Source organism: Mobula birostris, chromosome 22 (genome assembly GCF_030028105.1).
Source record: "Mobula birostris isolate sMobBir1 chromosome 22, sMobBir1.hap1, whole genome shotgun sequence".
Classification (NCBI taxonomy): domain Eukaryota; kingdom Metazoa; phylum Chordata; class Chondrichthyes; order Myliobatiformes; family Myliobatidae; genus Mobula; species Mobula birostris.
In genome coordinates this window covers 23,757,618-24,016,798 of record NC_092391.1, presented here as the reverse complement: position 1 = coordinate 24,016,798, position 259,181 = coordinate 23,757,618, and the positions used below count along the sequence as shown (strand labels likewise).

The following is a 259,181-nucleotide window of genomic DNA, read 5'->3' as shown; positions in this document are numbered from 1 at the left end:
TAGGTATCACATTTTGTTCTTCACAATTCCTCTCTCAGCTATACCCCATATAAATAATAGAATACTCCCCGTGTATGTTGACATATTACTAATCACTTCTTACAACTATGAACTCCTATAAATACCATACTATTCCAGAAAATGTCAATCTTCTTTTTAAACAGCATAGGACCCCATTTAAATTCCAGCCAGGCCCTTATAAATATCAGCACATGTCGAGTCTGAGAGTTTTTGAGTCCTGAGGTATTTACTCACTTTGGGTGACCCAGATATCTTCTGCTTCCCAAACGCATCCATCTTCAGGGACCTTGCTATTACTGACAAATCCCTGGAGACCCCACGTGCTGATGTTCCTCAAGGCACACCCCTGCAAATACTCCCAGAACTTCTGGGAGAGGTGGGATGTCTGATACTGGCGTATTCCCCGAAAAGTTTACACTTACGCCAAAGGAATTTTATAGCAAAATAACAAAAAAAAATCCCAAAGCACTTCATAGAATACAGAATTGTGAGGAGCAAAATTTGATACTTAGCTGTAAAAAAAAATGTAGCTGATCAAAGGATAAAAACACCTTATATTCCGTCTGGGTAGCCTCCAACCTGATGGCATGAACATCGACTTCTCTAACTTCCGCTAATGCCCCACCTCCCCCTCATACCCCATCTGTTACTTATTTTTATGCACACATTCTTTCTCTCACTCTCCTTTTTCTCCCTCTGTCCCTCTGAATATACCCCTTGCCCATCCTCTGGGTCCCGCCCCCCCTTGTCTTTCTTCCCGGACCTCCTGTCCCATGACCCTCTTGTATCCCCTTTTGCCTATCACCTGTCCAGCTCTTGGCTCTATCCCTCCCCCTCCTGTCTTCTCCTATCATTTTGGATCTCCCCCTCCCCCTCCAACTTTTAAATCCCTTACTCACTCTTCCTTCAGTTAGTCCTGACGAAGGGTCTCGGCCTGAAACGTCGACTGCACCTCTTTCTAGAGATGCTGCCTGGCCTGCTGCGTTCACCAGCAACTTTGATGTGTGTTGCTTGATCAAAAGAGTGTGTTTTACCAAACATCTTATCAATTGTTGAACTGTTAAAATCAGGGATGAAGCAAGAGCCAGGATTCATGCAGAGTTTCAGGGTCGAGAGGAACTTACAGAGATAGGGACAGACTTAAATAATTTTAGTTGAGTAAAAATGAACGAGTGCAGATTAGTAAATGGACAGCAGAATATATGATGGCTTCTTTCTTACGAGGAAACCAACCAGTTATGTGTTAGAATAATCAGAGAAATAGAGTGTCAGAGAAAAAGAAACCTATAGAAGGTGGAGTTCAATGTGGACAGGAACAAGGTCTTTGGAAATTGAGAAAGAGAAATCAGAACATTTTCTCAATGTGAGAGACAATACACTGTTGAGTAGCAAAGGGATTTAAGTTTGATATGTAAAACTTATTTAAAGATGAAACACAGGTACTAGAGACAATTGGGAGTTGAAATACAGAAGTGAGGAACTGCCCTGTTAGTTCTTACGACAACCGGCCAGGATCCAGCTACAGATTGAGGTTCAGTTTTGATATATTAGTCTTGGTAGATTCACCAGATATGATACCATAATTAAAGAAACACATTATATAAACATGGTATTTATTCACTTGTTCAGAAGGTTGAGGGATATCTAATCAAAACATTTTAAACCACCAAAAATTTTTGAAACACTGATTTTTTGAAATACCGATTCAATCTGTTTTTTTTTACTTTGATGGTTTGAAATAGGTTTCATCAGCAAAGATTGGTTACAGAATCCTTCACTGTATTAAACAAATTATTTCAGTGTGTCTTCATTTTCCAGTCACCCAGGTGTCATATGTTAGCTCTGTTGCTGCTTTGATACAGAATCTAAGATGGGTAGGTTGGCAGAACAGAAAGAAAAACATATTTTGAAGCTTTTACAATGTCAAGCTTTCATAGTGGCTAACAGCCAAGAACCTTTAAAGTATTTTTGTCACTGTTGATGTTGGAAATGTAACAGCCAATTTGTGTTGCAGACAGTCCTGTAAAATGCAAAGTAATAATGACCTTATTATCATAGCAATGTTGGATGATGGAGGAATCTCAACCCCAGTAAAGGAATCAAGGGTTACATATCAGGAAGATTTGAGATATAGACCAGCAATAATCAACTTTAATGTTGGAATAGATCTGAGGAGATTAACAGTCTCCTACTCTTTCTATGGTCTTATGAAGGCATGGATAAATTAAGTAGAGAAATAGATTAAACAGTTAATGATCCATCCAAAGTATATTTCAAAAGAAACCATCCATCTTATGAAGAAAGTTATTGTTCAAAGAACCACTGGGATAATGTTGTTGCTCAGTTCATCTGTCCTGCTTGTGACTAAGAATCTACAGCATCCTCCAGGGATCCCGTTAAATTGCCCTGAGCTGCTGCCTTTGATTAACACCAATACAGTATACTGCTGACTTTCTGCACAGCACCGCTGGCAGATTGCTCTTATCTCTCCTAAGTAAAGTTTCCAATTTTATGGATTACCTTAAGCTCTGTAGGAATTAAACAAAAAAAAATGGACAAGAGAGGGCTGTAATCTCAAAGTCAAAAACAGCAGCAGGGATAATATAATGGAGTTTTATTTGTTTTCCTTAGAACTTAGTTGGTCTTGGGGAAAAGGCTGCATAATAAACAGTTAAGTATCATTCAGTCCAGCACAGAGTCTCTGACTGTCTGATTCCGATAGGAAAGCCGGACAGTATTGAGATGGATACGTTGAAGAAGCAATCGCAGGAGTGTGAGATGGTTTATATCGTAAAAGACATGCATCCTGACAGCCAAGATATACTTAACAAACATAAACAAACTTAATAACCTGATAAAACTAAAGTGCTACTTACTGATGTTACATAGTTATTCTTGTTATACTAAAGTCCACGCTTGCAACGCTGAACGAGAAAGAAAATGCGAGTGCTTTCGTGCCATCAGGGTGTGCCGGACCTTTGACACTGAAGGAAATACTTTTGAGGCCCAGTCACTGTTGAAATGAAAGGAACAGCCATTAAGTACACAGCAAGATTCCACGATATGCATTTTGATACGAGTAGGTAAATCTTTTCTAGTGCAGTTAATGAAGGATAAGTATTGATGAGGACACCAGGAACGAGTCTTCTCTTTGTGTCTAAAAATCTACCTTTTTCCTTCTCGTATTCAGCATTTGGTTAACCCCACCCTGTAGAGCACTCCACTATTCACCACTCTCTGAGTGAAGAGATGTCTTCTCATCTCAGTACTAAGTGTCTTATCCTTTGTCATCCGGCCATGACCCTTTGTCCTAAGCCCTCCAGCTGGGGGCGGGTGGGGAGGGAAGCCATCTCCCTATATCCAGTCTTTCGGGCTCTGTCACGATTTTGTACGCATCATTGACAACTCCTCTCATTCCTGTAAACTCTAGTGAATCTGTGCCTATTCAATACAGCCTCTCTTTGTATGACTGCCCCATTATTGCAGGATCAGTCTGTGAATCTTCGTGGCACTTCCTCTACGGCTGGCGTATCCCTTCTCAGGTTTGGAGATCAGTACATCGGATGAGACTTCGCCAAGGTCCTGCCCAGTTGTAGCACTGTACTTAAGGCAACCAACAGAAGTCAGCCTACCATTTGCAACACACACAAAATGCCGGAGGAACTCAGCAGGTTAGGCAGCATCTATGGAAAAGAGTTCACAATCAACATTTTGGACTGAGATCCTTCTTCAGGATTTACCATTTGCCTTCTTGACCTCCTGTTGAACCTGCACATTTGCTTTTCATGGCTGTGTGAAAATGCCATCAAAATTTCCTGGTTTATCACTGTTTAAACAGTTTTCTGCCTTCATGGTGAGCCTAGCTTCACTTTTAACTGTGTGATACTGTTTGCTATGTATTTGCCCACTCTCTCAACTTCCTAAATTACATTGAAGCCACTTCGCATCCCCCTTGCAACTCACAATCCTAGCTAGTTCTGTGTCATCAGCTAACTCTGAAATATTACATTTGGTTCTCTCATCCAAACCATTGAGCTACACTCAGTGGCCATTTTATTAGGTATACCTGTACACCTGCTCACTAATGCAAATATATAATCAAACAATCATGTGGCAGAAACTCAATACATAAAAACATGCAGACAAGATCAAAAGGTTCAGTTGTTGTTCAGATCAAACATCAGAATGGTGAAGAAATGTGATCTAAGTGACTTTTGACTGAAACATCACTTTTTCAATGGTTGTTGGTGCCAGACAGGGTAACTTGAGTATCTCAGAAACTATTGATCTCTGATTTTCATGTACAACTGTCTCTAGGGTTTACAGAGAATAGTTCAAAAAACAAATAAAACATCCAGTAGGAGGCAGTTCTGTGGATGAAAATGCCTTGTTAATGAGAGCGATCAGAGGAGAATGGTCAGACTGGTTCAAGCTGACAGTAATTCAAATAACCACGCATGACAACGGTGGTGTGCAGAAGAGTATCTCTGAATGCACAACGCATCAAACCTTGAAGTGGATGGGCTACAGCAGCAGAAGACCACGAACGTCCACTCAGCAGCCACTTTATTATGTACTTTACACTAATGAAGTGGCAACTGAGTGTAGATTGTGAGTGTCTAAGTCACAGACAGCAGAAATTTCTATCCATCTTATATATGGCCTACAATCCCTCGTGCATTGAGTTTGCACATGTGTGGGACTTCATTCAAATGCCTGTTGAAAACCTAAATATATCACATCTACTGGTTTGCCCTTATCTATTTGACCAGTATAACCATATAACAAACCATATAACAATTACAGCACAGAAACAGGCCATCTGGGCTCTTCAAGTCCATTCTGAACGCTTACTCTCACCTAGTCTCATCTACCTGCACTCAGCCCATAACCCTCCATTCCTTTCCTGCCCATATACCTATCCAATTCTTTTTTAAATGACAAAATCGAACCTGCCCCTACCACTTCTACTGGAAGCTCGTTCCGCACAGCTACCACTCTGAGTAAAGAAGATCCCCCCTCGTGTTACCCTTAAACTTTTGCCCCTTAACTCTCAACTCATGTCCTCTTGTTTGAATCTCCCCTACTCTCAATGGAAGAAGCCTACCCACGTCAACTCTATCTATCCCCTCATAATTTTAAATACCTCTATCAAGTCCCCCCTCAACCTTCTATGCTCCGAAGAATGAAGACCTAAAGACCTCAAAAAAGATCTAGTAAGCTTGTCAAACACAATTTTGCTTTCATAATTCTGTTGAGATTGTCTAATCCCATTGATCTTTCCTTAGGGTCTTATTCTCACTTCCTTGATAATAGATTCTATCTTTTTCACACTCGGCAGAATGTTATTGGAAACAAGGGAAGAGATTTCTGGGACCACTAACAGAGATCATTGCACCTTTGTTACTGACAAATGATATACTAGAAGACTGAAGGATAGCTGATATTGTTTCCTTATTCAAAACAAAAGGCAGTAGGGTTAAGCCATGGTGTTGTTTCAGTGTCAAAATGGTCGTTGTGATGCATCTAGTGTGGTAGTGTAGTGGGCAGTGCTTCTCACTCTTACTTTCAGCTTCCACCACTGGCTAGCAGTCTTGTAAAATGGAGAGTTGAATGTGCAAGTCTCTCCCTGCCTCTCCAACAGCAAGCCTCATGTAGTGCTTCCTTGCTGGCGATACATGGAAACAGAACTCCTTGTGGACTCTGGCTGAACTACAGAGGACAGGGAGGAGGTCTGTCCCCTGCACACGTAGCACGCAGGCCCTCCAATGTGTGGACGCACCCTGGTGCTCGTGAACCAGATCCCCAGCTATGGGTAAATAGCCCCACTGCCTCGTGAGCAGTCTCGGGAGAGACGAAGGCTACGGGAGTAAACCCAGACAGCAAGGCTTAGTGGAGCCTCTAAGGCGGCTGGATGTCATTGAATATCCTTCCGGCAGCTCCTGCAGCCAAGCTGGTGCCAAATGTATAGCTTCACAAGCTTTCCTTTGGACAACACTGGTGAGGCCGAGAGGGAGATCTTGATGACTGGGCATCTCAGGAACTCTATACCTTCCGCCCAGGCTTGCGATAATGATTATCATCACCCATTGTCCTTTGAGACAGACGGATGCCAACCAGTTCCTGTGAGTTCTAGTTACATCAAAAGCAGGAAAATTATCAGAAAACGTTTTAAGAGACAAGACTTAAGGTCACTTGGAAATGGATGGATTGTTTAAAAGGAGTCAACATGGTTCTGTGCAACTCACAAATCTGATTGAGGTAATGGAGACAATTGATGCAGGCAGTGTGGTTAACTTGGGAACTTTCCCAAGGGTTTTGACAAAGTTCTATATGGTAGGCTGGTCCAGAGAGGTAGTGCACATTGGATCCAGGGTGCGTGGGCATAATGGATACAAAATTGGCTTTGTGATAGGAGGCAGAGGATATTGGTCAAAAGGTATTCTTCTGATTGCAAGTCTGTAAGCAATGGCATATCACAGAAAATAGTGCTAAGACCATTGTTGTTGGAAAATTAAATGGAGTGGTGGCAGATGGAATTTAATCCATTTAAGTGTGAGGTGTTGTATTTTGGAACATCAGTTACTAAAAGGACAAATGCAAATGGAAGGCAAAGTGTTGACATACAGAGAGACATTGGAGTTCAAGTTTATGGCTCCCTGAAAATGTCAAGAGAGGTGAATGGAGTAGTGAAGGAGGCTTTCAACAGGTTTGCCTTAATGGGCTGCAAGCAGTAGAACTGGCAGGCCACATTGCCGTCATACTGAACACTAGTCAGGCCGCTCCTGGAGTACTATGTGTTCAGCTCTGATCATATCACAGAGGAAAGATGTGGTACAAAATGGGGAGAATACAGAAGAGATTCACCGGGAAGTTGCCTGGAGTGGAGGGATCTAAAACTGGAGATTGCAGGTTTAAGGTGAGAGGGGAGCAATTTATAGGAGATCTGAGGGGCAAGGTTTTCACACAGAAGGTGATGTTTGTCTAGACAGAACCATCTGCTGGAGGAAGTGATAGAGGTAGGCACAATTACAGTATTTGAAAAAAACATTTGCACACGTTGCTGGATAAGTAAGGAGGGGAAGGATAGGGGTCCAATGCAGGCAGATAGGTCTCACGGTCGGCAGGGAGAGAGTGGGCCGAAGAGCCCCACTTCTATTATTTCAACTTCATGATTCTATAACAACTAATGTCAATGGTGTTTTGATTCCCTAGCATTTCTGGATGCATAACGTCCCACCCGAGCAGACATCAGGCACCTCCTACAGGAACGTCAGCCTTTATTTTTAAACTTCTGGCACCGACTTGCACCTTTAGTCTTTTACCCCCAGATGAAGGGGCTAAACATTGAGCAGTGGCATTGAAGTAGGGGTGTTTTCACAAAGATGAACATTTCATCCTGGTCACGGATTTGGGAAGCCTCAGGTGACAAGAGATAGATTATGGCTATTGTGTGTCCCAACTTGCATAAATCCACCTTTGGTAGCTGTGGCTTCAGCTAGACCCTAAACCCTCTCAGCTCTCTGTGCCTCCCTATATCTGTCCGTCCTTGAAGACAGTTCTAAAATCCAGTTATTTCACCAAGCCGCTCTAATGTGCCCATTTATGGTTGGGTCTCAAAATCTGTTCACTCCTGTGAGGAAACTTGTGTCAGTTCATGGCCTTACCGACACCATTCACGCTGTTATATTCCTTTGTGAGCTCCCTCTCACACCGCCAGGGTGAGACAGAGAGCAGAGCTGGGAGAAATCGTTGGGCGAAGAGGTAGTGCAACTCTTGACAATGCCATCTGTAGGAGATTAGTAAGGAGTTTGTATGTTATCCCCGTGACCACATGGGTTTCCTCTGGATGCTGCAGTTTCCTCCCACAGTCTAACAATGTACAAGTTAGAGTTACAGGTTGGGCACGCTATGTTGGCGCTGTAACCATGACAACACTTGAGGGCTGCCAGTATATTCCTCGCTGATTTAATTTGATGCAGAGCAACACATTTCACTGTAAGTTTTATGTCCATATAACAAATGAAGCGAATCTTTATCCTTATCTTCTCTGAGTAACTGCACAACCACCCGAGATTGCAACTTCCTCCAGTTCTAGCCCCCGGGGCAGGAATAGTTTTACCTGCCTTACCAGTCCATTCAAAATCACTCAGATGCTATTTAACCACATGGTTTTGTCATGCAAATACAAATCATTTTAATTTGACTTGACCTGGTTTTGCATGATTTCACAGCTGAAACTCCACTCGACATAACCTAGTTCCCCGCGGTATCTACAGATTTTCTGTGAGCTTAGGGTAACAGAAAAGCCCAGGAAGTCAACTAAATTCACATCTTTCTCCCCGAACAATGAAGGGAGCTCTGGGATAAAAGTGACTGCAGACTCACCAAACTCATTCAGGAGAAGAGGACTTGTTCAAAACCAAGACCCGGGGGCGACAGGGGTGGGGTGGAGAAAGAGTTTTCTCAATTTACTTTGATTCCTCCTAATTATATTTGAGCCAAAAGAAAGATTCTTAAATTAATTTCAGTTTCCTGGGATAAGGGATATATATAACATACTCCTGGGCTTTGGAGCCACCTCTAATCAGAACATCGCAAAGAACACACACGGCATTAGGAGCTGTCTTCAATCTGACTTGCTATTCTAATCTTTAGAGAAATAAAAACATAATACAATGGTAACAATAAGCTATTCGTCTTTATTCATACAATTGAATGCATGATGCCACCACCTATGTATGAGTAAAGCAGGGAAAGGCTTTGAGGAAAGTTAACAGAGGTGTTCCAAAGTAAAAGAGGTTTGGGGGAGTGGGGGGGGGGGAGGTGAAATGTCAATAAACTGACGTTACAGATTTTCGATGAGTGGTGGGGTGTGTGGGTGTGGTGGGGGTGAGATGTGGAGATTTCATTTTATTCAGCCAGTTATTCTGCTGTGAACTTTCCTGCCTGAGATTCAATTACAACTTTCAAAAGTAATTGTATACATATTCATCTTTATTGATAAGAATAGAATCCTTTTCAACCACTAGGCTCTTGAACCAGGTGGGATAACTTCACTCGCCCCATCACTGAACTGTTCCCACAACTGATAGACTCACTTTGAAGGACACTTTATCTCCTGTTCTCCATAACTTTTGCTTATTTGTTTATTGTTATTATTGCTTTTTAATTTCTTTTTGTATTTTCAGTTTGTTGTCTTTTGCACACTGGTTGACCACCCTGTTGGTGTGGTCTTTCATTGATTTATTAGGGTTAGATTAGATTTAGATTATGAAGACACGCAGTCCTCTTTTATTGTCATTTAGTAATGCATGCATTAAGAAATGATACAATGTTTTTCCAGAATGATATCACAGAAACACATCACAATCCGACTTAATAACTGACAAAAACCCCACATAACCCCTACAGTTACAACAGTGCAAAGCAATACCGTAATTTGATAAGAACAGACCATGGACACGGTAAATGATGTTGTGGGGATGGAACTGGACTCTCTGACGGTGGTGTCTGAAAGGAGGATGCTGTCCAATTTGCATGCCATCTTGGACAATGTCTCCCATCCACTACATAATGTACTGGTTGGGCACAGGAGTACATTCAGCCAGAGACTCATTCCATCGAGATGCAACACAGAGCGTCATAGGAAGTCATTCCTGCCTGTGGCCATCAAACTTTACAACTCCTCCCTTGGAGGGTCAGACACTCTGAGCCAATAGGCTGGTCCTGGACTTATTTCCTGGCATAATCTACATATTACTATTTAACTATTTATGGTTTTATTACTATTTAATTATTTATGGTGCAACTGTAACGAAAACCAATTTCCCCCGGGATCAATAAAGTATGACTATGACTATAAAAGTCTCAAAGTCTCTTGAAAGTCCCATTATCTCACGCAGACGGTGAACCTCCAGCGCCGCAAACTTGCCAATGCAGCATCCTGGAAGCATCCAACCACAGTCCACTCTGAGTCTGTCCGAAAACTCCGAGCCTCCGAGCCTCCGACCAGCTCTCCGACACCGAACACCGAGCACCATTTCTGCCGAGCGCTTCGACCCCAGCCCCGGCAACAGGCAATAGGCAAAGCCAAGGATTTGGGGGCCTTCCCCTCCGGAGATTCTCGATCGCACAGTAGCAGTGGCAGCGAAGGGGGCATTTCAAAAGTTCCTCCAGGTGCTCCTCCGCGCTTCTAACGTCCGTCTCATTCAAATCAGGATTGTGGTCGGCCCCCTAGTTAACACATATTGATATCAATTCAAATCCCGCCTTGTTTGGAATAGCTCTGTTGAATCTCCTCAGAGCAGTTCCCTGCTTTAGTCATGTGTAGGTGGTGGCATCAAGCACCCAATTTTATTAATAAAGGTGAATACATATACAATTACTTTTGAAAGGCTTAAAGCTGCAGAATCGAGAAAATATGCACAGAACTGAAGGTCATTCAGCCCACAGTCACAATGTCGACCCTTTTAAAGTGCTTATCAGTTAATCTCAATTCTTCTCCATCCCTCCATGCCTGCTCTTTTCCCTTCTACCACAGAATTTCCTGGTGCATAGGGAGGCGAGAAGGTGAAATCAAGCAATAGAAGCGGATACGAGGAAATCTGCAGATGCTGGAAATTCAAGCAACACACATAACAAATGCTGGTGAATGCAGCAGGCCAGGCAGCATCTATAGGAAGGGATACAGTTGACCTTTCGGGCTGAGACCCTTCATCAGGACGAAGCGGATATAACACCAGGCAGTCATGCTCCTGGGTTCACGGGACGTATCACAGACACGAGAAGACCTGAAGATGCTGGAAGTACAAAGCAAGACACACACCATGCTGGAGCCCTTTATCTCTTTAACCAATCAACTTCCCAGCTCTTTACTTCACCCCTTCCCCCTCCACCTATCACCTGCCACCTTGTACTTCCCCCTCTCCACCTATCACCTGCCACCTTGTACTTCTCCCTCCCCTCCCTCCACCTTCTTATGCTGACTTCTCCCCTTTCTCCCCAGTCCTGATGAGGGGCTCCGGCCCAAGGCGTTGACTGTTTACTCTTTTCCGTAGGCGCTGAGGTCCTCCAGCTTTTTGAATGTGTTGCTCGGATGTGGAGGGGTGGGGCGGGGGGCCAAAATAAAATCGATTTGTCTTGTTCTCTTTCTTCATAACCATAATTATAAAAGCATCTTAGGGTTGGAATAAGAGCAGAGCTGCTATTAATACCGATAACACGAGTTCAATCTGTTTGGACCAATTGTTTTTAATCTGCAGTCTTACTCTATTTATAGATGAGAACATGGGGGGAAGTGCAGTCTCTGCATTTTGTATCCTGTAATAGCTGTACATTGTAAATGTGAGTTCTTCCTTTAATTTGGACAGAACACGATGGAACTGAAGTGTTATAGCCTTGTTGTTGCGCAGTTTTAAACAAGTTTAAAATGCATCTGAAAATTAAAAGTATACTTTGTAAATGCCACAAGAGAAAAGATAATTGCAGATGTATGGATAAAGAGTGGGCAGATGTGGCTTTAATTGGATAACTCTTTTCATGGCTAGGCAGAGGTATAATGGGTCAAAATGGTTCTGTACCTACAGATAACAGCTGTGGCTAGTGGGTATTACAAGTTCAACTTCCATCCATAAGAAGGCATTCAGGAAGTCTGTTTACCATCCTTTATGAAAGTCAGCAATTTGGCTGCAGGATTTCCTCACGGCCGGTACCAGAAACTTAGCTCTGATCGGTTCTGCAACCTCCATATTCTCCAATGTTTAGATGGGCGCACTGTGAGCTCTTGTGGCCTTGAGTTGTTCCCTTTGCTTTTACTCCAATTCAAAACTAACAGAATCTGAACTTAAGGAGGAAAGATCCTCAGGGCATGAACCCTTGATAGACATGTTAGGAAAACAATTGTGTAATTGCCAGATTTTACATACTGGTCCTCTCCAGTTTCTATTGTTAGGAATGCAGCAAGCTGTGATACATTCTAAGATATCCCAGTATAGTTATATGGTAATCTTGGTTGAAAGAATTGCCTGTTTTGATCCATTACTCTGAATCAGTTAAAACGGCTCTTATCATGGACGAATAGCACTAAACGGCGACTCCTCTGCTTGCATCTTTGGAAACAGCCCTACTTCCATCTTTAATATCTTCACTTTTCCCTTTCAGTGTTCTTTTGAGGACCCTGGCCTGGACTTACATGCTGACCTCGGTTCTTTGTGGGAATGGGACCCGTTCTCAGGGTTTCAGGACTGGCTGTTGTTTGGCATGCCAAGGGTTCGGCCTGAGAGTCCAGCTCGAATTCAGAAGCCTAAGATATCGGGGCTCTGGACACGGGAAGATCGAGGATCGGGGTCATGGCAAGAGATCTGTGTGTCGTCAGGGAAGTCAGGATATCTGCTGTGGGCCCAAAGACCTGGGATCTTTGCGATCTTCGGGCACAGAGCTCAAAAAATGCGACATAACAGACTTTTTAAAATCATAACCCAGCGAGTTGTTTGTTATGTCTCCCCGCTTGCTAGGAAAGTGGAGACACCTTTTTCTCCCTTATTAGGGAGAGCGAGAGAATCTGCAGTATGTCGAATGCCGGGTGTAACAGAAAGTCTTTGGGGTAACGACAAGTCTGTATCCTTGCTATTGCTTTGCTCACGCTTGAGTGCTCGGTGATGGTGGCATTGCTTGCTGTTTTTGATGGTGGGGGGAGAGGGATTGTTGCTTGCTGCCGCTTACGCGCGGGAGGGAGGGGAGTTGGGGGGGTACTTTAGGGTTTTTACGGTTTATCTGTCATTCATTCTCTGGGCACTTCTCCGTTTTCGTGGATGTTTGCGAAGAAAAGCCATTTCAGGATGTACGTTGTATACATTTCTCTGACATTAAATTGGACCTTTGAAACATAGTGAGCAGTCCCCAAATACGGTTCTCTTTCCAATACATTTAAGTATACAAACTGCAAAAGTGACTGATAAGAACGAGAAGGTCTGCAGATGCTGGAAATCCAGGGCAACACACACAGAATGTTGGAGGAACTCAGCAGGTCAGGCAGCATTGACGGAAATGAATTAACAGTCAACGTTTCGGGCTGAGACTCCTCTTCCAAATTGAGAAGGAAGGGGGAAAATGCCAGAATAAAAAGGTGGGTTGAGGGAGGGGAAGGAGGCTAGCTGGAAGGTGGGTGGGAAAGGTCGAGGGCTGGAGAAGAAAGAATTTGACAGGAGAGGTGAGTGAACCATAGAAGAGAGGGAAGAGAAGGGGGCCCCCGGGGGAAGTAATAGGCAGGTGAGAAAAGGTGAAAGGTCAGAGTGGGGAATGGGGGGAGGTAAATTTTGTTCACCAGAAAGAGAAATTGATATTCATACCATCAGGTTGGAGGGTACCCAGATGGAATATAAGGTGATGCTCCTCCACCCTGCCTACAGGAAACCCAATTACTGTACATATTCCTGGACATGGAACCAGTTGGGATGGCCTCGTCCCAGAACTGTGCAGTTTCAAGAACAAAATCAGGGAATTTTCTTGAGCATATTCTTGCACTGCAGAGTTACTTTGATACAGGTCCAGCATAACGCGGGCACTGAGGTTTACCACTGGTGGTCGGGAGTGCAGTGGGTTTGAATGCCAGCTTGCAGTTACATCCATCAGGCCTGTTCTTCGATACTTTATCTCTGTTGCTTTATGTTTAAAAATATAATTGAATCCTAACCCTTCCGTGGCCTAAATTTTCTTCATCTATCTAATCTCCTCCATGCCCATTCCTCTTCCAAACATCTGATTCCTTCAGCTATGACAATGTACATCCCAGTCTCTCTTGACTCCAACATTCAGATTCAGGAGTTATTTTTCTAACTCTTTACCCTGCTCTTTCTTTAATACTACCTATAGCCAAAGGGCAGAGAAACAAGCCTTTCATGTATGTAGCCGACTGTCTGTCAGTTCTCCAGCTCACCTGGAATCACCAGGTTCCGTTAATGTTGCGCTAACCAGAAACACACAGATCTTGCTTCAGGCTTACAAGTGGAACTGAAGTGCAGAAAGGAACTTGGCAGGGCGCCAGGCCGAGAGCAAGCACACATTCTTGATTCGACCGGGGATTGATTCTTCTGCTCTGTGGCAATATGAAGAGCTGGAATAAGATCAGTCACTATTCTCTTACGACGATTCGCATACCATGAATGGGTAAGCACTGCGACTAAGGAAATTAGATGGAAACCAGGTCCTCTCAAAAGAGCTCTTGGCTCATGCTCAGACAAAATTCCATTCCTGCCTTGAATGGAGATGTCGCTTCAGGGAGGCCATCCCTTTGACTCTGCCCATATGAACAGCACACACTTCAGCCCCTTTCACAATCTTATCATGGACGAATGTAATTTACAACCAAAATATACATGTAAGTTGCAATTATTGTGGCAAAATAAGAACTGCAGCAGCCAATTTGTGTGCAGCAAGCTCCACTAATTGTAATTTGATAATGATCAGATTTTTTTTTGTTGTTTAGGAGACTGGGGATAATTAACCTGTTCCCGCTCCCTTCAAAACACCATAGAATCGTTTCTACCCTCCTGTGGGAATGGACACAGCTTGCTGTTTTATCAGAAGGGCAGCACTGCATGGTTAAGTTTGTCTGTATTGTGTGCTCAAGATCTAGGGGTTGGGGGACTGGCAGATAGAATTATTTTTAACTTATTGAGATATAGTGTGGAACAGGCTCTTCCAGCCCTTCGAGCCGCACTGCCCAGCAGTTCCCTGGAATTAATCCCAGCCTAGTCACAGGACAATGAACAATGACCAATTAACCTACCGACTGGTACGTCTTTGGACTGTGGGAGGAAACCCAGGCAGTCACGGGGAGAACGTACAAACTCCTCACAGCCAGTGGCGGGAATTGAACCCAGGTCACTGATACTGTTAAGCGTTGTGCTAACTACTGCTCTAGCATGACTTCTTGAATTCCACTGAGTTTTGTATTCCACAGATAGCCAGATGTTTTATTTTATTAAATGCAATTGTGAACAATAGCCAGATCAGAAATGCTGATCAAGTCAACTAGTTCCCAAAGAGAACTCTGACAGGCCAATCAGATGGTTCACCACTGCTCAGCGATAGAACACAAAAAGAATCATATGTACAATTAAGAAATATTAAAAAATAGTAGAGATACTGGAGTCATCGTGATCATGATGAAGTCTGTTGGAGAGAGACATTTATACACATGCTGTCCTCCATAATTCAAAGAGATTGAAGGATAAGGTTGCAGGGTGACAAAACATAGCAGGAGCATTTGGAACTAAAAACTAATCCCTACCGGGAGAAAACTGCGCCTGTTCTTTCCACACTGTTCTCCAGCAGTTTAAGGACTAAGTCCAGCCGGAGCATAACTCACAAGTGCTCTTGGAAGTCAGGTAGTAACCCTACCTACCAACAACCAAGCATTGCCATCCTAGTCCCCTTCATGTTAGCTTATGGAGAAGCATGTGACTTCCCTCCCAGAGATGATAGGTGTTTGTGCACTCAACTCTTGAAGGCTTGGACCCCATCGTCACAGATGTTTCCAACCACAGCATCTGGACTTAGATTTGTGGGATTAGATTTCCGATTGCCATCAGATGGCATTGTGCCAGAAGAAACGAAATAGAAATCCCTATAAGATCCCTATACCCAACCATAAACAGTAAATTAGTTATCTATCTTATGACGTCAACGTGGCAGATAAGATGACAAATCAATTACAACCCTGCTTTGGGTAAGGTAATGCATATGTTATTGGCTATAACCAGGAAGTGGGGTGGAGATATGTCTCTACCAAAGGAGGTGTAAGGTGCTCCTTCCCTCCGCTCTCCTGCAAGTCACCCTTGGCAAGGTATAGCACCTGCTCAACCCCCCCAGTCAGGGTCACGTGAAGCTACAGGAGCAGGGGGCAGATGGTCGTGTGAGCAGCTGGTGCATATCACAAGTCCTAGCGCCAGGCTGACAATCTCTGAGGAGTATTGATAATGGCTGGGGTCACCTGTCTTGTAAAGACACTGCCCAGAAGAAGGCAATACCAAACCACTCCTGTAGAAAAATTTGCCGAGAACAATCATGTCGGAAGAATGGTGCTAATCCTCTTGCAGGAGGGTTCCTGATCGAGGGCTGAAAGTTTTATAAGGAGTTCTTTGTTGCCCTACTGGCTGCGTTCTCGGAAATCCCAAGCCAAAACACTTTAGATACTGTCAGAGGCGTTTCATTTCCACACATCCAGGTACCAGCAATGCCAAATAGAGACATAGAAACATAGAAAATAGGTGCAGGAGTAGGCCATTTGGCCCTTCGAGCCTGCACCGCCATTCAGTATGATCATGGCTGATCATCCAACTCAGAACCTTGTACCAGCCTTCCCTCCATACCCCCTGATCCCTTTAGCCACAAGGGCCATATCTAACTCTCTCTTAAATATAGCCAATGAACTGGCCTCAACTGCTTCCTGTGGCAGTGAATTCCACAATGAGATGTATTAATTTTATTTCAAGATACTGTGCGGTAACAAGACCTTCCGGCCAATGACTCCCCCGCAGCCCAATTACATCCATGTGACCAATTCACCCACTAACCTCCCCCCCCATACATCTTTGGAATTCGGGAGGAAACCAAAGCATCTGAAGAAAACTTATGTGGTCACGGGTGGAACGTACAAACCCCTTACAGACAGCGGTGGAACTGACGTAAAATAGCATTATGCTAACCACTGCACTATGAATGACACTTAATTGTTTTTACTTTGTAGTGTTGTTGAGGGAGGACCGTTGACCCAGAACTTTGAGAAAATTTGATACACCTGGGAATTATCCCAGAGACCATAAGACATAGGAGCTAAATTAGGCCATTTTGCCCACCGAGTCTGCTCTCCCATTCAATTGTGGCTGACTTATTTTCCCTTTCAACCCCAAAGGGTCTTCTACTTCCAGCTGAACTCGAAACATCTAGTCAAAGCCTGGCATTAATGTCTCATGGCACTGTGACAGATTGTGAAACAACATTACAAACTTGGTCATTTGCGGGTAAAAATAACCACGATTGGTGCTGTATTTCTGTAAAAACTCAAATGATTCAAAGTGATCTTCAGAGATTGTAAGTTTCTATACCTCTGGGGACATATGACAGCAGTCACAGCAAATGATTGATGCTTATCATCCTAGGGGGAGGTGGTACCTTTCTTCATCCCAGAAATAGAAGAGATGCTTTAAAAAAAGGCAAGCCTTGGGATTTTTCTGAGCAGAGTAAAAATCATCTCTTGCAGTGCATTAGCTGCTGTAATGTGGAAAATACAGAGGATTTATGGGTTTTCTCCTGGGCTACTTGCTGCAGTGCTATGACGTTCAAGTTGCCGAACAGTCCAGCAAATGTTGTCAATCTCGCAACTCTAAACGCCTTCTGGAGATCTGTATTATTCTTTGTTTAAATTGTTGCCTATGTCACTTAACTACCCGTGTTAAATATAACTATAAGTAATCGCCTCGCATTTTTCCAAAAATAGTGTTTCCATATCTTCAATAAGGAACGTGCTCAAATTCTATTGTTGTCGTCCCTGTTGTACATTGGAACTACACAACCCATAATGCACTGCCAACACAGCCAATGAAGGAGCAATTATAAACCGAAGTACCAACCCTCGCCGTCATAGGCTTTGAGCCGCCAAAGGTGGATGGAATTGCTGATTGGCTGGGCCTAATGTCAATCAGTTGCAGCATGTGCAGCTGTCAGGCAAGGATGAGCTGCACAGTAAATAGGTTTTGAATTCTTCCCGTCTAATTTTAACCGGTGCAGGAGCCTGACAAGAGCAGTGCTAACAAATCTCAATTCCCCGCATCATAGATTCCCCCTCCCCGCTATTTTGGTTTAAAAGTGGATGAAAACAAGATAGTCTGCAATGCCAGCTCAGCACAACAGATCTAGGGCCAAGGAGAGAAACAATGTTTTAAACAGAGCCGAGTTCATGTCTCTCAATCAGCCCATGAGGAGCGTTCATGAAGGGAGAAGTTCGCCGAGGAAGTACAGCGGACAGCCGGGGCAGCCGCAGCAGGCTCCGGGAGACAGCAAGGAGTCCGCCCAGCTACCGGAGGAGGACTGCATGCAGCTCAACCCTTCCTTCAAAGGAATTGCTATTAACTCCTTGCTGGCTATTGATATCTGCTTGTCCAAAAGGATGGGGGTCTGTGCCAGAAGCTCCTCGACCTGGAGCAGCGCCAGGCCCATTGTCAAGCTGATTGGAATCACAGGTCATGGCATCCCCTGGATTGGCGGCACAGTCTTCTGCCTGACCAAGAGTAACACGGTAGCCGGGCAAGAGGTCCTTCTAAATCTTTTAATGGGTGAGTTGTTCTCTTTAGAAATAGAGTGTATTTCTCAATCACTTGCTTTCCAGATTTAACTACAGCAGATGCCACTGAAGATCAGCTGAGCACTTTTGCCATGAGAAGGACAAAGTGCAATGGGAATTGGGTCAATTGTCACTCTGTGGGATAATAACAGGTTCTGGGTTTGGAGTACTGTATATGTTGAAGGCTTCGCTTATTGTTTTTGGTTCTGCTTCTCCCACGATGGCGAGTGCAAACTCCAGCCTGTAGGCTCTTCCAAGCATCCTCTTGCCCCACCAGTCCTTCCTACCATCTGGAGATGTGGACCCCAACCTTGGACTCACTCAGAAATGTGGACTAATACATTGGGCTACTGATTTGAGCAGAACACAGGGGTGGGGAATCACTGGGAGTTTAGGTAAGGTGTTGGAGAGAGGGAAAGAGCTTTTACCTAGGTTGGGCATTCAGAGGACAAACCCCAGGAATACATCTAACCAAAGATGGCACCTCTGGTATGCTTTCTGTGATTATGATTATTTGATATTACACTTTGAATATAATAGGCTGGGGAGTCTGGAAAAAAAATGCTTCTTAGTGTGGTTGCCTTATTGGTAAATGAATCCCTAAATCAGAGCTTTGAGCCTGTCAGTAATAACAAAGTGAATTATATGCAAATGAGTATTTTATTACACTTTGAATATGTAAATGAACATTTTATTCTATCCCTGATACCTTACAGTGTATTCCTATTGGTTCATGAAGCTGGAACATTTCTAATGCAGTCCACTCTGTATGTTGGTCACGTTGTACTAACGTGGTGTATGCATTTATAAAGCATCATTAACGTACCGATAAGTCTGAGGAAGATTTGACACTGAGCAACAGAATGACATGTGAGAGCAAGTGTACAAAAATTGGTCGAAGAGTCAGATTTTAAAGATTGTCTTAAAGAAGGATGGAGAGATTTTGGGAGGGAACTCCAGACCTCCCAGAGTGAGGAATGAGTACAATTAACCTCAACACCAGGGAGAAATCCACTGCTCTTTTTCAAAACATTGGCTCTGTGAACTTACAGTCACCCAAGAAGACAGTGAAGAAATCGGCTGAAAAGAGCCTTCTGACTAGGCTGTCCTGCTCAGGACAACACAGAGCACTGGCCTGGATTTAGTCGTTAAGTCTGTGATGGGGACTTAAATCCAGTTTGCATCCACAGGTCAAAGCAGCCCTTATGACTTGCTGCATTTTATTCTCTGTGCTGCTGGAGCTGAGGACATGGATGAAAAGGGTTTGCAATGAACAGCATGGTGCTGGGGTAAGTTGAAGGTGCAGTGTCAGAGCAATTGCGCACGCCTGACACAGTGGGGTGTTGTAGACCACGGTTAACGACTACTGTTAACGAACCCTGGCGTAGACGGAAAGAGGATCAAGGTGGAGTTCGTGGCCATGTGACATGAGTGAGTTACAAGGGAACAGCTGGGGAAATAGGATAATGGGATGCTCCTGGAGTTGCATCGACCTGAAGGGCCGAGTGGTCTCTTAAGTTAGAAGAAATATGAAAACGGACATTGATGGGGGACAGTTACTGACACTAACATCAGGAGCACTGACAGTGACACCATTAGTAGTAGCTGACAACAGGGGGTTGCTACTGACAACAGAACAGTAATGGTCCCCGACAATGAGCACAACTGATAGTGGGAGCAGCAAGTGACATGGTGAACAGTAGTTGATACTGGGACTGGGAACGGTTACTATGACCGGGAGTAGTAACTTGTGGATTGAACCCGGCCCTTCTGCCCTCTGAATCCAGGGACGTTAACTGGCTCTGGGAGCAGGAACTGAGAACGGGAGTCTGGAGTCTGAGCTGCTACCTGTGTAGCGGCAGCAGTTGAAAGAATTAATAATTAACACTGGGAGCGGGAGCTGACATTGATACCCAGAACAATGGCTGATGGCGGTAGCAATCAGCAACTGTATGATTAGTACTTGCTCTGGGATCAGAGACTGAGACCCGGAGCGGTAACTGACACCAACAGTGGGAACCAAACATGACACTGGTGGCAACTGAGGCCTTCTGTTGTTGAATCGACTGTGGACGTTGCACCCTAGCTGTCTACGTGGTATGCAAGCCAGGACAACATGCTATGGAGAGCAAGCTCACACCCATGTTGCAGGCTCCCCCTCTCCACGCAGCTGATGAACCCAAAGGAACGGCAGGGACGGCTACAATTTGGCACCAGTGCTGTCACAAAGTTGCCAGTCAGCGTTCAACTCAATGTAGAACTGCCTTAGGGACTCCAGCTTTGGATTTTTCCTCAAGGTTTACTCCTGAAGCCTCCCCCCCCCCCCCCAAATACATGGGTATAGATACAAGGAAGCGGAGGTTTGATATCAGAGTTTTCCTTCCCCTAGATGGGGTGCCAACCACAGCTGACGAGCCTCATCTGCCCAAAGCGACTGGTTTTAATGTGCCAAGAACCCGTTTTTGCCCCTTCTCCTGTCAGTAGAAACAGTTCTGCTGGGGTTATTGGCTCATTCATACATGAAAGCCTGGAGCTGGTCTTGGCTGTCAGAGACTATTTGAGATGCAAGCCATTGGGAGAACTTAGTAGGTAGCGGAAGCTTGTCCCCACTACCTCCCTCAGCTATAACGACCATAAGGAACCTGGTAGCAACTAACTAGAGGAATAATAAATGTAACTGACCCCTCACACTAAACCTGACCCTTGCCTCCGCATCCTGACCGACCCTTGCCTACACATCCCCACACCTGAGCACTCATTCCCAACAATCCAACATCACCCCCTCCCACACCAACCGAAAGTAATAATCCCTCCCCCCACCTTAGCATATTCATAACCATAAACCTGAAAATATGTGCAAGGAGGAGGACGTTCCGAATAAAGGAAAGTGTTGAACCAGGTTAACAAAGGCTGGGCCAGGTCAAAGTGGCAGGGTCACATGACACTGAATCTCCAGGAATGAGATCAAGAAACATAAGAGGAATCATTTTCCCACTGCCCGCATAATTGTGAAAGATAACGAATTTCACGACGTGTGCCGGTGATATTAAATCTGATTCTGATTCTGACAGCATGAATAATAACTGATACTGAGAGTAGTAACTAAGACGAACGCTGGGAGTAATAACTGACACCAGGAGTAGAGACCAACTCTGGGAGTAATAACTGACACCAGGAGCGGAGACCAACGCTAGGAGTAATGACTGACGCCAGGAGCAGAGACCAACGCTAGGAGTAATAACTGACACCAGGAGCAGAGACCAACACTGGGAGTTGAGAAGAGATAACTTCAGGCATCATATTGCTATGGTCTGGGTTTTTGCATCCAAAGTAGATTCATTAATTACTCTCAAAAAACCAGAATGAATAAATACTTGATAGTGATGTATTTAATAACACTTGCGTAAAAGGGGAAGAGCTCTTTCAGAGCACAAACTCTGACCTATTTGAATGATTTATTGTTCCAATGTGGTTGTTCTGTTTTTGTTCATTTCTGCTTTTGTGAGGCATTAGAAACCTAATGACTTGTATTTAATCGGCACTCTTGATGTTGTTCTTTGATTGCACTATTGACAGCCTGTTTCCATCTCCCAGCTATCTAGAACTGGTCAGGATATGGATTATAGGCTGTTCCTTGTATTGGCAGCACCTGGTCCAAAACTTGACTGACCAAGTCTTACAACAGGTCACATTTCCTTTCCATTGAGCTCCCACAACATAACATGATAAACAGGAATAATATTGAGATCCAAAGACTGTCACCAGCTGGGCTGCCTTGTAAACATGTTGAAGCAACTTGATATGAAACAGAATTCAAGTGTCTTTTAATAGACCTGCTGTCACTGCATTAGGTGCAAAAGAGAAATGAAAGGTCTCTATGATTGAGCAGTAGATTCTTGATGTATTATACAGCTTTAAGCTAAAATAAGTAGACTAATATACCATTTTAATGTTATGTTTCTATTGTTGGAAGCAAATGATTGTGTGGCACTAATTTTAAAGAAGAGCCAGGAAGTTATCCCTTAACTGTTGACTAATATTTATCTCAACATGAACCATTTCTAAAACAGATCATTTGGTGTTTATGACCTTCTGTATGAAGGTTTTGCAATGCAGAAATTACATGTTACTTTCATTGCAATCCTACAGGAAAGTTCCATTGGCCATTAAATATTTTGCAGAACCTTGAAAACAGTTCTAGAAACATTTCCTTGCTATTTTGCTGAGACCATTTAATAAGACAACATGAAGTACAACTTAACACAAAAGGGCAAAAAGAGATGTGGAAAAGGAATCAACAGAAAGTTGTTGAGGGTCAGGGGGTCAACTGGAAATTTTGAATTCAGATTGATGTTTTTGTCATCATTGGTATGATGTGGTAAGAATGACAGAACCAAGACAGGGAATAAGCTGGCGATCAGATATGGTCCTTGAACAGTGTAAAACTTCCACAATGAACAGACAACATCTGTTGTTCTTATTAACCAAGGCTTGGGAATAACTTGTAAATGTGGTTCTTAAAAAGGTCTTGAACCTTACTTTGTTGAATGATTTCACTTTTCCTGCTGAGCTCCCTACTTTTGTGCAAGCAGTGTTAATCATTCTAATCTGGGTAGCCTACTTTACAACTATTTAACAATCTCTGCATGCTAAAGCCTAGTTTAGGCCAAAGCCTTACTTAAATAAGTGCTTTTGATGTCATGGGTCCAGAAATAATTTAATCAAAGGGGCACAAAAGAACACATGCTGCAGTGGGTGGGTAAACGCAGAATACTTAGTATTACTTGGAAGCTACAGGCTATTTGCCCCACTGTCCATCATGTGTTATAGCCCACAGAATTTAAAGTCCCTTAGACAAGGCACCCAGAACCGACAATAGCATAGCCAGTGTTACTTTACTGATTGGCCAGTCAGGCTGCTACACCTATGAGATCTGGAGATGAAGACCTATGTAAAAGTTTGTGTTTTTATATTACCAGCTCTGGTTGGCAGGTATACCTGAATGGTTTCTCACACTACCTGTCTTACAGCTCCCATGACTGGTCTCCTAACTTTAAAGGATGTTAGTGAATGAATCTGCCATAACTTCTTGGCCATTTTTACAAATACCAATGATACAAGAATAACTTGTGTCATTCTGGATTATTAGATTGGTCCTCTGGATTACTAGTCTAAAGTCTTAACAATGTCCCATTTAACTCATGAAATTGGAAGCCAACAAAACTGGTGACAGTTGGTGTTATACCAATTAACAGCCCAAACTTTGTTATAATGGAACTTCCTTAAAGGCATTGGGGTTATAAAATCTGGTTGGATGTAATTCTAAAGACTTCATTTCATCACATGAGTCCTTCTTGCCAATGGTTCCCTCCTCCCACCTCAATGCTAACAGCCAGTCGTTACCCATCCCTGTGATGCAGTCTTCCCACACCACTGCACTACCGATTTTTCCTTGGCCAACTCTAACATCTTGAGGTAAATACATGAAATGTTTGAAGGAACCCAGTAATTTTACCATGAAGTTGCTTTGCAAATCAATCTTGAGTTCCGGGACCATCGTAGAGAACTGGCAATCTATGGATTAGTGCAACCAAGTTATAGGTAAAACCTGTGGAAGGATATAGGTAATGCAGATGTTCATGAACCTTAATTTTTTTTTGTGCAATTTGTGTTTAAGGCAGGACCATTGAATGTGTGTTTATTCCCCTGCAGGAGTTGAAAACAACTTTGTAAATAAGTCCAAGAAAAATCGAGAGGAAGTTCAAATTATTACTGAGGCATAGTAATGTAGTGGATTGATTGCCTGTAATGAGAGTAAGAGAGTACACCATTCAGCCCCACACAGTTACTCTGCTTACTAATGTAGAGTGATTGAAGCAAATAATAAAGATATACACTGGATTCCAATTATTGGGCCGTCGGTTAATTGGGACAACTCTTAACCAACAAAAACTAATCAAGAAAATAGTCGGGATTTCCTTCATTTATCTGGGACACTATGCCACTTAATTGGGACAGAAGACTGTTGCCAAACAGTTTCTAACTACCATAAATCTTGTGCACTTGGCTGTTAGTCTCAACACTGTGCTTCAAGCGAAAAGTTTTTAAATAGCGTCAGTTGCTTGTGTTCAAAGGGCAAAGTTTTTTTGTCACTGATATTTGCTGAGAAATGAGCAGTAAGGCAATTCAGAACTGTTTTGTGGTTTCAAGTATTCAGGCTTGGAGATGCCAGAAACGGCTGTGAGTGAAAATGAAACAATTTCACTACTTCAACAAGTTAGGAATTAGGAAGAACCTGAAGGCATCAACAATCATCTTGAACATTACAATGAAAATGAAGACTTGGACAATGCACTTGTCAACTGCAACGTATCAAGGCAGTCCATTATCTGCACTGATTTTGTTCATTTACGGTCAAAAAAATGCAACGTGGATGAATTCTTCCATCAATAACTATTAGGAATTAATACGCAGTTTTATAGTACTGCAGTAGCATTGGTAGTGTTCCAATTTGTTATTCAGTTTGTCTTTTTTTTTATACCTAGTTAACTATTTCCACGAATCTTCAGTTAATTAGGGCAGTGGCTTAATTGGGCCAAAATATATTGGTCCCGAAGGGTCCCGATGAGTATCCAACAGCCTTTCAAGCAGTTCATTCGTGATATAAAACTGAAATCCATTGTATTTAAATACTTGAGGGTGAGAGGAACAGGAAATGATGCTAATGTGGGGCTACATGGACCCTTTGCTTAATGGTTTTGGTCCACGGCATAATACTTTATACTTTATTGTCGCCAAACAATTGATACTAGAACGTACAATCATCACAGCGATATTTGATTCTGCGCTTCCCGCTCCCTGGATTACAATTCGATAGTAAATATCAAAAATGTAAATTATAAATCATAAATAGAAAATAGAAAAATGGAAAGTAAGGTAGTGCAAAAAAACCGAGAGGCAGGTCCGGATATTTGGAGGGTATGGGCCAGATCCGGGTCAGGATCCGTTCGGCAGTCTTATCACAATAAAGGTTGGAATCCCATGTACTAATGGGGTTAAGCAATCCAAAATGTGAGGACAGCTGAATGGAGCAAACACTTGCCAAATTGTTGTAGATTATAATTTACCTGCACGAATTTACCTGGTTTTGACTCGTATTCTTTAATATTTCTATCTAACAAAGTTCACCCAGTTTTGGACCTGGAGATTCCAATTATTGTTTAGCATTTGGATTCATAGCATGTGCAGTGATTCCTGATTTTACTGTTAAAAGGTCTAATGTTCTGATCAGAAGGTGTAGATACCCCATAACCACTCATTCTAATCTATTAAATACTTGATCACATCATATTCCAGTAGCAGTCTGACTTTAATTTCCTTGGGAATATAATGAGTGGCTAACTGACAACCCTACTTTTCTGTGTAGGCTGTCTATTGGTGAAATAAGATAGGAAAAAAAATAGGGGAAACTTGCATTTTTATAATACTTTTCATAAATGGTACAATGATGTAGCAAAGAAGAATGGCATTTGGACCATTTGCCCATGTCAGCTGTCTGAAGAACCTCTAAATAATCCACCCTGCATTTCTCCCATCTCTCTGAGAAGGTCCTTCTTCAACTACTTTTCCTACTGCTCTTTGAAAATTATCGTTGAGTCTGTATCCAACAGCCTTTCAAGCAGTTCATTCTGGATATAAAATCCATGATATGAAAAAATGTCAAGCAACACACACAAAATAGAGGAACTCAGCAGGTCAGGCAGCATCTGTGCAGGTATCCTAGATCACAATAACCCATGATATAAAAAATGGAAGTGCAACACACACACACACACACACAATACTGAGGAGCTCAGCAGGTCAGGCAGCATCCATGGAGGCACATGAACAGTTTTGGGCTGAGACCCTTCATTAGTCCTGGAAAGAAAGGGGACATGAAGTGGGGGGGAGGAGGAGGAGGAGGAGGAGGAGGAGGAGTGGGAGCCCAGGCTGGCGGGTGATGGGTGACTCCAGCTGGGTGGGTAGGTAAGCGGGGATGAAGGAAAAGATGTGAGAAGCTGGGAGGAGATAGGTGGAAGAGGCAAAAGACTGAAGAAGAAGGAATCTGATAGAAGAGGATAGTGGCCAATGAAATAGGAGGTAGGGAACCAGAGGGAGGTGGTGGGCAGGGAGGAGAAGAGAACGGGTGAGAGGATCAAGGAATGGGGGAAGACAGGGGGGTGGAACAAGGAAAACAGAACGGTGTGGTTATCAGAAGTTGGAGAAATTGCTGTTGATGCTGTTAGGTTGGAGAATACGCAGACAGAAAATGAGGTGTTGCTCCACCAACCTGCATTAAACATCATCGTGGTAGTCGAGGAGGCTGTGGGTGGACATGTCTTTTTGGGAATGGGAAGTGGAATTGAAATGGGTGTCCACAGGGAGATATTGCATGTTGCAGTGGATGGAACAAAAGTGCTTCCTTCTATTCGCTCCAAAACTTTGGCCAATTAACAAATCTGTACCTTCTGCCTGTGGAAGCTGCTTTGCCTTAGTTCAAATCCGTCATAATTTTGAATATATCCATTAAATCTTCCTGTAACTTATCCTGATGTAGAGAGAGTGATCCAGCTTTTCCGGTCTGACCTTATTATTCATTCATCCTCTCTAAGGCCTTAACATTCATCCAAATGTGTGGTGCCTACATTAGTCACAAAACTTCAGCTGTGGCCCAGTCAGTGTATCATGGAGGGTTAGTATAGCTTTCTTGTTCCTTTACTTCACTTCTAATGTCAAGGATGATAATTGTCTCTTTAATAAACCTGTGAAATCATGACACTCTCAAAAATTTCTGTCATTTATTTATGATGCTGCATCTCCATTAAATCTGCATCATTTAGTTTCTGTCCAAAATGGCCATTTCTATGCCAGATCTTGTCTGTTATGGATGTGTCCATGTGTCCATTTCAGTATTGTGTCCTTGACAATTCCAAGTTACTATTCCTTTGATGTACAGTGCATTATTATTACAGTATTATATATCAAAAAGAGCAGTCACCCAATGCTGACTCTTAGGGAACAGCACTGCACCCTTTCCTCTGTCAAGTAAATGGCCTATATTCTCTGCTTTCTGGCATTTGGCCAATTTCCTTACTTACACGGGCACAATTCTTTCAATTTTGCTGTCAGGTTTATTACATCGTACTTTGTCAGTGTCTGTATGCACAACACTATCTGCACCACCTTCACAATCCTCCACCAAACGACTCAGTTAAATCTGTTAAACACCATCATGTACAACAAGTCAATGACCTCAATTATTAACTCATATTTCACCAAATAATTTTGTCTCTTCCACTGTTAGGTTCCTTGCCCAATGCTGGTTGTCACAATTCTGATTGAGAAGTTACAGAACCTAGGCCTCTGTTCCTCCCTCTGCAATTGGATCCTCGACTTCCTAACTGGAAGACCACAGTCTGTGTGGATTGGTGATAATATCTCCTCCTCGCTGATGATCAACACTGGTGCACCTCAGGTGTGTGTGCTTAACCCACTGCTCTACTCTCTCTATACCCATGACTGTGTAGATAGGCATAGCTCAAATACCATCTATAAATTTGCAGATGATACAACCATTGTTGGTAGAATCTCAGATGGAGACGAGAGGGTGTACAGGAGTGAGATACGCCAACTAGTGGAGTGGTGCCGCAGCAACAACCTGGCACTCAATGTCAGTAAGACGAAAGAGCTGATTGTGGAGTTCAGGAAGGGTAAGACGAAGGAACACATATTAATCCTCATAGAGGGATCAGAAGTGGAAAGAGTGAGCAGTTTCAAGTTCCTGGGTGTCAAGATCTTTGAGGATCTAACCTGGTCCCAACATGTCGATGTAGTTGCAAAGAAGGCAAGACAGTGGCTATACTTCATTAGGAGTTTGAAGGGATTTGGTATGTCAACAAATACACTCAAAAACTTCTGTAGATATACCATGGAGAGCATTCTCCTTTTCAATATTTTTATTGATGATATATAAATTACATGAATACAAATACAAAATTCATAAGGATACAAGTAAATAATACAAATTACATTACATTTAAATCACTGTAATATGATCACAGTATCCCATATTCCAAATCAATCGTGTAGAGAAAAGGATTGGATTATGAAATGAAATAAAATAAAATAATTGTATTTTTTTTTTAAATTTACCCTCATTACCAAAATGAGCTGGTTGGTAAAAAAAAAGAGAAAAAAGAAAAATACCTTACCATATGATATTATAATAATAATGGCTCAGATCCATACTTTAATAACAGTTCAAAGATTGTGAAAATAACTCAGAAAGGGTCCCCATAACATTAGAAAATCATGTTTAGAATCAGAAATTGAACAACGAATCTTCTCTAGATCAAGGCATAACATAACGACAGATAGCCATTGATCATGAGTGGGCGGGGCGGCCTCCTTCCACTTGAGCAAGATCGCCCTCCTGGCCATAAGAGGCATAAAGGCCAATACCCACAAATTAGATGGCTTCAATTTTGTAGCACTATCCTCAACAATGCCAAACAAGGCAGTCAAAGGATTGGGCTTAAAGCTGACATTGAAAAGTGCAGAAAAAGTTTGAAATACATCTTTCCAGAATTTTTCAAGGCACGGACATGTCCAAAACATATGAATTAGTGTGGCCACTCCATTAGTACATCTACCACAGTAAGGAGAAATATCTGTGTAGAAACAGGAGAGCTTGTCTTTGACATATGAACTCTATGTACCACTTTGAATTGTAATAAAGAATGACGAGCACATAATGATGAAGAATTAATCAATTTTAAAATAATCTTCCAGCTCTCTTCAGATATGAAAATCTGTAAATCCTTTTCCCAATCTCCTTCAATTTTATCTAAAGAGGCCTTTTTCAGTCCCAACAGTAGACCATAAATGTAAGATATTGAACCATTATCAAAGGGTTTCAGATTAAAAATTGTATCTGTTATATTCTTATCTGGACGTAGGAAATATCGATGTAGTTATAAAGAAGGCAAGACGGGGGCTATACTTTATTAGGAGTTTGAAGAGATTTGGCATGTCAACAACTCAAGAACTTCTATAGTTGTACCGTGGAGAGCATTCTGACAGGCTGCATCACTGTCTGGTATGGAGGGCTACTGCACAGGACCGAAAGAAGCTGCAGAGGGTTGTAAATTTAGTCAGCTCCATTTTGGGTACTAGCCTACAAAGTACCCAGGACACCTTCAAGGAGCGGTGTCTCAGAAAGTCAGCATCCATTATTAAGGACCTCCAGCACCCAGGGCATGCCCTTTTCTCACCGTTACCATCAGGTAGGAGGTACAGAAGTCCGAAGGCACACACTCAGCGATTCAGGAACAGCTTCTTCCCCTCTGCCATCCGATTCCTAAATGGACATTGAATGCGTGAACACTACCTCACTTTTAAAATATATGTTATTTCTGTTTTTTGCACAATTTTTAAATCTATTCAATATATGTATAGTGAAATTGATTTACTTATTCAATTATTAATGTTATTTTTTTTCTTCTTCTACATTATGTATTTCATCGAACTGCTGCTGCGAAGTCCAGAACCAGAGGCCACAGTTTAAGAATAAGGGGTAGGCCATTTAGAACGGAGTTGAGGAAAAACTTTTTCACCCAGAGAGTTGTGGATCTGTGGAATGCTCTGCCTCAGAAGGCAGTGGAGGCCAATTCTCTGGATGCTTTCAAGAAAGAGTTAGATAGAGCTCTTAAAGATAGTGGAGTCAAGGGATATGGGGAGAAGGCAGGAACGGTTTACTGATTGTGGGTGATCAGCCACAATCACAGTGAATGGTGGTGCTGGCTAGAAGGGCCGAATGGCCTACTCCTGCACCTATTGTCTATTAACAAATTTCACAACACATGCTGGTGATAATAAACGTGATTCTGATTCCCACTCACTCTCTCAATCTCTCTCCTGGGGGCAAAACGTAGTATCTGTAATTGTTCGGTCCCCCTCACATCTTAGCGACTAATTGATGTATTTATTGTTTTCCCAATGGTTATTTTGCATTGCATGGCACCGCTGCCGCTCAGTTAACAAATCCTACGACACGGGCAGGTGATATTAAACCTGATTCTGCTCTGACATTTCGGAGAAGGATGGGAAGGTGGAGACCCACCCTCTTCCATCTCCACTTCCACCAGCATCTTTAGATTCGTTGCATATGGATTGTATGATTTATTTCACTTGGAGTGTTGGCAGCCTTTCAAAAACCACCTTCTATTTTTATTCTGCCTAATTTATCGACTAACTTCTGCATTATGATGGTGTTAGCAGGATATCCTGCTTTCCATTTGCTGAATTGTTCACGTCTGCTTGTGTGTGTGGTGGTGGTGGGGGGGGGGGGGATAGATCTTTAATGTTCCTTCCAGCAGACAGCACGTTCAGCAGTGCAGCGCTCTTTCATTACCTCACTCTGTTCAGGGATTTAGGATCCACACCCTTCTGATACAGGGGCAAGGCGGCTACGACTGAGCCATGGCTGACAGCCTGGCGTTCACACCTCATTTAAATTGTCAGACTGCACCACTGGAGTGCAGTCGACGTTTATCAGCCTAACATTCCGTGGCATGCATTGCCAAAATAATGGCCCACATTTTGCTGGAGCAGGGCTGTTTGTGGTATGCCTCATTACCTAATCTGGTTTGAGCACAATTAAATTTCAACAAGAAATTGCCCAGATATGCTGTTGAACAAGTGACAGGACATCTGGGACCTTGATGAATCACAAAACCAACAAATTATTCTCTTAATCAGTGAAGTTTGAGAATTGACTATTAAGGAATGGAAGAACTGAGAAGGAGTGAGTAAAGGCAATGCCAAGTCAGAAATAAAAACAGAGTGAGAAAGGAAACTCGGATCAAGAGAGAAGAAAGAAGAAACAGAAAAAAAATTAAATATAAAATGTACTTTCTGAAAAATATCCAGAGCATTCGCTGTCTGAAGACAAAAAAGTCCTCACTTATAATTATTTATTTTTTGGCTCAGTGAGTTTGATTGGAAGTCATCAAGAGTTATCATGTTGAAAGAATAAAGCAGCACAAGTAATCCACAATGTGGCAACTCCCAACCCGTAGAGTACTTCCTCCCCAAAGGTTGCAGGATACTTGGGACAATACTGTGGATTATTCTCATTTTCAACTAGATCAAGCCCTTCATATTTTTAACATTAATAATTGAAATCAGTTAAAAGATTGTCTGGATTGGACTTGCCAGACACTGAACAATTGATACTGAAAGAACAGATGCAAAGTTGCTATATAAATAGCTGCCTGGGCCTCTCAACTGCCTGTAACTCCTTTGCCAGTGCAGTTTCCAAGCCTCAGATGAAAACATTGTACTCAAACGCATACACAGCACAGGAAATGATTTATAACTGAAAGGATACAACTGCATACAAACTATATTATGAATAGGAGTGGAAAATAACAAATTTATCATTTTTTATGGTTTCTGGCACAACAGGCACTTGTTAAACCCCCACAACTCTTCCACTTAACCCACAATCTATAAGATATTTCAGAAATAGCCATGAGAGAGCGGTGACGTAATTAGAATATGTTGCCCTTTTTTCCCCATTTTCAGCTAGATATCATTTTAGTTTTGTGACTCAAATGCATATGTGCCTCTATGGCTGGGGTTTCTTTCTTTTGTTAAGCCATTGACCTAATACCGTTAAGCAAAGGGTGCCTAGACTCCAGCCTGGGAGCCCCTGCTCTGTGGTATTGCAGAGTTAAGGCTTCCTGCTCATGGAGAACTTATCATCTTGGCAGTGTTATAAAGTTACTACAGGTGGATTATGGCGGGAGGAGAAAGGTCGCTATCTGAAAAGTCTTAAAACTGAATGACAATTAGATCGTTATTGATACACAGACTGGCCTTTGGAACAAGAATGAGGAAAAGAGAAGCAGCAATGAGTCATTTTGTTGTGGCAGTTACAGAAAAATGTCCCATTGAACCCCTTCTCCTTGCTTTTTATGTTGCAATCTTCCTTCCTCTCTCACAGTTCCCACCCTCTTTTCCCTTCCCGTTCCTCTTTCTGGGTGTATGCATCCTTCTGGACATCAAACAGTAAAAAACAAAGAACGGTTTAGAGAGGCTGTGGTTTTTGTGTTGCATCAGTCACTCAGAACCCCATGAGTGCCTCGCTATCCCATAGCGCACAGTGTCTGACCATGACTTTGGTGCAGTACTTAGACCACCTTCTTCTTTTGCAGGAGTCTTGTAAAATTTAAAGCACACAGGAATGGAGTCCGGTTTCTCCATCATGACTTTGGAACGCAGAACCCTCTTAAGCCTGTAGCCACCTAAGCCCCAAATTTCTCGATTACTCCACTGCTGGGCAGTAGATTACATACCTGACCAAAAGATTAGATACTCCTTCTCTAATCAACTATTGATTTCTCCAGTCCCAGTCAATCACAAAGCTATCATGTGACCTTTTAAAGATGTTTAAATATTTACACATTTGATCCATGACATTGAGAACACACAGGAAAGAGGCACTACAAACAGAACACAATCATTGGTATTGTAGAAACTTGTTTATACACAGCATACACCAGCACACTGTGTTCAACAAATACAAGTATATCCTCAGAACCCTGACAAAGGATTCTGCCGCTTTGATAAATTTTCAATTTAATTTACACTGTACCATGAAAAAGGATTATATCAATTTGATCAATCTCGTGGAAGCTTGTTCAAAATCTCAGTTCCACCTCATTTTTAATGCCCCCACTTTTGCACAAGGGTCCTATGATCATAACCGACCAATCACCAGACCTTGGGACATTTGTTGGGCTTCATAACCAACCATTGATAACGACAAGGCTTCTAGACGATTTAACATCCATCACTGAACTTCATAACCCAACAGGTACAAACATTAAGAACAATCATTGTGCTAAACATCAGCATCACCTCCAGAAGCCAATGAGAAGATTGTTAAAGAAGCTTATTTCATTTTAAGCCATCTTTTGCCTAGATGCTCCAAAGCACTTTAGAGTGATCAGCCGCGTCATTTAGGGAGACAAGGTTCCTAATTTGTGCAAAGGCCCATCTCACACGCAACAATACGATAGTGGCCAGATCATCTATTCTAGTGATGGTGGAGAAATCTGTGGGGAAAATGCAGAGGACTGTGATGCTAACATCTGTTGCTAGGTGGGGACAGTGCTGACATCACCACTGGCTCTGATTATTAGAAACATGGCTGCACAATTGACTAAAATCAGAAATGAAATAACGGGTGATAGATTTTGAGAAATGAAGGAGCCAACCCTGAAGACAGGGTGCTAGACTAGAGTAGGATGGTCAGATAGTATTCGAGAACACACACAAAATGCTGGAGGAACTCAGCAGGCCAGGCAGCATCTATGGAAAAGAGTACAGTCGATGTTTTGGGCCGGCACCCAGATGGTATTCAAATGCCATTTTGTATATGTTTACAAATAATGTTCCTCTACAGTGAAAGGAAATGAAAGCATATATAGTATTTTGACAACCTCAAGACTTCTCAATGTGTTCTACAACAAGTGCAGTGCTATGCTAATGTTAGAGACTCACACAAAAGCAGCATGATTACAGCCATCAACAGGAATTCTGCAGATGCTGGAAATTCAAGCAACACACATCAAAGTTGCTGGTGAACGCAGCAGGCCAGGCAGCATCTCTAGGAAGAGGTACAGTCGATGTTTCAGGCCGAGACCCTTCGTCAGGACTTCCTTCCATGCCCTTATACTTCCTCCCTTACCACCATTCAGGGCCCCAAACAGTCCTTCCAGGTGAGGTGACACTTCACCTGTGAGTCGGCTGGGGTGATATACTGCGTCCGGTGCTCCCAATGTGGCCTTCTATATATTGGCGAGACCCGACGCAGACTGGGAGACCGCTTTGCTGAACACCTACGCTCTGTCCGCCAGAGAAAGCAGGATCTCCCAGTGGCCACACATTTTAATTCCACATCCCATTCCCATTCTGACATGTCTATCCACGGCCTCCTCTACTGTAAAGATGAAGCCACACTCAGGCTGGAGGAACAACACCTTATATTCCGTCTGGGTAGCCTCCAACCTGATGGCATGAACATCGACTTCTCTAACTTCCGCTAATGCCCCACCTCCCGCTCGTACCCCATCTGTTATTTATTTTTATGCACACATTCTTTCTCTCACTCTCCTTTTTCTCCTTCTGTCCCTCTGAATATACCCCTTGCCCATCCTCTGGGTCCCCCCCACCTTGTCTTTCTTCCCGGACCTCCTGTCCCATGATCCTCTCGTATCCCTTTTGCCAATCACCTGTCCAGCTGTTGGCTCCATCCCTCCCCCTCCTGTCTTCTCCTATCATTTTGGATCTCCCCCTCCCCCTCCAACTTTCAAATCTCTTACTATCTCTTCCTGCAGTTAGTCCTGACGAAGGGTCTCGGCCTGAAACGTTGACTGTACCTCTTCCTAGAGATGCTGCCTGGCCTGCTGCGTTCACCAGCAACTTTGATGTGTGTTGCATGATTACAGTCATTGTTTTAGTGACAATCAGTGCTACATAAACACAGGCCAGAACACCTTACTGCTCTGCAACGTAGACCCACCTGAAAGCAAAGGGAGGGAGGTTAACTTGAGCCTCATTTGGAGCAGTGTCAGTATGAAATTTCGTCAAGTCTCTGAAATAGAACTTGGGCTCACACCCCTCTGACTCAAAGGCAAGACTGCCAATCAAGTCCAGATGACAATAGGAAATGAGTAAGCACTTAGCAAGAGTTGGGTTATGGAGGTCTGAGCAAACACCAGATTTCCTCAATCCGACTCTTTACTGATAAACAAGGCTGGACAATCAAACTACCTTGAGCACAATGATGCAAGTTATTAATTTTTTTTTAAAAAAGCTTATTCTCTGGATAAATGAAACACTGGCATTTGTTGACCTTGCTTGGTTTCCCTTGAGGAGCTAATGGTTGGCCCTAGAGTATTGAAGGTTCTTTGCTGGGAGTTTCAATGTTGGTGACACATGGTGGGAGCTAACGGTATTCCCCAGCGGCTGCTGGCCTTGTTGGTCCAGATAGAGGAGGTGGTAGATTTGGGAGGAGCTGCGTGAATATAAAAGGTAGGCAAAAGACAAATTTGAGCAAAGGCTTTGGGTCTAAGACTGTGAGAACAGTATCTAATATTCATTCTACCAGGCGATGTAAATACGTGTGCGGTCTGAGTGCGCAGATCACCTTTCACTGGGAACAGCCCTGTGCAGTTGTAATAGGATCGCTACTTAGTCTCAGCTGTCCTACCCTTGGCTTGTTTTTCAGTTCCTCAAACATTTTAATTAAATGAGTTTCCACTTGATGATACTCTCTGTATCTTTTCCATCACAGTCACTTGGCTGTGGCAGCACGAAGCCAGTTGCCACAAAGCAAACATCTGATGGTCAAATTTCAAAGTAAATTTATTATCAAAGTACGTGTATGTCACCATAAACTAGGCTGAGATCCATGTTCTTGCGGGCATTCACAGTAGAACAAAGAAATACAGCAGAATTGATGAGAAAACCACACACAAATACTGTCAAGCAACCAACGTGGGGAAGAAGACAAACTGTGCAAATACAAAATAATAATGATAATAATAAATAAATAATACTGGGAAGATGAGTTGCAGAGTCCTTGAAAAGTGAGTCTGTCGGTTGGGTTCAGTGATCAGTTGAATGTTGAAGTGAATCAGAATCAGGTTTAATATCACTGGCATATGCTGTGAAATTTGTTGTTTTGTGGCAGCAGCACAATGCAATACAGAATGATAAAAATTACATTCACACTCATTAAATTAAATAAATAGTGCAAAAAGAGGGAAAAATACAGAGGTAATGTTCATGGGGTCATTGTCCCTTCAGAAATCTGATGGCTGAGGGGATGAAGCTTTTCCTGAAATGTTGAGTGTGTGTCTTCAGGCTCCTGTACCTCCTCCTTGATGGTAGCAATGAGAAGAGGGTGTGACCTGGGTGGTGGGGATCCCTAATGATGGATGCTGCCTTTGTGTGGCATTGCCTTTCGAAGGTGTTCTGGGGAGGCTAGTGCCCATGATGGTGCTGGCTGTGTTTACAACTTTCTGCTGCTTTTTCCAATCCTGTGCAGTGGCCCCTCTACACCAGAAGGTGATGCAACCAGTTTGCATGCTCCTCACAGTACTTCTGTAGAAATTTGTGACCTACATCGTGACACACCAAATCTGCATAAACTCCTAATGAAATATAGCTGCTGCCATACCTTCTTTGCAATTGCATCAATATATTTGGCCCAGGATAGATCCTCAGAAACTTGAAACTGCTCCCCCTTTTCATTTCTGATCCCTTGAAGAGGACTAGTGTGTGTTCCCTCAAGTTCCCCTTCCTGAAGTCCACAATCAGTTCTTTGGTCCACACTGAGTGCAAGGTTGTTGCTGCGATGCCACCCAACCAGCTATCTACCTTGCTCCCGTACGCCCTCTCGTCACCGTCTGAAATTCTGCCAACAATAGGTGTGTCGTCAGCGAATTTATAGATGGCATTTGAGCTGTGCCTAACCTCACAGTCATGGGTGACAGTGAGGAGGAGGTGTTATTTCCAATCTACACAAACTATGAGTGAAGTTGTCCACGCTGGTTCGGGAGCCTGATAGTTGTAGGGTAATAACTGTTCCTGAACCTGGTGGTGTGGGACCTAAGGCTCCTGTACCTCCTTCCCGATGGCTGCAGCGAGAATAAAGCAGGTCTTAGATGGTTTGGTGCTTCACGGATGCTGATTTCCTGTGACAGTTCTCCTTGAAGATGTGCTCAATGGTGGGGAGGGCATTTCTTGTGATCTGTGAAGGTAGGCTGTATTCGCCATTTTTTTGTAGGCATTTCCTTCCAGAGTTTTGGTGTTTCCATACCAGGCTGTAGTGCAGTCAGTCAGGAAACTCTCCACTGTGCATGCACAGAAGCACGTTGAAGTTTTAGATGACATGCTGAATCTGCATAAAATTCTAAGAAAGTAGAGGCACTGCATGCCTTCTTTGAAATGGCACTAACGTGCTGGTCCCAGGACAGATCCTCTGGTATGATAACTCCAAGCAATTTAAAGTTACTGCTGATCCCGAATGAGGACTGGCTCATGGACCCCTGATCTCTTCCTCTTGTATCCAACAATCAGCTCTTTAGTTTTGGTGACAATGTTGTGGCACCATTCAACCAGATTTCCAGTCTCCCTCCTATATGCCAATTTGTCACCACCCTTGATTCGACCAACAACAGTAATGCCATCAGCAAACTTCAATACGGCGTCGGAGTTGTACTTAACCTAACAGTCAGGGGTATAAAGTGAGTAGAGCAGAGGGCTAAGCACACAGCCTTGCGGTGCATCTGTGCTGACAGTGATTTTGGAGGAGATATTGTTGCCAATCCATATTGATTGGGATCTGCAAGTGAGGAAACTAAGGATCCAATTGCACAAGGGGGTATTGAGGTCTAGGTCTTGGAGTTTATAGATTAGTTTTGAGGGGATGATAGTCTTGAACGCAGAGCTGTAGTCAATGAAGAGCATCCTGATACATATGCATCTTCACTGTCCAGATGTTTCAGGGTTGAGTGAAGAGCCAATAAAATGGCATTTGCTTATGACCTGTTGTGATGGTAGGCAAATTAGAGCAGATCCAAGTCACTCCTCAGGCAGGAGTTGTTGTGCTTCACCAACCTCACAAAACACATCATCACTGTGGATGCAAGTGCTACTGGATGATGTGACCACCATACTTTGCTTCTGCCCAGACCTAACTAGCTGCAGACAAATGCTGGATGTGTAGCTTAGACTGGACCAGACCTGTGCACAATACTCCTATATAGTTGCAGCAACACTTCTCTACTCTTGCAGTGAAGGCCAGCGTACTTCTTGCTTTCCTAATTGCTCGTTGGCATTTATTGCTCCAGGTGATAATTCACAGTAATAATTTTGCAGAGAACTGAAGTTAATCAGCTGCCTCAGTAAATCATAAACACAAAAAATTCTGCAGATGCTGGAAATCCAAAGCAACGTGGACAAAATGCTGGAGGAACTCAGCAGGTCAGGCAGCATCAGTGGAAATGAATAAACAGTCGATGTTTTGGGCTGAGACCCTTCTCTAGGACTGGAAAGGAAGGGGGAAGTCAACAGAATAAAAAGGTGGGGAAAGGGGAGAGAGGACTAACTGGAAGGTGATAGGTGAAGACAGGTGGGAAGGAAAGGTAAAGGGCTGAAAAGGAAGGTATCTGATGAGGAGAGGAGAGTGGACCATGGAGAAGGGAGGGGCCCCAGGGAAAGGTGATGGGCAGGTGAGAAGAAGTAAGAGGGCCAGGGTGGCGAGTAGAAGAAGATGGGAGTGGGAGGGAATTTTTTTTTACCAGAGAGAGAAATGGATATTCATGCCATCAGGTTGGAGATTACCCAGACAGAATATAAGGTGTTGCTCCTCCACCCTGAGGGTGGCCTCGTTGTAGCACAAGAGGAGGTCATGGACTGGCATGTCGGAATGGGAATTGAAATGTTTGGCTGCCGGGAAGTTCCAGTTTTGGCGGATGGAGCTGAGGTGCTCAACGATGCAGTCACCCAATTTACGATGGGTTTCAGCAATGTATAGGAGGCTGCATCAGGGGTACTGGACACAATAGGTGGCTCCAGTAGATTCGCAGGTGAAGTGTCGCCTCGCCTGGAAGGACTGTTTGGGGCCTGAATGGAGGTGAGAGGGGAGGCGAATGGGCAGGTGTAGCACTTTGGCTGCTTGCAGGGATAAGTGCCAGGAGGGAGGTTAGTGAGGAGGGACAAATGAACAAGGGGATCATGGAGGGAGTGATCCCTGTGGAAAGCGGAGAAAGTGGGGGAAGTATGTTTTTTTTAATTAAATGCAATCGTGAACAATAGCCAGATCAGAAATGCTGATCAAGTCAACTAGTTCCCAGAGAGAACTCTGATAGGCCAATCAGATGGTTCACTGCTGCTCAGCGACAGAACACAAAAAATCATATGTACAATTAAGAAACATTAAAAAATAGTAGAAATACTGGAATACTGGAGGTTGGTGGTGGTGCCCCTTTGGAGATGGTGGAAGTTGTGAGAATGATGTGTTGGATGCAGGGGCTCATGCAGCAGTAGGTGAGGATGAGAAGATCTCGATCCCTGTTAAGCTGGTGGGAAGAAGGCGTGAGCATGGATGTCGGAGAAATGGAGAAGATGTGGATGAGGGCAGCATCAATAGTGGAGAAAGGAAACTCCTGTTCTTTGAAGAAGAACATCTCTGATGTCCTGGTAAGGACAGCTTCACCCTGGGAACAGATGTGGTGGGAATGAAGGAACTGTGAAAAGGGAATAGCATTCTTACAGGAGACAGGGTGGGAGGAGGCCAAGATGGTCTTGGGAATTGCTAGGTTTATAAAAGATGTCGGCCGACAGATGTCTCCAGATTGCGAAAGGGGATAGAGGAGTCAGAGACAGACCAAGTGAATTTAAGGGCAGGGTGGAATTTCCAGGCAACTTAATGAAATTGACAGGCTCAGCATTGGTGCATGAAGCAGCACCAATGCAGTCGTCAATGTCATGGAGAAAAAGTTGGGGCATATTAGTGGGGAAGGCTTGGAACACGGACCGTTCTACATAGCCAGCCAAAAGACAGGCATAGCTGGAGCCCATACAGGTACCCATGGTTACCCCTCGAGTCTGGAGAAAGTGAGAGGAACCGGAAGAAAAATTGTTGAGGGTGAGGACTGGTTCTGCCAGTCAAGTTAACCGCAGGAACTGGTAGATTTATAAAAGATAGTGGAATAAGTGCTGAGGAGCATTACCTCAGTAAATATGATGCGACCTTATGATGTGTAAATGCTAGCATGTTTATCAGGATATCAGACCACAGCTTTGAACCCTGACTGCTGTTGATGCAATTGAAAGCAAAGAGTGATCTGGAGTGTTCAATTTCTCCACACGACCTTTGACTGAAGTTGTGGGCTCTCTCTGTGGGTGTTTGCACTTTAATCTCATGATCATCTTATGATCGTCTCTCATGTCTTTAGTGTCCCAGCAACTTCAGAGTAGGAGTTGATTTGAAATGCAGGTTTGAAAGTAATATCCAGTCTATCTGAACATCAGATCTCTGTTGAGTGATGTTTGGGCCATTTGTTTTTTCTGGTGAAAAGTTTCCATCTCATGTTGCAGCTGAAACCTCGCTGTTTTGCACGCTATTTGTGGGTGGAACGTTTGTGTGAAAGTATTTTCTTTTTCATATGTTATGTTTGTGACATTTAAAGCCAACTTCTGTTCTTAAATGATTCGTTCATTAGATAACTGACCTACATTGGCTTCAGAGGCAAGGGCAACAAAAAGGTGGTCACAGGAGGCTGAGGGGCGGCTACGGGATTGCTTAGAGTCGGTGCACTGGGGCATGTTCAAGAACTCATCAGAGGATCTGAGTGAATACGCCACAGTTGTGACAGACTTTATAAAGTCGATCACGGATGGGTATGTCCCCACCAAATCATTCAGAGTCACTCACTTAACTTCATAAACCCCGACACTGAACTGATTCCACAACCTATGGACTCACTTCAAGGACTCTACAATTCATTGTCTGTCTATCCCTCTATCTTCTTTTGCACATTGGTTGTTAGTCTGTCTTTGTTGTGTGTGGTTTTCATTAATTCTATTATGTTTCTTTGTACTTACTGTGAATGCTGACAAAATGAATCTCAGAGTAGTATATGGTGACATATATGTACTTTGATAATAAATTTAATTTGAACTTTGAAAACCTGCATTTTAACTTCCTTCTCTCCTACTTAACACCCTTGGAGCTCTCTGACAATCCAGCATTGTGCCTCGTCCCCTTTGACCCACCAGCTTTCACTGTCACGCTTCCTGATCCACAGTTCTCTCTTGGCATGCTGTCACTTCCTTCTCCTTTCGAACCTTCCTCCTGCTTCACCAAAAATCTCCCTTGGCTCTATAAATATTTATGCCTTATTACACATTGAGTCATTTTCCAGCGTAATAGTACTGCACTAGTCAAACTCTTAATGATTTCATCAGTATTCATGGCTGAAGCCTGTGAAACTGATTGCGGTATTTGCAAAGAACTGCCTTCATCTGCACTGCCCATAAACAGTGGATGCAGAATGACATATCGGCTAAATTATTAACTTAGAAGGATCATTTACCTTTTCTCCTCGAGGTGTCGGAAGCTAAATTGTGATCATACTATAGAAGTTAACATGATTGATGGAGTTGAGGGGTATTTAGGGAGAAATTAACCTCAAAGTTAATGTCAGATTATTCAAGGTGATGTTAGAAGCCCTTTTTCAGCACAAAGATAAATGAAAATTTGCAACACCTTTGTCTGAGATCGCTGTTGAGGCTTGGGACAAGTTGAAAATGTCAACTGAAGATTTGAAAGGATGGCAGACGAACCAAAAATAGAAAAAGATCTAATCGAGCTGCTGCCTTGTAACCCCAGCAAACAGGTTCAGTCCTAACCTCCGATGCTGTCTGATTGGAGTTCACATATTCCCTCTTCAGCACATGGAATACCTCCCACATACCAAAGACATGGGGTTTGGAGGGTTAATTTGGCTATTGTAAATTACCCCTTGAGTATAGATGAGTGAGAATATTGAGGGAGGCAATGGGAATGTGGAGGATAAAATGGGATTGATACAGGTGTGTACTCTAAACGGGGAGCGAATTCTGAATTTGGAGGTGCAAAGGGACTTAGGAGTGGTAGTGCTAGTGTAGGATTCCCTAAGGGTTAACTTGCAGGTTGAGTTGGTGGTAAGGAAGACAAATGTAATGTTAGTGTTCATTTATTAGAATAAGCTGTAAAAGCAAAGGTGTAATGTTGAGGCTTTATAATGCATTATTTAAGTTGCATTTGGAGTATTTTGAGCAGTTTTGTGCCCTGTATGTAACAAAGGATGTGCCAGAATTGGTAAGGGTCCAAAGGAGGTTTATGAGAATGATCCCAGAAGTATAAGGGTTAACATATGAGGAGCACTTGATGGCTCTAGGCCCTGTACTCACTGGGGGATCTCACTGAAACCACCTGAACATTGAAAGGGCTAGGTAGAGTGGACATTACGAGGATGTTTCCAGTAGTGGGAGAGTGTTGGACTAAGGGGAACCGCCTCAGAAGGACATCACTTTAGCCAGAGGGTGGTGAATCTGTGGAACTCATTGCTACAGATGGCTCCAGTAGCCAGGTGACTGGGTATATTTCAAACACAGGTTGTTAGGTTCGTGATTAGTCAGGGCGTCAAAGGTTATGGGGAGAAGGCAGAAGAATGGGATTGAGAGGGGAAACAAATCAGCCACGTTTAAAAGGCAGAGCAGACTTGATGGGCTGAATAGCCTAATTCTGAACCTTTGCCTTATGGTTTTATGGTCCTGTTGTTGCTTGGAGGAAACTTGGTGGGCTGAAGGCTCCATATTGTGTGACTCTATCACCTGAAACATTAACTCTGTTTCTCTTTCTACAGATGCTACCTGACCTGCTGGTGTTTCAGCATTTTCTATTTTACTGAAAATGTCAAAGCTCACATTGTGAGTGCTGAGACTGCACTCTGGTCCAGACAAATGTATCAATGTTATAGGGAGGTGGGGGGGGGGCAGAGACTAAATGGAGTTGAGAGACTGATCGGCTGTCATCCCCGCGAACAATAGAGTAGGCTCGGGCTGTTTCTTTTCCAACTTCACTGTATGAATCCCTGAGCGAGTAGGAATTTGCAATCTTCCGCAATTTGTTGACTAATCTGTCTGTACGAAATTAGCTGTGATATTAAATATTCATTTGGTTTACCATTAATGGGCAGCATTAGGAATGCTGATCCATTACAGGTGGGAGCAGGTTGGCACTCTCCCTTGCCTCCTCCTGGGTCTGTCTGAGACGCAGGGGCTGGTCCTGGAGGCAGCAGTAGTTGATGTGTGGGTCAGCTGCAGATGTGGACTGCGAGGAGCGGGGTTTAACTGACATTTGTGGCTCTTGCTGCCCATCCCTGGCTCTGACCAGAGGCAGGCCGCGTCTGCAAGCTGCTCTCTCCGCTCCGTCGCCACCCCGTCCAGCTCCCAGACCCTGGGGGCTGCTGTTTAGCGACCTGCAAGAGCTTGCTTCAGTTATTTTAGGGTGACGATCGTCCCCCGCCCACAAACTGAATGTGGAAAAAGGGGTTTTCTGCAGCCAACGCAGATCAGCTGCTGGAACCTTACTCCCCTGTTACTGCTTTCCCAAAGCCTGGCGCCCTTGATGCCAAACTTCTAAACACATGCCCTCATTCTCTTCTATTTGCCTACACACTTGAGTCTCTCACTCACTGATACATACAATATCTCGACCTCTCACTAATAGGCTGCACATCTCTCGTGCTCAGGGCCTGCATCAGAGCAGCCCTGTTGTAAATGAATGCTTCCACTGATTCTGTCGTCTTTCTGACGCACACAGCCTACGTGCCTCCCCGACACACCACAGACCCACACTTCCCCCTCATGCTCAAACACCCACTAGAACTAGGGGACATAGCCTCGAGATTCGGGTTAGGATGGAGATGAGGAGGAACTGCTTTTCCCAGAGAGTGGTGAATCTGTGGAATTCTCTTCCCAATGAAGCAGTGGAGGCTACCTCCGTAGATGTATTTAAGACAAGGCTGGATAGATTTCTGCATAGTAGGGGAAATAAGGGTTATGGGGAAAAGGCAGGTTGGTGGAGATCAGCCAGCTTCTTATTGAATGGCGGAGCAGGCTTGACGGGCCAGATGGCCGACTCCTGCTCCTATTTCTTATGTTTCTTATGTTTACCTCTTCACACACAGATCCATATCTCACATATCCTGTCTCTGGAACAATACAGTCTTAAAATTCTGTTCCTGTTTTCTTATCCACTTGTTCCCTCTCACACACCACTCCTTCCTGCCTCATGCATACCATCACAACCTTCCGAGTTTTCACAATTAACAAACCTTTCACACTTTTCCATTTTGTACATCTATTTTTCTTCCCTCACATTTATAACAGTGTGGTTTTTCTCACTCTCCTGTGCTAATTTTTTCCAAAAATATACCCCACACATAAAATTTGCAAATATGTAATACAAGATATTAGTATGTTGCTAATCACAGTGCTTGGCATGTTATTTAATTGGCTTATAAATCTCATAATTAACATTACCAGTTAAATCTGAATCGGCTGACATGGCTGACCTGTGCCTCTACAGCAAAATACAGTTCCTGGAAGCTTCAGCTTGTCAGCTGAGTTGTACTTGGCTCTGTGACTTGCTGCGTATAAAATTCCATGGTTCCAGCTATAGCCTTGTTAGAATCGCATGAAAGGGAACCATCACCCTCATGCATCAACTGTGACAAGGTTCTGTCCAAGCTCAGCCTGCTCCTGGTGCTGGAGCTGCACTGTAGTCAGCAGAAAGATCTTCAACCACCTTGCATTACTCATGGCTCAGTTCTGTGTGGTCAGAGCTTGAGAAGGTGGCTTCCCGTGCCTCTATTGGACACAGACATTTCTCTCTCAAAGTCACTTCTCTCATGTATACACAAACAAATGACACTATTTCTCTCTTTCACTACCTTCTGCTTGCGTCATACTTGCTGCATTGCTTTCTCATTCCCTGTCGTTTAGGCAAATATGCATACTTATGAATCCAGGTAGTGATTTTTAAACAACCCAAGTTCACTGGTGAGATAGACTAGCATAGTGTGGGCTTTTGCCTTTGAATGTATCTCCTTTGGGTAGATACAGGGTTTGATAATGCCAAGCATAGCACTATAGACCTGGGTGTCATTATACACCAGTCATTGAAAGTGGGCATGCAGTGGGTGAAAAAGGCGAATGGTATGCTGGCATTCACAGCAAGAGGATTCAAGTACAGGAGCAGGAAGATACTACTGCAGTTGTACAAGGCCTTGGTGAGACCACACCTGGAGTATTGTGTGCAGTTTTGGTCCCCTAATCTGAGGAAAGACATCCTTGCCATAGAGGGAGTACAAAGAAGGTTCACCAGATTTAAGCGGAACAAGTGCTACACATGCCCTTACGCTTCCTCCCTTACCACCATTCAGGGCCCCAAACGGTCCTTCCAGGTGAGGCAACACTTCACCTGTGAGTCGACTGGGGTGATATACTGCGTCCGGTGCTCCCGATGTGGCCTTTTATATATTGGCGAGACCCGACGCAGACTGGGAGACCGCTTTGCTGAACATCTACACTCTGTCCGCCAGAGAAAGCAGGATCTCCCAGTGGCCACACATTTTAATTCCACATCCTATTCCCATTCTGACATGTCTATCCACGGCCTCCTCTACTGTAAAGATGAAGCCACACTCAGGTTGGAGGAACAACACCTTATAATTCCGTCTGGGTAGCCTCCAACCTGATGGCATGAGCATCGACTTCTCTAACTTCCGCTAAGGCCCCACCTCCCCCTCGTACCCCATCTGTTACTTATTTTTATGCACACGTTCTTTCTCTCACTCTCCTTTTTCTCCCTCTGTCCCTCTGAATATACCTCTTGTCCATCCTCTGGGTCCCCCCCCCCCCCGGTCTTTCTTCCCGGACCTCCTGTCCCATGATATATCCCCTTTTGCCTATGACCTGTCCAGCTCTTGGCTCTATCCCTCCCCCTCCTGTCTTCTCCTATCATTTTGGATCTCCCCCTCCCCCTCCAACTTTCAAATCCCTTACTCACTCTTCCTTCAGTTAGTCCTGACGAAGGGTCTCGGCCTGAAATGTCGACTGCACCTCTTCCTACAGATGCTGCCTGGCCTGCTGCGTTCACCAGCAACTTTGATGTGTGTTGTTCACCAGATTGATTCCTGGGATGGCAGGCCTTTCATATGATGAAAGACTGGATGAACTAGGCTTATACTCGTTGGAATTTAGAAGGTTGAGGGGGGGATATGATTGAAACGTATAAAATCCTAAAGGGATTGGACAGGCTAGATGCAGGAAGATTGTTCCCGATGTTGGGGAAGTCCAGAACGAGGGGTCACAGTTTTAGGATAAAGGGGAAGTTTTTAGGACCGAGATTAGGAAAAACTTCTTCACACAGGGAGTGGTGAATCTGTGGAATTCTCTGCCACAGGAAACAGTTGAGGCCAGTTCATTGGCTATACTTAAGAGGGAGTTAGATATGGCCCTTGTGGCTAAAGGGATCAGGGGGTATGGAGGGAAGGCTGGTACAGGGTTCTGAGTTGGATGATCAGCCATGATCATACTGAATGGCGGTGCAGGCTCGAAGGGCCGAATGGCCTACTCCTGCACCTATTTTCTATGTTTCTATATTACAGTGCAAGCACCTCTGTTTCAATTCTGCCACTGTCGGTAAGGAGTTTGTACTCTCTCCCCATGACCGGGTGCATTTCCCCTAGGTGCCCTGGAGTTCTCCCACATCCCAAAGTTGTACGGGCTGTGAGACTGATTGGTCACATAGGTGTAATTGGGAGACGTGGACCCATTGAGCCAGAAGGACTTGTGACAGTTCTGTATCTCTAAATAAGTAAGTAGATATAGATGGATAGATAAACTATAAGAAGATATTGTTGTGTAAGAAATATGTAGAGTTGACGAGGAGCTAATTTGACTTAGATCAGAGTGTGTGGGTGATGTTTAAATTTGGAGGTGGTGTATTTACGGTCAATTAAGAAAATAGATGAAGTGCATTTAATTAAGCTGAGTTATCGATTTGGCAGAGAATAAAAGTGTGGAACAGGCCCTAAATATACCAGGAGTGTTGATACACTTCCCGATTTCAACAGCAACAGCTTGTATTTATATAATGCTTTTATCAGAGTTAAAAGTTCCAAGGCACTTCACAGAAATGTGTTTAGAAAATATTTGACATTGATCCACAGGGAATCATAGAAATTTTGTGACACTTGGTCTATCATGTGTAGGCCCGTTGAAAAAGGGCTACTTACCATCCCTTAGTCTGTAGTCCCTCTTGTCAGGGCTATGTAAGCACATGTTCACATCCTTTTTAATAACGATTAAATTTCTGCTTCCACCAAGATTTCGGATAATGATCTCCAGACCTTAACATCCCTTGGTTAAAATCCTCATCTTTCCTCATATCTTTCTATGAGTTTGTCCCTTGCTTTATCTTTACCCCTCGGCCAAGGTAGATAATTCCTCCCTATTTATTGGGCCTTTTGTAATTTTGCACACCTCAGTTAAGTCTCCCCTCTGATCCAAAGAAAACAACAGCAGCCTATCCAAACTTACCAACAGTAATTTCCAGTCATGTAATCTCTTGTCAATTTCATCTTTTCTGCATTGTAGTGCTCAGAACAATGTGGGCTAAATATTGTTGTTGTATAATAAACTTCTTGCCTTCATGTTCAGTGTCTTGGTTAGTCAAGGAAAGCACTCTGTAGGTTCTGTATAACCATCCTACTGATTTTTCTGCCACTTTTAATTATCTCTGTACAATCCATGGCCCTTCTTTGCCTCTACACCACACAATACAGACCCATTCATTGCACGAGTTCTTGCATTGCTGCACCTCATTAAAAAGTCTTGCATTACACTGGTGCAAAAGGGAAAAGGTGGAACTTCAGGCATCTCATCTGCTGTGGCTTCAAAGATGGAGAAATTGTTGGGGGTGGAAAAGTGGACCGGCAAGTTGTGAAGGGGGAGAGAGAGATCCCTTCAAAATGGCATTAGGGAAAGGTTGGACAAACCTGGGTTATCCTCCCTAGAGTGTCAGAGGCCGACAGGAGACCTGATAGAGGTATTTAGGCATAGATAAGGTGGACAGGCATGATCTTTTCCCCAGGATAGAAGTGTCAAACACCAGTGGCCATGCTTTTAAGGTTGAGGGGGGATGTTTAAGGGCGATGTGAGGGGCATATTTTTTTTTCACAGAGCCTGATACGCTCTGGAATGAGTTAAAAAATTAATGTAACAGGCTGTAAGGTTTCACTGCTAATGTAATGGCTTCCTTGTAATGTTCCACTACTAAGGTAATGGTTTCTCTGTAGCAGCAATGTATGGGTTATGACTAGAGATAATGGGGTATAGCAACACTCACAACACGCTGGAGGAACTCAGCAGGTCGGGCAGCATCCGTGGAAACGATGAGTCGACGTTTCAGGCCAGAACTCTTCGTCAGGACTGTAGAGGGAAGGGGCAGAGGCCCTATAAAGAAGGTGGGGGGAGGGTGGGAAGGAGAAGGCTGGTAGGTTCCAGGTGAAAAACCAGTAAGGGGAAAGATAAAGGGGTGGGGGAGGGGAAGCAGGGAGGTGATAGGCAGGAAAGGTGAAGAAGGAATAGGGGAAAACACAATGGGTCGTAGAAGGAGGCAGAACCATGAGGGAGGTGATAGGCAGCTGTGGGAGGGGGCAGAGTGAAATAGGGATAGGGGAAGGGAGGGGGAGGGAATTACCAGAAGATGGAGAATTCTATGTTCATACCAAGGGGCTGGAGACTACCTAGACGGTATATGAGGTGTTGCTCCTCCAATCTGAGTTTAGCCTCATCATGGCAGTGGAGGAGGCCATGTATGGACATATCTGAATGGGAATGGGAAGCAGAGTTGAAGTGGGTGGCCACCAGGAGACCCTGTCTGTTGTGGTGGACAGAGCGGAGGTGTTCGACGAAGCAGTCCCCTAATCTGCGTCGGGTTTCACCGATGTAGAAGAGGCCGCACCGGGAGCACCGAATGCAATAGATGACCCCAACAGACTCACAAGTGAAGTGTTGCCTCACCTGGAAGGACTGTTTGGGGCCGTGAATGTTGGCAAGAGAGGAGGTGTAGGGACAGGTGTGGCACTTACGCTTACAGGGATATGTGCCGGGTGGGAGATCAGTGGGGAGGGACGTGTGGATAAGGGAGTCACGGAGGGACCAATCCCTGCGGAAAGCAGAGAGGGGTGGAGAGGGAAAGATGAGCTTAGTGGTGGGGTCCTGTTGAAGGTGGTGGAAGTTGCGGAGGATAATGTGCTGGATTCGGAGGGTGGTGGGGTGGTAGGTGGGGACAAGGGGAACTCTGTCCCTGTTGTGGTGGCGGGAGGATGGGGTGAGGGCCGAAGTGCGGGAAATGGAGGAGATGCGGGTGAGGACATCATTGATCACCGTAGAAGGGAAACCACGATCCTTAAAGAAAGAGGACATTTGAGATGTCCTGGAACGGAAAGCCTCATCCTGGGAGCAGATGCAGCGGAGACGGAGGAACTGGGAATAGGGAATGGCATTTTTACATGTGGCGGGGTGGGAAGAGGTATAGTTGAGGTAGTTATGAGTGTCAGTGGGCTTGTAGAAGATGTCAGTGGACAGTCTGTCTCCAGAGATGGAGACCCAGACATCGAGAAGGGGGAGAGAAGTGTCAGAAATAGACCAAGTGAATTTGAGGGCTGGGTGGAAGTTTGAAGTAAGGTCGATGAAATTGATGAGCTCAGCATGGGTGCAGGAAGCAGCACCAATGTAGTCGTCAGTGTACCGAAGGAAAAGCTGGGGAGCAGTACCAGAATATATCTGGAGCACAGACTGTTCCACATAACCAACGAAGAGGCAGGCATATGAGCGGATGTTGTTCTTACTTCTGTGTCTGGGAGCCAGGATTTCACGGTCTTTTGCCGGGGAGAGATGATGAGAGAAGACGCGAATGGAGAGAGTTGGTAGACTGTCGGACGGAGTGGACTCGGATCGAGGGTCCGAAGGTCAGTGACGCTTGGAGGAGGCCGATGGTGGATGAACGGCCTTATTAGTGAGCTCCAATGTTGCAAATTAGACTGTTTCATGAGAATGGGCCCTTTTTCTTTTTTTGTTTCTTTACTAACCATCTAGTTAAATTAGGAATTATAAAGCTCAAACATTTAATTGCATATTGTGTTCTGTTTGCTATTTTATGGTACTGATTTGTATCAGGGGACACATCGTGTAGCGTTCACCCAAATGAGATTTCTTAAGTTTGGCCGGGCAGAGGGAAAGGAGGGGCAGGATTGAGCGGTGGATCAATTGGGAGCTTCTGATGACGCCATTCCCCAAGCTTACTGTAACCTGACTGCTCTGAAGACAAATTAGCTGGCAGTGCCGAGGTCGGTCTGGGGGTGACGTGACCCAGAATTGAGTTCTGGGGAAGTGGCAGCTGCTCAGCGAGATGATCCGGGCATTAATACCATTTGGGCAGCAGTCAAAAAGGGAGACATGGCTCAGGTGGAGAAGATGAGGTCGGTCTGGGGGTGACGTGACCCGGTATGAGATCTGGTCCTTCAACTCCAACCGAGGTCATTCTCACAGTAATGGAAGCACCTACACGTGTTTCGTCTTCTACCAACCCTCTCCATTCGCATCTTCTCTGCTTATCTCTCCCCGGCAAAAGAACGCAAAATCCTGGCTCCCAGACACACAAGCAAGAACAACACCCACTCATTGGCTAACATGCCCCGTTATCTCTAGTCATAACCCAAACATTGCTGCTACAGAGAAGCCAATACATTAGCAGTGAAACCTTACAGCGTGTTACATTAAAGATTAGTTTTATTTGTTACATGTACATCAAAACAGTTGGTGAAATTGCACGCTTGTGTCAACAGCCAACACTGTCCAAGGATGAACTAGAGAGGAGGCCCACCTCTGGCAACAACATAACAGGCCAACAACTCACTAACCCTAAACCGTGCATCTTTAGAAGGTGGGAAGAAAGCCACACGGCAAACATATAAGCTCCTGACAGACAGTGGCGGGAGTTGAATCCGGGCCACTGGCGCTGTAAACCATTCCCCTAACCGCTCTGCTATCATGCCACTCCGGTGGTTAATAGGGGTAGTTACGAAAGCAGGCAGTCTGAAGCTGAGGAGGCTTTTAGGTAGCCCTCCATTCCCTTCATATTCCTGTGCCTATGGAGACACACAGGGATTGGACATTTACTGTAAATTCGCAGTCAGGATCAGCACATCATGGGCTGACTGGGCTGTCCGATGCTGTACTGTCGTAAGATGCTTAATGGTGAGGGGAGGGAAACATGTCAGGGGGTGGAATCTTGTTGGAACCAACAGGAATTAAATGTGAAATTAGATGTAAGGCGAGGACCCAGAGGAACTCGCTCCAGGAGCACAGGCAGAGAGAGCGTGAGAGTGGGAAATGGAAAAGATGTGGTCAAATGCTCTGCTGGCACCATTCGAGGAAAAGCCCTGGTGAACTTCAGAGGTTCCTCTTTGGAAAGTCTCATCTTTGGAGCAAGTACAACAAAGGCACAGATTCACTTCCACTTCTTCCAATTACATAGACTGCACCTGCTGCTCACAATGACGTCTCCTCAGTTTTGGTGAAATCAGACAGGTTGGGTGACTGCTTTGTAGAGCACTAGCATTCAGTCCATGAGAGCAATCCCGACCTCTCTGTTGCCTCCCGGATTAATTCTCCGTCCCACTCTGACTCCAGAAACACAAGAGGCTGGAATCTGAAGCAGCAAGCAAACTGCCAGAGGATCTCAGCAAGTTGAGCATCATCTGTGGGAGGACAGAACTGTTGATCTTTTTTTCGGGTTGATACCCTGGAATAGGACTGAGCGGGAGAGGCAAGATGGCCTGTAGAAAGCCAAGTAGTGGAGTGGTGAGAAAGGACTCCACGTTAATGGTGGACTGAGGAGGGTGTCAGATGATGAATGTCTTGGTTAGAAGCCGTTTGAAAAGCCAGGCAGCATTAGAGGAGAAGCAACGAGAGATAGTCTCAAAGAAAGTCAGCATACCTTGCGGAAACTTTGCACCAGGGTAGTACAATGAAGACACAAAACACTGTAGGTGTGACAACCTATCTGCTAGAGGAACTCAGTGGGTCAGGCAGTATCTGTGGGAGGAAAGGAATTGTCCTATCTGAGCTATCTGTCTGTGGCATCCTGTACTGCCACAACAAGAACCAATACAAATTCATGGAACAATATCTCATCTTCCAACTGGGCATGTTGCAGCCTCTCAGTCTCAATAACAAGTTCTCCAACTTTGGGTATTTCATTTTCTTTGTGTGTATTAGAACTGACCACTTCTACTGAAGGGTGGCTGAGGTTGTCTCTCTCCATTGGCATAATCTAGCCTCCTGGAATGTGCCTCAGTCTACTAATAGTAAAGCAAAAGAAGCATAAATAACTTCTACCTCTGTTAACCCTTTGACCAAATCATTTATCTCCATGGCAGTCCTGGCCTCACTTTTTCAAGTTCTGTTTGACCTATTCATCCCTCCCATCACCTTCTCTGCGATTTAAAACTACTCTCTTATCTCTCTTTCCAAATTCTGATGCATGTTTAACTCTGTGCCTGTTTCTGTAGATGCTGCCTAGCCTGCTGAATCTTTCCAGCATTTTCTGCTTTTATTTCATTTACTGTCGGATTCACTGCCGACCTCGAAGAAGTTCTCCTCCGCTCTCTGATGGGATTTCCATCTGCCTCTTTTGCCTCGTTCACCTTCAGTGCTCTGTGTCCTCTCTAGTCTTGAATAAGATATTGACCGAAACTGGCTTCTACAACCTCGTCTCTTGCATTAGCAAATGTCTTTGGTTCTAGCTTATCCTCCTTGAATTCCAACTCAAGTACCACCTTCACAGTTCAGACCCACCCAGGGTGACGGGAAAACTCAAACTATTCAGTGTTTCAGTGAGGCACTGTTCTCATCACACCTGAGAACCGCAGTTAATGCCCTGCTCTCGACCTGTCTCAACTCACCAGCTCACCCTATCTTACTGTCGGCATTTCCCTTACATTTGCTGCTTCCTTGAAATGAGGCTCTGCACCAGTGTACTCATACACCTGAGCCAATTTCTCCCCCCATTAAGCAACTCCTCTCTCGTTGTCTAGGGGAAAGGTGTGTCTGTGGGAACTCACATGAGTTCATTCCTGAAGTCTGTTTGTTGGGTGCGTGGAACAGTCTGTTTCAGTCCTTCACTGGCTCTGTCCCTTAACACCTTGACCTCTACATCAGTGGCTGCACTTGGTTGCTTCTGCATTCATATAGAACTCAACAATGTCACTATTTGCTGCCAGTTTCCGTCCTGCTTTCACTTTCACCTTGCCCATCTCCATCTCAGGCAGGGGTCTCCAGCCTGGGCTCCACAAACCCCTCGGTAAGATTGGGAACCGCTGATCTCAGGCAACAGACAGCCACAGACGCCCGCTGTCATCTTAGACCCCCACGCTCCCTTGGCTACATTTTCTCCAACCATACTTGTTGTGAGGACTCAATTCCATTCCCCCAGTTCATCGTTCTCCATTACATTCACCTTGATAGCGAGAATTTCCACACGGGTGCCTCTGATCTGTCTTTGTTTTCCCTTCACCGAACGTAGATTGGGTGATCAGATTGTGAAACACCTGCATTCATTCCACTGGAGTGACCCTGAGGTTTCTGCTACTTTAACTTTCTGTCACATTCCCACTGACCTGACAGCTCATAGCCTCCCAAGCCTGAAAAATGACCCCTCACTTTCAATTGTACACTTGCAGCCTTCTAGACTCCATATCGCATTTCACAATTTTAAGTAGCCTGCCCTTTCTGACACTGTTAGAATGAGCCATTTCTGTTGGCAGTCATCCATCTGAAATATTGGCTCAGATTTTCTCTCTCCATTAACATAACCTGACTATTTAGGCATATCCCATGGCCCCACTATAAACACAATGCACTGTCCAAAGACGTACTGGTTGTTAGGTTAATTGGTCATTGTAAATTGCCCTGTGACTAGGCTAGGGTTCAATTGGGAAATTGCTATGCCGTGTGCCTTGACAGGCCGGAAGGGTCAAATCTGCACTGTATCTCAATAAAATAAATTAAAATAAAAGAATCACCTCATTAACACTTCTGATCAGACAACTCATTCTTTCTTCACTCATCACAAACGTTCCCTTTGTCCTGTCCATCCTTACTGCCACTTACTTCGCAATTTGAAACGTTACAATCTGTTTCTATTCCCCCAGTTCTGCTGAGGGGCCTGTCACCGAAAATGTTGACTGTTTCTCCTTTCCACAGACACTGCCTTGCCTGCAGCATTTCCAGTATTTTTTATTTTTATTTCAGACTTCTTGCATCTGCAGTTTTTTTTGGGGGGGAGGAAGAGAAATTGAAATGGGCAGAAGATGTTTGTTTCAGTACTTCCTTAAACAAAATAGAATTAAAGGATTTCTGAGTAGAAAATGCCTAAACTCGCCATCCCACCAGAGGTTTCAATTTACCTTCTAATCAATATTTATGAGTTATTCTACAACAGGCCCAGGTATGAGGTCAGTAATCTCCTGTGGTGGACAATCTTGGGAAAAGCATTGTTATCTATTCTTCACGAACATAATTTGGTATTGTGGGGGATTTCTTGATCTATGATTAAAATACATGTTAGAATCTAAATGTCTCTAAGTATTAAGCATTTTAGCATGATTTAAAAAAACACGATATAGCTTAATAGCCAGCAAATCTCATCTTTCACTTAGTATTAGTTTGATATTTGGTGATTGGCCAACAATTTCAATCTCACATAACATCACCAAAATAGATGACCTATCTGGTCATGTATGTATCTCATTGCTGTTTGGGAGATATTTTGCTGTGCAAATTGGCTGCCATGTTTCCCTATGATGCAATACTTCAGAAGTACTTAATTGGCTGGAAACGCAGTTTGAGATGCCCCGAGATTGTGAGAGTTCATTTAGACGTACAGCAAGAAGAATTTAAATTTTAAAATTATGCTGAGGAAATGGACGAGTTTAAAAAAAGAACTGACTTTAGTCGGAGGGAGATGCATTGGTGAAGGTTCTTTTGTCAAATAGTTTCAATCCGATCAGTAAAACGATTCCAGCCTGTTTCCATTCAAAATGTCTTGTAAAATACCGGAAATTTGCTGTGCCAAGAAGGATAAGGTGGTTAATGTTTCTGCCAAGATCTGAGCTAAGGAATGTATGTTCTGTGAAAATTACCAGTCATATTTTTGTTATCCAAAGTCAGCCAAACTCAAAATTCGACATGCCTTGTTGACATAATATAAATCATACAAAACCATTAGTTAAGCCCCTGCTGGAGGACTGTGTCCAAATTTGGCTATTACACTTCAGGAAGAGTGTCAAGAGATTTATTCAGAGTTTTATCCAGGATGAGGCAATTAATTTGTCTGGAGAGACCGGTGTTCTCCTTTGAGCAAGGAAGGTTAAGGTGAGATTTAGTAGAGACAAGCAAAGGCAAAAAGATCAGTAGTCAGATGACATAAATTTATAAGATTTGGCAAAAGAACCAGGGGAAAATATCACAAGATGGCAGTGCCCATGGTTGCAGTCGCCTCTCTGACTCCAATCAGTGGTGAAATTTCTCATCCTGTTCATCTTTACTATGATCAAAAAACAGTGCCGATGATAAACACTAAAGTCCACCTCACAGGATAATGAAGGTGTTGCACAGTAACGGTCTAACATCGTGGAGTGGGCCCTCTCTCCATGCTGCTGCCTACTACAGCTACTCGAGGAAGTGGCTGTTGGAAGTGGTGCGTTAGGATGTAGAAGCATGGTAAGGGCGTCAGTATTCGAGTGAGACTTAAAGCGGGTCCCTGCAGACCCATGCTCCTGACAATTCTGCTCATTAATGTCTGATCACCAGAAAATTAGCTGAATTACCGGTGCCTGCATCTGAACCAGCAGGAGATGAGGGGCTGCTACACATTCGCCCTGACAGAAACACGGCTTCAGGTCTCCAATTCAGCTAGAAGGCCTAATCCCCTTTTGGGGAGACATAAAGGCTGAGACCTCCAGCAAGAACCACGGAGTAGGTCTGTGTGTCTATGTCATTAAGAACTGATGTTGGGACGCCTCGATAATAACGACTCACTGCACGCCACAGGTAGAATGGTGAAGTGCAGGACTTTCTGCTTAGTGAGTTCACTGCCATTGTGATCGCTGCTGTTTACACTGCACCCCGCTGCCCCCCATGCTTGTGCTGGGGAAGCGCTGCAGGAGCTGTGTAGTGCCATTCTGCGATGTTGAAGACGTTCACCCCGATGGTGTGTTCATTGTTGCTGATGCTTCAATCGTGCCAACTTAAAAACAGTTCTGCCAGAGTTCTACTGGAAGGTCAACTTTGCAGCTCGGGGAGAGAATATATTATGCCTGGTTTATACCAATGTTCATGGAGCCTACAAGGCTGCCCCCTCCCACCCCTTCGCTCTCTTCTTGGATACTCAGACCACGTATCAATTTTCCTAATCCCTGCATACCACGAGTCAAATGAGTTTAGGGGAAGATCAGGACCTGGTCAGAAGGTGCCACCTCAGTGTTGCAGGATTGTTTCAAAAGCACAGACTGGAGTAAGCTCAGGGAGGAGGCTACCCACGATCATCACGTCAACATTGAGGAGTATAACACCATAAGACACAGGAGCAGAATTGGGCCATTTGGCCCATTGAGTTGCTTCGCCATTTAATCATGGCTGATCCTTTTTTCCCCTCCTCAGTCCCACTCCCCAGCCTTCTCCCCGTAACCTCTGATGCCATGTCCAATCAAGAACCTAGCAGTCTCTGCCTTAAGTACACACATCAACCTGGCCTCTACAGTTGCCTATGGGAACAAATTCCACAAATTCACCACACTGTAGCTAAAGAAATTTCTCCGCAACTTTGTTTAAATGCCCCTCTATCCTGAGGCTGTGTGCCTTCCTGTCCTACACTCCCCCATCATGGGAAACATCCTTTCCACATCTAATCTGTCTAGCCCTTTCAACATTCAAAAGGTTTCAATGAGATCACCTCTCATCCTTCTGAATTCCAGCGAGTACAGACCCAGAGTCACCAAGAATTCCTTGTATGATAACCCTTTCACTCCTGGAATCATCCTCGTTAACCGCCTCTGGAACCTCTCCAATGCCAGCACATCTTTTGTTAGATGAGGAGCCCGAAGCTGTTCACAATACTCAAGGTGAGGCCTCACCAGTACCTTATAAAGCCTCAGCATCACATCCCTGCTCTTGTGTTCTAGACCTCTTGAAATGAATGCTAACATTGCATTTGTCTTCCTCACCTCTGAGGAAGTTAACCTTTAGGGTGTTCTGCACAAGAACTCCCAAGTCCCTTTGCATCTCAGATTTTTGGATTTTCTCCCCATTTAGAAAATAGTCTGCACATTTATTTCTTCTACCAAAGTGCATGACCATGCATTTTCCAACATTTGTATTTCATTTGTCACTTTCTTGCCCATTCTCCTAATCTGTCTGAGTCCTTCCACAGCCTAGCTGTTTCCTCAACACTACCTGCCCCTCCACCAATCTTTGTGTCATCTGCAAACTTGGCAAGAAAGCCATCTACTCCATCATCTAAATCATTGACATACAGTATAAAAAGAAGCAATAGACAATAGGTGCAGGAGTAGGCCATTCAGTCCTTCGAGCCAGCACTGCCATTCACTGTGATCATGGCTGATCATCCACAATCAGTACCCTTTTCCTGCCTTCTCCCCATATCCCTTCACTCCGCTATCTTTAAGAGCTCTATCTAACTCTTTCTTGAAAGAATCCAGAGAATTGGCCTCCACTGCCTTCTGAGGCAGAGCATTCCACAGAACCACAACCCTTTGTGTGAAAAAGTTTTTCCTCAACTCCGTTCTAAATGGCCTACCCCTTATTCTTAAACTGTGGCCTCTGATTCTGGACTCCCCCAACATCGGGAACATGTTTCCTGCCTCTAGCGTGTCCAATCCCTTAATAATCTTATATGTTTCAATCAGATCCCCTCTCATCCTTCTAAATTCCAGTGTATACAATCCCAGTCGCTCCAATCTTTCAACATATGACAGTCCCGCCATCCCAGGAATTAACCTCGTTAAACAGTCCGAACACCGACCCCTATGGAACAGCAGTAGTCACTGGCAGCCAACCAGACAAGGATCCTTTTATTCCCACGGGTTTTGATGGTTGACTACATAGGAAAATGCATTGAGGACATTTCCGTGGTTAAACTCTACAGCACCTGGGCAAATCAGAAACCATAGCTCGCTGCAGAGTTTTGTGCACTGCTTTCGGATCGGGTCACTGCCTTCAGTTTAGGGCAGGGGTTCCCAACCTTTTTTGCACCGCGGACCGGTTTAATTTGACAATATTCTTGCGGTTTGGTCGGCCCGGGGGGGGAGGGGGCGGGGGAAAGTTCAAGTAGGGTTAAGCTCACCTCAACATGTCTTTTACAGTTAGGGTTGCCAACTTTCTCACTCCCAAATAAGGGACAAAAGTAGCAGTCAAATACGGGACACTTGTGTTTACCCCGAGAAAGACTACCATGACCATGAAGCCTTGCGCGGGCACCTCTGTGTGCATGCACATACATGCCGATTTTTCTTCCACAAATCGGTTTTGGCTTAATCTTCCCGACTATACTGTACATACATTATTTCTACTTTATATAGGCTGTGTATTTATCATATCATTCCTGCTTTTACTATATGTTAGTGTTATTTTAGGTTTTATGTGTTATTTGGTATGATTTGGTAGGTTTTTTTTGGGTCTGGGAACGCTCAAAAATTTTTCCCATATAAATTAATGGTAATTGCTTCTTCGCTTTACGCCATTTCGGCACGAAAGGTTTCATAGGAACGCTCTACCTTAGCGGGGGAAATACGAGACAAGGGCGGTCCTGCATGAGACAAACCAATTTAGCCCAATATACTGAATGTCCCGGCAAATATGGGGCAGTTGGCAACCCTATGTTCAAGTTCAACAGTGTGTGACAGGGAATGAGGAAAGGTGCAGCTGACTTTGTATCATTTCCTCGTGGCCCAGTAGCACATGCTTTGGGGCCTGGTATCGGTCCGCGGCCCGGTGGTTGGGGACCGCTGGTTTAGGGTATAGGACAACTCTAAGGTCAGCAAGAGCTATACTCTCCCGTTCCATCAGGAAGGCAGAGTGAAGACGCACATAAAATCCAGAGACACCTTTGTGACACCAGGGACATATGGTGTATGTGGCAAGGTGTACATACCATAACCAATTATACGTCCACCCTGCATGCCAATGACAGCGACACCTCCCTTCCTGGTGGGCTGAATTCCTTCCGTGGACAATTTGGCGCAATGAGTGATGTGACGTTGGGGAAAGCTCCCTCTCCCCTTGGCTGCAGCCGAAGTGAGGGGAATCCCAGCCAGGATAAATCCATACAAAGCTGCGGGGCTGGACAATGCACCTGGTCAGGTGCTGAGGGATTGTGGGGCGCAGGTAACAGAAGTCTTAATGGACATCTTTAATATCGCTCTGAAGCAGTCTACAGCAGCCTGCAAGGCAGACACCATCATTCTGGTACCCAAGAGAGCAATGGTAACTGGCCTAAATGATTACTGCCCAGTGGCACTGACCTCAACAATCATGAAGTGCTTTGAGCAGCTGGTAATGGATTGTATAAAATCCCACCTTCCAGCTACATTGGACCCTTTCCAGTTCACCTACTGTCCAAACTGGCCCACTGTTGATGCCATAGCCTTGGCCCTCCACTCCATCCTGTCCCACCTGGAAAAACAATGCCTCATACGCCAGGATGTTGTTCAACGACATCAGCTCGGTACTTAATACGATCATTCTCAGAGGCTGGTGGGTAAACTGTCTTTGTTGGAACTCAACACCCCTCTCTGTAACTGGATCTTGGACTTCTTGATGGAAAGACCCCAGCGAGTCTGAGTTGGCAGCAACATCTCAAGCTCCATCACGCTGAGCACAGGTGGCCCCCAGGGCTGTGTGCTCAGCCCAATGCTGTTCATGCTGCTGACTCATGATTCCACTGCCAAACCCAGCTCAAACTGTGTCATAATTTTCACTGACGATATAACAGTAGTTGGCCTCATCAGCGACAATAATGAGTCGGCAAACAGAGAGGAGGTAAAGAGGCTTGTCGAATGGTGTGAGAACAACAACCTGAGTCTCAACGTGGGCAAGACAAAAGAGATGATTGTGGACTTCAAGAAGGTACAGGTCAACCACTGTTCATTGCAGATCAATGGCTCTGCCGCGGAGAGAGTGAAGAGCACGAAGTTCCTTGGTGTGCACGTAACAGACGATCTAACCTGGACCCACAATGCCTCATCATTAATTAGGAAGGTACAGCGGAGCCCATGCTTTCTGAGGAGATTGGTTCGTGCAAGGCTCCCCGCCCCCCATTCTGGCAACTTTCTACAGGAGTACTATGGAGAGTGCCTTGTCTGGCTGCATCATTGCGTGTGGAAGCTGCAAAGCGTTCGAACACCAAACCCTACAGAGGACAGCAAAAACCACCGGGAGGGTCACTGGAGTATCCCTACCCTCTGTTAGTGACATTTACTGTGAACATTGTAGACGAAGGTCCCAAAGCTTTGTTGAGGATCCCACCACCTATTCCACATCTCCTTAACCCACGACCGTCAGGAAGGAAGTACAGGAGCATCAGGACTAGGACTGTCAGAATGAGTAACAGTTTCTTCCCTCAGGCTGTGAAACTAATGAATACCCTGCCACCCCTCAGGTCTCATCTCTAGGACAGCGAGCTGTATACTGTACTGTGCTTTACTACATGCATTTTTAAATTATATTTTATTAACTTATTTATGATAATGTATTGTTTTATGTGCTGTGTGTGGTACATGTTCTGTGGGTGCACTGTGGTCTGGAGGAACATTGTTTCATTTGGTTGTATATATGTACAAATCAGATGACAATAAACTTGAACTTAAATTAAAGAGTTACCTGGATTGCATTGTAAGGGTGGGAAGGCAGATGAAGGAATAACTTTAAAATGGGAAATGGATATTACTTGGAAGGGAAAGGTTTGCGGGATTTTGGGGAAAGGTAGGGAAAGTGGGATATTGTTTAAATCTCTCAAAGATCCAGCACAGAACAATGGCATGGTTGTAAGACAGGAAAACAGCATCCGTCATCAAAGACCCCCACCACCCAGCCCATGCTCTTTTCTTGCTGCTGCCATCAGATAGAAGGTACAAGAACCTCAGGGCTCACACCCCCAGGTTCAAGAATAGTTACTACCCCTCACCCATCAGGCTCTTGAAATACCCGTTTATTCAGTCACTTGCGCCATCATTGAAATGTTCCTACAATCAATGATCTCACTCTAAGGACTCTCTGTCTCATTATCTCAGGTTCTCGTTATTTATTGCTATTTATTTATATTTGCATTTGCACAGTTTGTTGTCTTCTGCACGCTGGCTGATTTTTCATTGTTATAGTTACTATTGTATGGATTAGTTGAGTACGTCCATAGGAAAATGAATCTTGGTTGTATATGGTGACATAGATGTACTTTGAACTTCTGAATAATATTTAGCTGTACTGTTAGCTGAAGATAAATGTGTCGGTTCACCAGACAGTTGAAGTTATTAGCTGCTTTACCCATTGATCAAATATCAATATGTTTGAATTGTAAAGTAAGGACTTATGCTACAAGTTTTGTAAATTAGTTATTACTGTAAAAATAAACAAAACAAAATTAATGAAATAATATTCATTTGCACATCTCAAGTTAGTAACTGATTCTTTTGCATTGGCAATTATTCACATCCAATGCAGGTGTTGGCACCAGGCTATTTAATCCTTCACACCAGTTAAACTCTTTAAGTTTTCAAACCAGCTGTGCACTCTTCCTACCATTCAAACAGATTCCATCCGAACACAAGAAATTCAGATGCTGGAAATCCAGAGCAACTTGCACAAAATGCTGGAGGAACCCAGCGTGTCTGGCAGCATCTGTGGTAATGAATAAACAGTTGACATTTTGGGCCGAGACCTTTCTTCGGGACTGGAAAGCAAGGGGAAAGACGCCAGAATAAAAAGCTGGGGGTTGGGGGGGCGGGGTGGAAGGAGGATTGCTAGAAGGTGATAGGTGAAGACAGGTGAATAGGAAAGATAAAGGGCTGGTGAGAAAGGAATCTGATAGGAGAAGAGGGTGGACCATGGGAGAAAGGGAAGGTGAAGATACCCCAGGGGAGGTGATAGGCAGCTGAGAAGGGTTAAGAGGCCAAAGTGGGGAGTAGGGGAGGAGGGAGGGATTTTTTTTACTGGAAGGGAAAATTGATAATTCATGCCATCGGACTGGAGGTTACCCAGTTGGAATATAAGGCATTGCTCCTCCACCCTGAGGGTGGCCTCATCTGGGCACAAGAGGAGGCCATGGACCAACATGTCAGAATGAGAATTCCATCTGAATTTCTAGCTAAGCTCTACATTCCTGCATTTACCTTGTCTTCCTTAATTCTCTTGGTATCTAAGAGGCTAAATGGAAGTAGAAAAACAAAAGACGTGTGAGGGAGGAGAAAGGGGAAAAAACTGCAAAAAGACACTTTGGCAACGTCAATCCTAAAGTAGCAGTAAAAAGGTGCCACATTTCTAAGCTCAGCATTTCTACAACTGCTTACATCCAATGATTATATTTACGAAGTGTCATCACTGTTGAAGAACATACAGGCAGTGATTTGCTCATAGCTAGAACCCACAATGGGGATAATTTAGTTAGATGGTGAATAAGCATTGGCTGGGACACTAGTGAAAACTGCTTTGGTCTTTTTCGAATGAGTCCCCAGGAGGCCTGGTATAGATTTGCATTTTAGTCTTGGGGTGGGAGATAAACAGATGACAAAAAGGCATGTGTAGGGTAGCTATAGAGGAGAGGACTTGGGCTCTTTATAGAAGTTTGGCATTGCTTTATACTTATCTACAATGAACTGGAAGGTTGCAGAACCCGCTTAGTTTCGGATGAAGGTGAGACCATAGACCACCTTGGGGGCTATGTGATGTGTGTACCCCTTAGCCCTCACCGAGAAGACCCTTCGGCACATTGCCAGCATCTAGAGCCACACTGCAGCCAGCTATTGAGTTGAGGTCATGGATGACTTTACTTCCATTTCAGTCCTGTGAGTTCAACAAGGCCAAAGTGAAATCACACAAAGGTGTAGCATGAGATGTTTGATGGGCCGAGTGGTTGGGCAGTATGGAAGGTACTGCCTTAAACTATTTCATTATAGTATATTTGAAGGCTTGAGGAGCAATGTTTCACCTTTCATGTGCGGGAAGGGGCTTCCTGTCACTCCTGCCAAGCACATTTTGTTTGTCCGCCTGGGATTGTTGCCCGTTTGTCCCCACCCCCAACTCCAGCACACAGCATTTTGCTTGTGGTTTTACCTCACTGTCTCCCTTTCCCCTGTTGCCTCGCCATGGTACACGTAATACAAGCTGTTATCCTGGGGAGGTTGCCCTCCTCTCCAATGCTCGTCCAGCGGACAGTCAGCTGCATTGAGCATGGTCCTGTTGGAAACTGCAAGTTATATATAGTATTTTTTCTCTGGGTCTAAGTCACCCTAAAGCTATTTCAAATGCCTTTTTGACTAATTCTGTTTGTCTTTTTGCAGGGTTATCTGATTTGGCACAGCTCTGAGCAACCCAAAAACTGGTAAAATACAATTTCTAGAAAGTTAATGCAGTTCATAAAAACCCCAACCCAAGTCATCCTTCTAAGGATACATAGCAGGATTTATCTGAAAATAGCTTTGTGTGCTATTTACAAGCCACGGGCAGAGCCAGACGTTCTAAAATATTGGGTTCATCAGATTCTGACCTGATGAAGCTGGTAACGTTAGAGTGAGGTCACAGAATATTTTTCAAAACCTCAACTTTCCGTCCAGCAGTTTGGTATTACCAGAATGTTTAAGCTGTAACCTTTAGAAGCTGCAGCAATTTCCACCATCATTCAGTCAAACGGTGGGCCAGTGTCATATGAGGTTACAAAAGGAAGAACTAACCGTCCTGGATCTGTTCCAATTGACAGTGGTAGAGTGTAGGTTGTCCATCTTCCACTTTATCAGATTGAGTTTATATTGGACCAATCGGCTAAATACACCACAAACTTCCTCTGCTCCGTATATCTCATGACACCCTAATGACATTTTGTTTTATTCTTTTCCTCATTGGTTACCTCTTCAATATCTCGAACTTACTTGTTATTTTTACTGGAAACTTGTTTCTCCATGAACGATGCTGAACCAGTTCCAGGAATAGGGCTTTCCAACATTGCAGAATTACCCTGGAGCCTCCCAACAATTAAAGGTTAGTTTCCAGATCACCAACACGAGTACACAAGCTTTTTTAATCACATAAGGAGAACTGCCTTAAGAAAGATAGACATTTTAACTTTATGCAGAAAGATATAAAACTTTACCATATATAAACCAAGCATTCTCACGCAGCTATCCTGCGTTCAGACTATTATTATGCTAATAGATCTACGTGATGATGTATTGAACATCTGGATAAGTTGTTTCCTCTGATGTGTTTTGACAAAAAGTTGTTGACTGTGTGAATGCTTACTTTTCCAGCCTTGATCCTCGACATGCTGGTGGGGGCTGGAGTACAGAAGCTAGTGAAGAGGAAAGGGCCTTCTGAGGTGACTCGGGGGATTTTGGATTACGTCGTCATGGATGTGTTTGCTTTCCCAGCTTCTCAGGCCAGCAGAGCAGCGATGGTGACGCGATTCTTCCTCAACCACCTGGTCCTAGCGGTGCCCTTGCGAATCCTGCTCGTTATCTGGGCTGGCGTCATCGGCCTCTCTCGTGTGATGATTGGGCGACATTACCTGACTGACGTCTTCTGCGGGTTTCTCATTGGCTATTTACAGTTCAACTTAGTGGAGCTGCTATGGTTACCATCTGGCACCTGCCAATTACTGGCATCAGTGCTTCCAATATGACAGACACTGGAGCTGCAAGGATAAAGCAGATAAAAGATGGGTATGGGGCAGTGGATGTGGGGTGGACACCAGCACCCCCATTGGTGAAATAGTGGAACCAGAATTTGCAATGCCTCCTGCAGCCCTTCGATAGTGCATTTTTGGAAAAGTGAAAGACATTTCTGCCTTTTAAATTCTTTAGAAGATAGAACTCTTGAAAATTGCATTTGAAAAATTCAAAACATTTGCTTGTAATGAAGGTAAGCTGGGTTGTGGGGATGGGTGGGTGGGACATTGCATTGGCTGCCAATATCACATTACCTTCAACTTATCAAAAGACAATGAATGAGACTCTTAATAACAGTGAAGGATGCCAGAGTCTGTTTAATAGGAAACACTGGAACGGTCAACTGGTAGAAATATGGGAAGGGTGCTATTGTTACCAACTGACTTCAAAAACTGGCTGTTCTTGCCACCTCTTCATCTATATCTTACTGGCAATGTGGTCTGTTGTTGCAAAGTAACTTGCAAGTGAATAAACCAATACTCATCATGGATTTAAAACCACATGGGCTTGAATGGGTGTTGGCTTCCCATTAACCATCTGCTTCCTAACCACTGGCCACACGAAGACAGCTGGAAGAAGCCTGCTGGCCGTCACAAGCCAGCTGTGATCCAAAAGCCATAAAGTGATGTGAATGAGCCATATTAATGCAGTTCGCTGTTTCTTAATCTTACTGAATGGGGCAATGGGGGGAGCTGCACTTCAATGGTACAAAAATGACTGGGATTTGTGGGAAGACTGCAATTATGTAACCCTTTGGAATAAGCATGACTATTTTCTTGTTTATAGTCTTCATGCATTAAACGTGTTTGTATTCTGTAGTGAGACTGGGTGGATTATTTCCGTGTGAAGCTTTGGTTGCATTCTACTTTATGCAGTCATATACTTGTGTGCCTCAGAAAGTTCTCAAGTATGTGGCAAGGGATTGCCATTAAGAACAGTTATTGCCACTGTCCAAGCAGAGTCCACTTGCAGTAAACTGATTTCCATTTGGTCTGCCTCTGGTGGTGTTGGTGGTGAGGGAAAGGAAACTGGCCCAGGAGACAAGGAGAACTTCCTGCCACTGAAGGAAGAAAGAGCTCGCATTTCGAAAGCACTTTCCACCACCGCGGCATAGCCTTTAGCACTTCACAGAAAAGGTAATTTCTGAAACGGATCCGCCAGCATTGAAAGCAGCAGCCATTCCTCCACAGCTTACCCCCAACAAACTTCAGTACAATAATTGTTTTCTGGGAATAGCTCTCTGCTGCTATTCAAAACAGTGACCTCAGATTGCAGATGTTTGATTGGAGTTGAGTAAACCCAGCCTTTTAATATTCATTTGTAGGGAAGTACTGTCACGTACAGGATTCTCCACCACCACACAACAGCCCAATTCGGAAATATATCACTCTTCCTTCATTGCCATTGGATCAGAGTCCTCGTAGTCACTGGCCAGCAGCAGCACAACACTGTTTTCACTCCACATCCATGGCGGGCCAAGAAAATGGCTTGCTCAGGATAACAAAAGCTAATCTCACAAACTAAAACTTCAGTTTCAAAACTTATTGTACAGAATCCATTTCAGCTCAATATTGAGTCATTAATCCTGGTTTGGACAACCTACACAAGAGTTTCGTGTACAGACTTTGGAGAAGTTTAAGGTTGTAAAATGTTTTTTTTAAAAATAAAAGATCTCAAACTATTTCTGAAACAGTTTATTATGAAATATAATTGCCTCCCTTGCCCTAACAGTAAATTACAGCTTACATTGATTACTATTATAACTGTACAGTGTGATCAAAACAAAACACTGGATATAAAAATTAAAACAGCCAAGTCAGCCAGTGCCCGATGGAAATGCCCTGCAAAGCGTTGCTCAAATTTCAGATAAGTGCAGCTAAAATTATCTTAAAGCACTCCCACCCACCATAAACAGGAGCTACTCTGACATGCTTTTGCCCTTAATCTGACAAAGACTTGCTTACTGCCACGCCTGCAGTTACAGACCTATGTTGCCCCTGGACTGGGAATGCCCCCAGATTCCAATTCACCTGTTCAAATTCCTCCAGCGTTTGGCCTTCCCCATATCTGTCATCTTCCCCAATCCTCTAAGATCTCTCACTCCTCCAGTTCTGGACTCTTGCACATCCCTGTATTTCCTCACTCCACCACTGGCAGCCGTGGAATTCTCTCTCTAAATTTGTCTGCTTTCCAACTCTCCTTTCTCGTCAAAAATCATTTAAAACAAACTTGCTTCTCCAAGTTTTTGGTCCTCTGGTGTGATACCTTTATAAGTGCTTGGTCACAACATTTTAAAGCCGCTATATAAAGGCCATGTCTCAAATTGGGTTATATTGACATCAACAAATGAGGAGCGAGAAGGAGATGGGGACTAGTTGTCCAACTCTTGTGCTGCAAGATTCCCCTTCAGGTTTGGCTTTCTATAATCAAGTGACCATATTTTGCAGGTTGGGGCGCTGTTGCCTCTACAGTCCCTCCCTTTGGGACTGCCCAATGGCACGGCTAATAACGCCTCTGCCTCATGGCACCAGAGACCCTGGTTCAATCCCGACCTTGGGTGCTCTCTGCATAGAGGAACCACACAGATTCCACCCAGGTTCTCCAGTTAACTTGGTCAGAGTAATGAGTAATATATCGAAGAGAAAAAAAAAAAGTTTGCTTGACTCAAGGTTTGTCAGTTAACAGTTCCAGTCACCTTCTGGCTGGTATGAAAGATGCAAATGGACATGTTAGCTGACCGACGGCTGGAACGGGAATTCATATGTCAAAAGCTCTCACAGATCATCCAACTGCAGTTGGCAAGTCATCTGCGTGGTCACTGGTTGATATCATTTGGCTCATCACAGGCTTGGAACAGGGTAAGACATTTCCTCACAGAAAGGACAGGCAGATAGGTGGGCCAGAGGAGCGGTCAGCCTCAGAGTGCAGCATCTTGCACTGGTCAGCTCCGGCACTGATAGAACTGCACAGGTCCCCTTCCTCAGGTAGGTGAGGGAGAGATTCAGACACACCAAATGAGGTGCAGAAACTTAATTGATTTGTCACTGTCACTGATTTGTTGTCTCTTTTTGTGCTGAGGAGTTTCAACGTTATTGTTAGTGGGAGTTTGCTGGGCAAATAATTGGCTACGGTCTTTCCTCCCTTTCAATGGTGACCACATTTAAAAAGTATTTCACTGTAAAGTGTTCTGGGACATTCTGAGGTCACATATAAATGTGAGTCTTTTTTTAAGATGCTCAGATTTATTTTCAAGCACAAGATTTTTTCAAAACAGACATACACTGTCTTCTAAACCTTTAATGGTAGTGGATTAAATTACATTGATAGTTTACAGGCATGACCAGACTTCCTTCCGGCTAGTGGGCAATGTTGAAAAATCATTACTTGTCCAGACAGTGACTGAGTATGACTTGAATTGTATACACAATGAAACGTCAACTTTGGCCAATTTTTTTCTACCTGTCATTGTTCTTCACCAGGCAATGTTATTAATTACATTTCCCAGAAGACTGTGGTTGACTAGTTACTTGCAGTTTACTAGACAGAGCTAGCAGGCTGAAGCATCATGGTCTGCCTTTGGTGTCCCAATTTCATTGGCCCTGATGTTGACAAAGAAGTGAGGAGGGAATAGGAAAGCTGGAGGTCTCTTATCATCGTAACATCAGGATTGTGTTTGAAGAATTCTTGACGGGTCCTCTGCCTGCCCGGCCGAAAGTTGGAAGGAGGAATATGGCAACTGGCAAGAGCATCTGTGGGAAAGGAAGCTTTACCTTAGTCAGCTGGTAGCTCTGACCACATTGCAACTCCTCTGTCATTCATACAGATCTGTGTGGTGGCTGCAGGTATGTCATCATCACCGAGCTGTCCGGGAGGAGATCACCCAAGACTAAACAGAACAATGGAGCAGTCCTGAAGGTAAAGTAATTTCAGTGTGTCAACCAGCCCTTTTCAAACCACATCAAAGATTTCCTTCACTTGAAAGGTACAAAGGCAGCAAGTGCGTGTAAACACCAGTACCTCCATCTGATTTCCCACCTTACACACGGTGCCTAATTAGACAGCCATTGACCACTTGTCAATGGGTCAAAATCTCGGAACTCCCTCTCTAACAGAACTGTATTTGTTTCTTCACCACTGATTGCAATGTTCCTCAACAGGGCACAAGGGGATTCCAATCTCACGTCTCAAATGGATTTGCAACTTTTGTCTTTAACATGTGGATTCATCCAATGTCTTTGAGAAATAGTGGTTTGTGTTTCCTGGAGGAGTTGTTAAGTCTTTTGTTATTCACCTCTATAAGTCATGAAGGGAAGCTTAAAGTGTCTCTGGGCCTCTCGCTATGAGTGTAGTGTCCAATATGATTCATTATGTCCTGTTATAGTTATTCAGAACAAAACATCCCAGCAATGAGGCAGTTGCTATAAAACACCAGACGATGACTCATTTATCATCCCAAAATGAATCCAGTCATCACATTCACTGTGCTGTTTTCCAGCATTTGTCCCTGGCTTATCGCATTTCACGATTTCTGACTACCTTTACTCAGAGAGTTTTGCTTTCAGCAGAAGCTAACACTTCTGGAGTATGTTTTTCCCTGACCCTTAATTTCTGCACTATTGTTATGTTTGTCCATGGTTTAAATCCACAATTGTGTTAGAAAAGTACCCTCCTAATCCAGCATGTACTTTCTTACAAAGGCCCAACATAAAGGATGAGAAGTGACAGCCAAAACCTGTTAGCCTTCCGATGACTCATAAAAACGAGCAATTATTCAAAGGAACACTCCAAATTTTATAATTCTTAATTCATACAATCAAGAACCATACTGTACAGAACGTATGGTTCTTGTAGAGCCATCCAGTTATCCCCATTGCTCTCCTCTTCCCCCGTGGTTCTGCAATAGTATTGATACTTATTGCAACACAGGAGGTGGTCAGTCAGTCCACTGGGTCAATGCCATCTCCTAGCAGAGCAATCCCATCCATTCCACTGCCCTCCTTGTAGTTCATCAGCATATTCCCCACAACTAATGCCCATTGACTTGATTATTTACTTCCCAGTTAGCTGCACCAAGGGATAATTTGCAATGGCTAATTAATCTACTAGCACATCTTTAGTGAGATGGGAAGAAATCTATGAGGTCTCAGAGGGAACATACAAACTCCACCCTGACAGCATAATTGAACCCAGCTCCCTGAAATTCTGAGGGAGTTTGCAACCAATGCAACCTATATTTATCTATTTCCCTGATGGAAATTATAATGAATCTAAAGTATTGCCCTTTCCAGATCCTAATCACTCATTGAGTGATTGTTTAAATAAAAACCTTCCTGGAGCCCTTTTTCACCATAAGATAAATCTATGTCATCGTGACACTAACCCGTCTACTTGTTTCTAAACCCCAACTTGTCTACAAAAGGCTGTTTGCCTGTATTAAGTATTCCTTTAACATTCCATGGTCCCAACATTCCTTACCTCTGGTATCATTCCCATAAATCTCCTTTACAGACTTCCACAGACCTTACAACCCTTCTAACAGCGTGGTATCGAGCTAGGTAGACATCACCAGCCATTATTAGAGCTAAGGGTGGGGAACCCTATGGCACATGTGCCAAAACTGGTGCATACAAAAATTCTGTAGACACTCAGCAGGCGGTGATGCCCCTTGATTCTTTAAACCCTAAGAAGATATAAAATGATCAATGCTAAATGATGCAGCAAATGATGTTATACAACTCAAGAGCAGTGAGATATTTTTACAGGAAATGCTCATGCTGGTTTGGCATCAGCTAGACATTGTGATAGCATGAGACATTGGATGATATGTTTTGCAGACCTGGTGAATACATCAGCATTTGGACAGCAAATGGCCACATAAAATTGTTATTTTTAAGTTGTCTTTTTGAAATATTCATATTAATTATTTTTGAACAGCTTTTCTAAATTGCTTCTTTTATTTCAATCTGTGTCTGTTCTACTATTAATAGTAAAACAATGATACAAATAAATAAGCAACAGGACTCATCTTTTTTTCCCCCTTTCAGTCCATAATTATTGTTACTAATTCATTAATCAATGATAATCTTGTCACAAAATTAATATGGAATACAAGACATTTTAGAAGATTATCACTGAGTTGGGCACACACTCTCAAGAAGATTCTGCACCTCTGATCTCACCAATGATTCATTAACTACATTGCTTAAGTTCACACAGTTCTTCCTGCATTGTGTATACTTTATGATAATTAATAATTGCCATATCCCAGGAACCAGCTCTTGGTGAAGGCAGACGGCACGAGCATAGACATTGTGGTCTGAGGAAAGGACGGTTTGAAGATTATCACCTCACAGTCCAGGAGTCATTTGTAGTGTATTGAATATTGCAGAAATATTTGAGTGATATTGTAAACATATTGTTTGATGAAGCATTCATTGTTGTTTACATTTTCATTCCGGGTTAGATGTTAAAGTATGTGAATGGCATACGGCATCATGCCACCATGACATAAGTCCGTGTCTCACTAAAAGCAAAACTAAGAAGCGTACACGTTATTCTGGGCTGCGTGTTCTTTCAATTAGTTTTATGCTTTGGAGTTACAAAACATAACAGTGGCAACAAGGAAGTTTTAAAATGAACCTGTTGAAGCACAGAACCTTTTTTCTTCACAAGAAGAGAGAGACGGATTGAGATTTTTAAAATAGTGCAGCATGTGTCTCCTCAGAAAAGGAGAGAGACAGGCAAGTAAAAAAAAGGCAGAAAATGGACGAGATTCATGGGTTCAGAAACAGTGAGTACCAGCTGATAATGATAATACATGTTTTTTAAAAAGCAGAAGTGGCTGGTACATCGGAAAGATAGATATGTCTGATTGCAGAGCTGTGTGATTGAACAAACTGAACAGTATTTTAAAACAAATGGAATGGCTGATAAGAAATAAGTGCTAGTTTTGCTGAATATAATATAGTTTGCTTAGAAGTTTAACTGCTACAACCAAACCAGCTGATATGAGCTTTGCTGATATCATGAACGTAATACAGGAACACTTAGAACCAAAACCATTGATGATTGCAGAACAATTTAGGTTTCATAAGTGGAATCAAAAGCAAGGGAAGTCTGTTTCAGCATATGTGGCTGAATTGAAGAAATTGTCCCTGCATTGTTACTTCAGTGAGGTGCTTATTAATGCACTTAAAAATCTTATAGCTTGTAGAATCTTACAAGAAATCATTCATAATGTGTCTCCTAACTGAAGCACAACTCACATTTAAAAGAGCAGTTGAAATTGTGTATCTATGGAGACAGCAGACAGAGGTGCAATTGAGTTACAGTCAGGAACGAAAGTGAACATGAACAAAATTGCAACGTCTACCTACCTGACTGAACAAATTGTGTTACCATTATGGCAGGGGCTCATATACACCAGTCCAATGCAGGTTTAAGGGTTGGACTTGCAGATAATGTAACAAAATAGGACACATACAAAGAGCATGTCGGGCAGACAAAAATAAATGGACTGCATCAGGAAGAGGAAAAGCCAAGTTGCATTTCAAAAAGAGCACTGATCTGTATACTTTTGACAAAAAAAAATCTGATGATAATGAGAGTGATACAGGACTGCGTAGCCTTGAGATTTACAGTGTGAAAATTAACAATAGACAAGCAATATGGCTTACAGCAGAAGTGAACAATAAATTAATAAAAATGGAATCGGACATTAGCTCGGCTGTTTGAGTCATTCCATAAAATGAGTTTGAACAGCACTTCAAAGATACTGGGCTGAAGCCTGCAGATATCCAACTAAGAACATGCTACAGAAAAGAAAACTGTGGGAATGATATTCATAGTAGTGTAATACAATATCCAGCAAGCTACATTGGGCTTCTGTGTTGTAAAAACAGGAGGACTAACATTGTGGGGCTGTGATTGGTGACAGGACTATAACTTGACTGGAGATCCATCCACCATTTGCATGCCACATCCTCTGCAAAAAAGTCAACTGAAAGCAAGTTAGGAAAGGTGCTGGATGATGCAACAGCAGTGTTCAAGGATGGCATTGGAAAACTCAGACATATCAAGGGTAAAATAGCGTTAAATTAAAATCCCATACTGAAGTTTTATAAAGCCCATCTGGTTCCTTATACCATCCGTGGTAAAGTAGCCAGTGAGCTGGGTCCACATGGAGACTGAAGGAAGTTTTTCCAAGGTTGAGTGGAGTCCAGTGGTCACAGTAGATAAGAAGAATAGGTCAGTCAGGATCTGCAGTGATTTTAAGGTCACCATCAACCCACTCCAGAGAGTAGATCAATACCCTCTGCCCAGGGTAGAAGATATCTTTGCAAAGCTTTCTGGAGGATAACACTTCAGCAAAGTGGACTTAGCTGAGGCCTATCTAGAGATGGAGATAGAAGTGTATCTACTGTAAACACTCACAAATGGCTTTATCACTATAATAGGCTTATTTTTGAAGTAGTATCTGCATTTGCACTCTGTCTGAATGCTAAGGAACAGGTGCTGCAAGGCTCCCCAGGCACTCACTATTACTGGTTAGGATAACAAGGAACATCTACAAAATCTCAAGACAGTTTTAAAAAGACTAGAAGATTATGGGCTCAGAGCATGACACAACAAGTGCAAATTCTTTAAACCAAGCATTACTTACTGCACTCACACCATTGATGCACAAGGACTACACAAGTGTGCTGAGAAGTGGTGAATGCCCCAAGGCCAAAGGATGTGTCACAGTTGGGGTCCTTTTTAGGATTTGCCAATCACTGTAGCAGGTTCCTGCCAAACCTGCCTATTGTGCTCCACTCCCTGATCCCTATACTACAGATAAAGAAGAAATGGCAATGGACAAAGCACTGTGAGGTGACTTTCTAAAAGACAGGAAATGGTGACATCAGACACCGTACTCACACATTATGATCCACATCGTCCAGTGAAGCTGTCCTGTGATATCTCACCTTATGGTGTAGGTGCAGTCATGTCACACGTGATGAGTGATGGAAGTGAATACCCTTGTAGCCTTTGCGTCACATCCCCATACTGCCACAGAGAAAAATTACACACAGATTGACAAAGCGGCCTTGAGTTTGGCTTGGGGTGTAAAACATTTGAACCAGTACTTATGTGGGAAACAATTTACCCTCATTACTTATGATCAACCACTAGTGTCCATTTTCAATACACAGAAGGCTGTTCCAAGAACACTAGCAGCACAAATGCAGAGATGGGCTCTGTTTCTTGGAGGACACAATTACAAGATTGAATTCAAAAGGACAACAAATCATGGAAATGCTGATGGATTGTCTCATTTACCCATATAAAAGGAAATAACCAAAAAATGTACAAAAGAGGACACTCTTCTTGACATATTCTACCCACTGCAAATCAAAAGTTTCCCTAATACAGCAGGAATGATCCAAAGGAAACCAGGGAAGACCCCACGCTGTCTCAGGTCTTCATGGCCACCCAAAATGGCGGGAATGTGCGGCAGAAACTCCAGATCCTCCATTTTTACCAACTTGCCCTTGATGGAAGTTGCCTAATATGGAGATTCAGAGCTGTTCTACCATCCAAGCTGAGAGCTAAAGTGATGGAGGAGCTACATGTTGGTCATCTATGCATGGTCAAAATGAAAGTGTTGGCTTGAAGCTCTGCCTGGTGGCCTGGGATAGGTCAGCAGATTGAGCAGCTTGCCATGCACTGTTCAGGGTGCCAATTCATCCAGAAGATTCCAAAAGCAGCACCTCTCCATCCCTGGGAATGCCCCTGCAATGGCCTTGCAGAGGATTCATGTGGATTTTGCCAGACCATTCATGGGCACAAGTTTCTTCGTAGTGGTGGATGCAGCTACAAAGTGGCCATACGTGTTCCCAATAGCCTCCACTACAGCCTCATGCACAGATGATGTATTGAGAAGCCTCTTCTCAAGGGCCAGTTTTCTAGAACACTTAGTCAGTGACAATGGACCACAGTTTGTTGCAGACCAGTTTCGGTCATTCCTGAAAATGAATGGATTGAGACATCTGCACCGTACCACCCTGCTACAAATGGCTTGGCAGAGAGGTTTGTCCAAAGTCTAAAGAACACACTGTGAGTGATGTCAGCTGAATACACTACACCGACACTGAAACAGAAGCTTGCCAATTTCCTCCTCGCATATCACAATGCAGCACAGTCCACAACCAACGACCCACCAGATATGCTGTTCCTGGTCCGTCCCTTGCATTCACACTTGGATCTCCTCAAACCCAATCTCAGAAGAGTTTGCAGGGCAAACAGCTGAGACAAACTGAGGGCTTCTCAAACAAGGAGGTTCTATGTTTCACTCCTGGACAAGCTGTCCCGATGAGGAACTGCAGAGGTGATCAAAAGTGGATACTTGGAAACATTAAGGACCAAACTGGACCACTCTCCTACACGGTGGAGATTGTGTCCGATGTCATCTGGAGATGACACATCGATCAGTTGAGGAGAGCAGCCTCAATTGTTGGAGAAGAAAGGTGCCCAGAGCTGTCAGAACCACTTCCTGCGGTCCCAGAGTCAACTCCTACAATCACCATGGTGGAGGCCCCAGAACCTGAGATTGTTTCACAGCCACAAGTCTCACCTGCCAAGCAGAGTGACCTCCCTTGTCAGGAAAGATGTTATCCCACAAGAGTAAGAAATCCTCTACAGCAATTAAATCTTTAGGCCTTAATGGGACAAGTTAAAATTTACTATGCAGTGGATGTCTGTATAGTAGATATATATAACTAAGCAGTTAGTTACATATAACTAAGTTTATAACTAAGCACGGAGGAGTGTGGTGTATTTAATATTTCAATAATATTTGAGTAGTATTGTAAATATATTGTTTGATTAAGCATTCCTTGTCATTTCAATAATTCATTATGGGTTACATATAAAAGTATGTGAGTGGCATACATCATTACACCACCATGTCATAAGTGCATGCCTCACTAAAAGTAAGACTGAAAAGCCTACATGTTATTCCCGACTGTCTGCTTTTCTTTCAAGGTTACAAAGCATAACATCACGCTCTATCGATCAGCAGTGATCCCTGACTTCCTGCAAGCCTCTTAGGTTATCCACAAAAGGCACCTCAAAGCACTACTGTCATGAAAGTTGATGCTTTGCAGCAGCTGTACACTGCAATAAATGAAAAATGACTACAAGCTACAACAAGAAATATAAAAAATATAAATAGCGCAAAAAGAGAGTAACATAATGAGGCAGTGTCCGTGGACCATTCAGAAATCTGATGGTGGAGTTTCTGCAATGTTGAGTGTGTGGCTTCAGGCTCCTGATGGAAGTAATGGAAAAAGGGCATGTCCTAGGAGATGAGGGTCCTTAATGATGGACGCTGCCTTCTTGAGACATTGCCTTATGAAGGTGTCTTCAATGGTGGGGAGGCTCGTGCCTTTGCTGGAGCTGGCTGAGCTTACAAACACCTGCAGCTTTCCTTGATCCTCTGCATTGGTGCTTCCATACCAGACGATAGTGCAAACATTCAGTAGGCCCTCCAAAAAGTGCAAAAGGCAGCAGGAGAGTGCAAAATCCTAAAAATGTCCACCTGTCCTAGTTCCGTTTGCTCCTTTTATCTTGTCGCTGCTTTTGGGCGACTTTTGAGTCGGGACAGCCTGCGGATGAGCAAAGAGCTGAGCTGAAATAGGCCTTTTGATTTTGTGTTTTATATTCTGTGTTTTTGCTTGTTCTTTGTTTGTTGCTGTTTGCACATGGGGGTGGGGTGGGGGGGTTGATATTTTTCTTTGAACGTGTTGGTTCCATGTCTCTTTGTTACATGGCTGTCCGTGGGGAAGACAAATCTCGGGGCTGTATACTGCATACATACTTTAATGATAAATGTACTTTGAACCTTTTCTCCACAAGTGTTTACTGCTCACCTGCCACAGAATCTGTAGGACCTACCATGACTTTAGAGCCCACGGAATGGAATGGAAGTAAATTGTCCTGTCCGGGGGTCCTTCGGCAGATACCAATAGAAAAGCAAGGAGTTTTGCTTTATGCTGTGGAATAATGGATGTATCTGTCAAATGCCACATCACCCACCCCCTGTGTTAATTAGTGTGGGGAGATAATTAAAAACACAAATCTTCCAATTTTATACTTATGGTGTGAGCTTCATAGACTGGGAAGAGAAAAGTCTTTTGAGGTGTTAGCATACAAAAACTGTGTACATTCGCTTCACTGTAGAGTTTTAGGATTTGCCATAAGAAAGATTTAATGAAAAATGTACGCAGTCATTAAATGCTCCTACAACAACAGATTTTTATTTGCATAACACCTTGCACATGCCATTATATCCTAAAGCACTTAGCAGCCATGAAGTACTTTTGGAGGACAGTTATTAGCGTGGATTTGTGGCACCTAGCTCCAGTGGGAGTAGCTGTGCTCATGTTAATAGCCAGATGATGTGTTCTGTGGGAGGTAGGTGAGGAATAAATATTGACCTCCGGACCATGGGGAGTACTCTCATGCACTTGCTCAGTCTAGTTTTGAGGGATGTTTCACTTGTGTCAAGAGCAGGTTGAAAATGGCACCTTCAACAGTGTGGCACATTCTTTGTACTGCATTTGGGTCTTCAGCTGGGGATGATTCTGCTCAAGTGGGAGCTTGAACCCATGAATTTCCAAATCTGAGGCAGACAGGTCCTTGACTAGTCAGGGCGTCAAAGGTTACGGGCAGAAGGCAGGAGAATGGGGTTGAGATGGATAATAAATCAGCCATGATGGAGTGGCAGAGCAGACTCAATGGGTGGAACGGCCTAATTCTGCTCCTACGCCTTAAGATTGAACGACAAAGTACCTGAGGGACAGAGGCTGGTGATACAAGAAGAATGGCCCTTCCAGACCAGCAATTTGTGGAGAGATTGTCCAGGATTCCACTGTGGTTTACATTTTAAATACTTAGAGGAACGTGTTTGGTTGGAAACAGGAAACCAGCCTTTGAGTGACTGTGCTTTGAAGAGAGCCAGATCTCTGTTTGAAAGCAAGGAATATATAGACAGGTCACACTGTCTTCCGATATCTTGCTGAGAGCTTAGATTTCCACATCAATTGGCCCCACACTGATCAAAATTTAAAAATATAGATGCTTACATAACATTGTTGAGAAGCTATTCATCTGGACAGTGGAGGTACTCCCAAGTAATAAACCATCTTGCACTTTTGATGGCTACAGACGCCGATTTTCCTGTTTGGAGACACAGACACGTCATCCATATCACTTTTGTAAATTAAAACTGAGCCAACTGTGTCATGTGGCTTAACTCTGGAGTCTGTGCTGAGGTGACTGCGAAAGTGCTTTAGAAACTGTTATTGACTTATCCGTTTCCTTGGGCAGCAGTCTCATTCCTGCCCACTCCCACCTACACGTGGCAGTGGGGTGAGGGGGTGGTGGTGCAGAGTTTCGATCTCAGGCTTGGGAACAAATGCAGCGCACCTTAGCAGTGGAACAGTAAACTCCACACCTTTCAGAACCGTCCTAAAGACCTGCTACAATTCATTGTGAACACTAATGTGGCATGGCCTAAAAAGTTTTGCGCACTTTCTGAGGGTCAAATGCAAGAACGCTGGGGTTCGAGGAGTGTTGGTGGAGGAGGCTACTCTAAATACTAATTTCCTAAAGATCAAACGTATCCCAGCCATGGTGAAGCCAAACCTGATCTGATCTTTTACCTTATTGTCACCCCCCTGCACTTGACCCCTACTCCATTATTCATTTGAAAACTCCCAGTTTTGAATACATCGAGTCTGCACAGCCCTCTCAGGCAGAGGTTTCCTGAGGCACCACACCTTTCATCTGCTGAAAGGCTGATGCTTTACCATAAGGATGGACGCACCACTCAGGGGAAACAATATCCTACATCCACCCTTTCAAACCCTTGAAGAATTGTGTACATTTCACCAAAGTCACCTCTCACCTCTTAAACTCTGTAGAATATAGGCTTAGCAACAGACACAAATTGCTGGAGGAACTCAGCAGGCCAGGCAGCATCTTTGGAAAAGAGTGCAGTCGACGTTTCGGGCTGAGTACTCTTTTCCACAGATGCTGCCTAGCCTGCTGAGTTCTTCCAACATTTTGAGTGTGTTGCTGTGGATTTCCAGCACCAGCAGACTTTCTCTTGTTTGTGATTAGAATATAGCCTTAGGCGGTTTAATCTCTCCTCACAGGACAATCCCTCCCACCCCAGCAAACAATAAGATGAACCTTTGTTTTGCTGCCTCTATATGAAGCATCCTCGTCCTTGGGTGAGGAGACCGGACTAGTACCATATCTCAAGCACAGTTTCTCCAGCGCCTGTTCCTCATGCCCTCTTCCCAGGGCATCTACACTTGTACATTACCGTTCTCCTGCAACGTACCATTTGCTTCCTAAATGCTTGTTGCACTGATATGTTAACTTCAGAAGTGATTTGTGTAAAAGGACAGCCACTCCTCCCCCCCTTCTCAGCACTAAGATTTTTAAATATCTCACCACTTAACGCAAGGTCCACTTTTCACCTTTTTCCACCAAAGCATGAACCCACATTATTTTCCACAGCCCCATTAGATCACTCTCCTCCCCTCGAAGCCTCCTTGCATCCTCCCCACACTGCCAGTCCACTCAGTTAGCATCACCGAACCCGTATGTATTCCTTCACTGATATAGGTGATGCACAGATGGGCCCCAGTAGAAATGCCTGCACCAACGCACCAGTCACAGCCTCCCAATCGGAAAATAAACCAAATATATCTTCTTTCTATTTCAAAGTAAGGTTATTATTGAAGTACGTACTGTGCAGTGCCTGTAAAAAGTATCCTCCCCCCCCCACCCGGAAGTGTTCATGTCTTATTGTTTTACATTTAATCTGGCTTTTTTTTTGACTCTGATCAACAGAAAAAGACTTCTGTGTCAAAGTGAAAACAGATCTCTACAAAGTCATCTAAATTAATTACACATATAAAACACAAAATAATTGACTGCATAAGTATTCACCCCCCCCCCTTTAATAAAACACACCAAATCATCATTGGTACAGCCAATTGGTTTTGGAGGTCACATCATTAGTTAAATAGAGATCACCTGTGTGCAGTCAAGGTGTTTCAATTGATTGTAGTAAAAATACACCTGTATCTGGAAGGTCCAACTGCTGGTGAGTCAGTATCCTAGCAAAAACTACACCATGAAGACAAAAGAACACTCCCAGCAACTCTGTGAAAAGGTTATTGAAAAGCACAAGTCTGGAGATGGATACAAGAAAATTTCGAAGTCATTGAGTACAGTTAAGTCAATCATTGAGCGTCCTCAAAAACTGAGTGACCGTGCAAGAAGGGGACTAGTGAGGGAGGCCACCAAGAGACCTATGACAACTCTGGAGGAGTTCCAAGCTTCAGTGGCTGAGATGGGAGAGACTGCACTTACAACAACTGTTGCCCGGGTGCTTCACCAGTCACAGCTCAATGGGAGGGTGGCAAAGAGAAAGCCACTGTTGAAAAAAAAGTCACATGAAATCTCAGGTAGAGTTTGCCAGAAGGCATGTGGGAGACTCTGAAGTCAGCTGGAAGAAGGTTCTATGGTCTGATGAAACCAAAATTTGATCTCTTTGGCTGTCAGACTAAATGCTAATGTTTGGCATAAGCAAACACTGCACATGATCAAAAACACACCATCCCTACTGTAAAGCATGGTGCTGCTTGCATCATGCTGTGGGGACGCTTCACTGCAGTAGGCCCTGGAAGGCTTGTGAAAGTAGTGCGTAAAATGAAGAAGAAGAAAGCCCTTAACTCCGAGTAGAGTCCTTTTAGCAGGCTTTCTTATTTTTATGAGGCCGAGTTGCTAGCTGGACGTTCAATCCAGCACGGATGGAAAGGGTGCAAGGGAGCCGGCTGGATTCGGACTCGGGAGCCTTCGCTCTGAAGTCCGACACTGATGCCACTACGCCACCAGCTGGCTCAGGGTAAAATGAATGTAGCAAAATACAGGGAAATCCTGGAGGAAAACCTGATGCAGTCTGCAAGAGAACTGTGACTAGAGAGCAGATTTGCTTTGCAGTAAGACAATGACCCCAAGAATAAAGTCAGGAATGGCTTAAAAACAGAGTAAGTGTCCTGGAGTGGCCAAGTCCGAGTCCAGACCTCAATACAATAAGAATTTGTGGCTGGACTTGAAAAGGGCTGTTCACTCGCAATCTGACAGAGCTTGAGCAGCTTGGTAAAGAATGGGGAGAAATTGCAGTGTCCAGGTGTGCAAAGCTGATAGAGACCTACCCACACAGACTCAAGGCTGTAATCGCTGCCAAAGGTGCATCTACTAAATACTGACAGGAAGGGAGTGAGTAATTATGCAATCAATTATTTTGTGTTTAATATTAGTAATAAATTTAGACTGATTTGTAGAAATTTGTTTTCACTTTGACATGCAAGAGTCTTTTCTATTGATCAGTGTCAAAAAAGGCAAATTAAATCCACTGTGATTCAATGTTGTAAAACAATAAAACATGAAAACTTCCAAGGGGGGGGTTTGAATAGTTTTTATAGTATGTTACCATATACTAAGTTGAGATACATTTTCTTGCAGGCACTTGCAGGTAAGAAACAGAATGGAATTTTGTGAAAGAACTACATGTAAATGGATGAAGACTGACTAATATCAATGTGCTCTGTATTTTCTGTCCATTATCCAACCCTCAGTCCAGAACCAGAATCTGATTTAATATCACTGATGTATGTCTTGAAATTTGTTGTTTTGCAGCAGCAGTACATAAAAATACTACAAATTACGATAAGAAATATATACCACAAAAATAAATTAATGCGAGCAAAAACCACACCAGTATATTACTAATATACATATTGGAGTGAATATTTGTAAATAATGACGCACTCCTAGTGACTCTGTAAATAATAATTTGCTTCTTGGGACACTCTTCAAATCGTCACACACACACACACACACACACACACACACACACACACACACACACACACACACCCTCCTTCAAAATGTAAACTGTACTAAGATCCCTTGTGATTCCCTGAAGGTGCAGTTACTAACTCTGTAGAATTAAGGTCTTGGGGAACATATTTGAACATCATTTCCACATTCAGTGTTGTGTTAAGGCCCAGCTCCCAGTGCCCAATCTTTGCAACCTCATTCAATCCATTAATTCATAAATCATACTCTCTTTTCTAAAGTGAACGCTGTGAAATGAATGCACTAATAGCAGCTTCAATTTTCATTCTCTGCTGGATTAGCTAATTATACAGCAGCCTGCAAATCAGCCAGGCCTATAAAACAGAGAGCAGGCTGCGATAGAACAACTTCTAACCCTATATAAGATGAAAATTAACTTAACAAACTGTATTGGGTGGGCTTCTCCTTTAGAAAGGAGTATGATAAGTGGACAAAGAGATTGACGATAGCAGACAAGGGAGATCATTTGATCTATCCAGCTTGTTGTTGATGCACGTGGATGTTATTTGGTTTTGAAAGGTCACTCCCTAAAGGGGAACAGAGTCTCAGGGACAAGTGGAAAATAAAGCAAATCCCACAAGTGCTCATCCATCACAGGCGAGAAAGCTCCCATCCACGTTTGTAAACACAAATTCTATTTTTATGCCCTTCACTGGTGAGAATTCAAAGAGGATTTTAACACATGATGAGGTTCTCACTGCAAGATTCACTATGGAAGTTGAGTATTAGAACCAAAGGAAGGGATGTGCTGACGTCTGAGAATACTGTTTCAACACTAAAAAGACAAACTTGTGTTAATACAATGTTCTCACAACCTCAAATAGCCCTGAGGTGCTTCATAGCCAACTACATTGTTCCAATATAAACACGAGTCAAATATAAAGCAGACAGCACGCTCCAGTAAACAGCAGTGTGACAAAAACCAGATCATGTGTTTCCAACATAGTAGGTTTAGACGCACAGGAGAATACTTCTGTTCTTCTCTAAATTGGTACCTTGCTTCTACCTGAGCTCACCGCCTTTTATGCTCACTTTGAAAGGGAGAATAAAACTACAGCTATGAGCAGTGGAGGCTACCTCAGTAAATATATTTAAGAGAAGGTTGGATAGATGTTTTTGCATAGGAGGGGAACTGAGGGCTAGGGGGAAAAGGCAGGTAGGTGGAGATGAGTCCATGGCCAACAGCCATGATGTTATTGAATGGTGGAGCAGGCTCGACGGGCCAGATGGCCGACTCCTGCAGCTACTTCTGTTCTGATGACCCCTGCAGCATCTGGTGACCCAGTGACCTCTGTCTAGGAGGCGGACGGCAGCCTGTCTTTCAAGAGGGTGAACCCTTGCAAGGCCACAGGCCCCAAAGGAGTACCTGGTAGGTCTCTGAAAACCTGTGCCAACCAACTGGTGGGTGTGTTCAAAGACATTTCCAATCTCTCATTGCTTTAGTGCAAAGTTCCCAACAATCATACCAGTGCCCAGGAAGAGCAGGGTGAGCTGCCTCAATGACTAGTGTCCAGCAGCACTCACGTCTATGGTGACTAATGTCCAGTAGCGTTCGCGTCTACGGTGATAAAGTGCTTTGAGATGTTGATCTTGGCTGGATCTAACTCCTGTCTCAGCAAGGACCTGGAGCCACTGAAATTTGCCTATCACTGCAATAGGTCTACGCAGCCTTGGATCACCTGGACAATATTATGTCAGGATGTTGTTTACCGACCACAACTCAATGTTTAACACAATCATTCCTACAGTTCAGATCGAAAAGCTCCAAGACCTTCACGATCTGTGCGGATCAGAAACAACATCTCCACCTCGCTGACAATCAATGCTGTCGCACCTCAGGGCTGTGTGCTTAGCCCACTGCTCTACTCTCTCTACACCCATGACTGTGTGGCTAGGCACAGCTCAAATACCATCTATAACCTGGCACTCAACGTCATTAAGACCAAATATCTGATTGTGAACTTCAGGAAGGGTAAGACGAGGGAACACAAGCCAATCCTCACAGAGGGATCAGGAGTGGAGGGAGTAAGCAATTTCAAGTTCCTGGGTGTCAAGATCTCTGAGGATCTAACCTGGTCCCAACATATTGATGCAGCTATAAAGAAGGCAAGATGGCGACTATGTTTCATTAGGAGTTTGAGGAGATTTGGTTTGTCACCAATGACACTCACTAACTCCTACAGGTGTACCATGGAGAGCATTTTAACGGGCTGCATCGACATCTCGGGGGTGGGACCCGTGGACTACTACACAGGATCGGAATAAGCTGCTGAGAGTTGTAAACTTAGGCAGCTCCATCATGGTACTAGCCTCCAGTATGAATCCAAAGGAGCGGCAGAGACCAATACAGTTTGGCACCAGCGTCGTTGCAGGAATTGCCAGTAAATGTAGGGACTCAGGGACTCGAGCTCCAGACTTTCCCCCTTTCCCCTTGGGGTCTACTCCTGAAGCCTTCCCCCATGAGTACAGCCGCAAGGCAGCGGAGATTTGAGATCAGAGATTTCCTTCTCTCCGATGAGCTGCCAAGCTCCATCTGCCTGAAACAACTGGTTTTAAGGCACCAATAACCCTAAAACTATTTGAAACACACACACCAATGGGAGCATTTAATCGGCAGTGAGCTTATCCCCACTATCTCCCCTCCCCCCTTACCACCACCCGGCTACGACAACCTTATGGAACCTGGACATATTTTTGGGTTTTCCATTTCCATCAATTTATTCCTGTCATTGGTCACCTAACATGTCAATCATCATAGCTTGCCCTTCCAAGCCAATTAGGTTGTCTCTTTGCATCACAAATAGATTATGGTCCAACTACGGAATAGTCTATCTCCCAGGTATCGCTCAGAGTAGTGACCTGGAGAATAATCTTTGGTCCCCAGAGACTCCAGGCCGTCCTGGAGGTTTGGCTGCTGAGGTCTGGGGGGGATGATTCTGCACGGGAGCCAATGACAGAAGTTGAGGGCTTCTTCACTGAGGCTGGTTTCAAAGACCAGTGGGCACAGGCCAAATGCCCAGCCAGTTCAAGATGCTGTGGCGAAGGGGTGGAAGCCTCTGCGCTTGTCAGTACCATCAGCAGGCTCTGTTTACTCTGGCCATTGCCCAGCCAGCATGATACTTGCTTGTAAGTTCGACTTGAGTGACTTTATGAGAGGCAGAGAGGAAATGTTAAACCAGAGGTCAGTGGGAGGATGGGAGGCTGACGTCTGAAATTACAATTCACGTGCCAGCTCCTCTCATCTGCCTGATGTATAATTTAATGGCCACGGGCGGCAGCCTGCACAAGCTTTGAACTCACTCAACCTGCTGTAGTCGTGGGCTCCTGGCAGTCAAACAGGACAGAGGCAGTAAACTGAAAGAGCATTAAAGACGATGGGGAGCATCAACAGTAAGAGCACCGATACTGCAATACCAGGACTGGAGACACTGCCTGCAAGGGTGAACCCTGTTAATTTTATCACTGGAAATATTAATACTGGGTTGGCCTAATTCTGCTCCTATGATGAGAACACTAACAATGCACTGGAGATAACATGGCTGATACTACTCATCCTTCAACATCCATTGAATAAAACTAAACAATGTAATCAATGGGAATATCAACTCTGGGAATATCAACAGGGGAATTTTCCCACTCTGGGTTGCTTTGCTGCCCATGCACCCTACCCATCAGCTCCTAAACCACCTGCAGAGGTCTGATTGTGCTGTCTATCTGCACTCCTGGGATTGTTGGCGATGACAACCTGCTCCAGGAACGATCTGGGCTGCAGCTCCATCTCCTGCTAAAACAGAGGATCACGACCTTTTTATGCCATGGACCAATACCATTAGTCAAGGACCCCAGGTTGGGAAAGGCTTTCTACACTCTTTAAGTATCTCTGACACTCAATAACTTTTATAACCTAAGAGCGTTGAAGTAATTAATTCTTTAAAAAAACTATGAAAATATAAAGTTATCGGAAGTCATGAACACACACGCACCAATAAACGTTAAACAGAATTTAAATACTTTAATAATATTGCCAACCTATCCCATTTCCCCAGCTGAAGAGAATGGGATTTTCAGTCTCAACCCAACTCTGATGGTGAAGAATCAGTGGGACCTGTCCGTCAGTTTGTCTGGGACGCACAGAAATCTGGGACTTGCTTGTGTAGGCAAAGTTAACTATCAAAGAGCAACTAACAGTCCCAGCCAGCAAGATTAGTCTAAAGATTCTATTAAAAGGAACATACAAATCTGGATTCCATAATGGGAGGGAAAAAATATACAAGGAAATATGCAAAACTAAAAGAATAACACCAAAATGGCGGCATCTTTGGAGAGAGAATCAGTCACCATTTCAGATCGAAGGCCCTTCAGACATCTAAAACATTAACTCTGCTTATTTTTGTACAGATGCTGCATGACTTGTTAACTATTTCTAATATTTTTGCATTTTATTCAGATTTCCAGCATTTGTAGTTTTTGTATCTTTGATTTATGGTAAGCCCCAATGAAGCCATTAATAAGGCCCTGTCAGGGTGCTGGAGCAGGGATCCAATCACGGACCCAGTACTGTGCACACAGTGATATTAATTGAGTAACAAATCTCGAGATGCAAACAAAGTCAGCATGAAAGTTCAGGCAGAGATCAAAACATCCAGAGAAATCCAAAAACCAGAATCAGGAAACAGGCAGAGTCAATATTCAGATGGACAGAGTACAGATACAAATGCTGGACAGGCTGAGGAAAATTCACTGGCACAACCTGGCAACAAACAGGTGAAAACACAGGACTGAAACACACTGAGCAATAAACAGAGAGGCAGGTGACAGGTGGAGTACAGGTGGCAGCAATGCAGGTGATAATGAGAGACGGAGTACTCAGTAATACAGGGGCTGGAGTAGGGCAGGAGCGGGGACAGGAGCACATGACTGACAGCCAGGGGGGAAAACACACAAAAAGACAGCATTCAACTGGAGGTACTGACAGGTCCAGGTTGAATATCATGCGCAGCCTGGCTTTGGACGCATTTATGAGAATCTCAAGGTCTAAGATAGATGCAGCTTGGTTCTGGGTCTGGAACTTGTGTTGAGAAGGGGGATGGAACGCAGAATTAACCAACGCTGAGCCTAGGCAGCAGAAACCACGGTGCTGCAGAAATGGAGAGGGGGAGGCACGCATGGGGATGGGCAACTCAGAGGAAAGTTCAAAGTAAATTTATTATCAAAGTACATGTATGTCACCATATACAACCAGCGCCGTTTCACGGCTGCAGTTGCCCTGTGCCTTCACGGTGCTATTCCCTAGACGCAGGTCATCCTAATTTTTTTTTCTAATGGAGATCTGGAGCGATTATAAATAATGGAAAATATTAACTAAAGGAATAGCAACACACATCAAAGTTGCTGGTGAACGCAGCAGGCCAGGCAGCATCTCTAGGAAGAGGTACAGTCGACGTTTCAGGCAGAGACCCTTCGTCAGGACTAACTGAAGGAAGAGATAGTAAGAGATTTGAACTTGCTTGAATTTCCAGCATCTGCAAAATTCCTGTTGTTTAACTAAAGAAATTTTTGGTTTGTCAGAAGTAAAACAAATGTTAATGATGAGAATTACCACAATCCACAGATTAGCCACTAGGTGCCGCCATGGCGCCGTTTGCTGGCTGCAGTTCTCTATATCTCCAGCAGGCGCCGCCCTGACGCCATTTCTTGCTGCAGTTTCCTGTCCCTCCTGCAAGTGCCGCTGGCAGCGTGGTTTCCCAACTGCAGTCCCTCACTTCTCCAGCAGGTGCCGCCCCGCGCCATTCCCCGACTGCAGCTCCCCATGCCTTCAGCAGAAGCAGATTGGTTTAGCTGGGACAAGCTCTCCGCATCGCCTTCAGGTGCTTCCCGGCGCTTTTCCCGGAATGCAGGTCATCCTAATAAAAAAATCTCCTCAGAAATGAACGTAGGAAATAAAACTCCTCAGCAGATTAGTCAGCATCTGTGCAGAGCGAATCAGTTAATGATGGTCCACATTCTACACGTCACAATTCCAGTGTTACTTTCCCTTTCACTGCCCTCATTATCTCTCTACTTGCATTTCTCCAGACAGATCTGCGCTGACTTATAAGCATTTCCCCTAGCACCAGTGTTATTTGTCACCTGGGCGTAATCACGTAATGGCATTCTTATTATTTTTCACCCCTCCTGCTTGCTATAATGTAAAACATGGTTGTTCGTCTGATTTTCCAGTTTCTGATGAAGAGAGGTCATTAACATAAGACATGATCTTTCTTCTTGCATCTCCACAGATGCTGCCTGACCTGCCAAGTATCTCCAATACTTTATGTTTTCGTTGCAGGTCCTCATACTTCTGCCTGTACGCAGTTCAAAGGGGGCTTCTCTGCGCTGTTTCGCGGGGTGCGATAAGCCCAAGGAAAGGGGGTGTTTTGGAATTCACCCTCGGCAACTCGGCCTCCTAAAACAGACAAACGCTCAGCAAACAGCAAAGCTCTCGCCTGATGTGCCAAATGAGGTGCGGGAGGAACCTTAACCTTTACCTCACCTGTATTTTTTAAGCGAACACCCAATTAATGCTAATTGTGGTGTCCTAGTTTTGAGAACGTTATGTCTCACGGTGTCGCTGGGCCGCGCCACTGATGTTTTGTTAGAACGCTTATGAATAAACCTCAGTTGCTGTCTCTACCCTGGAGTCTCTCTTTCCTCCGCGCTAGGGTTCCGACATTGCCAGCGCACATCGTGACAAAAGATGCTCGACAACGCGGTCCCCCACTCTGCGCCGGGTCTCACGACGTAGAGGAGGCCACACTGGGAGTTGTAGATGACACCAATGGATTCACAGTGCGAATCTGCTGCCCCTCCTGAAAGGGCTGTTTGGAGCTCTGACTGGTGCTGAGGAAGGAGAGTAGGGGCAGGTGTGGGATTTCACCTGGGTGCAGGGATCAGTGCCTGGAGTGTGATTGTTAGGGAGGGCTGAACATACAGGCCTTGTGGAGAGAACAGTCCCTGTGGAAAGTGGAGAAGGGTGGGAACACACACCAATCCTCATAGAGGGATCAGAAGTGGAGAGAGTGAGCAGCTTCAAGTTCCTGTGTGTCAAGATCTCTGAAGATCTAACCTGGTCCCAACATATTGATGTAGTTATAAGGAAGGCAAGACAGCGGCTCTACTTTATTTGGAGCTTGAAGAGATTTGGCAAGTCAACAAATACACTCAAAAACTTCTATAGTTGTACCATGGAGAGCATTCTGACAGGCTGCATCACTGTCTGGTACGGAGGGCTACTGCACAAGACTGACAGAAGCTGCAGAGGGTTGTAAATCTAGTCAGCTCCATCTTGGGCACTAGTCTGCAAAGTACCCAGGACATCTTTAGGGAGCGGTGTCTCAGAAAGGCAGCATCCATTATTAAGGACCTCCAGCACCCAGGACATGCCCTTTTCTCACTGTTACCATCAGGTAGGAGGTACAGAAGCCTGAAGGCACACACTCAGCGATTCAGGAACAGCTTCTTCCCCTCTGCCATCCCATTCCTGAATGGACTTTGAAACTTTGGACACTACCTCACTATTTTTAATATACAGTATTTCTGTTTTTGCATGTTTTTTAAATCTATTCAATATGTGTAATTGATTTACTTGTTTATTTATTATTATTATTTATTTAATCTTATTGTTTTTCTCTCTGCTAGATCATGTATTGCATTGAACTGCTGCTGCTAAGTTAACAAGTTTCATGTCACATGCCGGTGAGAATAAACCTGATTCTAATGAGCCTGGTACTGGGATCCCGTTGTAGATGGCAGAAGTTATGGAGAATCGTGTGTTGGCTCGTTGGATGGTTGGTGAGGACAAATAGAATTCTTTCACTGTTTTGTCAGGGATGGGGTGACGGTAACTTGCCTGAAACAGAGTAGATGTGGTTGAGGGCTGCATTGAGAGCAGGGGAGGAAAATCCTCGTTATCTTGGGGCGGTGGGGAGAGAACATCTCTGATGTCCTGAAGTGGAAAGCCTCATCAAGGGAACTGCATTCTTGCACGTGACAGAATGGGAAGAGGTGAAATCAGGATAACTGTGGGAGTCAGTGGGTTTGTAGAAGATGTCAGTAGATAGCCAGGATGCTGTTTATCAACTGCAGCTTTGCATTTAATACGATCATCCCTCAGAAGTCGGTGAGTTAACTGTCCTTGTTGGCTCTCAACACCTCCCTTTGTAACTGGATATGGACTTCTTGACAGAAGGACCACAGTCAGTCCGTGTTGACAGCAACATCTCAAGCTCCATTATGCTGAACACTGGCATGCCCCCACCCCACCCCCAGGGCTGTTTGCTCGGCCCACTGCTGACGCATGACTGTACTGCTAGATCCCGTTCAAACCAAATCAAGATGGTCTCATCAACAATGACAACGAGACGGCTTACAGAGCCGAGATAGAGGGGCCAGCAGAATGTTACAAGCAGGACTTGAGTCTGAACGTGGACAAGACTAAAGAGATGATTGTGGACTTTGGGAAGCTGCAGGTTTACCACCCACTGCTCATAAATGCTTCCTCCATGGTGAGTGTTTGGAGCGCCAAGTTCCTGGGGGGGGGGGCACATAACCAACGATATCAACTAGTCCCTCAAAACCACCTCCTCAGTTGAGAAAGCACAGCAATATCTCCACTTCCTGAGGAGACTGAGGCAAGCAAGGCTCCCTGCCCCCACCGTTCTAACCAATTTCTGCAGGAGCACCTTCAAGAGTGTCCTGACCAGTTGCATCGCCATCTGATAAGGGAATTGCAAGGCATCAGACCACAAGACCCAACAATGGATAGTGAGTTCTACTGAGAGGATCATTGGGGTCTCTCTTCCACCATCCCAGATATTTATCAGGAGTGCTGCATAAACAGGGCCCTTAACATTGACATCCCTCCCATCCATCCACTAACCTCATTGGCCCCTTACCATCGGGCAGGAGGAACCATAGCATTAGGACAAGGGTTGTCAGGGTGGGGAACAGCTTCCTCCCCCTAGACCAGACTGCGGAACTCCCTGCAGCCACCTGGGTCTCACCACTTACGAAGCTCCAGTGGCGTTATGCCATTTACTTTCAGAACCAGAATCCAGTTTAATATCAGTGGCATTTGCCGTGAAATTACTTTCTAATTTGTGTTATAAATGCACCTCATTATTTGTTAATTTATTTGTGGTAATATGATTTTATGTGTTGTGTGTGATGTGCTGTGCGCCTTGGTCTGAAGGAATGTTGCTTCATTTGGTGGTAGACACGTCTACGGTTAAGAGGACAATAAACTTGAACTTCATCGTCTGTCTCCCAAGAGAGGGAGAGAGGTGCTGCAGATAAACCAAGTAGGATGTAATTCTCCATCCCTACGGATGGAAATGGAATGAATTTATAACGGGGGAGTAAGGAGAAAGCAAAGGCATTACACAGATAGATGGATACTTTATTGATCCCAAAGGAAATTACAGTGTCATTGTTACAGATATAAATATACAAATATTAGAAAAGAAATAAGAAAGACAAAAATGTTACCTCAAACAGTCTAACAGGAGGGGGTCATCACTTCCCCGGCTAAAGGTTGACTCATTATAGAGCCTAATGGCCGAGGGTAAGAATGGCCTCATATATCGCTCTTTGGAGTAGCGCAGTTGTCTTAGTCTGTTACTAAAAGTGCTCCTCTGTTCAGCCGAGGTGGCATGCAGAGAGTGAGAGACATTGTCCAGAATTGCCAGGATTTTCCGGAGGGTCCTTTGTTCTACGACAGCCTTCAGTGCATCCAGTTTGACTCCAATAACAGAGTCAGCCTTTCTAATCCATTTATTGAACCTGTTGGTATCACCTGTGTTGATGCAATTGTCTGGGATGTTTCTATTCGCGTCCACGACATCCTGAAGTGGGAAGGAGAACAGCCAGAGGTCTTGGTACATATTGGTATCAACAACATACGTAGGTAGGAAAAGGGAGGAGGTCCTGAATACGGAGTTAGGAAGGAAGTTGAGAAGCAGGACCTCAAAGGTAGTAATCTCGGGATTACTGCCTGTGCCACGCGACAGTGAGTATAGGAATAGGATGAGGTGGAGGATAAATGTGTGACTGAGAGATTGGAGCAGAGGGCAGGGATTCCGATTTCTGGATCATTGGGACCTCTTTTGGGGCAGGTGTGACCTGTACAAAAAAGATGGGTTGCACTTGAATCCCAGGGGGAACAATATCCTGGCAGGGGGGTGGGATTTGCAAAGGCTGTTGGGGTGAGTTTAAACTAGAATTGCTGCGGGGGGGAGGGGGGGAACCGAACTGAAGAGACTGGGGAAGAGGGGGTTCGCTCACAAATAGAGAAAACTTGGAGACCGTGCGAGAGGGAGGACAGGCAGGTGATGGAGAAGGGACGTGCTCAGACCGATGGTTTGAGATGTGTCTATTTTAATGCAGGGAGTATTATGAACAAAGTGGATGAGCTTAGAGCGTGGATCAGTACTTGGAGCTATGATGTTGTGGCCATTACAGAGACTTGGATAGCTCAGGGTCAGGAATGGTTACTTCGAGTGCCAGGCTTTAGATGTTTCAGAAAGGACAGGGAGGGAGGCAAAAGAGGTGGGGGTGTGGCACTGCTGATCAGAGATAGTGTCACGGCTGCAGAAAAGGAGGAAGTCATGGAGGGATTGTCTATGGAGTCTCTGTGGGTGGAAGTTAGGAATAGGAAGTGGTCAATAACTCTACTGGGTGTTTTTTATAGACCACCCAATAGTAACAGGGACATCGAGAAGCAGATAGGGAGACAGATTCTGGAAAGGAGTAATAATAACAGGGTTGTTGTGGTGGGAGATTTTAATTTCCCAAATATTGGTTGGCATCTCCCTGGAGTGAGGGGTTTAGAAGGGGTGGAGTTTGTTAGCTGCGTTCAGGAAGGTTTCTTGACACAGTATGTAAATAAGCCTACAAGAGGAGAGGCTGTACTTGATCTGGTATTGGGAAGTGAACCTGGTCAGGTGTCAGGTCTCTCAGTGGGAGAGCATTTTGGAGATAGTGATCACAATTCTATCTCCTTTACCATAGCATTGGAGAGGGATAGGAACAGACAAGTTAGGAAAGCGTTTAATTGGAGTAAGGGTAAATATGAAGCTATCGGGCAGGAACTTGGAAGCATAAATTGGAAACAGATGTTCTCAGGGAAACGTACGGAGAAATGTGGCAAATGTTCAGGGGATATTTGCATGGAGTTCTGCATTGGTACGTTCTAATGAGGCAGGGAAAAGATGGTAAGGTACTGGAACCATGGTGTATAAAGGCTATTGTAAATCTAGTCAAGAAGGAAAGAAGAGCTTATGAAAGGTTCAGAAAACTAGGTAATGATGGAGATCTAAAAGATTGCAAGGCTAGCAGGAAGGAGCTTAAGAAAGAAATTAGGAGAGCCAGAAGGAGACATGAGAAGGCCTTGGTGGACAGGAGTAAGGAAAACCCGAAGGCATCCTACAAATATGTGAAGAGCAAGAGGATAAGACGTGAGAGAATAGGACCAATCAAGTGTGACAGTGGAAAAGTGTGTATGGAACTGGAGGAGATAGCAGAGGTACTTAATGAATACTTCAGTATTCATTATGGAAAAGGATTTTGGCGATTGTAGGGATGACTTACAGTGGACTGAAAAGCTTGAGCATGTAGATATTAAGAAAGAGGTTGTGCTGGAGTTTTTGGAAAGCACCATGTTGGATAAGTCACCAGGACTGGACGAGATGTACCCCAGGCTACTGCGGGAGGCAAGGGAGGAGATTACTGAGCCTCTGGCGATGATCTTTGCATCATCAATGGGGACAGGAGAGGTTCCGGAGGATTGGAGGGTTGCGGATGTTGTTCCCTTATTCGAGAAAGGGAGTAGAGATAGCCCAGGAAATTATAGACCAGTGAATCTTGCTTCAGTGGTTGGTAAGTTGATGGAGAAGATCCTGAGAGGCAGGATTTATGAACATTTGGAGAGGCATAATATGATTAGGAATAGTCAGCATGGCTTTGTCAAAGGCAGGTCATGCCTTACGAGCCTGACTGAATTTTTTGAGAATGTGACTGAACACATTGATGAAGGTAGAGCCGTAGATGTAGTGTATATGGATTTCAGTAAGGCATTTGATAAGGTACCCCATGCAAGGCTTATTGCGAAAGTAAGGGGGCATGGGATCCAAGGGGGCCTTGCTTTGTGGATCCAGAAATGGCTTGCCCACAGAAGGCAAAGAGTGGTTGTAGATGGTGACCAGTGGTGTACCTCAGGGATCTGTTCTGGGACCCCTACTCTTCATGATTTTTATAAAGGACTTGGATGAGGAAGAGAAAGGATGTGTTAGTAAATTTGCTGATGACACAAAGGTTGTGGGTGTTGTGGATAGTGTGGAGGGCTGTCAGAGGTTACAGCGGGACATTGATAGGATGCAAAACTGGGCTGAGAAGTGGCAGATGGAGTTCAACCCAGATAAATGTGAGGTAGTTCATTTTGGTAGGTCAAATGGAGGCAGATGTGAGAGCACGGAGGAACATCTGGTGAAACTTCTGAAATGCCTGCTTCGCTGCCGCTGCTACTGTGCGATCGAGAATCTCCGGAGGGGAAGGCCCCGATCCTTGGCTTTGCCTGTTGCTTGGCGGCCAGGGACGGGGTCGAATTGCTCGACAGAGATTGTGCTTGGTGCTCGGTGTCAGAGGGCTGGTCGGAGGCTCGAAGTTTTCGGAGGGACTCAGAGTCGGACTGTAGTCGGGTGTTTCCAGGATGCTGCATCGGCAAGTTTGCGGTGCTGGGAGCTCATGGCAGGGAGAGTTTTCTTCCTCTTACCATCTGCGTGAGATGTTGGGGCTATCGGGACTTCGAGATTTTTTTTTAACCATGCCCATGGTCTGCTCTTATCAAATTACGGTATTGCTTTGCACTGTTGTAACTATATGTTATAATTATGAGGTTTTGTCAGTTTTAGTCTTGGTCTGTCCTGTGTTTCTGTGATATCATACCAGAGGAACATTGTATCATTTTTTAATGCATGCATTACTAAATGACAATAAACGAGGACTGAGTGTCCTCATAATCTAATCTAATCTAAAAAATATGATGGCAGAATATAGCATTAATGGTAAGGCTCTTGGCAGTGTGGAGGACCGGAGGGATCTTGGGGTCCGAGTCCATAGGACACTCAAAGCTGCTCCGCAGATTGACTCTGTGGTTAAGAAGGCATACGGTGCATTGGCCTTCATCAATCGTGGGATTGAGTTTAAGAGCCATGAGGTAATGTTGCAGCTATAAAGGACCCTGGTCAGACCTCACTTGGAGTACTGTGCTCAGTTCTGGTCGCCTCACTACAGGAAGGATGTGGAAACCACAGAAAAGGTGCAGAGGAGATTTACAGGGATGTTGCCTGGATTGGGGAGCATGCCTTATGAGAATAGGCTGAGTGAACTTGGCCTTTTGTCCTTGGAGTGATGGAGGATGAGAGGTGACCTGATAGAGACGTACAAGATGAAGACAGGAATTGATTGTGTGGATAGTCAGAGGCTTTTTCCCAGGGCTGAAATGGCTAGCATGAGAGGGCACAGTTTTAAGAAGCTTGAAAGTAGGTACAGAGGAGATGTCAGGGGTAAGTTTTTACACAGAGAGTGGTGAGTGCTGGGAATGGGCTGCTGGTGACGGTGGTGGTGGCAGATACGATAGGGTCTTTTAAGAGACTCCTGGATAGGTACATGCAGCTTAGAAAAGCTCAGATAGAGTAGCTGGGAGCTAGGGGATCTATCAGAGTTCCTTGAGGATGTACCAGGTAGAGTAGATGGGAGCTAGGGGATCTGATGTGTTTGGATTTCCTTTAGCTTATTAATGAAGTCCCATTACTGAACAAAGTGAGACCACGTGACATGTGGTTCACAATGAGGACTGAGTGTTCTCATAATCTAATAATCTAATACCAACACAGGATGAATATTGGTTAATAGGCAGAAAACAAAGAACTGGTAAAAGTGGATCTTCACATGTGACAAGCTGTTAACAACAATCAGTTCTTGGGCTCCAAGTATTCAGAAGTCAATTTGGCTGAAATGTGAATTGTTATGAAGCCTCATGCTCTGATTCCAACACAGGGGCCTATTTTTTCCCACTTCTTACACACTTGAGGAAACTTTCACTTTGATACATAGTTGGACATAGACGTTCCCTTGTTTTAATCCACCCTCACCCACCTTCTCAGCTACTGAAAACTAACTTGTTTTCTCTTGTTCCCAGTTCTGACCGAACGTCTCAGACCTGTCACATTTTAAACACAAGCGATTCTGCAGGTGCTGGAAGTCCAGAGTAACACACATACAAAATGTTGGAGGAACTCAGCAGGCCAGGCGGCGTCTATGGAGAGGAATAAGCATCTGATGTGTTGGGCCATGGCGTTTCATCGGGGCTAGGAAGGAAGGGGGAAGAAGTTAGAATCAGAAGGTGAGAGGAAGGGAAGGAGGACTTTATAGGTGGGAAAGGTTCAGGGCTGTGAAGAAGAAGGCATCTGATAGGAGAGGAGAGTGGAGCATGGGAGGAAGTGGAGTCAGGGGAGCAGCAGAGGGAGGCAGTGGGCAGGAGAGGAGAAAAGGGAAGCCAAAGTGGGGAATGAGAGGAGAGGGAATGGGGAGGGGGATCTCAGAGAAATCAATGTTCGTCCCATCAGTTTCGAGGCAATAGGAGGTGTTTCTCCTCCAATCTGAGTTTGGCCTCATCAGTCGAGGAGCTGATGTGTCAGAATAGGAATGGGGGTTGGACTTTAAATGGCCAGCCACCAGGACATCCTGCTTGTTGTGGGCAGAGCAAAGGAGTTCGATAAAACCGTTCCCTGATCTACATCACTGATGTCGAGGAGCACCAGGAGCAGTGGATACTGTCAATGACCCCGACAGACTCACAGGTACCTCACCCGGACGGGCTGTCCGGGGCCCTGAACGGAGGTGAGGGAGGAGTCGAATGGGCAGGTGTTCCTATTGCAGGGATAGGTGCCGGGAGGAAGATGAGTGGGGAGGGGTGAATGGACAAGTTAGTCACGGAGACAGCAATTCCTGCAGGAAGCTGTGAGTAAGGGGAGTTGTGGAGAACGTTGTGCTGGAAGTGGAGGTTCATGGGGTGGTGGGTAAGACCATAAGGCCATTAGATGTAGGAGCACAATTAGACCATTGGGCCCATCATGCCTGCTCCACCATTTCATACTGGCCAATCCAAATTTTCTCTTGGCCCCAACCTCCTGCCTTCTCCCCGAATCCCTTCATGTCCCAACCAATCAAGAATCTATCAATCTCTACCTTAAATATACATAAAGACATGGTTTCCACAACTGCCTGTGGCAAGGAATTTCACTGATTCACCACTCGCTGGCTAAAGAAATTCCTCCTCATCTCTGTTCTAAGGACTCCCCTCTATTCTGAGGCCGTGTCCTCTGGTCTTAGACCCTCCCACATTGGAAACATCCTCCCCACATCTACTCTATCCAGGCCATTCACCATTTAACATGTTTCAATGAGGTCACCCCTCATTCTTCTGAATTCTAGTGAATACAGGCCCAGAGCCATCAAATGCTCTTCATAAGACAAGTCATCCTATCCTGGAATCATTTTCATGGACCACCTTTGAACCCTCTCCAGTTTCAGCACATCCTTCCTAAGAAAAGGGGCTCAAACCTGCTCACAACACTCCAAGTGAGGTCTCACCAGAGCTTTATAAAGTTCAACATTACATCCTTGCTTTTATATTCTAGTCCTCTTGAAATAAATGCTAACATTGTATTTGTCTTCCTCACCATAGACTCAACTGCAAATTAACCTTTAGGGAATTCTGCACAAGGGCTCCCAAGTCACTTTTGCACCTCACTTTTTTTATTTTTTGTATTCTCTCTCCATTTAGAAAACAAGCAACCCTTTATTTCTTCTACCAAAGTGCACGGCCATGCAATTCCCAACACTGTATTCCATCTGACAGGTCTTTGCCCATTCTCCTAATCTGTCTAAGTCCTTCTGTAGCCTCTCTACTTCCTCAAAACTACCTGCCCCTCAACCTATCTTCATATCGTCTGCAAACTGTGCAACAAAGTAATCAATTCTGTCATCCAAATCATTGACCTATAACATAAAAAGAATCGGTCCCAACACAGACTCCTGTGGAACACCACTAGTCACTAGCTGCCAACCAGAAAAAGCTCCCTTTATTCCCATTCTTTGCCTCCTGCCAATCAGCCACTGCTTTATCCATGCTGGACTCTTTCCTGTAATATCACGGGCCCATAGCTTGTTAAATAGCCTCATGTGTGGCACCTTGTCAAAGGCCTTCTGAAAATCCAAGTAAACAACATCCACTGACTCTCCTTTTTCTAGCAACACACATCAAAGTTGCTGGTGAACGCAGCAGGCCAGGCAGCATCTCTAGGAAGAGGTACAGTCGACGTTTCAGGCCGAGACCCTTCGTCAGGACTAACTGAAGGAAGAGTGAGTAAGGGATTTGAAAGTTGGAGGGGGAGGGGGAGATCCAAAATGATAGGAGAAAACAGGAGGGGGAGGGATGGAGCCAAGAGCTGGACAGGTGATTGGCAAAAGGGGATACGAGAGGATCATGGGACAGGAGGTCCGGAAAGAAAGACAGGGGGGGGGACCCAGAGGATGGGCAAGGGGTATATTCAGAGGGACAGAGGGAGAAAAAGGAGAGTGAGAGAAAGAATGTGTGCATAAAAATGAGTAACAGATGGGGTACGAGGGGGAGGTGGGACCTTAGCGGAAGTTAGAGAAGTTGATGTTCATGCCATTAGGTTGGAGGCTACCCAGACGGAATATAAGGTGTTGTTCCTCCAACCTGAGTGTGGCTTCATCTTTACAGTAGAGGAGGCCGTGGATAGACAGGTCAGAATGGGAATGGGATGTGGAATTAAAATGTGTGGCCACTGGGAGATCCTGCTTTCTCTGGCGGACAGAGCATAGGTGTTCAGCAAAGCTGTCTCCCAGTCTGTGTCGGGTCTCACCAATATATAAAAGGCCACATCGGGAGCACCGGACGCAGTATATCACCCCAGTCGACTCACAGGTGAAGTGTTGCCTCACCTGGAAGGACTGTTTGGGGCCCTGAATGGTGGTAAGGGAGGAAGTGTAAGGACATGTGTAGCACTTGTTCCGCTTACACGGATAAGTGCCAGGAGGGAGATCAGTGGGGAGGGATGGGAGGGACGAATGGACAAGGGAGTCGCGTAGGGAGCGATCCCTGCGGAATGCAGGGGGGGGGAGGGAAAGATGTGCTTAATGGTGGGATCCCGTTGGAGGTGGCGGAAGTTCCGGAGAATAATATGTTGGACCCGGAGGCTGGTGGGGTGGTAGGTGAGGACCAGGGGAACCCTATTCCTAGTGGGGTGGCGGGAGGATGGAGTGAGAGCAGATGTACGTGAAATGGGGGAGATGCGTTTAAGAGCAGAGTTGATAGTGGAGGAAGGGAAGCCCCTTTCTTTAAAAAAGGAAGACATCTCCCTCGTCCTAGAATGAAAAGCCTCATCCTGAGAGCAGATGCGGCAGAGACGGAGGAATTGCGAGAAGGGGATGGCGTTTTTGCAAGAGACAGGGTGAGAAGAGACCCGACGCAAACTGGGAGACCGCTTTGCTGAACATCTACGCTCGGTCTGCTAGAGAAAGCAGGATCTCCCAGTGGCCACACATTTTAATTCCACATCCCATTCCCATTCTGACATGTCTATCCACGGCCTCCTCTACTGTAAAGATGAAGCCACACTCAGGTTGGAGGAACAACACCTTATATTCCGTCTGGGTAGCCTCCAACCTGATGGCATGAACATCGACTTCTCTAACTTCCGCTAAGGCCCCACCTCCCCCTCGTACCCCATCTGTTATTTATTTTTATACACACATTCTTTCTCTCACTCTCCTTTTTCTCCCTCTGTCCCTCTGAATATACCTCTTGCCCATCCTCTGGGTCCTCCCCCCCTTGTCTTTCTTCCCGGACCTCCTGTCCCATGATCCTCTCGTATCCCCTTTTGCCTATCACCTGTCCAGCTCTTGGCTCTATCCCTCCCCCTCCTGTCTTCTCCTATCATTTTGGATCTCCCCCTCCCCCTCCAACTTTCAAATCCCTTACTCACTCTTCCTTCAGTTAGTCCTGACGAAGGGTCTCGGCCTGAAACGTTGACTGCACCTCTTCCTACAGATGCTGCTTGGCCTGCTGCGTTCACCAGCAACTTTGATGTGTGTTGCTTGAATTTCCAGCATCTGCAGAATTCCTGTTATTCTCCTTTTTCTATCCTGTTTGTTATTTCTTCAAAGAATTCCAACAGATTTGTCAGGCAAGATTTTCCCTTGCAGAAACCTTGCTGACTATGGCCTATTTTATCATGTATCTCTGAATACCCTGAGACCTCATCCTTAATAATCGACTCAAACATCTTCCCAACCACTGAGGTCAGACTAACTGGCCTATAGTTTCCTTCCTTCTGTCTCTCTCCCTTCTTGAAGAGTGAAGTGACATTTGCAACTTTCCAGTCTTCTGAACCATTCCAGAATCTAGTGATTCTTGAGAGATGATTACTAATGCCTCCACGATCTTTTCAGCCACCTTCTTCAGAATTCCCAGGTGTGCAACATCTGGTGACTTATCTACCTCTAGAGCTTTCAGTTTCCCAAGAGCCTTCTCTCTAGTTATGGTAACTTCACACGCTTCATGCCCCCTGACTCCTGGAGCTTCTACCATACTGCTAGTGTCTTCCACAGAGCCTGTTGCTACTGTTGCCGAGGTGAGGACAAGTGGAACTCTATCCAGATTAAAGCAGTGGGAAGATGGGTTGAGGATGGATGTCCAGGAATTGGAGAAGATGGGAGTGAGGGCAGCATCAATGGTGGAGGAAGGGAACACCCATTCTTTGAAGAAAGAGACCATCTCTGATGTTCTGGAAAGGAAAGCCTCATTGCGGGGACAGATGCAGCAGAGACAGTGGAGGTAAGGAAATGAAATGGCATTTTCACAGGTGACAAGGTGGGAAGAGGTATAGTCAAGATAGCTGTGAGAGCCAGTAGGTTTATAGGAGATATTGTTAGATAGTTTGTCTCCAGAGATGGAAACACAGATTGGTGGTGGGGGGGGGGGGGTTTGCAGGAAGAGATGTCAGAATGGATGAAGAGAATTCAAGGGCAGGGTGGAAGTCAGAGGTAATGCTGATTAGATCTGGTTCATACCAATATCTCTGGTGCATACAAGGTTGCTTCCAGCACCCACCTTGCATACTCTGACCTCTGATCTGTTACTCCTCTCTAAATGTCGGTGTCCTGGAATATATTTTACTATTTGTTAATTTATTTGTGGCAATATTAATTTATGAGCTGTGTGTGAGCTTTTGCACCCTGGTCCAGAGGTATGTTGTCTTGTTTGGTGATGCACACGTATACGGTTGAATGCCAATAAACTTGAACTTGCAATTGACGAAAATGAGAAGACCTACAGATGCTGGAAATTCAAACAACACACACAAAGTGCCAGAGGAACTCAGCAGGCCAGGCAGCATCTATGGAAAAGAGTGAACAGTCAACGTTTCAAGTCAAGGATTTGAGTCCTGATGAAGGGTCTCAGCCGGAAACATCGACTGTTTGCTCTTTTCCACAGATCCTGCCTGGCCTGCCGAGTTTCTCCAGCACTTTGTTTGTGTGTGTGTGTGTGTGTGTGTGTGTGTGTGTTGTTTGAAATTGACAAGCTCAGTGTGGGTGCATGAAACAGCACCTCAATGTGCTTTCCAGAAGTTATGTCAAGAAAACAGCCTCTCCCACAATGTCGCAAAAACAAAGGCGCTGGTTGTGGATTACAGGAGGGATGGAGACGGGTTAAACCCTATTGACATCAGTGGATTTGGGGTTGAGAGGGTAAACAGCTTCAAGTTCCTCTGCATCTGCATCACCGAGGATCTCACGTGGTCTGTACACACCACCAGTGTGGTGAAAAAGGCACAACAGTGCCTCTTTCACCTCCGACGGTTGAGGAAGTTTGGTAAGGGCCCTCAAATCCTAAGAACTTTCTACAGGGGCACAATTGAGAGCATCCTGACTGGCTGCACCACTGCCTGGTATGGGAACTGTACTTCCCTCAATCGCAGGACTCTGCAGAGAGTGGTGCAGACAGCCCAGCGCATCTGTAGTTGTGAACTTCCCACTATTCAGGACATTTACAAAGACAGATGTGTAAAAAGGGCCCAAAATTGGGGACCTGAGTCATCCCAGCCGCAATCGATTCCAGCTGCTACCATCAGGGAAACGGTACCGCAGCAAAAAACCAGGACCAGTTGGCTCTGGGACAACTTCTTCCACCAAGCCATCAGACTGATTAACTCATACTGATTTGATTGAAGTTCTATGTTAAATTGACTGTTCTATTTATTATAAATTACTATGATTGCACATTTAGACGGAGACGTAACCTAAAGATTTTTACTCCTCAAGTATGTGAAGGATGTAAGAAATAAAGTCAATTCAATACAGACAGTTGGAGAGTGCTACCATTGAAGGCTTGGAACATGGACTGTTCCACATAGCCAACGAAAAGGCTGGCATAGCTGGGGCCTTGGTGGGTGCCCATTAATATAGTTTTGCTTTGGAGAAAGTGGAAAGTTGAGGATGAGAACCAGATGGAGGAGGGGTCTGTAGCCGAGGAAGAAGCGGAGAACTGTAAATCTATAGAGACTGGAATCCAGGGTGAAAATAAGGTGATCAGGGCCAGTGAATTGAAGGTTGTTGACGAGATGGAGAGAAAGTGAAAGCTAGGTGGGAGGAGACTGAACCAACTAACTAATTTTTTTTTACAGATTTTGTCTATTGGCTGCGTGTTTCAAGTTTTTTATTTCAGATTTTCAGTATTTACAGTTTTTTTTTAAGGTTGCTACTCTGTTTTCAGCTGCTAATTAGCCATCTCCGTGTCAATTGCTGCACTGCAAATCCTCGCGTTCAGGCGGGAGACGCCACGGCGCCAGTTCCCCGGCTGCAATTCCCGGGACTGTCGCTAGGTGCCGTGACCGCGACTGCAGTTCCCAGAGCCGCCGCCAGATGTCGCCCGGCACGGAGGCTCAGTCTCTGAGCCCGGTTTCCGAGGCCGGAGTCGATTTCTCTTCAATCCTTTTGCTTAGGCCCTGGATCCTTCTCTATCCGCCTCCATCGGGCTGTCTTTCGGCGCCGATCCCCGTTTCCCGTTGTAGTTAAGGCTGCGGAAGCCCTGGGAACGAGCCGAGGTTGGTGTTTCTGAGGTAAAGCGCTTTTGCTAGGCCGCGATCCGGAGGTTTACTCCCGCTTTGTTCCCGGCGGCATCCCGCCGCCATCTTTTCCTCAAATTCCCACAAAACGGAGCAGGCAGTGCGGGGGGGAGGCGCGGGGACCCTTATCTCCGGGAGTGGAGGCCGGGCCGGCCTGCAGACTCTTCTGCTTGATTTCCTGGGCTGCGCAGAACGGAGGGAGGTTGTCGAGTCCGGGCCGACCCCACCGTCCCGTCCGTGGACCCCCGGGCGGACAGGGCCGGGCCGCTGCTGGCTGGCCTGAGCCTAAAGCGAGTCCCGGGCCCAGGGCATCAGGTGCTGGTTGCGAATTCCGGAGCCGGCTGTACGCTCTTTGTTTGGGGGTGAGGAGATGGAGGGTCCCGGCCTCCCTATCCGCTTGGAACTTGGGTTCACCTCCTTGAGGCCGAGGGGCTCGGTGTCCTCTTGTCCTTCCCCGCCCCCGCAGCCCCGCTGGGTTTGACCGACCGGGGACGGGGGAGACATGAACAGGGCGGGGGTCGGGGTCTGGGATGGTGGGAGGAGGAAAGGAGCGGTGGCAGGTAACAATGACCTGAGTGTGTTTGGCTTACTCTGGATGGCGGGAGGTGACGGTGATGGCGGGGGTGGGGAGGAGAGGGAAGAGGCGAGTGTTTTGTTTACACTGAGAGATCAGGCGCCGTCTGGTTAATCCGTGGAGTGCGGGCGTCTGGTTTAACCTGCATTGGTATGCGGCGGTGTTTGCTACCCTCTCGGTGACCGATGTGGTTGGTTAACCATGTTGTCATCAAGCAAGGCTTGGGGATTTATTCAGTTTACCTTCGATCCAGGAGAAGCCACTTACTGTAAATTTTGGTAGGGATTTGTGTCTCGTTTACCAGCTGAGGATCTCGGGCACTGGATGGTGTTCACTCAGGATGTTAATGCGAGGTGAAGGTGTGCTCGCCTTATACACGACCATGAATCTGGGGGTTTTAAACTCGTCAGGGGCAACCTTATTAATTCTGGAGGCAGGTATCTGTGCTCACTCCCAGAAAGGAATTGTTTGGTGTTCCCTGGATCTAAGATGGGAAACGTCTTGAGTATCTTTTGCTGGAGTGGTATAGTGAGTGTCCTTTCAAAATGATTTATATTGTGTAAATGGTGTACACAACAGGGATAACCTAGTGACTTTTACCCAATGCTGGGGCACTCTGGTGTGTCCACAACTCATCATGTAGTGTACCATTAGTTCAGAATGGGGCAGTGTGGTGTACCCTTGGTGCGTGTGTGACCAGTAATAGAAAATATCTGATTTACTCATCTAATTTGTGTAGCCTTTGATGGTGGTCATCAGGTTTAAGTTCAACATTTTAAAAAAAATCATTACCAAGGTACGTATGCAGTGTGTTACTGTATAGATCATGCAATCAGTTCAAAATTAACGTTATCTGTCCCAGTTCAGGATGTGATGGTTAATATTCTTCTGGAACTTGGTGGTTTGGGACCTGAGATTTCTTTGTCTCCTGCTCAGTGGTGGTAGTGAGAAGAGAGCATTTCCTGCATGGTGGAGGTTTTTGAATGTTTTGCTTTCTTGTGGCACTGTTCCATGTGGATGCACTTGTTGGGGAGGGCTTTGCATAATTTACCACTTCTTATACAAGCCTTTTCCATTCTTGGGCATTGGTGTTTCCATACCACACTGTCATGCACCAGTTAGGATACTTTCCAATATGCTTCTCCAGAAGTTTGTCAAAGTTTTCTTGTGGGCATTCATAATAAATACAAGAAACACAATAGAATCAATGAAAGACCTCAACCAACAGGACAGACAACAACCAATGTGCTTTTTTAAAAAAACAAACTGTAAATACAAAAAGAGAAATAATAAATCGGTAAGCAATAAATGTTGAGAACATGAGGTAAATAGTCCTTGAAAGTGAGTCCGTTGGTTGTGGAAACAGTTCAGAGATGGGACAAGTGGAACTGAATGAAGTTATCCCCTCTGGTTCAAAAGCTTGATGGTTGAGGGGTAACAACTGTTCCTGTATCCGGTGATGTGAGTCCTGAGGCTCCTGTACCTTCTGATGGCAGCAGCAAGAAGAGCGCATGGCCTGGATGCTGGAGGGCCACGATGATGGATGTTGCATTTGCTGTAGATGTGCTGAATGGTAGGGAGGGTTTTACCCATGTTGAACTGGGCCAAATCTTCTACTTTTTGTAGGCTTTTCCGTACTAGAGCATTGGTGTTTTCATACCAGGCCATGACTCAACCAGTCAAGGTACTGTCCACTGCACAAGTTTGTCATGGTTTTAGACTTCAAGCCAAATCTTTGCAAACACCTAAGAAAGAACTGCTGCTGTGCTTTCTTCGTAATGGCACTTGTGTGCTGCACCCAGGACAGATCCTCTGAAATGATAACACCGAGGAATTTAAAGTTGCTGACCACCTCCGCCTCTGATCAACCAAAGAACTCTGGCTCATGGGCCGCCGGTTTTCTCCTCCTGAAGTCAATAATCAGCTCCTTGGTCTTGCTGATAATCAGTGAGAGGCTGTTGTTGTGGCACCATTTTAAATCTCCCTCTGAAATGCTGATCTGTCACCACCTTTGATTCAGCTTCCAACAGTGGTATTGTCAGCAAACTTAAAAATGGCATTGGAGCTGTGCTTAGCCTCACAGTCATAAGTATAAATTGAGTAGAGCAGGGAGCTAAGCCTTGTGATGTACCTGTACTGATGCAGACTGTGGAGGTAACGTTGTTGCCAATCTGAAGTGACTGGAGTCTGCAGGTTGAAATGATCAAGGATCCAGTTGCACTTGGAGGTATTGAGGCCTAGGAATCAAAGGTTCTTGGTTAGCTTTGTGGAGATGATAGCATTGAATGCCGAGCTGTTGTCAATGAAGAGCATCCTGATGTATGCATCCTTGTTGTCCAGATCTTCCATGATTGAGTGAAGAGCCAATGAAATAGCATCAGCTGTTGACCCATTGTGACAGTAGGCAAATTCTCCACCTCCGATCTCCCAGTGATGACTGGCTCATGAACCTACAGTTTCTTTCTCCTGGAGTCAATCAGCTATTTGGTTTTGCTGACATTGAGAGGTTGTTGTGGCAACCCTCAACGTTTTATATTTCCCTCCTATATCAAATCATCACCAACTACAGAAGAATCGTTACCAAATCCTCTCATCTGTGAGGGTGTTTAGTTTACTTTTAGCCTAGGATGGCAAGGATGTAGCAAATGTCCAGGTTTGGGAAGTTATCTGGTCTACCTTCAACCTACAGGCCAAAGGACATCATATTCACCCTTGCCTGAGCATCCATTAGCTCTAGGAGGTTGTGGGGTTCCAAGTATTTCCTTAATCTTGGAGCCTGGTGAATTTCATTGTCCCCAGCCTTGGGCAGATGTGGATACCAAGTTTTCCACTCCCTGACTTTTCCTAATCTGAGATTGATTCCAGTGGTTCAGCCTTGATTGGGAGAACATTGTTTATTCATAACATAAAAGTGTGTTCAGCTAGTTTACCATTGAACCTGGGAAGATGGTCTTCTGATTTATCATTTGCCAGTTTGGCGGAAGTAGGGCATCTGGTTTAGCAGATTCTTAGGAATTGTATTGGAAGGAGTGGTGATGGAAGGTCTGTTTTGCCTCTGTGAGGTAGAAACTGACCTGTTTCTGAGAAAGAAATTGTCTAAAAGCATCTCATTTAAACTCGGGGATTTTTTTTACTCCTGGCTCAGGAGAGGTGTCCCTGGTTTCCACTTTGAACATGTGAGCTTGCCTGATTTACCCTTGTCCTGGGTGTGTCCACTTTTTTCTTGATGGGGTTGTCGGGAGATATGGGTGGTGTTCAATTTTCCTTCATTCCATGGGAATGGGATTGGTTTTACCTTTAAGGTGGGTGCAAGATTTGTGATAAAAGATTTAGTGTGTTTAGCTCTGTCTTCCAGCAAGGCAATTCCATTTTTTGGTAGTTAATATTGGAATTGGAACAATGCTCATTTAGGACAGGAGAGAGCCACAAACCAGTAGTTAGCCTGATGTCTGTTGTGAAATTGCTGGGATACATTTGCAGGCCATTTAGAAAATCTTTACACAACTAAGCGAATTGAGCATCATTTTATAAAAAGCAAGTTGGAGTGGACAAATTTTTTTTAAAGATGTACTATAAAGATACATAAAAGGGATTCTTGGATGTATCCTATTTGGGTTTTCAAAGGTCATTAAATAGAGTGGCACTGAAATGCATAAGGTAAGAATGTGTTCAGATTTATATTATTGACATGGCTATAAGATTGGCTAATTAACAGCGTCCTTGCAATTGGATTTTTTTTTACATTGGTAGGCTGCAGCTTGTGGGGTTCCATGCAATAAGGGCTGAGGCCTCGGCAATCTACAGTCTAGATGAAGGGTCTGACCGTAGTCAAATTTGCTGATACTAAAGCTGCTGGAAAAACAAGTTATGAGGAGTTCGTGAAGAGGGTGCAAAGCAAAAAAAGAACAAACAAGTGTGTAAAAGTTTAGTTGGGTATAATGAGACATCATTAGAATAGAAATGCAGAAATTGTGTGATACAAAGGCTGGCCTTGTGCATGGAAGGGTAGTGTGCAAATTGAGTAAGTAATCGGGAAGTTAGTCATTATTGTAAAGAAGATGGAGTATAAATGTAAGAGGATTTTGTTAAAGCTTTATAGGGTTTGGTGAAGCCATGTTTAGAGCATGCCATATGTTTTTGCTCTCCCTGTTTAAGGAGGTGTGTTCTGCGTTGAGTAGGTGGATTTGGAATACAGGATTATTTTATGAGGAGTGATTGAATACTTTTGTCCTGTTCTCATTGGAATGTAGGAGAATCAGCAACCTTACTTTTGTAGTATAAAACATTCTGAAGAAAATTGATAGGCTGATGCCAAGGTGGTGTCTTCCCCACAGGAGAATCTAAAATAGGAGGCTTGGTTTCAGAATAAGGGGCTGTTCATTTAAGACTTGCGAGGAGGATTTTCTTTTAGCTAAACTCCCACCAATCTGATCAGGAGTATAACAGTTGCCACCGCCTCATATCAACCTAGGCTAAATTCTTGTGAAGATTTGGAATTCTCCATTCCAGAGAGCTGTGTAAGGTGAATCATTGAGAAAGTTGCAAGCCAAGAATTTTTGTCAACAGAACAGAGGAAAGTGAAGCTGAGGCCAAGAATCACATACACCAGGAGCCAAATAGCCTCTTGTTCCAGTTTCTTAGGTTTTTATTGTATTGCTGTTCTGGAGTTATATATTCTTAGTCTTTGCCTTTGTCACTCACTAATAAATCTGGCTTTCACTGCAATTTGCATTATTTTCATCCGAAGACAACAATAATGTTGATGTTCATGATCAGTTCATCTGTTTTGGTGGTAGTAAAAGTAGATGGCTTAAGACAACCTGTTCCATGATTTCTGATAGCATAGGTCTTTTAACTTTTGGGTGATGATGCAGACTCCAGCAAGGCAGCATTTGAGCTCAGACATGAACTTGGGTATTTGGAATAGTGTCACTCTGCTCTTGGTCATAAACTGTTCCGGGAGTAATTGAAGTACCTTGTCAATGTTTAATTTGAATTAGCTTTGACAGTGGAGCAGTCTGTCATTTACTGCACTGATTGAGGAGTTGAGTAGGGTTTCAAGTTTCATTCCCTTGACTGGGAGATGAAACATGCTGATAATGCTCTTAGTGTCTTTGCACTCAAACTGGTGGTGTGTAAGTGAGAAGGACGGAAGTTAAATCTCTGATCCAGAGAGTCGAGCTCAAGCTTGGTTTCTTCTGAAGGGTCTTTAACCTGGAACATTTAAGCCTATTTCTTTTCCTGCAGTTGCAGGCTGACCTGCTGAGTTTTATCAGCATTTTCAGCTTTTATTTTAGATTTCTAGAATCTTCTTTGATTTTCAGTTGCTGTATTTCAGGGATCCCATCAGTCCTTAAACCAAGAGTTTTTCTGCTGTGCTACGTAGATGATATCCCCAGGCACCATTTTATAGTAGAGGAAGCTGTCAACAGTATTCCTCAACTAATGTAACTAAACGCGGTCAGGTTATCTGGTCATTGCTTTCTAAAGGAGCTTGATGTGTACAAATTGGCAGCTGTGCTTACTACGTTGTATAGCGAGTACATTGTTTCATTGACTGCAAAGTACCTGAAGCATTCTAGGATTGTGAAAGGCATTGTAGAAATTCAAGTATTTTATTTTGAGTTATAGGTGCCTGTTGAACTTGTCTTGTGCAGCATTGAGGAGTCTTGTTGGTAGCTGCAGGAAGTAATTTTATGGAACACTCTCAAGAGATGCTAAATAAATCAATATATTTATTTATCACATATGCATGGAAACATGGAGTGAAATGTTTGTGTTAACAACCAGCACAACCTAAAGGTATTCAATTGCAAACAAGATAAAATCTGCAGATGCTGGAAATTAGTCCTGCCAAAGGGTCTTGGTCCGAAACGTCAACTGTACTCTTTTCCATAGATGCTGCCTGGCCTGCTGAGTTCCTCCGGCATTTTGTGTGTGCAAACTAAAAGTGTCTGGGAACAGTCACATGTTCCGGCACTAACATAGCTTGGCCACAGTGTTCAACAAAACAACAGCAAAGCAAGCCCCTTTCCTTCCTCCAATCCACCCATCAACTCTCACACACAGACCTCAACCTCAGAATAAGCAGCCACTGGCTTTCAGCCTCCAATAGTCTGAGACGCATTGGGCTTCTGATTTCTGGACATGCCATCCCAGGACTTTGACCATTGGACCTGGACTTTCAGACTTGCAAACATCAGTCTTCAAACTTTGGTATCGACCTCAGGACTCGTGGATGATGGTTCTCCCGATTTCCAAGCCTCGAACTCTGGACTCATATGGACCTCCACCGGTGGGACTTTCTGACCTGAGAGGAAGTCACCGGCTCTCGTGCCTCCTACTTGCACTGCACGGACCTCCCATCCCAAGACCCACTGACCTCAGTCATTGAGCATGAAGATCTTTGGTCTTTGCCACAACACCTGCTGAACCGACATGCGTCTGCGGAATTGCTAGTGTTCGACTGCAAAGCACTCTAACCTAGACTCCAGCCTGATATCTAATTCCCCCTCATCCCTGTCCATAAACTCTGATTTGACTCCTAACTCCCTGCACTGAGAGGTGGCAATTTCAGCAAAAGGCTTAGCCTTTGCTGGGAGCGAATCCACACAGTCATGGCAACAGATGTACTGTACCCAGTTATGAACATGATGTCTGGTGCATGCATTATTTCACTATGTGCAATTCTTTGTCCCCCACTTGGTGCTTTTAGTATGTTTTATAGGGACAGAACAAATGCATCTGTCATCACACAGATCAGGGATAACCAAGCAGTCATGACTGCTTTTCTGGAATATTGTTACTTCAGTAGATCAACATCTATCTTATTTGAAAGTTTCTAATGATCCCCACCCACTTTTTTTTCTGACGAGGAGACATTCTAGAAGTCTGCTGCTGTGGTCACTCTGAGAGCAAATTAAGGTTGAGGGGAGATTTGATAGAAGTGTACAAAACCATGTCATTTAATTGGGTAAGCCTTTCCATTTACAATATAATTCAAGGACCAGAAGACAAAAATACAAAGTGATGAGCAAAGAATGCAGGAGAAATACGTAATACAAACAATAAAGCCTTCACTGTAGTAAGTGTAGTAGACCTTAATCTTCCAGTCTGTAGGGGTGACGGAATCTGAGGCTATGTCCACACAAGATGGGATAATTTTGAAAACACTGGTTTCGAGTAAAAACAATGGGCGTCCACACTAGGCGTTTTTCAAAATATCTCTGTCCACATTAAAACGGATATTTGGGCAAATCTACTCCCACTGGGCATGCGCAGACACATCTACAGAAAACAAGCGAAGAGGAAACGGTATAATATTTACGTTCCTGTGGCGGCGCTGTGCTGTTTCCATTGGTCAAAAACTAGAGTACCAACAACAACAGCGAAAGAAAGTTTTCAACAATGTCTTCAAGGAATACAAAGAAAACCTCCGCTGGAAAGAGCAGACTGGACTTCTTTGTTTAGACAGACAATGAAGTCGAGCTGTTTCTGTGAGTTACAAGTGACTACAAAGTCAGCAAAGCAGTGGAGAACATGAAGATGTTTACCTCCAAACAAGCTATTAACGTAGACAATAAAGTAAACAACACACACACAAAGCCATCCTCTACCCAAGATCAACAGGAGAGTGGAATCTTCTGCCACCAGACCTGCGCAGTATTTCTGACATGAATATTTTTAAAGTAGATTAAAGTAAATTTAGGGGATCTAGTCAAAAGAGCTCACTTTACAATTTAACTCCCACGCCACTCACACCGACTGCACGTTACAACAGTCGTCCGGCAGTGCTTGCGCAATACCAAGCAGAAAAAGCGTTGTTGTGGTGTCATAACAGCGTTTTTAAATATGTCCGTTTACCCCGTCCACACTACAACGTGCAACAATCGTTTTCAAATTTACACACTCTAGAGAGTGTTTCAGAAAAGCTCTGTTTTCGGGGGATGAAAACGCCGTCTCAACGTGGACGGAGGGTCAAAACGAAGAGAAAAAGCTTCGCTTTCAAAATTATCTGGCGTAGTGTGGACATAGCCTGAATTGATTTCTAGAATTTGGTGGGAAGGTAATGGATGGAAAATGATCTGCATGACTGTAAAGTAAGGGTGTGAGATTGAGACTGAGCAGGTAGCTTCACAGAAAGCAAGTGCAATCTCGGTGGACTAAACAGACACCTTTGGTGCTCCAGTGTGAAAGATACACTTTAGGAAATAGTTCTTGAAGCGCTCTGCTTTAATTGTGTCCAATACTTTCTCTGCCAAAGGTTTCTATGTACCTTGATTATATGTCTTTGTTCTTATGCAAAGTCTTTACTGGCTCGTTATTTGAACCTGTACTATATGGAAAGGAAACACAAATTGGGCTATTTCTCCCATTTTCCTGAGGTAACATTTTTGGGGAAATTGCAGTTCACTCTTTCTCGTTGTTTTCCCCTCAAACTGCATCTTCAGAGGTATGATTGGGGATCTTTGCTGCTTTTGAGGGATTGTTTTCTGTACCATGCTAAATTTCACAGTCACAAAAACAAAGTCAGAAGTTGAGTTTATTGTCATATGCACAGATGCAATGAAAAATGTGCCTGCAGCAGTAAGTAGCAGCATTCAGAAGAAAAATATAAATTCAACAAAATTTTTAGAGGAAAGAACACAATTAGAATAAAACAATACAAAGCTCATGGTCTGTGATGTACTTTATTCAATTGGTGGTTCTACTGTGATGCCCAAACACCCAAAGATCCCCACTGACATTCAGGAGCTGAAGAAAGCTTATCAAAAATAGAGGTACATCAGACTCTGCTGGAAGGAGCTCTTCCTAGGATTTGGTGCTATCCAGACTGGCAATAGGTCGAACATGCCTTCCAGCAGCTGAAAACCTTTAGGCCTCAAGATCACAGAAGAAACCCCTGCCAAAGTACTAAAACTTGGCAGAGAGGTACTTCTAGCATGTATTGGCATCTCATTTCCCTCACCTTGGTAGAGGAGAGCATAACACCAACCTCAGACTTGCTAATAGTGAGTTTCTTCAACAACAGTGACAGTTTTGATTGTGGTAATTACAGATAATAATCGTGCTATCTGGTGTGGGGATATCATTGCAGGGATCCTCCTCACATTCTTCTCCAAATGGCCGAAGAGCTCCTCTCAGTATCACAGCATTGATTCTGCCCAGCCAGGGTCACATTGAGCATAATCTTTACCATGTGACAACCCCAAGAGAAATAGAGGTCAACACTAACCACTGTACATGGCCTTTTCAATATCACAAAATTCTTTTAAGGCCTCTAATCACATGGGTTTATAATGAACCCTTCCATATTGACGTTCTGTGGACATTAATTCTGATTCTACATACGAGCCAAGATCTAAACCACTGGGTCCACCACAGACGCAAATCCGTTACTTCTCCATTGTTTTAGCAATAGTGTATCTTGCCATCAATTTGATTGTAGCTGGAGTTGAGTTAATCTACAGGGCTAGCAAGAAAAGAATATGCCTTCAGCTTCACTCCATGAGCTAAAATTATAATTAACTTGATAACACAGTTCTGGTTAATTGGTGCCCTTGCTTATTTGGGACAACTCTTAAAGAACAAAAACTAATCAAGAAAGTCGCCAGGAGACTTGTCAAACGGTTTCTAACAAGTGTCAGTCGTGTGCACTTGCGTGGCCATTAGACACTACACTGTGCCTAGAGCAGATATTTTTAAAATAGTGTCAGTGTGTGTGTTTGTGTTTTTAAAAAAAAACAATTATTTTTGTCACTCATATTTGGTGAGAAATAGGCAGTAAGACAATTCAGAACTGTTTTGCTCACTGTGGTTTCAAGCATTCAGGCATGTGGATGACAGAAACAGCTGGAAGTGAAAATGAAACAGTTTCATAACTTCAGGTTAGGTACAGAAGAATCTGATGGCACCACCAGTTTGTATCCCAGCAAAACCTATAGCCAAGTGAAGAAAGGGGTGAGCAAAAAATTGACAAACATTGGATATTTGGAGCTAAAAAAAGAAGTTGATAATTTGAAGTTGTGCATTCATCATTCTCTCCATTTTCTACTCTCGTGCTTTCTGCATCTTAGAACACTTATTTAATTCTAATGAAAGGCCCTTAACCAAAATGGTCAACTCTTGAGTTCTTCCAGTACTTCTGTTCAGTTGAGGAAAGGGATATTTGTAGACCATGGCCATGTAGCTCAGCAGCTAGCTGTTGATTGACTAAGCAGCAGTTGTCTCTGTCCTCTTGTATACTGTGAAGTCCTGAGCAACCTACACTAAAGCACTGGATAAATATACCAGTGCGGTCTCTGCAAAATCCCAAAATCAGTTGCTTTCTTGGGTCAACATTCCCACTACCGAGGCTTGGTTGTGCTTGACCAGTCTGGTGGTTTGGCTACATTCTTTACATACTCAACAGCACTCTCGAGACAAACATGCTAGCCCAGTTTCTGCCAGGAAAGAGATTTCCTCGAGGACATTGAGGATTATTCAAAGGAAAATTCTTCTGTCTCCTTGATAATATGGCAAATGCAGAATACATGTTTACTGTTCATGAGGGTCTGACTGCAGAACAGAGGAGCAACTGAAAGGAACGTATTCGACTTTCCACAGCAAGAGCAAGTGGAAGCCACTTACCAAAGGAAAAGATGCTAAAATCTACCTATCACCTATAGGTCAATTTTCACCTGCCTTGCCTGTGAGATAGCTTGGCAATTCAATATATGTCTCTTCAACCGTTTTAGTTCCTACAGATCTGGAATGGAAGCAATTCTTCCCTGAGCCTGAGGGACAAAGAAGAAAAGGAAACGTAGACTGCATTGCTAGTGCTGAAGTCCAAACTGTTAAACTGTGACCTCTTTCTCGTGCCAGATCTGTTAAATTGATATTCCAAAGGAATTGGAGCCTATCCAAACTCTGGATGTCAGACATTGGTTAGATACACTTTTCTGTGCTTAGACGGTGAACTTGTGAACCAGACTGTACAGGAAAGCAGAAACAGCAAAGAAATGGGATGATGTTTCACTGTGGTCTTTAACTGTAAATGTTGAGACAATATTCCAAACACAACAGGGGACTAAACACCAAAAATAATTTGCAAAGCATAAAGTTAAGGCAGACTTTAGTCAAGGCAAACATAGTCAGGAGCAATCTCTGAAGACATGAGACTGCAGATGCTGATATCTAGAGCAAGAAAATATCAGATTGCTGGAGGGATTCGGCAAGTTGAGCAGCATCTCGACGGAGATGACAGTTGACGTTCCTTTCAGCTGAAGCTTCTTCACTTGAAATGTTCACCGTCCATTTCCCTCAGCAGATGTTGCCTGAAGAACAATTTCTGTTGCTTCATTTAGAATGAACTGCTGCCCCTGAACACTGTCCTTTAATGGGGAAAAGTTGCCATTTAGATGAAATTGTGATTAATCAGTTGTGCCCATCTAATTGTGGCAGTGATTTGGGGGATATTTAAGCAGTTTCTGTAATGCAGCAGCTTTTAAGCTCTGAAGGTCAATGGTGTTAGAACTTTATTATAGAGACAGCATTATGAATAGCATCTTCTATGTAGAAAATGGTGTTAGAGGCTGAATGAGCACATCCTTTCATATAGGATGCATTCTAATATTGTACCTCAGATTATTTGGGGGAGTATCCACAATTATGGTGAGTGAGAAAAGCGACTCATAGTTCAATGAGGCATCTTTCTAGCTTCCTGTCCTCCCTACCACCCTTTGAAGCTGTTAAAAATTGAGCTCTAATCACATTATTTATATTACTGCAAGTTTGCAAGAGCTTAATTGTGCATTGTTCTAAGAATTTTTTTGTTATACCTTAGTCATGATAGCAGTTAAATGGCTGCACAAACATAAATAAACAGACCTCTCTTTATTTTGCTACTGATCTCAGGACAGTTGTCTGGGAGTTGAAGGAGAATCGTGACTGGATGACCAGAAATTGCAAATAATTGTCATTTTGCATTTTGGGTAGTTTGTCTTTTGCATATTTTCAATGCTCACCAATGCTGCTAAGTTAACGTATTCCACCTCACAAGCCGGTGATAATAATTCTGATTCTGCTCAAATTAATTGTCTTGATCTTGCTGACTTGGTCTATGTAAAAAAAAAATCATCATGTATTGTCCCACATTTGTACTTACCAGGTGCAGGAGCCGTGCTTGCTGGCTTAATGTATCCAGCGTTAGAGCTCAGCAGAACTTCCAGTGGCTCAATGAGGAGGCTTTGCTCAATGGGCTGGCATGGTATCGTAGTGGTGAACACAATACTTCACAGTACAGGCAACCTGAGTTCAATTTCCGCTGCTGCCCATAAGGAGTTAGTATGTTCTCCCCGTGGTGGTGAATTTCCTCGGGGTTCTCCACTTTCCACCCATGGTCCAAAGATCTACCAGTTGGTAGGTTAATTGGTCATTGTAAATTGCCCCGTAATTAGGTTAGGATTAAATCTGGGGACTATTGGGCGGCGTGGCTGGAAGGGCCCATTCCGTGCTCTATCTCAATAAAATAAAACAATAAAAACAAAAAAAAAAGCTCAGAAAACATATTTAAATGTATAACATGCAATGTTATGACAACTGCATGCAAGGCTGCAAAATCCAGTGATGATCAGCTTCTAGATTCTGTAATTATTATCTCCAGACTACAGTTCATAATTTATGTAGCATTCCAGATTGTTGTGCACAGGAACTAAACGCTTAATGGGAATTTTATAAGGTATGGTCCAATCTTGCTCCTGTGTTATTGCCTGATTTCATCACTATTGATCCAATATTGATGAACATATAACTTACATTTCTAGCTTTATAACTTCTTCTTTATCCTGACAGTATTACCTGAACCAAGAACTGGTCACTGGAGGATTGATGTCACCTTTACATCAGACCTGGTACAATGACAATGTCAAGGATTTAATGAGCCAGTTTAGGTTTCATTATCATTTTCTCACAGTCACCCACATGTTACCGATTGTGTTAAGTTGAAAAACTAAACTTATCTTGGAGGGATCTGAAGTTGAACAGGCGAATCACTCCATTATCACCTATTTTTCAGAAGAGCATTGAAGAGAGTACGGGTACAGCACAGGTCCTGACTGGATACTTCACTATCTGCCACTTTGACTTTCTGAACTGTTAGCAAAGTTTGCATCACTGCAGTCCTTGATTTTTCATTGGTGAAAATACACAAATTAAAATTTGTACTGGGAAAATAGTCAAGGTGAGCAGTTTTGAACTCTTGTCTGTGCTGGGGCACAAAGATCAGAATTCAGCAGAATCAAGCAGCTGAACCTGGTCTGATCCCTTGGGCAGCTATAGTCAGGTTTCAAAGAGTTAATATGAAAATCCGTGTCCATCCTCATTGAGAATAAGGGTAATGAGTGATACAAGTTTTTCATATTGTTCTCGCTGCCCAACCTGGACAGCTTGAATATGGAAGGAGGTGGATCCTTTTGAATTCCAGTTGAATTGTGGAACTAGTATTCATTAGCTTACTAATTCTATTCTCCTTTGTGCTATTCCTCACTGCTGTTTCAGAGGAATAATGCAGTGTTCATTTTAGTTTCATTGGGAGATGGCTTCTTTGGAGAACAGCAATTTATATCAGCAGATGAAAATCATCTTTTGCTCTTGAGTGATGTGGAGAGCCCTGCTTGTATATTGGTCATACATTTGTTGAGATATATTTTAATTGCAACTCTTAGTTGTGTCCAGTACATATCCATAAAAGGTAATAACTTCTCCCTCAGATGTGACTTTGTGCTAATCAATTTATCTTTACTATTTATAAGCCCTTACGTTATCATTGCTTTGTTTCCTTTCTGAAAGAGTAATTTTTTTGTGTGAAATTTAAAAAGTCTTGTTTTGAAACTGTGAGCAAAGAACATACTTGTTTCTGTTTTTCCTCCCCTGGCACCCTCTCAGCGAGCGGCACGTTCTCAGTGGTGCTGAAAACAACCAGGGTACTCGATGACATTCCAGCGCGATGTCAGAGCGTTTGGGGCCAACTACCAAGGGGAAGGATGGAAAAGCGAAATACTCCTCCCTCAGTCTGTTTGATAAGTATAAAGGAAAGTCATTAGAAACCCAGAAACATTCAGGAAGTAAGTAACAAGAAAGAATTTGTTGTTTTTTTTACCAGATATAGAGTTTTCTGGTGTTTATAATTTTATGTATTTTGGGAAAACCCTTGGATTCAGGATAAGAAACACAATTTTTGTTTCCTGGTGGTGATGAGCCGTACTGATATTTACTGCCTATAACACCACTGGCATTTAGAACAGCAATAAAGGTCATCTATCTCCGGCGGCATTCACAGCTTCCTTCATCGTGTGAGGTGCTTCCTCTCGGTTTAGTCAGTCATGCCAAAGAGCTAAAGCATGAAGCCCTGACTCCAGCCAACACAGCTTTCCGGGGGTTATTGAGGCCACAAGCCTCCAAACCTAACGACAAGCTTGTGGTTGGTCCTCTTGGAGGGAGCCAAACTGGGTCCTGGTTTTATTGGTGACTTGTTGTTTTCTAATGTACATATAACAACCATAATTATCTAGAATGGTTCTATTATTATTTGTCCTTTTTCTGCCCAAGTAGTGTTATCACAAAAATGTGTCCAGTTGCTCATGGGAGAGATTAACAAAGAAACAAGTCATTTTTGAGGCAGGGAGATGATGTCAGATGTTTTCTGATCTTTTTTATATCATTAATGGGAGTTGTGCCATTTCTATTTACTCTTAAGTTGAATGCTTTGCTGACCTTCTTCAGAACTAACTACGTTGCTGTCATTGATGTCCCAAAAAGGACTGAGTGGTTAAGGACAGCATATTTTTTTCCTTAGAAGGCACTGTTGAACTGTCTTTGGGTTTTTGCTACAACCTAGTGCTTTCAACATCATCATCATTATTACTGATTACAAGTTTTTTTTCTAGAAAGAAGTCAACAGAATTTTAAGCAACACACATAAAAGTTGCTGGTGAATGCAGCAGGCCAGGCAGCATCTCTAGGAAGAGGTGCAGTCGACGTTTCAGGCCGAGACTCTTCAGTTAGTCCTGATGAAGGGTCTCGGCCTGAAACGTCGACTGCACCTCTTCCTAGAGATGCTGCCTGGCCTGCTGCGTTCACCAGCAACTTTTATGTGTGTTGCTTGAATTTCCAGCATCTGCAGAATTCCTGTTGTTAACAGAATTTTAATGCTACTGTAGTGTCATTGCTCTATTCATTGTACATTTCCTGGTTGCTTTTTTAAATTTCCTCCTTGTATTGAGTACCAGTTTTCCACATAATCCTTTGTTCTCCAGACCACCCTAAAGTTTGTTTTATTTTACAGTTGTTCCTCGACATGGCTTGCAAAGTCTTGGTAAAGTGGCTGCTGCTCGGCGCATGCCACCGCCTGCAAATCTTCCCAGCTTGAAGGCTGAAAACAAAGGAAACGATCCAAACGTGACAATTGTACCAAAAGACGGAACAGGATGGGCAAGCAAACAGGAGCAGCCGGACCAAAAGAAGTAAGATCTCTTCATTACTTATTTAATTTGGAGGGTTTTTTAAAAACAAGTCTCTGGTATTGCCCATTACGTTTTCAGTGTAAAGTGGGGAAACTATGGAGCCTTCCCTCTTTTGCCACTGTTGCATGAATTGACATCCCTACAGAGCAACTTCTCTGCCTTGGTTAGTGGGAACGGAAGGTTAAATAGCTAATTAGTCTGGGAACACCAAGATTGAGGAGTGAGTGGTGTACCCCTAAGGCAGTGTATAGGAAGTGGTAGACCATGAATTGCCCTTTTCTTCTGTCTCATCATCTGCTAGTTGCTCAGAGTTGTTTCGTCATGCATTAAGAAATTCCTCTTATATGTGTCAGTTTCTGTGGAAGATTGGTGGGACCCACAGTGTGATTTCCTTACCAATGAAATTGAATTTATCTTGTATATTGGAAGCACCTGTTAGAGCTACCATCATCGCTCAGGACATATGACACTAAACCCATAGGGCGTTTCATCTCCACTAGTGTCTTTTAAGCGCACAAGGCCTCTTGTCTTCAGTGCTGTCCCTAAACTCAGGTGTCACTCATTGCCTCTGGACTTTGGTTGCTGGTCCAGTAATCTTTACTATTACTGGCCAAAATGTAAATGTTTCCTTTTAATTTCCCAGTTGTCTAATAGAATTTACTTGTCCTCTGTTACATGACGGGAGGGTATTTCAGTTTTATTGTTTAAACTTCTGAAGACTCTTGCAGGTGTCTCATGTGATGATAACATTGTATTTTACAGTACCAGTGTATCAGCAGCACAGCAGCCAGAGTCGCTGTCACAGCCAGTTTCACAGACGTCTGCCTCCAATGTGGCAAAAGCAGCTCCAGTCCAAGAGGTAAGATGAGCATTTGACAAATATTTGTCAAACCAAAGGAGAGAAAACAATCTTATCAAAATTCTGCTTTGATCAGTATCGTTTCTCTGACGTTTGAACTGTTGGTTGATTAAATGTAACCCATTTTGCTCAATTGATAACAGAGCACAAATTCAACACAAGGTGGAGTAAAGTCGTGGGCACAATTAAAAGCAAAGCCAGTAGGACCAGGGCCTGGAGCTGGTGAGTTAATGCTCTTTAAGATATTCACATGTATTCAAGTATTGTGAATCAAGTGGATTCGTTTTGTGACATTGATAAGTTTTTAAAAATTTTTTTGGGATCTGCTTGTCAGTGTCAAAATAAACATTTATTTTAAGTGGCTAATTGTCCTCAAGATGGTTGTGCAAGTTGCATTCTTGAACTGTTGCATTCCATGTGGTGGTAACATCCCACTTTGCTGTTAGGTAGGGAGTTTCAAGACTTTCACCTAGTGTTGAAGGAATAAGGATACAATTCCAAGTTGGAGGGGACTATGTGCAGGTGGTAGTTTTTCTGTGCACCTGCTACTGCTGTTCCTTTCAGATGATCGCAATTAGGCATTTGTGAGATGCTGTTATGGATGCCTTAGCAAGGTTTTCTTACGGATGATTTGCTACGTATTCATGCAGAAAAAGAATCTCAGGGTTGTGTGTGGTGAACTCTGAAAATAGATTTTACTTTGAATTTTGATGCGAGTGGCAGACATGTTAAATATTGGAATGGTCTCCTCAAGTTGTCTCCACCATTTGATAAGATCGTGGCTGATCCAATTACCTCAGCTGTACCTTTTTATAATTTAAGTGTCAATCAAATGTGGTCAATTTGTCATCACAAATGGGCCAGCCTTTTTAAGGATGGCTGTTTTGTTCCTCAACAACAGTGACTTAAATGGGTCCCATTTGGGCAGTTTTTTTCTTGTAGAAGTCATTACTATATTAGTACTGGAACATCTTGAGAAGAGGGACCATTCTGGACCTTAAGCTGTGTTATTGTGAAAGCTCGAAACCTAGCTATATCTGCTGATTTCAGAGGAACTGAATCAGTGGACTAACCACTAGCTTCTGTGATGATGGAGAATTTGACTGGGGTAAATGGGATTATTATAACAGCATACCTCTTGTCTGAATATGGTTGTAGATGCTTTACCCTTGGTTGTAACAATAACATGGTTTATTCTTTAGCTAAGAAGCATAGGGATCTTTATGGAAGCACCTTTTACCATAAGATGTTTACAAATCACAATTGGATGTGCAGAACTATGAATTTCATTGTTGGTTGTGGGAAAACTAACAATGCTCTTTTTATTGTCAGGTTGGTTACCCCTGCTTTTTTCCCCTCTCTCTCGTATTTACTGAAACATATCTGGCCTGATGGTAATAGTAGATTATGAACCAATAGGTTTCAGTAGGTGCATTTAATATCAGAAAAATGTATACAATATACATCCTGAAATTCTTTTTCTTCTCAAACATTCACGAAAACAGAGGAGTGCCCCAAAGAATGAATGACAGTTAAATGTTAGAACCCCAAAGCCTCCCAACTCTCCCCTCCCATGCACAAACAGCAAAGCAACAACCCCCCCCCCCACCAGCTAAAAAGCATCGGCACCCCTCACCGAGCATTCAGGCGTGCAACAAAGCATCAATAAAGGCACAGACTTGTAGTACCCCAAAGACTACTTGTTTACCCAGTAATCCGACATACGACAGGCTCTCTCTCCCACTAATAAGAGAAAAAGAGGTGCCCCCGTTTCACAGCGATAGGGGACACCTAACAAAGCAACTCACTGATTTATTGTGTTAAAAGTCTGTTGCACTGCTTTTTCCAAGCTCTGTGCCCAAAGAGCTCAGGTCTCTGGGCACAAAGCCAGCAGCCAGCTTGCTGCTTTCAGTCTTCCGTTTCCTCCGACGCATCAGGCTGCAGCACTGGCCTTGAATCCGCCCGCCTCCAGAGCCACGAAAATCCGGCACCCTGAAGCCCTGCTAGTCTTCCAGGCCACATCCTTGGCATATCAAAAAGTGGTCGGTCATGAGGCTCCGAGAGTGGATCCCATTTCGACAAAGAACTAAAGTCAGTGTGTAACTCCAGGTCAGGGTCTTCAAAAGAACCTTGAAAAGGGGGGGAGAAAAAGAGATATCAAAGTTAGAAATAGAGCTGTTGCTGAAGGTGCGCAATGCTCTTCAAGACCTTGCCAACACAGTCAGAATTAATGCTTCCTCTTGGTGATGGATATTGAAGCCTTGCATCCAGAGTACATTCTGTGACTTGGCTACTCTGTTCCTTCTAGTGATTCACAGTATAGAATTGTAGTGATTCATTTGCTGATAAAGTACTTTAGATATCCTATAGTAGTAAAGTTGATACTTTTCATTGCTCATGCTTGATGTGAGATCATTATGCTTTGTGGCATCTAGGATCATTGTTAAGGACTTCCAGGGTGTTGTTTCTTTATTGTACACCAATCTGCTGCAACCTCTGGTGACTCATTCCAAACATACCCAGGTGGGAACAGAAAGACCATACTCGATGATGATTTAAGAAGCTGCAATGTTGCTTGATATGTAAGATTCTTAGAATATCATAATCAACTTGTTGCATGATTAGTTTATATGTACACTCGCTTAATTTAGGCTTAGTTCCCAGAGGATAGGAGGCATTGCAGTTGGGTATGGTGGTCTGAGTTGATACTGTGATATGGTGGTCTCTTGATTTTATTATCAGCGTCCTTCATGACGGTCTGATAAAATTGCATGGTAATTTAGTTAACTGCACTGGTATTATGAAGTAAGTCCAATAGTTTCACGATCATCATTGCTTTGGCTAGCCTTTTTTTTTGTTCCAGTCGTAGTTAATAAACCAAGTTCAAATGCCCCAGCAACTATGACGAGATTTGTACTAGTGTGTTGGAATTATCAGTCCAAATCTGGTTTGCTTTTCCAGTAACTTACCTGCTACTTTCCCGGACTTAATCAACATTACTGAACTGTGCTTTTGTAAGCATTGATGTAGTCATCATATTTGGCACAGGAGCCTTGGTCCTTTTGGTGTATAATTAGTTTCCATGCCATTTCCTGACTTGCACTGGAAGAAATGGTAGCAAGCAGGTTTTTGTAATGAGTGCTGAGTATCAAAAGTTACTGCTCCAAAGGCAAATGAAGTCCATTATTTATGCAGACTTTGTTTTCTCTCAATCTTGCCATAACATATGAGCATGCTCTTTTAAGTTTCTAGATTTTAGAATACTGAGCCAGCCTTATGACTAACTCGAACCTTCTGGATCTTTCTGTAGTCATTCTTGTCGCCAATAATGGGGTTGAGAGAAAAAAAATCAGAGAAATTGGTTTCTGGTGTACAGATCTAAAGGAGAGCTGGTACCTCAAGACAAAATGACTGCAGTCTATGTTGAAATATCCAATAATGCTTCATAAACTCTGATTTCAGCTGTACACCTTTTCCTGTCTCTGTTAAACCTTTCACTCATTAAACCCATAATTTGAGCCGTGTAAATATTTTTCTTTCTTTATTCCATTTATCTCAGCAGTTACTTTCACACTTTTCATGTTTATTGCAGGCTTTTGCCACCTTGCTGCATTGCAGAATATTTTTTTCAAATTCTCCCATTGTCCCCCAATTCTATAGCTATTGATAACCAACATTGCTAAAGAGAAACCTGACACATTGAAAAGCTGTTTGAAAAGTGTAATAAACATGCTTGTGATCTGATTGAGAGTTATGTTGTTGCTGTTTGATTTAGGCACAAAGGGATTAAACAAGCAGTTACCATTCTCTCACGAGGAATTTCCAACACTGAAAGCAGCTGGAGACCAGGAAAAGGCTGGAAAAGAAAAGGACACCACAGATCAATCATATGGGCCAGGACCAAGCCTCCGCCCACAAAGTAAGTTTTTCTTTCCGGTTAATCGGGACAGGACTGCGCAAGCGTGTGTAAGTCAGTCCGTGAGGCAGCGGGAGTATTTAAAAAAGAGCAGTTTGACGGAGCAGGTGACAGAGTAGAGGGAGACGGAGTAGGAAGGCTTTGTCTCGAGAGGCTGAGGACGAGCTTCGCTCCAAGTGAGGTAAGGCCGGGTAAGTTCCTTTAAAAGGAGAATGGTGTGCAGCGGTATTTTATTTGAAGCAAGGAAGGCGACGAGGCTGTAGCGTATTGGGTAGGTCATGACAGCTGAGATCGGCCCCGTGGTTTGTTCACCCTGCAGCATGTGGGAAATCAGGGATACTTCCAGTGTCCCTGACGACTGTGTGTGCAGGAAATGTGTCCAGCTGCAGCTTCTGACAGACCGCGTTGAGCAGCTGGAGCTGCGACTGGATTCATACTGGAGCATCCGGGATGCTGAGAAAGTCGTGAATAGCATGTTCAGCGAGTTGGCCACACCGCAGGTAAGGGCTACACAGGCAGAAAGGGAATGGGTGGCCACTAGACAGCGTAGCAGTAAGCAGGTAGTGCAGGAGTCCCTGAGGTCATCTCCCTCCTAAACAGATATACTGTTGGGGGAGATGTCTCATCAGGGGAAGGCAGCAGCACAGGAGGGAAGGAAAAGGAGTGGGAGAGCTATAATGATAGGGGATTCGATTATATGGGGAATAGATAGGCGTTTCTGCGGCCGCAAACGAGACTCCAGGAAGGTATGTTGCCTCCCTGGTGCAAGGGTCAAGGATGTCTCTGAGCGGCTGCAGGACATTCTGGAGTGGGAAGGTGAACAGCCAGTGGTCGTGGTGCACATAAGTACCTACGATATAGGAAAAAAAACGGGATGAGGTCCTACAAGGTGAATTTAGGGAGTTAGGAGATAAACTAAAAAGTAGGACCATAAAGGTAATAATCTCTGGATTACTACCAGTGCCACGTGCTAGTCAGAGTAGAAATAGGAGGATATTTCAGATGAATATGTGGCTTGAAAAATGGTGCAAGGGGGAGGGATTCAAATTTCTGGGGCATTGGAACCAGTTCTGGAGGAGGTGGGACCGGTACAAACAGGACAGTCTGCACCTGGGCTGGACTGGAAGCAATGTCCTAGGGGGAGCGTTTGCTACTGTTGTTCAGGAGGATTTAAACTAATGTGGCAGGGGGATGGGAACAAGTGCAGAGAGACAGAGGGGTGTAAAGTGAAGGTAGAAGCAAAAAGTAGTAAGGTGAAAAGTAAAAGTGGCAGGCAAGTAAATCCAGGGCAAAAATCAAAAAGGGCTACTTTTCAACATAATTGTATAAAGGCTAAGAGTGTTGTAAAAGCAAGCCTGAAGGCTTTGTGTGTCAATGCAAGGAGCATTCGTAACAAGGTGGATGAATTAAAAGTGCAGATTGTTATTAATGAATATGATATAGTTGGGATCACAGAGACATGGCTCCAGGGTGACCAGGGATGGGAGCTCAACATTCAGGGATATTCAATATTCAGGAGGGATAGACATGAAAGAAAAGGAGGTAGGGTAGCATTGCTGGTTAGAGAGGACATTAACGCAATAGAAAGGAAGGACATTAGCTGGGAGGATGTGGAATTGATATGGGTAGAGCTGCATAACACTAAGGGGCAGAAAACGCTGGTGAGAGTTGTGTACAGGCCACCTAACAGTGGTAGTGAGGTTGGGGATGGCATTAAACATGAAATTAGAAATGCGTGCAATAAAGGAACAGCAGTTATAATGGGTGACTTCAATCTACATATAGATTGGGTGAACCAAATTGGTAAGGGTGCTGAGGAAGAGGATTTCTTGGAATGTATGCGGGATGGTTTTCTGAACCAACATGTCGAGGAACCAACTAGAGAGCAGGCTATTCTAGACTGGGTATTGAGCAATGAAGAAGGGTTAATTAGCAATCTTGTCGTGAGAGGCCCCTTGGGTAAGAGTGACCATAATATGGTGGAATTCTTCATTAAGATGGAGAATGATATAGTTAATTCAGAAACAAAGGTTCTGAACTTAAAGAAGGGTAACTTTGAAGGTATGAGACGTGGATTAGCTAAGATAGACTGGCAAATGATACTGGTGGATATGCAATGGCAAGCACTTAAAGATCGCATGGATGAACTACAACAATTGTTCATCCCAGTTTGGCAAAAGAATAAACCAGGGAAGGTAGTGCACCCGTGGCTGACAAGGTAAATTAGGGATAGTATCAATTCCAAAGAAGAAACATACAAATTAGCCAGAAAAAGCGGCACACCTGAGGACTGGGAGAAATTCAGAGTCCAGCAGAGGAGGACAAAGGGCTTAATTAGGAAAGAGGAAAAAGATTATGAGAGAAAACTGGCAGGGAACATAACTGACTGTAAAAGCTTTTATCGATATGTGAAAAGAAAACGATTGGTTAAGACAAATGGTAGGTCCCTTACAATCAGAAACAGGTGAATTGATTATGGGGAACAAGGACATTGCAGACCAGTTAAATAACTACTTTGGTTCTGCCTTCACTAAGGAGGATATAAATAATCTTCCGAAAGTATTAGGGGACCAAGGGTCTAGTGAGATGGAGGAATTGAGGGAAATACATGTTAGTAGGGAAGTGGTGTTAGGTAAATTGAAGGGATTAAAGGCAGATAAATCCCCAGGGCCAGATGGTCTGCATCCCAGAGTGCTTAAGGAAGTAGCCCAAGAAATAGTGGATGCTTAGTGATAATTTTTCAAAACTCTTTAGATTCTGGATTAGTTCCTGAGTATTGGACGGTGGCTAATGTAACCCCGCTTTTTAAAAAAGGAGTGAGAGAGAAACTGGGGAATTATAGACCGCTTAGCCTGACATCGGTGGTGGGAAAATGCTAGAGTCAGTTATCAAAGATGTGATAACAGCACATTTGGAAAGTGGTGATATCATCGGACAATGTCAGCATGGATTTGTGAAAGGAAAATCATGTCTGACGAATCTCATAGAATTTTTTGAGGATGTAACTAGTAGAGTGGATAGGGGAGAACCAGTGGATGTGGTATATTTGGATTTTCAAAAGGCTTTTGACAAGGTCCCACACAGGAGATTAGTGTGCAAACTTAAAGCACATGGTATTGGGGGTAAGGTATTGATGTAGATTAAGAATTGGTTGGCAGACAGGAAGCAAAGAGTGGGAATAAACGGGACCTTTTCAGAATGGCAGGCAGTGACTAGTGGGTTACCGCAAGGCTCAGTGCTGGGACTCCAGTTGTTTACAATATATATTAATGACTTAGATGAGGGAACTAAATGCAGCATCTCCAAGTTTGCGGATGACACGAAGCTGGGCGGCAGTGTTAGCTATGAGGAGGGTGCTAAGAGGTTGCAGGGTGACTTGGATAGGTTAGGTGAGTGGGCAAATTCATGGCAGATGCAATTTAATGTAGATAAATGTGAGGTTATCCATTTTGGTGGCAAAAACGGGAAAACAGATTATTATCTGAATAGTGGCCGATTAGGAGGAAGGGGAGGTGCAACGAGACCTGGATGTCATTATACACCAGTCATTGAAAGTGGGCATGCAGGTATAGCAGGCAGTGAAAAAGGCGAATGGTATGCTAGTATTCATAGCAAGAGGATTCGAGTACAGGAGCATGGAGGTACTACTGCAGTTGTACAAGGCCTTGGTGAGACCACACTTGGAGTATTGTGTGCAGTTTTGGTCCCCTAATCTGAGGAAAGACATTCTTGCCATAGAGGGAGTACAAAGAAAGTTCACCAGATTGATTCCTGGGATGACAGTACTTTCATGTGATGAAAGACTGGATCGACTAGACTTATACTTGCTGGAATTTAGAAGATTGAGGGGGGATCTTATTGAAACGTATAAAATCCTAAAAGGATTAGACAGGCTAGATGCAGGAAGATTGTTCCCGATGTTGGGGAAGTCCAGAAGTGGGGGTCACAGTTTAAGGATAAAGGGGAAGCCGAGATGAGGAAAAACTTCTTCACACAGAGCGTGGTGAATCTGTGGAATTCTCTGCCACAGGAAACAGTTGAGGCCAGTTCATTGGCTATATTTAAGTAGAAGTTAGATATGGCCCTTGAGGTATGGAGAGAAGGCAGGTACAGGGTTCTGAGTTGGATGATCAGCCATGATCATACTGAATGGTGGTGCAGGCTTGAAGGGCCGAATGGCCTACTCCTGCACCTATTTTTTATGTTAAAAGTAATTGAGAAGGTAAAACTGCTTGTGTGTGATGACATGTACTGGAAAAGATTTGGGGTCTGCATATTTGAAAATGTGCTGAGTAGAGTGGGGTTTGGAGTTCATAGGGAAGAAGAATGTTACCTTATAGAGAATATATAGGGAAGAATATAAGAATATATAGGGAAAATGCAGAACTCCATGTGGACGACACCAGAGGAAAAGACTGAACCTGCATCACTGGATCTGTGAGGCAGCAACTCTACTAGGTGCCCAAATGTGCTGACCTACATGATAGCATGGTAGTTTAAACCACTCATGTCAGGATTTAACATTTTTATGTAGTTCCCTATTTAATGCCAGTTTTGATTTGTTTTTTGATCCTGGATTATAAAATAAATAAATATAATTTGAAATCTGAAAATTTGCCTCCACCACTGAAAATTTTCAAATCACATTAATTCATAGTGGTGTCTAAAATAAACAATTTTAAACTGCTGAACAAAATGTAACCCTATTATTCCTTGAACAGTGGCATTTATTTTTCCACAGATCCAATTCTGATCCCTTGATTGGAAATTGGGTCCAGCTGTTAGAAGTAGTTTTGAATAGAGCTGATTGATGCTGGGTACTGAAACTAATGAGCAAATACGAAATTAATTTCAAGTAAGCTCCGTTTTACTTCTGATGTGTAAAATACAGCTTAAATAGATGAGAGATGTTCACCTGTGACACTTGTATTTCATGAATGCTAAACCAGTTTTATAGAATTATAGCTAAGGGAATCTATACAGTTCTGTGCAAAAGTCATAGACATATAGGTAGGGTGCCAAAGACTTTTACAGTAAGTACTGTATTTGTCAACTAAATCCACTGTGATTTGATGTTGTAAAGCAACAAAACATGAAAACTACCAAGGGGGGTTAAGTACCTTTTATAGGTAGTCTATATGTGCCTAAGATTTTTGCACAGTACTATGATTAGATGTTGTCACTATTTTTCATCTTAACAAGTAATTTCAAAACATCTAGGTCACCTTAAGTGTTTCTTTTGCCAAAAGCTAGCCTGCATAGGTAAATGAATCTAATTTGTTTGTAAAGTAATTGGTTTGTCCTGGGACCTCAAAATAACATGGTAGAATGATTTAATTGCCATCTATTTGGAGACTTTTTAATGGAGACATTTTAGGTTTGAAATCCACATTACAGGACTTTTGTGATGTTTTCTCTTTCAGATGTAGCTATTTGGAGGGAGGGTGGTGGTCGAAACCTAAACCCCACAGCAACATCAACTGTATCACCACCAGAGATGGAAGCCAAAAGCTCAGGCCAAGATGAACCGGTAAATGTGCCAGTGTCATCAAATGAGCCAAAGGAACCCTCCCTGCGGCCTGCTACTCCACTGAGGAGAGGATCGGGAATGTTGCAGACTGGGTCTCACCAGTTCCCACCTACCTACCGCGATATGCTGCCTACATTTGTAAGTCATGTACCCTCTTGTGGAGTGGGTGAGGTAGAGGAATTGGTTTTTCTGACAAGGATTGAGGTGTTTCTTCGGGATGGGGTTAGTCTTATTGGTTGTGTGGTTAGGTAGTTTTCAATTATTTGTTAAGGAGGGTAAATAGAGTTACTCACGGGGAATGGGTGAGGGTGGTTATTATGGTTATCTTCTGCAGGAGGAGATGGTTGAAGACTTGGGCTTGTGGAAGGGAGCTACTCATTATTAAGTGATACTTCTCTCTATTAGTATCTAAAGTAGATTCTTTTTTTCCCTATAGATGTGCCCACCACAATCACAACCTCAGTCTACCCCTGTCCTTGGTCCACAAGGATCTTTACAGTATCCGTTCCAGCCACCTGAGCCAATAAAGTAAGGATATCCATGATCTCTGCAGTATATTTTGTATGTTTGTATTTATTATTGATATTGAATTCAGTGGAATATACTCTGTGATTGTCTAAAACATTTCCAACTGCAAAAATTAGATTCTCCTTTAAACTGTATGGATTTTACAAATATATTGTGTAATGAAATTTGTACTGCCTTCCCTCAATTTCAGCAGTGGATATATTATTGGAAGATAATTGCATGAGGTGAAAATTTATAAATTGATAAAGCTTTTCCCATTAAACATGTAAAAGTTCTGTGATTCGGATCTAAAGAGTTTTAATCAAAAACATGCAAACACAAACAAAATCAATAAATAAATTCAAAGTAAAATTGTTCTTTGCTAATAGTTTAATTTTATAATCAGGTGGTAAAAACATAAATGATTGAAACAAACAAGATGGCTCTCTTCATCTCTCTCCCTACCAGCTTTTGCTCTCTATCTCCCAGCTTACACTGGCCAATGATTCCACTGATGTTGACCAAATCTTGGATTCGCTATTTCTTGCAACTTACTGTAATTTTTATGTATTGTATTGTACTATTGCCATAGAATAACAAATTTCATAACAAATGTTAGTGATGATAAAGCTGTCTGATTCTGATTTTCTTCCTTATTCTCTTGATGGTTGTTTCTCTATCCACCAGGTCCGGCTGGACTTCCCTGCCTCCCTTCTCACTTCACCTGCCAGCTCTTTCCCTTTCCCCAGGCTCTCACTGATCCTCTTTCTCTCCACACTCCCTCCCAAAACTACAACCTCGTTAGCCTCTTATCTCTTTTGTTGGGTCCCCTCTCTTCAACACAACTGATCCTCTGTCCTCTACCACACCCTCAACTCTTGTCCACGTTTTCTCTGCTGTGAGTCTCAACTTCCCACTCTGTTTTCCCCATACTCTCCCTAAATTCCCTTTGCTTTTCCCCCAACACCCTTCCCCTTCCACCTTCTCCTCGCTTCTTATTCCATTTTCCTAACTCCACCAATTCTTGGGTAACTATCAACAAAGATTGCTGTTTACTGAAATAGGCTTCTAGTTGCCTGGGACTTCAGTTGAACCTTATTTTGTATCATTAAGCATGGTCCATTACAGTGAAATGGCCTCATCACAAGGCTGCACAGAAGAGTCAATTGCATTATAGTGAAAATTCATAAACTGTTATGTTGAAGAATACCTGCACAGTCGTAAACCTAGTCAGTCTGTGTTAGATAGTTCATTCAGCCTAAGCTTTGTACATAGTAATATTGATCACTGTGGTGATCACTTGTTTCAATATTTCACTTTTGTTTCCTTAAAGTCTGCTCTTCTAATACTGCAAATATTTGATTTTTATTGTCTCTAAGAAATAAATAAGCATGAGCCAAGCTGCGTAGGTGGCCCATCCTTTAATTCAGATTGTGGTTATCTTCAGATATCCCCGTGGAGTTTCTCGTTCCGTACGCCCAGTTAGGCCTGCTCGGCGACCTGGCGAGCCTACTGATCGACCTGCCATCATTAATCCTGATGACCTGAAAGAACTGGATCAGCTGGATATTGAAACAGAAGATGGATGGGCAGGTGGGAATGTAGTAAAAGTTAATCCATTTGTTTCAAATCAAATTATTTCAAAAATGCATTGAAATCTATTAAAAACTACATGCACCATGAGGGTCATTATAAATATTACAATTGACAAAGTAGATGACGGACTTTGAGTTGATAAGAGTCTTAAGTACTGATGGTAATTTAGCTGTGTTTTGCTTTCCTCTCATAAAAATGATTGTTCTGAATCATGATTGTTCAAATATAGAGACATTGTCTTGCCAAGTTCTTTGGACATTATTTTCTGTTCAATCAAAAGTGTATTTAGTGGCTAACTGCCAATTTGAAATTAATTGATGTGCTGTTAGAGCTGCAGTGCCTGCCCTTTCCTGTATTGTGGTTCATATACATTGTTGAAGCTCCTAATTGTTGTATTGTGTGCTTATTTGAATTTGGATTTCTAGTTCTTATGATGTAGGATTCTGATCCGTTATCCGGTAATGTTTAATTTCGATCAGGTGAACACGAGGAAGTGGATTATTCAGAAAAACTTAAATTCAGTGATGACGATGATGAAGAGCTCTCAAGAGAGAGAAAAGAAAAATGGTGTGTATGCCTTGAAAAGTGATTGCGTCCAGAGACGTTGATTATTTTTGAGGTACATGACAGTGTAGCAGTGTCTTTAGGTCATTAGCTCATCTAGTTTTGAAAAGAAAAAAAAAATCATTTCTATTGATGTCTTTGTGACCTTAGGAAACCCCAGAATGCTTAATATTCCAGTGAGATACAACCTTATCTCCCTTTGTACTCAATTGCCACCCTCCCACCACCGCTGCTCTCAACATGACTCTCATGATGCGCACTGTCCCTTCTCTATGTACATTGTCTCCTTCCTTTAAATCTAAATCAGATCTACCCATTAAATTATAATCCCTTCCCCAAAACTCCCATATCCCTTGAAATTTTCGATAATCTTTGCATCCCAAGATTGTGGTAATTGTCATCCCAGTTCCCATTTAAGATCACTTCATGCTTCTACCCCCTCCAACAATGCTGAAATAATTCAGGATAATTGCCAGTTGCGTCTTTCTTCACCTCGTCTTCAGCTTTGTCTCTGTTACTTTGCAGTACAAATTTAAATTGTTTATCAGATACCAGATAATGCATCCTTCATAGTGATTAGGGGCCTTTACTTGTAATTGGTTAGTTATGCTTGAGCTGTGTCACTTACAGAATCTACATTGACATTAAACATTAAACTAACACTCATATACTTTATTCCTTCTAGGGAAAGGGATATGAAAGTGGTACGCCAACGCTCTTTAACTGCTAAGCTTGAAGCAAAGGTGGAACCATCCATTTGTAGTGAATCCATTTGGGGTAACGCATTATCTTCCAGCCAACCAGGCCATGGGTTTCAAGATGCTGAGCCACGTTGGAGCTTGAATACTACTGAGACAAGGGTATTTTCTGTTAAAAATCAGTTCTGTTTATTCATGTAAACTGAATTTCTAGCTGGAAGGGCAAACTATCTTCCAACGTTATTATTGTAGGAATTTCATTCAATATGGTACAGATTTTTAACACTATCAATATTACATTCTTGACTAGTAAAATTGGACAATTTACAATGACCAATTAACCTACTAACCAGTACATCTTTGGATTGTGGGAGGAAACTGGAGCAGCCGGAGGAAACCTATGTGCACATGGTACAAACTTGCTTACAAAGGATGCCAGAATTGGACTCCAAACACCAATGCCCCAGGCTGTAATAGTGTCGTGCTAACCGCCACACTACCGTGGCACCCTTTTTTTTAAACCATATAAATCGAGCAACACACACAAAATGCTGGAGGAACCCAGTGGCCCAAACTGCATCTATAGAAAAGAGTAAACAGTCAACATTTGGGGCCAAGATACTTCATCAGTCCTGGCCTGCTAAGTTCCTCCAGTATTTTGTCTGTGTGGCTTGGATTTCCAGCATTTGCAGATTTTCTTGTGTTTCTTTATAAATCAATTTGATTTTACACAGTTATTACTTGATCTGTTTCTATATTACTGTCGGGCAGTATTCCAGATCAACATTAATTGCTGTTAGAAAAAAAGCCATATTTGCATTTTTTTTTCTTAATTTGTGTCCTATTTCCCCTGCACCATTTTCTGTAGTTTCCACATTGCTTATTGATGTCAGGCCTGGCGCCATTTTATGACCTCCATAAACCCATGACATTCTTTTCACGGTGTGCCAGGAAATGGGTCAAAATGCTCTAGATGAAAATCAGATTTATTAAGTTTTAGTCAGACTTATTTCATTCTTCCTAATGTGCAAGTACCCAAATTAACAAAAAAAACTACCGAACATTTAAGGTTTGAATGGTGGGACAGAGATACTAGTAGAGGCATTTTCAATTCTAGCATTCAAATGAGAATTGATTACATATGTGAAAGGAAGTAAATTACTGTGTAGGGACAGGGCAAAAGTGTAGGTCTTTTCTGGATTGCTGTTACATCTGAGATTCCTGGAATAAATTCTTGTGCAAATGTCTTTATTTTGAAACTATGCCCCTAGCTCGATGAGGGGAAACATTAAAACCCTGGCAGACTAGTCTTTCAAATGTTTCAATAAAGCCTCCTCTATTTCTTCTGAACTGCTGAATGTTTCTTTTACAATGTTTTGATTATTTCACAGTCTACCAAAGGCAGTGAAGCAGTCTTGGAATGTTTTCAAGGCAGAGATTGATAGATAATTATAAGCAAGGAAGTGAAAAGTTACTTTGGGTTGATGAGAATGCGTGTTGAGATTACAGTCAGTTTAGCCATAGTAAAATTAAATGGTAGAGCCAGTCTGACAGGCCAAATGTCCTATTCCTTCTTTTTTGTTTGTTGGTATAAGATGGCCCTTAATCCCTGGAATCAACTTGGTGAAACTTTCCTGAATTGCTTCAATGCAGGCATAACCCTCAAGTAAAATGAGTGAAGCAGTTGTCTAGTAGTCTCACTAGTGTGCTTTACATATTGTAGAAAGACCTTTTTTTACCCCATTACCTTGTAATAATTTAATTAATAAAATTTACATATTTTGGATTGTTTCAGGGATTAATAAGTTTGAGTTTCGGAGGAGTATTACAAAATTTGGAATGAATTTGGATGTGGAATAAATGAAAGAGTTGATTAGCTAGATTATTGTGCATTGGAGCACTATGGCATATAGAGCTTCAGTCTGACCAGTACTAAAGTTGCATTTTTTTCTGTTTCTCTTTTCAGACTGGCGTCTTCCAAAAACTGACAGGAGCTAATAGGTGGGCAGACTCTCATGTTGAGAAAGATGAAGTTTGGCGACAGAGGCCAAATTCTGGTACTAATGAACGTTCTGAGGCATTGGAGCGAGTCAGGAGGAGGCGTGAAGAAGAGGAACGTCGAGCTCAGGAAGAGAGACTAGCTGCTTGTGCTGAGAAATTAAAGAAACTCGATCAAAAACGTGGAGTGGTAGAGAACTCTGTTAAGTTTGACATGCAGAAAAAAGATGATGTTGAAACTAAGGAAAGCAAGGACTCTGTACCTCTGTCTACACAGCAGAAGCCCTACACTGAGAACAAGCAGAACTTACCAAAAGGTGCAGTTAGTAACTAAGGAACTGGATTTAAAGGAATTTCTCGTATTAAAACTGTTGCTTTTAAGGAAATATAGATAAGTTTACTGAAAAGTTGTGGGAAATCTGCATAACAGTGGAACTAAGTATGATATGACTGCATATGTTAAATCAGGATCATTGAATCCTGCATTGTGTTTTTTGTGCTGTACTTGCAACCAGTATTTTTACTAAATTAAATTGGGTAAATGTTAAAAGTTTCATTTTAAAATGAATGGGAGTGTGTTATTTACAATAGTTGCAGTTAGTGTGAACCAATCAGTAATGCAGTAGCCTAGAAAAAAGTATCACCATGCATGAAAAAAATCCACATCATACCAACTTCATTGTCCACTGGTTGAAAGTGTCAAAACTTGCCGTGACAAGACCATTATTTTATGCATAACATTATAGTCAAACCTCAGGTGTTTTCATCCAGATTTACAGCTACTTTCATGTAAGGCACTTTGCAAAGCAAGCAGACTTTCAAGAGTTAAGGAGGGTAGCCCAGGGTACAGTCAGTTGGGTAAGTTTGAGTGAATTTCCATGAGAAACTTCTGTGGAGCAGAATGGAGAAACGAGGAGGATTGAGAATATTTTGAGATTCTGAATCTAAACAGCGGCAAGGTACTGAAACCCCAATAGAAACTAGCTGTTGCGACAAGAGATGTAGGAGAGTCCTTTGAGAAATTTATGAGGTTGGGGCTAAGGGTGTTGTGTATAGATTAATGTTAATAATTAAGGATGCTGTGGAATTCAACAGTCTATATTTTATATAATACTGTTCCAATATTCTCAGGGTAGTAGAAAGTTGGTGTTTATACAGGAAATCTAAGTAGTGCTGGTTTTGTATTGACCTCATTTCAATTTGGAAAGTTAGATCTTTGAACTAACAGTTGATTCTTCTGGGATGAATTTCAGAAAAACGTGAGCTGTCTGTGGAACTCAATGCTGAGGACAAAGTGAAAAAAGAAGTTCCTGCAGCCACTGCTGAAAGCGACGATGAGAACAATACACAGGGTATTGAGCCTGCACCGCCAATTCAGAGCTATGGCAAGTTCCACAAGTCTTTGCCACCTAGGTTCCAACGGCAACAACAGGTAGCTATCAATAAAGCAGACCAGTTGTTTGATTTGATCACTTCAGGTTGTGAATGTGACCACAGATGACTGCTTGCCCTTTTGAGCCTTCTCAACCATTCAAAGAGATTGTGCCTGTGTAGCTGTGCAGCTTTCTTTACTACTTGTCCAGTGCTTTTTAAAAGCCATTACTAAATCTGCTTCACTAGTCTAACATACTCTAATTTCTAAATCATGAAGTTATTTTTCTTTCCAATTATTTAGCCTTTTGTCAGTTGTCAAAAATTTGTGTCTTCTTGTGCTTGACCCGACTAAGGAGAGCAAACTGAATTTCTTGGTCTATCAATGGAACTGGAGGGGCTTCAGCAGCCATGCTAGTGACTCTTTTGTGCTTGGAAAGGATGAAGATTATCTGCCTCTCCCAAAGTCATCCAAAATAAATTTTCTACTCTTTAACAAAGAGCAAGTCCACTGTGCCAACCTCTCAGTTTTTGGAGTATATTCCAACCCTACCTGATTTTGTCACCCGCTTTATTAACAGTTATACTTGTGGTTTATCCTGTGCAATTTCTCCCCCTCCCACTCTGAAGTTCTTCCCCTATAAGATGTTTCTTAAGAACTTCTTTGTTTAATACTTGAACAAGACTTTGTGCCTCAGTGTTAAATTTTGCCCAATGATGAGCTGGTTTTATTATTTAAATATGTTATGTAAATGAAGCAAACAGGTAACAGTTGTAATTAATGAAAGAATTAAAATGCTTACAAAATAACAGTTTTAAAATCAGTGCCCTTTCATCTGCTTTCCAAATATATAACTCACATCTAACTCTTTTCACAGAAGCACCTCTACAGCAGTTAATTATCTATGTGATGTTAGCTGTTTACATACCTGCAATGTTTACATTTTCTTTCTGCACAGGATTAATTGCCACGGATGACTGTGAAGACCAAGTCATTGGGTATATTTAAAGCAGAGATTGATAGGTCCTTGGTCAGTAAGGGCATTGATGGTTACAGGAAGATGGCAGGAAAATGGGGTTGAAAGGGATAATAAATCAGCAATGATGGAATGGCAGAGCAGACTCGATGAGCCGAATGATCTAATTCAGCTCCTATATCTTGTGATAAAATTTAGTCATGCTATTCAATTAGGTAGCAAGCTAAACTGCTCTTTCACCAGGAAATAAAAGATTTGGAGATTAGAAATCTGTGTAGGATAAATTCTCCCAATATTTTCATACTTACACTGAAAATTTTTGACGATAATGTAACATGGAAAGGAGAAGTGAAATAAAAGTGTGGTTTGTTAACAATAGGAATAGCATCAATTGATGCAGAAAATTTGTTGGTCTAGTACTGCCAATTTTACGTTTTCTAGCTTACCAGCTTGGCGCAGGGTTCGAACATTCCAAGTGGCAATTCGCAGTCTCTTGTTCTTGCAGACAGTAGTGGTATGACGATCTGGGCTCACCTGTCTGCTTACATGATACCCCGTACCGAACGAGGTGTCCGTACTATTTGGAAGTGGGCTGCCATTGACGCTGTTGTCTTTTACATTTGTGTATGTATTAACCATGGTTGTACTAGGGATAAAATACAAGAAGTAGCTTCCCCTTGCTTCCGGTGCAGTGTTTTTACAAGATAGGTGACCCTGAAAATTGTCCTGTTAAAAGGATCGACTGCTCAGCGTCTGAGAAGCAGGAACCATCGATTGTGTTACTCACAACTTGCCTTCTGCTTCATCCACCACCTGCATTCCGTGGCTTCACAGTAACCCAAGTAGGGAGGCTAACAGGTGCAACACCTTGCCTAAGTGTGACCTGGAGGTAGCTGAAGATATAACAAAAACAGACCATCAAACTAAGAGACAGCGAAGAATACAAACAACTTGATAAGAAGTGAATGCTGGACCATTTCTCCAGCAATGGAAAAAGAGACTAGAAGCAGCTGAATTATGGTTCTACAGGAGAATGTTAAAAAATATCATGGACCACACACACATCAAATGAAGAAGTTCTCGGAAGAGCCCAAGCAGTTCGATCACTCATACCAACAATAAGAGAAAGACAACTCAGGTTCCTAGGACACATCATGCAGAAAGATGAACTAGAAAAACTCATACTCTCTGGAAAGATTGAGGGGAACAAACCTAGAGGAAGACCTCAGCTAATGTACATCAAAAGCATAGCCAGGTGGCTACACATCGAGGAAATGGAAGTCATGGAAAAAACAAAGGATAGATCTATATGGAAAACCATGGTCACCAAAGTCCGCATCGGATATGGTACTTAGACAGACAGACAGTACTGTCAAAGACCTGTGCTGGAATTAGCATTACTGGCAGTCGAAAAGTGATATATTGGGTTAGGGGGTTAGGGTGTTGTCCTATTATGAAAGAGTAAACAATTTGGATTTATCCTTTAATTGTTCAAATGACATCAATATACCTCGTTCATAACAATCTCCTATAAATTTAATCCCTTTTTGGTACCAATTATATAAAAGTTGATTGTCCATTGTAAAAGGAATAAGTCTGTTTTGGAACAAAGGTCTCCTTGCTAATAAAGATTTTTGTATTTCATTATCAACATTTATCTTATTCCATAGATCAATCAAATGTGTTAATATAGGAGATTCTTTCTTTTCCCGTATCCATTTAGATTCCCATTTATATATAAAATCTTCAGGTCTATTTTCTCCTATCTTGTCTAATTCTATTTTAATCCATGCTGGTTTTCGATCATCGAAAAAAGATGCAATAAATCTAAGTTGATTTGCTTTATAATAATTCTTAAAGTTTGGAAGTTGTAACCCTCCTAACTCAAATTTACATGTCAATTTTTCCAATGATATTCTTGACATTTTACCTTTTCAAAGAAATTTTCTCACACATTTATTCAACTCTTGAAAAAATTTCTGTGGCAATTGTATTGGTAATGTTTGAAACAAATACTATAATCTAGGAAATATGTTCTGTGCTGCATGACATAATTTTTGGATGGGGATTGTATTTTTTTATGCAGGGGAATGTGAGCATTTATAAAAAGAAACTAATATGCAAAGTAATAAGGGTGTACACTTAAATACTTAAATTTGTAATATTTGTCTTTCCCTTGGCCTGTTTGTGCACAATTAGGAGCAGCTGTTAAAGATGCAGCAGAGGCAGCAACAACAACAACAACAACAGGGACCTTTTATACCACCACCGGTTGCACCACCACATTCCCACACTCAGAGGCATGTCTATCCAAGTCCAGTCGGCCCACCCCCTCCACACATGCTTGGCTATGATCCTCGTTGGATGATGATGCCTTCGTATATGGATCCTCGACTGACCCCTGGGAGGGCACCCATTGACTTCTACCCATCGAGTGTTCTTCCCTCTGGTAAGTTGTGAGATGGTCAATTTTGTGCTGTTTTCTCCTTGTGACAAAATCTGCACTTTCCCACTAAAGCCTTAAGCTTTGCTTAATACATGTAGATTTGTTAGTTGTTGTCTACAGTTACTGATGTTCATGCTATGTTTGATAGAATAATGTGGCTACAAATGTGGAATTCAAAGTCTTATTTGTCTATCACCAAGTTGATCAGAAATAACTTTATATAATAGAGGACAGGATGATGATTGTATAGACTGTTTTTCCTTTGTGCACCACACCATTCTGGACCATCCACAAATTGGAACCAGGATAGCTGGCAAGCTACAGTCTAATCTCTTGTCCATAAATGTAATTCACAAAAGCAAGCCACTATCTGCCTTCTTGTCCTCTCCTCTAGTGCTGATAGATTTGATTTAATGGAAAGTCATCAAGACTTAACCAAATCAGAAACATTTTTGGACCATATTTAAGTTGAGGATATAGATAATCTCAAACTAATTTTCAGTTGATTACATATTAATTATTTGTAGGAATGATGAAGCCGGTGATGCGGCCCGATCACTCTGACAATGTTACTTCAGGATCTGAGCAGCAACAGAGGTCCCCCATATTGTTACAGGAAAAAAGAACTCCACCAGCAGAGCCACAGTTCAGTTGGAGTCAAGACGACTACTCAACTGCTCAAAACAGGGCCTTTATGTTAAATTCTCAAGATGGTGCTGCAGAAGAGAGAGGAACGAGGTGAGTATCCTTGCTTTACTGGCATTAAAATGTGTCCACTTTGGGATTGGACACATTTTTGCATTAAAACCCTACAGTAGGTGGGATAGAATAGAAAGTTTCTTTCACAATATTTTTAATGTGGCTCTGATAACAGAAGAAAATACTGTCATTTCCTAAATCTGAGAGTAATTTTTTACGAATTTATTTCTGCTTAAAAATAAAGTTGAAGTTCTCATTTGTCAGGCCAGTTGTGCTTGGTTAAATATCACCATTGTATTTTGAATCACAGGTAGTGCTTGATTTATTTGCAGGCAGTTAAAGAGCCATGGCTGGTTGAATTTTGGTTGGAAAGGCAAATGTAATCTACTGTTCTTTAGAAGCCATGGTTCAATCTCCACCAGTCAATGGGGCAGCTGTAAGATATTATAGCCATGATATTATTACTTACAGCTCCCTATTGTGGAGAAACAATTGGTGTAAATAATATTTCTGTGGATCCTTCTGGGCCTCCTATCACTGTACTTAAAGAAAATCTTGCACTGATAATACCAACAAAAGAGAAACAATTGGCTTGATAATCCTGTGACACATCAATTATATTTTCTGAAATAGGAAAAATTAAGATTTTTGTTCTGTTAAATTCAAAATTTAATTAACTCTCTGGCAAATCTTCTTCATTGTAGGAATGAAAGACTTCCCACTCCACCTGTGAGAGCCGATCCAATTTCCCAGCAAACCATGAAGATACAGAGAGATCCATTTGAGGAACAGATTGAAGAGTATAGGGTTGCACCAGCAGACAAATTGCTAAATATAGTTCGTTTAGAATCACAGGCTGAGCTAATAAAAGATCAAAGACCTGAAGTGGCTCCAAATGTGTCAGCAGTGCTTGGAAGGGATGTTCTTTTCCAGCATCAAACAAATCCCCCATTACTTCATAAAGAACTCTTCTCATCTGAATCTGAGCAGGATGGACTGAATGGGCCTTCTAGAGACAGCACTGAGGCAACAAAGTGTGTTGAAAATATCGAAGAGATTGTGTCTCATACCTGGGATTATGTGCATCAGAAAGAGCATCCGAGCCCAAAGGATGATGAACATGATGATACCAGAGAAGAAAAAGGCTTTAGAACTGAAATATGGCAAACTGATAAGTTGTCAAAGATAGAGTCTAAACCTGCATCTCAGTGGGAGCCACTAAAAGGAAACCATGTTGATCGTCGTGAGACTGTTGGGAAAATGATAGGTAGAAGATCAGGGCCAATTAAAAAGCCAGTTCTAAAAGACCTCAAGACTGAAAAGAATGAAGAGGCTGATAAAGTAAAATTGGAATCTTTTCAGAAAACCCTTCAGAATAAAGTTGAACAGATAAAGACTGAGGGTAAGGTGATGAAATCTAATGGAAGCATTGCACCTCCACCACAAACTGCCATGTCATGTTTGAACATCAGACATAAAGAACTGTCTGTCTCACCAGTGCCTCCAGCTAAATTTGACTGGGAAATAGAGAAACCACAAAGAAAGGAGAATAAAGCATGGGAAATGAGACCTATGAATAAAGAGAACATTGATTTCCCTCCACCACAGAGGGGAAACTGGATTGAAGATGAAGATCAACAAAATTTTAGCAATCGAGGCCAAGGGCGTGGAAGGGGTAGAGGTCGAGGAGATTTCTCTGGCAGAGTTGGAGAGATCAGAAGCTCTTACAATAACAACTTCAGCAGAGGAAGTAGGCAAAATCCTAAGGAGTACTGTAATTCATTAGAAGATGGACAAAAGAACTCCAACAGACGTCGAAATGCTAGTGAGACACGCAGCGAAGGGTCTGAGTATGAAGATATACCAAAGCGGCGGAGGCACAGGGGATCTGGAACTGGCAATGAGGCCACAATTGAGTCAGCATATTCTGACAGAGAGGGTAAAAATATGTTCAAAGACCCTCTGAGAAGATCCAAGAGGATACCTGATGGGACTATCATTGGTGAAATGGAAGATGAAAGGGGACCATCAAAAATGTTTGAGAGGGCATTACCTCCTCGTTTAAGTAACTCTGGGAGAGGGCGCAACTTTGTTCCTCGTGGAATGCCCTCAAGACAAAACAGAACAGGTATGTTCAAGCTAAATGGTACCTATCAACTAAATGGAGATGTTTCATCTTCCCTGATGTTGTCTAAGAGGCAACCTCCAAAGGAATCTGCAAAAACACTTAACAGGGCTTTGGAAGTAGCACTAGAAAATGCTGGAGAGGAAAATGGAGTGGTCGACAAACTCTCATTTTCTGGAACCTCGGCCACAGAAGATCAACCACCCAAAAGGGAGCGATCAATGGATATGCCACCACGAAGAAGGAGACCTCCTCGACAGGACAAGCCTCCACGATTCAGGAGACTCAAACAAGAAAGAGATGCAGCCACTGAGATAAACAATGATGTATGTGTTCCTGCAGACAATTATGTATCTAGTGTGACTACAAGAACAGATGATCAGGAAATGGCTTCCCTTGTTGCTGGAAATAAGTCTCCAGATCTATCTAACCAAAATTCTTCGGATCAAGCAAATGAGGAGTGGGAAACGGCTTCTGAAAGTAGTGACTTTACTGAGAGACGAGATAGAGAGAACAGAACATCCCTGAATAACTTGCCTCCTGAGATAGATGTGGCAGACACCGGACTTGGGCAGAGAAAAGAGTTGGCTAAACGCAGTTTCTCTAGCCAACGCCCAGTTGATAGACAAAACCGTCGGGCAAATCCGGGATACGGTGGAAAATCTCCAAAGACGAATGGAACTGGTCCCAGAAATGAAAAAGCATCTGGGCAACCACCAAGAAACAAACGGTAAATTAAATTGTATTTTGAGAGGGCAGGTTGAAATGTGATTTTGCACTGGCTCTTATTTTTTTAGACTTTGCTTGCTTGGTACTGTCCAAGCTGTGATTATTGTGATTAATAGCTGTGATTATTAATTGACTGACTATTAAATGGTTTAATTTCATCCTTCTCAAAATGCCTTTTTAAAAGATTGAATATCTTTCCGACGTACTCCCAGTGCCCACTGAGAGTGTGTTCGTAGTCTTCTGCTGTAGCCAATCCACTTCAAGGTTTGACGTGTAGTGCATTCAGAGATTCTCTTTTGCACACCACTGTTATAATGTGTGGTTACTATAGTTATTGTCACCTTTCGTCAGCTTGAATCAGTCTGGCCATTCTATAACTTCTCTCATTAACAAGTTGTTTTCACCCACAGAACTGCTGCTTACTGGATATTGTTTTTTTTGTTTCTCGCTCCATTCCCTGTAGACTTCAGTGAAAATTCCAGGAGATCAGCAGTTTCTGAGATACTCAAACCACACTGTTTTGACACCAACTGTCATTCCGTGGTCAAAGTCACTTCCCCATTCTGATGCTTAGTCTAAACAACAACTGAACTTCTTGACCAGTCTGCATGCTTTTTTGCATTGAGTTGCTGATTAGATATTTGCATTAATGAGCAGGTGTGTCTAACAAAGTGGCCACTGAGTGTATAAAGGTGACTAAGAATGGCAGTTTTATTCCTGCCACGTACTTCAAGATATATTTGTGGCAACTTTTTTATGCCCCTCTTCAAATGTGTAATTTCACCTTTATATGTGAAATGTACTTTTTTTCCCCATAATGCATACTACATGGTGTTGATATCTTTCCTCTTTTCTTCTTCATTTTAAAGTCCAAAGGTCATGAAATGTGATCTCATTCACCACCTCTGCATTGCTGAATTTGAATGAATAGCAGTGCTGGGCTGAGTAACAAAGTAGTCCCTGTGCTAGCTTTTATTTCTACCACCAAATGAGAACAACTATCAAACTTACATTGTGCTATTACTCACAAGGAAATGAGGTAATCCAGTCAGTTTGAGGATTAAATCTAGGTTACATATTGGTGCTTAGGGAATAGCTATTTTGTGCTGGAGTTTCAATAACCTTTTGATTTAAATAGGTTTGTAGAAGATCAACTGTGTGATCAGGTAGCTGTCAATGGAGGGAATGTCAACACAGTATATTGTATAGAGCGTGTGGTTCCCAATGACCCAGCAGCTGTACAAAATGCAGTGAAGGATGTATCAAATAAAAAGAAGGAGAAGGATGTAAAACCTGGTGTGAAAAAGCCAAAAGAGAAGACTGATGCTTTGGCTCAGTTTGATTTAAATAATTATGCAAGTAAGTACAGATATTTATATGCACTTCCATTTACTGATAAGCATGGTTATAATGCAGATTTATGTGCATCATCAGTATTAACTCTCATTTAACAATATTCCTATTCATTCACTGAGTTTCTAATATATCTTTGTTATGCATTTATCTACAAGTGGTTGAAAGTAGTGAGAGAAAGGATCTGCATTTGACAGGGTCCCTCAATATGTCAGTGTTCCTTTGCTAATTTGAAGTTATAATATTGCATTCAGGACTAAATTTTCCTCAGATAATTTCTCCAGTGGTACAGTGATAATAACTAGATAATCAGCTTTAGCTTGGTTGAGAAAATATTGTCTGGGCAACTTCTCTGCTTTTCTCTGAGATCAGTACCATCTTGTCTGATAGGTGACACTACCACTGATGTTAGTCTGGATTGTGTGCTAAACTCTCAAATGGAACCTTGATGCAGACATTTCTCACTGAGCTAAAAATGTTGTTGCTATTCATGAGGAAGTTCCTCTTTATTCAGTCATCTGTGAATTAGTTCATCAGTGGTGGCTTTCTAATGGTTTATTTTCTCTAAGGTGTTGTCATTATTGATGATCATCCGGCTGTAGCTGTGGAGGAACAACAGTCTGTATCAGCTGTGAATGATGGTTTTACTGAAGTAATCTCAAAAAAGCACCGTCGTTTGCTTGAAGAAGAGCGCAGGAAGAAAGAGCAAACTTTGCAGGTAAACAGGCTAGCTTCTATGATGTAAGAGTAACTGTAAGCTAGGTAGTATTCCATTATTATATATCAATTGCAAAGTTGTTTAAAATGAATTTTACATAGCATCACATCATTCATGCAATCATTTTGAGAATTTTATCTTTTTTCATTCAGTGTGCTTAAGTTAACATAATTTGCAATTTTATAGTAACTTTAATGTAATAAAAACATCAGATGTGGTTGCAGGCTGCAAAGTAAAATATTAGAATGCAAGTAAATTTTATTTGAAAAAGAAGATTTTAAAAAGTTCTTGAATAAAAAGAGTTAGAGATAATTCCATAGCTAAAATCTAAGCAGCTGAGAGTATGATCACAAAAGCAAAATTAGAGAAGCTCAAGAGACTAGAATTGGAGTAAAGCAGAGCTCTTGAGATTTTATTGGACACAGATTCAGGGAGTATGTAATCGGTGAATGGATTTGGGCACAATTTTGATCATTTAAAATGTGAGCTGTTGTATACCCACAGAAAAGAAAAGGGCCAAGTTATGATATGATAAAAGGATCATTGTAAAGTGAAAATTGTTTTCTTTAAAAACAATTCTGTGTAGAATGCAGAAGGAAGTGTAGTATCATTTACTTTAGAGATACAAACTGACAAATGCTTTTTTTTTGAGGGGGTATTGTGTGAGATGGTGGATGAGGATAAGAATTTCTCATTTTCACTTTTGGATTTTCAAATCAGGCACCTGGGAAAAGTCGGAACGAGAAGAGTTGGACATCTTCATCCAAGATTCCTCCTCGTTTTGTTAAAAAGCAGCAGATTTCCAATGCAATAACTGAACAGACAGAGGAAAGCTTCTGTAAGGTGCAGTCCACATCCAGCAGTCTAGGAACAGAAATCTGGGAAAGCTCCAGTGCAGGTAACTTGGATACGAGTGTAGAATTTGACCTAATGCAGACTTATTTCACTCAATGCATATGGGCACAAAGCAAAACAGGACTGGAAATACTGTATGATGAAGCTATATAAAAACACCGATTAAGCTGTAACTGAAATAGTACATTCAGCAGGTCACTGCCCCAATTAAGTGGCATGGTGTCCCAAATAAACTAAGGGAATCCCAGCTATTTTTTCGATTGTTTTTTGTCCCAAATAAGCAGCTACTCTGATTAACTGATGGCTCAATTAACAGGAATCCACTGTATTACACATGTTGAAAATGTGAAGTTAAAGCAGAAAATAAATATGACAGATCAAAGAACATTAAATCATTCACTGACTTTTTCCAGATAAAATGACCTGAGTCTTGGACCTGAGCTATTAACTAGATTAGATTATGAGGACACTCGGTCCTCCTTTATTGTCATTTAGAAATGCATGCATTAAAAAATGATACAACGTTCCTCCAGAATGATATCACAAGAAAACGCAGGACAAACCAAGACTAAAACTGACAACACCACATAATTATAACATAAAGTTACAACAGTGCAAAGCAATACCATAATTTGATAAAGGGCAGACCATGGGCACAGTAAAAAAAAAGTCTCAAAGTCCCAATAGACTCATCATCTCACGCAAGCGGCAGAAGGGAGAAACTCTCCCTGCCATGAACCTCCAAGCGCCGCCAACTTGCCGATGCAGCGCCATTGGAAGCACCTGACCGCAGCGGACTATGAGTCCGTCTGAAAACTTCCAGCCTCCGACCAGCCCCTCCGACACAGTCTCTCTGAGCACCATCCTCTACTGAGTGCTTCGACCCCGCCCCAGCTGCCAAGCAACAAGCAAAGCCGAGGACTCGGGGCCTTTTCCGGAGATTCTGGACCACACAGTAGCAGCAGCAGTGAAGCAGGCATTTCAGAAGTTTCACCAGATGTTCCTCCGTGCTCTCACGTCCGTCTCCATCAAATTAGGATTGTGCACAGCACCCTACTTGACAAATAACAGACATCACCACCGGAGTGGCCGCTGCGAGCTGTGTTGCACTGCCATCTTCTCCTCCCACATTAAATGATACCCAAGATGATCTTTCTCGATTGTTACAGAGAGCTAACTTGGATATATACATCAGCACCTGAAATGGAAATTGAAATGTAATATTTTGGTCCTTTACAAGTCTTTGGAAGTCAGTATCAAATTAAAAAGCATATTTTTCGCCCGATTGACAAGGAAAATATGAGGTAAACTTTATATAAGGGCGTGGTGTTCACATAAACATTTTTGCATTTGTGTATAGTATTGGATGCATATGAAGCCTGTTTTGCATGTGTAGGTGTAAATGATGTTCCAATGGATCCTTCTGATCCTTCCTTTGGTATACTCGAGGAAGTGGATATGAGGAGGAAGATGCACTGATACACCAACCAAAAAGACTAATTGATAATCCAGTACTAAGTTAATTAAGTGAATGAGAATGCTGTTTGCTCTTTGTAAAATACACCAAGTATCTTTATACATTGTAATTGAATATTTGGAAATGTATATCATCTAAGCAGGAATATATTTTTTCTAATTATAGGTGCAACCTGATAGTTCAGATCTAATATATTTTAAAAAACACATACAGTTGCAAGAAAAGGTTTGTGAATCCTTTGCAGTTACCTGGTTTTCTGCATTAATTCCTGATGGTCTGATCTTCATCCAAGTCACAATAATAGACAAATACATTCTGCCTAAACACACAAACAATTGTACTTTTCATGTCTTTATTGAACGCTTTGTTTTATCATTCACAGTCCTGGCTGGAAAAAGTATGTGAACCCTTGTACTTACTAAATGGTAGAACTTCCTTTTAGCAGCAGTAACCTCCACCAGACATTTCTGGTAGCTGCTGATCGGACTTGCACAGCGGCAAGGAGGAATTTTTGACCATTCCCCCATACAAAACTTTCAGTTCATTAATTTTTCTGGGATACCTTGCATGAACAGACTTGTTCAGGTCATGCCACAGCATCTCAATTGGGTTAGGTCTGGATTCTGACTTAGCCATTCCAAAATATAAACTTTCTTCTTTTTAAACCATTCTGTTGTTGATTTACTCTTGTGTATCGAATCATTGTTGCATCATCCAACTTCTAATAAGTTTCAGGTGACGGACCACGACCCTGACATTCTCATGTAAAATGTCTTGATACGATTTTTAATTCATTGTTCCCTCAAAGAATGCAGGCTGTCCATGCCGTGAGGTAACAAAGCAACCCCAAACCATGATGCTCCTTCCACCATGCTTCACAGTTGGGATGAGGTTTAGGTGTTGGTGTGCATTGCCCTTTTTCCTCCAAACATAGTGGTGTACATTTCTGCCAAAAAGTTCAACTTCTGTCTTACCTGGTTACTGAACTTTGTCCCAGAAGCATTGTGGAACATCCAAGTGGTCTTTTGCAAACTTGACACATGCAGCAATGTTTTTTTTGGGGGAGGAACATGGATTCCTCCAAGGTGTCCTTCCATGAATACCATTCTTGTTCAGTGTTTTTCTTATAGTGGACACACAAACAGAGACTTTAGCAAGTTCCAGAGATTTCTGCAGATCTTTTATTCTTACCCTTGAGTTCTTTTTCACCTCCTTCAGCATTGCACATTGTGCTCTTGGTGTTGTCACGTGATCGGCAACAATGAATATGTTGTCAGGATTTATTAACAAACAAACATTTATTAAACCCTGATAAACAATGAAAAAAAAATGAAAACCTTAACCAGAAGTAAACGGCTAGTACTAGTTCTTAAAGTGATAATGCGAAACCAGTTCTTAAAGAGATAAATTCAAACATGGTTTTTTGAATGATAAATTTTAAAGTCCAAGAGATTTATATAGTTAATTAGGAGAGACTTTCATGAAGTAACGAATTCCTCGAAGACACGACATCACTGCCACTCCCAGTCGGATTCTGCCTCGTCCACAGAATTCATGACAATGGAAGTAAAATTATTTTAAAGGCACTGACCTTCGTCCATAGAATAGATACTGCACAGCCTTTCTGCCACTTTGTGCAGAGGCTATCTCATGCAGATCACTTTCTTGAACAAATTCAATAATGGTCGATCCTTTCTAAACCCGTCGAATGTCTCCTTCAGGGTCCCATCTTCACTCTCCAATGTTACTGAAAAGATACATTAATAAACCTGGCAGCGATTGGTCAAACCACCAGCTCAGACTTCTGTACCTTACATTAGAACATAAAACTCCGTTTAAAATCAAAACTGCGTCATAATGCAAATACACAGCGGAGCGGAGTATCCCATTGACGTTCTAACTGGAAAACTAACTGCGTCACCAGGGGTCTTCACTTTTATACCCGTGGTGAACATGTCATCACGTGACCTCATATCGGTGGGAAAATTACATCAGGTGACCTCCAAAAGACTATTACATCATTCTCACAAGAAAGTCACAAGATCTCCTTGAGGTATGTAACAGTGTGATCTTTGCAGAGCACCCACTCCTAGGGAGAGTAGCAACAGTGCTGAATTTCCTCCATTTGTAGACAATTTCTCCTACTGTGCACTGATAAACACTCAGGTCTTTAGAAATGCTTTTGTAGTATTTTCCAGCTTTATGCATTTCTACAATTCTTCTAAGGTGCTCTGAAAGTTATTTTGATCGAGACATGGTACACATAAACAGATCTTTCTTGAGAAGAGCAGGCTCTGTCAGTAATCTGACTTTGTGTGTCTTTTTTATAGGGTGGGCCACCTCTACAGCTCGCATCTCCAATCTCATCTCATTGGTTGCAACACCTGACTCCAAATAAATTTTGTCGAAGGCATTACCCCAGAGGTTCACTTACTTTTTTGAACCTAGACTGTGATGGTGTACTCAGTATTGAGAAGAAGTACAATTGTTTGTGTGTCATTAGTTTAGGCATATTGTGTTTGTCTATTATTGTGACTTTGAAGATCAGACCACATTTTATGAGTAACTGAAGCAGAAAACCAGGTGATTGCAAAGGATTTGCCATCATTTTGTTGCAACTGTTTATACTTTTGAATTCATTACAGCATTCAATTCATTAATTAATTTAAGCATTTCAATCAATATGACTTTATAATGAAATGCTAATTACTTCTGAAACTACTTGTTTTATGCAGCTCTTCCTGTTCAGGCTACCAGCAGTGATGTTTGGGCAAAACCTTTGAATTCTTACACAGGGTCTGAATCTACTTGCACTGAAGTAAGTGTATTCATATCGAACATTCATGATTAGCATAAGAAAAAATCTACTGAAATGAAGATACTATATCTTGTACAGTAATATGAAAATCCTAGATGTTTTACATTGTTTAACAGTTAGTGGCTGTATACCATTTTTACTTTGAGCCAATTCTGAAATTCAGTTGCTCTGTGACATCCCCATATCCCTTAATACCTCTGTGAAATAAAGTTCCAAATTTGTTAGATGAAAATCATTTTAAAAATTTGCATTTATTCGAAATCCGAAAGGAACTGAGTTAATATTTCAGGTTGAAGGTCCTTTTTTAAAAACTGGAGGAGAGAGAAAGCAAATTGATGAATGTAAACACAATGCAGACTGCAATGCTCTCGTACAGGTCAGCCAGTGCTAATAGAGAGAAGGAAAACTTGAGTCAATTTAATTGATGTAGTGACCTATTCTGATACAAACAGAGAAAATAAGTTGTAGAATTTGATATCAAGACAAGAACACTAGAATGGAGCACTCACATTCAATCTACATCGGCAAGATTCTATTTCCTGAGGAGACTGAGGTCCTTTAACATCTGCCTGGCGATGCTGAGGATCGTCAGTGGTGGCCAGTGCTATCATGTTTGCTGTTGTGTGCTGGGGCAGCAGGCTGAGGGTAGCAGACACCAACAGAATCAACAAACTCATTTGTAAGGCCATTGATGTTGTGGGGATGGAACTGGACTCTCTGATGGTGGTATCGGAAAAGAGGATGCTGTCCAAGTTGCATGCCATCTTGGACAGTGCCACCCATCCACTACATACTGTGCTGGTTGGGCACAGGAGTACATTCAGCCAGAGACTCATTCCACCGAGATGCAACACAGAGCGTCATAGGAAGTCATTCCTGCCTGTGGCCATTAAACTTTACAACTCCTCCCTTGGAGGGTCAGACACCCTGAGCCAATAGGCTGGTCCTGGACTTATTTCCTGGCATAATTTACATATTACTGTTTAACTATTTATGGTTTTATTACTATTTATTATTTATGGTGCAACTGTAACGAAAACCAATTTCCCCCGGAATCAATAAAGTATGACTATGACTACAAGATTCATCGTGCCTGCTACTTTAATTCTTCAGCCAGTATCGCTGTATCTAGTAAATCTGTGATGTTGACTCAGTTTTCTTCTTTCCATTAACACAGTTGGGTTTGCTGGGTAAGTCCTACGGCTTTGCATTCTGCGATTTTTATGTTCCATTGCTGGTGTTCTCATTCTCTAACTGCCCGTATTAATCTATCAACCAGATAACTTCATTTACAGCATGGCAAGTCTGACTCCTATCTCAAACATTTCTTCTGTCCTGTCCACTCACCTGTCACCTTCTCTACCACATGTAATTACTTTTTTAAAAATCCCTTTCCCAGTTCTGATGAATGGGCTCAATATTTAGTTAACTTTCCGCAGATGCTGCCAAATGAACTGACTATTTCCAGAATTTTCTGTTAATATTTTAAACTGTTTTACATCTCAATATTTGTTTATTTATTGAGGTACAGCCTGGAGTGGGCCCTTCTGGCCCTTCGAGCCATGTTGCACAATAACCCACCAATTTAACTTTAGCCTAATCACAGAACAATTTACAGTGACCAATTAGCCTAACAACCGGTATGTCTTTGGACTATGGGAGGAAACCAGAGCATCTGGTGAAACCCACACAGTAACAGGGAGCTCCTTACAGGCAGTGTTGGAAATTGAACCCAGGTCGCCTGTTCCAATGCATTGTGCTAGCCACTACGCTACCATGCTCCCTTGTGCATCTGTAAGGTGGTATAAGGAAGTAGTGTGGACATGCAATCTGTGACTCAGTAGCATTTTTAATACTCTCTCTTTGAAGAAAGGCAACCTGGGAAATACATTAAATATATGTCAATGTAGAAACATAATTTTAATTTAATTTTATCATGTACACAAGATACATGATTGTATTTTTGTGTCTTAAGCCGCTAGCGCATTAACTCTTTTGGTATTATTTCTGGTAGAGTTTCAAGGCAAGTCAACCTGACAGTGGAGTTGAACTCAGTGCTGATTCTCAAGGTTCATCTGCAACATCATCACAGCGAAGCTCACCGTATGGCGCACTGAAGCCAGAGGGAGGAGTAGTGACTGAAGTAAATGGAGCCAGTGCAGACACATCAGTAGATAAATCAAATGGAAAAACAGAAGATCCGAAGGAACAACGACAAAAGTCAGAAAGACCAGAGAACAAGGTAACAGTAGTTGGGGGGAAAGTTCTTAACACTGCACTAAATCATGGTTAAGTTGCTTTGTTGTTTATGTTGGTTTGCATGTCAATGGTTCACAGAGCAATCAAAAATGCTACCGCATTTGAATTAACGTAAGATGGCAAGGATTTGGATAACTGGGTGAACTGACTTGGTTCACTTTATTGATGAGATAATTTGGGAATCTGATGTCTTGTGTGGGATTACTTAGCCTAGTTTTATAGAGTGTTAGAGTTGTGGGGGTACAGGGTGTGTTATGATTTCACTGGATTTAACAATATTATAGGTTACATAATGTCATTCTAGTTCAGTGGCACATCTGAATGAAACTGATAAGTTGTATAAATGAAATGCTTTATTTCTAGCATTTAGAATCATGCAAAAAGTGATTTTATTTCCCTTATTTGTGTTTTAAAAGATTCCAGACCCAGCTGAAGGGCAGAGCAAAGACCACAAACCTGGACCAATAGGAAATGAACGATCTCTAAAAAACAAAAAGGCTAAAGAGTGTCTGGAACCAGAAGGAGCAGAGCGAAGTGATGGGGGCATCAATTCGAAAACTGCAGCTGATAACAGAGCAAATTCCAAAACAGGGCTGGATTTGCACGTAGACTCTGTTATTCCAGTTCCACCAATAGAGTTTGGAGTAAGCCCAAAGGTAAGTTCTATTTGAAGGCTGAAGTCATAGCTAGTGTTACTTGTCTCAAATCCATGAATTGTCAGTGTGCAACTCTGAAGTGTGTAATTTTTGCTAATGTAAATATTGAAATCACAAAACAGTTGCTTAGAATATTTAGTGACACCTCACTAATGTGTGCAAGTAATGTTTAGCACTGTATATTGTAGATGAGAGAGGAAGAGATTGAAAAAAGAGACTGGTGCATTTCATGCATAGCATATACATTAAAGTCAGAGAATAGAGTTTTGGCCGTCACCTTTGTGTTTTTGTTGGACTCCTCAGAATTCTGCCATTCATCAGTCTCATCTCATCTTATTCTGCATATTCTGTATAGTTCATAGTTGTATTGCATTAACCTATTCTAGCAGTGATGATTTTCACTTTCTAGCACTCTTTAAAATAATTTCCCATTTCTCTATTTAAATTGTTAGTAACTTTTGTATGTATAGTGTCTTGTTTATTCCCCAAATGTACTATCCATTCATGGTTTTAATAACTTTTTACAGTCTTCACTTTTCTAGAGCACCAATCAGATCACTCTTTCCTATTTAAACTTCCAGTTCCGGTACCATTGCATTATCTTCTATATGTCACTGTTCTTTGGAACGGTTGGAACTGCAGATAGCTTTTTTTTATGCATGGCTGTCCTTGATGTTCAATGACTTAATTGCTTTTTAATTCTATCCTTGCAGAGGGACATTCTCATATTTTATATGTTGCTTTAATTGGTATATGAACTTGTGATGTTCGTTTGCTGAGTTATTTCACCTTTTGAGAATGCATTATAATTGAAAGGAACCCCAGGGACACTGTGTTATAATGTCTTCAGCATCATGGTCCACCATGCTTTTTACTGAGCAGCTGCCTAATCATGTGATATAGGCAACGGTAAAACCTGATCAATATGATCAGGGCAACTTAAGATGGAGAATTCAGATAATGGTGTTGTACATATCTGCCCACCCTTTCACATTCTTACTTAGCTGCAAACTTGACCAAGTGACCACAATAATCACAATTGTTTACTACAACCGGGCTGTTGTACATCTTTAGCAAGCTTCAGTTTTGTATCTTGTAGGTCTAAGTGTACTTTCTGTTGGCCGTATTTACAAGTGAAGTGTACAATTAAATTCTCTCCACACAAGGCATGATAGCTTAAATCAGTGGTCCCCAACCACCGGGCCGCGAAGCATGTACTACCGGGCCGCGAGGAAATGATATGAGTCAACTGCACCTTTCCTCATTCCCTGTCACGCCCACTATTGAACTTGAACGCATGTGAGGTGATTACCCATGCGATGTCATCAGTCGGTATAACCTACAACTACTCGATGAGTGGAAAAACAAACGCCGCTTGAGAGTTTCTTTGGAAGAGGTGGTAGGGGACATAAGAGGCCTAACGATGATGATAACGCAGAGACAGCTGAGGCCGAGACTTCAAAAAAAAGAAAGCTTCCTTCAACAGGAAATACGACGAGTCGTACGTAAAATATGGCTTTATTGCGACCTGCACGTTTCAAGCCCCCTGTGTGTGATATGTGGAGACAAACTGTCTAATAAGGCAATGAAGCCCTCAAAACTGCTTCGGCACCGTGAGTCCAAGCACCCTGCACTTAAAGACAAACCCCGTTGAGTTTTTTGAGCGGTAAAAATGTGAGCAAGCAGGACAGAAACAAGTGCTGAGAGCCACCATCTCCACAAATGCTGCTGCTCTGAGAGCGTCGCACATAGTGGCTAGCCATGTTGCTAAGGCAAAGAAGCCTTTCACTGTTGGTGAAGAATTAATTCTGCCTGCTGCCAAGGACATGTGCCGTGAACTGTTGGGAGAAGCTGCAGCTAACAAGATGGCACAGGTTTCTCTTTCAGCTACCACAGTTTTAAGGAGAATCGATGACATAGCGGAGGACATCGAAGCACAGCTGTTGGAACGGATTAACGAGTGGTTTCACTACCTGAGTCAAAGAGGTTGCTCCTGAATGCCAGTCTATACACTCATACACAGGGAAATGCTGGCTAGCGGAAAAATGTCACCTGATCTTAACAGCATATTGAGTGACATTGTTGAAGTTATCAATCACATTGAAGCAAAAGCCCTTAACTCACGTCTGTTTGAGCAGCTTTGTGAGGAAATAGATGCAGAGCACAAATGCCTTCTCTTTCACACTGAAGTCAGGTGGCTATCAAGGGGGAGAGCCCTGGCCAGGGTTTTTGAGTTAAGAGAGCAGCTACAGAGATTACTTTCAGGAAAAAAGTCACCGTTGGCAGCATACTTCAGTGACGAGAAGTGGATAGCAAAACTTGCTTATCTGTGTGACATCTTCAACCTGCTCAATGAACTCAATTTGTCACTTCAGGGGAGAATGACAACTGTCTTCAAGTTGGCAGATAAAGTGTCTGCATTCACAGCCAAACTGGAACTTTGGGGATGCGAGTGGACAGGGGCATATTTGACATGTTCCCAATATTAGTTGGGAATTTGGGAGAGACTGAGGCTCACATCTGGTGCGTGAACACCTATCTTCGCTGTCGACAGAATTCGAGCGTTACTTCCCAACCGCAAATGACCCAAGACGTGTAAAGGAATGGGTCTGTGACCCATTTGTGAATGTCCCCGGTGAATCATCCTTGTCAGCGCGGGAAGAAGATCAAGTCCTTGAGCTTGCAGATGATGGTGGGCTGAAAAGTATGTTTGACATAACATCTCTGCCGGCATTCTGGATCAAAGTCAAGGCTGAATATCCTGAGATAGCCACACAAGCACTGAAAACGTTTCTTCCATTTCCAACATTATATCTCTGCAAAGCGGGGTTCTCTGCAATGAATGCAACGAAAACTAAATTGGGGGATAGGCTGGACATAAGGAACCCCCTTATGACTTATAATTGACTTATCACTATATGCATGCGAGGAAAATGTGCACTGTGTTTAATATTAAATTCGTTAGATAAGCCCTTTCAGGAACGAAATTGAGTGTATTAGCCGCTGATAAGTGACTTATAGTTGACTTATCACCTGTATTCCGGTCGTGATTCTCACCCCCCCACCGGTCGGCCGATCCGCAAGAAAATGGTCAATATTAAACTGGTCCACAGTGCAAAAAAGGTTGGGGTCCCCTGGCTTAAATGTTGTGATTCATAATGCTCTTCAGTTATCGGAAGCCAGAACTGGGATTGTAAAAAAAAAGGGGGAATTTACTGCAGAAGATATATTTAATATATGATATTGAAAGTTTTCTGTGTATGATGAGTAGTTGATGAGCAAAATGTATTTCTCCTGATCTAGAATTTACTGTATTAAAAAGAAATTACCCTTTTCATCAATTCAGGTTTATTTTACGCTCATAATGTGGAATCATTCTCAATGAAGCTTTTACTTGATGACACGGGTCAGAATATTTTTTAGTCAATTTGGTAATTATTATAGAGGTCTGAGTCAATGATGTATGTAGTCGACAACATTTAAGGTTTCTATTTCTGACAATTGGTGTTGCTGTTGATAGTTTTGCTTTGTTGAACTAAAACATTTGTTTGTTATTTTAGGATTCTGATTTCAGTTTGCCTCAGAACTCCATGCCAAATTCTGTTTCCAACTCAATTACTAAATTGCAGGATGTATTGGTGAACAATGTGAGTATTATATTCTGAAAGGATTGAAACATCGAATTTTCAATTCTCTTTGAAGCTCCAAGACCAAACAATGGAAATATATTTGTAGTTTTAAAACCTGATTTAAATATCTTAAAAACAATAGTTTTTCACTTTTTCCCTTCAATATATCATTTTGTTCAACCTTTGTGAAATTTTCATGTGCAACTTTACTGAAATTAAAATTAAAAAGCTTTGACTGGCATGTATGCTTCCTTTTGAATTTTTCTCATTTAAATATGTCAATATAACTATTCCTCTGTCCCTGTGTGGACATGTAATAAATTAGGGACAGAAATATGCTGCCTGGTCCCTCAAACCTGTTCTACCATTTATTAAAATCATTGCTGATCTTATTTTAACCTCAGTTTCATGTTCCTGTCTACCCATTGTAATCTTGCATGTCAAGAATTCATCTTCCTTTACCTTTATTGAAAAACTTTGTCCCTCAAAGGGCGGTGGAAGCAGAGTTTCAAAGACTGTCTAGCCCCAGAGAGAATTTTATCTCACCTATGAATTAAATGTGAAACCCTATATTTTTAAACAGATTCTATTTTTAGATTCTCTCACAAGAGTAATGTAATTTCCATTATCCATCCTGCCATACCACTCAGGTTCTTGTGTTTCTAAATGCTAGCAGACTCAAGCTTGGCTTGTTAAATATTTCCTTGTGCAAAGCTGGGTTGAAGTCCTTATTTAGTACCATACTGTTTTTCAGGTGACGCTGAGCCAGTCAATCCCTATTCTGCGACGAGAGCATCTCCAGCAGGGTCCCAATCTCACTCCTGTTTCCCTATCAAGCACAGATCTTACATTAAAGGTAGGCTGGAATAAGCAATTGCTCCATTTAATACCTGATGTCTCAACTTTTAAAAATCATTCAGCGCAGGAGGACCATAGTTCATCATTTCTGTGCTTGGCTTTGAAAATGCTGTCATTTAACCTTGTAAATTATTTTTCCTCAAATGCATATTCACTTGTCTGTTGAAAGTTTCTGAGGAATCTGTCCCACCACTCCAGATTGCAACCTTCTTGAGAAATAAATTCTGGTTTTACTTCCTTTGATTCTTTTGCTGTTTATGTATCTGATTACTAATCCATTTGCCACAGGAAACTCCCTGCTGTATCAGAACCCTTCTTTGAAGGGTAGATCCTTCTGAATGAATGCTTCATTATGTCTTTGAGCTAAATGAAATTTCAACTCGTTCTTGCTTATACAACTGCTTTCACTAGACACTTTTCTGATGCAGCCTGTATTCTTGTGACTAATACCTTGCAAATGAGTGTGTTGATTAATCATGGTATTTGGGAGAAATTTCCTTTGCATTTAAGGCTTTTCAGTTAGTATTTCTGTACTTTATACTATTCTCTATATTTGAATAGATGGAATCTGCTCGCAAAGCCTGGGAAAATTCTCCCAATGTTGCTGAGCAGAGTTCTCCCGGTAGCAGTAGTGCCAGTACACAGACTCCATGTAACACTGGCCCACCTAGTGGTGTAGGCTACAGCTCAATTGGATGTTCTTCTGTGCCACCTATGCCCATGGTGTCAGTTGCACCTTCAGTATCTTTGCCAGGTATGTAATTTTCTGTGCTTATTGATTTTAGTGCTTGCCTTTTGATTACCTTAAAGGACAGCTTGACTTTTAATTCTGGTAGTCAAATTATAAAACAATTAGAGTAATGCATGATTATTCTATGCTTTCTTGTTGACTTGCATTCTATTCGATTATCGTAGTACAGTATTAATAAAGCATTAGTTGTGGGAAAGAAGCCTCTTGGATTTCCGTCTGCCAAAGATTGCATGTTAGTGACTTATTTACTGTTAGCATAAGTAATTAGAGCAGCCCATGCAAATATAAGTCCCTATAATTAAAGGGACTTTATGTATGTTGCTTGTTTAAAAAGAAGCTAAATATATACATCCTTCCAGATGTGGCTAATTTCTGGGCTACAGCGCAGATTGAATACAGTGTAGGGATTGCACTTTGATACAGGAATACAGGTATAGAAAATTTTCTCAATAAGGAGCAATTTCAGAAATTGGTGCAAAGGGACTTAGGAGTCCTTGTACAGGATTCCCTAAAGGTTAACTTTGCAGGTTGAGTTGGTAGTAAGGAAGGCATTCATTTTGTGAGGACTAAAATATAAAGGAAAGGATGTAATGGTGAAATGTTATAAGGCATTGGTCAGATCACAGAGCAATTTTGGGGCCCATAAATAGGAAAAGATGTGCTGGTATTAGGGTCCAGAACAGGTTTATGAGAATGATATCAGGAATGAAAGGATTAACCTGTGAGGAGTGATTGATGACTTTGGCCTTTACCACTGAAGTTTAGAAGAATGGAGGAGGGGCGGATCTTATTGAAACCTATGAAATATTGAAAGTCCAAGATAGTGGATGTGGAGAGGATGTTTCCGATAGTCAGAGTGTCTAGGCGCAGAGGGCACAGCCTCAACATACAAGGACGTCCTGTTAAATCAAAGATGGGAAGGAATTTCTTTAGCCAGGTGGTGTTGAATCTGCAGAGGCTAAGTCATGGGATATATTTAAGTAGTTTAAAGTTACAGGGAAAAGGCGGGAGAATGGGGTTGAGGGGGAAATAAATCAACATTGATTGAATGCCAGAGCAGACTTGATTGGCTGAATAGCCTAATTCTGCTCATATGTCTTGGGTCTTACTTCCCAGGATTCACGCTCACAAGTTAACTGGGTAGTGTTTTTTTTATTACTGAAAGCAAACTAATCGTACAAAAATGAATTTGCTTTACAAATTGGCCTGTTTTATTTTGAAAAATGTCCTCTATTAGTTTTAGGTAACTAGATCAAATCCACTTTTACTTGATTTTATAGTTTCCAGTGATTGTGGGGAGTGAGTGTTTCACCTTTTTATCAGAATAAAATGACATATCATCTTAGGAAACTAATATTTGTTTTTAACTTAGGTCTTTGTAAGTTAGACATTGAGCCTGCAAATAGGAAAAAGGCATTTTCTTGTGGTTTTTCAGGGAGCCATATTTCCCCTTTGTACATGGATGGTCATGTTTTTGCCAGTCAAACCCGACTCCTTCCTCAATCAATTCCACAGCAGCAAAATTTCCAGGCTGGACTCTCTCAGGTAATGGTAGCGTTTTCATTCATATTTTAAATGACAGGCCTATTACCTGTATTTGCAATTTAAAGTCTGAAAATCTTTCCAGTAATAGTTGAGTGTGTCAGCGCCTGCTACCTTCTGAATGTGATGTTCTAAAACACCTGACATTGTTAGGTGCAGCAGTTTGAGTTCTTCTGTGACATTGTTATCCTGAAGCACTATACGTTGACAGATACCAGCATTTCCAGTTATAATTATGTTACCACTTCAGTGTATAGTGGGACAAAAATAAGTATTGTCAGTTGTAACAGGGTGCAGTGCTTGTTATCATGGCTGATTGCTTTTCCCTCTTTAGGCTGCTGCAGCACATCAGATTCCAATGCCCGTACATACATCCTTACAGGCCCAGGCACCCCTTGGATTGAGAAATGGATTGCCTGTCTCCCAATCTCAAGAGATATTTGGTTCAATGCAGCCGTTCAGGTACTAGTCATATTATTTCAGAGTAATACGGAAGTGTCTATACAGATACAAAAACAATTAATCTGAAGTTCATCTTGTTCACAGGTCACAAGTATATATGCATGCCAGTCTGTCTCAGCCATCCACAATGGTCTTGTCTGGGGCTCCTCTGAAAACTCCATATACAGCTTTCCCTGCAGTTCCGACCTCCGATATGGTAAAGCCACAGCCAGGGTCTCATTATCAAGCCATTGGAGGAAATCAAACGCTCATGTATGAAAGTCAACTAAACCAACCTGGGCTCACCACTTCACAGATCCTAGACTCTCAGCTGATACAGGTTTAAGAAGTTACTATGATCTTTGTTCAGATAAAATGCAATTTTATTTTGGTAGTAATTTGTTGCCATCAAACAATTTAATCTTAAGGTTTTCACTTGTGATGTGCCTCGTTTGAACACAATGTATTGTACTTCTCTATGAACCACTTGCTCCCATGTTTCCATTTTAAAACTTTATTTATGTGCTCTTTTAATTGAATTAATTTGAAAACCTGGATTTACCTAGAAGAAATCTACATTGATTTTTTAAAAATTCAATTGATTCCCCTTAGAAAAGATTGCATGAAGAGAGATTGTACTCTTAATTCTAATCATTCTCTGCTTTAGAAGAGTAGCCTCACCAACATTTTGAGGACCTAACAGGGAAGGTAATATTCTTGAAAGTATTCAGGATTGAGGTTGATAGATTTTTTTTAGATCCTAAAGATATCGAGGAACATGAGGATAAGGGAGAAAAGTGGAAATGAGCTCTAAAGATCAAGCAGGTATAATAGGTTGTAAAGCCTGTGTTACTGCTATGCCCTGTGGTAATACAAAATTTTTGCGAAGTCTTTTTGTAGCACATTATTTTATTTCTGCGAGCAATTACATTTTCATAGAGTTGCAGTGTCGTACAGCATTGAAACAAGCCCATCAGTCCAACCTGTCCACGCTGACTGTGCTAACCAGTGAGGTAGTCGCATCCACCTGTGCCTGGCCCTCAGCCCTCTACAACGCTCTCATTCATATACTGATCCAGATAGCTTTTGCATGTTGCTAATGTGTTTGCCGCAACCATTATTTATGACAGCTCGTTCCATATACACACTACCCTTTGTGTGAAGAAGCGGCCCCTGATGTCCCTTTTAAATTTCTCCCTTCTGATGATAAACCTATGCTTTCCTGTCTCTAATACCCCCTCCCTGAGAAAAAGACAGTGCTTCCACTCTGTCTATGCACATCATGATCCCACATATCCCTGTCTAGTTACCCCTCAGTCCTCTACATGGCTTTGTAAAATTTTACTACAAGATAAACATCAGGCTACAAATAAACAGAAGAATGATTGTATATTTGTGGAGTTGGGATAATGATTGATCAAGGGTAACACAGAAGCTAGTGCTGCTGCCACACAGTTCTGCCAACCCCAGGTGTGATCCCATTCTCAGGTGCTGATGGTATGCAGTTTACATTCTCTCCCTGTGACTGGATGGGTTTCCCCTGGATGCTCTGGTTTTATCGTTTATCCAGAAGGTTTTTGGTAGGCCAGTTGGTTGTAACTGAGTAGCAAAAGAATAGTCACAAGAAAATGAGAGCAGAAATGGGAATACTCCAAGAGGCCTCCTGTGTTATGGGGAAACTGAGAGGATTGTTAGGAAGAGCAGGATGCCACATAGTGGAAAAACTGAAGAAAATCAGATGTAGCACTGAGTCGGGGAGAAACAAATATGGTGAAGCACAGATGTGCTTTATCATACTGACTTTCAAATCTCGATCTTGGTTCTTTTACTACAATTGGGTTTTACCAGTAGATAAACCAAAATTTATCTTGTATTAAGTACAGCATGTTCTTCAGTCCTCAAGGACCTTACCCCATTCATTTAGAATATGCTAGATGTGTAACTTCACTCCAGTCCCCAGCTCACTTTGGCTGCAGTGCTTTTTATGTCCTGCTTTAATAAAAACAATCTGTCTTGGATCTAAGGTAATTAAATCAGAAGACATCTATTGCTTTTTATGGTTTCAACTTTCTTCTATCCACTGCATGTGGACATTTTTTCAACTTCTTTTGTGAATGACCATACTTTTGTTTGCATTCTCTTGTTCAAGAAACCAACCAACAGAAAAGACTCTAAACTTGTCATCTCAGATTTTAAATCCTAAGACAGCAGCATTTTCTATTTCCATGCACATGCACCTATGATTTCTCGTTGATCTAACCCCTGGCTTTACATAATATTCATTTGTTCATTGTGAAGGTTCAAGGTACAGTACTGTGCAAAAGTCTTAGGCACCCTACGTTTTAAAAATAAATTTCATTTTAGACGATTATTTTTTGCCTTCTGCATTAGTATGTCAGTAGAAAAGTGCAAATTTTAGATTTCCAAGCATTCATTTTCTTAAAAAATTGCATGTTGCAGAGAATTTTTTGTATTAAAGGAAGTAACATATTAAGTAATAAACCACCTTTTCAAATAAAAACTTGATTACTTTGTAGACATGTAGCCCAGTGTATGATTAAACAAAGATAACAAACAGGATGTTAATGATCAATGATAAAATAAGTTGAATGAACTAAACTGATTAACTGAAACAGAAATGGGTGTAGAAGGAATCAAACTGGGCAAATGACAACTAAACTAAAAGGTGAGAGGTGTGGCAGATTAACCTTCAAATCATCAATTCTTACACCATGGCAAGAATGAGCATTGCAACAAGACGCAAGTTGGTCATCCTGCATCAGCAAGGTCTCTTCCAAGCAGAAGTTTTGTGGCAGACAGGAGTTTCAAGATGTGCTGTCCAAGCTCTTCTGAAGAAGCACAAAGAAAGGGGCAAGGTTGAGCACCAGAGACACGGTGGTTGACACAAACTGAGTGCAGCAGACAAGAGGTACATCAAACTGAGGTCCCTTGTAAATCGGAAGAAATCCAGCACTGAACTCACCGAAGCCAGTGAAACCCAAGTACACCCTCTGTGGTCCGGAGAAGTCTTGTCAGAAGTGGTCTTCATGGAAGAGTTGTTGCCAAAAGGCCATTTTGAAGCGGAAACAAAGCCAAGCAACTCACTTACATGCAATAATACAAGGACTGGGTTGCTGAACAATGGCAGCAAGTGCTCTAGACTGACAAATCAAAATTTTAAACATTTGGCTCAAGCAGGAGGCAGTTTGTTACAGAAGAGCTGGAGAGTGTTACATGGATGAGCATCTGCAGCCAAAACTGCAGAGATTTCATGCAGGTTTGAGGCTGTATTTCTGCAAATGGAGTTGGTGATCTGGTCGGAATTATTTTAAACCTCAATGCTAAGAAATGTAAGCAGATTCTCATCCATCATGCACTATCATAAGGGAGACATCTGATCGGTCCCAACTTCATTCTGCAGCAGGACAATGAACCCAAACACATGGCCAAGGTCATAAAGAAGTATCTTCAGCGAAAAGAACAAGGGGTTCTACAACAGATGATATAGCCTCTGCAGGTCCCTGATCTCAACATCAGCAAAGGTGTCTGGGATCACCTGGAGAGACAGAAGCAAGCAAGACAGCCACAGTCTGCAGAAGAACTGTGCAAGTTCTCCAAGACGCTTGGAACAATCTATCAGCCAATTTTTTTTCTTACAGAACTACATGACAGTGTACCTAAGAGAATTGATGCAGTCTTGAATGCAAAAGATGATCATACCAAATATTGTTTTGATTTGGTGTTTTATTTTTACTGTTTACTGCTCGTTAAAATTTTTTTGATATTTAGAAACTTTCATTAGTTTTGCAAACATTTTGCTTTACAGATTTTTTTTACATAAGCCTAAGACTTTTACACAGTACTGTAAAAGGTTTGTTTCTTTTTGAGTGAACATCAGTATTCACTAAAAATGATTTGTGATAATGGTTACACATCAAAGTTGCTGGTGAACGCAGCGGGCCAGGCAGCATCTCTAGGAAGAGGTGCTGCCTGGCCTGCTGCATTCACCAGCAACTTTGATGTGTGTTGCTTGAATTTCCAGCATCTGCAGAATTCCTGTTGTTTGTGATAATGGTTAACTGTTTACTACTTCCAGTGGCACTTAGACATGGTAGATTTCTGTTGTGCATGCAGCATATTGAATCTATTGCATGAATCGTGTGGTTTACATTGGTATGATTAGATTCAAACATTAAATTACCTTTACTTTTCTTTCTGTGTTTACAGGTGACCATGTCCATGCCTGGATCCCAGTTGTCACTACCTAGATTTGGCTCAGGCCAGCAACAACTGATTGCATTAACTCAGTCCATCCAGCTTCCCCAGGCGCAGAGCATGAGTGTTGGAGGGACCAGAAGGCTCTTGCCCCCAGGATCACAACCTCCTATTTTACCTACTGGCAGAGAGGTCAGATCAGTTGCTTTCACTTTGGCATGTGGAGATTTAAAATAAAAAGCAATCAAAAAATCCATTTGGGCCTGTGTTAGTGCTTATTATATCCATGGGCAATCACCTTTACACTGAGAGTTTTGTGTCTGGGATTCATTCCCATGGCAACACACACAAAGTTCTGGAGGAACTCAGCTGGTCAGGCAGTATACATGGAAATGAATAAACAGTGGACGTTTTGGGCTGAGGCCCTTCTTCAGAACGTATTTGGTGGTTGAGTCAGGATTGAGGATGGCATTTACAGTGTGTATAAAAAGTATTCACCCCCCTTGGAAGTTTTCATGTTTTATTGTCTTACAATACTGAATCACAATGGCTTTTTTGACATTGATCAACAAAGAAGACTTTTCTGTGTCAAAATGAAAACAGATCGCAACAAAGTGATCTAAATTAATTACAAATATAATATGCAAAATAGTTGATTGCTTGAGTATTCACCCACTTCAAGTCAGTCTCCCTAAAGCTGCGACTGATGAGGCACCCAGGCAACAGATGTATGCACAGTCTCTCCCATCTCAGCCACTGAAGCCTGCAACTCCTCCAGAGTTCTGGTGGCCTCCTTCACTAGTTCCCTTCTTGCACTGTTTGCTGTCCCATATTATTTCCATTTCTTAATTATTGACTTAACTGTACTCCAAGGGATATTCAATGATGTGGAAATTTTCTTTTATCCATCTCCTGACTTGTGCTTTTGAATAACCTTTTCACAGAGTTGCATGGAGTGTTCTTTTGTCTTCATGGTGTAGGTTTTGCTGGGATACTGACTCACCATCAGTTAGACCTTCCAGATACAGGTGTATTTTTACCACAATCAGTTGAAACACCTCGACTCACATGGGGCTCCAAAAGCAGAACTAATTATGTGACTTCTAAAACCAATTGCCTACACCAGTGATGAATTGGTGTTTCATATTAAAGAGGGTGAATTTTATGCAATCAGTTATTTTATGCTTCATATTTGTAATGAATTTAGATCAATTTATAGACATTGTTTTCACTTTGACACGAAAGAGTCTTTTTCTGTTGATCAGTGTCAAAACAAAATTAATTAAATCCACTGTGATTCAATGTTGTACAACAATAAAACATGAAAACTTCTCGGGGGGGGGTGAATACATTTTATAGGCACTATAGGTTGGATTAGACGTGTGTTGAAGGAATATTGAATGAAGAGTTATTGAAACAGAGCAGGTTAATTTAAATAGGATGGGTTGGCTGTAAACAGGTTGGTGATTCCTCATGAAAGGTCTTCGCCCGAAACATTGACTGTTTATTCTCTGCATAGGTGCTGCCTGACTGTTAGTTTGGCTGGCATGGAATATAATTACCAATATTGACTATTTACACTGATGTTCCTGCTTTGATATCTGCATTACCTATGTAAATAAACATTGAATAAAATTCCAAAGGAGTTAAACTGAATGCTTAAGGAAAGTTATTGCACGTTACAAAGGGTAGAAATGTAGATCTTCACTGTCAATCTAGTACTGGTGCTGGACAAGTATAACTGCAGTATTGTGAGGTTGTGTCACAAAGCACAATATTTTTGTAAACATACTTAAGTGAAGAGAAGATAGATTCATGTCAAAATGTTTTTTTTTCCAGATTCCCCAAATGGATCTGAAAGCTTTTCAATTTGCAGACAACAAACAGATTTCCTCTGGGATCTCTGGAGGTCCTATACCAAACCTCTTCAGGTAGTTGCCTTTTGAAAAATGTTTAGGGAAGTAATTGTTTATTTTTAAATTCAGTGTTGTTTTGTTTTATAATCGAGTTATGATTTATACTGTTTGTGCCAGATCTGATGTTTTAAGCCAAGTGTTATTTCGTTATCATGTGTAATAAATCTGGTTTTATTTTGTGAATGGACTGTTCCATGCACAGCTCACTTTAATTTGATTTAAGTAAAGAGGAATGGAGTTGAACTTATTAATAAATTACTATATGGATTGTTGATATTTCATTTTAGTATAATAATCACTTGTTGACATTTTGGCAGCACATATTCATGGTTATTCAGATGCTGATACCCATTTAAAGCCAAAGTACAGATTGAGTTCAGGAGTTCAGCATCAAATGGGGAGGAGAAAATAAATTTAAAACAGACTTGTATCACACCTGGTGAGGCAATATTTCATACGCATTTGTAAAATTGGCCAGTGGCTGAACAATGAAACCTGACCAAAGAAAGAATTAATCAAATTAGATAGTTTTTTATAATTTCACGAACCATTAGACCCTGTGCTACTTTATATGCCTGTTAATTTAAAGATAAGAAAGATTCAGGGTTTGCACTTATTTTTGCTTTGTGCTTCAATGTGTTCTGGTTCACTTGTATTTTTCAGACCTAGTTGTTCAAGCCCAAGTGGGAAAACTTCTGGACCTGGACCAGCTGCTAACACAATGGGCCTAAATATTCCCGGAGCTATCCAGGGCCACTATGCCCAGCAGGTTTGTGATTACACCTGTGAATGTAAAAATATAAGATATGACAAAATAGTGCACAAAGTTCTTTGGATAAAATCTGATAATGCAGAGATGCAATTAGTATATGCTGGAAGCATATAAGAGGAGATGTTTCAATCAAGCCCGCTGTTAAACTTCGTAAGATAATCTTCCCATTCCAGGTATTCATTCAGTAACAACTACTACTACTATGTCGACTCGGGCCTAGGGGGCCGGCGTTGGGCACAATGACGGACTCTCCACTTCTCCCTCTCCCTCATCAGTGTATTCAGTTCATCTAGATTAGCTGTGCCGCTGTCTTCTAGGAGCGTTTTGACCATAGTCTTGGGAGGGCGCCCAGGGTTCATCCTCCCGTGTGATGACTAGACTGGCAGGTAGCTTGGGGTGGCGTAGACAGTGCCCCGCTAGTTGTGGTCTCCTTGCGGGGCAATACAGAGTGACCTGAAAGCCAGGATCAGGGAGGCTAAAGACTGGTACAGGAGGAAGCTTGAGTGGAAACTCTAGCAGAACAACATGAGAGAGGTCTGGAGGGGGCTGAGGACCATCACTGGGTTCCGGCAAACTAGCAACAAAGGAGCAGAAGGCAGTGTGGACAGGGCCAATGAACTTAACCTGTTCTTTAACAGATTTGACAGTGTGGCCCCTGCCCATCCCACACATGAGCCATCTGTTGTCGGCCTCCACCCAACACATATTCCGCTCTCCCCTCCTACCCCTCCTCACAGTCCCCCACCCTGCTCTCATGACTATACCCCTTCCCCACACGAAACTACCACGGTGGGCTTCACAGCTCTACAAGTGAGAAGGCAGCTGAAACGTCTCAACCCAAGCAAGGCTGCAGGACCGGATGGTGTCAGTACCAGGGTGCTCAAAGCCTGTGCCCCTCAGCTATGTGGAGTACTTAGCCATGTATTCAACCTGAGCCTGAGGCTCCGGAGGATTCCTGTATTGTGGAAGACGTCCTGCCTCGTCCCTGTGCCAAAGACGCCGCGCCCTAGCGGCCTCAATGACTACAGACCGGTGGCATTGACCTCCCACATCATGAAGACCCTGGAGAGACTTGTTCTGGAGCTGCTCCGGTCTATGGTCAGGCCACACTTAGATCCCCTCCAGTTCGCCTACCAGCCCCGACTAGGATTTGAGGATGCCATCATCTTCCTGCTGAACCATGTCTACGCCCACCTGGACAAACCAGCGAGCACTGTGAGGGTCATGTTTTTTGACTTCTCCAGTGCGTTCAACACCATCCGCCCTGCTCTGCTGGGGGAGAAGCTGACAGCGATGCAGGTGGATGCTTCCCTGGTATCATGGATTCTTGATTACCTGACTGGCAGACCACAGTACATGTGCTTGCAACACTATGTGTCCGACAGAGTGATCAGCAGCACTGGGGCTCCACAGGGGACTGTCTTGTCTCCCTTTCTCTTCACCATTTACACCTCGGACTTCAACTACTGCACGGAGTCTTGTCATCTTCAGAAGTTTTCGGATGACTCTGCCATAGTAGGATGCATCAGCAAGGGAGATGAGGCTGCGTACAGGGCTATGATAGGAAACTTTGTCACATGGTGTGAGCAGAATTATCTGCAGCTTAATGTGAAAAAGACTAAGGAGCTGGTGGTAGACCTGAGGAGAGCTAAGGTACCGGTGACCCCTGTTTCCATCCAGGGGGTCAGTGTGGACATGGTGGAGGATTACAAATACCTGGGGATACGAACTGACAATAAACTGGACTGGTCAAAGAACACTGAGGCTGTCTACAAGAAGGGTCAGAGCCGTCTCTATTTCCTGAGGAGATTGAGGTCCTTTATCATCTGCTGGACGATGCTGAGGATGTTCTACGAGTCTGTGGTGGCCAGTGCTATCATGTTTGCTGTTGTGTGCTGGGGCAGCAGGCTGAGGGTAGCAGACACCAACAGAATCAACAAACTCATTCGTATGGCCAGTGAGGTTATGGGGATGGAACTGGACTTTCTGACGGTGGTGTCTGAAAAGAGGATGCTGTCTAAGTTGCATGCCATCTTGGTCAATGTCTCCCAACCACTACATAATGTACTGGGTGGGCACAGGAGTACATTCAGCCAGAGACTCATTCCACCGAGATGCAGCACTGAGCGTCATAGGAAGTCATTCCTGCCTGTGGCCATCAAACTTTACAACTCCTTCCTTGGAGGGTCAGAGATCCTGAGCCAATAGGCTGGTCCTGGACTTATTTCATAATTTACTGGCATAATTTACATATTACTATTTAACTATTTATGGTTCTATTACTGTTTATTATTTATGGAGCAACTGTAACGAAAACCAGTTTCCCCCGGGATTAATAAAATATGACTATGACTTGCCTCGATTTTCAGTAAACCTTTAAATTACTTCCAACATACTTGCATTTTTCCTTAAGCAAGGAGACAAATAATGTATATCAGTCTCCCTGTATAACTGAGTAATTACCTCTCTGCTTTGTATTCAGTATCTCTAGCAGTAAATAATTATGTTAACTTTTCCGTATACTTTCCTTCTGCAAAGCGTAAGGGAAGTATATGGGAAAGCTAAGAGACACTTGAGCCTCTCTGCATCTCAGGCTTCTGTAATCGCTCAATATTCAGGTAATTTCCATTTTTTTCTGGCAAAATAGACATACATTTCGCTTTCCTTTGTCCCTTAGAACTACCTGTCTCCTTCAAATAACTTACTTGGGTACATTTGTGTATGGAGCAAAATTAGGCTAAAGTTTAATTGTTTCAGCACTTTGTGAATAGAGAGGCTATTTTAGCTATTCTCAAATCTGATGAAAGTGTGTTCATACTAAAAGGATTTGGAATATTAAATCCACTATCTCACTGGCTGGAGGTCTCGTAAAGTTTAATCATGGTGTGCAGTGTTTTGCCATAGATTACAAGTGGCATCAAAGGAAAATATTTAAGCTGGAATTGGTCTTGACTCTCCTTTATAATTAATTAAGATCATAAGATATAGGAGCAGAAGTAGGCCGTTCAGCCCATCGAGTCTGCTCTGCCATTCAGTCATGGGCTGATCCAGTTCTTCCAGTCATCTCCACTCCCCTGCCTTCAGCCCCTACCCTTTGATGCCCTGGCTAATCAAGAACCTGTCTGTTTCTGCCTTAAATGCACCCAATGACTTGGCCTCCAAGCCACTCATAGCAACAAATTCCACAGATTTACCACCCTCTGACTAAAGTAATTTCTCCACATCTCAGTTCTAAATGGACGTCCTTCAATCCTGAAGTTGTGTCCTCTTGTCCTAGAATCCCCTACCATGAGAAATAACCCATTTAATATTCTTTTAACATTTTAGGCCTTTTAACATTCTGAATGTTTCTATGAGATCCCCGCTCATTCTCCTGAACTACAGGGAATACAGCCCAAGAGCTGCCAGACGTTCCTCATATGGTAACCCTTTCATTCCTGGAATCATTCTTGTGAATCTTCTCTGAACCCTTTCCAATGTCAGTATATCCTTTCTAAAATAAGGAGAGATTGTGGCTGGTCTTTAACTTGACTGGCATTGCCTGCACTAACCCCATTACTTTTTATTTCCTTAATATTGAAAGATCTATTGATCTGTGGCTTGAGTACATTAGGAAACAACCTGCATAGCTCTCATAGATAGAAAAGCACAAAAATATGGTTGAAAACCACTTTCTTATCGTGCTACTGAATAGTCACCACACACAGCACCCCTCACCCTATATGTTAAGACTATAAAAGCTGTTTCTAGACTCCCCACTGCGGAAAATATCAAATCTGCATCTGCCCTGTTAAGCTTCTTATGAATTTGTTTCAGTTCATACTTTTAAACGCTAAAGAGCTTAGGACTAGTCTGCTGAATCTCTACTGCCATGCCAGGAATGGAAATGGGTTATGCACAATTATATTTTACCAATATATTTATTAAATTGTTGGTATCTAACATGAAACTACTTAAAGGCAATTAATTTTGTTTTATTTCTCGATTTCTTGTCCAATTTGCTCAGATACCACCTCCACCCCAGGGCAACATGATCATGCACATGAGGCCTCCCAATGTAGGAACATACCCAACTCCAATACAGCGTCCTGTAATGCAAATAAACAAAGGGCCCATTGCACCTTCTATCACAGTACGCCCGCCTCGAATGCACAGCTCCAGTCGAGAAAATTCTGTCCCAGCAATTCGAGCTTGCAACTCTGAAAGAGGAGAAGAAGATATCAAGGTGAGCATGTCTAAATGGTGCAAAAACAGCAAGATCTTTCCACTTCCTGTCTCATTCCTAACCTGTTAGAAAAAGGAAAATCCCTCCTTTTGGGTGTCTGTTTTCTTCAGCTTTCTACTCTACCCAGATTTTACAATGTCCACGTTGAAGTAAGCAAGTTGGATATTGATGTTTGCAACTTATGCAATTGCTATAAATGGAAATAAATAAGAACTGTGTATAATGAGTTTCTTCTTGATTGGGAAAGCTGACTTAAAGCTCTTCATTGAGCTCCATTGGAGGAAATCAATGAGTGGCACAATAAAAACATAAAAAGGGTTAGGCCCCTGTGCCTGCTCTGCCATTCATAAGATAGTAGCTGATCTTTTATCTCAGTATCTCTCCTTGTGCAAACTCTTATATTCTTTACTGTGCCTTCAGTTAGGTAGTGAATTACTAAGCTTCACCAACATCTGAAGTGACTGCAACTCCCAGTTTGAGACACCCCAGGCAGGATTCAGGAGGGAAAATGTAAGCTTTGTATCTAGTTTATCGAGCCTTTATGAATTGATAAATGTGATACGGAACCCCTCATGACAAAGCCTCTCATTTTTCTAAAATGAAGAGATTACTGGATTAATCTGCTTAATCTTTCCTGTTGGAACGTGCAATGTCCCAGGCATCAATTTGATGAACCTTTCCAAACTCCCACAAAGTTGTTCTTTTTTTTCCATGACTGCAATGTCAAGAAACCCACGTACAGCTACAATTCAGTGGGAATTATCCTACATTGATTATGAATTATTAACTACCAGGATATAAAAATATGATTATACATGCTCTCCCCAGGTTATGGACGGACATGCAAATGAGCTGCCATAAAATTGTTGAAATTCTAAAGTTTGGCCGACGTACATGAATTAATTCTTATGAACAATAGAACTAACATTTTCTCTCTTTCGCTGTCACTCACTCTCACACTCACTCACTCACTCTCCACATTTAGTCATTGATCCTATCATATTTAAGTGCTTTTGATGCTGTTCATTATGATTACCAATCAGGTGTTTTTGTGTATTTTGCAACCTGTGGACAAATTTGACTTGTGGATATATGTTAAAACAGGACCTGTTCATTACCTCAAGACAGATAAAGGACAGTTTGATTCTGAAGACAAAATTTCTGGTTCAGAGCCATTTTTGTGATAATCCTGTTGTGGGCAGTCTGCTGTATAATGAAAGTATTAAGTGTCTTTATTTATTTTCATAGGCTAAACAGCGGGCAGAGGTGCTACAGTTGACCCAAAAATTCTTTGAACAGCATCAGCAGGGGAAGCTTGCTAACCTGACCCAGAAAGTAGAACCAGCCACTTCTAATGCTGACCATGGAGAAGAAAGCTCAACCTTAAATGTATCAAACATTCAGGACCCAGCCAGCGAGGCTGTGACACAGGAAAGAGCTCTTTGAACTGGACCAGTTGTACACATTGGCATTAAAGCAGAAGATGGGGAAGCATAAGGATCCCCTACAGTTTAAAAAAAATGATATATATCTAAATATATATGTATATAAAAATCAGAAAGGACCCGGGATATCTGGAATGCTAAGACTTCATTTTTTTTAAATGCTGTTTCATTTGCTGCTCAGTCTTTAAAGCAGAGAGTAAAACTGATACCAGTGCAAGGTCATGTGAACTTGAAGTTTTTGTACTTCTCATTATAAATCCACTGTTGAATTCAGGATATGTATCCAGCTTGGGCAAGAGAGTATCCATTTGAAACGGTGCAGGATGGCTGCATAGAAGAATTGTACTGAGTTCTGGTTGTTGATATGCTGGTTTCCTTTCATATACAGTAAACTGCACCTGACGTCACGGCTTTACAGCATGGTGTATCAGCTAACTTCTAATCATTGGTTCTTTTGTGATGGAGGAAAGAAATCAGAAAATCAGAATGTATAAATTATTTCTGTGACAGACTTGCAGAAAGACGTAGTTGCTGAATGTCACTGGATAATCCAATCATGTTTATTTTGGCCATGTTACACTGAAAAATTAGGTTGACCAAGATGTAGTGCATTTCAACTTGTGACTTTCATAATGACTGAAATTGCAGTTCCCACAGTAGTAGTAATTTTACCTGGAGAAATTGCAGCTGAATGCAGTTTTATTAGATGCTTGATGGTTTATTTCATTTTGTCTCATTTTGCCACAAATGTGTAGAATTAAGGATACAGTATTGAAATCCTCTACAAATACAAAAATCAAAAGTACATATTTTTCCTTAACCACCTAAATGGTTTGTTAATTATTTGCAATTGAAGCTGGTTGGCAACTTTGATAACAAGTCTACAGTTTGACTGTTAAACTTCATTACTTGCATCATATTTTCTCCTTTACAATGAAAAATGGGTTATGAACAATGCTGTATTTCCAATGTAGCTAATTGGACCATTTGAATTGGACTTTAGCAGACATATATTACTGCCCAAAATATAAATCCTTATCCAGCACTGTAGTTTCTGTAAGTGCTAAATGTTGAGAAAAATTGTTGGTTCTGCAAAGTGAGGATCCTTTCCTGGAGGAGCATGACACCAAAATGGAATAGGTACTCATTTGTTAAAAATAGTACCATGCTTACAAGTCACGACCTGTATAGTGCATGTGGGTAAATATAATAAATGAATGTGCATACATAATCATGCGCATTGCAATAATTTAGCAACTTTGGCATCAATGTTGTCGGACTACTGCAGGGAGTCCTGTAAGGCTGAACTATCCTTGCCTTTGTTATTTAGAATTCTGTACTCCACTGTACATAGTTCACTAGTATACAAGTATATCATGAATATTGGCCTCCATTTGTCTAGTGGACTGGATTCTCTTGATGAGATGTGCATTTTGAATCCAAGAGTTTAAATTTTATGAGTACATTTTAGTAAATGACCTTTGACATTTCACCTTCCATTATGTTGAATCAGATGTGGGTGGAAGGATTTAATTCAGCTTATTTGCAGTCATCAGTTACGTTAGTAGAAACAGGTCTGTTCGGCACTGTTGCAGGGTTTAAGTTAGTACTGTATGTGATGATACTGAACGTGTTGTATGTGGCACATTCCAGCTGACTGCTGGCTTCACTTCATTAACATTCTTATTGCCAGTGAACTGATCTAGACAACTACAAGTATGTGCATATGTTAATTCGCCCACACGAATATCTTTGTTGATAGATTGGTTGTTCAGTTAATGTGTCTCTCACAACTGAATAGGGCCTCTTACTGAGCTCCAGAGCAGATTTTCTGTCTCTCCACTGTCAGTTTCTTAAGTGAATTGAACTTCTCATTCAGGTTGTTTGCTTGAACATAAGAGGGTATAACAAAGGTTGTCATACTAACATTTCTACTCTGGGGGTTTCCAATTCATATATTTTGGTATCACTTTTATACATTTGATTATAATTTTCAAATTTTATGAAAATCAGCAAGATTTAGTCAAAGGTCTCACAGGTTCTTCCTGTGAGGGGAGGGGGTTATCATCTCACATTTTGAAGTAGTCATTAGTGTTAACAGACAGCTAATTTATATAAAACAAAATGATCACCTTGATATTTTTATTGTGTTGTGTAATCTTGACATCCCATAACACTGCGTGAATTTGTAAGGAATCCAACAATGTAGATCAATGTTTTACAAAGTTGTGGCATAATTTAAGTTGTCTGCAGATGATGGATTTAGAATTTTCAGTTTATATTATGTAATTTGTTGGAGAAGTGGGGGAGGGATCAGATAAGAGACAATGATTATGTGATAGAATCTGAAAAGCAATGAGGTATAGTTTTTAAAACTGAATTTAAGTAACAACAGATATTGTTTTGATCTTGGGCTCATCTTGAGTTGGTGTTGAATGCAATCTCGCACTATTTTCCCATTATTTCCATTTTCCCATCAAAAGCTCATAATCTCTGTTAAGTGCATGCACTTATATAATTCTAGCCTGTCAATGCAGGTATCAGTTTCTAAGCTGCTAAAATTTTACACCAATTTTTCAATGTTTATTTACCTTGATAACTATATGCTGAAGTGAAATGCAGCAGAGTAATCAGAGAAAGTAACTGGTACCTCCAGTTGCAGTATCTTTTCAATTTACTTTGGTAGAAAAGTGACTTGCATTGTCAATTTCAATAAACAACACAACTTTTAAGAAAGGAATTAGAGCAAGTGAATGGGAGGGGCATGGTTGACAAAAATGTTATTAAAGAACCTGAAGCTATTCAAACAGCTTCTAGTGGAAAATAATACTCAGTGAATTGTTCATTATCAGGTATTTATGTAGCATTATGATTCTTTGTAAAGGTGCCTGCACTTTAAGAGATTCAAGTCCACAGCCTGAGAAATAGTTGTCCTCATTTTGTTTCGTAGTTTCAGAAGGTAGCAATGCATCATGGTGATCTTTGCCTCTGCAGTTAAATGAAAGCTTTGTGTACTGACAGAAGTTCAGGTTTTGCTAAAAGAGGATATACCAATGAATTGTTTATTAGTAAGGTAGCAAGTGCTAAAGCTCTCCATGATGACTATCGTAAAGCTCGTGTTATCTAATCAACATGTGCTTATAATCTGAGTGTACCATTTGTTTTCTTCTCCTGCCAGTGAAGCCACATGCGAACCAAGGTGAGTTTCCAAGGAGTTAGCTGGTGGGCAAATTTAGAACGTGGATCTTTGTGACTGTCAACTTGACTATCTGGTTTTCCGTTATCTGTCATTGGTATTTTAATCTCTTTACAAACAGTGTGGTGTTCCATAATTTTAAGCACTACGCATGGGCTTATTTTCTTGAATACTGTAAGGATATGCAACACTTCTAAAGACCTGGCCCTTTAGCTCCTGCAACCATAACCCAATTTGCCACCTGATGGATGATTCTCTTTCCCAGCAGTCCCCTATTGTCTAGTGCTTCTGTTTGACAATATTATAGGCAAGAAGCCTGGAGTTCTCAGTCTTTTTTCGTACAGGAATGTTTGCTCCAATTCAACAGGGCAGACAAAGGAGAATGGTTTCCTTATGTACAAAATGAGATTCCCTCTTTAAAGATCAACAATTTTGCTATAAAAATAGATATCCCTGTAATGTATTTCTCAGAACACTTGTGTAATCAGTGAAGCAGTCCCATTGGTGAGTTCTTCTGAATCAATGGTCTCCTGAACACTACATTATTTAATATGTACTGATGTGTTGAAACGTACCAGCATTGGGTATGTTTTACAGTGATCAATTATTTATATATTGTCTTGACAACTCTGTGTAATGGTGGGGCCAAAAGACCGTGCACGTTTTCAGAAATTTGTTGATGTTTATCTTAAATAATTCATTAGCAAATGTTCACTTGAGTTTCTTCTCAAGCATCTGACGGAAACTGTATACAACATTAGGTAGTTATTTTACATGTTTTAATTGTAGTTTTGAATGTATAGTGTACAGTGGCTCATTTAACAAAGAGGCAGTTATTTTGAAATTGAAGAAAAACATATCCAAGATTATCTGGAGAGTGCAGTTGTCAAGATTTATGTAAGAAATCCCCTCAAACTGCCTAAATTTTATTGTTAAATTGTCCTTTGAAGTGCACATGTCCAGCATGATTTTAATTGATGCAAAATCACTTTCAACTTTGTCATTATTTGCCCCTGCTATGGAGATGATTGTTTTAATTTGTCAATTGATTGAGTTTATATTTTTTGGTTAAAAATGTGTGTTCAACTTGGCAGGCAGAAATATACTAAAGATGCCTTTTATGTTCATAACTAATAAAATTCATATTAAAACCTGTTGTGTTGTGGGGGTGGGGAATCAGAGGCTTTTTTTTACATCATGTATTTTAAAATGTATTTTTTGAGTATATCTTTTCTGAACCATGCAACTCAATATCTTTTTATATTTTTTTATAAATGTTACACTTCTATTTCAAGAAGAGTTAAAAGCTCTGAAGGATTACCTTAACACATTTACCATTTTTTTTTGTTTGTAACCAGAAACGTGCATAATAGTCTTTTGGCCTTATCTGTTGTGTTTTCGTGTAGATTTGATATTTGAAAGGGCAGATAGTGGATATGTTGTGTACACTGAGGAGTTATTTATTAATGAGGCTGAACTGGTTGGGTGGGTGTTAGCCTCTGGTTTACAGTTCAGTACCTATTGTTTGTCCTTTCAAATATGTGATTTGTAATAGCTCTTTCCATATGAAAGGATCTGGTTTATTTAAATAAAGCAGCTGATGCTTTTTTCACTTGACCAAATAAAGTGTTAACTTTTTTTCCTTCCAGTGTGTTTGATTAAAATGGAAGCGGCTGTCAGGTACAGTTTTTAAAATCAGAAAAATACCTTCAGTCGTGGTATTTCAGCACAGAAATTGGCTCTTTAGTCCACTGGGTACACACAATCCAGTAGGGATTCTTCTACATTTGTTAACTTAGTAGCAGCAGTTCAATGCAATACATAATATAAAAGAAGAAGGAGGGAAAATAATAATAAATAAATTACAATATACGTATACTGAATAGATTAAAAATAATGCAAAAACCAGAAGTAATGAAGTGAGGTAGTGTTCACGGGTTCAATGTCCATTTAGGAATTGGATAGCAGAAGGGAAGAAGCTGTTCCTGAATCGCTGAGTGTGTGCCTTCAGGCATCGGTACCTTTTTCCTGATGGTAACAGTGAGAAAAAGGCATGCCCTGGGTGCTGGAGGTCCTTATAATAGATGCTGACTTTCTGAGACACTGCTCCCGGAAGGTGTCCTGGGTACTTTGAAGGATACTACCTAAGATGGAGCTGACTAAATTTACATCCCACTGTGGCTTCTTTTGGTCCTGTGCAGTAGCCCTTCCGTACCAGACAGTGATGCAGCCTGTCAGAATGCTGGCCACGGTACATCTGTAGAGATTTTTGAGTGTATTGTATATTTGTTGACATACCAAATCTCTTCAAGCTCCTAATGAAGTATAATAGCCGTCTTGCCTTCTTTATAACTGCATCGATATGTTGGGACCAGGTTAGGTCCTCAGAGATCTTGACACCCAGGAACTTGAAACTGCTCACTTTCTCCACTTCTGATCCCTCTGAGGATTGGTATGTGTTCCTTTGTCTTACCCTGAAAGGTAGGCAACGGACCCAAATGCAAGACACACACTGAAGTACTAGGGACCGGACTAGGATACATTGTGAGGGCTAGGACATGGATATGAAAACCTGGAACCCGGAAACTGGACAGGACAAGAGAGCTAAGAGCCAGGGCTTGGACTCCAAGCCAGAGACTGGACAAGGACCCAGAACCTGGGTCTTGCCTCTGGCTCGGACCCCAGAACTAGGCAAGGACGTGACTTGGCTGGCAGGCAGGACGAGGCTGGAGTCTTGAGGCTTGGGACCAGAGACTTGAAGCTTGGCTTGGGGCGAGGCTCGGCTAGAGACTTGAGGCAAGGCTTGGCTAGAGGCTCGGGGTCTTGAAGCTCCTCCTGGGCAGGGCACAGATCTCCACCCGATGGAGGCAAGGGACAGGAAGAGACAGCACGCATCGCAGGGTAACGGCAATCTGGCCTGATTTACCCGGCGGAGGCAAGGGACAGGAACAGACCTAGATACAGGGTGGCTCCAAGACAAGACTTCAGGTGAGGCGAGTTACCGGCAAGACAAGGCAAGGCTTCAGGCAATGCAGGGCGAGAGTTACTGGCAAGACAAGGCAAGGCTTCAGGCAAGGAAACAGAAGGCAGGGGAAGGGATACAAGGAATAAGGACAAGAACAATTCAGCTCCCACGTCCTGGTCTCTGGAGGTATTTATGCAGCCAGCCCCAACGAGAATCAGCTGCCTCAATTAGTGCTCAACAAGACCAGAAACAGGGTAGACAAGAAAACCTGGAGCAAGGGCCAATGGACCGGAATGTGGACTTTAAGGACCGGAGGATGACAGTACAAGGTTGCGGCGACACCACTCAACTAGTTGGCATATCTCACTCCTGTATGCCCTCTCATCTCCATCTGAAATTCTACCAACAATGTTTGTATCATCAGCAAATTCATAGATGGTATTTGAGCTATGCCTAACCTGCTTTCTCCCAGTGGCCACACATTTTAATTCCACATCCCATTCCCATTCTGACATGTCTATCCACGGCCTCCTCTACTGTAAAGATGAAGCCACACTCAGGTTGGAGGAACAACACCTTATATTCCGTCGGGGTAGCCTCCAACCTGATGGCATGAACATTGACTTCTCTAACTTCCGCTAATGCCCCACCTCCCCCTCGTACCCCATCCGTTCTTTATATACACACGTTCTTTCTCTCACTCTCCTTTTTCTCCCTCTGTCCCTCTGACTATACCCCTTGCCCATCCTCTGGGTTCCCCCCACTCTCCCTTTTCCTTCTCCCTGGGCCTCCTGTCCCATGATCCTTTCATATCCCTTTTGCCAATCACCTGTCCAGCTCTTGGCTCCATCCCTCCCCCTCCTGTCTTCTATCATTTTGGATCTCCCCCTCCCCCTCCCACTTTTAAATCTCTTACTAGCTCTTTCTTCAGTTAGTCCTGACGAAGGGTCTCAGCCTGAAATGTCGACTGTACCTCTTCCTAGAGATGCTGCCTGGCCTTCTGTGTTCACCTGTTAGGGAGCTGGAGCTGGATGAACTTTGGATCATTTGGGAGGCAGAGGCAGAAATAGACAGGAGTTACAAGGAGATAGTCACCCCTAAGAGTCAGGAGACAGGTAGCTGGGTGACTGTCAGGAGAGGGAAGGGGAACAGACAGAATGAGCAGAGCACCCCTGTGGCCATTACCACCAATAATAAGTTCATCGTTCTGGATACTGTTGATGGGGATGACCTACCAGGGACAAGTTGCAGTGGTTGTGTCTCTGGCACCGAAACGGGACCTTCAGCTCAGAAGGGAAGGACGGAAAAGAGGAGAGCAGTAGTGATAGGGGATTCGATAGTAAGGGGGACAGATAAGAGGTTCTGTGGAAGAGATGGAGAATCACGGATGGTCCGTTACCAAGGTCCACGATATCTCAGATCAAGTTCTCAGTATTCTCAAGAGGGAGGGTGAGCAGCTGGATGTCGTGGCCCATGTAGGGACCAATGACGTGGGTAGGAAGAGTGAGGAGGTCCTGAAAGGTGAGTTTAGGGAGTTAGGCACCAAGTTAAAGGACAGGACCTCCAAGATAGCAATCTCAGGATTGCTACCAGTGCCACGTGCAGGTGGGTTTAGAAATAGTAAGATAGCGCAGATCAACATGTAGCTGAAGACATGGTGCAGGAGGGAGGGCTTCAGATTTATAGATAATTGGGCAGTTTTCCAGGGAAGGTGGGACCTGTTCCGGTGGGACGGTTTACATCTGAACTGGAGGGGGACAAATATTCTTGCAGGTAGGTTTGCTAGAGAGGCTCCAGTGGATTTAAACTAGATATGGGGAGGGGGGGGGGGGCAGGAGGGGAACCAGAGTGTAGGAGTAGATGTAGGGGAGAAGGAAAAAGAAGAAAATAGTAGTTGTTTGCATCGTTAGTGATAAACAAAGGGTAAGATGGTGGAAAATTTCTTAAATGTATTTATTTTAATGCAAGGAGCATTATAAAAAAGGTAGATGAGCTTAAAGCATGGATTGATACCTGGAAGTATGATGGGGTAGCTATTAGTGAAACATGGTTACAGGAGGGGAGTAATTGGCAACTAAATATTCCTGGATTTCATTGCATCAGGTATGATAGAATTGGTGGGACAAGAGGGGGAGGTGTTGCGTTGCTTGTCAGAGAAAACATTACAGTGGTGCTCTGGCAGGATTGATTAGAGGGCTCATCTAGGGAGGCTATTTGGGTGGAATTGAGGAGTGGGAAGGGTGTAGTAACACTTATAGTGGTGTATTATAGACCACCAAATGGGGAGCGAGGATTGGAGGAGCAAATTTGTAAGGAGATAGTAAGCACAAGGTTGTGATTGTGGGAGATTTTAATTTTCCACACATAGACTGAGAAGCCCATACTATAAAAGGGCTGGATGGTTTGGAGTTTGTAAAATGTGTGCAGGGTAGTTTTTTGCAGCAATACACAGAGGTACCAGCTAGAGAAGGGGCAGTGTTGGATCTCCTGTTAGGGAATGAGATAGGTCAGGTGACGGAGGTTTGTGTTGGGGAGCACTTCAGGTCCAGTGATTACAATGCCATTAGTTTCAACATAATTATGGAGAAGGATAGGTCTGGACCTAGGATTGAGATTTTTGATTGGAGAAAGGCTAACTTTAATGAGATGCAAAAAGATTTAGAAGGAGTGGATTGGGACAATTTGTTTTATGGGAAGGATGTAATAGAGAAATGGAGGTCATTTAAAGGTGAAATTTGAGGGTACAAAATCTTTATGTTCCTGTTAGGTTGAAAGGAAAGGTTAAAAGTTTGAGAGAGCCAGGGTTTTCAAGGGCTATTAGAACCTTGGTTCGGAAAAAGAGAGATATCTACAATAAATATAGGCAGCATGGAGTAAATGAGGTGCTCGAGGAATATAAAGAATGTAAAAAGAATCTTAAGAAAGAAATTAGAAAAGCTATAAGAAGATATGAGGTTGCTTTGGTAAGTAAGGTGAAAATAAATCCAAAGGGTTTCTACAGCTATATTAATAGCAAAAGAATAGTGAGGGATAAAATTGGTCCCTTAAAGAATCAGAGTGGACAGCTATGTGTGGAGCCAAAAGAGATGGGGGAGATTCTGAACAATTTCTTTTCTTCGATATTCACTAAGGAGAAGGATATTGAATTGTGTAAGGTAAGGGAAACAGGTAGGGAAGTTATGGAAACTATGATGATTAAAGAAGAGGAAGTACTGGCACTTTTAAGGAATATAAAAGTGGATGTCTCCGGGTCCTGACAGGATATTCCCTAGGACCATGAGGGAAGTAAGTGTGGAAATAGCAGGGGCTCTGACAGAAATATTTCAAATGTCATTAGAAACGGGGGTGGTGTCGGAGGATTGGCATATTGCTTATGTTGTTCCATTGTTTAAAAAGGGTTCTGAGTAAACCTGGCAATTATTGGCCTGTGAGTTTGACATCAGTGGTGGGTAAATTGATGGAAAGTATTCTTAGAGATGGTATATATAATTATCTGGATAGGCAGGGTCTGATTAGGAACAGTCAACATGGATTTGTGCATGGAAGGTAATGTTTGACAAATCTTATTGAATTTTTTGAAGAGATTACTAGGAAAGTTGACGAGGGTAAAGCGGTAGATGTTGTCTATATGGACTTCAGTAAGGCCTTTGACAAGGTTCCACACGGAAGGTTAGTTAGGAAGGTTCAATCATTAGGTATTAATATTGAAGTAGTAAAATGGATTCAGCAGTGGCTTGATGGGAGATGCCAGAGAGTAGTGGTGGATAACTGTTTGTTAGATTGGAGACCGGTGACTAGTGGTGTGCCTCAGGGATCTGTACTGGGTCCAATGTTGTTTGTCATATACAGTAATAATCTGGATGATGTGGTGGTAAATTGGATTAGTAAGTATGCAGATGATATGAAGATAGGTGGAGTTGTGGATAATGAAGTAAGTTTTCAAAGCTTGCAGACAGATTTAGGCCAGTTAGGAGAGTGGGCTGAAAGATGGCAGATGGAGTTTAATGCTGATAAATGTGAGGTGCTACATTTTGGTAGGACTAATCAAAATGGACATACATGGTAAATGGTAGGCATTGAAGAATGCAGTAGAACAGAGGGATCTAGGAATAATGGTGCATATTTCCCTGAAGGTGGAATCTCATGTGGATAGGGTGGTGAAGAAAGCTTTTGGTATTCTGGCCTTTATAAATCAGAGCATTGAGTATAGGAGTTGGGAAGTAATGTTGAAATTATACAGTGCATTGGTAAGGCCAAATTTGGAGTATTGTGTACCGTTCTGATCACCGAATTATAGGAAAGGTGTCAACAAAAAAGAGTACAGAGAAGATTTACTAGAATGTTACCTGGGTTTCATCACCTAAGTTACAGAGAAAGGTTGAACAAGTTGGGTCTTTATTCTTTGAAATGTAGAAGGTTGAGGGGGGACTTGATAGAGGTAATTAAAATTATGAAGGTGATAGATAGGGTTGACGTGGATAGGCTTTTTCCATTGCAAGTAGGGGAGATTCAAACAAGAGGACATGAATTGAGAGTTAAAGGGCAAAAGTGTAGGGGTAACATGAGGGGGATCTTCTTTACTCAGAGAGTGGTAGCTTTGTGGAATGAGCTTCCAGCGGAAGTGGTTGAGGCAGGTTCAATGTTGTCATTTAAAATTAAATTGGACAACTATATAGACAGGAAAGGAATGGAGGGTTATGGGCTGAGTGCAGGTGAGTGGGACTAGGTGAGAGTAAGAGTTTGGCACGGACTAGAATGGCCGAGATGGCCTGTTTCCGTGCTGTAATTGTTATATGGTTATAACAGCATCCTGACATAGATGTTTGTGTTGTCCAGGTGGTCTAAGGCCGTGTGAAGAGCCATTAAGATTGCATCTGCTGTTGACCTATTGTGGCTGTAGGCAGATTGCAATGGGTGCAGGTCCTTGCTGGGGCTGGAGTTCAGTACGCTCATGACCAACTTCTCAAAGCATTTCATCACTGTAGATGTGAGTGCTACCAGGCAATAGTCATTAAGGCAGCCCACATTAGTCTCAGGCACTGGTATAATTGTTGACTTTTTGAAGCAAGTCAGAACTTCCACCCATAGCAGTGAGAGGTTGAAAATTACCTTGAAAACCCCCGCCAGTTGGTTGGCACAGGTATTCAGAGCCTTACCAGATACTGCATTGGGACTTTCCACTTTGCGAGGGTTCACCCTCTTTAAAGACAGCCTTACGTCGACCTCTGAAGCAGAGATCACAGGAGCATCAAATGCAGCAGGGATCTTCACAGCTGTATTTATATTCTCCCTTTCAAAGCGGGCATAGAAGGCACTGAGTTCATCTGGTAGTGAAGTATTACTGCGATTCATGCTATTGGGTTTCGCTTTGTGGGAAGTAATGTCTTGCAGACCCTGCAAGAGTTGTCATACATCTGATGTTGCCTTCAACCTTGTCTGAAATTGCCTCTTCACCCTTGAAATGGCCCTCCTCAAATCTTACCTAGTTTTCTGGTGCAGGCCTGGGTCACCAGACATGAATGCCACGGATCTAGCCTTCAGCAGACGACATACCTCCTGGTTTATCCATGGCTTTTGGTTTGGGAATGTACAGTAAGTCTTTGTTGGCACACACTCATCCACAGAAGTTTTACTGAAGTCAGTAACAACTGCAACATTCTCATCCAGATTCGAAGATGAACCCCTGAATACAGTCCACTGATTCAAAGCAGTCCTGTAGGCGCTCCTGTGCTTCCCTTGTCCATACCTTTGTGGTCTTCACTACTGGTGCTGCAGTCTTCAGTCTCTGCCAATACTTGGGGAGTAGAAATACAGCCAGGTGATCAGACTTCCTGAAGTGAGGGTGTGGAGTAGCACAGTAGGCATTCTTGCTGGTAGTGTAACAGTGGTCCAGTGTGTTGTTTCCTCTGATATTGCAAGTGATCTGCCCCCTCCCCCCAACAAACTGGGTTCTATCACTCCCATACACAGGCGCTATTCAGTGGCCAGCTAATCTACCAGCACATGATGAATGTGGGAGGAAACAGGAACGCCAGGGGGAAACACAAAGATTACTTGTGTAAACTGCACACATGTGACACCCAAGGCGTCACATCTGGACTGCCGGAGCAGTGAGACAGCAGATCTATTAGCTGTGCTGCTGTATTTCTCCAAAATTTTAGGCAACTGTTGAAAATCATGAGAATGGCCAGAGTTGAAAGTTCTCAAAATCTGTGGCAGAGGCTAAACAGCAACTCGGCCCAAGACTGAACTGAGGACTTTTCACATGCAAGACTACCATCGATATACAATTGGTTTAACGGCCAGGTGAACTTGATGCGCACAATTTTTCAGTGTCTCCAATCTGAGTAAAAACCCCAAGATTCTGCAAATGGGACAGGATTTTGCCAGAAGCTTATTCTAAGACATAAAGCAAAACTTTGAATGAAAATTTAACAAAGCAGATTGTTTTGGAATGGGGTAGAAAATGATACAATACCTGTCACAGAATGCACAGCCTGAAAATAGGACATTCAATATTTCAATATTTTGGTTTTATTCTGAATCTAAATTCATGACTGAGCAAGTAGTTCTACACATTTTGCTCGATTCTGTAGTAATTAAAATCTTCAACTGTTACAGGTAGTTTGGGATAATACGAAATAAAATAAGTTTTCTTCTGCTTACTTTCCATGAATATCAAGATTGCTGAGATTTTTATTTGAAGCTGGATTTCTGGTCCATTAGCTTAGGCTGTCAAATATTGATGGTTAGTTTAAAAAGATTTGTCTCTTAATAACATTTTCATTCCTTGAGCAGTATTCATTTGTTATGAGCATATCCTTAGGATTAGCTTCCTTCAGTGTCTTGTAGTTCTTGGTATTTTGGATCACAAATTTTCTTGGAGGTCATTTTGAGTTCAGATATGCAAAAAGAAAGCAGCACTAATTAAACACAATGCTAAGTGTAAATTGTGGGCCATTTTGTACTGCATTATCTGAATCAAGTTCAGATATTTAAGAGACTTCAGGGTTGAAACACAGACTGAATGAAACTTCAGTACATTAGGCAAAGCTGCTGAATTTGGATGAGGCAGTAAACACACATTCGTCGAAATGTAAAAGATCCCAGGACATTGTTTCATACAGAAAGTTATTTTTTTTTTATCTTATCCTAAAATTAGCACCATCACTTTTTTTTTCAGAAGTGCTATAGTGTGAAACATCCATTTGATGAGAGAGAGAGCTTGGTGATTAAGTCGTTCTAGTGCCACAACTCTGATCTAAAGAGGAAAAGCAAGCTTGCAACAAAGCAAAAAGAGCCCCTATAAGTTGTGAATTCTGAAATACGTTCTAAATTTTTAAGTCCTTCCAAAGATAAATTTTGCCACTGCGTTTAGGTATTGTACAGTGGCACCGAATGAATTCTTCCATGCCTGTCACTTTGTACTTTATTAGACTTGCTTTGTCTTCAAGAAGTAAATGTCCTACTGTTGATATTGGATCGTAAGAAAATTTGTCAGGGATTCATAACCTTTTTTTTTAATGCCAATGAGCCTTACCATGAAATGAGGGGTTCATGGACCCCAGATTTGGAGCCTCATTTAACAATTGGGTAGATCGAAACTTCCAACTTGGGTTACTGGCTTGAAGTTTGCGCTCTGAACTATTTTCTGGATAGTGCCTCTGGTGCTGGAGACAATTTGAAATCTTGAAGTATTCAAACCCATTTCCTCTATCAAAAAAACTCCATTTACTTGGTGGTGTACAGTATTGCCGATAATTACAACATATCACCGCATTAACAGGTGTATGAGAGTAGATTAGTGAGATTATGCTTTTTTTCTATACTATGATTCAATTTACCATTCTTTGCTCAATGCCCTTTAAAGCATTAACTCAACAAATATTGTACATAGCTGTTGTAAAGTTTATTTGATCCACATCTAACTTTTTGGGGAGAGCAGCTTTCCTCCCCCGCCCACCCCACTATCATATCTACTTTGTAATCTTACCCAATTCTTATCTTTTTCCAAAGAATTACCTATAATACTTTTCAAAATTGCTGGTGAACGCAGCAGGCCAGGTAGCATCTCTAGGAAGAGGTACAGTCGACATTTCGGGCCGAGACTGTTCGTCAGGACAGGCCCGAAACGTCGACTGTACCTCTTCCTGGAAATGCTGCCTGGCCTGCTGCGTTCACCAGCAACTTTGATGTGTGTTGCTTGAATTTCCAGCATCTGCAGAATTCCTCATGTTTACCTGTAATACTTTGGTCGAGTGACCAAAAAGCTATAGGTCTCCAATTTTAAAGTCGCCAGGTTTTCACAGCCTTCTGGGGGTATATATAAAATTCCTAAAATTTGCCTCCCTTCACAGAAGTGAAGAGCTTTTATGCAGCATCTGTAAGTTTTCTGTTGTTTGAGTCTTTATCTTTCTTCCCTTCATCCCCTCCCTCCCTTATTTTGGTACTAAACTAGCCTACTTATTTTAAGAGGTTATGGGCTCAGCTACGCTTCAGGTTCTCACTGCAGCTTTCTTTTCTATTCCTAGATATACAACGAGCTGATCTCTTCTAAACACTACAAAATGTTTACTCAGTTTCCCCTAGGACTCAAGCAGCCATCCCCGGACCCAGGATGCTGAATCTCTGCAGCGCCGCCTCAATTTGAGATACGGATTCAGGTGAGTTTATTGTCATATTGACCAGTGTGCAATAAAATCGCTTGCTTGCATGAAGTGCACAGAGTGAACAGTACCACACAATAATTAATACTGTACAGGGAAGGATGCAAATGAACAGAATGGTGCGGGAAGAAATGCTAAAGTGACAATAACGGAATATCCCAGAGGCGTAAAATTAGGAGTCCGAGAAGCACGCAGCCCCATTAGGAAGGTGTGTGTGTGAAGTGTGTTAAGTAGGGTGAAGTATCTCCCGATGTAAAATAAAAGCGCTTTAATTTCAATTTGCATTAGGACGATTGGCTTAATCCAAGGTAATTGCCTTCTTATGTTGTCAGGATGAAGCGGCAACATATCGGCAAAAGAACAAATTTCATGACATCTGTCAGAGATAATAAACCCAGCTCGCTTTCTGGTGCGAATTTGCAAAACCTAACGTGACGTTTTTCAGCCCTCACGCCGGAGGCGGCTTATCGCAGACGTAACGTAGATACGGTTGCTATGTAGGTACGCTGCGGATGACGTCAGCGCTCGGGTTCGGGTTCGGCCTCGTCCTCCGAGTCAGCCCGAGCTCACCGCGCACGCGGCGTCGGCTGCTCTCGGCGCCGGGGCGGCCTCGCGAGCTCTCTCAGGCCGTCGGTAGCCCGCAATGCACTTTGACCGCGAATTACTATTTTAAAAAAATAAAGCTTAATGCGGGAGCGTGAGGTGAAGTGAGCGGAGAACAAAGTGACAGTGTGAGCCGTGGACCAGTGCGAGGCATTCTCTCTAACCCACTCCGCGGAGAGCGGCGCCTTTCCTTCGGTGTGTGCCGCCGAATCTTCTGTTCACTGAGTGAGTGTGGGGTGAAATACCTCCAGCCGTCTCCCCTCCTACCAAACACTGTGCAGTCATCTCTGCCTAATCGTACCACCTTGTGACGAGGAGCAGACGGGGGCTATATTGGAATCATGTCGCCTTTATTGGGGGAGAAACATATTTTCAATACCTGACGTGGAACTCAGCCTGGCTCTTGAGCAGGGGCTGAAACCTAAAACTTGAACTCAGTCTTTATGCATTTCCCACGGTTAAAGTAATATATGCTCATAATTTCCACTTTCGGTTGAGATTAAATGGACCCAGACGGAGTTCATATAATTCAAATCATTCTTGGTTTTAAGTTTTGTTCGCTTAAGTGGAACTTGATAGTCGTTTACGGTTCCCAAGTGCAGAAAAAATGTTCAGCGGAGCATCACGTACTGTCTACTTTTTCATAGAACAAAATAACGCTAGAGTTAAATGACGGCGTGCAAGATTTGAAGTTCTTCTGCACTCGTTTAAATGGGAAAAATAAAGCATAGGCATTTTGTACCTATCTTGACACATTAACTTCCCCCACAATGATTAATCCAGACACAGATCAGTTGGTACCAGCCGTGCCATAAAAGCAAGTGAACTACTGCAATGGTACTTTAAGGATAACTTACACATGAATAACCTTCAGCGCGGAGAAACTGCTAATAATCAGTATGCGCTCTCTTGCTATCTCTTTAACTTCCCAGCGAGGAGATGATGTAATGAATACAGTGAAGTTTTGCATACTTTAGATGAGAATTAAACAAGCAGTTAAGCATGAATTGAAAATGTATATTGGTTGTAAGCAAAATCTGCTGCCTGATCAAGGTACAGGTAATAGGTTGGCAACATTTGAATCTGGCCTCACTATTTGAGGTGTTTGTGGCAGATGATAAGAATAACTGACAGGTGAATTTTATTAATATCTGTGGTGCTATCTGCTGCACTTTGTTCAAGGATGTCTTCCATTCAGGTTCTCTGGGCTCTGAAGTGACTGATGAGGTGAATGTGATAGATATATTTGTACTTAATTGAAAGTATAAAGTTGCTTTCTACTTATCTGCATAAATACCTGTTGTGTCTTACAGAACTACTAAATGGAAAAATGGTGGAACTGCTGAAAATGCCATGTATAATCACCATCCAGGTTGATGTGGTTCTAGCCATTCTTACTATTCTGGGAATTGGAAGCAGACTGTGGGGACTGCAGTATCCTAGAGCTGTTGTGTAAGTAGATATTGCTTGCTTTAAAAATAATATTTTTAAGCAAGTTATTCCCATCTTCATGTCCTCTTTGTCTGTGTTGCTCCATTGTCGATGGTCATGTAAGGATAAAACTGTTTTGCAGACATCCCACCCTGCAAAAACTCATTTCAGGGAGGTAGCACCATCAATTTGCGGGAGAGTCCCAGAACTTCCAGGAGAGGTGGGATGTCTGCAATAGAGTAGTTCCTTAGCAGCTAGCCAGCTAGTTTAAATAACATTAGCTATGCTAATGAACGAATGACACCTGTTAATCTCACCTCAACGTGTCTTTTACAGACAGAAAAGTCACTGTTGCAAATAGTGCAGCGAGCAACACTGTCATTATTTTTGACCCCTATCAGGTAGGGGTACACTTTAGTGTACAGGTGTCCCCCGCTTTTCGAATGTTCACTTTACGAAACCTCAATGTTACGAAAGACCTACTTTAGTACCCTGTTTTCGCTTTCAGAAGGTGTTTTCACTGTTACGAAAAAAAATTCAGCATGCGATAAAAAAATCAGTGCGCGAAAAAAGGCAGCGCGCCCCGAGCAGCCGCTCTCCCCCGGATTCGGAACTGCATTGCTTTAACACGTGCTTGTGAGCAGCCATTTGCAAGATGAGTTCTATGGTATCGGAAAAGCCTGAAAGAGCTCGTAAGGGTGTTACACTTATGGTAAAACTATACATAATTAAGCATTTTGATCGTGGTGAACGAAGTAAGGACAACGTGAGTTTGGCTTGTGGAAGCTGACGAACATGATGTTGAAGAGGTTTTGGCATCCTAACACCAAGAACTGACAGATGAAGAGCTGATGCAGTTGGAAGAAAAAAGGATAACAATCGAAACCGAATGAGTAATGATAAAGTACAACTTTAATTTTGAAAGGGTACGTCGGGTTAGGGGATACATTTGCAGGATGGTTTGAGTCCTTATTAAAGAACTGTGTGATAGAAAAATGCGCCAGGCTCAGCAGTGAAGCAAGCCTTCCACATCAGCCACAGCAGACGACGAACCTTGACCTTCGACATCGAGGCGAGCAGTCATAGGAGAAGATGAGCTGCCTGCTGTAATGGAAATAAGGCGACAAGGTGACACCCCAGTGTCCCACCACCCCAACAACCAGGCCACGGACAGATACCGATTCGCGGAGAATGCAGCAGTAGCCGGGAGGCACACAGCACATCTTTAAGAAAAAAGCTGAAATAAACATGCTAATTAATTAGGTGCTGCCGACACGTAATTGCTGGCCCAGATCAGAGACGACGCAATCGGAAATCGGCAATGATCTGGGCCGACAATTACAGGCGGCACCTAATTAATTAGCATGTTTGTTTCGGCTTTTTTCTTAAAGATGTGCCGTGTACCTCCTGGCTACAGCTGGACCCCTGCATTCTTCGCGGCAATGTATCGCTCAGCGGCCTAGAGGGTGGGGGGCCACTGCACCAGCCAACCTGCGACGACTCAGTCTAACACACCATCATCAGTGTGCTTGGCGCTGTTTTCTCAATTCCAGTAAGTGATACTACACTGTACATACATCATTTCTACCTTATTATCGGCTGTGTATTTTTACGTGTTATTTGGTATGATTTGGCAGCTTCATAGTTTAAAGGTTACTGGAGAGCACTTGTGCGTGTTTTTGCCAACAGCACTTGCGTGAGATTTTCTGCTGAGAGCACTTGCGCGAGATTTTCTGCTGACGGCACTTGCGTGCGATTTTCGCTACAGAGAACAGTTCAGTAATGATTGTGGAAAAGTATTTCTACTTTATATAGGCTGTGTATTTATCATATTCCTGCTTTTACTATGTGTTACTGTTATTTTAGGTTTTAAGTGTTGTTTGGCATGATTTGGTAGGTTATTTTTGTGTCTGCGAACGCTCACAAAATTTTCCCATATAAATAAATGGTAATTGCTTCTTCGCTTTACGACATTTCGGCTTACGAACCGTTTCATAGGAACGCTTCACCTTCGGATGGCGGGGGAAACCTGTAGTCTGGGGTGACGTACGTTTTATATTTTCTTTTTTTTTGGAACACACTGCCACGGCGCGCGCCCCCTCCCCCTCCCCCTCCCCCTCTTGCTTCCTCTCTCGTGCCCTCTCTTGCTTTCTCTCGCGCCCTCTCTTGCTTTCTCTCTCGTTTGCTTCCTCTCTCGTGCTCTCTCTTGCTTTCTCTCTTGCGCTCTCACTTGCTTTCTCTCGCTCGCTCTCAAAAAAATTGATTTCTGTGATATTGTATATAATTTGCGGGCATCAGGGAGCCGCTATTCATATGCGGGAGACTCCCAGAACTTCCGGGAGAGGTGGGATGTCTGGTTTTGTATGACTTTGATCCCAGAACAACTAATGTCAAAAGCATAGGTTTACATTTTACAATTGAGTTTAACCTTTTTTTTACGTGGTCTGTACATACCAGCTGTGTGGTGAAAAAGGCACAACAGCGCCTCTTTCACCTCAGACAGTTGAGGAAGTTTGGTATGGGCCCCCAAATCCTAAGAACTTCCTACAGGGGCACAATTGAGAGCATCCTGACTGGCTGCATCACAGCCTGGTATGGGAACTGCACCTCCCTTAATCACAGGATTCTGCAGAGAGTGGTGCGGACAGCCCAGCGCATCTGTAGTTGTGAATTTCCCATAATTCAGTACATTTACAAGGACAGGTATGTAAAAAAGGGCCTGTAGGATCATTAGGGGACCCAAGCCATCCCAACCACAATCTATTCCAGCTGCTACCATCCGGGAAGTGGCACTGCAGCATAAAAGCCAGGACCAACAGGCTCTGGGACAGCTTCTTCCACCAGGCCATCAGACTGATGAACTTGCGCTGATTTGAGTGTACTCTATATTACATTGACTGTTCTATTTATTATAAATTATATGATTGCACATTGCACATTTAGGTGGAGATCTAATGTAAAGATTTTTACTCCTCATGTATGTGAAGGCTGTAAGAAATAAAGTCAACTCAATTCAACATTGTTGGTTTAAAAGCTGTAGTTCAGGACAAGTATTTTTAGGTAGCGCAGTTACTGAGAATGACATTTAATTAGGTTGATGATTTTACAGAATGGAGCAGGTTATTGACAACGATGATTTCCATCAATGAGATGAGATTGGAGGTGTAGGTTGTAGAGGTGCCCTGACCTTTAAAAAAGCTGCACAAAGTCAGGTTACTGACAGCCTACTTTTCAAGAAAGATCCGTTTTTTGTGCACCATGCCTCGATTAAAACAACTTTGAGGACCTTTGGAGAAGAATTGTAGAGATATCTGAAGCTGGAAAAGGCTACAAAAGCATTTCTGAACACCTGAGTGTTCATCAGTCCATAGTAAGAAAAATTGTCTTCAAATGGTGGAAATTGAGTACTGTTGCTACTGTCCCTGGCAGTGGGTGTCCTGCAAAGATCACACCAAGGGCACAGCATGCGATGCTGAAGGAGATGAAAAAGAACCCAAGGGTAACAACAAAAGACCTGCAGAAACCTCTAGAACTTGCTAGAGTCTCTGTTCATGTGTCCACTATAAGAAAAACACCAAACAAGAATGGTATTTATAGAAGGACAGCACAGAGGAAACCACTGCCCTCTTTAAAAAAAAAAAAAAAATTGTCGCACATCTCAAGTTTGCAAAAGACCACCTGGATGTTCCACAACACTTCTGGGACAACGTTCTGTGGACAGGCGAGACAAAAATTGAACTTTGTGGTAGAAATGCACATTGCTGTGTTTGGAGGAAAAAGGCACTGCACACCACCAGTACCAAACCTTATCCCAACTGTGACACATGGTGGAAGGAGCGTCATGGTTTGGGGCTGATTTGCTTCCTCAGGGCCTGGACAGCCTGCAATTGTTGAGGGAACAATGAATTCAAAATTGTATCAAGACATTTTACAGGAGAATGTCAGGGTAGTGGTCCATAACCTGAAGTTTAATAGAGGTTGGATGATGCAACAAGACAATGATTTGAAACACAAGAGTAAATCAGCAACAGAATGGTGTAAAAAAAAAAAGAAAATTTGTGTTTTGGAATGGCCAGACCTTAACCCAATTGAGATGCTGTGGCATGACCTGAATATGGCTGTTTATGCAAGGTATCCCAGAAATACTGATGAACTAAAACAGTTTTTTATGGATAATGGTCTAAAATTCCTTCTCACCGTCGTGCAAGTCTGATCAGCAGCTACAGGAAACATTTGGTGAAGGTTATTGCTGCTAAAGGAAGTTCTTCCAGTTATTAAATACAAGGGTTCACTTACTTTTTCCCACCTGGACTGTGAATGGTGTTTAATAAAGACATGAAAAGTACCACACATAAAAGTTGCTGGTGAACGCAGCAGGCCAGGCAGCATCTCTAGGAAGAGGTGCAGTCGATGTTTCAGGACGAGACCCTTCGTCAGGACTAACTGAAGGAAGAGTGAGTAAGGGATTTGAAAGTTGGAGGGGGAGGGGGAGATCCAAAATGATAGGAGAAGACAGGAGGGGGAGGGATGGAGCCAAGAGCTGGACAGGTGATCGGCAAAAGGGATACGAGAGGATCATGGGACAGGAGGTTCGGGAAGAAAGACGGGGGGGGGGGACCCAGAGGATGGGCAAGGGGTATAGTCAGAGGGACGGAGGGAGAAAAAGGAGAGTGAGAGAAAGATTGTGTGTATAAAAATAAGTAACAGATGGGGTATGAGGGGGAGGTGGAGCATTAACGGAAGTTAGAGAAGTCGATGTTCATGCCATCAGGTTGGAGGCTACCCAGACGGAATATAAGGTGTTGTTCCTCCAACCTGAGTGTGGCTTCATCTTTACAGTAGAGGAGGCCGTGGATAGACATGTCAGAATGGGAATGGGATGTGGAATTAAAATGTGTGGCCACTGGGAGATCCTGCTTTCTCTGGCGGACAGAGCGTAGGTTGTTCAGCAAAGCTGTCTCCCAGTCTGCGTCGGGTCTCGCCAATATATAAAAGGCCACATCAGGAGCACCGGACACAGTATATCACCCCAGCCGACTCACAGGTGAAGTGTTGCCTCACCTGGAAGGACTGTTTGGGGCCCTGAATGGTGGTAAGGGAGGAAGTGTAAGGGCATGTGTAGCACTTGTTCCGCTTACACGGATAAGTGCCAGGAGGGAGATCAGTGGGGAGGGATGGGGGGGACGAATGGACAAGGGAGTCGCGTAGGGAGCGATCCCTGCGGAATGCAGGGGGGGGGGAGGGAAAGATGTGCTTAGTGGTGGGATCCCGTTGGAGGTGGCGGAAGTTCCGGAGAATAATATGTTGGACCCGGAGGCTGGTGGGGTGGTAGGTGAGGACCAGGGGAACCCTATTCCTAGTGGGGTGGCGGGAGGATGGAGTGAGAGCAGATATACGTGAAATGGGGGAGATGCGTTTAAGAGCAGAGTTGATAGTGGAGGAAGGGAAGCCCCTTTCTTTGAAAAAGGAAGACATCTCCCTCGTCCTAGAATGAAAAGCCTCATCCTGAGAGCAGATGCGGCAGAGACGGAGGAATTGCGAGAAGGGGATGGCGTTTTTGCAAGAGACAGGGTGAGAAGAGGAATAGTTCAGATAGCTGTGAGAGTCAGTAGGCTTATAGTAGACATCAGTGGATAAACTGTCTCCAGAGACAGAGCCAGAAAGATCTAGAAAGGGGAAGGAGGTGTCGGAAATGGACCAGGTAAACTTGAGGGCAGGGTGAAAGTTGGAGGCAAAGTTAATAAAGTCAACGAGCTCTGCATGCATGCAGGAAGCAGCGCCAATGCAGTCGTCGATGTAGCGAAGGAAATTGGGGGACAGATACCAGACTAGGCACGGAACATAGATTGTTCCACAAAGCCAACAAAAAGGCAGGCATAGCTAGGACCCATATGGGTGCCCATAGCTACACCTTTAGTTTGGAGGAAGTGGGAGAAGCCAAAGGAGAAATTATTAAGAGTAAGGACTAATTCCGCTAGACGGAGCAGAGTGGTGGTAGAGGGGAACTGATTAGGTCTGGAATCCAAAAAGAAGCATAGAGCTTTGAGACCTTCCTGATGGGGGATGGAAGTATATAGGGACTGGACATCCATGGTGAAAATTAAGCAGTGGGGGCCAGGGAACTTAAAATCATCGAAAAGTTTAAGAGTGTGAGAAGTGTCATGAACATAGGTAGGAAGGGATTGAACAAGGGGGGATAAAACCGTGTCGAGGTATGCAGAAATGAGTTCGGTGGGGCAGGAGAAAGCTGAGACAATAGGTCGGCCAGGACAAGCAGGTTTGTGGATCTTGGGTAGGAGGTAGAAACGGGAAGTGCGAAGTGTGTGAACTATAAGGTTGGTAGCAGTGGATGTGAGATCCCCTGAGCGGATAAAGTCGGTGATGGTGTGGGAGACAATGGCCTGGTGCTCCTTAGTGGGGTCACGATCGAGGGGTAAATAAGAGGAGGTATCCGCGAGTTGTCGCTGTGCGTCGGCAAGGTAGAGGTCAGTACGCCAGACTGCAACAGCAACCCCCTTATCGGCAGGTTTAATAATAAGGTTAGGATTAGTGCGGAGGGAGTGGAGAGCAGAGCGTTCCGAAAAGTACAATTGTTTGTGTGTTAATTAGTTTAGTTTAGGCAGATTGTGTTTGTCAATTATTGTGACTTAGATGAACATCAGACTGCAGAAAACCAGGTAATTGCAAAGGGTTCACAAAATTTATTTTTGCAACTGTAGAATGATTGTCGTTATCCTCTTTTGTTCAAGGGCCTGATGGTTGAGGGGTAATGATTGTTCTTGAACCTGGTGGTGCGAGTCCTAAGGCACTTGTACCTTCTACCTGGTGGCAACAGCAAGAAAAGAGCATGGCCTGGGTGGTGAGGATTTTGGATGCTGCTTTCTGACAACAGTCATAGGTGTAAAATAAGTAGGAAAGCACACATCTCTGTGGTGCACATGCACTGATGGAGATTGTGGAGGAGATGTTTTTGCCAATCTGATCTGACTGGAGTCTGCAAGTGAGGAAGTGGACAATGAGATGGACAAACAACCAGTCTGCAAAAAGACAACATACTGTGCAAATAAAAACAACACACACACAAAATAATAATAAATAAGCAAAGAATATCAAGAACATGACATGTGTCGTTGAAAGTAAATCCATAGGTTATGAAAACATTTCAGTGTTGGGGTGTGAAATTGAGTGAAGTTATCCCCTCTGGTTAAAGAGCCTAATGGTTGAGGGTAATAACTATTCCTGAAACTGGTGGTGTGGGTCTTGAGGCTCCTGTACCACCTCCCTGATGGCAGCTGCAAGAAGAGAGCATGACCTGATTGGTGGGAATCCTTTACAATGAATGCTGCTTTCCTGTAACACTGCTTCTTGTAGTTGTGCTCAGTGATGGGAAAGGCCTTACCCATGATGGAATGGGCTGTATCAATGTATTTTTGTAGGCTTTGCCATTCAAGGATATTTGGTGTTTCCATTCCAAGCCATGATACAGTCAGCTACTTTACTCTCCATTGCACACCTATAGGAGTTTGTCAAAGTTTTCGATGACATGCAGGAACTTTACAAACTTTTAAGAAAGTAGAGGCACTGCCATGCTTTCTTTGTAATGACACTGCATGCTGGGCTCTGCACAAATCCTCTGAAATGATAACACCGAGGAATTTAAAGCTGCTGACCATCTCCAACTCTGATCCCTCTATGAGGTATTTGTTGTGGCACACTCAGCTAGATTTTCAATCTCCCTCCTATATGTTGATTCATCACCACCTTCAATGCTGCCAATGACAGTGGTGTCATCGGCAAACTTAAATATGGCATTAGAGCTGTGCTTAGCCTCCAGTCACAGATATAAAGTCAGTAGAGCATCCTTGTAGTACACTTGCACTGATGGTGATTGTAGAGGAGATGTTGTTGCCAATCAGAGCTCACTGGGGTTTGCAGGTGAGGAAATTGAGGATCCAGTTGCACAAGGATATATTGAGGTCCAGATTTTGGAGCTTATTGATTCATTTTCGGGGGTGGGGGGGGTGATAGTATTGAATGCAGAGCTGCAGTCAATGAAGAGCATCCTGATATATGCATCTTCACTCTCCAGATGTTCCAGTGTTGAGCAAAGAGCCAAAGAAATGGCATCTGCTGTTGACCTGTTGTGACGGTAGGCTAGCGGGAGTGGATTCAAGTCACTCCTTAGGCAGGGGTTGAGGTGTTTCATCACCAACCTCTGAAAGCACTTCATCACAGTGGATGCGAGTGTTACTGGGTGATAAGTTCACATTTGGGCACTGGTATAATTGAAGTCTGCTTGAAGCAGATGGGTACCACGGACTGCCAAAGTGAGTAAAAATATCAGTGGTCACTCTAGCCAGTTGATCAGCACAGGTCTTCAGTACTCAGCCAGGTACCCCTTCTGGACTAGATGCTTTTCAGGGGTTCACCCTCCTGAAGGATGCTCTCACGTCAGCCTCAGAATGAAATCACAGGTTCTCAGGGGCTGTGGGAGTTTGTGAAGGTTCCTCCATGTTTTGTCAGTTAAAGCGAGCGTAAAAGGCATTGACCTCATCTGGGATTCGGGGATTATTACTGCAAAGAGTCTAGCATAATTATAATTGAAATAATGTTAATGGAAGCTACTAGTCCTTTTATTAATTTTAATTTAACTTTTTTTGGGGAAGAAAAGATCTCTGAATTAACCACTTAGATCATTTGTGTAAAATATTGTTGACTATAATGAATGTACTCCAGAATAAAACCTTTCACTAAATTCTGCTATATCATTAAAACAAAAATTGAACCTCAACAGTGTTCAATCAGATCACTAGTTGAGAAAGCTTCCTCTTTAAGTAAAAAAAAAACACGCTACAGACAAATTCTAACCAGATTTGCAAAGCGAAATGTGATGCATCAGGAATTCAGTTCAAGATGACTTGAGCTTGTTGGCTTTCCAATGGGGGTGTCTTTTATTGTACCTCTATCCTTGGCTGCCCATGTTTATTTTTATCCTTTCTGTTTTAGTCCTCCTACTGTTTAAGATCCCCAGACTCTAATAGTGACCTTGTCTACATATTAACTGTTTGTTAAAAAGTTCCTGTCTGTGTCTGCTATTTGCTTTCTTCGGTTGAATGACATATTAGATTAGATTAGATTATGAGGACACGCAGTCCTCTTTTATTGTCATTTAGTAATGCATGCATTAAAAAATGATACAATGTTTCTCCAGTAGATATCACAGAAACACAAGACAGACCAAGACTAAAAAACTGACAAAAACCACATAATTATAACATATATTTACAACAGTGCAAAACAATACAGTAATTTGATAAAGAACAGACCATGGGCATGGTAAAAAAAAAAGTCTCAAAGTCTCGAAAGTCCCATCATCTCACGCAGACGGTAGAAGTAGGAAGAAAACTCTCCCTGCCATGAACCTCCAGCGCCGCAAACTTGCTGATGCTGCACCCTGAAAGCACCTGACCACAGCTGACTCTGAGTCCGTCCGAAAACTTCGAGCCTCCGACACCGAGCACCATCTTTGCCAAGCGCTTCGACCCCAGCCCCGGCCGCCAGCAACAGGCAAGGCCGAGGATTTGGGGCCTTCCCCTCTGGAGATTCTCAATTGTACAGTAGCAGCAGCAGTGAAGCGGGCATTTCAGAAGTTTCTCCAGATGTTCCTCTGTGCTTCTCACACCTGTCTCCATCAAATCAGGATTGTGCACAGCATCCCACTTGACGGATACCGATATCATTCACCGGAGAGGCCGCGCACGCTGTGTTGCGCTGCCATCTTCTCCTCCCCACTCTTTTGCAATGTAAATGTTGAACACTTTAATTCCATTTCCCATTCCAACATGTCTGTCCATGGCCTCTTGTCCCACTCTCAGGGTGGTGGAACACCTTATATTCCAAGTTCTCAATGCTCGTAAACAAGTATGAGACCAATTGCAACATACACAAATGCAGGAGGAGCTCAGCATGTCAGGCAGCAACTATGGAAATGAATAAACAGTCAACATTTCGGAATGAATCCCTTCTTCAGGACTGGTAAGGAAAAGGGAAAATGCCAAAATAAAAAGATATGAGGAGGGAGAGAAGGATAGCTAGAAGGTGATAGGTGGAGCCAGGTGGGTAGGAAAGGTAAAGGGTTGGAGAGGAAGGAATCTACTGGGAGAGGAGAGTGGGCCATAGAGAAAGGGAAGGAGTGATAGGCAGCTGAGAAGAGGTAAGAGGCCAGAATGGGGAATAGAAGAAGAGGGGAGGGAAAACTTTTTACCGCAGGAAGTAGTTGATGTGCATGCCTTCAGGTTGGAGGCTACCTGGATGGGATATAAAGTGCTGCTCCACCACCTTGAGAGTGGCCTCAAGAAGAGGCCACGGACTGGCATGTCAGAATGGGAATCAGAATTAAAATGTTTGGCCACCAGGATGTTCTGCTTTTGGTGGATGGAACAAAGGTGGTCGACGAAGTGCTCCCCCAATTTATGACAGGTCTCATCAATGTAGAGGAGGCCACATTAGGAGCACCAGACAGGTGAAATGTTGCCTTACCTGGAAGGACAGTTTGGGACCATGAATGGAGGTGAGGGAAAAGGTGGATGGGCAGGTGGGGTGGGGGGGGGGGGAGCTTTGTGGAGAATGATGTGATGGATGTGTTGGCTCATGGAGTGGTAGGTAAGGACAATAGAAGCTCTTATCACTGTCAAGATGACGGGAAGATGGGTGAGCATGGATGTCCGGGAAATGGGGGAGATGTGGGTAAGGGCAGCATCAATGGTCAAGGAAGGGAAACCCCGTTCTTTGAAGAAAGAGGACATCTCTGAACAGATACGGCAGAGATGAGGGAACTGAAAAAAGGGAATAACATTTTACAGGAGGCAGGGTGGGAAGAGGTATAGTCAAGATAACTATGGGAATCACTAAGTTTACAAAAGATGTTGGTCAACAATTTGTTTCCAGAAATGGAGATAGAGGAGATCAAGCAAGGGAAGGGAGGTGTTCGAAGTGGGCCAAGTGAATGTGATCAGTTGTTACTTTTTAAATAAAAGCAGGAAAAGTGGAAAATATTTCTCAAAAATGGATGCTAGTTGTATTTATTTTTTTCTTCATAAGCAAGATAGCCATCTTTAGAAACTCTTACAGAATGTGATGTTCACATGTTGGAAAGATTAATTGCTTTGCAGCATCTTTAGTACTGGAAGTTCTGTACAGAGCTCCTAAAGCCATTGCACAATATTCGTTCCCAAAGCATAAAGAATCACGGCAACAGAGAACTTGTAAAAACGGCCTTATTTTCCAATTCCTTTTCTTCACTGAGGTGGTGCTTAATTTACAGTGTTTATAGGTATAAATGTGTGAAGCAGTACATATGCAGGTATCTGATGGAACACAAATGAAGGCACATAATTGATGGGTTGGTAGTGGTTTTTCTATTTGGATCAGAAAGATAGACATGCAACACAGCAACAGGTTCTTTGGCCCACCAAGTCATGTCTACAATCAGTTTGCACTAATCCTATGTTTTTAAATTCTTATTTATTTTTAACGTTGCATCATGTTTGTTTTGGGGAAAAATATTGTCAAAGCGTTCTTGCAAGATTAGAACACTGGCAACCAACCTAGTTTTAATAGATAATGGACCACTTCTTTAAAAAAAAGTCTTACTGTTTAATATTAAAAACATTGTCTCAGTATTTTGTTGGATTCATCATGAAAGCATTATTAGTTGAGCTGTCCACTGCACTTAGCTCAGTGTTTCTCTAGTTCTCAGCAGTTCATTGACTGTGACATCCAAAATCTCTTCCCAGGTTTGATGAAGTTTATTATGGACAATTTGTTTCACTATATATGAAACAAATGTTTTTTATTGACGACAGTGGACCTCCTCTTGGTCACATGATTCTGGCTCTTGGAGGTAAGCCTCTAAAATAATTTTTAAAGCATTACGCGTAATTTTTGTTGATTTTTTGCATCTGGATTTACTCAGGAAACACGCAGAGTCTACAGAAGTGAGGCAAAATGGCATCAACTTCATGGACTCTATACAGATTACAGAAGAGGGGATGTTTACTGTCTTGAGGCAAAATAGGGTGGATATGTCCCCAGGGTTGAAAAGGTGCCCCACGGACCCAGCGGGAGGCAAGTGCATATTGCCAAAACCCTAGCAGAGATATTTTAATCATCATTAGTGACAGGTGAGGTACCAGAGGATTGGAAGATAGCCAGTGTTGTTCCATTGTTTAAGAGGCTCTAAAAATATTCCAAGAAATTATAGGCCAGTGAGCATGACATCAGTAGTGAGAAAGTTATTGGAAGGTAGTCTAAGGGACTGGATGTCTAAGTATTTGATTAGACATGGACTGATTAAGGATAGTCAGCATGGCTGCATGCCTGGTAGGTTGTGTATAACCAAGCATATAGAGTTTTTCGAGGAATTTACAAGGAATGTTAATGAAGACAAGGCAGTTAATGTTGTCTACATGGACTTTAGCAAGACATTTGAAGAGGTTGGTTAGGAAGGTTCAGTTGCCTGGCATTCAAGATGAGGTAGAAAATTGGATTAGACATTGGCTTTGTGCGAGAAGCAAAGGAGTGGTGGTAGATGGTTGGCTGTCCAGACTGGAGGCCTGTGACTAGTGGAATGCCTCAGGGATCGGTGCTAGGTCCATTGCTGTTTGTCATGAATATCAAAAATCTGAATAATGTGGTTAACTGGATCAGTAAGTTTGTGGATGACTCCAAGATTGGGGGTGTAGTGGACAGCAAGAAAGACTATAATGGCTTGAGTGGGATCCGGACCAGCTGGAAAGATGGGTAGAAAAATGGGAGATGGAAGTTAACACAGACAAATGTAAGGTGTTGCGCTTTGGTAGGACCAACCAGGGTAGGTCTTACACAGTGAATGGTAGGGCACTGAGGAATGTGGTAGAACAAAGGGATTTGGGAATACAGGTCCATAATTCATTGTCAGTGGCATCACAGGGTGTTAAAGAAAGCTTTTGGCACATTGGCCTTCATAACTCAAAGTATTGAGTACAGGAGTTAGAACATTATGCCAAAGTTGTTATACTTCTAATTTGAAGTATTGTGCGCAGTGTTGGTCACCTACCCACAGGAAAGATGTAAATAAGGTTGAAAGAGTACAGAGAAAATTTACAAGGATACTGCTGGGTCTAGAGGACCTGAGTTATATGGAAAGATTGAGTAGATTAAGACTTTATTCCTTGGAAAGTAGAAGATTGAGAGGAGATTTGATAGAGGTATCCAAAATTCTGAGGAGCCAATAGGGTAAATGCAAGCAGGCTTTTTCACTGAGGCTGGGTGGGAGAACAACTAGACAACATGGGTTAAGGGTGAAAGGTGAAAAGTTTAAGGGGAACGTGAAAGGAAACTTCACTCATGAGAGTGTGAAACAAGCTGTCGGTGCAAGTGCTGCATGCGAGCTCGATTTCAATGGTTAAGAGAATATTGGATTAGATACATAAATGATAGGGGTATGGAGGGCTATGATTCTGATACAGATCAATGGGAGTAAGGAGTTTAAATGATTTGGCATGGACTAGTTGGGCCGAAGGGCCTGTTTCAATGCTGTACTTTTCTAGGACTGTGACTATTTCTTAAAAGAGAAAAAAACTCATTGTTTAAAGAATAGCAAGTAACCTTTTAAAATTGCTGATAAATTAATGGAATAGCTGTTTATTTTAATTTTAATTTTTGTTAATATGATGAATTCTTCAGCTTTGAGGAAACCAGATTATTGACTTCTCTTAGACTTATTCATAAAGGTGAAAATGAACTGATTGGCATGATTTTTTAAAAAACTTATTCTTGGAGAATAGATGTTGCTGAAATCTCTAATTTATCTTGAGCTGGGGAGATGATTATGAGTCAACGCATTAGTCTGGACAAGTATTATAGGCCAGATTTGCAAATTTCCTTCCCTAGACGATATTTTTGGACCAGACATGTTTTAATGGCAATCTTATAGTTCTACAGCTATTGTTACTGAGCTTTAATTACCTATGTTTAATTTTGAACTAATCTCTGAAGTAATAGTCCAGTAGGTTAACCACTATGCTACCAAAAGTGTGTTTGATCCAATGATAATATATTGGATTATTTGCAATGATAATTTACTAGTGATTTGTACAAAGCAGATTTTATTGTAATAAGCTTTATTACATTGACATTATGTTTTTAAATGGTAAAATGATGTGCAAATTATACACCCTGTTCTCTAGGCTCTAGCTCAAAAGAGAAGCAGTTCCCTTGGAATTGACTAGGCAAAGTACAAACTGAGTGTCTCTGGCCTTCCTGAGAACATTCCTCCTTAAAAGAGGAAATGGTTTATTTATTATTGTACTGAAATACAACTTTAACTTGTGGCTATTTAATGAGCACGTTGGATATCTTAGCTGAAATATCTCATTAGTTGTTTACTCTACATTTGAATCTTTTCAGCCATTGTTTCTGCATTACAAAGTTGTTTATAATACAATGTACGGGCCAGTCCTTATTATGTTCAAAGTGCGTGTCACCGTATACAACCCTGAGATTTATTTTCTTGTGGCATTCATAGTAAATACAAAGAAACTCAATAGAATAAATGAAAGACCACACTCAACAAGATGGACAAACACCAATGTGCAAGAGACAACAAACTGCAAATACAAAAACAGAAAAAATATAATAATAATAATAAATAAGCAATAAATATCAAGAATATGAGACGGAGTCCTTGAAGTTGAGTCCATAGGTTTTGGGAAAAGTTCAGTGATGGGTTGAATGAAGTTATCCCCTCTGGTTCCAGAGCCTGATGGTTGAGGGATGATAACTGTTCCTGGACCTGGTGGTGTGGGTCTTGAGCTTGGCAACCATTTTCTTGTTATGGAAAGACCATATTGGGTTATGGGTAACCCTAGGTTATTTCTAAAGTAAGTACATATTCGGCACTGCATTGTGGGTCGAAGGGCCTGTATTGTGCTGTAATATTTTCTATGTTCTGTATTGAAAATAACTAAGTTAAAGATTGAAGGCTGTGGTCATGGTCGCATTAATTGACATTTAAATATTTTTTTAAAACTGAGACCATCTTCATGCTCTGACCGCAGGAGAATATTATGGGAAAGGAGATGAAAGGTCTAGATATTAGAGATAATGATCAGACCTTGGAGAACCTTAGAACTAATTGTTACTAGAGTGCTTAAGTGGCCTTGCAACATAGGTCTATGTTTACTAAAGTTTTTTTCTTGAGTGTCACCAGTGATTCTTAATGAAAATTCAAATGTGTGTAAAGGATTAGGCTGCCTTGATCAAACAGCTCTTTTGCAATTCATATACTGTACATCAAAGAAAGGTACCAAAAATCATCCATTAAAGATTGTGTCTCAGCAGTACATTAATTAAATAATATACTACAAAATGGTGCAGTTCGGTTTGCTACCATACTGCATATGCTCTTACCATTTTTTTTATAGTGGAAAGAAGAAGCAGCATCTCCCAGTGGCCACTCATTTTAACTCCACTTCCCATTCCCATTCCGATATGTCAATCCACGGCCTCCTCAACTGTCAGATGAGGCTACACTCGGGTTGGAGGAGCAACACTTTATATTATGTCTGGGTAGCCTCCAACCTGATTGCATGAACATCGATTTCTCAAATTTCTGGTAATTGGCTCCTCTCACCCCCTTCACCATACCCCATCCCCTTTTCCCGAACTCACCTGATCTCTTTGCCCATCCATCACCTCCCCCGGTGCTCCTCCCCCCTTTTTCTTTCTTCCATGGCCTTTTTTCCTCTCCTATTATATTCCCCCTTCTCCAGACATATATCTCTTTTCACCAAACTGCCCAGCTCTTTACTTCACCCCTCCCCCTCCAAGTTTCACTTATCACCTCATGTTTCTCCCTCCACTCCCTCCACCTTTTAGCTCCGACTCCTAATCTTTTTTCCTCCAGTCCTGCTGAAAGGTTTCAGCCCGAAACGTCGACTGTAGTCTTTTCCATAGATGCTGCCTGGCCTGCTGAGTTCCTCCAGCATGTTGTGTGTTGTTGCTCACATAAACAAAAGCTCTTCACTATATTTTGGTATATGTAACAATAATAATAAAACAGCCAAACACTTGAGCTATAATTGTGCAGAATAACAAAAGTTAAAATTGCCACTTGTACTTTAAGCAACACACATCAAAGTTGCTGGTGAACGCAGCAGGCCAGGCAGCATCTCTAGGAAGAGGTACAGTTGACATTTCGGGCCGTGACCCTTCATCAGGACTCGTGTTTACACTTGTACTTTATTTTCCTTTTGATACGTTGCATTGGCAATCACTTTTCTAATAGAATCGCGGAGCACTATAGTACAGAAACGGGCACTTTGGCTCATCTGGTCTGTGCTGAACTGTTATTTTACGGAGTCCCATTGAGCCATACCTGGTCCACAGCCCTCCATACCCCTCCCATCACGTACTTATGAAAACTTCTCTTAAACGTTGCAATGGAACCCACATCCACCACTTCCACTGGCAGCTCATTCCACATTTGCACCAATCTCTGAGTGAAGAAGTTCTATCTCAGGTTCCCCATAAGTATTTCATCTTTCACCCTGAACCTATGACTTCGAATTTAGTCTCACCTAACCTCAGTGGAGAGTCTGCTTACATTTAGCCTCATAATTTTGAATACCTCTATCAAATCCCCTCTGATTTTCCTGCACTCCAGGGAATAAAGTCCCAACCTATTGAATCTTTTCCTGTAACTCAACTCCTCAAGTCCTGGCAACATCCTTGTAAATTTTCTCTGTACTCTTTCCTGTAGGTAGGTGACTAGAACTGCACAAAATTCTCCAAATTTGGACTCACCAAAGTCTTATACAGCTTCAAAATAATATCCCAACTCCTGTACTCAATATTGTATTTAAGAAGGCTAATGTGCCTAAAGCTCTCTTTAAGACCCTATCTACCTGTGACGCCACTTTCAATTAATTATGGATCTGTATTCTTAGATGCCTCTGTTCTATTGCACTCTTCAGTACCCTACCATTCGTGGTAAGTCCTACTCTGGTTTGTGATCTCAAAGTGCAACACCTCACATTTGTCTGCATTAATTTCCATTTGCCCTTTCTCAGTTCATTTTTCCAGCTGGTCTAGATCCCGATACAAGCTTGCATAGCCTTCTTCGCTGTCAACTTTGCCCCCGATTTTGGTGTTATCTGCTGATTTAGTTTACCACGTTATCATCCAGATCATTGATATAGATGACAAACGACAATGGACCCAGCACCGATTTCCTACGCCACCACCACTCCCATCAGAGAGGCAACCGTCTATTACTACTCCCCTGGCTTCTCCCACAAAGCCAGTGATGAATCCAATTTACTTCCTCGTCCTTAGTATTACTAACATCTCTTTCCAAAACTGAAAAGTTGCCAAAGACTTGGGTTAAAAAAGAATTCTTTTAGCATGTATTAATTGCTATGCAACATCTTTGTTTCATTTTCAGCATATCTTGGTGGTTTCGATGGAAATTTCGCCTGGAATAAAATTGGTGCAGGTAGATACGATTGTTAATTTTGTGGTGAAGTCAGTAGTAATCTGAAGGCCCAAATGAAGTGATGTTGCAAAAATGAATATAAAGAACAAAAGCTCACACAGAATAAATTTACCTGTTGCATATATGCCACCTACTTGCTTGAAATAGATCCTTGGGTTATTCTAATGTGTATAACTGATTCACACTGGAGAAGGTAAAATGTATTTAGCCTTCAGCTGTTTCAACCCTTGTCTGTGACCACAGTCATAATAGTTCTAACTTCTGCATTGATTAGATAAGCAGGTGTCAGTGCATGAAACGTTGACTACACTTCTGCATCCGTATCAGTTCTTTCCTGTTACAATATTGAATCCATTTGGATAAAGTATGTATGTTTGTAATCAATGTTAGGCCAGACCATAAACAAGCATATAGTAAAAAGTAATAGTTTCATAGAGCTCTTGTGGGTAACCTAAAAGCAATAAACTGCAGATGTTGGATATCTGAAATAAAACAAAAAATAATAGAAATACTTAGCAGGTTGGGCAGCAACCATTAAAAGAAAAAGACAAAAATTCATCAAGGTGAAATATCATCAACGCAAATTGTTAATTCTGTCAGAACTCTGCTGAGTATTTCCACCATGTTCTTTTCCCTTTTCAGATAGTACCTGAGGTTGCAACTGTCAGTAAGTCCTTGGTTACATTTTAGAGGCATTAGATTCCTTGCTGGAAATAGTATCATTTAACCATATTGATCTTCATGAGCGTTGCTAGTTTTGATCTTCATGGTAAAGGTCGCAAAAAAGATGATATCAATAGTAGCTTCAGTGAATTGCTACATACATTTTTTCCTGTTGAAAGAAGCTGAATAAACATTCCGATGGTATGTGCACAAATTAAACAAATTAATTTAACTAGGATAGTGCTGAGATTTGACTGAGAACCTAAGCAACAAACAGGATCCAGAGCTGCTATTACTTTTTCTCCAGTTGACAGAAATTATTTAAAGTTCCTTTCGACCACTTGTTTATCCAGTATTATAAAGGCATTTTAAGTGTCTTCTACTTTGAAGACCAATCTAAAATAAATATTTCACTCCTTCATTTCCCTAATTCCTATTATTAGCTTCCCAATCTCATTGTTGCTTTATCTGTTCTCATATTTACCTTTTGAACCTCTTGCTATTTGTTTCATGTTATTTTACAGTTTACTCAACAGACTCAAAGTTCTCCCTTATTCATTCTCTATAGTTTTCTGAAAAATACCCCAATTTTTTGGCTGACCTTTAACCTTTTTTATCAGTACATTGGCTTTTTCAATCTTTCATCCATCCTTAAATTTCTGTAGTTAGCCAGGTATGGATGCAATCTTCTTGCAGTTTTTTTTCTTTCTCCCTGAAACGCACTAACACACTTTTTCTGAGATACATGAAATGTGTTCTTAAAGTGTGCTGCTCTCTCTTCCTTTATTCTTTTTCAGTCCTCTTTAGTGAGCTGCATCCTTCCAGGCATGCATTCTGTATTCTGTACTCTGTAATCCGATTTCCACCGTTTAAAGTGGTCAGGTATTTAGATTAGATTATGAGGACACGCAGTCCTCTTTTATTGTCATTTAGTAATGCATGCATTAAGAAATGATACAATGTTCCTCCAGAATGATATCACAGAAACACAAGACAAATCAAGACTGAAAAACTGACAAAAAACACGTAATTATAACATATAGTTATAACAGTGCAAAGTAATGCCGTAATTTGATAAAGAACAGACCATGGGCATGGTTAAAAAAGTCTCAAAGTCTCTTGAAAATCCCATCATCTCACGCAGACGGTAGAAGGAAGAAAAAAAACTCTCCCTGCCATGAACCTCCAGCGCCGCAAGCTTGCTGATGCAGCACCTTGGAAGCACCCGACCGCAGCCGACTCTTGAGTCCGTCCGAAAACTTCGAGCCTCCGACCAGCCCTCCGACACTGAGCACCGAGCACCATCTCTGCCGAACGCTTTGACCCCGGCCCCGGCAACAGGCAATAGGCAAAGCTGAGGACTTGGGGCCTTTCCCTCCGGAGATTCTCGATCGCACAGTGGCAGCGAAGCGGGCATTTCAGAAGTTTCTCCAGATGTTCCTCCGTGCTTCTCACGTTTGTCTCCATCAAATCAGCATTGTGCACGGCCCCTACTTGACAATTACGATATCATTTCGGAGCGGCCGCGCACGCTGCGTCGCGCCGCCATCTTCTCCCCTTCACTAAATTGATAGCTAGAGAACATCCAAATATCAATGGTTTGACCTTGGATTTATTAACTCAGGGTCAGATTACACTCATTATCTACATGTCAGACAATAACATTCAGCAGTTCCTTCTTGAGATCCTGCATAAGTCAGTCCCCATAGATCTGTCTTTGCCTTTCTCTCCTTGGCTGCAACTTGTGCTTCTGGCATCGTCCAATAACTATTCAGATTCCACATACATGCTGGTGACACCCAGTTCCTCTTCAGCAGCTTGTTCAACTTCTCCCCTGCTTCTGTGTTCAGTATTTCTTGACAAAATCCTTTCTAGGATGAGCAGAAAGGACTTCACTAGTTGAGGTCTCCATCCTTTCCAATGGCCATTTTTTCTTCATTCTAATTTTGGTGATTGTGGCTCAAGATGCAGAGGCTCCAAACTCTGGGATTTCCTGTCTGAAACCTCTGTTTATCTTTGCCTCACCTCCTTTAAACATAGTATTTTAAGCAAGCTTTCAATTGCCTACCTTGATATGATTTGCTTTGAATTTTTGTTTGCTAATTCATAATGATTCTTTCAGTGTATTAAAAGTGCAGTATAAATGCAAATTCTTACTTTTGGTTGTTTTTCAGACACTTGAACTTCATCCTCCACTGTTTTTTTTAATCCTTCTCTCTCACTGATTTGCTTAAATACTTCATTGACTGGTGAACTGCTTGGGTTTCTGTGGATCAGACTCCCTGGAGCTCCCCAGTAATTCCCGTGGCCAGCACATTATAGGAACATTCTGATCAAAACAGAGAAATGAAGCCCTTGAATTGCTTTAACGTTTGGTTAACCCCTTTGCAGGATCATGAGATGACAAATCGAATGTTAATGACCATCTCTGATTTTCAAAAAAAGTTTCTAAATCAGAATCAGGTTTATTATCACCAGCATGTGACGTGAAATTTGTTAAAAGTACTATTTATTTTTTTAAATTAAAAATGTAAAGACACTTAAATGCCAGGAAACAATTTAAAACAAGGTCTCGGCCCGAAACGTCGACTGTACCTCTTCCTAGAGATGCTGCCTAGCCTGCTGCGTTCACCAGAAACTTTGATGTGTGTTGCTTAAATACGTTTAAATCAATTATATGAAAAGGAGCTTACTTGTATTATACTTACTTTGATATCCATCACTTTCTGTGGAAGGTTGTTATATTCTTGAGAGCTGTGCCAGATTAACCCAATGTAGATTCAAAGACCTGGGTCATTCATATAAATTTTTCCTCTTTTAATAGTCTCTTTCCTGTCATTGGTTTGAAAGGTGCAAGACAAGCAAGTTAATCATGGCCAATTTGGCAGAACATATTCTCTGTTTTTTCCAACTCTGTAAACTAAAGAAACTGTGGGTACTGAAAATATGAAATAAAACCAGAAGATGGTGGAAGCACTCAGCAGATCATGTAGATCTGTGGAAAGAGAAATAAATTTAACGTTCTGGGTCCAAGACCTGGTAAAATTTTCTAGCATTACCTGTTTTTATTTCTCCTATTCCTTTGTGCAGGTGGAAAATTGGTAAGGGATGTGGAATGTTTCTGCTGATTGTGGCTGATTTTGCATTTCTATCATTTCAATGGTAAATTATTATTACATAGTAACATTTGTGTACTCCTTTTCACAGAATACTCAGGGAACGTCCCGGTTTGGAATTTGAGGCTCTTTCCAGCTCTGGCTGGAGCACTGTGCATCTCATTGGCATACCAGATTATCATAGAGCTCAAGTATTCTCATACCTCTGCTCTTATTGCTGCCGTTCTTATCATGTTTGGTAATTTGATAGCATAATTAATGGAAAATAGGATATTTGAGTTGTTTAGTAAGTGTTAAAAGCATGTAAAAGTTTTACATAGTGGTCAATATAGCGGTAAGAAAATTTATATAACTACTCGTAAAGTGATGTAGAGAATCCTGTTGTGCAGATTGAGTTTTCTCATTTACAAGTTATTTACAGGAGCAGCATTGCATGTTGTTTTATTTACATTCTATTTTAGATTTTTTTTTATCAGTTCCCAATAATTACCAGCAATTTTTACAGCTACTAATCAGCAGATCTGTCGAGCATCTTTTTTTCCATAATACTCTGGAATGGCAGTGGGTGGGTTTGTTGCATGCAGTGAAATAGGGTTATTTAAAAGCATGTTACAATATTCAGATTTTAACGTTACAATATGAGATGCCAGAGGACTGTTAGCAGGTCTCTGCTTATAAACTGTAAAGTTTGTAAACAAATCGTAATGGAACACTCTGTGTGGCTGTTCTTATGTGTGGTAGATTTTATTCCTACCAGTATGTGGTGTCAACATGTATTAATCTGAATATAAAACGTATGTGTGCAGAATTTTTACCTAGTTCCAATATTACAGTTCTCTTTTTTTTAAATAGAAAACTCCTTAATAACCCAGTCACGGTTTATGCTTCTGGAATCAATTCTCATTTTCTTTGCACTGCTGGCGGTTTTGTCTTATCTGAAATTCTACAATATACAGAGAAGCAGGTACGATGAAATGTTAATGTGATGTCTTCGTGTTGCAAACTTCGGAAAGCACACAGTGAAGAATTTGAGGCCTCATATCACTTTACACTTTGTTTCAGCTCATTTTCAGTGAAATGGTGGTCTTGGCTTTTCTTAACCGGAACAGCGTGTGCATTTGCTGTTGGGTGAGTTCTTTCACATTTATTTAAACTAGCAATTGCTGCTTATCTGCTAATATTGCAACACTATTGGCAGCAAGCAGAGATGTCAGCTAAATTAGTGTACTTGTACCTTAAACCCCAGAAGGCTAAGATTGCTTCCCATTTCCAATACATGTAAGCTTAATTCACACTTCATTTCAATGCAATTAAGAACTAGGTGAAAAAGTGTCTTGAGATTTCTTTACACAAACAGGAGAAAATCTGCAGCTGCTGGAAATTCAAGCAACACACACAAAACGCTGGTGGAACGCAGCAGGCCAGGCAGCATCTATAGGAAGAAGTACAGTCAACGTTTTGGGCTGAGACCCTTCGTCAATCCTAATGAAGCATTTTGTGTGTATTGCTTGAGATTTCTTTGTTGTGCCCATAATGTTGCTGAGTCACTAATACTAGAAAGCTTCTAAATTTCATGCTGTTCTAAGCAGAGTTGGCCTGAAGTCTGTGCTAAGGGTGGTGGGGGGCGGGGAAGAAAATCCAGCCAAGATTCCTCCTGTTGATCACTATAATGTGGGATAAGCTTGTGGGCACTTCTTGTGTAGTTTATCACCTCATAGAAGACTATTTAAATCAGGGGTCCCCAACCTTTTTTGCACCGTGGGGGAAATACGGGACAGGGGCGGTCCTGTATGGGACAAACCAATTTAGCCCAATATACGGGATGTCCCAGCAAATACGGGACGGTTGGCAACCCTATGTTCAAGTTCAACAGTGGGCGTGACAGGGAATGAGGAAAGGTGCAGCTGACTCATATCATTTCCTCGCGACCCACTAGCACGTTCTTTGCGGCCCAGTACCAGTCCGCGGCCTGGTGTTTGGGGACCGCTGATTTAAATCATTGTGTTGGTCATACCTGTTTGAAAGAGCAGCAAAATTCATTCCCCCTCTACAGCTTGTCCATAAACTTGGTTCCCTTGTCAAAGTTGGTCACTTTATCACCGATGTAAGTCAATTAACCTCAAAATTTGGTAAGTTGGTTTACTATTGTCACATGTACTGAAGTCCAGTGAAAAAATTTGCCTTGCATACTGTTCATTCAGATCAATTGAGAGTTGAGGTAGTACAATATAAAACAGTAACAGAATGCAGAATAAAGTGTTGTAGTTACAGAGAAAGTGCAGTGAAGATAGATACAAAGGTGCAGGGTTAGAATGAGCATCAAGAATCTGTCTTAATACGATGGTAGCATATGGTCATTAGTCTCATGATAGCAGGATAGAAGCTGTCTTTGAGCCTGATGATCTGTGCTTTCAGACTTGTATATCCTCCGACTGATGGGAGAGGGGGGAAGAGAGAATGTCTGGGGTACTTGGGATCTTTGTTTATGCTAGCTGCTTTACCAAGGCAGTGAGAAATGTAGACAGAGTCCATGGAAAGCTAGTTTCTGTGATGTACTGAGGTAGTCTGCAACTCTCTTCAGTTTCTTGCAATCACAGGCAGAGCAGTAGCCATACCAAACCATGATGCATCTGGATAGGATGCTTTCTATGGTGCATTGATAAAAATTGATGAGAATCAAAGGGAACGTTGTAAATTTCTTTAGCCTCCTGAAAAATTAGAGTGCTGATAAGCTTTCTTGGCTCAGTGGTTGAGAAACTTTTGGAGTCCATGATTAAGGATGAGGTTCCGGGTTACTTGGAGACTAATGATAAAATAAGTCAAAGTCAGCACGGTTTCTGTGAAGGGAAATTTTGCCTGACAAATCTGTTAGAGTTCTTCGAGGAAGTAAGAAGCAGGGTGGACAAAGGAGAGGCAGTGGATGTCATTTACTTGGATTTTCAAAAGGCATTTGATAAGGTGCCTCACATAAGGCTGCTTAACAAGGTAAAATCCTATGGTGTTACAGGAAATATACTGGCATGGATAGAGGAATGGCTGACAGGCAAGAAGCAGCGAGTGGGAATAAAGGGGGCCTTTCCTGTTTGGCTGCCAGTAGCTAGTGGTGTTCCTCAGGAGTCAGTATTGGGACAGCTACTTTTCACATTGTTTGTCAGTGATTTAGATAATGGAATTGATGGCTTTGTAGCAAAGTTTGTGGATGATACGAAGATAGGTGGAGGGGTTGGTAGCGCTGAGGAAGCAATACGATTGCAGCAGGGTTTGCACAAGTTGAAAGAATGGGTGAAAAAATGGCAGATAGAGTACAGTGTTGGGAAATGTATGATAATGCATTTAGGAAAAAGGAACAATAGTGCAGATTGTCAATAAAATGGGGAGAAAATTCAAACATCAGAGATGCAAAGGGACTTGGGAGTCCTTGTGTAAAACTTCCAGAAGGTTATTTCACAGGTTGAGTCTGTGGTAAAGAAGGCAAATGTGATGTTGGCATTTATTTCAACGGGAATAGAATATAAAAATGAGATAATGCTGAAGCTTTATAAGACACTTGTCAGGCCGCGTTTGGAGTATTGTCAACAGTTTTAGGCCCCTTAACTCAGAACGGATGTATTGTCATTGGAGAGAGTCCAGAGGAGGTTCACAAGTATGATTCTGGGAGTGAAGAAGTAAACTTAAGAGTAGCATTTGGCAGCTTTGTGCCTGTACTCACTGGAGTTTAGAAGAATGCCTGGGGATCTCATTGAAACGTATTGAATGTTGAAAGGACTAAAAAAGGTGGATGTGGAGAGGATATTTCCTCTGGTGGGGGTATTCAGAACTAGAGGGCAAGCCTCAAAATTGAGGGGCAACCTTTTAGAGCAGAAGTAAGGACTAGCTCCCATGAAGTGGTAGATTTTTTTGTCTTCACTCTTTAAATCTGTTTTTTGTTGGATGATTTAAATGATTTCTCAGCTTTCAACCCACTCTCCAGAAACATTTCTTTAGATGGCAATCAAAATATCTCTGCATTAATTTTTATTGGGCCTCAACTTGCCCTCTCTATTCTAACAAAAAGCAGTTCCTGCATTTCAAACTTTTTGTCTTCAGATACATTTTAACTGGGCACTAGTTAGTCCTTGTAATATATCCATGATGTATCTATGCTGTATTTTGTAAGGTTTCATGATATTTCTCATGTGTACCACTAAATTAATTTATGCCTCAATAGTGAATGTTCAAAACAGATAACAAGTAAAACTCAAATGACAGAATATGTGGTGAAGCATTTTCTATTGTATTCTTGTGTATTCAATAGAAATCAAAGAATCATAAATGATAGCTATCCTCGCAGTACTAATTGCTGTGTTTTTGATAAGTCTGATTCTGTACTTCTCACTGAACTAGGATTAATCTGGTGATATCTTCTTGGTTCATTCATCCCTCCACCATTTCTCTCTACGCTCAAGACCTCTTCTGTTTTTAAAATATCAGACTACTTGTTTGGCACTTAAAACTGAATCTTTTTTTTGCAGCTGAGCATTTGAAAGATCAGTGTCACTATTTTCATGAGCTCCATTTTCTACCCAACTGATACATTTTTCACCCATTTACTTCAAATCAGCCTTTTTCTCCATTTGCAATCTCACCTAATGTTTCACCCAGTGCCGTGCCCCATTTTAGTTCATCTGCTGCTGATCCCACACCCATGCCTAGTTATCACTAGCCTTGATTGTCCCAATATACAATTGATAAACTTCACTCATTACAACTTGCCCTATCTCATTCACATGCCATCGCTATTCTAATTACACTAGATTAAAAATGGTATTTCAGTTTTAAAATTTTCATCTTCCCTATTCTACCAAGCCCCTTTAAGATCTCCTTGTTGTCCTCCTTCACAATATTTTGCAGTCTCTACGTTTCAATTGTCCTTCAGGTAAGTTAATTGTTGAATCACTAGTGTTAAACCTGTTAAAGCATAACCTCTGCAATTCACTCCCTCAGTATTTTTCTGACAATATCCTTCTTTTTGTCTTGGAGCCTGACTTTTTGACCAAATTTCTTGTCATTTTTTTGTAATATCGCTATGGCTTACTGTTAAAATTTGTTTGATAATGCTGATGTGAAATGTTTTATTGCAGGTATAAGTGCAAGTTGTTAGTTTAATCATAAGTGTAAACTTTTGATTTCTGAACACTCAGTGGATAATTTTATTTTGATATGTTTGCAGGGTCAAATATATGGGCTTATTCACATACATACTTCTGTTGGCTATTGCTGGAACACATACATGGCAGTTAATTGGTGATACGACTTTATCAAATGTAGGTACCTATGCTTCTGTTATTAATTAGATTAGCATGGTGAAGATTTTGTATGGTGTATCAATTCGTTTAGCATTTTTAGAACCTGAATATACATCTTTAATACTACTGCTGCACTGGCTTTGCTGTGGTAAGAAAGAGGTGTGGCGATGGCTCAGTGCTTAAGTTAAATCCAAAGGCCGAACATTCCAGAGATCCAATTTCAAGTTGTACCATGGTAGTTTTGACATTTAAATTCACTAAATAACCCACAATAAATCAGGCAGCATCTATTAATACTTCAATTCAAAGACTCCATCAGAATTGACCTGCTGTGTGATATTAACTGAACTGAAATGTCAGTTACAACAGTGGGATAAAAACTTGGATTTATGGAATGTTAGTCCAGACCTCTGGATTACAATTCCAGTTCTGAAGAAGTGTCTTAAATCTGTGTTTTCCTTTCCTTGGCTGTTACTTAACCTGCTGAGTTTTTTCAGCACTTTTTGTTTTTAAATAATATTTCCAGCATTTTGATTTCTGTTATTCTTACTTAATAACCTGGCTTAGCCTTCCTGTAAATCCAGACCCACCAAGAACTCTCAAATAACTCAACAAGCGAGACCATAGCTATTCTGTTGAAACAGAGAGAGAAATAAAAATTAAATTTTGCATTTCTTCCTCTCAAGCAAATAGAGACCAATGTGTAAATTGTGAGAGTTGTACAACTTTCTAGTTAAGCAACTGCCTGACATAGTCGTAATCACAGATTCATACCTTTCAGATTCATTCATCATAGTCCCTGGATACAACTTTTTCGAGTAGGAGAACAGACTTACCATATCTCTCAAACAGGGTCTGTGGCAAATAATGAGTGAACCAACACCTACTAAAACCTAGCTTCAACAGTCTGGTTAAGGCAGATGCACCTGACAATAGTAACATTGGTAGCTTATGCAGTTCTTGTCTTTACCCTCCATTGTGTTGAATAGTATGATATCAGGCTAAACAGGATAGACTCTAAACAGAACTGGCACCTCAAAGCTACATGTCCATGAAGCAGCATCAGATATGAACAGTAGCACAATTTTTAGCTTCAGAATAATCCTGGTTCACTGAGAGGTGCTACAACATTTAACATGAAACAGTTGCAACAGAAGAACTACATAATTCAAGCAAAGGCTTGAATTTAATATAGCACCCTTCAGATCTTTAGGATGTTCAAAGTATATTCATTATCTAAGTATGTATCCATTATACAACCTTGAGATTTGTTTTCTAACAGCAGCCACTAAACTAAGAAACCCAAAATCAAACCCTGTATATGTACATAAAAAAGACTGTCTAACACCCGATGTGCAGAGAGTAAAAACAACATCATGTCCATAAAAAAATAAAATAGCCTATAACAAAAGACCATTGAACACTCATTGTACAATGAAAATGAAATCATACAAGCAAACCTCAAAGAAATAGTGTTTCTGAACTGAAGTCCTTAAAGGGAGTTCAATGCAAAGCTGAGTAAATGTCTTGGTACAGCAATCCAAACCAGCCTGTACCTCACCCTGAACTTTTTAATCTGGCCTGGCGCTTAACTCTCCCTCCAAACAACGAAATAGAAATCAAAAATACGAGAAGAACTTGCAGGTCAAACAGCATCTGTGGAGGGGAACTAAATTAATGCTTCAGGTCAATATATATGTATTTTGTTTTTTTTTCTCCATGTTATTGTCCTAATAAGTATGTTTTGGGATTTTGCTCATTCCCAGAACCCTCATTTTACTTTCATGGATTAAGCAAAATGTGTTGCACTAGAATTATAATTTTAGTTATACATTGACTGCTTGTTGACATTTTGGTCAATTAAAGCAGAACTTTGAATAGGAAAAAGGAACTCTCTGCCCATGTGGATTCAAGAAAACAGTGGTCTAGTTTGTTGGGATATTTATTATCAGCATGCCATCTGATCTGAAGGTAAAGTAAGCTTTGCTGTTTCTATGAATCTCATTTGCAGGTCACAGTACTTTATCATGTTCTAGCCCGTGTATGTGCACTTTTAGTCCTTCCAATAATCTTGTACCTGGGCTTCTTCTACATCCACCTGACTTTATTGTACCGTACTGGGCCACATGATCAAATTATGACCAGCATGTTCCAAGCCAGTTTGGAGGTAAGATCACTGACTAATCTGCTGAGTGATGTTATCAATGCACTTACTCTACCAATAAATGCAGAAAGTGGGAAAAATTGCACATAAATACTATCACGTTATAATAATCAATAATATCAAGATAGTGAGGATGACTAGTATGAAAAATGCAAACAAGGAACTATCTAAAGTACTGCCAGAAGGGAGGAGAAGAGCACCAAAGAATGGGAGTCAGAAATGGAAAAGAGCTTGAGAGTTTGAAATGAAGTTGTGAGTTAATCTAACTTATTCCACATTTATTTGTTTGTTTGTGAAAGAATATGACAATGATACTGTTTCAGTATACTTAAACAGATTTAATTTTTTTTTCTTTATCAATGCACATATTTATTTATTGATACATAGTGCAGAATAGGCCCTTCCAGCTCTTTGAACCGCGTCACCCAGCAACTCCGATTTAATCCGAGACTAGTGACAGGACAATTTATGATGACCAATTAACCTACCAACTGGTTTGCCTTTGGACTGTGCAAGGAAACCGGAGTACCCGAAGGAAATCCATGCGTTCATGGGGAGAATGTACAAACTCCTTACAGGCAGCAGCAGGCTATATAAGCAAAATATTTTGACATTTCTCCAGTGCTGTAGTATGCTAAGAAATAAAAGATAGTTTTGATTGTTTCAGGAATTTAATTTGGCAACAGGTTGTGTTCAATTTGATAAGTTCATTGGTGAACATGAGGAACAGCAAAATTTAGATAGTTCCAAGGCTGGCAGGAAGTTTAAATGCAAAGATTTCACGGCATTTATCCTGTGACCTTTGCAAATCAAAGCAGGTTACAAATGATAATGGAACATATGTGTTCTGCCGATTGAATTTTAAAAGTGCTCTTCTTATGTTTTAGTTAAGGACATTAATTTGTCATTCATAACATGTTTTCAATAATACTTGTTCAATTCAGTGCGAATAGCATAGGAGTACAGAGTACTGAATTCCGTATCCTTTGGTTCATGATGGTGACAGGCCTGGTTCCTGCATCTGTTCACAGTCCAACAGCCAAAATTAATGAGCTGAGAAAAAAAAACCTTTGGTTAGCCTGGCACCATTCATAACTCATAAGCAAAGAATCATGGGAAAACAGTGAGTCACAGTGATCATCTGTAGCTTTAGGAAAGAAGGAAAGAAAAAGAGAATGCTGGCAGTTTTGACAAGTAGAAGTCTGCAAAAATAATAAATTTCATTGCATTAGCATCCCTTTTTGTTGTAAGTACAAATGTTTTCTGAACAGTATTCTTGAACACAACTTCCCAAGCAGATTAGAAAGTTACACTTGGTTTCCTTTGCAGGGTGGCCTAGCAAGGATCACACAGGGTCAACCTCTTGAAATAGCCTATGGGTCCCAGATTACACTGAGGAATACTTGGAGTAAACCTGTTCCATGCTGGCTCCATTCACACAAGAACATGTATCCAATCAGGTAATGGTTCAGGTGATGGAGTGGAACGTTTTGATCCTGTTTATAACTGAGTGCAGAGATTTTTACAGGCGAGTTGCATTAGACTATGGAAAATTCTGGTAATTTGTGTATGCTGTTAATTGCTGCAACTGGCTTGTGTTTGAATCTTCGGACAATAGACTGCAAATTTTGATATTAAGGCTCTGTATTATGCATGCAAGAACTTCAGTTTTTATTGTGTCATCAATGCAACTCTCCAAGGTGTTTCACACAAGGTATCAAACACCTATTTTACATAGGGAAATATAGGACAAATGACCAAAAGATTGGTAAAACATTAGGTTAGCAGCATTTTAAAGGAGAAAGAGGTAGAGGCAGATAGGTTTAGGGAGAGTCCAGAAGTACTTTAGCACTGAAGGGTGCACTTTTTAGTACTAGGGAAATTACAGTGTAACTACACAAGAAGGCAGAATTTGAGGAGCACAGACTTCCTGAAGGCTTTTATAACCAAATTGTGCTATGGAAATTTTGATGAGCAAGGCCTGGAGAGATTTGAAGGTAAGGGTGATAATTTTAACACTGAAATGTTGACAGAGCTGGCACAAGTGTAGGTCAATAAATGATAGGTGAACAGGATTTGATGTGAGTTAAAATACAGGCATCAGTGTTTTGGATACATAATAGAAGATCAGTAGCCCTACATTGACTTAGTTCATTAGATTGTACGCCATTACTTAAAAACACTTAATCCTGAATCCTAAGGAGATACAGTGACATGCAAAAGTTTGGGCACCCCTGGTCAAAATTTCTGTTACTGTGAATAACTAAGCAAGTAAGAGATGAACTGATTTCCAAAAGGCATAAAGTTAAAGATGACACATTTCTTTAATATTTTAATCAAGGAAACTTTTTTATTTCCACCTTTTACAGTTTCAAAATAACAAAAAAGGAAAAGGACCCAAAGCAAAAGTTTGGGCACCCTGCATGGCAGTACTTAGTAACATCCCCTTTGGCAAGTATCACAGCTTGTAAACACTTTTTGTAGCCAGTTAAGAGTCTTCCAATTCTTGTTTGGGGGATTTTCACCCATTCTTCCTTGCAAAAGAAAGGCACGTGGCCAAGTGGTTAAGGCGTTCGTCTAGTGATCTGAAAGTCGCTAGTTCGAGCCTCAGCTGTGGCAGCGTGTTTGTGTCCTTGAGCAAAGCACTTAACCACACATTGCTCTAGTGTCTGTGCGAGGAGTGGCGCTCCATACAGACTTCCAATCTGCGCCTTGTAAGGCATGAAAATGCCCGACACAGGCCTTTCATGGTCTGAGTCGACACTCCCCTTTCCTTGCAAAAGGCTTCCAGTTCTGTGAGATTCTTGGGCCGTCTTGCATGCTCTTTTGAGGTCTATCCACAGATTCTCGATGATGTTTAGGTCAGGGGACTATGAGGGCCATGGCAAAACCTTCAGTTTGTGCCTCTTGAGGTAGTCCATTGTGGATTTTGAGGTGTGTTTAGGATAATTATCCTGTTGTAGAAGCCATTCTCTTTTCACCTTAGGCTTTTTTACAGACGGTGTGATGTTTGCTTCCAGAATTTGCTGGTATTTAATTGAATTCATTCTTCCCTCTACCAGTAAATATTCCCCATGCCACTGGCTTTGCTCATTGTGGCCAAAAAGTTCTATTTTAACTTAATCAGTCCACAGGACCTGTTTCCAAAATGCATCGGGCTTGTTTAGATGTTCCTTTGAACCTTTTGAATAGAACTTTTTGGCTGCAATGAGCAAAGGTATGTTTGGAGAAAAAAGGTGCAGAATTTCATGAAATGAACCCCTCTCCAACTGTTAAGCATAGGGGTGGATCGATCATGCTTTGGGCTTGTGTTGCAGCCGGTGGCATGGGGAACATTTACTGGTAGAGGGAAGAATGAACTCAATCAAATACCAGCAAATTCTGGAAGCAAACATCACACCGTCTGTAAAGAAGCTGAAGATTAAAGAGGATGGCTTCTACAACAGGATAATTATCCGAAACACACCTCAAAATGCATAATGGACTATCTCAAGAGGCACAAGCTGAAGGTTTTGCCATGGCCCTCACAGTCCCCTGACCTAAACATCATCGAGAATCTGTGGATAGACCTCAAAAGAGCAGTGCATGCAAGACGGCCCAAGAACCTCACAGAACTGGAAGCCTTTTGCAATGAAGGGGGAACGTCGACTCGGACCATGAGAGGGCTGCGTCGGGCATTCTCATGCCTTACAAGGCGCCGATTGGAAGTTTGTGTGGGGCGCCACTCCTTCCACAGACACTAGAGCAATGTGTGGTTAAGTGCCTTGCTCAAGGACACAAACACGCTGCCACAGCTGAGGCTCGAACTAGTGACCTTCAGATCACTAGACGAGCGCCTTAACCACTTGGCCACGTGCCTTTCTTTTGCAAGGAAGAAAGGGTGAAAATCCTCCAAACAAGAATTGAAAGACTCTTAGCTGGCTGCAAGAAGTGTTTACAAGTTGTGATATTTGCCAAAAAGGGTGTTACTAAGTACTGCCATGCAGGGTGCCTAAACTTTTGCTTCGGGCCCTTTTCCATTTTTGTTATTTTGAAACTGTAGAAGATGGAAATAAAAAAGTATTCTTGATTAAAATATTAAAGAAATGTGTCATCTTTAACTTTATGCCTTTTGGAAATCAGTTCATCCTTTACTCACTTAGCTATTCACAGTAACAGAAATTTTCACCAGGGGTACCCAAACTTTTGTATGCCACTGTAAATACCGAGAACGTATTTGAAGATGCATACAATAAATTGATATTTTAGCTCATAGCTAAGGGAATTTCATGCTGTCAAAGCTGCTTTTAATTACTGAAATGATGTGTGGTTTTTGCAGGTATGATGGTGGAAGAGGTAGTTCCCACCAGCAGCAAGTAACATGCTATCCTTTTAAGGATGTGAATAATTGGTGGATAATAAAGGACCCTGGCAGGTATGCGAGAGTATTGCATTTAATTATAGCAACGAAAAGAGATGCGCTTTTTGGAAGCTGAGAAGACTTTATTTGTAAATTCATTGTTTCTACAATTGTAGTTCTAACTTGTAGTTTGGTCACTATTCCTGTTACCAGTGCTAATTCAGAGCAAAAGGTAAATGATATCATGAATATTTTTCTTCAGTAACAGAATATTTTTCTTGATTCCCAAACTTGACATTTAACGATATTCTTGTGCACATTTGAAATGGGGTATCAAGTCTTTTAATATTGGTAAAAACGTTAGATAAGTTTGGGAGCTAAATATTTATTCTGAATTTCCCTGTTTTGGATTTTTAGCAGACAGTTATTTATGTCTATATGTATGGACCCTGTATTGTAATTTCTTTTTTATTCAGACAGGAGCTGGTTGTCAGCAATCCACCTCGTTCAATTCGCCACGGTGATATTGTGCAATTAGTCCATGGAATGACAGCTCGTTACCTCAACACGTATGTATAGCGCCTGCTGTCACCTTGCTTGGCATTACCATTATCTTGTATTTGCACTCTTGTAATCATTCGGCTCACTTGAATAATTGAGATTTGCCGTTCCCAAGTATGAAATCTGAGCAGCAAATTTCATACATGTTAAAATTTATATTTGAAATATTTACTTGAACCAGAGTATTATCATTTCTCAAATGAAGAGCCAGAAATTGGAAATAAAAGCAAAATACCTTGGAAATAGACAGCGGATTCACAAGCATTTTTTTTTATTTTTGTAGATGGTATGCCGAGGTTTTTAAATTCAAGCCTCTCTGTGTCTTTGTAACTGTCAGTTTTACATATGAATAAAAGGGGCTGCTTGTGACATTATTGTAGATTGGTTGTTAAAGAAAATATTTTTCTTCTGCTACTGCTTGTAGCATTCCTTAATGAACTCAGAAGTAACCTGAGGTTGTTGCTTGGTCCTTGCTTTCAGTTATCTGCAGGCAAGATATGTGTAGAATGGTGGGAAAGGTAAAATCAAAAGGAAGTGGCATTCTGTCTGCACCAGTTGTTTGAAAGGGCTCTCCAATTGTAGAAATTTCTCTGTGTGGTAGTTTCAAATAACCACATGGTTTAACATCCAGTAGAATTCCCAGCAATGCTCAAATTTTCAGCAAGGCATTAAGGATTCTTGCACTATGTCCTGCACCAAGTTCCTTGCTAAACCCACAACCTTAAGATTGTTGTTTATATTAAGTTTGTTGGTGTGTCTGAACAGAGTGGAGACCGTGCCATAAGTACATCGAACACAAGTGTTGTCCAAGTTATGTCAGAATCAGGTTTATTATAACAATTGTGTTGTGAAATTCACACAAAATGCTGGTAGAACACAGCAGGTCAGGCACCATCTATATAGGAAGAGTTACAGTCGATGTTTCGGGCCGAGACCCTTCATCAGGACTAACTGAAAGAAGAGATAGTAAGAGATTTGAAAGTGGGAGGGGGAGATCCAAAATTATAGGAGAAGACAGGAGGGGGAGGGATGAAGCTAAGAGCTGGGAAGTTGATTGGCTAAAAGGAAACAAAGCTGGAGACACGGGAGAAAGAAAGGGGGAGGAGAGCACCAGAGGAAGATGGAGAGAAGGCAGGGAATGATTGTGAAAGGGAAAGAGAGAGAGAAAAATGGGGGGGGGGAATTAATAAATGAATAAATAGATAAAATAGGGGATGGGGCATTAGCGGAAGTTAGAGAAGTCAGTGTTCATGCCATCAGGTTGAAGGCTACCCAGACGGAATATAATGTGTTATTCCTCCAACCTGAGTGTGGCTTCATCTTGACTTCATGCCATCAGGTTGGAGACTGTACCTCTTCCTATAGATGCTGCCTGGCCTGCTGTGTTCTACCAGCATTTTGTGTGTGTTGCTTGAATTTCCAGCATCTGCAGATTTTCTCTTGTTTGTGTTGTGAAATTTGTTGTTTTGCAGTAGCAGTATAGTGTAAGACATAAATATTACCTTAAGCTACAAAAATAAGTTGTGCAAAAGAGGAATAATGAGTTAGTGTGCCTGGACCATTCAGAAATCTGATGGCAGAAGAGAACAAGCAGTTCCTAAAACATTTAGTTTGCGTCTTCAGGCTCCTGTACCTCCTCCCTGATGGTAGAAATGAGAAGAGTGAATTTTGATCCACTGAATGTTTAAAAACAATTGAACAATAAAAAAATTAATTTATTACTAAATTTGAAGTCTGTTTAAATAAACTCTTCTCTGGCTTCCAGCTGGGTACAGGTATCAATTTTAACTGATGTTTCGATGACAAACTCTGCCATCTTCATCAGGGATGATACCTGGGCATGTCTAGTCCAGTGGTGTATATATGTATCCCTGTCGTCCGTCCCTCCTGATTGGTTAGTCCTCATCCAATCAGGTTTCTGCTGTGCCACCTTGTTTACAATCGAATTCCAGTTCTTACTTAGAGTGAGACCTTTGTCTTTGTTAAAATTCGTTTTCTCTTGAAGTCTGTTATTTGTTTTCAGGCATGATGTTGCTGCTCCTATGAGTCCTCATTGGCAAGAGATTTCTTGTTATATTGATTACAACATTTCAATGCCAGCACAGAACCTATGGAAAGTAGTAAGTGCTACCTGATACTTATTGGAGCCATGGTAAATGCTAGAACAGTAGTTTTCAAACTTTTGTATGGGAGACCTCTAAACCAACGTATTTGTCCAATACTGAAAAATAAAAATATTAGTGTTGTGTACAACAACAACTATTTTTAGATAGTATCTCTAGCATAGTGAAATATGTGTGAGCACGTGGCCAAGTGGTTAAGGCATTGGACTAGCAACTTGAAGGTCGTGAGTCGAGCCCCAGCCGAGGGAACGTGTTGTGTCCTTGAGCAAGGCACTTAATCACACATTGCTCTGCGGCGACTCTGGTCACAAGCTGTATGGGTCCTCATGCCCTTCCCTTGGACAACATTGGTGTTGTGGAGAGGGGAGACTTGCAGCATGGGTAACTGCTGGTCTTCCATACAACCTTGCCCAGGCCTGCACCCTGGAGACTGAAGACTTTCCTGGCGCAGATCCATGGTCTCGCAAGACTAATGAATGCCAAGAAGAAGTGAAATATGCAAAGTACTTGAATGTAGTATCAATGAAAATTTGATACAATAGAAATTATTAGACTAGATTAGTAAAAGCTGGTCAAAATGTATGCTTTCATGAGTGCTTTAAGGTATAAAAGAAATTAATTCCGGAGTTTAGGGCTTAGGGAACTGAAGGGGCCATTGTAAGGTTAATAAGCCTGAGCTACCAAGAGAGAGAACTTTAAAATCATGAAGTGGTTTTGATGTTATATGTAGAGAAGGATTTGGTGAGGGAAGGATACCAAAATTGGGAACTATGAATGGTTCAGCGGTGAATTCAGATAGAACTTCCTTTTCCCCCACACAAAGACTAATTGAAATCAGGAATTTTACACAGCATGGAGCTGACACACAGAATATGCAAGGGAAATTAGAGAAATGAACTGAAAGATATAAGAATAGGGTACTTACTGGGCTGAATAGCCGTTTTGTTCCTGGGCTGTAATTTCACTAATTCTCTGCTACACATACAGAAAAGCAATGAGCTTGGGAATTTCTCAAATCTCTCTTTTGCTGCCTTGGGTTCCAGGAAGGCTGATTTGAAAGCATACTACTCACATACTTTGTTACATGGGCCATCCTAAGGATTGGCATATAGTGCTGTATTTAAAATTAGTTTCTGTAACTTTGGTTAAGAATGATTTCATAGAACTTAGAGCCCTACCTCCCATGATGTTGAGCTGACATTTTAACCTACTGTAAGATTAATCTAACCCTTCCATCCTTCATACCCCTCTTTTTTCTATCATCTATGTGCCTATCTAAGAGATTCTTAGTGCCCCTTAATATAGCTGCCTCTACCACCACCCTTGGCAGTGCGTTCCACACACTCACCACTCTCTGCGTAAAACAAACTTACCTCAGATATTCCCTCCTTTCATACTATCCTCCATTCACCTTAAAGTTATGTTCCTTGGTAGTTTCCATTTCCTCTCTGGGTGTCCACTCTATGTATGCCTCTTATCACCTTCATTTGGTCATCTCTCATCCTGCTCAGCTCCCATATCCTCATAAAGCATTCTCTCTAATCCAAGCATCAATCTGGCAAATCTCCTCTGCACCCTTTCCAAAGTTTCTACATCCTTTCTCTAATGAGGTGACCAGAACTGAACACAGTATTCCAAGTGTGGTCTAACCATGGTTTTATAGAGATGCAACATCACGTCACACCTCTTGAACTCAATCCCCGACTAGTGAATGGCAACACACTACTTGCATTATTTTTTTAAGCTAGCTAGGTTCTGGTTTTCCTATGGAAACCGTTGTTAACTGAAGTCTCCTGAGCTCTGGAATAATCCTGACCCAAAACTTAAGTTTATAAAACCATATTTCTCAGTATTTTTAGTTGCATGTTTTCTTCGTTCCAGGAAATTGTCAATCGTGAAACTGAGAATGAAGTATGGAAAACTATATTATCAGAAGTAAAGTTTTTACATGTGAACACCTCTGCAGTATTAAAGGTAAGTTTGTAAAGTAAACACAAGATGTTAATGGCATTGATATTTATATGGCTTTCATTGTTTTTCAAGTACGCATACACTAATCACACCACTAGCATGAACCTTATTCACAATGCTAATGAAAGTGCTATCAGAATGTTGTTATTTATTGCTTGGGAAATTAAATATCAAATAAGATTGAAACACCCTATTCCGAGTGTGGATGTGGAGAGAATGTTTCCGCTTGTGGGAGAATATGGAACTGTTGGCATCTGTTTAAAAATAAAAGGAGTTCTTTTAAGACAGATTTGAGGCAAAATGTTTTCTAAGGATGAGCTTTGCTACTATTTTCCTTAAAAAATATATTTGAAGACTGTGCTTCCACTGCTGTTTAAGGGAGATCTAAGTAGATTCTTAATGAGCACAGTGGCAGAAGGTTACTGCTGGTAGATGGGAATACAGGATTAATGATATTGTTCAAATCAGCCATGATGTTATTCAGTGGCAGACTTGAGAGGCTTAATGGCTTTCTCCTACTGCTAACTCATTCATTTATATTTAAGATTAGTACATCTTCAGTTCTGATCACACTGATCCTTGAAATTAATTTATCCACCGTCTACAGTTGTGCCTTTAACCATCAAGATTACTTGGCTAATAATCACTAAGACCCATGTTTTTGATCCTTAGTCCTATTATCACCACTAGCTTTTTTGTATGATAGTTTCATAAAGTCATTGTTATGGGATTAGGTTCTTTGGCCCAATGTGTCCATGCCAACCAAGGCGCCTACCTAATCTGGTCCTGTCTGCCTATATTTGGTCTGTATCTTTCTAAACCTTTCCTATCCATGTACCTGCTTAAATGTCCTTTAATTGTTGTAATGTGCCTTGAAATGTGTTAACTTTATGACAGCAGTACAGTGAAATACATGATAACTAAATATTGAAAAAAAGCTCTATTAAGAGTGTGAGTGTACATAATATATATATATATATATATATATATATATATATATATGTACACACACAGGTATACATGCATGGGTGTGTGTCTGTATCTATACATATATATAATAGGTAAGTTTTAAAAAATGTTCAAAATAACAGAAATAAAAAAAGTTCATGGATTCAGTGTCCATTTAGAAATTGAATGGCTTAATTCATATTATTAGTTAATTCCTCTCTCTCCTGGAGCAGGCTTATTAGCAGAAGTAGTACTTGCTATTGGAGCCTATGATAAATGATAATGAAATGTTTTGATTTCTAAGATGGAAATAGAAAATGGGGTTAGACAGGGTAAACTCCAAGAATAGCTATGCATTTCACAATGTATATTGTTTATGTGGAGGCTTTACAACTATGTAAACATTCAAGAATTGGGTTATTTTATGTTGCCATCACAGAGTGTGAAATAGTGATCCCAGTTCTGCACTGCATTTCCTTTTAACTGGTTGGTTGATAATTTGGTCCTGGTGTTTCAATTAGCAGTTGCTGTTAGTGAGCTTGTGACACTCATTCATAAATAGTAAGTTATGTGCTGTTCCTGCATGCTGGTCTCCTGATTGCTTCAGAATGGGCGGGGGGGGTAATATTCTCTACTGTTTTAAATAGAGGGATGGAGGGCTTTGGTTATTTTTTAACGCAAAACTTACATGGACATCAAAATTAGAGCTAAATTTATTCACATTCTTACTGGCAAAACAAAAGAAAATTGCTTCGGGGGTGGGGGGGGGGAAGAAATCCTGAATTATTTTCATTTTAATGCCTATATGTGAAATTCCACTGTGGGATTGTTAGGGATACCCAAAGAATGCTAAACCAGGTAGTACTGCTTAGGCACAGGGATAACCGGCTGTGCATTTTTTTGAAGCCCCTTTCCCCACTTTGTGTATTGAGATTTCTTACTTTGACTGTACCTACTGTGGAGCCAATTCAATTACCATAAATAAACTGAAAAGTTAAAATTCCTGTGTATAGAATCAGGTTTAGAAACATAGAAAATAGGTGTAGTGGTAGGCCATTCGGCCCTTCGAGCCTGCATCACCATTCAGTATGATCATGGCTGATCATTCAACTCAGAACCCTGTACCTGCCTTCTCTCCATACCCCCTGATCCCTTTAGCCATAAGGGCCATATCTAACTCCCTCTTAAATATAGCCAATGAACTGGCCTCAACTGTTTCCTGTGGCAGAGAATTCCACAGATTCACCACTCTCTGTGTGAAAAAGTTTTTCCTGATCTCGGTCCTAAAAGGCTTCCCCTTCATCCTCAAACTGTGACCCCTCGTTCTGGACTTCCCCAACATCGGAACAATCTTCCTGCATCTAGCCTGTCTAATCTCTTTTGAATTTTATACGTTTCCACAAGATCCCCCCTCAATCTTCTAAATTCCGGAGAGTATAAGCCTAGTCGATCCAGTCTTTCATCATATGAAAGTCCTGCCATCCCAGGAATCAATCTGGTGAACCTTCTTTGTACTCCCTCTATGGCAAGAATGTCTTTCCTCAGATTAGGGGACCAAAACTGCACACAATACTCCAGGTGTGGTCTCACCAAGGCCTTGTACAACTACAGTAGTACCTCCCTGCTCCTGTACTCGAATCCTCTTGCTATGAATGCCAGCATACCATTCACCTTTTTCACCTCCTGCTGTACTTGCATGCCCACTTTTAATGACTGGTGTACAATGACACCCAGGTCTCGTTGCACCTCCCCTTTTCCTAATTGGCCACCATTCAGATAATAACCTGTTTTCCTGTTCTTGCCACCAGAGTAGATAACCTCACATTTATCCACATTAAATTGCATCTGCCATGAATTTGCCCACTCACCGACCTATCCAAGTCACCCTGCATCCTCTTAGCATCCTCCTCACAGCTAACACTGCCGCCCAGCTTCGTGTCATCTGTAAGCTTGGAGAAGCTGCATTTAATTCCCTCGTCTAAATCATTAGTATATATTGTAAACAACTGGAGTCCCAGAACTGAGCCTTGTGGTACCCCACTAATCACTGCCTGCCGTTCTGAAAAGGTCCCGTTTATTCCCACTCTTTGCTTCCTGTCTGCCAACCAATTCTCTATCCACATCAATACCATACCCCCAATACCATGTGCTTTAAGTTTGCACACTAATCTCCTGTGTGGGACCTTGTCAAAAGCCTTTTGAAAATCCAAATATACCACATCCACTGGTTCTTCCCATCCACTCTACTAGTTACATCCTCAAAACATTCTATGAGATTCGTCAGACATGATTTTCCTTTCACAAATCCATGCTGACTTTGTCCGATGATTTCACCGCTTTCCAAATGTGCTGCTATCACATCTTTGATAACTGACTCTAGCAGTTTCCCCACCACCGATTGTAGGCTAACTGGTCTATAATTCCCCGGTTTCTCCCTCCCTCCTTTTTTAAAAAGCGGGGTTACATTAGCCACCCTCCAATCCTCAGGAACTAATCCAGAATCTAAAGAGTTTTGAAAAATTATCACTAATGCATCCACGATTTCTTGGGCTACTTCCTTAAGCACTCTGGAATGCAGACCATCTGGCTCTGGGGATTTATCTGCCTTTAATCCCTTAATTTACCTAACACCACTTCCCTACTAACATGTATTTCCCTCAGTTCCTCCATCTCACTAGACCCTTGGTCCCCTACTATTTCTGGAAGATTATTTATGTCCTCCTTAGTGAAGACAGAACCAAAGTAGTTATTCAATTGGTCTGCCATGTCCTTGTTCCCCATGATCAATTCACCTGTTTCTGACTATAAGGGACCTACCATTTGTCTTAACCAATCTTTTTCTTTTCACATATCTATAAAAGCTTTTACAGTCAGTTTTTATGTTCCCTGCCAGCTTTCTCTCATAATCTTTTTCCCCTTTCCTAATTAAGCCCTTTGTCCTCCTCTGCTGGATCTGAATTTCTCCCAGTCCTCAGGTATGCCGCTTTTTCTGGCTAATTTGTATGTTTCTTCTTTGGAATTGGTACTATCCCTAATTTCCATTGTCAGCCACGGGTGCACTACCTTCCCTGGTTTATTCTTTTGCCAAACTGGGATGAACAATTGTTGTTGTTCATCCATGCGATCTTTAAATGCTTGCCATTGCATATTCACCGTCAACCCTTTAAGTATCATTTGCCAGTCTGTCTTAGCTAATTCACGTCTCATACCTTCATAGTTACCCTTCTTTAAGTTCAGAACCTTTGTTTCTGAATTAACTATGTCACTCTCCATCTTAATGAAGAATTCCACCATATTATGGTCACTCAAACCCAAGGAGCCTCTCATGACAAGATTGCTAACTAACCCTTCCTCATTGCTCAATACCCAGTCTAGAATAGCCTGCTCTCTAGTTGGTTCCTCGACATGTTGGTTCAGAAAACCATCCCGCATACATTCCAAGAAATCCTCTTCCTCAGCACCCTTACCAATTTGGTTCACCCAATCTATGTGTAGATTGAAGTCACCCATTATAACTGCTATTTCTTTATTGCACGCATTTCTAATTTCCTGTTTAATGCCATCCCCAACCTCACTACTACTGTTAGGTGGCCTGTACACAACTCCCACCAGCATTTTCTGCCCCCTAGTGCTATGCAGCTCTACTCATATCGATTCCACATCCTCCCGGCTAATGTCCCTCCTTTCTATCGTGTTAATCTCCTCTCTAACTAGCAACGCTACCCCACCTCCTTTTCTTTCATGTCTATCCCTCCTGAATATTGAATATCCCTGAATGTTGAGCTCCCATCCTTGGTCACCCTGGAGCCATGCCTCTGTGATCCCAACTATATCATATTCATTAATAACTATCTGCACGTTCAATTCATCCACCTTGTTATGAATGCTCCTTGCATTGACACACAAAGCCTTCAGGCTTGCTTTTACAACACTCTTAGCCCTTATACAATTATGTTGAAAAGTGGCCCTTTTTGATTTTTGCCTTGGATTTGCCTGCCTGCCACTTTTACTTTTCACCTTACTACTTTTTGCTTCTACCTTCACTTTACACCCCTCTGTCTCTGCACTTGTTCCCATCCCCCTGCCACATTAGTTTAAATCCTCCTGAACAAAAGTAGCAAATGCTCCCCCTTGGACATTGCTTCCAGTCCAGCCCAGGTGCAGACTGTCCTGTTTGTACCGGTCCCACCTCCTCCAAAACTGGTTCCAATGCCCCAGAAATTTGAATCCCTTCCCCTTGCGCCATTTTTCAAGCCACGTATTCATCTTATATATCATCCTATTTCTACTCTGACTAGCACGTGGCACTGGTAGTAATCCAGAGATTATTACCTTTGTGGTCCTACTTTTTAGTTTATCTCCTAACTCCCTAAATTCACCTTGTAGGACCACTGGCTGTTCACCCTCCCACTCCAGAATGTCCTGCAGCCGCTCAGAGACATCCTTGACCCTTGCACCAGGGAGGCAATATACCCTCCTGGAATCTCGTTTGCGGCTGCAGAAACGCCTATCTATTCCCCTTATAATCGAATCCCCTATCACTATAGCTCTCCCACTCCTTTTCCTTCCCTCCTGAGCGGCAGAGCCACCCATGGTGCCATGAACTTGGCTGCTGCTGCCTTCCCCTGATGAGACATCTTCCCCAACAGTATCCAAAACAGTATATCTGTTTAGGAGGGAGATGACCCCAGGGGACTCCTGCACTACCTGCCTACTGCTATGCTGTCTAGTGGCCACCCATTCCCTTTCTGCCTGTGTAGCCTTTACCTGCGGTGTGGCGAACTCACTGAACGTGCTATTCACGACTTTCTCAGCATCCTGGATGCTCCAGTATGAATCCAGTCGCAGCTCCAGCCGCTCAATGCAGTCTGCCAGAAGCTGCAGCTGGACACATTTCCTGCACACATAGTTGTCAGGGACACTGGAAGTATCCCTGATTTCCCACATGCTGCAAGATGAACAAACCACGGGGCCGATCTCAGCTGTCATGACCTACTCAATACGTTGCCTCAACTTTTGAAATGTGGACGTGGAACGTTGTCGACTGCCTCGGGAGTGGTATGGGCCTCACTGGGAGCAAGCTCCTCCTCAGCCTCTGCTCACTTCAGCCAAAGCCCTTTCACTCTGCTACCACTCACTCCACTGCCCGCTGGATAGGGAGGTCCTCTTTTTAAACGCTCGGCGCTCACCTGGCTGACGTCACACGTCTGTGCAGTGGTGCCGCTCTTTCCCTCAGAGTTGTTAAAACAACTATTGCTACTGCCCTAGCTCACTTAATGTACAGCCTCGCCGCCTTCCTTGCTTCAAATAAAATACCGCTGCAGACCGTTCTCCTTTTAAAGGAACTTACCCGGCCTTACCTCACTTGGAGTGAAGCTCGTCCTCAGCCTCTGCTCGCCGAAGCCTCAGGAGCCAAAGCCTTCCTACTCTGTCTTCCCCTACTCCTACTCTGTCTTCCCCTACTCCGTCGCCCGCTACAACGGACGAAACATAAATTAAAAGCAAAAGAAATTCTTTCTCACCATGCTGTTTACTATCACTGGTACATGTCATGAAATTTGGTAACTTTGCGGCAGCAGTACAATGCAATATATGATAGAGAAAAAAAGAAAATTGTGAATTAAAGTAAGTATACATATATATTAAATAGTTAAAAAGTAGTGCAAAAAATAGGAAATAAAAAAGGTAGTGAAGTAGTGTCCATTTAGAAATCAGATGACAGAGGGAAGAAGCTGTTCCTGAGTAGTTGAGTCGTGCCTTCAGGATTCTGTACCTCCTTCCTGATGGTAGCAATGAGAAGAGGACATGTCCTAGATGGTGGGGGTCCTTAATGATGGGTGCTGCTTTTCTGAATTAGCATCTTCAGATGCTTATTCAATAGCAATCAACACCTAAGGATAAATATGTAGATCAGATTGTGTGTGTTTTCTATTAGGAAACTGAATACACAAAATTAACTTTTAGATTGTAATTAATCATGCATTCCTTCTTAAATGTAATTAACTATCCAGATAATTATATCTTAAATATTAATCTCCATTTTGCTGTTGGGAGAGGTTTTCATTTGGCAAAACTTATGCTTTAATTTCTTTCATCTTCTGTAAAAAAAAATGGTTTGCATGATCAGTGCCATTTCCAGTTATTCTCTACTTTGTGAACATCAAGTCCTGTGATGTTTAATTGTACTTTTCCATTTAGCTAAGTGGTATTGCTTTGCCTGATTGGGGTTACCGCCAACTGGAGATTGTTGGAGATAAAAGTTCAAAGATTTATCACCAGAACATGGCTTGGAATGTTGAAGAGCACCGATATGGAAAAAGTAAGGCTGATCGTATTTGGTTATCAAAAACAGTCCAAGCAAGTTAAAGTCCTGAAAGCAAATCCAAATGCATCCAACCTCAGATTTAGAAAATCTCGCCCTTGTGTTCAAATCTCTTCATGCTTTGTTTCTCTCTCTTCCCCCCATCCCCCAAACAATTCTGCAACAGTCTCACCTTCACTTCTGGCTTCCTGTTCATGACCAATGTTTGGCTGCCTTGATTTAGGACCCCATTATTTCCTTCCCTTACCTTGTCCACTTTTCCTCCTCTTCAAAACAATTCCTACAAGCTACCTCTTCATATTAATATTTGCTTCCTTGTTCTAATACTCCCTTTATCAGCTGTCAAATTTGACAGTTGCTTTGCAGAGATTACTGTCACCAAACTTTAGAAACATGAATTAAAAGCAAAAGAAATTCTTTCTCACCATGCTGTTGAGATTGATATTTGAGCACCTAAATCTGCCTCGCAATTAGCTACCATTAACTAAATTATTGGTCAATGAAATGGAATTGGCCTGAGTTGATAATGAATGTGAGTTTAGAAATAAGGAATGAGTTTCTTTCAAACTTAAATCAATTTCTCTTTATCATTTTGGATTTCCAAAGTCTGCTTTGTTTTATTTAACTTTTATTTTCCCTGTTCACAGGTGAGGAACAGAAGGAGAGAGAGTTAGAGCTTCAAACTCCAGCACGGATGGATGTCAGCAAGAACATGAGCTTTATGGCCAAATTCCTGGAATTACAAGTAATAGAAACATTTTTATGGTCCTAGTTATATTCTTGATTTTTGTTTATCCTCCATCTCTATCCCTTGTTCATTTCTGGCAGCTTTACTGTTAACTCTGGCATTCTCTCCCTAAATCCCTCTGTTCTCTTTTAAAAACTATCCTTAAGATTAATCTCCCCCTTGAATGTAGTTCTGAATTACTTGGTCTTCTGGTATTGAATGATTTGAGACCTGACATGGTTATTGAACATTTGAAACAATGGGAGAATTTGAAACCTAAAGCTTTTCATTATTGGTTTTTTTTTGCTAATATGGATAAGTGCCCTAAAATGATTTGCCCTACTCATACTGTCTTTCAAAATTACACTTGCATTTTTAAATCTAGTGTCTGTAAGTGTTGGAACAGTTTTCTACATTCTCTATTGCTATATGCAGTGCCTTTTAGAAGTATTCAGTCCCCAGTTCTTTGTTCACATAAATACGTATTACAACCAGGGACTTTGATCAATTTAACTAAATTTTTACTTGTGAATAAACGTGCCCCTTTTTTCACAGTAGGGCCCAAAAAACAGGGAAAATTTTAAAGCATGATAAAACTGATACGTCAGCAGTTCAAAAGTATCCATCGTCTTTTGCTTAATACTTAGTTGAACCACCTCTCGCAGCTATTGCAGCCAGTAGTCCTTCAGCATAAGTCTCTATTAGCTTTGCACGATATGGTGGAGCAAGATTTGCCCATTCCTCCTTGCTAAGTGCTTAAGCTGTGCCAGGTTAGTTGAGGAGCAGCGAAGGACAGCAATCTTGAGTTCTTGCCAGAGATGTTCGATTGGGTTGAGGTCAAAACTCTGACTGGGCTACTTAAGGGCATCAATTTTCTTCATTTGATGCCACTCCATGATGGCTCTGGCAGTGTGCTGTTTAGGTCATTGTTCTGCTGGAAGATAAACTTCTCCCCAAGCTTTCTGGCAAAGGCTAGCAGGTTTTTATTCAGGATCTCTCTGTACTTAGTGGCATCCTTCTTGCCATCAATCCTAACCCAATTTTCTAGTCCCTGCTGCTGAAAAGCATTCCCATAGCATGATGCTATCTCCACTGTACTCTTCAGTAGGGGTGGTGTTACCTGGCTGATGCGTGGTATTAGATTTACACCACACATACCGCTTAGTGCTGAGGCCAAGAAGTTCCACTTGCATGGAGGTAGGTTCACTCTATGTCTGACCCCGGGAGTGTGTGATTAGACGGTGTGGAGGGAGATTCACTCTATGTTACCGCTGGTGCATGTGATAGGACGATGTGGAGGGAGTTTCATTCTAGTCTCACCCAATTACAAGACCTTCCACATCTTACAGTATCCTCTAAGTGATGCTTTGCAAAGGATATGCTTTTTTTTAAAGCCAGGGCTTCTTCCTTGCCACTCTTCCTTTTTGTGCAAGGCCTTAGAGATTGTGGAGCTATGAACTTCATGTCCTTTTGTAGGCACTGACTTCTACAACTCACTCAGTGGTTGTTGGCATCACAGTAGCCTCTCTTACGAGTGCTGTTCTTCTCTGGCGACCAAGTTTAGACGGATGGCAGGACCTAGGCAGTGTGGCTGTAGTTTCTTATTTTTTTTCCTCTTTTATTGATGGATTGCACTGAGATATGCTCAGAGCCTTTTGAAATAGTCTTATACCCTTTCCCAGATTTGTGCTTCCCTATTTTCATTTTCTTGACTTGGCTTGAATGCTCTTTTGTCTTCATTTTGGTTTGGTCTTTTGAAAATTTACCATATAGTTGGACCTTACAGAAAGGTGGTACAGGTGTCCCCTGCTTTTCGAACATTCGCTTTACAAAACCTCACTGTTACGAAAAACCTACATTAGTACCCTGTTTTCGCTAACAGGTGTTTTCACTGTTACGAAAAAGATCAGCGCGCGATAAAAAATCAGCGTGCGAAAAAATCAGCGCGTGATAAAAGGCAGCACGCGCCCCGAGCAGCCGCTCTCCCCCAGATTCGGAACAGCATTGCTTTAACACGTGCCAGTGAGCAACCGTTTGCAAGATGAGATCTGAGGTATTGGAAAAGCCTGAAAGAGCTCGTAAGGGTGTTACACAGCGTAAAACTAGACATAATTAAGTGTTTTGATCGTGATGAACGAAGTAAGGACAACGTGAGTTTGGCTTGTGGAAGCTGATGAAGATGATGTTGAAGAGGTTTTGGCATCCCATGACCAAGAACTGATAGATGAAGAGCTGATGCAATTGGAAGAGGAAAGGATAACAATCGAAACCGAATGCAGTAGCAAAATGAACGTGAAGCAACTGCTTGAGATTTTCACTGCAATGATAAAGTACGACTTTAACTTTGAAAGGGTGCGTAGGTTTAGGGGATATTTGCAGGATGGTTTGAGTATTTACAAAGAACTGTATGATAGAAAAATGCACGAGGCTCAGCAGTCAAGCAAGCCTTCCACATCAGCCACAGCAGACGATGAACCTCGACCTTCGACATCGAGGCGGGCAGTCATAGGAGAAAATGAGCTGCCTGCTCTAATGGAAACAGACGACAATGAGATGACACCCCAGTGTCTCACCACCCCAACCCCTGGGCCGCAGACAAATACCGATTTGCGGAGAATGCAGCGGTAGCTGGGAGGCACACAACACATCTTTAAGAAAAAAGCTGAAATAAACATGTTAATTAATTAGGTGCCGCCTGACACATAAATGTTGGCCCAGATCAGAGGCGATGCAATCGGCACTGATCTGGGCCGACAGTTACGTGTTGGGCGGCACGTAATTAATTAGCATGTTTATTTCGGCTTTTTTCTTAAAGATGTGCTGTGTGCCTTCCGGCTACCACTGGACCCCTGCATGCTTCGCAGCAATGTATCGGTTGGCGGCCTGGAGGATGGAGGCCACTGCACCACCCCAGCCTGCGACGATTCAGTCTAACACACCATCATCAGTGTGCTCTGTGCTTTCCCAATTCCAGTAAGTGATACTACACTGTACATACATTATTTCTACTTTATATAGGCTGTGTATTTTTACGTGTTATTTGGTATGATTTGGCAGCTTCATAGCTTAAAGGTTACTGGAGAGAGTGTTTTTGCCAACAGCGCTTGCGTGAGATTTTCGCTTCGGCAAACAGTGCCGGCAATGATAGTGGAAAAGTATTTCTACTTTATATAGGCTGTGTATTTATCATATTATTCCTGCTTTTACTATATGTTACTGTTATTTTAGGTTTTATGTGTTATTTGGTATGATTTGGTAGGATATTTTTGGGTCTGCAAACGCTCACAAAATTTTCCCATATAAATAAATGGTAATTGCTTCTTCGCTTTACAACATTTCGGCTCATGAACCGTTTCATAGGAACGCTCTGCCTTCAGATGGCGGGGGACACCTGTATATTTATTCTTATGAATTCATTGAAAATAAGTGATCCTTGAATATTCTACATCAGCAAATTGGGTGAGTAGGTAAGGTAGTATACAGTATTGCACTTGAGGAAAGTTAGTGCAGTAATTACAAAGGGGATGACTACAACTTCAAACATAATTTTGGCTTTCAATTTTTAGTGAATTGTTGATAGGGCTTGGAGTTTTTCTTTTGCTTTGACATGATGCACGATGTTTTGTAGATTAACTTAAAATCCTAGTTCAATATATTTTAAAATTTAGAAAATGAGACAGTAAAATGTGAAAGTTGTTGTGGGGCTGAATAATCTTCCAGGGCATTGTAAATGCAAGGAATTATATGAAAGTATTGTTGATATACCCTCAATTCTTAAATTAACTATCTCAGGTAGCATATGAACCTGGCCAAAGCTCTGGACTTCCAAATCTGACAAGTGCCAGCTAATGAAATGAGCAGTAGATCCTATTGATATTTTTCACTCCTGATTCTTTTAAATTAGTATCCCAAGCTTAAATGATGGAACATTATCAGACAAGCATAGATCTTAACTGTAAGGCAATTGAACTGTCAATCTCCTTTGAGTATAAATACATCTTTAGATGCCTATTGAGGTAAGTTTAAACTTAAATTAGGTGGGATTACTAGTACATACTGACTCATCTGTATCTGTGTGGTAAATTCTTTCTAATACAACTCTTGTTTTTATTTTCTTCAGCTGAAGATGTTGATGTTGAAGAATGAAGAGACTGAACACAAGTACAGTTCTTCCCCTCTAGAGTGGATAAACATGGACACCAATATTGCTTACTGGCTCCACCCCAGCACCAATGTACTGATTTATTGAAAAAACTTATTTGTGATATTGGCAGTTTGTTTCTGTACTTCTTGTTTATAGCCTTTACCTTTTTATACATACAGATGTATATATATTAGCATTTTGGAGTAAAAAGCCAGGCAGTCTATAGAAGACAGTAAACAAGAGTAAGTCTGCAGATTCTGGAAATCCAAGCAACACACTAAAAATGCTGGAGGAACTCAGCAGGCAGCATCTATGGAAAAAAGTACAGTTGATGTTTTGGGCCGAAACCTTTCAGCAGGACTGGAGAGAAAAAGTTGAGTTCCTCCATCATTTTGTGTATAGAAGATAATATCTTATTAGCTGAGACTAAAGCATATTTGCTTCCAAAATTGATACAAATTTATTTCCTTGGTTACACCACAAACTATACTGAGGAAATGATTATTACCAACCTTGCAGTTGTTCTGTATCTAACTTAACAACGAAAGATGAACTGTGGTAGCTTAGAACTTTTTTCCTTTTGATTACGTTGATCAGAAATTTCCGATGGGAATGAGCCTCTCTGCAGGTACTTCTCTCTCCCTTAGATGCACTCCTTCATTTAGTGGGAATACCTTTGTCACCATTAGCTCATTATGGTGCCAGTAAGTGGTGACTGTTTGCATGTAGCTCTGAAGGGAGTCATCAAATATTCCCGTTTAGGACTACTACAGCTTAAATCCACAGTCACAGACGTGGATACTTCAATAAGCAACTTTTGCTTTAAGTCGTTTAAAGGTTGCAGAAAGTTGTAAACTCAGCCAGCGCCATCATGAGCACTAGGCTCACCAGCATTGAGGATACATTCGAAAGGCAATGCCTCAAAAAGGCGGCATCCATCGAGGACATGCCCTTTTCTCATTGCTATTCTCGAGGAGACTGAAGACACATATTCAACATTTCAGGTACAGCTTCCTCCCCTCCACCATCAGATTTCTGAATGGAAAATGAACCCATGTACACTACCTCACCATTTTTCCCTCCCTTTTTGCACTACTTAATTTTTTATATATATATTTTATGGTAATTTATATGTTTTAATTATTATGTATTGCAATATACTGCTGCTGCAAAACAATAAATTTCATGACATATGCCAGTGGTGTTAATTCTAATTGTCTAAATTCCCTACAAAATTTAACTGAGATCCGAGACTGAATGAGGAAGATAATAAGCGTGAGTCCTACTTCAGCCGATCGAAGGCAGAGTGATGTAGCTGGGTAAAGTGCGAAAGAACTGTGTTCCTTTAATTAGTTCACTTTGTTTATTTTGCATTCCTATGCAGATTTAACTCCATGAAGCAATTTTAGACAGCATTTTCAATTTGAATGAATACATGATTCAAGTCCAATCAGTAAATTGGATAGCTATATGGACAGGAAAGGAATGGAGGGTTATGGGCTGAGTGCAGTTCGGTGGGGCTAGGTGAGAGTAAGAGTTCAGCACGGGCTAGAAGGGCCGAGATGGCCTGTTTCTGTGCTGTAATTGTTATATGGTTATAGTATAATTCCAGGAATACGAAGAGCTTACTTTATTAGCCTTATTAGCACTATCATCTTGAACATGTAAAATTATTGGTATTACTTTACTGTTTTGACTATTCCGCAGGCACAGATCCAGTTGATTGGAAATATAGCAACGTGGTCAACAGCAACTGTTGGAATTCTTGTTTATACAACACTCTTCTTCTGGTATCTACTACACCAGCGCAGGAGAATCTACACAATTCCACAAGGTAAGCTTTTTGAAAAATTGATATTTTCTGAACAGTACGTTTACAGGTAAGTGTTTTTCCTTCAAGTAACAAGAAACAATATCTTGTTTCAAAACAAACTCGGTGACCTCAGATCCCAAAGCTCTTTGCATCTGCTGGTTCTGCACACAGCAATGTCCCTAAAACAGCAAATGTGGTAGATACCAGATAAGCTATTTGATTGAGGTTGATGTTGAAGTGCAAATATCAGTGAGGGGTGTGTGGGGTACATGGGGGGAGAGTTTAACCTGCTGCTTCAAAATAGTGACTATAGGATACATCAATCTGAAGGAATAGTTATAGTTTCAATTTAACTCTTTATTTGAATTAGTGCAGCACTCCCAGTGTGAGGGTAACTTAGTTGTTTGTTTAGTCGTTGCTCTCAGTCATATGTAGAACCAGAAACTCGTTTATTTTATCAAAGGGGATATTTGCACTATTTTAAAAGTGATAATGTATCTATCTGCCTTAGTCTACATTCGTCTTGGAAGTGCAACATTAGTAGTGGTTAAAGTACTAAAATATTTACAGCTATGAAGTTCCAGTCCAATTGTGGCAACTTATAAAATTGAGTTTATCATTTTGGGATTTTTTTTTAAGAACTCATTCCTGAATGTCATTCAGAGAAGGCAGTTGGCATCCATATGTGGTTTGCAAATTCAGTGGACTCTCAAATTCCATTTTTTTTAACAAAAAGCGAAAATAGTGTAAATAGGGATCTTCTCTAGAGATGACTTTGACAGAACTGTCCGATCTTGAGGGCAAGCCTTTAAAAATAAAATTAAAACTGGTGTTATGTGTGAGATAAATTTAAACTCATTAACACTCTGCCAGAATGTGACCATGCCACTTAGCTTTATAGTTTAACTTGTCTAGTCCAATACCTACAAGGTTGCTGCTATTTGTTGACAATATAGAAGTTAAACAGCAGTGAGTCATGTAATTATTTACCATGTTGTAGACAGTTTTTCTTTTTAAATCTTTTTATTGAATAAGTATACAAAAAAGTAAGCCATATAGGCACTAATACACTGTTAGAATATAATAAAATTACAGAAGATATTAATACAAAAAAAATGATACAAACAATGTAATTTAAACATAACATACCAAGGTAACGTAATAGTATACTAATTTTTATATATATATATCAATAGAGAAAAGGAAACCCCCCCCCCAAAAAAAAACCACCGTGCAACTAACTAAAAGCAAAGCAAAGCAATGGGCTAACTTGAAACCAAACAGAGTTAAAAAGACTTAAAATCACGTCCTCAATCCCGACCTCTATTAAAAACAGTAAAAAAAAAAGAAGGGTATATATTACATTAAATGAAAATATTGAATAAAAGATCTCCAGGTCTGTTCAAATTTAAATGAGGAGTCATAAAGATTGCTTCTAATTTTCTCCAAATTCAAGCATAATATCGTCTGAGGAAACCAAAAAAAGGTATTTGGAGCATTAAGCTCTTTCCAATGTTGTAAAATACATCTTTTCGCCATTAAAGTAAGAAATGCAATCATTCTACGGGCTGAAGGAGAAAGATTACTGGAAATTTTAGGTAGTCCAAAGATAGCAGTAATAGGGTGAGGAGAGATATCTATATTCAATACCTTGGAGATAATATTAAAAATGTCTCTCCAAAAAGTTTCCAGAGTAGGGCAAGACCAAAACATATGAGTTAAAGAGGCTATCTGCCCCGGACATCTATCACAAAAAGGATTAATATGAGAATAAAAGCGAGCTAATTTATCTTTGGACATATGTGCTCTATGAACAACTTTAAATTGAATTAGGGAATGTTTAGCACAGATAGAGGAAGTATTGACTAATTGTAAAATCTGCCCCCAGTCATCCACGGAAATGATAAACCCCAATTCCTGTTCCCAATCTACCCTAATTTTATCAAATGGAGCTTTCCTAAGTTTCATAATAACATTATAAATGATAGCCGATGCACCTTTCTGACATGGATTAAGGTTAATTATAGTATCTAAAATGTATGTAGGAGGAAGCATTGGAAAGGAAGAAAGTATAGTACTTAGGAAATTTCTAACTTGTAGATATCTAAAAAAATGTATTCTTGATAAATTATATTTATTAGATAATTGTTCAAAAGACATAAGGGAACCATCTAAAAATAAATCCAAAAACCGTGAAATACCCTTAATCTTCCAAATTTGAAAAGCACGATCCGTAAAAGAGGGAGGAAAAAATGTTACCTAAAATAGGAATCGCTAACCCAAATTGATTAAGATCAAAAAATTTTCTGAATTGAAACCAAATACGTAAGGTATATTTAACTATCGGGTTAGACACCTGTTTAAGGCGTTTCAAATCAAAAGGAAGAGAGGAACCTAAAATAGAGCAAGTGTATAACCCTGAGCAGATTGTAATTCCAGTGCTACCCATTTAGGAATGGATAGTATATCCTGGTCAAGTAACCAAAATTTCATATGTCGAATATTAATTGCCCAATAATAAAATCTAAAGTTAGGTAATGCTAAGCCTCCATCTCTCTTAGCTTTCTGAAAATGTATTTTACCCAGTCTTCGGGTTTTTATTTTGCCAAATAAATGAAGAAATTCTGGAGTCGACTTTATCAAAAAAAGATTTTGGAACAAAGATTAGTAATGCCTGAAATATATATAAAAATTTTGGCAAAAAAAACATCTTAACTGCATTAATACGACCAATCAAAGTTAAATATAAAGGAAACCATTTAGATGAAAGTTGAATAATATGGTCAATTAATGGTAAAAAGTTAATCTTAAATAAATCTTTGTATTTACAAGTAATTTTAATACCAAGATATGAAAAATAATTATTAATCAATTTAAATGGAAAGTTATGATATAAGGGAAGTTGTTTATTAATCGGGAAAAGTTCACTCTTACTAAGATTTAATTTATAACCTGAAAAAAGACCAAATTGTACTAATAGCTCTAAAACAGCCGGGATGGATTTTTGGGGATTAGAAATATATAAAAGTAAGTCATCAGCATAGAGTGATATTTTATAGGACTTTAAGCCCCGAGTTATCCCAGTAATACTTGGAGATTCTCGAATGGCAATTGCAAGAGGTTCTAATGCAATATCAAATAATAAAGGACTAAGAGGACAACCTTGTCGAGTACCTCGAAAAAGAGGGAAAAAAGGTGAACTTAAAGAGTTAGTACGGACCGAGGCCACAGGAGAATGATATAACAGTTTAATCCAGGATATAAATTTCGAGCTAAAATTAAACATTTCAAGCACCTTAAATAAATAAGGCCATTCTACTCTATCAAAAGCTTTCTCAGCATCCAAAGAGATAACACACTCAGGAACATTTTGTGAGGGAGTATAAACAATATTTAACAGTGTGCGAATATTATAAAAAGAGTAACGACCTTTAATAAAACCAGTTTGGTCTTCCGAAATAATAGAAGGAAGTACTTTTTCTAATCTATTTGCTAATAACTTAGAAAAAACTTTAGAATCAACATTTAATAAAGATATTGGTCTATAAGATGCACATTGAGCAGGATCTTTATCCTTCTTTAATATTAGAGAGATTGACGCTCTATTGAAAGATTCAGGAAATTTACCAAGTTTTAATGAAGCCTCAAAAACCCTACAGAACCAAGGGATTAATGAAGGTGCGAAACATTTATAAAATTCTACGGTAAACCCATCAGGGCCAGGAGCTTTCCCCAAACTCATAGAGAAAATAACATTCTTAATCTCATCCGTGGTAATGGGAGTATCTAACATAGAAGACATATCCTGTGAAATCTCAGGGAAGTCTAGATTATCTAAAAAATCATTCATATATTTAGAATCTCGAGGAGACTCTGATTGATATAAGGAAGAATAAAAATCACAGAAGGTTTGATTAATCCCCACATGATCAAGTATCAGTCGGTCATTTTGGTTATAAATCTGATTAATTTGAGATTTAGCATAATTAGACTTCAGTTGATTAGCCAACAGTTTGCCAATTTTGTCACTGTGTACATAAAATTCGCTTCTTGTTTTCTTTAATTGGTTTACAATCGAGGACGAAAGTAATAAACTGTGTTCCATTTGAAGTTCAGTTCTTTGTTTATATAACTCCTCAGAAGGAGCTATAACATATTTCTTATCAATTTCCTTAATCTTGTCTACAATTACCAACTCCTCCTGCTTCAGCTTCTTCCTCAAAGCAGCAGAATACGAGATAATCTGACCACGAATATAAGCTTTAAAAGTATCCCAAAGAATGTTCACAGAAATATCCTCTGATCTTTTTTTTACAATTAACTATACGATCTGTTCATTCATAAAGTTAACAAAGTCCGAGTCCTGAAGCAACAGCGAATTAAAATGCCATTGTCTATTATTTTGTATATTGACCAGAATTTTAATAGAAAGCTTAAGTGGAGCATGATCCGAAATGGTTATAGAGTCATAATCACATTTAATCACTGAAGGAATAAGACAAGAATCAATAAAGAAATAATCAATTCTTGAATAGGAATGGTGAACATGTGAAAAAAAAAGAAAAATCTTTTTCCTGAGGATGCAAAAAACGCCAAATGTCTGTCGACCCAGAATCAGAAAGGAGTGAATTAATCAAAGTTGCAGATTTATTAGGTAAGGTCCGTAGAGGAGCCGAACGGTCCAAAGCTGGAGACAAACAGGTATTAAGATCTCCGCCCCAGATCAATGAAAACTCATTCAAATTCGGGAACTGATTGAATAATGATTTATAAAATCCCGGACAGTCCATATTAGGAGCATAAACATTAACCAAAACTACCTTTTTATTAAATAGTAGACCACTAACCAATAGAAATCTACCATTCGGATCAGAAATAATATCATGTTGTATAAAAGTAACTGAGGAGTCTATAAAAATAGAGACGCCTCGAATCTTAGCATTGGAGTTCGAATGAAACTGTTGTTCCTTCCAGAATTTAAAAAAACGTAGTTTGTCCCCCCTCCGCACATGGGTCTCTTGTAAAAATAAAATTTGTGCTTTAAGTCTCCGGAACACTTTAAAAACTTTTTTCCTTTTAATAGGATGATTAAGACCATTAGTATTCCAGGAGACAAAATTAATAATAGACTCCATAAACCCTAAAGTCAACCCGCAACAAGGAGGATTGACGATAGGCTCGACCCACGAACCCGGAAAGGGAACAGAACATACAAGAGATACCGGGAAGAAGAACGCAACCAATACTTCAATAATGTACATAGCCCAAGAAGAAAGAAACTAAAACGTGAAGCCCCTCCCACCACCCCCCACCCCATGACCCCAAGGCTAAATCTAACGCAGACCAGCCCAAAAGAAGCAAGCACTAAAACTACCCCCATGACTTCCGGTATATGCCCCCTAAAAAAAGTGTAAATATAAAAAAGATCAGCTAATTATAAAACAGTAAAAGAATAAAAAAAAAGATAACTCAATTAAAACAAACACATAATATAACAGATTAAAAGCCAGAAAATATAAAAAAACCGCAACAAACCCCAGACCCATGAGTAAACAAAACAAAAAAAAATGAGATTATTAACATAAACTAGTTATGAAAACCTACAAAACAAAATAGATTTAAAAACTACAAAATTTAAGGCCACAAAGGAAATACGTAAAATGACGGTGAGGAAATAACCACCCAGAATCCCCTGGGAAAAAGAAAGAAATGACGCAGTTAAAAAGAAAGTTTAGCAACCATATTAAATAATCAAAAATAAACTTTTCTGCCTATATAGGGCAAAAAAAAATTAAGACTGACAAATTCACAACCTCCGATCAACAGAGATAGTTAAAAATTACGATTAAGATGTTGAAGGTGAAAATTGATCCAGATAATTCTGGGCATCCGATGGAGATTCAAAAAAATGGAGGGCTCCATCCAACGTACGAATCCTTAGATGTGCAGGGTAAAGCAGCGCTGGTTTTAAATCCATCTTGTAGAGTTCCAACATCACAGATCTGTAACGAACCCGTTGATCCCGGATTGGTTTACTGAAATCCTCCACGAATCGGAACTTAAGATCCAGAAAATCAATGTAACCTTTAGATCGAACGAAATGAAACAGTTTCTCCTTGTTTTGAAAGTAATGAAAACGTAAAATGACATGTCGAGGTTTATCTGACTTAGGCGAGTATGATGGAACTCTGTGAACACAATCCAATAACGGTGGTTGGTCAGGAAATACAGTAGGAAATGCATCTTTTAAAAGTTGAGAAAAATACTTCCTATGGTTATCAGATTCAACAGCTTCATGCACCCCAATCATTCGAAGATTCTGCCGTCGCATTCTGGATTCTAAGTCAGAGTTTTTAAAGGTCAGAAAGTCGAGTTTCTTCTTCATTACATTAATTGTTTCTTCGATTTTCTCCATCTTGAGCTCACTTTGTTGCGTGGATTTTTGAAGATCAGATATAGCCGACTGATGTTCCGTAATAGATATTTGTATCTTCTCGATTGAATCGGCAATTTTCTGGAAACTAGTTGAAATTTCCTCACGAATTAGCTCCGATATAGCTTTCAAAGTCACCGGTGGTTCAGTCGGAGGGAAATCCTTACCTTTCGGTCTACCCAGAGGTTTGCCGTCCTTCCCGTTTTTTCCATTCTTAGACATAGCAGACCTTAAAAACATCCGATTATCGAAGAGCCCAATTTGTTTCAAAGTATTGTAAAAGTTGATGCCTTAATGTTTAATTAAAATATAGCTGATCATAAGAAGAAAAACTCAGAGGTAATGGAGCGAGTCAAGAACGCGACTTCACTCCATGAGCGCTACCGGAAGTTCCTGTAGATAGTTTTTAATCAGCTCTGCAGGTCGAAAGCATCATGCGTGTGTTCTCCCCAGCAAAATTTGCTTCATGGAGTTTGACGACAGTACAAGATTACTTACTGATTATAGTCTTTTCGCCAACCTCCCAGTATGTACTTATTTTACTTTGTATTTTGGTTTAAGGTACTATTAACTTTCAGTATTAAAGAAAAATTTGGAATTCAACAGTCAAAAACATTGCTAATTATTAGTTTTGGGGAAATTCATATTGATCAAGTTATTCAAGTCTGATATGCCCATAATATTATATACAGTGGATTCGGGTTAATTGGGCCCTTGGTTAATCATGGCAGCCACTTATTTGGGACAACTCTTAAAGAGCAAAAGATAATCAAGAAAGTTGCTGGGATTTCCTTTAAATTCCTTTATTTGGGACACTATGCCGCTTAATTGGTACTTCAATAATTTTCTGAGGATGTTAATTTTGTATACAGTAAGTTTAACTTTTCAGTCTTTGTGGTAATTCAATTGGCTCCACAGTAGTACAGTCAAGGACTCTCAATACAGGAAGTGGAGAAAGAGGGCTGCAGATAAAGCACAGCCAGTCATCCCTGTGCTTAAGCATCAGTCATGAGCACTTGTGTGGCCTTTGGACATTACACCGTACTTAGAGTAAACAGTTTTTAAGTATTGTTAGTTATGTGTGTTTGTGTTCAAAAATCAGTGACTTTTGTCCCTGATAGTTGTTGAGAAATAAGCAGTAAGATAATTCAGAATTGTTTTGCTCACTGTGGTTTCAAGCATTCAGGCTCAGAAATGTGAGAAACAGCTGGGAGTGAAAATGAAACAATTTCTTCACTTCAGCAAGTTAGGAACTACAAAGAATTTAAAGGTGTCGGCAATTTTCCTGAATGCTACAATTAAAATTACGATTTGGAAGATGCAGCAGTTTCAAACTAGAAACTAGATTGAACAGTTTTTAATTAGTATAGTTTGTGTATGCTTGTGTTATATTATTCATTTGAACTGACCAATGCCAAATTAAAAAGCAGTGATTTTTGACACTACTTCATGCAGGGAGGCAATGTAGGCAATCCATTATCTACACTAGGTGTTTGCACAGATTTTTGTTCATTTACTGTCAATCAAAGGAACATGGCAGCATACACCGTATGAATTTCTCCATCAATAATTATTAGGAAATAATACAGTTTTATAGTACCATAGTAATAGTGGTAGTGTTCTAATTTGTTCTGTATTTCATAAGTTCATAATTAGTTACTCATGATAGTACTATTTCCATTAAACTTCAGCTAATTGGGGCCGCCATTTAATTTTACTGGTCCTGATGTGTCTCAATTAACCAGAGTATACTGTATTTGGTGTCTCATTGTTGTTCAGAATTCTCATTATTTATATTCTTCTTCTGTTAGATTCCTGGGATCATTTGGTACTGGCTGGAGCTGTCTGTACTGGAGGATGGGCTGTTAATTATCTGCCTTTCTTCTTGATGGAGAAAACTCTTTTTCTGTATCACTACCTGCCAGGTCTCACTTTCAAAATCCTTCTCCTGCCTATCGTCCTTGAGCACATTTACAATCACGTACTCAGGTGTGTACTTCATATTTTAATAATTTACTCATCTTTTGAGTGGACAGTTCAACGTTCTTATATTTACAATAACTAACTCAACAATAGAACATGATTTTATAACAGAGCTTTAATTCTAATCTAGCATTAGTTGTATGAAATTCTAAACTGCCATTGTTCTTATTTCAGGTCTTCTGTCTCCAGAAACACATTCAGTGCTGTGGTCTTAGCTTGGATCTCTTCTGTCTACTTTGTGTATCAAACATTTAGTCCTCTCACCTATGGGTACCCAGCTCTTTCAGCATCAGAGTTAACGGCACTGCGCTGGAAAGACAACTGGGACATTCTTATACGTAAACGGTAGCAAGCAATTAATAATTACCAAAGCAGACAGAACACAGCCTGCACAAGCACTTTAAAGTATTACAGATACGTCTATTTACATTAATTTTGCAATTGGGCAAAAAGGTAAAGAGTAAGACTATCAATTGTTTCTTTTGTACTTCCAATGATTAGTCTTCTGATAATGCAGTGTCATCTCAGAATCATTTCATGTATTGAGAGCTATACAGTGCTTCAGATGTGGGACCATCTGTTTGCCTCTGATGCTGGGCATAAAGAAAAATCCTAAAATGCTATGTTTAAGTTAAGCTATTAGCATGACCCAGTGGTTATTACACTATAGTTTGAGTCAAATTTCCATGACTTTTAAGTGTTAATGTATTATTATTATGTCCTGAACATAATAATTATTATCAATTTTGAAAGTTCTTCATTGTTGAGCCAGGTTTAGTGCCTTATAACAACAGAGCAATTACTGCCAATTTTGCCTAAATATTGAGTATCAACTTGTTGTCTGATTGTGAAATGGCACAAAGAACTTGTGAAGATATCTATCGTATAATTGGTTTCATTAAAGGACCTGGAAATAAATTAGAAGGACAGTATTGCTGTATGCCATTTTAATTGCTTGGAAGAATAGTTCTCAATTTTCTGTAATTATTGACATAGAATTATTTTTTGGACTAATGAACTACTGTACTAGTGCAATAAATTCCAGAATTTCAAACCATCCTTTGCCCAAAATAGGTTTACATTGTTGGCTTTAAAATCAGGATTACAGACTGTATACATGAAGTATATCATTGTTACTAATGTTTGTATGCATGTAGATTGTATATTTGCATCATAATCATTAAAGTTCTGTTCTTTTGAGGTAAATTCTGAGTTGATAAAACATCAGTCCTGATTGTAACTGAAACAGATAAACTTCAACAATAAAGTTAAGAACTCACATCAATATATTCTGAAAGGAATAAAGCCTAAGACTATTATGGTTTACTTGGAGCATCTATTAAAAGTTGAACACTGAGGTCAGATAGTTTGTAGTAAGATCTTCAAGCTGCCCTAGAGTGGGCAAAAAAAGTATGTGAAGAGCAAGAGGACGAGTGTGTGAGAATAAGACCAATCAGGTGCGATTGTGGAAATGTGTGCATGGAGTCAGAGGAGCTGGCGGAGGTACTTAATGAATACTTCACTTCAGTATTCAGCAGGGAAAAAGACCTTGGCAATTGTGGGAATGACTTACAGTGGACTGAAACGCTTGAGCATGTAGACATTAAGAAAGAGGATGTGCTAGAGCTTTTGAAAAGCTTTAAGTTAGGTAAGTCACCAGGACCAGATGAGATATACCCCATGCTACTGTGGGAAGCAAGGAAGGAGATTGCTGAGCCTCTTGCGATGATCTTTGCGTCACCAATAGGGACGGGAGAAGTACTGGAGGATTGGAGGGTTGCAAATGTTGTTCTCTTGTTCTAGAAAGGGAGTAGAGAATAACCAGGAAATTATAGACCAGTGAGTCTGACTTCAGTGGTGGGCAAGTTGTTGGAGAAGATTCTGAGAGGCAGGATTTAAGAACATTTGGAGAGACATAATCTGATTGGGGATAGTCAACATGGCTTTGTCAAGGGCAGGTCGTGGCTTATGATCCTGATTGAATTCTTTGAGGATGTAACAAAACACACTGATGAAGGTAGAGCAGTGGATGTAGTGTATATGGATTTCAGTAAGGCATTTGATAAGGTTCCCTATGCAAGGCTCTTTCAGAAAGTAAGGAGGCATGGGATCCAAGGAGACCTTCCTTTGTGGATCCAGAATTGGCTTGCCCACAGAAGGTAAAGGTTGGTTGTAGATGGTTTGTAATCTGCATGGAGGTCAGTGACCAGTGGTGTTCCACAGGGATCTGTTCTGGGACCCCTCCTCTTTGTGATTTTTATAAATGACCTGGATGAAGAAGTAGAAGGGTGGGTTAGTAAGTTTGCTGATGACACAAAGGTTGGGGGTGTTGTGGATAATCTGGAGGTTTGTCAGAGGTTACAGCAGGACATCGATAGGATGCAGAACTGGGCTGAGAAGCAGCAGATGGATTTCAACTCAGATAGGTATGAAGTGGTTCATTTTGGTAGGTCCAATTTGAAGACAGAATATAATGTAAATAGTAAGACTCTTGGCAGTGTGGAGGATCTGAGAGATCTTGGGGTTTGTGTCGTTAGGACACTCAAAGCTGCTGTGCAGGTTGACAGTGTTTTTAAGAAGACATATGGTGTGTTGGCATTCATCAACCATGGGATTGAGTTCAACAGCTGTGAGGTAATGTTGCAGCTATATAAGACCTTGGTCAGACCTCATTTGGAGGACTATATTCAGTTCTGGTCACCTCACTACAGGAAGGATGTGGATATTACCAAGGAGGAGAAGATGGCGGCGCGATGCAGTGCGCAGCGGCCACTCCGGTGAATGATATCTGTTGTCTGTCAAGTAGGGTGCTTGCACAATCCTGATTTGATGGAGACAGATGTGAGAGCACGGAGGAACATCTGGAGAAACTTCTGAAATGCCTTCTTTGCTGCCGCTGCTACTGTGTGATCTAGAATCTCTGGAGGAGAAGGCCCCGAGTCCTTGACTTTGCTTGTTGCTCGGCGGCCAGGGCAGGGTCAAGGTGCTCAGCAAAGGATGGTGCCCGGAGAGGCTCGAAGTTTTCAGACGGGCTCAGAGTCGGCTGTGGTCGGATGCTTCCAAAGCATCGGCAGTTGTTGGTGCCTGGAGGTTTATGACAGGGAGAGTTTCTCCCTTTTGCTGCTTGCTATTGGGACTATCGGGAGTTGATCGGAACTTTGAGACTTTTTTTTTTTACTGTGCCCATGGTCTGCTCTTTATCAAATTATGGTATTGCTTTGCACTGCTGTAACTATATGTTATAATTATGTGGCCTTGTCAGTGTTAGTCTTTGGTTTGTCCTGTTTTTTTGTGGTATCACTCTGGAGGAACATTGTATCATTTCTTAATACAAGCATTTCTAAATGACAATAAACGAGGACTGAGTGTCCTCATAATCTAATATTATAGGGAGAGTGCAGAGGACATTTACAAGGATGTTGCTTGGATTGGAGGGTGTACCTTATGAGAATACGTTGTGTGTACTTGGCCTTTTGTCCTTAGAGCGACAGAGGATAAGAGGTGGCCTGATAGAGGTGTATAAGATGATGAGGGGCATTGATCGTGTGGACAGCCAGAGGCTTTTTCCCAGGGCTGAAATGGCTAACACAAGGGGGCATAGTTTAAGGTACTTGGAAATGGGTACAGAGGAGATGTCAGGGGTAAGTTTTTCACAGAGAATGGTGGATGCATGGAATGCACTGCTGGTGGCGGTGATGGAAGCAGATAAAATTGGGTCTTTTAAAGCCTCTTAGATAGGTACATGGAGCTTAGAAAAATAGAGGACTATGCGCTAGGGAAATTCTAAGCTGTTTCTAGAGTAGGTTACATGGCAGCACAGCATTGTGGGCCGAAGGGCCTATAATACGCTGTAAATTTCTATGTTCTATGTATTGCCTCCAAAGTCCAGAAATTACTTGATTACATTGAGACAAAATAGTGTGCTAATGAATGTGAGAAATTTAATTCAAGGTCCTGCATTTTAAAAAAAGGACATAGGTTGCTTTGAATGAAAGATTTGTGATAGGAATACAGACATGGAAACAGATATAAAATTATAATTGTGAAAATATCAACATTTTCCTTCCAAACAACTTAGCTTTTGATACTTTTATTTACGGTTTCCACACTTTTGAAATGTTTCTCCTTTGTGGATATATAATTGAATAGTCTTCCTTTATTGAAACAGCAAGGAGCTTTGACATCTTCTCCAAATGTAGCATATTTTAATGTAGAAAAATGTACTGATTTTATTGTAAAAGCGTGCATTCCAAATGCAGAGAAAGATACAGGAAATGGGTTGAGCAGTAAACTTAGATGCTTTGGGGAATACATTCCAAATTGGTTTTCATTCAGATAACTGGAAACTTTGTACTTGGGTTGGGTCCACTAACCTTGACATTATCCCTCTCTGCATCATTTGGAAATCACATTTTAGATGTTTGGAAGGAGTCCAAAAGCCATATTTTTTTCTTCCACTCAATGCACTGGCTTAATTTGATGTAAGTGTACCTCACTGACCTGTCCATTAAAGCAGACAAAATGTGCCAGTTATGTATGATATTTAGACTAAAAAGATATGCCAGATGATCAAGATCTTCAATTCATCCTTTACTCAAGTTTAAACAAATTGAAAAGAAAAAAGAAATTTGGATGCACTATCAAATTCACGCTATCTTAACCTGGCCAAGCTTAGAAGCTCTAAAAATGTATGCATAATTTATGTTTCTGCAAGTTGACCCACCAGCCTTGTACATGAGAAATCTCAAAATATTAAACTTTCTCTCGAGGGTTTTTGGTTCCATCAATGCTTCTCCAAAAGATTGTCATGAACACAGTGGGATTTTGTCTAATTTTCTTTTCATTTTGCATTTGGCTGACATAGCACAAGACTCATCATAATGCCCCAAGTTTTTCATCATACTTAAATTTAGCTTCATTACTTCCCAGGTTATTTTTAATCCTATACTGTTCTGCTCAAAGGATTTTGGCACTTTGCAGGATGTGGACATCCATTGTATTGCAGGCATTTGTTGTTTAACTCAACAGCCCTGAGCTTGGTAGGTTGCTTGTTCAATTCAGGGAACAGTTAAATGTCAGCCACTTGTGGATCAGGGGAGAGTACAATTGTTTCCCCAATAATTAACCAGCTTTTACATTTCAGTGGCTTCGTGACTATTACTGTCTCTTTATATTTCATTGTAGGATTGGAAGGGATCCAGATCAATAGCCCAGTAATGCAAAGCTTTATGGTATGGAGCCCCCATAGAAGGTGCCTTTAAATATTGAGACACACGAAAAATCACATTAAAATCTGTGGCCAACTGATACTGGGGATTCACTAATATATCAGCCACTCATTTGAGGTTGTACTCGAATGCAAAGTGAAAACATCAAATATAGGAAATACTCAGGATACATCTGTATTTCTTGGACTATAGATTTCCAGTAGCTGTTTTTTAATATCTGAATATGGTTTTCCATTTTGTTTAAAGCCAAATTTAATTCAGATTCAGTTTTATCTGGTATGTTTAGTCTGCACCATTCCAGGAGTCTTAACTGGAAAGACCCAAAGGAAACATTATATTTCTCAATATTTAATCCTGATGATGGACAGGGATCTGTAAAGGAAAGAGAAAAGGCTAAACAATATATCTCACAAAACTTTTTCCATATTGTTAGTAACTCATGGATTCGTATAGTTTTTTTCTACCAGATTTGTGGACAGATCTTAATTAGTTCCTATTCATTTTGTTTTTTTATTATTCTTTTGGTTCAGTCACTCATAACTACAATGATTCTCTTTTTATTTCCTTCATTTCTGCACCAATTAATCGAACAGGCGATCAGCTAGCTTAGTAATACTGCAGTGGCCTCGGCAGAATTATGGAAAGACTCCATAGTCCTGTGAAACTAAAATTAGAGACAATGCAACTGAGTGGAACAGTGCTGTACTAACATTATTAGATTTATGTTGTGTAATTCAATCAATCTGAACTCTCGATGGCTGCCCTGATTAATCTATTATTCATCAGTACAGCCTGGGGAGTAATAATTGGATGAATAACAAGAAGCAATTGTTTCAGAGAAAGTTCAACAGTAACCTATAAATAAGGAAAATTTCTTAAATGCGAATGTTACATGCTGGACTAGTGTTCTCTATGGATCTAATTAACACTGCATACTGTATATCTGAGCATGATACAAGTTCCCCACTTCTTCCCCATTACCGAGACGTGATACAATAATCTGCAAGTACCGTGTACTTTATGTTAGTCACTGTGGTTTCTGCAGCAGACCATGCTATTCAAGTGGATTATACTCCCTGAGATAGGTACTGACAACATTTGGAGTAGAACACCAGCAGCTTTCAGCAACAAGGGATTTAGAATGTTAACCTGCCAGGGAACGTCATAGATTCAGGGAAACAGGCCCTTCCGCCCATGTAGTCCATCCAAATCCATTTAAACTGCCTACTTCCAATGACCTGCACCTGGACCATAGCGCTCCATATCCCTACTTTCTACATAACTATCCAAACTTCTCTTAAACTTTGAAATTGAGCTCGCATGGACCAGTTGTGCTGGAAGCTCATTCCACACTGTCACGACCCTCTGAGTGAAGAAGTTTCCCCTCATGTTATTCTTAAACTTTTCACCTTTCACCCTTAAGCAATGACCTCGGGTTGTTGTCCCACCCAAACTTTGGAAAAAGCCTGCTTGCATTTACCCTATCTCTACCTCTCATTATTTTGTATACCTCTATCAAATCTCCTCGCAATCTTCAACATTTGAAAGAATAAAGTCCTAACCCATTCTATCTTTCCTTATACGTCTGCTCCTCCAGACCTGGCAACATCCTTGTAAATTTTCTCTGCACTCTTTCAGCCTTATTTACATCTTCCCTGTAAGTAGGTGACCAAAACTGCACACAATACTCCAAATTAGGCCTCACTAACATCTTATACAACTTCAACATAACATCCCATCTTCTGTACTCAATACATAGATTTCTGAAGGTCAATGTACCAAAATCTTTCTTTATGACCCCATCTACCTATGACGCCACTTGCACCTAATTATGAACCTGTATTCCCAGATCCCTTTGTTCTACCATACTCTTCAGTGCCCTACCATTCACTGTGTAAGACCTACCCTAGTTGTTCCTACCAAAATGCAAAACCTTGCACTTGTCTGCATTAAATTCCATCTGCCATTTTTCAGCCCATTTTTCCGCCCATTTTTCCAGCTGATGCAGATCCCTCTGCAAGCCACGACAGCCCTCACTGTCCACTGCAAATCTGATGATCCAGTTAACGACATTATCATCCAGTTCATTGATAAAGATGACAAACAACAAAGAACCCAGCACTGATCCCTGTGGCACACCAGTAGTCCACTCTCCAGCTTCTCCCACAAAGCCAATGTCTAATCCAATTTTCTAATTTATCCTGAATGCTGAAGGACTGAACCTTCTTGACCAGCCTCTCATGCGGGACCTTGTCAAATGCCTTATTAAAGTCCAGTCAGGCAAAATCCACTGCCTTGCTTTCATCCACCTTCAAGGTAACTTCCTCAAAAACTCTTATAAGGTTGGTTAGACATGACCTACCATGCACAAAGCCTTGCTTAATTCGTCCATCCAGTCCCTTGAAATACCTTCCAATAATTTTCCCACAACTGATGTTAGACTCACCAGCTTATAATTTCCTGGTTTCTGTTTAGAGCCTTTTTTTAAACATTGTCTATCCTCCAATCCTCCGTACCTCTCCTCTGTCACTAAGGTTGTTTAAAATATCTGTGCTAGGGTCCCTGCAATTTCTGCACTTGAAGCTGTATGTCATTTAAGAAACAGGTCTCATGCTAGGTTTATTGATTACCACTTGCTGATAACTGAGGCTTCAAATGAATCAATCACAAAAATGATTATCACCCTGAGCACACAACTATTCAAATCTAGAAGTGTTATTTCACTAAATTAAAGCAAGCAATTAAAATGTTTAAATAATTTAACCAGTGATTGGGTACTTTGAAGCTAGAGAATTGGAGCAAAACAACTCAGCAGCAGGACCCTCTTGCAAGTTTATAATAATTCTAAATATATTTTGCAAGACGCATAATCACTTACTATTTTTACAAAGGTTAACTTGGGTGGAACACAGGTTCTCGGCAAAGTCAGCACCTGGGGAAAGGAAGAGTTAGGATAGGTATCCCGTCTTGTACAGTTGAATGGGTAAATGCCGCGAGAAAAGGAGGGGATGATGAAGGTTGAAGAGCAGATCTGGAAGTTATTAAGAATGCTGGAAGGGGAGGGGATGTATCAGGTGGGATCTTCAAGAAGCATATCATCTGGATAGTAGTAAAATTCTAGAAATTGACTTCAGATCCTACAATGATAGTTATGGGATTCAAATTCAGTGAATAATCTGTAATTTAAAAGAAAAAAAAACAAACTATTATTGCTTATGACCACAAACTACTGATTGCAGGAACTACTGAAAAACTTCTGCTTCGCTGCAGGACTGCCAAAGGGTCTCAGCCCAAAACGTCGACTGTACTTTTTTTCCAAAAATGCTGCCTGGCCTGCTGAGTTCCTCCAGCATGTTGTGTATCTTGCTTGGATTTCCAGCATCTGCAAATTTTTCTCTTGTTTGTTTTTACATACTGTTTAATATTGGTCTCCTTAAAAAAGATTGAAAATGTAATGGGAGGAATCGAGAGAGATTTATTGGACCAATGTCAGGGATGGGTAAGTTGTCCAGTGAGGACAAATTGGATCAGCTAGGCATACATATACTGGTGTTGAAAGAATAAATTTTAAAACAATCCTGGGGCAGGGGTACTGACTA

General features: G+C 41.9%; 3 protein-coding genes and 1 non-coding gene across 10 annotated transcripts; all 4 read left to right on the top strand.

Moving 5' to 3' along the window:
* Nucleotides 1–17,737: 17,737 nt before the first annotated feature.
* LOC140186269 (inactive phospholipid phosphatase 7) lies at nucleotides 17,738–65,318 on the top strand. Of its 3 annotated transcripts, XR_011882830.1 has the most exons (3): nucleotides 17,738–18,356; nucleotides 27,708–27,878; nucleotides 64,699–64,777. XR_011882830.1 is itself a non-coding variant. In XM_072240324.1 (2 exons), exons 1-2 carry the CDS (start codon nucleotides 17,915–17,917, stop codon nucleotides 65,067–65,069), a joined length of 693 nt encoding a protein of 230 aa, XP_072096425.1. In that variant the 5' UTR covers nucleotides 17,738–17,914; the 3' UTR covers nucleotides 65,070–65,318. The 3 variants fall into 3 exon arrangements, 2 of the variants coding, with proteins under 2 accessions (XP_072096425.1, XP_072096424.1); XM_072240324.1 differs by lacking the exons at nucleotides 27,708–27,878; nucleotides 64,699–64,777 and adding an exon at nucleotides 64,819–65,318; XM_072240323.1 differs by lacking the exon at nucleotides 27,708–27,878 and having other exon boundaries at nucleotides 64,699–65,318.
* Nucleotides 65,319–103,163: 37,845 nt separating this feature from the next.
* On the top strand, nucleotides 103,164–178,184 carry prrc2b (proline-rich coiled-coil 2B). Of its 2 annotated transcripts, none has more exons than XM_072240321.1 (33): nucleotides 103,164–103,325; nucleotides 117,844–118,022; nucleotides 119,243–119,420; nucleotides 120,183–120,279; nucleotides 120,423–120,501; nucleotides 124,055–124,198; nucleotides 129,619–129,863; nucleotides 130,162–130,253; nucleotides 131,680–131,825; nucleotides 132,308–132,395; nucleotides 133,078–133,252; nucleotides 135,057–135,405; nucleotides 136,342–136,520; nucleotides 139,636–139,885; nucleotides 140,410–140,620; nucleotides 141,286–143,436; nucleotides 144,574–144,794; nucleotides 145,358–145,506; nucleotides 146,227–146,404; nucleotides 150,574–150,656; nucleotides 152,671–152,898; nucleotides 153,332–153,571; nucleotides 157,132–157,218; nucleotides 157,955–158,056; nucleotides 158,620–158,812; nucleotides 160,245–160,354; nucleotides 160,686–160,813; nucleotides 160,898–161,132; nucleotides 165,020–165,199; nucleotides 166,847–166,938; nucleotides 167,587–167,692; nucleotides 171,702–171,920; nucleotides 173,169–178,184. In XM_072240321.1, the coding sequence occupies exons 2-33, from the start codon at nucleotides 117,905–117,907 to the stop codon at nucleotides 173,364–173,366; spliced, it is 7,251 nt and encodes a 2,416-aa protein (XP_072096422.1). In that variant the 5' UTR covers nucleotides 103,164–103,325; nucleotides 117,844–117,904; the 3' UTR covers nucleotides 173,367–178,184. The 2 variants fall into 2 exon arrangements, with proteins under 2 accessions (XP_072096422.1, XP_072096421.1); XM_072240320.1 differs by having other exon boundaries at nucleotides 103,164–103,340.
* LOC140186530 (small nucleolar RNA SNORD62) lies at nucleotides 147,759–147,844 on the top strand. Its single transcript, XR_011882904.1, has one exon. It is a non-coding gene; the product is annotated as a small nucleolar RNA SNORD62 (small nucleolar RNA).
* Nucleotides 178,185–188,756: 10,572 nt separating the features above from the next.
* Nucleotides 188,757–251,558, top strand: pomt1 (protein-O-mannosyltransferase 1). 4 transcript variants are annotated; one of them, XM_072240316.1, is made up of 20 exons: nucleotides 188,757–188,990; nucleotides 190,109–190,247; nucleotides 202,022–202,128; nucleotides 207,712–207,762; nucleotides 211,633–211,779; nucleotides 212,394–212,505; nucleotides 212,604–212,669; nucleotides 216,751–216,844; nucleotides 218,838–218,993; nucleotides 220,320–220,450; nucleotides 223,309–223,404; nucleotides 223,806–223,898; nucleotides 225,914–226,010; nucleotides 227,895–227,987; nucleotides 235,131–235,251; nucleotides 235,902–235,999; nucleotides 240,102–240,215; nucleotides 241,833–241,959; nucleotides 250,183–250,360; nucleotides 250,529–251,558. In XM_072240316.1, the coding sequence occupies exons 2-20, from the start codon at nucleotides 190,126–190,128 to the stop codon at nucleotides 250,701–250,703; spliced, it is 2,178 nt and encodes a 725-aa protein (XP_072096417.1). In that variant the 5' UTR covers nucleotides 188,757–188,990; nucleotides 190,109–190,125; the 3' UTR covers nucleotides 250,704–251,558. The 4 variants fall into 4 exon arrangements, with proteins under 4 accessions (XP_072096417.1, XP_072096416.1, XP_072096419.1 ...); XM_072240315.1 differs by having other exon boundaries at nucleotides 188,757–189,020; XM_072240318.1 differs by lacking the exons at nucleotides 188,757–188,990; nucleotides 190,109–190,247; nucleotides 202,022–202,128; nucleotides 211,633–211,779 and adding an exon at nucleotides 211,516–211,587.
* The last annotated feature ends 7,623 nt before the right edge of the window (nucleotides 251,559–259,181 follow it).

Coding starts and splice junctions, on each gene's coding strand:
- LOC140186269 (XM_072240323.1), top strand. CDS start 17,915: ATGCCAGCTCAGCACAACAGATCTAGGGCCAAGGAGAGAAACAATGTT. Junction 18,357..64,698: donor CCTTCTAAATCTTTTAATGG/GTGAGTTGTTCT, acceptor TTACTTTTCCAG/CCTTGATCCTCGACATGCTG.
- prrc2b (XM_072240321.1), top strand. CDS start 117,905: ATGTCAGAGCGTTTGGGGCCAACTACCAAGGGGAAGGATGGAAAAGCG. Junction 120,502..124,054: donor AGGACCAGGGCCTGGAGCTG/GTGAGTTAATGC, acceptor TGTTTGATTTAG/GCACAAAGGGATTAAACAAG. Junction 146,405..150,573: donor CTGGGAAAGCTCCAGTGCAG/GTAACTTGGATA, acceptor TGTTTTATGCAG/CTCTTCCTGTTCAGGCTACC.
- pomt1 (XM_072240316.1), top strand. CDS start 190,126: ATGGTGGAACTGCTGAAAATGCCATGTATAATCACCATCCAGGTTGAT. Junction 220,451..223,308: donor AAGAACATGTATCCAATCAG/GTAATGGTTCAG, acceptor TGGTTTTTGCAG/GTATGATGGTGGAAGAGGTA. Junction 227,988..235,130: donor ACACCTCTGCAGTATTAAAG/GTAAGTTTGTAA, acceptor TTTTCCATTTAG/CTAAGTGGTATTGCTTTGCC.